This window comes from Stenella coeruleoalba, assembly GCF_951394435.1.
Source record: "Stenella coeruleoalba genome assembly, chromosome: 2".
In the NCBI taxonomy this organism is placed as follows: Eukaryota; Metazoa; Chordata; class Mammalia; order Artiodactyla; family Delphinidae; genus Stenella; species Stenella coeruleoalba.
This window is the reverse complement of record NC_137147.1, coordinates 151,340,710-151,601,418: the sequence shown is the minus strand read 5'-3', so window position 1 is coordinate 151,601,418 and position 260,709 is coordinate 151,340,710. Positions and strand designations below refer to the sequence as shown.

The 260,709-nt window shown below is 39.4% G+C and overlaps 6 protein-coding genes and 1 pseudogene across 10 annotated transcripts; 2 read left to right on the top strand and 5 right to left on the bottom strand.

The window, feature by feature from the left end:
- Positions 1 to 64,441: 64,441 nt before the first annotated feature.
- Positions 64,442 to 90,035, bottom strand: RSL24D1 (ribosomal L24 domain containing 1). The gene is made up of 6 exons (XM_079915174.1): positions 89,908 to 90,035; positions 72,610 to 72,723; positions 70,806 to 70,878; positions 68,033 to 68,096; positions 66,187 to 66,272; positions 64,442 to 65,231 (listed from the first exon to the last, which is right to left on the bottom strand). Exons 1-6 carry the CDS (start codon positions 89,986 to 89,988, stop codon positions 65,158 to 65,160), a joined length of 492 nt encoding a protein of 163 aa, XP_079771300.1. The 5' UTR covers positions 89,989 to 90,035; the 3' UTR covers positions 64,442 to 65,157.
- A 6,289-nt stretch (positions 90,036 to 96,324) lies between these two features.
- RAB27A (RAB27A, member RAS oncogene family) lies at positions 96,325 to 170,477 on the bottom strand. 2 transcript variants are annotated; one of them, XM_079912294.1, is made up of 6 exons: positions 170,299 to 170,477; positions 123,579 to 123,753; positions 115,271 to 115,356; positions 113,147 to 113,250; positions 107,903 to 108,026; positions 96,325 to 98,715 (listed from the first exon to the last, which is right to left on the bottom strand). In XM_079912294.1, the coding sequence occupies exons 2-6, from the start codon at positions 123,729 to 123,731 to the stop codon at positions 98,517 to 98,519; spliced, it is 666 nt and encodes a 221-aa protein (XP_079768420.1). In that variant the 5' UTR covers positions 123,732 to 123,753; positions 170,299 to 170,477; the 3' UTR covers positions 96,325 to 98,516. The 2 variants fall into 2 exon arrangements, with proteins under 2 accessions (XP_079768420.1, XP_079768421.1); XM_079912295.1 differs by lacking the exon at positions 170,299 to 170,477 and adding an exon at positions 154,972 to 155,046.
- A 10,960-nt stretch (positions 170,478 to 181,437) lies between these two features.
- Positions 181,438 to 184,843, bottom strand: PIGBOS1 (PIGB opposite strand 1). Its single transcript, XM_079913180.1, has 2 exons — positions 184,599 to 184,843; positions 181,438 to 182,499 (listed from the first exon to the last, which is right to left on the bottom strand). Exon 2 carries the CDS (start codon positions 182,442 to 182,444, stop codon positions 182,280 to 182,282), a length of 165 nt encoding a protein of 54 aa, XP_079769306.1. The 5' UTR covers positions 182,445 to 182,499; positions 184,599 to 184,843; the 3' UTR covers positions 181,438 to 182,279.
- On the bottom strand, positions 182,522 to 184,595 carry LOC307182386 (methyltransferase-like 26; annotated as a pseudogene). The gene is made up of 2 exons: positions 184,549 to 184,595; positions 182,522 to 183,675 (listed from the first exon to the last, which is right to left on the bottom strand). The product of its transcript is annotated as a methyltransferase-like 26 (transcript).
- An 84-nt stretch (positions 184,844 to 184,927) lies between the features above and the next one.
- Positions 184,928 to 209,042, top strand: PIGB (phosphatidylinositol glycan anchor biosynthesis class B). Its single transcript, XM_079914348.1, has 12 exons — positions 184,928 to 185,140; positions 186,765 to 186,892; positions 187,296 to 187,445; positions 191,086 to 191,190; positions 192,781 to 192,911; positions 195,465 to 195,605; positions 196,893 to 196,944; positions 202,034 to 202,245; positions 202,865 to 202,929; positions 205,317 to 205,530; positions 208,383 to 208,563; positions 208,888 to 209,042. The coding sequence occupies exons 1-12, from the start codon at positions 185,008 to 185,010 to the stop codon at positions 209,023 to 209,025; spliced, it is 1,650 nt and encodes a 549-aa protein (XP_079770474.1). The 5' UTR covers positions 184,928 to 185,007; the 3' UTR covers positions 209,026 to 209,042.
- A 29-nt stretch (positions 209,043 to 209,071) lies between these two features.
- Positions 209,072 to 247,674, bottom strand: CCPG1 (cell cycle progression 1). Of its 2 annotated transcripts, XM_079914346.1 has the most exons (10): positions 247,196 to 247,527; positions 231,349 to 231,417; positions 228,442 to 228,562; positions 226,671 to 226,747; positions 225,502 to 225,706; positions 223,192 to 223,287; positions 221,139 to 221,390; positions 216,620 to 216,741; positions 212,515 to 213,920; positions 209,072 to 210,032 (listed from the first exon to the last, which is right to left on the bottom strand). In XM_079914346.1, the coding sequence occupies exons 2-10, from the start codon at positions 231,406 to 231,408 to the stop codon at positions 209,843 to 209,845; spliced, it is 2,529 nt and encodes an 842-aa protein (XP_079770472.1). In that variant the 5' UTR covers positions 231,409 to 231,417; positions 247,196 to 247,527; the 3' UTR covers positions 209,072 to 209,842. The 2 variants fall into 2 exon arrangements, with proteins under 2 accessions (XP_079770472.1, XP_079770473.1); XM_079914347.1 differs by lacking the exons at positions 223,192 to 223,287; positions 247,196 to 247,527 and adding an exon at positions 247,539 to 247,674 and having other exon boundaries at positions 209,077 to 210,032.
- Positions 247,675 to 247,908: 234 nt separating this feature from the next.
- On the top strand, positions 247,909 to 254,592 carry PIERCE2 (piercer of microtubule wall 2; the record flags this gene model as incomplete). Of its 2 annotated transcripts, none has more annotated exons than XM_079914230.1 (2): positions 247,909 to 248,098; positions 253,901 to 254,592. In XM_079914230.1, the coding sequence occupies 2 exons, from the start codon at positions 248,081 to 248,083 to the stop codon at positions 254,246 to 254,248; spliced, it is 366 nt and encodes a 121-aa protein (XP_079770356.1). In that variant the 3' UTR covers positions 254,249 to 254,592. The 2 variants fall into 2 exon arrangements, with proteins under 2 accessions (XP_079770356.1, XP_079770357.1); XM_079914231.1 differs by lacking the exon at positions 247,909 to 248,098 and adding an exon at positions 248,239 to 248,271.
- Positions 254,593 to 260,709: the final 6,117 nt, after the last annotated feature.

The window sequence follows — 260,709 nt, the reverse complement described above, 5'->3', positions numbered from 1 at the left end:
TGCAAAAGTAAAGCTATTTTTCATCCTTTCCTGCTGCATTTGACTCAGAACTACCATGAGGCCAAACTATTCTGAGAATGTATACAAATCAAACACCACAGGCCAAGATGAAATAGATGAAGTAGCATTAACCAGTCTGAGAGAAATATTCAAATGAATTGAGGACAAGAGCAATCAGACCAGGAATTGTGATAAAACTACATGGTACTTTCCACCAATTTCTGTACCATTCAACAGAGACCACTCCTCCTGACCACACAAAACATATCTGGACTATTTCCAAAGGACTTCCACAATGAGTTTAGACCACTTCTAAATTTAAAGTGGTAGAAGAAATGAAATCTAGTAGCAAACCTGCAATTGTGACAAGGTTACCATCCATACACCACAACTGTAGACCATCCCAGCTCTATGAACAATAGTCTGAGCTGGTTTGCACCACTGGCAAAATAATTTGGCAGGAACAGACCCTGAAATAACTGAGCCAAAAACAGTAAACACACATTTTAAAGCAACTCTGTTTAATTGTACTAATATGATGCCATGTCTACTTCATTAAACATATTTGAAGAGAAAGGGGGCATTAGGTGTTTCACTGCCTTACGTGATCATTGCAAATCACCACAACTAGCAATCCTATGCCTAGAAGGATTACACAACTGCATCATCACACAGTAATCTTGCTGGTCGCCTCCTGGGCAATTAGCTCTATCAGTTTCTGCTGCACTAGTCAACTTGAATCTGCTTTTAAACCAGTCAAAGACATAATGAAAACCAGCCAGCACAACAGAACCCTACAATCCCCCACAGAATGATCTGGAAGACAGCTCTTTCCCCGCCAACAATAAAAGCTGATCCTAATTTTTTTCTTTTTTTTTTTTTTCTGGCTGCTCCACGCGGCATCTTGGTTCGCCCCACAAGGGATTGAACCCATGCCCCCTGCAGTGGAAATGTGGAGTCTTAACCACTGGACCACCAGGAAGTCCCAAAAGCTGATCCTAATTTAAACCTCCATTGCCAAGCACCATTTCTAGCCTTTCATGAGGCATTAAGTGGGACCCTCTACTTCTTTGGAAGACTATGTATGACCCCGACCGGTAACCATGGGTGTAAATCCTCTAGATTTCGCACGCCCTCGCTCCCTCAGTCTGTAACAGATGCTGAACCAGATCGTGGTATGCAACAGTAAATCAGATACAGGGTCTGTCCTCAAGGGGCACCCAGTCTGAGCATAAAACTAAGTAATTATAACTCCATGTTATGAGAGGTGCAAGTGAGACGTATACATGGAGAATCTGGAACTCAAAATGTTAAAACCTCTGGCTGAGGACAGGGAAAAAGACATCTTCATAGAGAAGAATTATTGAGCCAAGTTCAAATTTGTAAAGATCTGTTTATTCCTGTTCCTCTTTAGCCCCATTATCATTCGCTTTCAACAACCACCCAGCTTCTCACCTCAAAATCAATAGGCGCCCAGCCCTGAAGGCCAGCAGGTGCTCTCACTTCACTCCTATGTGGCGTCAAGGGATAGTTTTTAATTGTTTTTTCCCTCGAGGCTAAAACACCAGCACTCAAGCTCCTGACAACACTATCAAACTCAGCTTCCCAAACCTGCCCTGCCGAACAAATGGCAGTAGAAATTTTATTAATTGACGCCCATTTAACATTTCACCATGGTAACCAGCTCTGTCTATAAAACAGAGATGACAATGCCTACTGAACAGTCACATTTTGTGGGCTAGTCAGCCACTCCCTAGTATACCCACACACTTCTGCTTCCACTAATAAGTTAGCTGTATGTTTACTAAGAGTCAGTTGTGTTTGTTCCCAAACCTGTTTATGCCTCTTGTACTTGTAATCTGAATGGGGACTGTGGTAGGCAAAATAATACCCCAAAGATGTCCACATCTTAATCCTCAGAATTTGTGAGTATGCTACCTTATGTGGCAACGGGGACTTTGCAAATATGATTAAGGTTAAGGACTTTGAGAAGGGGAGGGGAGAATGAATTACCCAGGTGGAACCAATCTAATCACCTGAACCCTTATAAGGAGAACGCCTTGGCTGCCTGCGTCAGTCAGAGAGAGGCGTGATGGTGGGAAGCCCGTCGGAGAGCTGTTAGCTTTGAAGATGGCGGACGAGATTTGTGAACCCGGGAATGAGGACCGTCTACTAAAAGCTAAAAAAAGTAAGAAAACAGACTTTTCTCTAGAGCCTCTAGAAAGGAATGTAGCCCTGCTGATACCTTGACCTTAGTCTAGTGAGACTCACGTCAGACTTCTGACTTACAGAACTGTAGAATAATATGTTTGTATTGATTTAAGTGGCTAAATTTGTGGTGATTTGTTATAGCAATGATAGAACGATAATACAGAGATCAAAGACCTCATCTGGGCTTCCCTGGTGACGCAGTGGTTGAGAGTCCGCCTGCCGAGGCAGAGGACGCGGGTTTGTGCCCCGGTCTGGGAGGATCCCCCATGCCGCGGAGCGGCTGGGCCCGTGAGCCATGGCCGCTGAGTCTGCGCCTCCGGAGCCTGTGCTCCGCAGCGGCAGAGGCCACAACAGTGAGAGGCCCGCGTACCGCACCAAAAAAAAAAAAAGACCTCCTCCTCCCACTATCCTTAATCCTTAGCTTTGTTACAACTGCTGTGGTTTTCAGTGTGTAATGGGGACTCTCTGCACAGGTGGCTTTCTAAGCTGCTCCCAGGGCCATGGCAAGGTTGCCGGAATCCTGCTCGGCTAGAACTCACATACTCAGGAAAATGGGAAGGCCAGTCTCCAGACTGAAGCTTTTATAACAGCTTTACTAGATCAAAGCTTGTGTACATTTCTAAGGTGGCAAATTACTGGACTGAGTAGTTATGAAGAAAGGAAAGCTTAAAAATAAGAGTCAGGGCTTCCCTGGTGGCTTAGTGGTTGAGAGTCCGCCTGCCGATGCAGGGGACACGGGTTCGTGCCCCGGTCCGGGAAGATCCCACATTCCGCGGAGCGGCTGGGCCCGTGAGCCATGGCCGCTGAGCCTGCGCATCCGGAGCCTGTGCTCCGCAACAGGAGAGGCCACGGCGGTGAGAGGTCCGCGTACCACAAAAAAATAAAATAAAAAAAATAAGAGTCATACTTCAGTCTCACCGTACTGACAGCCTATGAATGTAGGAAGACGTTAGGGGAGGCACGTAAGGTAGTGAGAAGAGTACAATCTCTGGAAATAGGCAGGACTGAGTTCCTCGAACAAATCACTTTACTGGTGAAATGGGAATAAAAATATCATATTCACAGAGTTGTAGAGATACCAATGATTCATGTAAATCTCCTGGCACATGTTTACTACATTAGTCACCATTACAGTGATACTGGCAACAGGTGCTGTTTCTTGACTGTTTTGGGCCTCATATAGAAAAGTAACACCTGCCATGCTCAGGGCTTCAATTGTGCGTTTATGTGTGTTGCCTCCTTTGATGTTAACAACATCCTTAGAAGCAGGCAGAGTAAGCTTTATGGAGGTAGAAACTGAGGAAATGGGCAGTGATTTGCAGACTGCTATGAAGCAGCAAAAAATGCTGAGAAGGCAAACAGACTGGTACACAGTCCACTGTCTCCCCACCTGATGTCTCCTGATCCTATCTCTGGTTCCCATATGCAGTGTGGTTCTATTTGTGGAGCTTCCCAGCAAGCCCTTCAGTGCTGTGTCGTTTGAGGCAGTGTCGTGATGTTCCTTTTCCCACACTTCTCATGCTGACAGCCTCTCCCCTCCCTGTGCAGTGTCTAATAAGCTGCCTTTCCTTCAGCCATCCACAGCTCAGATCCTCCCACCTGTGTTGTGCAGCAAAAGCACTATGTCCACACTGGTGGGCAGGGTCCAGAGTTAGAGTTGTATGCTTGCTATAGGTTGGCAGTAGTGGTCAGAGCTGATAAGTTTTCAGGATTGTAGGGTCAGGTCCATAAGGAAGTGTGACCATCAGCCCAGTCACTCCACAGATCTGTAGAATGGTCTGAGGATATATCTTTTGTTGCCTCAGTTTCCCAAAGTGGATCACTTTTCAGGATGCCAGTGGAGATGTGGCCCAAAGGCACACAGCAAATGACTTGAGCAGTGTGTTGTATATATGTATAAACACCTACATATTCCTAGACATCTCCAGTTGCCAAGCTTTTAGGTGTTCCTTATGGCTAAACCTCGAATGTTCACCTTCTTAAAGTTTATGGAGCTCACAAGAAGTCTGATACTAGGTAAGGGCATAGATTATGGATCAGAACTTCCACCTGCTCAGTCCCTTGGTTTCCCTGCTTTCACAGCCCACCTTGGGAGAAGGGAAAAGAAGAAAGGGGGGAAGAATGGAGACTAACATCTAGTGAGCCCTGACTGTTCCTGGCACAATGCTGAGAGCATTTGTCACGTGGCCCAGGGAGATAGGCACTGTTACCACTACAGGTGAAGAGGCTGAGATTAAATTACCCAGTGTCACATGACAAGTAAGTGACAGAACTGGGATCTAAGCTCAGGTTTGATTGACTGCAAAGCCCATGCTCCTTCAACTCGGTCATGCTCCCAGAAGCATCTAAAGAGCAAACCTAAGGCTGATTATATCACAACCTACTAGTCATCAACTACAGCTATGTTCGCCTATAACAGTGGTTCTCGATAGGGAGCAATTTTGCCCTCTAGGGGACATTTGGCCATGTCTGGGGACGTTTTTCGATGCCACAAGTGGGGAGGAGTACTACTGGCACGTATGGGTACAGGCCAGGGTTGCTGCTAAACATCCTACAGTGCACAGGGTATCCCCCCAACAAAGAACTATTTAGCCCAAAATGTCAATAGTGCCATGTTGAAATTCTGACCTGTAAGAATCAGTCTCAACGTTGACAAATCACTGCTTACTTCATTTCTTGAACCTTTTTTTTTTTCCTGCTACCTGTTTCCCGGTTAAGATGCTTTCTGCCACTCTCAGTATATACCATGTATAATTCGGTTGATGCAGAGGAATACTTCAGATCCTTGTGACCAATGTCCCCACCAGGTCAACTCATAAGCAGAGTCCAGACCACTCTGCGAATCAAGCCAAGTAAGAGAAGTCTTTCAAGCTTCTCCATAAAGTCATGAACAGGTGAGAAAATCTGAAACCTAGTTCAGATCAAATGACTGAGGCAGTGAGGGTCCAGTCCCTTGCCTGTGTTGTTGGAGGATTAGCTAATGAGAACCAGCTCTTGGTCTTGAGGAAAAGGACAGAGTCATGAATATTTTATCTTAAACACTTCCCCAAGGCCCATGGCAGTGATCACTATAAATAAATGTCCCTTCTTGGATGTGAAACATTGATTGCCCTTATGGCAAATTTGGCCCCTAGCTGAAGTCATGGATTTTCAACTCTAAGGTAGCCTTAAAAATGGAAAACAAAATAAGTGCCCTCTGAAAAACAGGAATACTTGCCCTACCTACTTTCGCAGGAAAGAGTACCTAGTGAATATCTTTTGATGCAGAAAATAAATAACAGTAAAGGAAACATAAAAAATTAATTCTAATATAGCTGTCTTTGCCCATTCTCCTTATGTGTACTTATGTTCTGAGTAAATATATATATAATATATATATTATATTATATATTATATGTTATATATTTTATATATTATATATATTTTATATATTTTATATATATTATATATATTATATATATATATATTTTTTTTTTGTGGTACGTGGTCCTCTCACTGTTGTGGCCTCTCCCGTTGCGGAGCACAGGCTCCAGGCGTGCAGGCTCAGCGGCCATGGCTCACGGGCCCAGCCGCTCCACGGCATGTGGGATCTTCCCAGACCGGGGCATGAACCCACGTCCCCTGCATCGGCAGGCGGACTCTTCAACCACTGCGCCACCAGGGAAGCCCTATGTTCTGAGTAAATATATTTTTATTTGACTAAAAACCATCATTGCAATATTAGATCCAGAAAATTAATTGGGATTTGATTTGTTCATTTTCTACTTGCTGATATTTTGAGAAACTGTGGTCATTTAAAACTCTCCAAGTATAATTTTGTGGAAATAAATGTATCCACCAAAAGTTCAGCTGATTCAAGCCATAATTATCCCTGCACAAGGCTGCAACCAAATGGTCTCTTTTTACAAAACAAAGATTTTTCAAGAGGCAGTTTTCACCTTCAAGTCAGTTTAAACTGTCCCGTTCTTCGCCTAAGAAAGAAGCAGCAGCCACTCTGCTCCCACTGTTAGCCCCTAGCTGTTCCTCTAAACACCATAATATGCTGGAATCACCCACCAAGGAAGATCCAGCACATTTTCTGAACGTCTGAGTCATCCAAAAACTGGTCCATGTCAAAGCATAACATGTCATTTGCAGGTCGTGCTAAAACAGAACTAGAGAAAACAGAGCAAACAGTATTGAGAGTCCACTTCTAGGCATAGCTCTGCCTTTAACTGGATATGTGATCCTGAGCTAGTCTGTTGGGCCTTTGTGAGTCACAGTTTAGTTATCTGTCACAGGAATAATAGGTGTTCTACAAACCATACAGGATTGTCATGCACCTCAAGTGAAAGAAGTATGAAAATGCTATGAAAAGTTTAAAGCTCTGTACAAATACCAGATTATCATCTCTGAGTGAAATCTCATGGTAGTGGAGAGACACTTACTTCCAAAGATTTCCATAACCTAAATCATCCTTGCCCCATTTCTATGCGTATAATCTGAAGTTATTTCCTGCTACTTCATTGATGGGAAATATCCCAAATCATCCTTATAAATAGGTTTATTTCACTATTTTCTTTCACATAGTTTTCCCGTTCAAATCAATATCTAATTTTAACCCATGTATGAAAGGCCACTGCCTTTCCCTGATAGAACTAAAAGTAGAGATGGGGGGAAAAAAGAGGACAGAAGAAAAAGTAAGCCATGCCTTTTTTTTTTTTTTCGTTACGCGGGCCTCTCACTGTTGTGGCCTCTCCCGTTGCGAAGCACAGGCTCTGGACGCGCAGGCTCAGCGGCCATGGCTCATGGGCCCAGCCGCTCTGCGGCATGTGGGATCTTCCCAGACCAGGGCACGAACCCGTGTCCCCTGCATCGGCAGGCGGACTCTCAACCACTGCACCACCAGGGAAGCCCAGCCATTCCTTTTTTACTTCCATTAGAGACCTTGACCAGAATCGATCCTAACCTCCTTAGCTTCTCTTACTGGTAAGAATATTGTCTATCCAGCTTTCATCACTGCCTTAGACACAGATCGTCCCAACTGGTAGACTGAGCCCATGGTTAACAGTAGCCTTAGCAGCCTCAGAGCTCCACTTGTACTGTCTTCCACATCTGTCCAAATTGGCATGGTAAGATCAGCCAGAGAGATGTGCAGCCTTTCCACTGTATTTATGGCCCTAAGTCATGGCCTCCACTGCCTACCATTCCTCAGCTGGGATCAGGAGCTTCCAGCCCTTATTTTCTGCCCAATACATGCAAGCCCTATTATTTATTCTCTTCCCCAGCAATGGAGCAAATATAAGTTGCCAAATTCAAACATAATTCCTATCCTGCAATTCAGACCTAAGGAATGTCTAATATTTCCAGTAGAATCTTTCCATCCCCCACCCATTGAACAAAACATGATTTGAATTGTACTTTTTTTCTTTGGGTTTGGTGGAGGAGGGTTTCCAGCTTTATCGAGATATAACTGACATTATATTGTGCAAGTCTAAAATGTACAACATGTCAATTTGTTATGTTTATGTTTAGCCAAATGATTACCACCATAGCATCATGTAATCATTTATTTATTGTTAGAATATTTAAGGTTATTCTCTTAGCAACTTTCAAGTATACAATATAAAATGATTAACTAGGAGCAACTTTCAAGTATACAATATAAAATGATTAACTAGGATCATCATGCTGTATGTGAGATTCCCCAGAACATACTCATCTTATAACTGGAAGTTGGTACTCTCTGACCAACAGCTTCCCATTTTCCCCAGCCCCAGGTAACTATCATTCTGTTTCTCTGAGCTTGGACTTTTAAATTCCACACGTAAGTGATGTCATACAGTATTTATCTTTCTCTGTCTGACATTTAATTTAGCATAACGCCCTCAAGTTCCATCCATGTTGTCACATACGGCAGGATTTCCTTCTTTCTAATGGCTGAAGGACATTCTATTATGTTTGTATGTGTGTATGTATATATGACATCTTCATTTATTCATCCACTGATGGACAGGTTTTTCCATATCTTGGCTATTGTCAATAATGCTACAATGGACAGGGAAGTGTAGATATCTTTTTCACCTAATGATTTCATTTCCTTTTGATATACACCCAGAAGTGAAGCTGCTGGATCATATAGTAGTTCTATTTTTAATTTTTTGAGGAAACTCCATACCGTTTTCTACAGTGGCTGCACCAATTTACATTCCCACCAACTGTGCACAAAGGTTCCCTTTTCTCCACATCCTTGCCGACACTTACTTCTTGTCTATGGATAATAGCCATTCTGACAGATGTAAGGTAATAGCTCACTGTGGTTTTGATTTGCATTTCCCTGATGATTAGTGATGTTGAGCATCTTTTCATGTACCGGTTGGTCATCTGTATACCATCTTTGGAAAAATGTCTATTCAGTTTCTCTGCCCATTCTTTCATGGATTGGATTTTTGCTATTCAGTTGTATAAGTTCTTTACAAATTTTGGATGTTAACCCCTTATCCAATACATGATTTGCAAAAATTCTCTCCAGTTTTGTAGGTTGCCTTTTAATTTTGACAATTGTTTATTTTGCTGTGCAGAAGTGTTTAAGTTTGACATACTTTCACTTTTTCTTCTGCTGTTTGTGCTTTTAGTGTCATATCCAAACAGTCTTTACCAAGACTGGTATTGAGGAGCTCCTTCCCTGTTTTTTCTAGGAGTTTTATGGTTTCAGGTCTTAAGTTTAATGCTTTGATCCATTTCAAGTTAATTTTTTCTTTTTTCCATACTGTAACAAATCTCACAATTACCAAATAGCACACACGTGAAAGAGGTAGTTCTGCATCAAGACTAAGGTCAGAAATGGAATGCTGGAATCTTGTTGCTTTCCCTGGATCTTTACCTAACCTGAGGAGCTGTACCAGCAAGATAATCTTACAGTCTTTGCCAGGATAGGAGTTGAGAAAGGGAAAAGACAGAGCCCAATTTCTGTTAGAATCGTTTTAGGGATAAGGAAAGGAAATACAACTGGAACAGAATGTGTGTCTATCTTTACTCTTGTTGTCTTCTCCTTCTTTGACCACAGTATATCTTTTTTGCAGCTTCCTTGATGATAGAATATCACTCCCCCTACCTTCCCTTCCTTCCTTATCCATTGTGTTCCCAAGTAGTTTAACTATTGATACGGTAAGGGAAGGAGAAAAGGAGGGTGGGGGGAAAGGAATGCAGCTTTGGCATTAAGCTCTGGGAAACAAAATAAGCAACCCACAGATGACTCATGTAGGGAGGTGTTCAGAGGGTGGTGTTCATTTTTACCTTTTGATCCCCTTCACCCATTTCTCTCAAGTAAATTTTGTGTGATGTAAGATAAGGTCTGATTTCATTTTTCTGCATTTGGTTATCTAGTTTTCCAACACCATTTGTTGAAGACTATCCTCCCTGCACTGGGTGTTCCTTGCTCCCTTATCAAATATTTGTCGGGCTGGGTGGTTAATTCTAGGCGCTCTATTCTCTTCCATTGGTCTATGTGTCTATGCCAACCCCATACTTTAATTCCTGTAGCTTTGTAGTGTAGTTTGAAGTCAGGAAGTGTGATGCCTGTGGTTCTTTCTCAGGATTGCTTTGGCCATTTGGCATCTTTTGTGGCTCCATACAAATTTTAAAACGTTTACTATTTCTGTGAAAAATGTCATTGTAATTATGATAGGGATTGTGTTGAATCTACAGATGGTTTTGGGTAGCATGGACATGTTAACAGTATTAACTCTTACAATCCATGAACATGGGATGTCCCTTCATTTGTTTGTATCTTTTATTTCTTTCAGCAAAGTCTTGTAGTTTTCACTGTACAGATCTTTCACTTCCTTGAATAAATTTGTTCTTAGGTATTTTATTGGTTTTGATGCTAATGTGAATGGGATAGTTTTCTTTTTCATGACTTGTATGTCCATCTCCTTCCTCAGGTTTGGCAAGTTCTCACTATTATTTCTTTAAACTCGCTGCCCCCTTCTCCTTCTCTTTTCTTCTCTTCCAGACTCCAGTTATTCAAATGTTTGCCCTTCTGATGGAAATTGATAGTTCATGTAGGCCTTCTTCACTCTTTTTAAATCTTAGTAAAGTTAGAAGATGAGAGGGAACTATTTTTATATTCCTACACTCCGAGTTACTACTGCTTTCTGTCATCTGCTCTGCCCTGCTACAGATGCTCTGTATTGCACTGTTAATCTCATTCGATGAATTTTTCAGCTCCAGAATTCACTTGGTTGTTTTTTATATTTTCATTCTCTTTAGTAAAGAACTCCTTTCCATTAATTTTATTCATTATTTCATTGAACGGCCTTTCTGAATTTTCTTGTAACTTGTTGAATTTTTTCACAACAGCTATTTTGAATTCATTTAGACCACAATATTCCATGCCTTTGAGTATGGTTACAGAAGAATTACTATTTTCTTTTTGTGATACTGTATTTCTTTTTGTGATAATATGTTTCCTTGATTTTTCATATTGTTTGCAGTTACTCACTTCTTTTACCTTCGAAGTAGCAGACACATTAACTAAGCTTTTATACTTTCTTTGGTTCTTAATATTCACCAGGCTGGCCATTTGAAACTTGTCTTTTGTATTCCACAAGGTGGTGCTATAGCGCTTTTTTGTGTGTGTGTCTGCGGTACGCGGGCCTCTCACTGTTGTGACCTCTTCCGTTGCGGGGCACAGGCTCCGGACGCGCAGGCTCAGCGGCCGTGGCTCACGGGCCCAGCCGCTCCGCGGTACGTGGGATCTTCCCGGACTGGGGCACGAACCCGTGTCCCCTGCATCGGCAGGCGGACTCTCAACCACTGCACCACCAGGGAAGCCCTATAGCTCATTTTTGGCTTCTCCTCTGCCAACCATCCATGACCTGTTTCCTAAGCATTCTCCCTCCCTACTGGAGCTTGCTCTCACAGAGGCATTCAGGAGCACACACCAGGATCCAGCAGCAGAGTTAGGGGAGGTATGCGCTTGGCACTTGGGGCTTTGGGAGTGCCCTGCCCAAGCCTTTAAGACCAGTTCTTAGTCTTGTGGCTTCTGTGCATACAAGCCCTGTTGACTTTCAAAACTAGATGTTCGGGGGCCCAATCTCTCAGCTGCAGGTCTTAAAAGTTGGGGTGGCAATTTCAAACCCTTCACTCCTCAGAGAGAATCTCAGAGTTGTGAGTTCCCTCCTTATTGTGAGTCACTGTGACGGGTGGGATTCATGGCAAGATTGTGTCAGTCTCTCCTACCCATTTTGATGTGAGTTTTTTTTCTTACTCACCTGACGTGTAGGAGTTGTTCAGTTACTTTTTGGATTTCTTTCATAGGTAGGGAACTATTCTCTACATAGCTGTAGGTGTGGTGTGTCCATGGCAGCAGGTGAGTTCAGGATCCTCCTACACTGCCATTTTGATCCAGCCCCTTTTACTGTTTGTTTGTTTTTTCCTTTTGCTCCTTTGATTGGATATTTTCAATTGATCTATCTTCAAGCTCAATTATTCTTTCCTGCTTTGTCAAGTCTAATGTTGAAGCTTTCTATTGATTTTTCAGTTCAGTCATTCTTCAGCTCCAAAATTTCTATTTGTTTCTTTTTTTATGTTTTCTCTTTGTTGAACTTCTCATTTTGTTCTTGTACTGTTTTCCTGATACCCTTAAATTACTTGTGTTCTCCTGTAGCTCTCTGAGCATCTTTAGAACAATTATTTTGGATTTTTTATTAGGAAATTGCTGGATCTCCCTTTGGGGGCTGGGGGTCAGCTCTGGAGGTTTACTGTAATCTTTTGGTGGAGTCCTATTTCTGGTTCTTTGTGATCCCTGTAGCCTTGTATAGGTGTATGCACATTTGAAGAAGCAGTCACCTCTTGCAGACTTTATGGACTAACTTTGGTAAGGGAAGACTTTTACCTGCAGGTAGGGACATGCTGGAGCATGTAGTGACCCCAGGAGCAGTGTGCAGGGTACCACATGTTAGGGGAGGGGTATAGCAGCACTGGGTCCAGGGGACTGTGATAAATCTTCTACTCAGCCTCCTGGGGTCCAGAGCACCAGCAGCCACACAGTTTGGTGAGCATTGTGGGTGTCCACAGTGGCTACAATAGCTATCAGGGTCCTAAGCAGTGCCTCCAAGTCCAGGAGCTAAGGACCAGGACAGGCAGCAGAGGTAGCTGGAGCTGGTGGTATGCATACCCTCAGCTGCAGGGGCCAGCTGCAAGTGCCTGTGTCGTGCCAGGGGCTGGTCACAGACATACACATGTAGTGGTGGGGGCCAGAGCAGGCAGAAGAGGCTGCAGCCGACTATGGGCATGCTGGCAGGTGCAGGTGCCCTGGCTATCGTTACGCATGCTTTGGCTGCGGCATCTCACTGCTGGTGCACAGCAGTGGTGGCCAGCTATGGGGGTCAGGCCGAGGCTAGGCAGGTGCACAGCTGGAAGGGCTATAGCTGCAGGTGAGTACAGTGCAAGCGAGTGACAGAAGAAAAGGGCTTCTCCAGGCCCGCAAGTGTATTGTGACTTTTTTGGGGGAGTGTGGGAGGTAGGACTATCTCCCATGGCTGGACAGTGTCCCCTTGGGCCCATGCACTACGTTGAAGCCCAGTGATGCGTGTGACGCCAGCACACTACTGAAGGGGCTCTCCCTGAGTATACACACAGCAGGGGGATCAGCTGCAGGAATCTAGGCTGATGTCTTGCACTTGTATAGCTGCACCGGCCTGGGCTGGCTGCCAATACAGGTCCTGGGCTCCAGAGGGGCCTGGGGGGGGGAGGGGTTGGGAATAGACAAGGACTCAGGCAGCTGGCATCAGTGAATGTGTGAATACCTGTAGGGCAAAAGCTGGTGAAATCTGCAGGGGGTCCTAGGCAGCTCTGCTGGCCCTTGGTTTCTTTAGTGGGGAGAGCTGCCAGGTCTGTCTGCAGATCAGGTCACTGGGAGACATGATCACTTCTGCTGTGTGGTTGCTCCTAGTAGCCCCTCTTCTCTTCTTTGTTCCTAGCCGTCTCTGTATGGCTCAGCTTTGCCAGTTGGAGTGGGGTGAAACTGGTGGAGGACATTCACGCAGTGCCTGAAAGGCTGGGGAAACTGGTAGCTCACCCCTGCAACTCTTCGAAGGGATGGGAGCCCTCCCTACCTGGGAAGTTCACTTTTGGTGCTGAGCAGTTCCAGCTTGGGGATGGGATGAGGCACACAAATGATGAAGCTGTCTTCTTTCCCTTTTTGAGCTGTTATTCTCAGGGGTTTTGTTCAACTGCGTTGCTAAAGTTAAAGTGGATTCCAGAGCTCTCTCAGAGCTCTTTTTGTTCATGGATGGCTGTCTAACTGTTAATCTTTGTTGGGGAACAAAGGCTGGGGCCTCCTATGCCACCATTTTTATGACATCACTCCTGAATTGTACTTCTGAATACTGCCCATCAGCTTCATGGTTTCAATTCGGTCTTTTCCATTCTTTGCTCAGTGCCTGGACTGATGGACTACATCTCTAAGGACTAGATCAAGGAGCTTCCTTGTTCCAAATAGAATCTTTCTGATCTTTAAACAAAAAAGTCCAGAATGACTTTGGTTGAAGTCGGTAATTAGCCCTGAAATCACCAACTTCATCTGTCTGTCTTACTCTCAAAACCAAGGTGACAGGAGTGTTCTCTGGGCAGTTCGCCAGCCCTTCCAGTATCATTGCTCTGTCTTCAGTAAGCATGCAATTTGGGGTTTGAGATGAGAGCCTGGGTGACTCCATAATAACTTTCTGAGGCTGGAATTTCTGATAGCATTTTGGGAAAGTTACCCCTTTTTTCCACTGTTGGAAAAAGCTCCAGTCTACCAGGTTCTTGGGCAGATAAAAGCTGTCAAAAATGATTTCTGCAGCAGCATGTAGGCAAAGGTACACCCCTTTCTCTTGATCACTACTTCCCAAAAGAACAGCCTGTCTTTTTAAATAACTATTTTCCATGGCAACTTCCTCCACACTGAGAGTCACAGTAGTCCAAAGCTGGCCCGAGAAAACTCATAACCTTTGTTCCCAAGTTACGTCTTCAAGCAGCCCAGACCATCCCAAGCCATGCCAGCCTTTTAGTCCCGTCCATAGCGGGGAAGGGTCTTTGCTGAGGTTAATGAGAACAGCTCATTCAGGTCTTGCGTGGTCAGTGTGGGAATATAGATCAAAATATTGTACAAAGCAATAGAATAAGCCATGAAAAATTCTAATACTTGCTCACAAGGCCAATGCAGGAGTCTCAGTACTCTGAAAGGTTTCCCTGCCGTAATATTGGCCCACATTTCAGGAGGCTGGAGGGAAAATACTAAGAAGTAATTTTCTTGGTCAAAGAATAATTTGTCCTTTGGCAGAGCTGGAAGTCTGAGCAGCATTTCACAATAGAGCCCCTTGGGAATGATTGGAAACAGAATAGGCTACAGTCACTCCCTCACTGGTCATTCAAGTATTTACTGAACATTTACTACGCCAGGCTCTCTGGGGACTCGGTGGGGTTTCCAAAGATGAATCAGCCCTGCATCCTTCACCATAGGAATTTGGCCAAACTGGTTGAAAAGGAAAACAAAAGCATCAGCAGCATCACCATAATAGTTCCTATTTATCAAGCGCTAGGAACTGTGCTAGGTAGTCTCATTTCATCTTCGCCACAGCTCTGCCAGGGAGGTACAGATGATAGAAGTGCGATTCGGAGGTTCTGGTAAACTGGACCGCGTATGCACAGCTAGCGTGTGGCAGAGTCAAGATGAAAAGCAAGGCCACTCTGACCCCAAAGTCTCTAACTTGATGTACAACACAGGATACACTCAGAGAAAGTACACTGGAAGTGATCTCAGGTGGTCTCGGCCTGCAGCAGCTTGAAGCAGGATTTCGGTTTCCGGCCACATACTGAGGTCGGGCTGCGGCAGTGAGAGCGCTGAATCCTAGCCACTAGACCAGTGGTCAGTGACAAGGCCCTGGCCCTTTGGCTTTGCGGAAATGAATTCCCACAAAGACGGAAGTAGTGAAACAAGTTAAGTGTTTATTAGGAGGAAAAAGAGTATGTGTGGATAGACAGGTGGACTCAGAGTCACGCCCTCATGGTACGTTACATCACTTACATGGGGCATTATTTCCGGGTTTCCTTTGGCCAATCATCTGGCTTTGCCTGGTTCTGAGTCCATATTTGGTATATCTTGGGGTCCTCCCACGTGTGCGTGCATCTCTTAGCCAAGACAGATTCCAGCGAAGAGGCCTATGGGTAGGTTGACATCACCTACTATGGGGTGGCGCCCCCTACCTTTTGAACTTCAAGGAGCCTTTTCTGTGCATGCATAGTCCAGAAGGTGTCCTTGACTTTGAGAATGAGAAATACGGGGTCTCTATTTATCTGGGCAGGGCTCGGACTCTCCTGTTATCCTGCTGTTATGGAGTATGTGTCCACAGGGGACGAGCTCCAGCTACTCAGCCTGGGGCCCATCTATCTCCTGCCTCAGAAGAACAGAAATTACATCTCAGCCTCTTTCATTTGGGGATATCAGAGATCATGTTCACCTAAACTCGGTAGTGTTCCTTTTTGCACATTTAACCTAAAACTTTCCTTGGCCTGTGAATAAGCGCAGCAGCTTACTTCTGTTTCTCGTGCCCACTTAAAGTTTAGGAAAAGTTACTCAATGGATTATGGATCGTAACATCTTTGGATGGGACCTTTCCTCTCCTGACCTGTTTGTCCTGGGGTAGTAAGTCCCACACTCACCTAGGCTGCTATGTGTCCTGTGTGCTCGCTTCCCTGTGTTCCCTTCCTCTTTCCTAGGGGACACCTTTGCCATATGGTTCCCATAGGATTTATCCATATCACCCCCTTTCCCCAAGAACCTGATCTAATCCAGGTGGCCAGAATATTCCATTCCCTGGACTGAGTGATTGGTTCAGATATGGACATGGAATCCAACCAGATCAGTCAGTCTCCCCTGGGACTTTTCTGCTACCGCCAAAGAGTCTTTTGCCCCTGGGTGTTAAGTTGGAAAAGTATGCGTTCAGGACTCCATTTGCCATCTTGCCCAATACAAAGAGCTGAGAAGGCAGAGTGAGGGCTCGCTGACAATATCGTTGTGACCTAGACCTCACATACCTAGGCTAGCGACATAGGTGATCTTTTCAGTAAGTACCCTCTCTCCATAAGCTAGTATGAGTTGGGTTTCGTCCACTAGAAACCACAACTTCTGAATAATACATTAAGGCAGTTGGCTGCAGAGTTCTGTGATTACATGTACCTCAGCACTAAAAATTTGTGCTGACTCTCAAGATACACATATATGCATGTGTTTGTTACATACTTGCGTTGCTGTACTAACATACTGTGTAATTAAAGAATACACAAAATATATACGTCATAAAAGGATGATTAAAAGCTAAATATAAATAAAAGATTTAATGTTTTCTTTCTGAACCCCTTTGAATTACCTTACAAAGTCCCTGAATGGTCACATCCCACTTTAGAGACCACCTATGAACGGAGTTAGGAGGGTGAGACAGGAGGTTGGGCACTACTGAGAAAATCAGACCTCAGATCTTAGAAAATGGGGCAGTTTCTGTTGGTGATGCACTCTAGGGTGACACTTAGCTGGTAGGTGATGGAGATCATTGGCAGAGATGAAGGACACTGGACCTCAGGAGATTGGGGAAACAGGACAGAATGACAAGCACCTCAATAATGTCCTCTACTTTTCAGCATCATCACTGAAGCCCTCTGCATCCTCCCCATGGAATTCATAATTTTCTCATAACTCAACTTTGACTCCCATCACATTGTATCATCAGTAGGTGACAAACCTTCTATCCCTTTGACTTAACTGTAAACATTTTAACCACAGTTGGCTAAGTTCTGCATCCCTAATGCTTACTTAACACAAGACTTGGAAACTTCTGTGACGAACAAATGCATTCATTACCCCAGCTCAGAGCCAGGAAAGGAAATAAATTTAAGGCTCTAGCTTGGCAGGAGATAAGATAGTAAGAACTCCCATGTATCACTTCTCAGCTGAGAGAACGTCACGTTAAGCTTTGTATGGGTCACGTTAAACCTGTGCATGGTAAGAACTGTAGCCTGTATCTACTGCTTCAGAAGGGAGCAGACCACTTCTGATGCTTTCCCAATGACTCAAAATATAATAGCAAACATTCGGTATATGTGACAAGCTCTTAATATGCATCAACTGAAAAAATAAATACTATCATCCTCAATTTACATATGCGAAAACTGAGTCTTACAGAGGTCAAGTAACTTGCCTGAGTTCAGAGTGAGGGTTCAAACAGCATCGTGTGACTTCAAAGCCGTGCTATATCAGAACTTTCATTTTTTTAAAGCAGGACTCTCTCCTGTAGATGGCCCTGGCTTCAATCCCTCCCAATCGGAATCCAGGATCTAATCCCTGGATCTATACTGACTGTAGCCCTATTTAACCCCTTCACTGACATTCTGCCTTTCTGAGCCTCTCAGCTTATTAGCACAGCACGTTTGCCTGGTGTTACCCTACTTGGAATCCTGATTCTCGCAACTCTCTGCTGCCCCCATCTGGCGCCCAGAAGTACAGACTCCATCATTTCAGTCTAATCCCTTGTGAGCACTCTCCGATCGCCATATCTGTAACTAAATTTTCTAGAGGCCATATTAACAGAGAATAGATGAAATTAATTTTAATAAAATATTTTGTTTAACGTAATATATCTAAAATATTATTACAATACGAAAAATGTGTTAATGAGATTTTACCTTCTGTTTTTCATCAAAATCTGGTACATATTTTACACTTGGAGGACATCTGAATTTGCACTAGCCACATTTCAACTGCTCAGGTAACCACATGTGGCTAGTGACTTCAGTATTCTACGTCTTAGCCTTAGACATTAAATCTACTCTTCATGTCTGATTAAATTAGTAAAGTGGTTCCCATCTGGAGATAAAATGGTATTACCAAGTTTTAATACTTAACTAATGGGTTCTACAAAATCAAAGTGAACTATAATAGAAGAGAGTCAAATTGACTTGAGAGTCAATTTGATATGGTGGGGAGAGCGCAGGCTTTATAGTCAGACGTTCTCAAATTAAAATCTCAGCAAAACGGTAGATAAAAGGATCTTCACTAATTGATTGTTTACAATAGTGAAAAATTAAACATTTGTTTAAATTTCCCTCACTAGGGCAATGCATAACAAATTGTGGTATATTCCCATGATGGAATATAACACATTTAAATGAACAAATTAGATCTACATGTTCATGACAGTTATAACTTAAAAAAGATTAATGATAAAATGTATTATAGGATACCTGCAGTATGAGATCAATTTTTAAAGTTTATATACATGTAAAATTCTGTAATACATTGTTTGTGGATATACACTAATGACATGCAGTTATGAAGACGTGCCTGGAAAGATATACATCCACTTTCAAAGAGTGGTTCTCTGGCGATGGAAGGAGGGAAATTGGGTGACAGTGTGCAAAGTAAGACTTCAACAGTATTTGGAATGATTTATTGAGGAGGAGGAGAAAATATTTAAGACAAAGACTTAGGCAGTTAACAAATGACTACAGCTCAGGAAGTCCCTTGCCTGAAGAACACTTTGTTCAGCCTCTTAGTAGTTTTGAGGAAATAAAACCAGCAAGTGCAATTCTTAATCTAGAGACTTTCTAGACAAGCTTCCATCTCAAATCCGTTTTCTAAGGTAGCGCATCTTCCCACAAGGCAAACCCGTACTTCCACAACACTGGCTTAGAAAAGGTTAGAGAAGATGAGAGGAACAGCTATAAATACTGAACTTACCACCTAGGCAAGTCTGGAAAGAAATGCCTTTCTGAACTATCTAATGATTTCACTTAATGGAACCTGACAAGATGTGCCTTGACAGTTTGTTCAATCTGCAGGATTTCTACTCAGAGCTGTAGACAGCAGAAGAAAACTTAAAGTAATTAATGCAAAGTTAATTATCATGCAGGCATTGGGAATTTAATATAGTGCTTATAGAGGATTTATTCCTGGACATATTTTTTATCAACATCTCCTAATCCATCTGTGCTTCTACAGTAAGATTTCTAACGCTAAAATCCTATGACTGTTTCCATTTGCTCTACTATAATTATGCAAAACTGTGTGTTTTGTTCAGCCTGATCCTAGTTCAATTTAAACACTGATTAAATGGGAAATACATTAATGTGATGCAAGTGTGGATGGAATCATCATAAACTGGTGCTTACCTACAGAAACAAACCATTCACTAATGAGATAATTGTACACTTTATTTCAGGGAAAACATTTGAGATCAAATGGAGTACACACATTCGTGGACCCCAATAAACGGGTATGTTACAAGAATGACAGTAAATTAATTTGAAGAAGCTCTCCTAGCACAGGATATGCAGGCTCCAGTTAGAAAAGTGAGGAGTCCAATGAAAGAGAAAACATGTGATCTGCCTTGCCCACTCAACGATGTTTGTCCTACTAAGGTAATGTGACTTTTTTTCTACTTTGTTTTATTCACTTCTGTATCTCCAGTGCTCAGAACAGTGCTTTGATACATAGTAGGTGTTCATTATATATTTGTTAAATGGATGGATGAATGTTTTAGGAGCAGTAAACTCTCTAGCTGGGCACCAGCACTTCATGGTAGTTCTGTAATTTCTCTCAATACTCCTCCTCAAAATCAAACAGATTACTCAGAAAGACCTCTTAGGGCTTCCCTGGTGGTGCAGTGGTTGAGAGTCTGCCTGCCGATGCAGGGGACGCAGGTTCGTGCCCTGGTCCGGGAAGATCCCACATGCCGCAGGGCGGCTGGGCCCGTGAGCCATGGCCGCTGAGCCTGCGCATCCGGAGCCTGTGCTCCGCAATGGGAGAGGCCACAACAGTGAGAGGCCCGCGTACCGCAAAAAAAAAAAAAAAAAATAGACCTCTTAAGCTAAACTTGTTACCATAGTAGAGATGAGATTCATCTAGGGGAACAGCACCTACAACACATTTTTGCAAAGGGTCTGGCACTGAAACATTCTGTGGACACTATGATCATCTTCCATTCAACAAATATTTAACAGGTATCTATTATGTGCTTTGGTGTATATAAGAAAGGAAATAGAGACCCTGCCTTTCAAGAAGATTGTTTTTAGTAAGATTATTACTGTCTATAATACTACATGAGATAAATACCCCAAAAAAGTCATAACAATACATAGTTAGGGTAAACTGGATGGAGAAAATATTTCCAATAGCAGTGGTCATGAAAAGCTTTATGTAAGAGCAGATATTTGAGATGGGTCTTGAAGCAAAGTTGGGATTTGACAAGTGGAGACAGATACTGGGATACAGAGAAGCTCAAGGTAATGTGACTTTTAATCAAAGAATGGAGACAGTTAATTCTCTGATGAATAAAACATGCACATTTAAAGTAATAAAAATCCCAGGTGGTCACCTGAGAATTTCTGCAGAGACCACAGTAGACTTCTACAAACCAGCATAATGCCACTGGCCCTGGATTCCCTGCAGATAAAATCTGGGGACTCATTAAAGGTATTGTATGGTTCATCTTTTTAAGCCCATGGTGGCTTAAAAAGTGGTAGCTACAATATTTCAACCAAAAAAGACTTAAATAGACCCCAGCTTTCCGGGAGATAAGCCTGGATTGGACCTGCCAAAGTAGAGTTCTCAGCAGTTGAAGCATTCACTGTGCACTTCGGTGATGAGGGATGAAACAGTCCTCTAACTTCCTCGGAATAGAACTCATGGATTTCTAAGAACATGATATTCTAAGCATGAACAGATGACTTCCTTGGTGGATATAGCTCATTACTAAGCAGGCAAGTCCCTCAACCCATGTTATAGGAGTAAACCATGTCCATCAGAGAAATGGAGGCATCACAGATACCAGCAATCAGGTGTGTACAGGCCAGAAGAGCAGTAGAAAAAGACAGAAATGCCTGAACTTTTTAATAGAAAAACATTCCTGGGCTGAGATAATGAGTCCAAGATTTAGCACCACATTTATAATAGTTTCTTTTTGTTTCTAATTACAAAGTCAATACTTGCTCATTTAAAACAAAATGCAGATAAACACACAAAGAAAAATAACATGAAAAAACATCCATGACCCTACTTATCCAAAATGTGTGTTTCCTTTCAATGTTGTATGTAATTATTTAAGAGCAGGGTTTCTCAACTTCAGCACTACTGACATGTTGGACCAAATAATTCTTTGTTGTGGGGGACTGTCTTATCCCTGACCTCTAGTCACGAGATGCATCACCTCAGTGTAGCAGCCAAAAATGTCTCTAAACATTGACACGTGTCCCCTGAAAGGCAAAATAGTATCCAGCTGAAAACCACTGTTAAAGTGGAGTTACATCATACAATTTCAAAAGTCCCCCAATTTTTTTTATTGAAGTATAGTTGATTTACAATCTTTTATTGGTTTCAGGTGTACAACACAGTGATTCAATACTTTTATAGATTATACTCCATTCAAAGTTATTACAAAATAATGGCTGTATCTCCCTGTGCTATACAATAGATCCTTGTTGCTTATTTAATTTATACATAGTAGTTTGTAGTTCTTATACCCTTACCCCTATCTTGCACCTCCCCCTTTCCCTCTCCCCACTAGTGTGTTCTTTGTAATTGTGAGTCTGTTTCTGAAACCCTCAACTTTCAGTTAACAATATATTATAAGCATCTTTCTGTGTAATAAGAAACATTTCTGTGGCATCTTTTTTAATGGCTTCAGAATATTCTACTACATGGTGCGCTATAATTTAGTAAACTGTCCTTAATTTATTTAACCCGTCCTTAATTTATTTAACCAGTCCTTGTTTTCAGTGTTGTGCTAAAATATGATGAAGATCTTTGTACATACATATGCTGGCAGCAAATTATTTCTTAGATTATATTTCTTAAGATTTCTGGGTCAAGATGGGGGGTTTTTTTTGGTTTGGTTTTTTTTGTTTGTTTTTTAATGTCCTCTTATTTTAAAACTTTTGACATACCCTTGCATTATTTTCTGTTTGAGATTGGTGTCAGCCTTTACCTGGGACATTCTCTCCCACACTGCACCGTGAGTTCAGGGATTTATTTCTCTATTTTCTATACGCTACAATATCCACACATTGTCTAGAGCTGTGCCTGGCACATAGTTGCAGCTCAGTATCCATTAAATAGGTGAATGGATACGTGAAAGATGGCAGTTAAAATTTCAAACTCCTTGCAAACTGCTAATTTTGAAGCTTATCCAAAAAGAGTACGTTTAAGGTTGATTCTGAAGTAATAAATAGGTTATAAATGTACTTTGACTTCAGAGAAGAAGGAAGTGTATTAAGAGGCAGATTAAAAGTCCAAGACCTGAACACTTCAGTTTCAAGTTTGCAGTTGGAATGAAGAGAATTTGGTGGAGGTAGGGAAATGATGAATTATTTAGTGAGTCTCCCTAGCTCTGTTGTTTCTTTCGAAGATAATACCTATTCACTGCCTCATGACTTTACAGCTTCCTTACTGAGAAGAAAATAAAGACAGAAAGTGGTGTCTTTGAATATTATTGTAAATCAAGACTAAGAAATTTGGAAGATGCCATTTTGACTAAACGTTGATGTTTTGTGATGGAAACATTCCAAAATGAGTTTGAATAGTTCATCTGGGCTAACACTTTGTACCTGTTTATATCTAATTAGTGGACCCCGAACCCCAAAGTGATTGAGAAAATACAAATTTGATTATAACAAGGGTATGAGAAAAATGCTTCAAGTAATATTCCATCCTTTGGCTCCGTCCACCTACAGATGGTACAATACATCTCTCTTAAACAAAATGCCCAACTTGTTCCACTCATACATTCTCTTAACCTCTCTTTAAAGGTAAGTTTTATTTTTTGTGATAAGCTACTTCGTGGAAGAAACACAAGTGGAAGATAAAGAATATGATGAGAGCCTCATGTAGGATTCAAGGAGTCCTAGCCAGGCCATTCATAATTGTAAGAATTAAAGGGCTTCCCTGGTGGTGCAGTGGTTAAGAATCCACCTGCCAATGCAGGGGACATGGGTTCGAGCCTTGGTCCGGGAAGATCCCACATGCCGTGGAGCAACTAAGCTCACGCGCCACAACTACTGAGCCTGCTCTCTAGAGCCTGCGAGCCACAACTATCCAGTTAACTACCATAGTGGAGTCATGAGGTACTTGGAAAATTACATAACTGCTGTTGAAGTTATACACACATCATGCTAAAAATGCTTCCATTATTTTGGAAAGCCACTTGATAACATGATGAAACAAATTAGAGTGTTTGGTAAAATTCCTCTTGAAAAGGCACTATTTGAAAACAACTTTGCATTAATTGCCTAAACTAAGAAATTCTAGATGTTATTGATGTTAGTCCTCAACCTTGGGAACACATCAGGATCATCTGATAGCATTTTTCAGCTTTCCTTAGTTAAAATTGACAAATAAAATTGTAATAAATGTGAAGTATACAACCTGATGATTTAATCTACATAAACATACATTATGAAGGGATTCCTCAATCAAGTTAATTAACATATCCATTGCCTCACATATTTACCGTTTGTGTGTGTGACTGAGACACTTAAGTTTTACCCTTAGCAAATTTCAATGACACAATACAGTGTTAAGACACTATAGTCACCATGTTTTATATTAGATCCTCTTATAGCGGCAAGTTTGTCCCCTTCTACCAACCTCTCCCTATTTCCTGCATTCCCCTGCCCCCAGCAATCACTTTCATACTGTTTCTATGAGTTTCACCTCTTTTTTCAATTCTACATATAAGTGATACCATGCAGTATTTGTCTATTTGGCTTATTTCATTGAGCATAATGCCCCCAAGGTCCATGCACATTATCACTAAAGGAAAGATTTCCTTCTTTTTGTGGCTGAATAATATTCCTCTTTGTGTGTGTGTATGTGTGTGTATTGACATTTTTTTTACACATTAATGGTCAGCAGACTTAGATTGCTTCTATGTCCTGGCTATTGTAAATAATGTGCAACAAACATGGAAGTATACAGATACCTCTTTGCCATAATGGTTTTGTTCCCTTTTGATATATACCAAAAAGTGGGATTGCTGGGTCATGTAGTAGTTCTATTTTTAATTTTTTAATTACAACCAACAGTATACAAATGTTGGATTTTCTCCACAACCAAACCAGAATTTATGTATTATCTCTTTTATTTGTTTTTTATTGAAGTATAATTTATTTATACTTTATTTATAATATAACTAATGTTATATTAATTCAGGTGTACAACATAGTGATTAGATATTTTTATAGATTATATTCCGTTTAAAGTTGTCATAAAATATTGGTTATATTCCCTGTGCTATATGTTACTTCCTTATATCTTATTTTATATGTAGTATTTTGTACTTCTCAATCTCCTTCCCTTGTCTTGCTGCTCTCCCCACCCCTCTGTCCTCTGATAAACACTCGTTTGTTCTATGTATCTGTCTATGTTTTGTGACCTTCATTTTTTTGTTTTTTAGATTCCACATATAAGTAAAAACATACAATATTTATTTTTCTCTGTCTGACTTACTTCACTAGTGATAATAACATCCAGATCCATCCATATTGTTGCAAGTGGAAAATCTTCATTCCTTTTTATGACTAATATTCCAATGGAGTATTATATATTATATATGTATAATATATTGTATATATGTTATATGTATAATATATTGTATATATGTTATATATAGTATATATGTTATATATATATTGTATATATGTTATATATATATAATATCACGTCTTCTTTACCCAGTCATCTGTTGATGGACACTTAGGTTGTTTCTGTATCTTGGCTATTATAAACAGTGCTGCTATGAACGTGGGGGGGGGTGCATATATCCTTTTAAATTAGTGTGTTTTTATTCTTCAGATATATACCCAGAGTGGAATGGTTAGATCATATGGTAGTTCTATTCTTAATATTTTGAGGAACCTCCATACTGTTTTCCATAGTGGCTATACCAATTTATATTCCCACCAACAGTGAATGAATGTTCCCTTTTCTCCACATCCTTGCCAAAATTTGTTATTTGTGCTCTTGTTGATTTTAGCCTTTTCTGACAGGTATGAGGTGATATCTCATTGTGGTTTTGATTTGCATTTCCCTAATTAGTGATGTTGAGCATCTTTTCATGTGCCTCTTGGCCATCTGTACATCTTCTTTGGAAAGATATCTATTCAGGTCTTCACCCATTTTTTAAATCAGGTTGTTTTTTGATAGCAAATTGTATGAGATTCTAAATACATTTTGGATGTAAACCCCTTATCAGTTATATCATTTGAAAATATCTTCTCTCATTCAGTAGGTGGTTTTTTCATTTTGTTCATGGTTTTCTTTGCTGAGAAAAAGCTTTTAAGTTTAACTAGATCTAATTTGTTTATTTTTGCTTTTGTTTCCCTTGCCTGAAGAGACAGATCAAAAAAGTTCTAAGAATTATGTCAGAGTGTACTACCTATGTTTCCTTCCAGGATTTTTATGATTTCTGGTCTTATATTTAGGTCTTTACAATTTTGGGTTTATTTTTGTACATGGTGTGGGAAATTTTTCTAATTTTATTCATTTATGTGTGGCTGTCCAATTTTCCCAGCACCATTTATTGAAGAGAGACTGTATTTTCCCCATTGTATATTTTTTCCTTTTTGTTGTAGTTTAATTTACCATATATGTGTGGGTTTAGTTCTGATCTCTCTGTTCCACTGATCTATGTGTCTGTTTCTGAGCCAGTTCCATAATGTTTTGATTACTGTAGCTTTGTAGTGTAGCTTGAAATCAGGGCATATGATAACTCCAGCTTTGTTCTTTTTTCTTAAGATTGTTTTGGCTATTTAGGGTATTTTGTAGATAAATAGGAATTTTAGGCTTATTTGTTCTAGTTCTGTGAAAAATGTCATGAGTATTTTGATAGGGATTGCGTTAAATCTGTAGATTGCCTTGGGTCATATGGACACTTCAACAATATTAATTCTTCCAATCCCTGAACACGTGATATTTTTTCATTACTTTGTATCATCTTCAATTTCCTCCGTCAATGTTTTATAGTTTTCAAAGTAAAGGTCTTAATCTCTGTGGTTAAGTTTATTCCAAGTCATTTTATTATTTTTGATGCAATTTTAAACAGGATTGTTTTCTTGCTTTCTCTTTCTCATAGTTAATTATTAGTGTAGAGAAAAGAACAGATTACTGTGTATTAATCTTATGTCCTACAACTCCACTGAATTCATTTATTGTAATATTTTTTAGTGGAGTCTTTAGGGTTTTATGCATATAGTGTCATGTCATCTGCAAATTGTGACAGTTTTGTTTTTTCCCTTCCAATCTGAATGCCTTCAGTTTCTTTTTCTCATCTGATTGCTGTGGCCAATACTATGTGAATAGAAAAGGCAAGAGTGGACATCCTTGTTTCTGATGTTAAAGGAAAATTTTTCAGTTTTTCACCATTGAGTACAATGTTAACTGTGGGTTTGTCATAGATGGCCTTTATTATGTTGAGATATGTTCCCTCTACACTCCCTTTAATTGAGAGTTTTTATCATGAATGGGTGGTAAATTCTGTCAAGTGCTTTCTGCATCTATTGAGATGATCATGTGATTTTGATCCTTTGTTTTGTTAATGTGGTGTATCATATTGATTTATTTGTGGATATTGAATCATCCTTGCAACCCTCAAATAAATCCCAATTAATCATGGTGTATGAGCCTTTTTATGTATTGTTGAATTTGGTTTGCTAATATTTTGTTAAGGATTTTTGCATCTATGTATTCATCAGATACTGGCTTGTAATTTTCTTTGTACTGTCTTGGTCTGGTTTGGGTGTCAGGCTAATGGTGGCCTCATAGAATTAATTTGAGAGTGTTCCCCTCTCTTCAATTTTTTGGAATATTTTGAAAAGGTTAAGTAGTACCTCTTCTTTATATGTTTGATAGAATTCACCTGTGAAGCCACCCAGTCCTGAATGCTTTTGGGGAATTTTTTTATTACAAATTCAATTTCATTACTGGTAGTTGGCCTGTTAATGTTATCCACTTCTTCCTGTCAGTTTTGAAAGATTGTATGTTTCTGGGAATTTATCCATTTCTTCTAGTTTGTCCAATTTTTTGGCATATAACAGTTCATAGTGCTTTCTTTGAAATTTTTTGTGTCTCTGTGGTATGAGTTGTAATTTCTCCTCTTTTATATTTTGTTTATTTGGATCTTCTTTTGTTATGAACCTGGCTAAAGGTTTATCAATTTTGTTTACCTTTTTAAAAAAAATAGCTCTTGCTGTTTTTGATCTTTTCTATTGTTGTTTTTATTCTTGTTCTCGTTGTTTTTCTGGTCTCTATTTGATTTAATTCCTCTCTGACCTTTAATATGTCCCTCCTGGTGACTTTGGACTTCATTCTTGTTTCTCTAATTCCTTAGGTGGTAGGTTAGGTTGATTGATTGAGATTTTTCTTGTTTCTTGTGGCAGGCCTGCATCACTATAAACTTCCTTCTTAGAACTGCTTCTGTTGCATCCCATAGAGTTTGGAAAGTTGTGTTTTTATTTTCATGTGTTTCAAGGTATTTTCTGATTTCCTCCTTAATTTCTTCAATGATTTATTGTTTTTTTAGTAGCATGATGTTCAGTCTCCAAGTGTTTGTGTTTTTCCTATTTTTCTTCCTGCAATTGATTACTAGTTTCATACCACTGTGGTCAGAAAACTTGCTTGCTATAATTTCTATCCTTTTAAATTTTGAGACTTGCTTTGTGGCCTAGCATGTGATCTATCCTGGAGAACTTTCCATGTGCACTTGAAAAGAATGTGTATTCTGCTGTTTTTAGATGGACTGTCCAGTAGGTATCTACTAAGTCCATCTGGTCAAATGTTTCATATAAGGCCAGTGTTTCATTTTTGATTTTCTCTCTGGATGATCTGTCCATTGATGTAACTGGGGTGTTAAAACTCCCTGCTTGTTTTTTTTATTATTATTATATTTTTTGGCTGTGTTGGGTCTTCATTTCTGTGCGAGGGCTTTCTCCAGTTGTGGTAAACGGGGGCCACTCTTCTTCACGGTGCACAGGCCTCTCACTGTCATGGCCTCTCTTGTTGCGGAGCACAGGCTCCAGATGAGCAGGCTCAGTAGCTGTGGCTCATGGGCCTAGTTGCTCCATGGCATGTTGGATCTTCCCAGACCAGGGCTTGAACCCATGTCCCCTGCATTGGCAGACAGATTGTCAACCACTGTGCCACCAGGGAAGCCCCCTGCTATTTTTGTATTGTCAGTTTCTCCCTTTATGTCTGTTAATATTTGCTTTATGTATTTAGGTGTGCTTATATTATGTGCATATGTATAGGAACGTTATAGCCACTTCATGTATTGATCTTTTATCATTACATAATTTACCTCTTTGTCTTATGTTATAGACTTGTTTTAAAGTCTACTTTGACTGACATGAATATTGATACCCCAGCTTTCTTGTCATTTCAGTATGCCCAGAATACCTTTTTCCATCACCTCACTTTAAGTTTGTGTGTCTTTATCTCTGAAGTGAGTCTATTGTAGGCAGCATAAGGATGGATCTTTTTTCTTTTTTTCTCAATTACCCAAGCTATATCTTTTTTTAAGTGAAGTATAGTTTATTTACAATATTGTGTTAGTTTCAGGTGTACAGCAAAGTAATTCAGTTCCATATATACATATATATACACACACACACATCCTTTTTCAGATTCTTTTTCATTATTGGTTATTACAAAATATTGAATATAGTTCCCAGTGCTATACAGTACTTCCTTGTTATCTATTTTATATATAGTAGTGTATATCTGTTAATCCCATACTCCTAATTTATCCCTCCCCCCTTTTCCCCTTTCCCGTTTGGTAACCATAAGTGTTTTCCATGTCTGTGAGTCTGTTTGTGTTTTGTAAATAAGTTCATTTGTACTATTTATTTTAGATTCCACATATAAGTGATACCATATGATACTTGTCTTTGTCTGACTCAATATGATAATCTCTATGTACATCCATGTTGCTACAAATGGCATTATTTCATTCATTTTTGTGGCTGAGTAATATTCCATTGTATATATGTACCATGTCTTCTCTATCCACTCATTTGTCAATGGACATTTAAGTTGCTTCCGTGTCCTGGCTATTGTAAATAGTGCTGCTGTGAACAGTGGGGTGCATGTATCCTCTTGAGTTAGAGTTTTCATCTTTTCCAAATACATGCCCAGAAATGGGATTGCTGGATCATATGGTAAAACTATTTTTAGTTTTCTGAAGTACCTCCATTTTTCTTCATAGTGGCTGCATTAATTTACATTCCCAACAACAGTATAGGAGGGGTCCCTTTTCTCCACACCCTCTCCAGCATTTGTTATTTGTAGACTTTCTGATGATGGCCACTCTGACTGGTATGAGGTGATACCTCATTATATTTTTGATTTGCCTTTTCTCTAATAATTAGTGATGCTGAGCATCTCTTCATGTTCCTGTTGGCCATGCTTCTTTAGAGAAATGTCTATTAAGGTCATCCAACCATTTTTTGATTTGGTGGTTTGTTTTTTTGATATTGAGTTGTAGGAGCTGTTTATATATTTTGGAAATTAAGCCTTTGTCAGTTGCATTGTTTGCAAATATTTTGTCCCATTCCATAGGTTGTCTTTTTGTTTTGTTTATGGTTTCCCTTGCTGTGAAAAATATTTTAAGTCCCATTTGTTTATTTTTGCTTTTATTTCTATTGCTTTGGGAGACTGACCTAAGAAAATATTGCTACAATTTATGTCAGAGAATGTTTCACCTGTGTTCCCTTCTAGGCGTTTTATGGTGCCATATCTTTAAGTCTTTAAGCCATTTTGAGTTTATTTTTGTGTATGGTGTGAGGGAGTGTTCTAACTTAATTGATTTACATGCAGCTATCCAGCTTTCCCAACACCACTTGATAAAGATACTGTCTTTTCTCGAGAACAAAAGTATGGACACCAAGGAGGGAAAGCAGGAGGGTGGGTGGTGGTGGGATGAATTGGGAGATTGGAATTGACATATATACACTAATATATATAAAATAGATAACTAATAAGAATCTGCTGTATACAATTTTTTTTTTTTTTTTTTTGGCAGTACACGGGCCTCTCACTGCTGTGGCCTCTCCCATTGCGGAGCACAGGCTCCGGACACGCAGGCTCAGCAGCCATGGCTCACAGGCCCAGCCGCTCCGTGGCATGTGGGATCTTCCCAGACCAGGGCATGAACCCATGTCCCCTGCATTGGCAGGCGGACTCTCAACCACTGCACCACCAGGGAAGCCCTAAAATTTTTTTTAATTTAAAAAATACTGTCTTTTCTTCATTGCATATTCTTGCCTCCTTTGTTGAAGATTAATTGATGGTAAGTGTGTGGGTTTATTTCTGGGCTCTCTATTCTGTTCCATTGATCTATATGTCTGTTTTTGTGCTAGTACTACACTGGTTTGATTACTATAGCTTTTTAGTATTGTCTGAAGTCTGACAGGGGTATGCCTTCTGCTTTGTTGTTTTTCCTCAGGATTGCTTGGGCAATTCTGGGTCATTTGTGGTTCCATATAAATTTTAGAATTATTTGTTCTAGTTCTGTGAAAAATGTCATAGGTAATTTGATAGGGATTGCATTGAATTTGCATAACACTTTGGGTAGTTTGGTCATTTTAACAATGCTTCTAATCGAAGAGAATGGGATATCTTTCCATTTCTTTGAATCATCTTTAATTTCCTTTATCAATGTTTTATAGTTCTCAGCATAAAAGTCTTTGACCTCCTTGGTTAGGTTTATTCCTAGGTATTTTTTTTTTTGATGTGATTTTAAACAGGATTGATTTTTTTTTTTTTTTTTTTTTTTTTTTTTTTTTTTTTTTGCGGTACACGGGCCTCTCACTGTTGTGGCCTCTCCCGCTGCGGAGCGCAGGCTCAGCGGCCATGGCTCACGGGCCCAGCAGCTCCGCGGCATGTGGGATCTTCCCGGACCGGGGCATGAACCCGTGTCCCCTGCATCGGCAGGCGGATTCTTAACCACTGCACTACCAGGGAAGCCCAACAGGATTGATATTTACTTTCTCTTTCTGATACCTTAGTGTAAAGAAATGCAACCGACTTCTGTATGTTAATCTTGTATCCTGCTACCTTGCTGGGTTCATTTATCAGTTCTAGTAGTTTTTTTGTGGATTCTTTGGGGTTTTCTATATATAGTATCCTATTATCTGCATATAATGACAATTTTACCTCTTCTCTTCCAGTTTGGGTACATTTTACTTCTTTTTCTTGTCTGATTGCTGTATCTAGGACTTCCAATACTATGTTGAATAGAAGTGGTGAGAGCGGGCATCCTTGTCTGGTTCCACAATTGAGCTGGAAGGCTTTCAGCTTTCCACCATTGAATATTATGTTGGCTGTGGGTTTGTCATAAATGGCTTTTTATTATGTTGCGATATGTTCTCTGTATACCCACTTTGGTGAAGATTTTTTATCGTGAATGGTGAATTTTATCAAATGCTTTTTCTGCATCTATTGAGATGATCATGTGGCTTTTGTCTTTACCTTTGTTGATGTGGTGTATCACACTGATTGATTTGTGTATGTTAAACCATCCTTCTGACCCTGAAATAAATCCAACTTGATTGTGGTGTATGATCCTTTTTATGTGTTATTGAATTTGTTTGCTAATATTTTCTTAAGGATTTGTGCATCTATATTCATCATAGATATTGGCCTGTAATTTTCTTTTTTGATTCTGCCTTTGGTTTTGTTATCAGGGTGATTGTGGCTTCATAGAGTGACTTTGGGAGTGTTCCCTCCTCTTCAATCTTTTGGAAGAGTTTGAGAAGGATAAGTATAAGTTCTCTCTATGTTTGGTAGAATTCCCCAGTGAAGCCATCTGGTCCTGAACTTTGTTTGCAGGGACTTTTTTTTTTTATTACAGAGTCTAGACCACCTCTAGTGAACAGTCTGTTCAAATTTTATGTTTCTTCTTGATTCAGTTTTGGCAGGCTGTATGTTTCTAGAAACTTGTCCATATCTAGGTTATCCATTTTGTTGGCATATAAGTGTTCATAGTATTTTCTTATGATTTTTTGTATTTCTGCATTATCAGTTATTTCTCCCCTTTCATTCCTTATTTCATTTATTTGGGTCCTCTCTCTTTTCCTTTTGGTGAGCCCGGCCAGAGGTTTCTAGATTTTGTAAATCCTTTCAAAAACAACTTTGGGGGCTTCCCTGGTGGTGCAGTGGTTGAGAGTCTGCCTGTCGATTCAAGGGACACGGGTTGTGCCCCAGTCAGAGAGGATTCTACATGCCGCAGAGCGGCTGGGCCCATGAGTCATGGCTGCTGAGCCTGCGCATCCGGAGCCTGTACTCTGCAACGGGAGAGGCCACAACAGTGAGAGGCCCGTGTACCGCAAAAAAAAAAAAAAAAAAAACCTTTGGTTTTATTAATTTTTTCTATTATTTTTTATCTCAATTTTATTTATGTCCTATCTGATCTTTATTTCCTTCCTTCTGCTGACTTTAGGTTTTGTTTCTTCTTCTAATTCTTTAAGTTGGTAGGCTAGGTTATTTATTTGGGCTTTTTCTTTTTTGAGGAAGACCTGTATTGCTATGAACTTTGCTCTTAGGACTGCTTTTGCTGCATACCATAGATTTTGTATGGTTGTGTTTTCATTGTCCTTTGTCTCAAGGTAGTTTTTTAATTTCCTCTTTGATTTCATCATTGACCCATTAGCTTTTTGGGGAGTATGTTGTTTAGTCTCATGTAATCATTTTTTTTCTCATTTCTCTTTCTGTGGTTGATTTCTAGTTTCCTGCTGTTTGGGTCAGAAAAGATACTTGAAATAATTTCTATCTTCTCAAATTTGTTGAGACTTATTTTCTGTCCTAGTAGGCAGTCTATCCTAGAGAATGTTCCTTGAAATGAATGCACTTGAGAGGAATGTGTATTCTGTTTGGGCTTTTTTTTTGGAGGGGGGCCATGTAATGTCCTGTAGATAACAGTTCTATTTTGTCATTTGGAATCTCTGTTGCCTTACTGATTTTTCTGTCTAGATCTGTCAGTTGATGTCAATGGGAGTTAAAGTCTCCTACTATTATTGTATTCTCATCAATTTCTCCAATTATGTCTGTTAGTATTTTATGTATTTAGATGCTCCAGTATTGTTTGCATATATGTTAATGAGTGTAATATTCTCTTCTTGTATTGATCGTTTTATCATTATATAGTGTCCTTTGTCTTTCTTTATGGCCTTTGTTTTAAAGTCTATTGTGTCTGATATGACTATTGCTACCCACACTTTCTGGTCATTTCCATTTGTGTGAAATATTTTTTTCCATCCCCTCACTTTCAATCTGTGTGCATACTTTGCCCTAAAGTAGGTCTCTTGTTGGCAGCCTATTGTAGGTTCTTGTTTTCTTATCCAGTGTGCCACTCTGCGTCTTTTGATTGGAGCAGTTACTTCATTGACATTTAAAGTAATTATTGATAGGTATGTATTTATTGCAATTTTAAACCTTGTTTTCCAGTTGATTTTGTATTTCATTTTTGTTCCTTTCTTCTTCTTTTTGTTTTCCCTTTTGTTGTTTGATGGTTTTCTCTTGTATTATGCTTTTTAGGTTTTCTGAATCTATTGTATGTTTTTGATTTGTAATCACTCTGATTTTCAAGTATGTTAACCCATAACTATATTTGCTTGCTGTTGACTTGTAGCCATGTAAGGTCAAACACAGTCTTAAAAAATCTACACTTTCTTACTCCCCCAACATTTTGTGATTTTGATGTCCTATTTTACATTCTCATGTTTATCCTTTGCTGTTCATTGTAGTTATAATCGCTTTCACAGAGTTTTTTTAATCAATATATGGGCTTATTTATCTACTTTATATATATATAAAATCACAATAGGAAAGGCCATATTTATATATGGCCTTTCCTATTGTGATTTTCCCTTTACTGTAGGTTCTTCTTTTTTATTTAGAGAAGACTTTTCAGTATTTCTTTTAGTTTTTGCTTGTCTGAGAAATTCTTTATCTCTCCCTCTATTCTAAATGATAATATTGCTGGATTGAGTATCCTAGGTTGCAGGTTTTTCTGTTTCAGGACTTTGGTTTTTGTATTTTTTTTGTAATTGAAGTATAGTTGATTTACAATGTTGTGTTAATTTCTGCTGTACAGCAAAGTGACTCAGTTATACATACATATATACATTCTTTTTTTATATTCTTTTCCATTATGGTTTATTCCAGGACATTGAATACAGTTGCCTGTGCTATAAAATAAGACTTTGTTGCCCATGCATTCTATATGTAATCGTTCGTATCTACTAACCCTAAACTCCCAATGTATCCCTCCTCTACTCCCCCTTCCCCTTGGGAACTACAAGTCTGTTCTCTATGTCTGTGAGCCTGTTTGTTTTGTAGGTAGGTTCATTTGTGCCATATTTTAGATTCCACATATAAGTGATATCCTATGACATTTATCTTTTTCTTTCTGACTTACTTCACTTAGTATGATAATCTCTAGTTGCATCCATGTTGCTGCAAATGGCATTATTTTGGTGTTTTTTTATGGCTGAGTAGTATTCTACTGTATATTTGTACCACATCCTCTATATTCACTCATCTTTTGATGGGCATTTAGGTTGTTACCATGTCTCGGCTATTGTGAATAGTGCTGCTATGAACATAGGGGTGCATGTATCTTTTCAGATTAGAGTTTTGTCTAGATATATGCCCAGGAGTGGAATTGCTGGATCATATGGTAATTCTATTTTCAGTTTTCTGAGTAACCTCCATACAGTTTTCCATAGTGGCTGCAACAATTTACACTCCCACCAACAGTGTAGGAGGGTTCCCTTTTCTCTACACCCTCTCCAGGATTTGTTATTTGTAGACTTCGTTTTTTAAGTGAAAGCAGGTATACTGAGAGAGATATACATTCCATAGGTAGAATATGGTTGTCTCAGAAGGTGAAAGTGGCCCCGGGCTAAAGGGGTGGTTAGTTCTTATGTGCTGGTTAATTTCATGCACTAAAGAGTAGGAGGATTATTCCAACTATTTTGGAGAAGAGTCAGGGACTTGCAGGAGTTGGGCCACCACCCACCTTTTTGGTCAGCCTGGGAACTGTAATGGTATCTGTAGTTGTCATTTAGTGTGTTAAAGTTTATAATGAGCATATAATGAGGCTCAAGGTCTACCAGAAGTTGAATCTTCTGCCATCTTGGGCATAGTTGGTTCTGACCGGTTTATGTCATATCTTCAACGGCTGTGTCATTCTTTTCTGTTTCTTTTTTTTTTTAATTGAAGTATAGTTGATTTACAATGCTGTGCCAATCTCTGCTGTACTGCGAAGTGACTCAGTTATACACATATAATCATTCTTTTTTTAATATTCTTTTCCATTATGGTTCATCACAGGATATTGAATATAAGTTCTCTATGCTATACAGTGGGACCCTGTTGCTTGTCCATCCTATATTTAATAGTTTACATCTGCTAATCCCAAACTCCCAATCCATCCCTCCCCCTTGGTAACCACTATGCTGTTCTCTGTCTGTGAGTCTGTTTCTGTTTTGTAGATAGGTTCATTTGTGCCATACTTTAGATTCCACATATAAGTGATATCATATGGTATTTGTGTTTCTCTTTCTGACTTCACTTAATGTGATAATCTCTAGTTGCATCCATGTTGCTACAAATGGCATTATTTTGGGTTTTTTTTTGTGGCTGAGTAGTATTCCGTTGTGTGTGTGTTTGTGTATACACCACATCTTCTTCATCCATTCATCTGTTGATGGACATTTAGGTTTCCATATTTTGGCTATTGTGAATAGTGCTGCTCTGAGCATAGAGGTGCATGTATCTTTTTGATTTATACCTTTGTCCAGGTATATGCCCAGGAATGGGATTGCTGGATCATATGGTAATTCTATTTTTAGTTTTCTGAGGTACTTTCACACTAATTCCCATAGTGGCTGCACCTGCTTGCTTTCCCACCAACAGTGTAGGAGGGTTCACTTTTCTCCACACCCTCTCCAGCATTTGTTATTTGTAGACTTTTTAATGATGGTCATTCTGACTAGTGTGAGGTGGTACCTCATTGAAGTTTTGATTTGCCTTTCTCTAATAATTAGCAATGTTGAACATCTCTTCGTGTGCCTGTTGGCCATGGCTTCCTTAGAGAAATGTCTATTTAGGTCTTCTGCCCATTTTTCAATTGGGTTGTTTGTTTCCGTTGTGGTTGAATTGTATGAGCTGTTTGTGTATTTTGGAAACTAAGCCCTTGTTGGTCTCATTGTTCGTAAATATTTTCTCCCATTCCATAGGTTGTCTTTTCATTTTGTTTATGGTTCCTTTGCTGTGCAGAAAGCTTTTTAAGTTTGATTATGTCCCATCTGTTTATTTTTGCTTTTATTTCTATTGCCTCGGGAGGCTGACCTAAGAAAACATTGGTATGATTTATGTCAGAGAATGTTTTGCCTATGTTCTCTTCTAGGAGTTTTATGGTGTCATGTCTTATATTTAAGTCTTTAAGCCGTTTTGAGTTTATTTTTGTGTGTAGTGTGAGGGTGTGTTCTAAATTCATTGATTTACATGCAGCTAACTTTCCAGCATCACTTACTGAAGAGACTTTTCCCCATTTTATATTCTTACCTCCTTTGTTGAAGATTAACAGACCATAGATGTGTGGGTTTAGTTTTGGGCTCTCTATTCTGTTCCATTGATCCATATGTCTGTTTTTGTGCCAATACCATGCTGTTTTGATTACTATAGCTTTGTAGCATTGTCTGAAGTCTGGGAGAGTTATGCCTTCTGCTTTGTTCTTTTTCCTAGGATTGCTTTGGCAATTCTGGGTCTTTTATGGGTCCATATAAATTTTAGAATTATTTGTCCTACTTCTGTGAAAAATGTCATGGGTAATTTGATAGGGATCACATTAAATTTGTGTATTGCTTTAGGTAGTATGGCTAAATAGCATACTAATAGCAATATTAATTCTTCCAGTCCAAGAGCATGGGATATCTTTCCATTTCTTTGAATCATCTTTAATTTCCTTTTTAATGTTTTATACTTCTCAGCATATAAGTCTTTCACCTCCTTGGTCAGGTTTATTCCTAAGTTTTGTTTTGGGTTTTTTGGTGCAAGTTAAATATTTTTTTACATTCCCTTTCTAATATTTCATTGTTAGTGTAAAGAAATGCAACTGATTTCTGTATGTTAATCTTGTATCCTGCTACCTTGCTGAGTTCATTTATCAGTTCTAGTAGTTTTTGTGTGGATTCTTTGGGGTTTTCTATATATAGTATCCTATTATCTGCATATAATGACAGTTTTACCTCTTCCCTTCCAGTTTGGATACATTTTATTTCTTTTTCTTGTCTGACTGCTGTGCCTAGGACTTCCAATACTATGTTGAATAGAAGTTGTGAGAGTGGGCATCCTTGTCTTGTTCCAGAATTTAGCAGGAAGGCTTTCAGCTTTTCACCATTGAGTGTTATATTGGCTGTGGGTTTGTCATAAATAGCTCTTATTATGTTAAGATATGTTCCCTCTATATCCACTTTGGTGAAGGTTTTTATCATGAATGGATGTTAAATTTTGTCAAATGCTTTTTCTGCATCTATTGAGATGATCATGTGGTTTTTGTCTTTTTTGTTGATGTGGTGTATCACATTTATTGATTGGTGTATGTTGAACCATCCTTGTGAACTTGGGATGAATGCCACTCGGTCATGGTGTATGATCTTTTTTAGGTGTTGGATTTTGTTTGCTAATATTTTGTTAAGAATTTTTGCATCTGTATTCATCAAAGATATTGGCCTGTAATTTTCTTTTTAGGTGGTCTTTTAGGACTTTGGATATATTTTGCCTCTCCCTTCTGGCCTACAAAGTTTCTGTAGAGAAATCAGCTTATGGGGGTTCCCTTGTAACTGACTGTTTTTTCTTCTCTTGATGGCTTTAGAATCTTCTCTTTATCTTTAACTTTTGCCATTTTCATTGATATGTCTTGTTATAGGTCTTTTGGGATTCATCTTGTTTGGAACCCTCTGTGCTTCCTGTACCTGGGTATGTTTCCTTGTTTAGGTTTGGGGAGTTTTCAGCCATAATTTCTTCAAATACATTTTTGATCCCCTTTTCTCTTCTCCTTCTGGGATCCCTATTACATGGAGATTAGCATGCTTTATGTTATCCTATACATCTCATATGTTGCGTTCATTATTTTTTTTCTGATTGTCTTTCTCTCTGATGTTCTGATTGGATGACTTACAGATCACTTGTTCATTCTTCTGCCTTGTTTAGTCTGCTACTCATTGCCTTTAGCTTGGTTTTTATCTCAGCAATTGAGTTGTGTAATTTTGATTGGCTCCTCTTTACAGTTTCTAGTTCCTTGTTACAGTCATCTGCATTTCTATCAATAATCTTTCTTAATTTCTTTAGTATTTTTATGACCTCACTTTTGAACTTGGGGTCTGGTAGACTGGAGAGGTCTGTTTCATTGTTCAGGGAGTTTCTCGTGTTAGTTGGGAGTAGCACCTCTGCTTTTTCACTTTACTTATTTCTCTGACTCTATGAATTAAGGAGAAACAGTTATCTACTGTGGTCTTGAAGATCTGTTTTATGTGGGAGCCTCCCTGTGTAGGCTGCACAAGACAATATTTTTGGTATGAGGGCTGTTTTTCTTATAGATGCCCGCCACATATTTCCTCAGGGTGTTTTGGCCCTTATTCCCTTAATATGGGGTGTGTTTCATGGGGTCTGCTCCCCAGTTGTTGGAGTAGAAGCCCCCAGATCCAATTCCAAGCTATAATGTGAGTTAGGCAGGAGTGGAGTGCTCCCACTGGGAAAGGAGTCATTGTATTCCTCTCCAGGAGCTATCAACCAGGACATGCAACTCTGATGCCACCTGACACCTGGCATGCATGCCAACAAATTATACTGTTGCTGGTGCTGCCTTGGGACCCACCTCCACTGTGAGAGCGCTGGTAATCAGCTTGGACATCCCTCAGGCACTGCACTCACAACGCCACTGGCAAAAAAATCTGCCAAAGCTATGCTCCCACACCTCCTGTGGGAGCCCCAGTAATTGGATTAGATTTCAGCCCCACCTCCACTTGTGTGTGTGCACCCACAAAGCCCACTGCTGCTGGCAGTGGACACGTCTCCACTGCAGAAGCACCATTGATTGGCTTGGATGACCCTCCAGTGGTGCATGCATGCTCCCAAACCCTGCTGGTGATTGCACACTCCCAATGTCTGCAGTAGCTAGAGCCATGCCCTGCTGTGAGTGCACTGCCAATGAGACTGCTGGGGCAGCCCCACACCTCTGTCTTCACACGCTGACAATGAGGCTCCTATGGTGGACCTATACTCCATCCCACCAGCTGTGGACCACACTTCAGGCTCTTTGGCCTGTCTCTGTGCATTCAAACCTAATCCTCTCCCCAGGGCTGTCCAGGGTAGCCCAAGTTTCAGCACCCAGCCACTGAGTACAACAGCAGGCACACATCTTGGGCTGGGAAGTGCAGTGAGGTGGCCAGGACGGTCTATGTTGGTCTCTCTCTACCTTATTTTCCCACACGGCAGCTCCTACACTCTCTTCTAGAGCCTCTGAAACTCCCTATCTGTCCTGGCGTACCTCCCAGCTGGTGAAGGAAGTCCCCATGGTGAGGGAACCTTTCCTCTTTCATTTTGTCCTACCCAGTTACATGGGGATCTTTATTGAAGCTTTGGTTGTATGAGATCTTCTGCCAGCTTTCAGTAGGTATTCTGTGAGAATTGTTCCACATGTAGATGTATTTTTGATGTATTTGTGGGAAAGGTGAGCTCTGGGTCCTTCTACTCTGCCATCTTGATCTGATGGGTCCACCCTATGTCTGTTGATTGGAGTTTTCAGTCCATTGACATTTAAGAGATTGTTGATAGGTAGGTACTTATTGCCATTTTGTTATTTGCTTTTTGGTTGTTTTTCTAGTTCTTCTCTGTTCTTCTTCTTTTAGTCTCTTCCCTTGTGGCTTGATGATTTTCTTTAGTGATATGTTTGTTTCCTTTCTTTATAGTTTTTTGTATAGCCATTGTAGATTTTTTTAAACAACTTTATTGGAGTATAACTGCTTTACAATGGTGTGTTAGTTTCTGCTTTACAACAAAATGAAGCAGTTTTTTATATATACATATGTTCCCATATCTCTTCCCTCTTGTGTCTCCCTCCCTCCCACCCTCCCTATCCCACCCCCGCAGGCGGTCACAAAGCACTGAGCTGATCTCCCTGTGCTATGCATATGCTTCCCACTAGCTACCTACTTTACGTTTGGTAGTGTATATATGTCCATGGCTCTCTTTCGCTTTGTCACAGCTTACCCTTCCCCCTCCCCATATACTCAAGTCCATTCTCTAGTAGGTCTCTGTCTTTATTCCTGTCTTACCCCTAGGTTCTTCATGACATTTTTTTTCTTAAATTCCATATATATGTGTTAGCATATGGTATTTGTCTCTCTCTTTCTGACTTCACTCTGTATGACAGACTCTAGGTCTATCCACCTCATTACAAATAGCTCAATTTCGTTTCTTTTTATGGCTGAGTAATATTCCATTGTATATAAGTGCCACATCTTCTTTATCCATTCATCCAATGATGGACACTTAGGTTGTTTCCATCTCCTGGCTATTGTAAATAGAGCTGCAATGAACATTTTGGTACATGACTCTTTTTGAATTATGGTTTTCTCAGGGTATATGCCCAGTAGTGGGATTGCTGGGTCATATGGTAGTTCTATTTGTAGTTTTTTAAGGAACCTCCATACTGCTCTCCATAGTGGCTGTACCAATTCACATCCCCACCAGCAGTGCAAGAGGGTTCCCTTTTCTCCACACCCTCTCCAGCATTTATTGTTTCTAGATTTTTTGATGATGGCTATTCTGACTGGTGTGAGATGGTATCTCATTGTAGTTTTGATTTGCATTTCTCTAATGATTAGTGATGTTGAGCATTCTTTCATGTGTTTGTTGGCAGTCTGTATATCTTCTTTGGAGAAATGTCTATTTAGGTCTTCTGCCCATTTTTGAATTGAGTTGTTTGTTTTTTTGTTATTAAGCTGCATGAGCTGCTTATAAATTTTGGAGATTAATCCTTTGTCAGTTGCTTCATTTGCAAATATTTTCTCTTATTCTGAGGGTTGTCTTTTGGTTTTGTTTATGGTTTCCTTTGCTGTGTAAAAGCTTTGAAGTTTCATTAGGTCCCATTTGTTTATTTTTGTTTTTATTTCCATTACTCTAGGAGGTGGGTCAAAAAGGATTTTGCTGTGATTTATGTCATAGAGTGTTCTGCCTATGTTTTCCTCTAAGAGTTTGATAGTTTCTGGCCTTACATTTAGGCCTTTAATCCATTTTGAGCTTATTTTTGTGTATGGTGTTAGGGAGTGATCTAATCTCATACTTTTCCATGTACCTGTCCAGTTTTCCCAGCACCACTTATTGAAGAGGCTGTCCTTTCTCCACTGTGTATTCCTGCCTCCTTTATCAAAGATAAGGTGACCATATGTGCATGGGTTTATCTCTGGGCTTTCTATCCTGTTCCATTGATCTATCTTCCTGTTTTTGTGCCAGTACCATACTGTGTTGATTACTGTAGCTTTGTAGTATAATCTGAAGTCAGGGAGCCTGATTCCTCCAGCTCCATTTTTCGTTCTCAAGATTGCTTTGGCTATTCGGGGTCTTTTGTGTTTCGATACAAATTGTGAAATTTTTTGTTCTAGTTCTGTGAAAAATGCCAGTGGTAGTTTGATAGGGATTGCATTGACTCTGTAGATTGCTTTGGGTAGTAGAGTCATTTTCACAATGTTGATTCTTCCAATCCAAGAACATGGTATATCTCTCCATCTATTTGCATTATCTATAATTTCTTTCATCAGTGTCTTATAACTTTCTGCATACAGGTCTTTTGTCTCCTTAGGTAGGTTTATTCCTAGATATTTTATTCTTTTTGTTGCAGTGGTAAACGGGAGTGTTCTCTTGACTTCACTTTCAGATTTTTCATCATTAGCGTATAGGAATGCCAGAGATTTCTGTGCATTAATTTTGTATCCTGCTACTTTACCAAATCATTGTAGATTTTTGATTTGTGGTTACCATGGAGTTCATATACATTGACCAGTACTATATCAACTGGCTTTAAACTAATAGCCATTTAAAAGGTTAAACACATTCTAAAAGCTCTACATTTTTTGCTCCCCACCCCACGTTTTATATTTTTTATATCGTATTTTACATCTTCATGTGTATCTGTTAACTTTATTTTAGCTATAGTTGATTTTACAATTTTTGTCTTTTAACCATCATACTATCTTATTTAAATGGTTGATCCACTGCCACTAGTATATATTTGCCTTAAACAGTCTGATTTTTCCCTTCCTATAATTTCTTATTGTAGCCTTTTCTTTTTCACTTAAAGAAGACCCTTTAACACTTCTTGTAAAGTCTGTTTAGTGGTGATGAATTCTTTTAGTTTTTGTTTGTCTTATAAGCTCTTTGCTTCTCCTTCAATTCTGAATGATAGGCTTGCTGGCTACAGTATCCAAGGTTATAGGTTTTTTTCCTTTCAGCACTTTAAATATACCATGCCTATCCCTTCTGGCTTGCAAAGTTCTCTTAAAAATTCAGCTGATAGCCTCATGGGGGTTCCTTTGAATGTTACTCTGTTTTTCTCTTACTGGATTTAGAATTCTCTCTTTAACTTTTGACATTTAATTATGATATATCTTGATGTGAATCTCTTTGGATTCATCTTGTTTGGAACTCTGTGCTTCCTGTTCTTGGATTGTTTCCTTCTCCATGTTTAGGAAGCTTTCAGCCATAATTTCATCAAATAATATTCTACACCTTTTCCTCTCCTTCTCCTTCTGGGACCCCTATAACATGCAGGTTAGTATGTTTTATGTTGTCCCAGAGGTCCCTTAAACTGTTCTCATTTTTTAAAATTTGTTTCTTTTTACTGTGCTGATTGGGTGATTTCCATTATTTAATCTTCCAGATTGCTTATGTGCTCTTCTGTATCACCTAATCTCCTTTTAATTCCCTCTAGTGTGTTTTTCATTTCAGTTACTGTATTCTTCAGCTCCGAGTGGTTCTTTTTTATATTTTCTAGTTGTTTGTTAAAATTATCATGTGTTCATCTGTTCTTTCCCCAGGTCAGTTAGAGTTCAAAGCAATAGTAATGAGAATGCTATCAGGTAAATTATTTATCTGTTTTCTTAGGTTTTTTTTAAAGGTTATTTCTTTGTTCTTTCATTTGAAACATACTCCTCTGTCTTTTCATTTTGTTTAACTTTATCTCTATGAAATTATGTGAAAGGGTTACTTCTCCTGGTCTTGAAGGCATGTCCTTCTGTGAGAGCTTGTGTATGCCATCTGCCTTTGCCCAGTGGCTTGGTGAGAGAGCTAGATCTGAAATGAGCATGAGCTGCATCTTTCACCCCAGGATGTGCTGGCAGCCACTACTTTTGTGGGAGGTGGGGGCTGGAGTTGGATTGGCTAACACCAGAGCCAGGTGCAAGCTGAGGTTTCTCCTATGCTCGATGGCCATCACCATCCTATCAGGGTCAGGGTCGGGGGCCAAGTGGCTGGAGCAGGACCCCTGAGGAAGTTGGGTTTCTTTCAGGAATGATGACAATCTCTGCCTTGATTTGGGATGTGACTGGGGCCTGAGGGCATGGGGTTGTACTTCTGTGCTGGTTTCACTTTTCCCCCATGTTCACACCTTTGTTAGAGGGTGGGTCAGGAACGGAGGGGTTGGTGCCACACTACTGAGCTTGTTTCACTCCTGTTGGCAACGTTGGTCTCCACCCTGGAGCTAGTTTTACTCCTCAACATGGGCAGAATGTGCAAGCTGGAAATGGCTGTATCCACTGCTGCCAGAGACAGAGCTGTGTCCAAGCTGGCTCCATTCCCTCTAGGTGTGCTCACTCTTTTGGCAACAGCAGCCTCCACCCTAGTGGAGAGCAGCACCATCGCAAGAGGGGCTGGAGCGAGTGCCTGGCGTGGGCTGGGTGGGGGTGTGCTGGGGCAGTCTTGGCAAGCCTACCAGAGCCCCAGGCAGTTTTCAGTCTGATCGCTTCATGCTATGACTAGGAGTAAGGAAATTAAGGCATGTGCTTTTCAAGATCAGAGTCTCAGTTTCATACACTCTTCCAGTAAGCCACACTGATTTTCAAAACAGCAAAGGGGCTCATCTTCCCAGTGTCGTATCCCAGGGCTGGGGTGCCTAATACGTGGCTCAAACCCCTCACTCCCCAGGGAGGATCCCTGAGCCTGTGATAGCCCTCTGTTCTTCTTTGTCCCCCACTAGGGGTACCAGTCCCACCTATTTTGCATTTCCTCCCTTCCTACCCGAGTACATGTGGATCTTTCTTTACAGCCTTGCTTGTAGAACTGTTCTGCTAGCTCCTTGGTCAATTTCAGTGAGAGTTGCTCTATATGCAGTTGTAGTTCTGATGTGCACGTGAGAGGAGGTGAGACCAGCATTCTCCTACTCTGCCATCTTGGTCTCCATCTCTTGTCCTTTTTTTTTTTTTTTGCCATACACGGGCCTCTCACTGTTGTTGGCCTCACCCGTTGTGGAGCACAGGCTCCGGACGCGCAGGCTCAGCGGCCATGGCTCATGGGCCCAGTCGCTCCACAGCATGTGGGATCCTCCCAGACTGGGGCACGAACCCACGTCCCCTGCATCAGCAGGCAGACTCTCAACCACTGCACCACCAGGGAAGCCCCGTATCTCTTGTCTTTTTGATAGTAGCCGTTTTAACAGGTGTGAAGTGATATCTCATTGTGATTTTGATTTGCATTTCTGGGATGAGTAGTAATGAGCACCTTTTCATGTACCCGTTGTGCATTTGTATGTTATCTTTAAAGAAATGTCTAGTCAGATCCTCTGCACATTTTTAATATGATTATTTAGGTTTTTTCTACTGAGTTGTATGAGTTCTTTATATACTTTGGATGTTAACCCCTTATTGCACATATGATGTGAAAATATTTTCTGCCATTTGGTAGGTTGCCTTTTCATTTTATTGATGGTTTTCTTTGCTGTGCAGAAGCTTTTTAGTTTGATGTAAACCTACTTGTTGATTTTTGCTTTTGCTGCTTTATGATTCTTTGTGTTTGTCGTATCAGTTGTCTTGTCTCCTCTTGCAATTATAATTTTAAATCCCATCTTTTCTTAGTCAGTCTATTTAAAGGTTTGTCTATTTTGTTTATCTTTTTAAAAACCAGGTCTTAGTTTCATTGATCTTTTCTATTGTCTTTTTAATCTCTAATTTATTTATTTCCACTCTGAGCTTTATTTCTTCCTTCTAACTTTTGGCTTAGTTTATCCTTTTTCTAATTCCTTTACGTGTAAGATTGGGTTGTTTGAGATCTTGCTTTCTCTTAATGCAGGGATTTAATACTATAGTCATCCCTCAGTATCAGTGGGATATTGGCTCCAAGACTGAGGATAACAAAATGAGCAGATGCCCAAGTCCCATGGTCAGCCCTCTGTATCTGCATATTCTGCATCCAAGGATTCAACCAACCGTGGGTTGTAAACATAGTACTCAATCCACAGTTAGTTGAGTCCACAAATGTGGACCCCATGGATACAGAGAGCCAACAATTTTGGAAAAAAATTGTATGTATTAAGTGGACCCATGCCATTCAAACGTGTGTTGTTCAAGGGTAAACTGTATAAACTTTACTCTTTGAACTGCTTTTGCTGCATCTCATAAGTTTTGGTATGTTGTCTTTCCATTTTCACTTGTCTCAAAATATTTTTTATATTTCCCTTTGTTTTCTTTGACCCATTTGTTCTGGAGCATGTTGTTTAATTTCTTTATATTTGTGGGGTTTTTTTTTCCTAGATTCTTGTAATTGATTCCTAATTTCATACCATTGTGAATGGAAAGGAAGCTTGATATGATTTCTTTTTTTAATTTAATTTTTATTTTATATTGGACTGTAGTTGGTTTACATTGTGTGTTACTTTCGGGTGTACAGCTAAGTGATTCAGTTATACATATACATATATACTTTTTTCAGATTCTTTCCCATATAGGTTATTCCAGAATATTGATTAGAGTTCCCTGTGCTATAAAGTAGGTCCTTATTGATTGCCTATTTTATCTATGGTAGTGTGTGTATGTTAATCCCAATCTCCTAATTTATCTGTCCCCCCACCCCATGTTTCCCCTTTGGTAACCATAAGTTTGTTTTCCATGTCTGTGAGTCTGTTTCTGTTTTGTAAATAAGTTCATTTGTATCATTTTTTTTAGATTCCATATATAAGTGATATCATATGATATTTGTCTTTCTCTGACTTACTTCCCTTAGTATAATAATCTCTAAGTCCAACCATGTTTGCTGCAAATGGCATTATTTCACTCTTTATGGCTGAGTAATATTCCATTGTATATATGTACCTCATCTTCTTTATCCATTCCTCTGTCAGTGGACATTTAGGTTGCTTCCATGTCTTGGCTATTGTAAATAGTGCTGCAGTGAACATTAGGGTGCATGTATCCTTTCAAATTATGGTTTTCTCTGGATATATGCCCAGGATTGCTTTAGTTTTTTAAGGAACCTCTATACTGTTCTCCATAGTGATTGTACCAATTTACATTCCCACCAACAGTGTAGGAGGTTTCCCTTTTCTCCACACCCTCTCCAGCATTTATTGTTGTTTTTTTGTATGTATTGGAATATAGTTGATTAACAATGTTGTGTTAGTTTCAGGTGTATAGCAAAGTGATTCAGTTACATATATACATGTATCTATTCTTTTTCAAAGTCTTTTCCCATTTGGGTTGTACATTATATTGAGCAGAGTTCCCTGTGCTATATAGTAGGTCCTTTTTTGTTATCCATTTTAAATATAAGTGTATACATGTCAATCCCAAATTCCCTAACTATCGCTTCCCCCCACCCTTCCCCCCAGTAACTGTTGTAAATAAGTTCGTTTGTATCATTTTTTTGATTCCACATATAGTGATATCATATTTCACTTTCTCTGTCTGACTTACTTCACTCAGTATGACAATCTTGAGGACCATCCATGTTTCCAGCATTTATTGTTTTTGAACTTTTTGATGATATCCATTCTGACCAATGTGAGGTGATACCTCATTGTAGTTTTTGAATTTCTCTAATAATTAGCAGTGCTGAGCAGCTTTTCATGTGCTTTTTAGCCATCTGTATGTCTTGTTTGGAGGAATGTCTATTTAGATCTTCTGCCCATTTTTTTATTTTTAATTTTTTTATATAAATAGGGCTGCATGAGCTGTTTGTATATTTTGGAGATTAATCCATTGTTGGCGGCTTAGTTTGCAAATATTTTCCCCCATTCTGTGGATTGTGTTTTCACTTTGTTTGTGGTTTCCTTTGCTATGCAAAAGCCTTTAAGTTTAATTAGTTCCCATTTGTTTGTTTTTGTTTTGATTTTCATTACTCTAGGTGGTGGATCAAAGAAGATCTTGCTTCGATTTATGTCAGAGTGCTCTGCCTATGTTTTCCTCTAAGAGGTCTTTAATCCATTTTGAGTTTTTTTGTATATGGTGTTAGGGAATGTTCTCATTTCATTCTTTTACATGTAGCTGTCCAGTTTTCACAGCACCACTTATTGAAGAGACTGTCTTTTCTCCATTGTATATTCTTGCCTCCTTTGTCATAGATTAATTGACCAAAGGTGTGTGGGTTCATCTCTAAGCTTTCTATCCTGTTCCATTGATCTATATTTCTGTTTTGTGCCAGTACTATACTGTTTTGTTTACTGTAGCTTTGTAGCATAGACTGAAATCAGGATGTTTGATTCCTCCAGCTCAGTCTGCCATTGGTAATTTGATAGGGATTGCATTGGATCTGTAGATTGCCTTGGGTAGTACAATCATTTTGACAATATTCATTCTTCCAATCTGATATCATGGTATATCTTTCCATTTGTTTGTGTTGTCTTTGATTTCTTTCATCAATGTCTTATAGTTTCCTCTTGCCTTGTTAGGTAGGTTACGTAAAATAACTCCCAGGTATTTTATTCTTTTTGATGCAATGGTGAATGGGATTGTTTCCTTAATTTCTCTTTCTGAACTTCCACTGTGATTGTATAGGAATGCAAGAGATTTCTGTGTATTAATTTTCTAGTCTGAAACCTTACTGAATTCATTGATGAGCTCTAGTAGTTTTTTAATAGCATGTTTAGGATTTTCTATGGATAGTATCATGTCATCTGCAAACAGTGACAATTTTACTTCTTTTCCAATTTGGATTCTTTTTATTTCGTTTTCTTCTTTGATTGCCATGGCTAAGACTTCCAAAATTATGTTGAATAAAAGTGGCGAGAATGGACAGCCTTGTCTCATTCCTGATCTTAGAGGAAATGCTTTCAGTTTTTCACCATTAAGAATGATGTTTGCTGTGGTGTTTGTCATATATGGCCTTTATTATCTTGAGGTAGGTTCTGTCTATGCCCACTTTCTAGAGAGCTTTTATCATAAATATGTGTTGAATTTTGTCAAAAGCTTTTTCTGCGTCTATTGAGATGATCATATGGCTTTTATTCTTCAATTTGTTGTGTACAACACTGACTGATTTACAGATATTGAAGAATCTTTGCATCTCTGGGATAAATCCCACTTGATCTTGGTTTATGATCCTTTTAATGTGTTGTTGGTTTCGGTTTGCTAGTATTTTGTTGAGGATTTTTGCATCTATGTTCATCACTGATATTAGCCTGTAATTTTCTTATTTATTTACTTATTTATTTTTGGCTGCATTGGGTCTTCTTTGTTGCACGCGGGCTTTCTCTAGTTGCAGCAAGCAGGGGCTACTCTTCGTCACGGTGAGTGGGCTTCTCATTGCAGTGGCTTCTCTTGTTGCAGAGCACAGGCTCTAGGTGCATGGGCTTCAGTAGTTGTGGTGAACGGGCTTAGTTGCTCTGCGGCACGTGGGATCTTCCTGGACCAGGGCTCGAAACCATGTCCCCTGCATTGGCAGGCAGATTCTTAACCACTGCGCCACCAGGGAAGTCCTAGCCTGTAATTTTCTTTTTCTGTAGTATTTTTGTCTCCTTTTGGTATCAGGGTGATGGTGGCCTCAGTAGAATGAATTTGGGAGTGTTCCTCCCTCTGCAATTTTTGGAATAGTTTGAGAAGGATAGGTGTTAACTCTTCTCTAAATGTTTGATAGAATTCACCTGTGAAGCTATCTGGTCCTGGACTTTTGTTTGTTGGGAGTTTTAAAATCAGTTTCAATTTCAGTACTTGTGATTGGCCTGTTCATATTTTGTATTTCCTCCTGGTTCAGTCTTGGAAGATTGTACATTTCTAAAAATTTGCCCATTTCTTCTAGGTATTCCATTTTGTTGGCATATAGTTGCTTGTAGTAGTCTCTCATGATCCTGTGTATTTTCTGTTGTGTTGTAACTTCTCCTTTTTTATTCCTAATTTTATTGATTTGGGCCCTCTCCCTTTTATTCTTGATGAGCCTGGCTAAAGGTTTATCAATTTTGTTTATGTTCTCAAAGAACCAGCTTTTAGTTTCATTGATCTTTTCTATTATTTTCTTCATCTCTATTTCATGTATTTCTGCTTTCATCTTTGTTTTCTTTCTACTAACTTCGGGTTTTGTTCGTTCTTCTTTCTCAAATTGCTTTAGGTGTAAGTTTAGGTTGTTTATTTGAGAGTTTTCTTGTTTCCTGATGTAAGATTGTATTGATATAAACTTCCCTCTTAGAACTGCTTTTGTTGCACCCCATAGATTTTGGATTGTCATGTTTTCATTGTCATTTGTCTCCAGGTATTTTTTTATTTCTTCTTTGATTTCCTTGTGATCCATTGCTTGTTTAGTAGCATATTTTTTAGTATCCACATGTTTGTGTTTTTTAGGGGTTTTTTTTTCTTGTAGTTGATTTCTAATCTCATAACACTGTGGTTGGAAAAGACCCTTGATATGATTTCGGTTTTCTTAAATTTACTGAGGTTTGCTTTGTGGCCCACCATATGATCAATCCTGGAGAATGTTCCATGTGCACTTGAGAAGAATGTGTATTCTACTGCTTTTGGATGGAATGTTCTGTAAATATCAATTAAGTCCATCTGATCTAATGTGTCATTTAAGGACTGTGTTTCCTTATTGAATTTCTTCCTGGATGATCTGTCCATTGATGTAAGTGGGGTGTAAAATTCCCCCACTATTATTGTGATACTGTTGATGTCCCCTTTTAGGGCTGTTAGCATTTGCCTTATATATTGAGGTGCTCCTATGTTGGGTGTATATATGTTTATAATTATTATGTCTTGTTGGATTTACCCTTTGATCATTATGTAGTGTCCTTCCTTGTCTCTTGTAACAGTATTTATTTCTAAGTCTATTTTGTCTGAGTATTGCTTTTCCAGTTTTCTTTGGATTTCCATTTGCATGGAATACCTTTTTCCATCCCCTCACTTTCAGTCTGTATGTGTCCCTAGATCTGAAGTGGGTCTTTTGTAGACAGCATATATATGGGTCTTATTTTTGTATTCATTCAGCCAGTTTATGTCTTTTGGTTGGAGCATTTAATCTATTTACATTTAAGGTAATTATCAACATGTAAGTTCTATTTCTATTTTTTTAATTGTTTGGGGTTTGTTTTTGTGGGTATTTTTTCTTCCTTTCAGCTTCTCTTGTGATTTGATGACCATCTTTGGTGTTGGGTTTGGATTGCTTTTTCTTGTGTGTGTGTGTATCTATTACATATTTTTGGTTTGCAGTTCCCATGAGGTTTTGATATAGCAGTCTATATATAAACAAGATTGTTTTAAATTGCTGGTCTCTTAATTTCAAATGCATTTCCAGTATCCTGCATTTGTACTCTCTTCTTCTCATGATTCCTGGTTTTGATATCATATTTGTGTGTGGATAATTTCCTAACTTTATGTTTGCCTTTACCAGTGACCTTTCCCATTTGTAATTTTCTTTTTTCTACTTGTGGCTTTTTCTGTTCTGCCTAGAGAAGTTCCTTTAGCATTTGTTTTAAAGCTGGTTTTGTGGTGCTGAATTCTATTAGCTTTTGCTTGTCTGTAAATCTTTTGATTCCTCAGTCAAATCTGACCGAGAGCCTTGCTGGGTAGAGTGTTCTTGGTTGTAGGTTCTTCCCTTTCATCACTTTAAATATATCATGTGAGTGCATTGTGCATGCTCCAGGAGAGAGGTGGTGTCAGAGCCTGCAGATTTTTGCTAAGTTTCCCTGAGAAGTTTGTGGAAAGTCAGAGCTCAAGGGAAGCTGGGGGATGGAGAGTGCAGGGAAGCAAGCATTTGAGAGAAGGAAAAGCAAAAAGTCCAAAGCACACTGCCACTGCCCTGCCTCCATCCATCAAGCCATGACCAAAGCAAAGCCCAAGCCCACCAAGACCCTCATGCCTGAGGAAAAAGCATGGGGATGACAGCAGCTGCTCCTTCTGCCTGTGCCCACCCTGATACCCCTCACCACAGGGAGAAGGGAGAGAGCAGGAGGGAACGATGAAAATCCTAAGACACTCACTGGATGTTTGCGTGGTGGAGTGAAAGCTGACATCCACGCTCTAAAGTGCCTGCATGCAGTGGGCCACTGGTGGCTCTTCACTGCTCTCTTGGGTGTGGACTCAGTGCGTTGGAGTTCAACATGGCTGCTGAAGGCCTGCTATGGGACTTTGGCGCCTTTTCCTTAATTTCTCCTCATCAGGGGACTCTTTGATTCCCCTTTTCTATCTTTACTTTGGTGGCCTGGAGTTAAGCTCCAAGTGTGGAGACCCTAGGAAAGGGGTGCTCCCTCCCCACGTCCAACCAAAAGGGTGTCCTTGGCAGACAAGTGTCACCCAGCAGGTGTGCCATGCTCAGTTCTGTCCAGTTTGTATGCCCTTAAGTAAGAGCCTCCTGAAGAGGGGGCTGTTTGGAAGGGAAAAGGCAGCCCAGGTACAAAGTTGCCAAGTCTTTTGGACTTGAGAGGGCAGAGGATGGTGCTGCTGGGTGGGTGGTATGGGAAGGCCAGGGTGTTTCCACGTGGCCATGGAGGCGTGCCTGTGTCCAAGGAGGGCTGGGCCCCCTGACCACCATCAAGAGGAAGCTCAGGCTTGCATTGCTGCACTAGGGATGGGATCCATGGCACCTTTAATCTCTCTGCAGCACCTTTAATTTCCCCTCCAGTGCCCGCTTGGGGCCTGGCCCAGCTGTCACCTTGTGACGCAGCTGCCATTTTGTGGCGTGGCCACTGTTTCGCCCAGCCATGGGGGCCGTGTAGTGGGGGAAGGGCGCACTGCCAAAGAGGGGTGGGGCTGGCAACTGGGCACGTGCTGCCCCCAGGAGCAAAGGCGGGCAAGTCCCCTTTGTTCTTCTTCTGGGCTCAGGGCTGGGCTTGGGCTCTGCCACAACCCTTTCCAGACACAGGCCAGGTGCATATGGTGTGTGAACCTCTAAAAAGCACAGAAAGGCATGCATGGAGTCCCAAACCCTTCCTGCCCTCTAAGTCCTTGAAAAGTGAGATTTCTCATGCCCACCCTTGCAGTATGATAGGGATTGACTTTATGAGGCTGTGCTCAGAGCTTGAGCATGGGAAGCTGTAATTTCACTCTGAGAGTGAAGGCACTTTCTGCAGTCCTGTGCTGCTGGGAGTAGTAAGCCCACTGGAATGCCATGTCTTGAACCACAGTGGTATTCTGCAAATAAAAGTTAAGCTGCGGACCTGGGAGACCCAGCAATGGTGCTAAACACCAGTGTAACTGAGAGGTCAATCTCCTTAAAAAAGAAAAAAAGAAAAGGTAATGTCTTTGGAGTGCCTTCAGCCATAGAAAAAGGGAGATGTTGCTTTTCATTGGCTGGCTTTGAAGCACGCACTGTGCAACTATTTTCAGATCATGTTTATTCCATTATTTATATGTGAGCTATAAACTGGAACAATAGATTTGAATATCTTATTTCTGTCTGTTGAGAACATCTTCCATTTAATGTCTTTTTAAAATCCCTTATGAGTATGTAAATAACAAACTGACTCAATAAAATGTTATGTGCCAAAAATAAGTATCAATATGTATCTATATCTATCTATCTATATCATGCCACTCCCCTCTGGCCTGCAGAGTCTCTGCTGAAAAATCAGCTGATAACCTTATGGGGATTCCCTTGTATGTTATTTGTTGCTTTTCCCTTGTTGCTTTTAATATTTTCTCTTTGTGTTTAGTTTTTGTGAGTTTGATTAATATGTGTCTCGGCATGTTCCTCCTTGGATTTATGCTGTATAGGACTCTCTGCACTTCCTGGACTTGAGCGAGTGTTTCCTTTCCCATGTTAGGGATGTTTTTGGCTATAATCTTCAAATATTTTCTCAGGCCCTTTCTCCCTCTCTTCTCCTTCTGGGACCCCTAGAATGCATTGGTGCATTCAGTGTTGTCCCAGAGGTCTCTGAGACTGTCCTCATTTCTTTCCATTCTTTTTTCTTTATTCTGTTCTGCAGCAGTGATTTCCACCACTCTCTTCCAGCTCATTTATTTGTTCTTCTGCCTCATTTATTCTGCTCTTGATTCCTTCTAGTGTATTTTTCATATCAGTTATTGTATTGTTCCTCTGTTTGTTCCTCTAGCTCTTTGTTAAACATTTCTTACCTTCTCAGTCTGTGACTCCATTCTTTTTCTGAGATCTTAGATATCTTTACTCTCATTAGTCTGAATTCTTTTTCAAGTAGATTGTCACCACTTAATTGTTCTTCTGGGTTTTTACCTTGTTCCTTCATCTGGAACATGTTTCTCTGCCATCTCATTTTATCTAACTTTCTGTGTTTGTGATCTCCTTTCCACAGGCTGCAGGATCGTAGTTTCTCTTGCTTCTGCTGTCTGCCCCCTGGTGGGTAAGGTTGGTCCAGGGGCTTGTGTAAGCTTACTGGTGGGAGGGACTGGTGTGCTTGCCCACTGGTGGGTGGATCTGGGTCTTGTCCCTCTGATGGACAGGGCTATGTCAAGTGATGTGTTTAGAGGTGGCTGTTAGCGAAGTACATCTTTAGGCAGCCTGTATGATGATGGGTGGGGCTGTGTGCCCCCACTCCTTGCTGTTTGGGCTCAGGCGTCCCAGCAGTGGAGTCTGCAGACTACTGACTTGGGCCAGGTCTCAGTGCCAAAATGGTGACCTCCAGGAGAGCTCATGATGATATTCCCTGGGGCCAAGCCACCAGTGTCCTTCCCCCCACAGTGAGCCACAGCCAACCCCCGTCTCCCCAGGAGACCCTGCAAGACACACAGTAATGTCTGGCAGAGGCTCCTATGTAGTCACTGTTTTGTGCTGTGTCCCAGTGCACATGAAATCTTGTGTGTGCCCTCTGAGAGTGGAGTCTCTGTTTCCCCCAGTCCTGTGGACCTCCTGCATTCAAGCCCCACTGGACTACAAAGCCAAATGCTCTCAGGGTTCCTCCTCCCAGTGCCAGATCCTCAGGCTGGGGAGCCTTACATGGGGCTCAGAACACTCACTGCTGTGGGAGAACATCTACAATATAATTATTTTCCAGTTTGTGGGTTGCCCACTCGGCAGGTATAGGATTTGATTATATTGCAAAAGCGCCCCCTACTGTCTCATCGTGACTTCTTCTTTGTCTTTGGATGTAAAATATCTTTTTTGGTAGGTTCCAGTCTTTTTTGTTGATGGTTGTTCAGCAATGAGCTGTGATTTTGGTGTTTTCATAAGGAAAGGTGAGCTGAAGTCCTTCTACTCTCCCATCTTGTCCAGAATCAAGGGGCTGCTTTTAGTGTGGATGCTTGCTGCCTCTTTCCTCAGTGTGTGCTGGCCATTATCCCCTTGATAGGTGGTGTGCAGGTGCGGCGGCCTGTGCGCTCTCCCAGTACGGCAGGGGCAGCGACTGGCACCCACTCACAGGTCTCCCAGCCATGGCAGTGGCCCACACGCTCCCAGGACAGCAGGAGCAGTGCTTGGCGCCTGCTCCTGTGCCTCTTAGTGGCGGCGACAGGCCATGCACTCCTGGGATAGCAGAGGCAGCAATTAGTGCCTGCTGCTGCCCATGTGCGCTCCTACAGGTCTTTTGCCTCCTTAGGTAGGTTTATACCTAGGTATTTCATTCTTTTTGATGTGATGGGAAATGGGATTGTTTCCTTAATTTCTCTTTCTGATCTTTCGTTGTCAGTGTTTGTTTATATGATTTCAATCTTAAATTTATTGAGGCTTGCTTTGTGGCCTAACATAATCTATCCTGGAGAATATTTCACGTGCACTTGAAAAGAATGTGTATTCTGCTGCTGTTTGATGGAATGCTCTATAAATGTCTATTAGATTTATCTGACTAATGTGTGGTTTAAAGTGCAGTATTTCTTTATGGATTTTCTGTCTGGATGATGTATCCTTTAATGAAAGTGGGATATTGAACTCCCCTACTATTATTGTGCTGCTTATATATTACTCTTCATGTATGTTAACACTGAATTTATATATTTAGGTGCTCCTTTGTTAGCTGCATAAATATTTACTGATGTTTTGTTCTACTGATAAATTGAACCCTCTATCATTATATGATGACCTTCTTTGTTTCCTGTTAGTCTTTGACTTAAAGTCTGTTTTGTCTAATGTAAATTTAGCTACCTTGCCTTCTTTTGATTTCCATTTGTTTGGAATATCTTTTCTAATCCTTTCACTTTCAGTCTATGTGTATCCTTAAAGCTGAAGTGAGGTTTTGTTTGCTTTTTGTTGTTTTTGTGTGTGTTTTGTTTTGTTTGTTTGGGCTGTGCTGCACAGCTTGTGAGGTGTTAGTTCCCCGACCAGAGAGTGAATCCATGCCCTCAGCAGTGAGAGCATGGCATCCTAACCACTGGACCACCAGGGAATTCCCTGAAGTGAGTTTCTTGTAGGCAGCATATAGGTGGGTCTTGGACTTTTTCATCTTTTGTTTTGGTTTTGTTTGTTTTATCCATTCAGCTACTTTGTCATGTAACGATTGTTAGAAATGGACTTGATATTGCTATTTTGTTGTTTTTCTGGTTGTTTTGTAACTGCTTTTTCTTTTGATCCTCTCTTGGTTTCTTCCTTTGCGATTTAATGACCTTCTGTAGTGGTATTCTTAAAGTCATTTCTCTTTATCTTCTGTGCATCTACTATAGGTTTTTGCTTTGTGGTTACCATGATGCTTACATAAAATATAAGTATTTTAAGCTGATAACATAACTTTGAAGCTCTACATTTTTACACTCCCCCACCCACATTTTTGTCACAATTTGTCTTATGTTGTGTAACCATTAACAAATTATTGAGGTTATTATTAATACTTTGGTCTTTTAATCCTTATAGTAGAAGTATAAGTGACTTACCCATCAATGTTATAACTTTACAGTATTCTGAGTTGAACTATATAGTTACTTTTACCAGTGAGTTTTATGCCTTCTTATGTTTCTCGTTACTAATTAGGATCACTTAATTCCAGCTTGAAGAACACTTCAATATGTCTTGTAAGGCCAGTCCAGTGGTGATAAACTCCTTTAGCTTTTGTTTGTCTGGAAAACTCTCTCTCCAAATCTGAAGGATATTTTTGCCAGAATATTCTCCATTGGCAACATTTTCTTCCTCTCCTTCTTTCTTTCCTTCTTTCTTCCTTCTTTCCTTCCTTCCTTTTCTTTCTTCCTTTTTTTCTTTCTTCTACTTTGAAAATATTCTGCCACCCACTTCTGTCCTGCAAAGTCCCTGCTAAAAAATCCACTGATGGTCTTATGGGGGTACATACACAACTTATTGCACGAAACAAGTTGCTTTTCTCTTGCTGCTTTTAAGATTCTTTCCTTTTTTTATCCTTTGGCAGTTTAATTATAATATGCCTTAAATGGCTCTCTCCGAATCCTCTTTATTTGGAACACTCTGGCATTCATAGATCTGTAAGTCTGTTCCCTTCCCCAGATCAGGGAAGTTATCAGCCAATATTTTTAAAAATAAGCTTTCTCGGGCTTCCCTGGTGGCACAGTGGTTGAGAGTCCGCCTGCTGATGCAGGGGACACAGGTTCGTGCCCCGGTCCGGGAAGATCCCACATGCCACGGAGCGGCTGGGCCCGTGAGCCATGGCTGCTGAGCCTGCGCGTCCGGAGCCTGTGCTCCACAACGGGAGAGGCCACAACAGTGAGAGGCCCACGTAACGCAAAAAAAAAAAAAATAAATAAGCTTTCTCTCTCTCTCTCTCCCCTCCTTTTAGGACCCCTTTAATGCATATAATTGTGCTATGATGGTTGGTATCCCATAAGACCCTTATGATATTTTCACCTTCTTCATACTTTTTGGGTTTTGCTTCCCTGGATGAATTCCATTGCCCTGTCTTTAAGTTCACTGATCCTTTCTTCCACTTGCTCTAATCTGTTCTTGAATCCCTCTATTGAATTTCTTAGTTCAATTTATATTTTTCAGCTCTGTGATTTGTTTTGTGCTTTTCTGCATTTTCTCTCCCATTTTTGAAATTATCATTTTGTTGTGCATTGCTGTCTGACCTCAGTTAGCATCTTTATGACTGTTATTTTGAATTCCATCAGGTACTTTACTTTTCTCCATTTCATTAAGATCTTTTTCTAGAGATTATCTTCTTTTGTTCAGAACATACTCCTCTATTTCTTCATTTTTCTTGATTCTTTATGTTGATTTCTGATAAAACAGCCACCTTTCCCAGTCTTGACAGAATGGTCTTGTGTAGGAGATAAACCTCATCTATCAGTCTGGCCCCAGCTCCTGGTTCTCTCAAACCTCTGTGATCTTCCAAGCTGCCTTCTTTGTTCTGAATGGCTCCCAGTACTTGAGGGTGTACCAAGATCTGTCAATGTCCTAAAGTGGAGGATCTCAGCTGGAACCTAGACACACACTGATTAGAAGGCAGACCCTTAGGCGGCAGCTGGGAAAGTTTTTAGTTAAGCCCCTTCTAGGGAGAAACTGGGAGATAAGAATTTTTGCCTGCTCCCTCTGCTCTAGGCCTGCATATATAGATGCAGGGTCAAGGGGTGCTTCTGTGCCCATTAAGAACTGCTTCTTTGTTTGTTACTATCCTGTAGGACTCATGAATGCAAGCCCTGTTAGCTATCAGAGCCAGGCAATCTAAGGGCCCATCCCACAGGCAGCAGCGCAAAAACTGGGCACAGATATGCATATAAGGCTCCTTGCATGGTGACAGTGGCAAGTTTGAGGGGCTACAGGGAGAGGCTATAGCAGAGGAGGTGTCCGACAGGTTCCTGTCTCCAGGAAACACAGCTAGTGCCTAGATGTGTCCTAAAGTAGAAGCCTGACCCTAAGGCAGCAGCTTTCAAAGTATGCACATACACTCCTTTCAGAGAAAGATTGGGAAACTGGTGATTTTTGCCTGCTTCTGCCACACAGAGCCCAGGGGATATAGCCACAGCAAGTGCTCACACACCCACTAACAACTGCTCCTTTGTTTGCTATAGTCTTGTGGGTGCAAGCCTGATTGGCTTTCAGAGCTAGGTGTTTTGGAGGACCCACTCCTCAGGTGAGCATCTTTAAAGTTGGGACACCAGATGGGAGGTTCAAACCCTTTAATCCTCAGGGAGAAGCTGGAAGTTGGGAGTTTCTACCTAAATGTATGGTGGTGTGCTGGGGGTGGGGTTTATGGTGAGTGTGTCTCAGCCTTCCCTATCCATTTCAGTGTGGGTTTTGTTCATTCACCAGTGTATACGAGTCATTCAGCTGTTTCTAAATTTCTTTCAGAGTTGATTACTCTGCGTGTCCATGGGAGAAGAGTTTAGGTACCTCTTTTGTCACCATCTTTCTTGACCCTAACGCCTGATAACTTTTTAAAAATACCAATGCCTGGGCCTCAATCCCAGATTCTCATTTAATCGTTCTGGGGCAGGGACCTGGCACTGATAATTGTAAATTGCCCCAGATGATTCTCTTGTGCCATCAGGCTTGAGGCCCCCACTCTGAGTGCTATTGTAGCTAATCCTCAACTGTTTTGATCAAATCTTCCTGGATCCCTAATCTCCAGTGGGGACTTAGCATCAAGAAAAAGGAATACAGTTGCTTAGTAGGGCCCACATTATTTCTGAGGTTCCACTTAACTAACAGTGGGAATAAAATATTATCATGCGTGCTTATGCATTGCAAGAACATGATTTTAGATTCTTTTCCACATCAGTTATTACAAAGACGAATCAAATAGTACACTGGGCATCTTCAAATCCCACCTCTCACCTTAGATGAAACCTGAAGCTTGTCAGCATCAGGACTTTCAGCCCCTGGGACAAAGACGTAACTCTATTGTCAGTAATCCTGACAGTCCTAGAGAATTTAAGAATTGGCCCAAGAGCAACAGCTATTAGAATTAAAGTCCTATAAAATGAACTATAACTAGAGGAATGCACTTTGCAATGATTCAAATTTCTCAAGTATAACATGAATTAACTTGCTAAGTGAGGCAAGCCATTCCTCACACACAGCAGACACAAAATAAACATTTAAAATTAATACTGAAGTTGCTTAATTGAATCAGGTGTTGAATTTCAAAATCTTTGGATAACAAGATTAGCATGCATTGTAGTGCTAAATGAACACTTGCTCCAATAATTATACTGTAATTACTTGTACTGCTGTACTAATTTTTGAAGTGAATTTCAAAAAAACTTAATTTCCCTAAACTTGCTGTCTGAATTATACTCAACCTGGGATAGGTGATCACCTGTCAGTCCTGGAAGAACTGGTAAGAAAAAGTGTTCATTCTAGAGTCATAGGTTAAACTACTCCATGAAATCTATCCTTTTCTCCTGGATACTTTTTTACTGCTAGATTTTTTTCCTTGAATGAATAAACACATGTATATTGAGCACCAACATGCTAGATACTGTTTAGGATTTCAGCTAGTGATTGTCAGAGCTTGAATTTAAGCTCTGCTACTTGTTAGTGACAAGCATATGGATGAAGCTATTTTCATATTCTAATGTTCCTCATCTGCAAAATGTAGGACTAACTTAAAGGGTTGTGAATATTATGAGATAATATATGCAGTGTACCTGGCTGTAATATTTCCTGTATCACTGAGTTCTCACAACTCTGGGATAAGGTGGTACTACCTCTTGGCAAACGTGTGATCAAAGGAACTGAGAGGTTAGGACCTAGATATTTTTCCCTACAGAACTTTTATTTCCATTGTATATTATCTTCTAGAAATGGGGAAACTGTCTCTACAAAGTCAAAAAGCTACTAGCTCTGGTGTTTCGGCAGCATGAAGAATCAGAGTACTGAAGAGAAACTCAGTGGACAACAATGTAGTTTAACACAGTATAAGCAGGTAGTATCATTTGCTTTGGAATGGGGAGTCCTTTTAATCAGCTGGACTGCCTTTACTTGCTCACTGCCTACATCATTCTATATCAGAAGAGTTAATATGTAACAATATCATCAAATGGACACTGGAAAACAGTGTGAGGTAACTCACTGACTAGAATGGCATACTGTTCATTGGTGTTCCTCTTAAGAGTCCAAGGCTTGGTGCCGAACCAAACATATATACACTTTATTGGAATATATTAAACAAATGAAGTATTTAAAATCTGGCATTCTCAAAACAAAGAGTTCCTCAAAATGCTAACGGGCCAGTCTCCTGTATTTTTTTGGTTGGTTAACATCCCTTTAGAGAAGCAGTACTCTTTTAACAGATTCTTCCCAATTGTCCTTCTTTCTATTTTAGACTCTGTGGCTCCTGAAGTAAAGTTCTACTTCCACCAGCAAAGCACGTTCCAGACAAAACATTAAGAAACCTGCCAAAACCATGGCTCATGCTCAGTTCTTCCTGGGATTTCTTGACTTGTGAATGCTCCAGCCAGACCCAGAAGTGGAGGTTGGTGTACCACGACTAGACGGTTAGACCTAAGCAGCAAAATCAGTTTTTTGCAACCCAAGGTAAGCACTGTTCTTCAGCAAGTCTTCCCAACAGTGCAGATACAATTAATGTTAAAGTCACAGACAGGCTGCTTCCTTTCCTAATGTAGTATCTCTCTGCTGCTAATTGGTTCTTTATATCTTCCAAGTTACTGGCTATCTTAAAGATAAGCAGGAGTAAACCTAGCAAATGGCTACATTTAGTCGCATTTATTGAGCACCTTCCATGCACCAGGTACATAATATGTGTCTGGGATATGAAACAGTCCCTGCAATCTTAATAGATTATGATAGAAATGGGTTACCTGGACTTGCTGGAGAGGATGGGGATGTCTATCAATCAGAATTTTTGGTTACAAACACTGGCAAAAGGAATTTATTGTCGGGATCAAAGCAAAGACACAGAATCGATGGGAGCCTAGAGAATCAGTTCAGGTAACTGTAGTGAGTGTTTCTACTATGTTGGTAGAAACATCACCTCCAACCTCTGCATGATAGCTTGAATTAAGATACAAAACCTGGGGGGGGGGAGGGGGCTTCCCTGGTGGCACAGTGGTTGAGAATCTGCCTGCTAATGCAGGGGACATGGGTTCAAGCCCTGGTCTGGGAAGATACCACATGCCGCGGAGCAACTAGGCCCGTGAGCCACAACTACTGAGCCTGCGCGTCTGGAGCCTGTGCTCTGCAACAAGAGAAGCTGCGATAGTGAGAGGCCCGTGCACCGCGATGAAGAGTGCCCCCGCTTGCCACAACTAGAGAAAGCCCTCACACAGAAACTAAGACCCAACACAGCCAAAAATAAATTAATTGAGGCAGATTAAAAAAAAAAAAAAAACCTAGGGAGAGTTCAAGCAGGGGAGCTTAAGTTAGAGACTCACCCCATGGCACCAGAAACTAAAGATTGTTACATCCAGAATGTCAGAAAAGATAAGAAAAAGGTCACTTCTCCTTTAAAAAGAAATTCAACAGACAAAAACGATTCCAATCAACACGAGGCTGATGGATACACTCAGTGTAAACACATGCAGGGTAAACCATGTGGGTTAACTTTTCCATTCTGCTATGTATCAGTAAAGAATAGACACCTTAGAAAATTCTTCCTATAGCCTTTGAAACTGATTTTTTATATATTTTTCCCCTTCGTTTTTCAACACTCTCAATTCAGCAGGCTGCTAAGTTAAGTTTTACAAGGTGTAGTGTTCATTCAATATTGGAATTTATACTGAGTGATTAAAGTCTGATGTCTTTTTCCAGATCTCCATTTAAAATGTAAGCTAAAGGACAGAGGGAAAAAATAACTTTCCTTATATCATGTAAATTAGCCATTAAAACTATGGGCGATGATTCATTTTTTAAACTAATGCTGATGAACCAGAAATGTATTTCCCCCTTCCAATCTTCACAGCAGAGAATCTTTGTGGAATGAGATGCTTTTAATAACTGAACTTGCCAGCTGACATAAAGGCTAAAATTAACATTTTAAACCATACATATCACTTTGTAGACTAAGTACACTGCACTCAATTTAGCACAGCTAGCCCCAACCCTAAGACCTTCCATCTTTCTTCCAAGTCAAAGTCCTTTGCTGTTACTGAGTTTGTTAATAGCTAACACTTTTTTTTTTTTTTTTCTGGTATGCGGGCCTCTCACTGTCATGTCCTCTCCTGTTGCGGAGCACAGACTCCAGATGCACAGGCTCAGCGGCCATGGCTCATGGGCCAGCCGCTCCACGGCATGTGGGATCTTCCCAGTCCAGGGGACGAACCCGCGTCCCCTGCATCGGCAGGCGGACTCTCAACCACTGCGCCACCAGGGAAGCCCCGATAGCTAACATTTTAACAGTACCTTACTATAGTGGTGGAGTTGAAATGACTATTTTACATGTATTAACTAATTAGATCCTCATAAAACTCCTGAGGTTAGTCATATTATTGTCTCCATTTTTTTTTTTTCAGATGAAGAAACCAAAGTATAGTCAGGTGAGTGTTGCAGCTAACACCTGTGAAGATGGGATCTGAGAGCCTCTAGATCAATCCCTTCCATATGAACGCAGGGCAATGCTGGAAACAGACTGGTAAGAACACAAATCCCTGCCTCTTCCATCTTCTGTTCTGTGTGATTTAAGGGGCAAGATTTTTATACCTGAGATTTGGCCATTTATAAAATTAGAAAAATGCTGTCTTCTTCATGAGATAATAGGCTAGTCCTTCTCAAACTTTCTTCTACAGGGTAAACATCTTCCTAGGGTTTCCATTTTTAAGAAATGAGATTTTTTTTTCATGTGAGAATTTTTTTTCTGCAATCTTACAAGGTTTTTTAAGAGGTACATGTTAAAAAAAATTCTATGACTTCCAGCCCTATGCTGTTCTTAAACAATGAGAGAATATATTCTGTGTAGTGAGTGTTTGGACAAATTTACGCTTTTGTGTTTATGCTAACTGCCCAGCAGAGGTCTCAACCAGACAAGCTAAAACAATAGCCTAAAACCATTGAACCTCGCCACTCTCAGGCAAACTTTAAAGGGACAACTCATCCTCAGTGGTCCAACCAAGCTTAAAAAGCTGTGGGTGGATAAAATCATGGCATTTGCACCCAAATACTTATCTGGCGTCTCACAATAATATGAAATCCTGACAGCTAAGAGAACTGCCTGAATGTTAAACCTGAGACACAGTGTCAGCTCTGTTTCAGCTCAATTTCCCCAATTAATGATCTCAAAGCAATAGCTAAGCTGCTCCCTAACTAGCACAGTAGGAAATTTGTTTCTTAAAATTCAGTAAAACTTACTTACTAAGAAACTAAGTTTTACTATGTAATTTTAAACAAGTTTATATTAAAACAAACATGAATATAGAATGCAATGAAAACTTCAAGTAATTTTACAAATGTCTTTACATACATATTTCCCCTAAATGTTGCATCAATAATGTTGTTTACAAATGAGCTTTATTTTATCAATAAGAACAAAGCTGGATTCAGGTCTTCTAACACGTGGTCCAGTGATCAGTCCACTTTTTTACTAATACTAAAATAAAAATTTAGCCATAACTATATAATTATATAACCTTAAAACTTGGAATTTATTCTAAATTTTGTCCTAAAAAAAAAAATCTGAGTTACCTAATACTCTAAACATACTTACTCATAAGTAATGTAAAAATAAGTAATGTAAAAATAAGAAAACATGAAGTATAAAGTATACATTTCTCTCTAAATGTATCTCCTACTTCTTAGTATGTGTGAGCAAACTTCATACCTTTTGTTTAGTACTTTTAAATAATAAATACGTAGGCACTTACTTCAGAAACAATTTTATGTGAAAATAATCTATAATGTGTTACCCATACGTCCAATTTTCCACAAACAATTAAGGAGTTTTTAAAAAGAAAACCACACAAAAAATTTTAATAGGTACTGGACGCCTAGAAAAATCTTATTCTACTAGGAATCTCAACTTAGAAGTGAGTATTCTCCAAAGTAGAAATTATATAGTGCCATTTCAGGAACAGACTATTCAACTCACCCCCAACATCCACAAATGCCTATCAATCACAGTAGTTAAAACCAGATCAAAACGGTCCAACATAATTAGGCTTCAATATATTAGACCATTATGTTCTTCTAAGAAGCTAATAAACCAAAACCAGAAGTACTAAAATCAAAAGAAATTACTAGAGGCTAATTATCATACAGATTGTTAGTTCCTTGCTGTATCCCTTCTAGAAAAGGAATATTTTACTGCAATGAAAATTTTATTTTATATATAACTCGTCATGAATTTGTCATTGTTACATAAATGCTGCCTAGTGCCGTTAACCAAATGGCATGACCATTTTATGTCCACAATTCACTTCTGTATTTACAATTTTCATGACTTATAAAAGTGTATCTCTCAGTGAAGGCTTACCGTTGAGATGCAATCAAGCATCCACATCTGCTGTTCTGTAGAGACCAATGTAGGAAGGAAGTAGTATAATCCCCTTTCATATGAGTGACCTTATATGGGAAAAAACCCAATAATTTAGAAGTTCTGTGTCTCCAAAGGAGATTGCCAGATGCACTTATAGAAATGGTTACAGACAGTGAGAGTTCTAAGAAACATCTTCCATGTCCACATCCTGTTGTAATTTCTGCACCATTCTGTCTTCCAGCTGCTTTTCTTTGCCTTAAAAAAAAAAAAAAGGGAAAGAAAGAAATTAAACTCTTGACAAAGAGCTGAGATGTGAACCCTGGCCACCTTGAACCAGGGTCTCTGCTCTTAACACTGTACTACCTACCTCAAAGAGGGTTACCTAAAAACTTAGGTAACAATGGTTCATTCCTATTGTTTTTTGGGTGTCTGTCAGTCCATATCATCTATATGTGAAACAATACTCCAGGATTTTGTCTTTGGTACAAAAACAACCTAGCTAGGACTTTTGCATAAATCTACCCAACATGTGGTTATAGGATTTGACTTTACTAAGGTTTAGGCATAGCTATATCTCACCAAAATTTCTCTCCTTTTAACAGATTGTACTTGGCACCAGCGGAGTAAAAAGAGTGGTTTCCTAGCATCTCGCAAAAGAAATTATGCACACAAGCAACTGCTCAAGTGAGTGCCTAACTGTTAAGTTACATAAGCACAAGGAGGGTTTTTAATACAAAACTGTAGTTCTCAAACTGAAGTATGAGACTCACCTGGAGAGCTAGTAAAGAACAGAGGTCCAAACTCAAGGGGCTTAGACCTCTATGTTTACATACTAAGTCCCCCAAGTAACTCCCACACCAAATGAAGTTTGAGAGCTACTAATATAAAACATTATCCTTTAATCAAAACAGGTATGAGGCAAAATCATCTATTAAATTATTACTCAAATCGTTTTGATTAACTTGGATTTTGTGGAAGCTAGGATTTTATGAAGGGAGAAAAGAAACACCATACGCAATAAATTGACTGGAACTGGGAAACACACTGACTAAATTATTTTTATAAACAGTCATATCATAAATGAGGGAGAACATTTACATGAAAAGATTCAACCTTAAAAAGTTGGTTGGTACCCAATTACATGGACAACAATCCAGATTTTTCATTTCTCTACTTAAGGCACAGAACTCCTGCACAGTGCAGTACTTACCTGCAAGAGGGGCCCGGATAAGATGGATGTTTTGCTTCACTTCTTTAATGTCCTGAACTTTCTGTAGTTCCTTATTTTTCTTCAACCTAGGACAAAGGCCAAAATTTCAGTTACTAAAATCTCTTTAAAAGACATTAATTCCTAATTTGTAAAAATTGTATTAAGTTAGCCACACAAATGAGCAATGGGAACACAATTCATTTCTTGTTCCTAATTAGCTTAAACATGATTCCTGCACTCCCAATTTGTTCATTCACTGTATTCTTAGCACCTAGTCAGGAATAAAACAGGGGTTGAAAAGATATTTGCTCAGTGAATGAAGGGATGTGATTGAAACAAAGAATTAACAAGTCTCAGAGATTACACAGAGTAAGAATCTCTAATTATTAAAGTGTCTGTGTTCTCTATTTGAGGAGAAAGATTTGTAGTCTCTGTGTTACCTAATTTTTTAAATCATTCAGTAATTACAAGAGCACAAAACACAAGACATTCAACAAAAAAAGCTAACAGACTAGTTCTCAAGACTAGTTCTCAAGCATTTGGGTCTTTTGTAATGCTTTAAAAAAAAATTTTTTTTTAAGCCAGAAAGCTGTTGACACATGCTTTTCTATGACTTTTATGGTGACTAGATCAAAAGCGATGCCCCTTCTAAAGAAATGGCCAGTTCCAAGCTGGGGCAGGGAAAATCTTATTAGCCATAAAGCAAAAAGCAAGAAAGGACTCACAGAATGGTGAGGAACTGTCAAACTGACACACACAGCCTGCCTGAAGGAATTCTCACTGGCCAACTTGGGGCACTTAGAACATCAAAATAATGACAAAGAATTATAACTCATTGAATACAGTAAGAATTAATGAATACACACAGATATGATGTGAATAAAAGAATAAATTTTGGAACTGGGGAAAAAGGAAAATGCTCTTTCTTAGATAAGAAGAAGGTCAACGAATAAACGGAGAAGAAATGATGAAATCAGAAAAACCACCGTTTGGCAACAATCACAGTAGTAACAGATTCAGGCAGAACTCTAATGGATGCGAAAACCAGTACGTATCAGTTTGAGGAGTAACAGGCTCTTTGCCAAGTCTCAATGTGTCTCCCTCAAGGTATGTACTGATTAAAAAGGGGGAAAAACCAGTAACTTTCCAGTGGAGAAAACTGGCAGACACTACTTTAACCAAGCAATGAAAGTTAACATCACCAGTAAGGGACAACAGGTGCCTCTGCTGGGGTGCTTAAGGGGGACACACTTCTATGATGTTCTGGCCAAAGGGACCTGAATCTAATCACGAAGAAAACAAACAAAACCGGGGAACATTCTATGAAATGACTGACCTGTACTCTTCAAACAGGCCAATGTCATCTAAGACAAAGGTGAGAAACTGTTTGGATTAAAGGAGCTTGAGGAAATATGACCACTAAATATAATGTATGATCCAGGATTTTCTGCTATGAAGGACATTATTGGAACAACAGGTAAATCTAGTAAGGTCTATAGTATTTTAGCAGTGTTGATTTCTGATTTAACTATACTGTGGTTATTAAGAGCATGTTCTTATGCTGTACACCTGAAACTAATGTTGTGTGTCAATTATACCTCAATTTTAAAATCCCAGAGAAAAAGAACATACTATTTTTAGGATATATATATATAGAGAGAGAGAGAGAGAGAGAGAGGGAGGCATACTTAGGAGGAAAAGGTATCATGTCTTCAACTTACTACGCACAGAGTTAAAGTAAATTTGGCAAAATGCTAACAGAATATACAAGACTTCTTTATACTATCTTGCCAGTTTTTGAAAGTTTGAAGTTACATGAAAATAAAGATATTTTAAATATTCATACCTGTTCATTATAAATGTAGCCTGGCGTTTCTGTTTGATCTCTTCAACTCTCTTCATTGCATCAACTACAGAAAAAATTCATAAATGTTAACAAATTTATGTACATTCATTCAAGCAGGATGATTATAACCAACAGGAGCTTTAACAATCACTACTTTACTGTGGCTTAGAAGTGGATTAAACTCAACAAAAAACTCACCTCAAAAACAATTCCTACTAAAATAGCTGACAAAGGTATGCACCCTTGGCTGATATCACTGTTGACTCTTTCCCACGTATCATTTCTCTTTTATTTTGCAAAAGCCTTTACTACTAAATTTTTCTTGTACTTGAAACCAGTCCAACGCTTTTCAAATTTTATTCTACAGAGAACTTGGATTAATGGCAATTAATCCCATTCTTAGCTTGTCATCTCCATAAATAGACTCTACCTTGTCATAAAAGCCACTTTTTCTTCAAGTGCCTAGGATATGATCTGCACATGATGAATACTGGTAGAATGAACCAATCTGCCACGTTCTTAACCACTAAAATCCAACTGTTTCAGAAAATGTGTAGAGGAGCCTTGGCTATAAGGGAGTTGAGTCCAACTACTCTAGAATCTATATCAGCACTGTCCAATGTAAGATAAATCACATGTAATTTAAAATTTTCTAGTAGCCACTTTTTTTAAAAAAGTAAAAAGGAACAGTTTGAAATTAAATTTAAGATAGATTTTGTTTAACCCAACATAGCCAAAATACTGTCATTTCAACATGTAATTAATATAAAAAATTATTACTGAGATATTTTATGCTTGTTTTCATACTAAGTATTCAAAATCCAGCATGTGTTTTATATTTACAGAACATCTCAATTCAGGCTAGTCACATTTCAATTGCTCAGTAGCCCCTGGGGCTAGTGGCTACCGTACTAAATAGCACAATTCCCAGTCCAGATTCTTAAAGTGTAGTCTGTGGATCTGAGTGGGGCAAATGAATGAGACTCTGTGATAATACCTAAACCAATTACTGTCTAACAGAAACAATAAAATAGAGTACTCAGTAAAATGCACTGAGAGATCAGGGACTGTGTATGCCCTGTTCATCTTTGTATGCTAGAGTCAGTGGTTATTGGTAAAGGAGACAACATCTTAGAGAACACACAGTATTTCTCAGGAACAACATAAACATCATGATACCAGCACAGAGGATCTTAGTAACTGAAGATCCACAGAGGACTAAAATATGTACCTCAGTTTCCATATCAAGCTGAATACCCATCAAATAAAAGTAGTTATAGGTAAAAATGGTCTGGAGCTGCTATCTTCAAGTAGTAACAAAAAAGAAAACAAAGGCCAAAGTGAAATAAAACTCAGTGGGGTCCAGAAACGCTTCAGGATCTTCCAATAATGTCCCTGCCAAGAGTACCTTTAGGAATCAATTTAATAATCCTATGAAAATTAGCTATGTATGGTGTAGATATTAACCAGACTTATTTTGGTGATCATTTCACCATATATACAAATATCAAATCATTGTGCTGTGCACCTGAAACTAATATGTCAATTATAATCTCAATTTAAAAAATCCTATTAATCTCTTCAATTTAAAAAATCCTATTAATCTCTTCAGAAATCCTTGCGTTTGAATCAGTGTTATTTCCTTACTAAATAAACCCAATAAAACCAACTGCTAATCAGAAATTAACTCCTCTGCTAATTACAAAACAGAAGGGAAAGACCTTATTTTTTAAAAAGATAAACCAAACAAGCACACCAAGGGGCAGAATACTGAGGCAAGTCCCCATTGGGACTCTGATTTTTCCACACAGTTCAGGAAGATAAACAAGGCTTTAGAGGGTGTCAAATGCTACTACAAAGGCCCATAACTTTCCAACTCTTCCTCTGAAGTCTTGTGACTAACTGGTGAAAAGGTATTGAAAAGTATGCCCTGCCAATAATCCATTAGAGACCAATAAAGTTGGTAGAATTCTAAGTCTTAGAGACTTCTAGTTAACAAACTACATCACCCACACCCAAGACTAGAAATGGCTAAAGGCTGCATAAGCAGGCATGGGGGAAGGAGAAAAGGCAGGGCCAAGGGCCTCAAACACACATAGAGACATAGTGGAATCTACAAGCTAGCTTAAGGAACTACGTTTTACTACATGAGAATTTTTTAAATTAAACCCTCTGCTTACTTAAATAAGTAAACAAAACAGAGAGGTAGGTAGGTAGGTAGATAAGAATTAAACATTACTTTTAGTTTCAGTAGCCTATAGCTTCATTTTTACCCAAGTCGAGCACTTAGAAGTTCTCTTAGAAAACTTGTAATTATCACCTTACATGCTGTACTTTTTAACTTTACAGAATCACTAAGTTTTATTAGGTATACAGAAAACAATACTTATATCCCTAAACCAAATTATCTAAACTTGTAAAGTGTGTTAGGTTTTTTGTATATTTTAACTATGCCACACTCACCCCCCAAAAGTATTCTACATCTCTATTTTTTTCCCCAGATATTTGAATGTTTTTATATTTCTGTGTAGGCACTTCAAATAATATCATTATGTCACTTTTATAATGGATACATCAGCCAATTCTGAAAAGGATTTGGGATAGCTTATTAAAAAAACCCACAAATACAACAGAGCCATTAAAATAAGGATAAAAGTATAAAAGCTAACTGATGAAAAGAAATCTAATATTTAAACAACCAACTGATATTAAAGTTATGGTAATATCCCAAACCAGTGTCTCCTGAAAATCCCCGGTAGTCCTTGTGACTTACTGGTTTTATTCCACAGCTCTCGCTGGTATCTGACAGGTTCATTTCTACGTTTTTCAAATTCAAATGAATTATCCTGTAAGAAGAGGAGAAATACGGTTTTAAGAGAGGTAGAAAGGAAGCATTTCAAGAGAGGTAGAAAGGAAGCATTTCTTAAAACTTTTTCTCCTTTTCACAAAAGTTCTAAGTGTTTCAAGCTATGGGCACATATTAAGATTTCCCCCAGGGTGATCCCAGAAGATACAAGTTTTCAACCTTTTTCTCCTTTAAATACCACGATGTACAAGACAGCCCTATTGAAAACGTCTGTCTATGTATGAGTGATTCTCAAAGGGAGGGGAGGGGAGAGGATCACCACCATCCCTCATAGGGGCCTATAACAATCATGGGGATTATAAACGAACTAAAAAAGCTTCCCTTATTTCCTATTCCTAGATGAGACTCACAGCCAGAAAACTTTATATTAGTTTGAACCATATGAAATTTCCTTTTCCCATAGATCAAAAAGTCAAACACTGAGAACTGCATATGGTTCAACAAAAATACCTAACATGTTTATATATTTCAATACCTATAAACCTTTGTGTTACAGCACAGAGTTGAAACCACATCTTCAAATAATGTGGTATGACTCTGCATGATGTAAGCTTCAGCCTGAAATTCTTTAGTCCCCTCCAAATGTAGTTGATATTTTGACAATTAACAATCCTATTTATCTCAAAACATGCAAAATAATTTTGGAAAAACTACAGATATTTCTTAGTTTTCAAAGCTATCAGACTCTGGCATATGGAACAGCATTAACTCTGCACGTGGCTATTTCATTTATATACACATGCCTCTGTTCAGATCACAGTAACCTCAGCCATGATAAGGTAAGTGGTCACCAGCAAATGACTATGACCCGGCATCCTTTCTTCACTCATACAGTTGCCACCTGTATTTGAGATGCAACATATCTATTCATCCACAGTGAAAATTACTTTTGTGACAATTATGATTTGGCCTTATGTGTTGTCAAAAAATATTCTTTATGTTCACTGAAGAACCTCAGGTGTCGAGAAAGACAGCAAAGGGCCTCACAGCAACTACTTAGATACTGTCTTTAAGGAGTGGAGAGGTGGGAAAGAGTCATGGGTTTGGGGGAAGAGGAAGTCCGGCGGAAGGGGACAGTTGAAAGCTCTCCCTCCCTCAAAGGTAGCCTGTGCAGCAGCTTCCCCTCCTCCCTTTTTAAGGATCGAGTGCAGATAAGCTTCACCAGGTCCTTACACCAACTCAATTAACAGCAATATGATGGTGGGGGCTTGCCCCATGGAACTCCCTCACCCCTGATTCCTCACTATTCCTCCTTACACTGCCATTATGAACTAAGCTCTCTGCTCTCAGACACACAGTCCTGCTAAAGAAATCAAGAAACTGATAAATGAGTCTACTACAAACCTCATCTGAGTCCTCACTGCTAGTCAAAAACCCTTTAATCTCTTAACCTCCTTTCAAAATCCTTAAGTAGCAATTTCCAACTTCAATCCATTTAAATAATTCTCCCCTTGTTGCAAGAGCTAAAAATACTTTTTCGAGAATAAGAAAAATCACTTTTACAAACTAGATTAGGAATTTTTTTCCTTTTCAGAATTCTACAGATTTATGGTTCTGAGGATCATGTGAGAATGAGATTACCAGATGCAAATAAGTCACTCATTAACCATTCTATAGGAAGCCTTGTTAGAGTTAATGAAATCACATCTCCCACCCAGAAGTTAAAATTTTGAAAACTGTAAAAACTATACTGATAGCTAACCGTACTCACCACTGTGAGCTCTTTACCAGCTGCTTTCCGGAATGCTTTGGTCCACCTGACCTTGCGAGGATTGCGCTTCTTTTTAAAGTTTTTATGACACTTGGATTTACAGAATCTGAACACCTACAAGAAAAGTGTTAAATAGTGAAAAGTCAATATTAAAAAATTTTATACCATAGGATGTTATCCTACCAAACAAAATATACTATAAAGTCTGAGAAGCAACAATCGTTCTCACAACTGCTTCTACTTACTCAAAACACCATTTAGAAATGTGTGAGACATATCACATAAAATGGAAATTGAACTATTTTTTGACTAAAACAGCATCACAACTAAAGATTGAGGGCCCCAAAAATATGGTTAAAAACGACCATTGGGGCTTCCCTGGTGGCGCAGTGGTTGAGAGTCCGCCTGCCGATGCAGGGGACACGGGTTCATGCCCCGGTCCGGGAAGATCCCACATGCCGCGGAGCTGCTGGGCCCGTGAGCCACGGCCGCTGAGCCTGCGCGTCCGGAGCCTGTGCTCCGCAGCGGGAGAGGCCACAACAGTGAGAGGACCGCAAAACAAAAACAAAAACAAACAACAAAAAAAATGAGAAGGCAACCTACTGAATGGGATAAAATATTTGCAAATTATATATCTGATAAAGGGTTAATATCCAAAATACGTAAAGAACTCATACTATTCAATAGCAAACAAACAAACAATACAATTAAAAAATGGGCAGAAGACCTAAATAGACACTTTCCTAAAAAAGACAGATGGCCAACAGGTACATAAAAAGATGCTCAACATCACTAATCAGAGAAATGAAAATCAAAACCACAGTTAGAATGGCTATTTTCAAAAAGACAAGAAGTAACAAGTGTTGGAGAGGATGTGGAGAAAAGGGAACACTTGTAATTGTTGGTGGGATTGTAAAGTGCTGCAGTCACTATGGAAAACATTATGGAAATGCTTCAGAAAAAGAACAGGACTACTATATGATCCAGCTATTCCACTTCTGGGTATTTACCCAAAGAACACAGGAATACTAATTTGAAAAGATATATGCATGTCTATGTTCATTGCAGCATTACTTACAATAGCCAAGATATGGAAACAACCTAAGTGTGCATCTAGAGATAAATGGACAAAGAAAATGTGGTGTATATATACAATAAAATACTATTCATGCCACTGTAAATATGACATATATATATAATGGAACATTATTCAACCATAAAAAAGAAGGAAATCTTGGGAATTCCCTGGTGGTCCAGTGGTTAGGACTGGGTGCTTCCATGGCAGGGGGCCCGGGTTCGATCCCTGGTTGGGGAACTAAGATCCCACAAGCCACGTGGCACAGCCAAAGAAAAAAGGAAGGAAATCTTGCTGTTTACAACAACATGGATGTATCTTGAGGGCATTATGCTAGGTAAAATAAGCAGACAGAGGAAGACAAATACCGTATATATGATATCACTTATATGTGGGATCTAAAAAAACAAAGCTCATAGATACAGAGAATAAATGAGGGAAGGGGGAGAGGTGGGCAAAATGGGTGAAGGGAGTCAGAAGATACAAACTTCCAGTTATAAAAAAAATAAGTCATGGGGATGTAATATACAGCATGATGACTACAGTTAATAGACTGTATTGCATATTTGAAAGTTGCTAAGAGAGTAGATTTTAACAGTTCTCATCACAGTAAAATAAATTCTGTAACAAGGTAATGGTGACAAATGTTAACTAGACTTACTGTGGTGACCATTGCACAATATATATAAATATCAAATCATTATGTTGTACACATGGAACTAATGTTGTACGTCAATTATAACTTAATAAAAATAAGATGGTAAATTTTATGTTATGTAAATCTCACCTCAATAAAAACAAATTTAGAGTTTGTTGCCAGTGCCCTACAAGAAATGCTAAAGGGAGTCCTTCAGGCCGAAATGAAAGGACAATAGGCAGTAACTTGAATCCACAAGAAGAAATAAAGAACACCAGTAAAGGTAACTAAATAGGTGAGTATAAAGGTCAGTATTAATGAATTTCTAGTTAGTGACTCCTCTTTTTTCATAAGATTTAATTTAAAAGACAATTGTATAAAACAATAATTATAAATCTACATCACTGGAAATTAAGATTAATTGTAGTCACCAGAGTAACCATTAAGAAAGTTACTAAAACTAAAAATATACAAAGAAACAAGAAGGGAATCGCAACAGTACACTACAGAAAAAGCAGTCATAAAGTAAGACAATAATAAGAATTGAGGAACAAAAAAGACATGACATAGAAAACAAATATCAAAAATGGCAGAAGTCCTTCCTTACTGGTAATTACTTTAAACGTAAATAAATCAACTTCTCCAATGAAAAGGCAGAAATTGGCAGGATGAATTTTAAAAATGATCCATCCTGGGACTTCCCTGGTGGTGCAGTGGTTAAGAATCCGCCTGCCAATGCAGGGGACACAGGTTCAAGCCCTGGTCCGGGAAGATCCCACATGCCACGGAGCAACTAAGCCTGTGCACCACAATTACCGAGCCTGCGCTCTAGAGCCCACAAGCCACAGCTACTGAAGCCCATGAGCCTACAGTCCGTGCTCTGCAACAAGAGAAGCCACCGCAATGAGAAGCCCACTTACTGCAACAAAGAATAGCACCTGCTCCCTGCAACCAGAGAAAGCCCCCATGCACCAACAAAGACCCAACGCAGCCAAAAATAAATAAATATTTTTTTAAAAAAAGATCCATCTATATGCTGTCTACAGGACAGCATAACAGTAGTTATACTGTTTATATAGTATAACTATATTAGTAGTTATACTAATATCAGGCAAAATAAGTCTTAAGAAAAATTGTTACAAAAGACAAAAAAGGACACCATAAAATGATAAAAGGGTCAATCCAACATGAATATATAACTTAAAACATATATGGCTGGACTTCAGGAAGATGGCGGAAGAGTAAGACGCGGAGATCACCTTCCTCCCCACAGATACACCAGAAATACATCTACACGTGGAAAAACTCCTACAGAACACCTACTGAAGGCTGGCAGAAGACCTCAGACCTCCCAAAAGGCAAGAAACTCCCCACGTACCTGGGTAGGGCAAAAGAAAAAAAAAAAGAAAAAACAGACAAAAGAATAGGGACGGCACCTGCACCAGTGGGAGGGACCTGTGAAGGAGGAAAAGTTTCCACACACTAGGAAGCCCCTTCGCGGGCGGAGACTGCGGGAGGCGGAGGGGGGAGCTTGGGAGCCGCGGAGGAGTGCACAGCAACGGGTGCGGAGGGCAAAGCGGGGAGATTCCCCGCACAGAGGATCGGTGCCGACCGGCACTCACCAGCCCGAGAGGTTTGTCTGCTCACCCGCCAGGGCGGGCGGGGCTGCGAGCTGAGGCTCTGAGGCTCGGCAGCTTGAACACAGCCTGAAGGGGTTAGTGCACCACGGCTAGCCGGGAGGGAGTCCGGGGAAAAGTCTGCACCTGCCGAAGAGGCAAGAGACTTTTTCTTCCCTCTTTGTTTCCTGGTGCGTGAGGAGAGGGGTATAAGAACGCTGCTTAAAGGAACTCCAGGGACGGGCGCGAGCCGCGGCTACAAGCGCGGATCCCAGAGGCTGGCGCGAGCCGCGGCTAAAAGCGCGGACCCCAGAGACGGGCGCGAGCCGCGGCTAAAAGCGCGGACCCCAGAGACGGGCGGGAGACGCTAAGGCTGCTGCTGCCGCCACCAAGGGGCCTGTGTGCGAGCACAGGTCACTCTCCACACCCCTCCTCCGCGGAGCCTGTGCAGCCCGCCACTGCCGGGTTCCCGGGATCCAGGGACAACTTCCCTGGGAGAACGCACGGTGGGCCTCAGGCTGGTGCAAAGTCACGCCGGCCTTTGGCGCCGCAGGCCCGCCCCGCACTCCGTGCCCCTCCCTCCCCGCCGGCCTGAGTGCGCCAGAGCCCCCGAATCAGCGTCTCCTTTAACCCCGTCCTGTATGAGCAAAAAACAGACGCCCTCCAGCGACCTACACACAGAGGCAGGGCCAAATCCAAAGCTGAGCCCCTGTGAGCTGTGAGAACAAAGAAGAGAAAAGGAAATCTCTTCCAGCAGCCTCAGAAGCTGCGGATTAAAGCTCCACAATCAACTTGATGTACACTGCATCTGTGGAATACCTGAATAGACAACCAATCATCCCAAATTAAGGAAGTGGACTTTAGGAGCAAGATCTATGATTTTTTTCCTTTTTCCTCTTTTTGTGAATGTGTATGTGTATGCTTCTGTGTGAGATCTTGTCTGTATAGTCTTGCTTCCACCATTTGTCCTAGGGTTCTATCCGTCCATGGTTTTTTAAAAAATTTTTTTCTTAATTTTAATTTTAATAACGTTATTATACTTTACCTTCGTTCGTTCTTTCTTTCCTTCCTTCCTTCCCTCCTTTAGACAACGAATCATCCCAAATTGAGGAGGTGGTCTCTGAGAGCAAGATTTATGATTTTTCCCCCTTTACCTCTTTTAGTGAGGGTGTATGTGTATGCTTCTGTGTTAGATTTTGTCTGTATAGCTTTGCTTCCAACATTTGTCCTAAGGTTCTATCTGTCCCTTTTTTTTTTCTAAATAAGAATTTTTTAATTCAATAACTTTATTATACTTTATATTTACTGTATCTTCTTTCTGTCTTTTTTCCTTCTTTCCCTCCTTCCTTCCTCCCTCCCTCCTTTCTTTCCTTCTTGCCTTCTTTCCTTCTTTCTTTCTTTCTTCCTTCCTTCCTTCCCTCCTTTCCTTCTTTCTTTCCTCATACTTCTACTAATTCCCTCTACTTTTTCTCCCTTTTATTCTGAGCCGTGTGGCTGAAAGGCTATTGGTGCTCCAGCCAGGAGTCAGGGCTCTGCCTCTGACGTGGGAGAGCCAACTTCAGGACACTGGTCAACAAGAGACCTCCCAGCTCCACGTAATATCAAATGGTGAACATCTCCCAGAGATCTCCATCTCAACACCAAGACCCAGCTTCACTCAACGACCAGCAAGCTACAGTGCTGGACACACTATGCCAAACAACTAGCAAAACAGGAACAAAACCCCACCCATTAGCAGAGAGGCTGCCTAAAATCATAATAAGGCGACAGACACCCCAAAACACACCACCAGACGTGAACCTGCCCACTAGAGAGACAAGATCCAGCCTCATCCACCACAACACAGGCACTAGTCCCCTCCACCAGGAAGCCTACACAAACCACTGAACCAACCTTAGCCACTGGAGACAGACATCAAAAACAGCGGGAACTACGAACCTGCAGTCTGCAAAAAGGAGACCCCAAACACAGTAAGATAAGCAAAATGAGAAGACAGAAAAACACACAGCAGATAAAGGAGCAAGATAAAAATGCACCAGACCTAACAAATGAAGAGGAAATAGCCAGTCTACCTGAAAAAGAATTCAGAATAATGATAGTAAGGATGATCCGAAATCTTGGAAATAGAATGGACAAAATGCAAGAAACAGTTAACAAGGACCTAGAAGAAATAAAGATGAAACAAGCAACGATGAACAACACAATAAATGAAATTAAAAGTACTCTAGATGGGATCAATAGCAGAATAACTGAGGCAGAAGAACGGATAAGTGACCTGGAAGATAAAATAGTGGAAATAACTACTGCAGAGCAGAATAAAGACAAAAGAATGAAAAGAACTGAGGACAGTCTCAGAGACCTCTGGGACAACATTAAACGCACCAACATTCGAATTATAGGGGTTCCAGAAGAAGAAGAGAAAAAGAAAGGGACTGAGAAAATATTTGAAGAGATTATAGTTGAAAACTTCCCTAATATGGGAAAGGAAATAGTTAATCAAGTCCAGGAAGCACAGAGAGTCCCATACAGGATAAATCCAAGGAGAAATACGCCAAGACACATATTACTCAAACTCTCAAAAATTAAATACAAAGAAAGTATATTAAAAGCAGCAAGGGAAAAACAACAAATAACACATAAGGGAATCCCCATAAGGTTAACAGCTGATCTCTCAGCAGAAACCCTACAAGCCAGAAGGGAGTGGCAGGACATACTGAAAGTGATGAAGGAGAAAAACCTGCAGCCAAGACTACTCTACCCAGCAAGGATCTCATTCAGATTTGATGGAGAAATTAAAACCTTTACAGACAAGCAAAAGCTGAGAGAGTTCAGCACCACCAAACCAGCTTTACAACAAATGCTAAAGGATCTTCTCTAGGCAAGAAACACAAGAGAAGGAAAAGACTTATAATAACGAACCCAAAACAATTTAGAAAATGGGAATAGGAACATACATATCGATAATTACCTTAAATGTAAATGGACTAAATGCTCCCACCAAAAGACACAGATTGACTGAATGGATATAAAAACAAGACCCTTATATATGCTGTCTACAAGAGACCCACTTCAGACCTAGAGACACATACAGACTGAAAGTAAGGGGATGGAAAAAGATATTCCATGCAAATGTAAACCAAATGAAAGCTGGAGTAGTAATTCTCATATCAGACAAAATAGACTTTAAAATAAGGACTATTAAAAGAGACAAAGAAGGACACTACATAATGATCAAGGGATTGATCCAAGAAGAAGATATAACAATTTTAAGTATTTATGCACCCAACACAGGAGCACCTCAATACATAAGGCAAATACTAACAGCCATAAAAGGGGAAATCGACAGTAACACATTCATAGTAGGGGACTTAAACACCCCACTTTCACCCATGGACAGATCATCCAAAATGAAAATAAATAAGGAAACACAAGCTTTAAAGGATACATTAAACAAGATGGACTTAATTGATATTTATAGGACACTCCATCCAAAAACAACAGAATACACATTTTTCTCAAGTGCTCATGGAACATTCTCCATGATAGATCATATCTTGGGTCACAAATCAAGCCTTGGTAAATTTAAGAAAACTGAAATTGTATCAAGTATCTTTTCTGACCACAACGCCATGAGACTAGATATCAATTACAGGAAAAGATCTGTAAAAAATACAAACACATGGAGGCTAAACAATACACTACTTAATAATGAAGTGATCACTGAAGAAATCAAAGAGGAAATTAAAAAATACCTAGAAACAAATGACAATGGAGACACAACGACCCAAAACCTATGGGATGCAGCAAAAGCAGTTCTAAGGGGGAAGTTTATAGCAATACAAGCCCACCTTAAGAAGCAGGAAACATCTTGAATAAACAACCTAACCTTGCACCTCAAGCAATTAGAGAAAGAAGAACAAAAAAACCCCAAAGCTAGCAGAAGGAAAGAAATCATAAAAATCAGATCAGAAATAAATGAAAAAGAAATGAAGGAAACAACAGCAAAGATCAATAAAACTAAAAGCTGGTTCTTTGAGAAGATAAACAAAATTGATAAACCACTAGCCAGACTCATCAAGAAAAAAAAGGGAGAAGACTCAAATCAATAGAATTAGAAATGAAAAAGGAGAGGTAACAACTGACACTGCAGAAATAAAAAATATCATGAGAGATTACTACAAGCAACTCTATGCCAATAAAATGGACAATCTGGAAGAAATGGACAAATTCTTGGAAATGCACAACCTGCCAAGACTGAATCAGGAAGAAATAGAAAATATGAACAGACCAATCACAAGCACTGAAATTGAAACTGTGATTAAAAATCTTCCAACAAGCAAAAGCCCAGGACCGGATGGCTTCACAGGCGAATTCTTTCAAACATTTAGAGAAGAGCTAACACCTATCCTTCTCAAACTCTTCCAAAATATAGCAGAGGGAGGAACACTCCCAAATTCCTTCTACGAGGCCACCATCACCTTGATACCAAAACCAGACAAGGATGTCACAAAGAAAGAAAACTACAGGCCAATATCACTGATGAACATAGATGCAAAAATCCTCAACAAAATACTAGCAAACAGAATCCAACAACACATTAAAAGGATCATACACCATGATCAAGTGGGGTTTGTTCCAGGAATGCAAGGATTCTTCAATATACGCAAATCTGTCAATGTGATAAACCATGTTAACAAATTGAAGGAGAAAAACCATATGATCATCTCAATAGATGCAGAGAAAGCTTTTGACAAAATTCAACACCCATTTAAGATAAAAACCCTGCAGAAAGTAGGCATAGAGGGAACTTTCCTCAGCATCTTAAAGGCCATATATGACAAGCCCCCAGCAAACATCATCCTCAATGGTGAAAAACTGAAAGCATTTCCACTAAGATCAGGAACAAGGCAAGGCTGCCCACTCTCATCACTGTTATTCAACATAGTTTTGGAAGTTTTAGCCACAGCAATCAGAGAAGAAAAGGAAATAAAAGGAATCCAAATCGGAAAAGTAGTAGTAAGCTGTCACTGTTTGCAGATGACATGATCCTATACATAGAGAATCCTAAAGATGCTACCAGAAAACTACTAGAGCTAATCAATGAATTTGGTAAAGTAGCAGGATACAAAATTAATGCACAGAAATCTCTGGCATTCCTATATACTAATGATGAAAAATCTGAAAGTGAAATCAAGAAAACACTCCCATTTACCACTGCAACAAAAAGAATAAAATATCTAGGAATAAACCTACCTAAGGAGACAAAAGACCTGTATGCAGAAAATTATAAGACACTGATGAAAGAAATTAAAGATGATACAAGTAGATGGAGAGATATACCATGTTCTTGGATTGGAAGAATCAACATTGTGAAAATGACTCTACTACCCAAAGCAATCTACAGATTAAATGCAATCCCTATCAAACTACCACTGGCATTTTTCACAGAACTAGAACAAAAAATTTCGCAATTTGTATGGAAACACAAAAGACCCCGAATAGCCAAAGCAATCTTGAGAACGAAAAAAGGAGCTGGAGGAACCAGGCTCCCTGACTTCAGACTATACTACAAAGCTACAGTAATCAAGACAGTATGGTACTGACACAAAAACAGAAAGATAGATCAATGGAACAGGATAGAAAGCCCAGAGATAAACCCACGCACATATGGACACCTTATCTTTGATAAAGGTGGCAGGAATGTACAGTGGAGAAAGGACAGCCTCTTCAATAAGTGGTGCTGGGAAAACTGGACAGGTACATGGAAAAGTATGAGATTAGATCACTCCCTAACACCATACACAAAAATAAGCTCAAAATGGATTAAAGACCTAAATGTAAGGCCAGAAACTATCAAACGCTTAGAGGAAAACATAGGCAGAACACTCTATGACATAAATCACAGCAAGATCCTTTCTGACCCACCTCCTAGAGTAATAGAAATAAAAACAAAAATAAACAAATGGGACCTAATGAAACTTCAAAGCTTTTACACAGCAAAGGAAACCATAAACAAGACCAAAAGACAACCCTCAGAATGGGAGAAAATATTTGCAAATGAAGCAACCGACAAAGGATTAATCTCCAAAATTTACAAGCAGCTCATGCAGCTCAGTAACAAAAACCAAACAACCCAATCCAAAAATGGGCAGAAGACTTAAATAGACATTTCTCCAAAGAAGATATACAGACTGCCAACAAACACATGAAAGAATGCTCAACATCATTAATCATTAGAGAAATGCAAATCAAAACTGCAATGAGATATCATCTCACACCAGTCAGAATGGCCATCATCAAAAAATCTAGAAACGATAAATGCTGGAGAGGGTGTGGAGAAAAGGGAACCCTCTTGCACTGCTGGTGGGGATGTGAATTGGTACAGCCACTATGGAGAACAGTATGGAGGTTCCTTAAAAAACTACAAATAGAACTACCATATGACCCAGCAATCCCACTACTGGGCATATACCCTGAGAAAACCGAAATTCAAAAAGAGTCATGTACCAAAGTGTTCACTGCAGCTCTATTTACAATAGCCCGGAGATGGAAACAACCTAAGTGCCCATCATCGGATGAATGGATAAAGAAGATGTGGCACATATATACAATGGAATATTACTCAGCCATAAAAAGAAACGAAATTGAGCTATTTGTAATGAGGTGGATAGACCTAGAGTCTGTTATACAGAGTGAAGTAAGTCAGAAAGAAAAAGACAAATACCGTATGCTAACACATATATATGTAATTTAAGAAAAAAAAAATGTCATGAAGATCCTAGGGGTAAGGCAGGAATAAAGACGCAGACCTACTAAAGAACAGACTTGAGGTTATGGGGAGGGGGAAGGGTGAGCTGTGACAGGGCGAGAGAGAGTCATGGACATATACACACTAACAAACGTAGTAAGGTAGATAGCTAGTGGGAAGCATCCGCATGGCACAGTGATATTGGCTTGGTGCTTTGTGACAGCCTGGAGGGGTGGGATAGGGAGGGTGGGAGGGAGGGAGACGCAAGAGGGAAGACATATGGGAACATATGTATATGTATAACTGATTCACTTTGTTATAAAGCAGAAACTAACACACCATTGTAAAGCAATTATACCCCAATAAAGATGTTTAAAAAAAAAATATATATATATATATATATATATGCACCTGCATGTAAATCAATGAAGTTACAACACACCCTCACACCGTACACAAAAATAAACTCAAAATGGCTTAAAGACTTAAACATAAGACATGACACCATAAAACTCCTAGAAGAGAACACAGGCAAAAATTTCTGACATAAATCGTACCAATGTTTTATTAGGTCAGTCTACCAAGGCAATAGAAATAAAAGCAAAAATAAACAAATGGGACCTAATCAAACTTACAAGCTTTTGCACAGCAAAGGAAACCATAAGCAAAATGAAAAGACAACATACAGACTGGGAGAAAATATTTGCAATTGATGTGACCAACAAGGGCTTAATTTCCAAAATATACCAATAGCTCATACAACTCAATAACAAAAAAACAAACAACCCAATCAAAAAATGGGCAGAAGATCTAAACAGACATTTCTCCAAAGATGACATACAGATGGCCAACAGGAACATGAAAAGATGCTCAACATGGCTAATTATTAGAGAAATGCAAATCAAAACTACAGTGAGGTACCACGTCACACCAGTCAGAATGGCCATCATTTAAGAAGGCTACAGATGGGCTTCCCTGGTGGCGCAGTGGTTGAGAGTCCGCCTGCCGATGAAGGGGACACGGGTTCGTGCCCCAGTCCGGGCAGATCCCACATGCCGCGGAGCGGCTAGGCCCGTGAGCCATGGCCGCTGAGCCTGCGCGTCCGGAGCCTGTGCTCCGCAACGGGAGAGGCCACAACAGTGAGACGCCTGTGTACCGCAAAAAAAAAAAAAAAAAAGTCTACAGATAACAAATACTGGAGAGGGTGTGGAGAAAGGAAACCTTCCTACACTGTTGATGTGAAAGTAAATTGGTGCAGCCACTGGAGAACAGTATGGAGGTTCCTCAAAAAACTAAAAGCAGAGTGGCCATATGATCCAGCAATGCTACTCCTGGGCAAATATCCGGACAAAACTATAATTCAAAAAGATAGATGCACTCCTATGTTCATAGCAGCACTGTTCACAATAGCCAAGACATGGAAACAGCCTAAATGTCCATAGATAGAAGAATGGATAAAGAAGATGTGAGAGACATATATATATGATATATATATATCATATATATGTATACACACACACATATATACACAATGGAATATAAAAAAAGAATGAAATAATGCCATTTGCAGCTACATGGATGGACCTAGAGATAATCCTACTAAGTGAAGTAAGTCAGAAAGAAAAGGACAAATACCATAGGATATCACTTATGTGTGGAATCTAAAATATGACACAGATGAACTTATCTATGAAACAGAAAAAGACTCACATGCATAGAGAACAGACCTGTGGTTGAGAAGGGGGAGTGGGGGTGGGAGAGGGTTGGATTGAGAGTTTGGGACTAGCAGATGCAAACTATTATATACACTGAGTTGGCCACAAAGTTCATTCGGTTTTAAGTAAAAATAAAACACACATTTTTCATTTTCAGCAAGAACTTTATTAAATGTATTCATTAACCAAACGAACTTTTTGGCCAACCCAACAGAATGAATAAACAACAAGGTCCTATTGCATAGCACAGGGAAGTATATTCAATATCCTGTAATAAATCATAATGGAAAAGAATATAAAAAATATGTAATATATATGTATAATATATAACTGAATCACTGTGCTGTACACCAGAAACTACCACAACATTGTAAATCAACTACACTTCAGTAACAATTGGAAACTTCAAATGCCCCACTTTCAATAACGGTCAGAACAAAAAGAAGATCAATAAGGAAACAGAGGACTTGAACAATGCTATAGAACAACCAGACATAATAGACATCAGTAGAACTCTCCACTCAACAGTAGAATATACATTCTTCCCAACTGCACATGCAACATTCTCCAAGACAGACCACAATTTTAGAACACAAAACAAGTCTCAATAAATCTGAAAAGACTAAAATAATACAAAGTATGTTCTCTGACCACAACAGAATGAAACTGAAATCAATCACAGAAAAAAATCTGGAAAATTCACAAATATGTGGAAATTAAACAATGCACTCAAACAATCAAGGGTGCAAAGAAGAAATCACAAGGGAAATTAGAAAATATTTTGACATGAATGAAAATGATAACAAAGCCTACCAATACTTAAGGAATGCAGGGAAAGCAGTGCTAAAAAGGAAATTCGTAGGGCTTCCCTGGTGGCACAGTGGTTGAGAGTCCACCTGCCGATGCAGGGGACACGGGTTCGTGCCCCGGTCCGGGAAGATCCCACATGCCGCGGAGCAGCTGGGCCAGTGAGCCATGGCCGCTGAGCCTGCGCGTCCGGAGCCTGTGCTCCGCAACGGGAGAGGCCACAACAGTGAGAGGCCCGCGTACCGCAAAAAATAAACCAAAAAAACCCGACCATTTTTATAGAATAATAGTAAAACCTTACAAATGATCTTGAATGAAGGGAACAGTTTTAGGGAAAGTCATTTATTTAAATCCCTTTGCAATTCAGAATAATTCTCAAAATTCACTTTCTAAATACCTCAATGGGGGGAGGGGGTTAAAAGTTTCAAACAACCATTCTGAAACTTCCTTTGGTTCTTTCCACCGTTGCACAAAATAATTTCAAAAAAGCAACTAAAACTGACTATAGATTTGTTTTCTAAAGTATTTATTCAGAGATCTACTAGGAAGATTCTTCACTACTTTAATTCTTCACTTTCATCCCAAAAGATGTGATCCTTTAATAGTGTTTACAATTTAATGATCATTCAACATGCTCCTGAAATGGCTTATTGGGACTCATTTTATAAGTCTAAAATGCATCATTTTGTTACTTTGTCTTAGAACACATTGAAATTTGTGTGTATTACTAGAGAAAATCTGAAGAGAAAAAGTAATTGAGTTTGTAGATCTTGGCAAAGAAAATTAAGTTGAATTATCATACCTAGAAAATGTGACCCATTAAAAAAAAAAGGTCAAAATAAGATATCACCATTTCAAGCTAACATACACACACTCACACACACACACACATACGCATATATCACAAACCAAAATACTTTTCATTTTATATACACTTTGTTCTATGGAGACTTTCAAATAGGTCACTAAACACACTAGGACATAGTTTTCTTAGAAATGGTCAATACCAGATCAATCTGATCTAAGCCCTGACCTCATGGAGAGCCCTCTCCTGCGAGACTCGAGTAAAAGCATGTCTACATTCTTGAATTAATTTCAAACCAACTAGAAAATAGGAGAATATTGTAGTCTTCTGGAATAACTCACTATAAAATCATTACTGGTAAAATTTCTTTGAGTATTTTCAGCCAAAGTACTATTAGCTTTTTTAAGTAAAAGGCTTCAATGTTTAATACCTACTAGATAACTCCTAAACAAATCCCCACTTCTGAAATATACCTAATGAGAGACCTGAACTTGTCCCAGGTCTCCTCGGTTCCAAAGAGAGCCAATGGGAAGTTACAGGCAAGTCTACTTGAACTCCATATCTAACAGACGTCACCTGAAAAGCACAATGAATTATCTGAAGAGACTGGAGTCACTGAGATGGGATGGGGATTCAATCCCCAAATAAGGAGCAGCTACTATGTGCTGGATGTTGTACTAGATACAAGAATAATTAAAACATGACGCCCTACGTTGAGAAGCTTAGTCTAGCAACGTGGTAAAATCTCATTTTGCAAACAAGAGAGATAAAGAACCGACTAGGATATAAACAATGGGATATAACTATACACAATAATCAAGTATAAAGTAATATGCAAGTACACATTAAGGAAGTGGTTAAATCTATGGTGGGGTCGGTGGTAAACGATTATATGTGAGACAAAGCTTCATAAGACTCAAATTTCCCTTTTAACCTAGTCCTCTGGCATCATCCTCAGTCTTCAACATGCACACAAATGATCCATCTGAGCCTCAAAGTTCTTCCAACACCTTCAAGTTCTTATGCCACATCTTCAAGTTCTTATGCCACTAATTCAACAAACATTTATTAAGCACACCTTAAGAGTATGTATATTTTTCCTGTTTGCAAACTATGAAAATATGGAGCAGTAATACACTAATTCTACTCTTAAGAAACTACCTGAGAAGCATAAGAGGGGAGGTTTCTATGAAAGATGGTCCCAAAAGCTAAGAGCATAAATGCAGAAAGACTAGTTAGGAGGCTACAAAAGCGACAAGTGCCTAATCTGGACCCAGGGCAGGTGGGCATTAAGAAAGCTAAGACACCACTCTCCCTTGCAAAGGCAGAATGGATAGAACCTATAGCTATATATAAATGGTGAAAGATTCAAAGATGACTCTCAGTTTCTAGCAGAACTGTCTAGGTGGATGACAGTATTAATTCAGAGAGCAAAAAGATTTGAGGTAATAAGGAACACTCTCAGTAGGCTCACTGTTAGGTACAAACAGGATTTCCCTGTCAAGCGGAAAATTCACACCTGAAACTAAGGAGATAAAGATTTCGGAATCATCAACAAAGAAAAAATGAGGCACCTGTTCTTCATTAGTGCTTCAGGGCCTCTACTTCTTATTTCCCCAATCAACTCTGTTCTGGATACACTGGTCTTCCCTACAGCAGGCTAGCTCCCAGCTAATTCAACACTATCCTTGCTAGCAATATAGACTTCCTCATCAACTTGAACTTCCACTGTGTCTGCCAGATCAACACACAACTCTAGATAGCTCCCATCATCCTTTCTAATTCCCATATCCAGCTGACAAACACTGATGGACAAAAATCATAGTCATGATGACCAAATCATCCACAAAGCCATAATGCCCACTGTGAATTACACCCCAACCTGACAATCATTTCATTCATTGCTATTAATTCTTTGTCATGTTCCTGAGAGCAGGAATTAAAAACCTTTTGGGCTTCCCTGGTGGCGCAGTGATTGAGAGTCCGCCTGCCGATGCAGGGGACACGGGCTTGTGCCCCGGTCCGGGAAGATCCCACATGCCACGGAGCGGCTAGGCCCGTGAGCCATGGCCGCTAAGCCTGCGCGTCCGGAGCCTGTTCTCCGCAACGGGAAAGGCCACAACTGTGAGAGGCCTGCGTACCGGAAAAAAAAAATAATAATAATGCGTGGAAGACCTAAATAGACACTTCACCAAGGAAGACATACATACAGATGACCAAGATGCACATGAAAAGATGCTCAACATCACTAATTACTAGAGAAATGCAAATCAAAACTACAATGAGGTATTACCTCACACTGGTCAGCATGGCCATTAGCAAAATATCTAGAAACAATAAATGCTGGAAAGGGTGTGGTGAAAAGGGAACCCTCCTGCACTGTTGGTGGGAATGTAAATTGATATAACCACTAGGGAGAACACTATTGAGGTTCCTTAAAAAACTAAAAATAGAACTACCATATGACCCAGCAATCCCACTACTGGGCATATACCCTGAGAAAACCATAATTCAAAAAGAGACATGAGGGCTTCCCTGGTGGCGCAGTGGTTGAGAGTCCGCCTGCCGATGCAGGGGGCACGGGTTCGTGCCCCGGTCCGGGAAGATCCCACGTGCCACGGAGCGGCTGGGCCCGTGAGCCATGGCCGCTGAGCCTGCGCGTCCGGAGCCTGTGCTCCGCAACGGGAGAGGCCACAACAGTGAGAGGCCCGCGTACCGGAAAAAAAAAAAAAAAAAAAATCTTTTACATGCTCTTTCAAGTTTTCAAACATCGCTTTGTTCCCACACTTTTGGCAAGACTCCTTACTCCTAATTTAGTGAGGTCAATATTTTTCATGTAGAATACAGACATAAGGTGATGAAACAAGAACTGTAGTTCTTTAGCATGTCAAAATCACCTCAATGAACATAGATTTCTAGCTCCTCTTCCTCTCTCCCCAGAGATTCCAATTCAATAGATCTGGTGGAAACCAGGAATCAGTATTTTCTACAAGTGTCCAGTGATTCAGAAGCATATACAAGAGAGGTCTAATTCTGAGAAACAATGTGTTAAACAGAGGAATGAGATCCATTCTGGTATGAAAGGCAAATTCATATATCACTCATAAAGTCTTTCACAGAGGCCTTATACAGACGGTCCCCAACTTATGATCTTTCGACTTCATGATGATGAAAAAGTGATACACATTCAGTGAAAACCGTACTTCATTATAGCCCTACCCCAAGCCTCTATTACCATCTGCAATCCGTCACTTCCCTAAACAGAGAAGTAGCTGCTCCCCTCTGTGCCTTTGCTCAAACTGTTCGTTTTCCTTCCACCTAGATTGCCTTCTCCTCACGTTCTTAAGCAAAATGCAAGATCCAGGATAAACGTCACTTCCTTTCTGTGCCTTTCTACAGACGACCCTCTCCAAAACACCTCCAACAGCTTCATAATACATAACTCTATTATTAAGCCATATGCAACATTTCTACCAACCTCTACAGACTATGGCCAACCCCAAGTCTTATTCATCTGTACAGACGCGGACCTCAGCAATGATGCTTAACCCGGCATGCGTTCAACAAAGTTTACCGAACTGAAGAACGTGGCCCATGTGCAAAAGTGGGCAAAGAGACTCCCAGCTTCCCCGTCGGCGCTGGCTGGAATCGCTCCTCAACCTCATGGCAGCCAGCCTCGCCCAACGGCGGTCTAGTGACCAGCTCCGGTCGCGACGCCGGCAGGAGAACCTTCCCCAAGAGGGAGGTCGAGGTCGGAGCCGCTAGCAAAACCAGCCCCACGAGCCGAAATCCTAGACCAAACCCCACGCAGGGGCAGAGGAACCCCGCGCCGAGCGGGCGCGGCTTCAGCCCGGCGGGAGCGCAGCGGAGCGCGCGCTACTCCCGGCCGTCTCACCTTGCAATCGTTGCGAACGAACATCATGCCGTGGCCTGGGTAAATCGGACCCGAACAGAAATAACACTTCTCAATCCGCATGTTGAACGCTCGTGCGGACGCCGCTCGTGCGGACGCCCCGGCCAGACGCCGCGCTTAAGAGGAAGTGACGTAGCCCCGCCACGGGAAGTGATTCTGTTTCCGGTTCTCCACCCGGAAAAGGCGGTGTTCCTTCGCTCTTGGGGGCCCCTGGAAAGCTAGCCGGACGTGACAGCGCCACCCCGCGGGCACGCCGGCAAAAGCGCTGCCGTTTGGCGCAGGCCCAGAGTGCGGCTGCCCGCTGGTGAAGTGCGCGTTTCTACGCAGGCTTCTGAACTGGCTGTCCGAGTCTGTAGTTTTCCTCCCCACCGTGTCGTACGACGTCAGCATTTACTCACGTCTTGTATATCTTGTTTCTGGTTTGTGCTTTTCCCAAGACGGCTCTCCACACGTGGCTCGTCTCCAGGAACTCATTTCTCTGCGGCCCGAGCCCCGCCCATGATTCCAGTCCCAAGCCGACTTGCCTGATGTCCGCGGCGGGAACCTGCTGCCACGCGCTGCAACCGAAGCAGCTGAGCCTCAGGTTCGGAGGACTTAACCGGCAGTGTTTTAAAGACTTGTAGTGGTGGTCTCCACCTTTACTCCCCCACCTCCGCGCTTTTTAATTAATATACATATGTGGTTAAAAAAATTTTTTTTTCTTCACAGTAAACTTAAGTTCTCTCCCCAGACCTCCAGTCCTCCTCTCCAGTAGCAGTCACTTCCTTTTATTACCTACCAGAGGTTTTCTGTGCATAGACAAACATTTGTGTGTACGTGTCTCCACTCCCTCTTCTTGATAACACTGATGAGCATCCTGTTCACCCTTTTCTGCATCTTGCTGTTATCTGCCTCCCCTCAATGGGATGTGAGCTCCATGAAGGCAAGGATTTTTGTCGTTTTGTTTACAGCTATACGCCCAGTACCTAGAACAGTTCCTGGTACGTAATTAGGCATCCAATACACATTTTATTATCAGTGAATACTTCACATTGTCTTCCATAGTTACATAAGTGCAGTTGTAGGAGGGTATCATCTTAATTGGTCGCCTGTGTTTGGAAATTTGTTTCGTATCTTGTCTCCTATCTTTGGGAGATAATAAGCATCCTTACTAATTTTTTTTTTTTCAGAAGAGTTTATTGGTATAGAGTTGCTGGGCCTATAACACTTAAAATTTGGTAGATAATACTAAATGCCTTCCAAAAGGTTTTACCAATTAACACTCAACAAGAACAAATAAGATGCCTACTTCACGACGTCTTTGTCGAAGGTGATCTTTGCCAATCTGAGATTAAAAATTTTTTTATTATTATTTTAACTGGCATTTATTTGATTATGAGTGGAGTTAGGAATCTTTACAAATGTTTGACATCTATTTTTTTCTGTGAATTGCCTGTTTATGTCCTTCACACAGTTTTCTACTGTGTTGTTGATTTTTAAGAGCATTTTACATATTAAGAAATTTAGAGCTTTGCTCTAACTTTCAGAAATTGTTTCCCAATTTATCAATATTTTAAATTTTGCTTATAGCATTTCTCTGTGCAGAAATGTCTTATTTGTATGTATCCAAATTAATCTTTTCTTCTGTGGTTTTGGATTTGGTGTTTCGCTTGAAACTGCATTTCCCTCTTCAAAATTGTTTTTCAAATATTTTTCTCTATTATTTTTATAGTATCATTTTCCACATTTGAATTTTCAACTAATCTGGAATTTGCTTAAGTATAAATAATAACATAGGATTCCAGTGCATTTTTTCCCCCCAGTACCACAGGTTGAATAAGGGCATTGCTTCCTCCACTAATTCAAAATATCACTTCTCCATGGGTCTATCTACTTTGTTCAACTGATTTATCTATTTATGTGACAGTTCCAAAATGTTTAAATTATTGTAATTTTTTAAATAACTGGGTTTACCAGCAGTCCTCCTCTTCCTTCCTTGGCCTTCTTATTCCTTGTTTCTCTAGCTATTCCTTAAAGTTTTTTCTTTAACTTTAGAATCAGTTTGTCTAGTTATAATCTGTGAATACATGTGTTTTCTTTTTATCTGATACTTGCATTTATTTTTCTTTGCTAATCACTTGACATGCAATTCCAGAACAATGTTAATAACAAAGGCACACATCAGAAATTTCAGTAATAAACATTTTCCCAACACTTCATTGGCAACCAAGATACTGAAAATTATTTTACTTTTGTTTGATCTTCTCCCTCTCTCATCCCCCTCAATAATTATAGAAGAACCTCATCAGTCTTCCCAAGCTCTTTACACAGTTCCTTCCCAACTCTCTCTGTTTTATCCCTTTACTTCAACAAGAAATTTCCTGCCTTTCTCACCAACATGATAACCCAGCTTCACTTCTTACCTTCAGTGTCAGGGGCCCTATCCCTTATCTGTGTTCTTAATCCCACACCTTAAGGCTTCATTTGAGACTGTGTTCCCTTCAGCCTATGAGCATACTCAGTGCTTCGCTCTAGGTTGAATAGGTGAGTAGCCAGTCTTAGAAAATGCTTTTCTTTCCAATTATTATAATGGAATACAGAGGAAGGGGTTCACAACAACAACAAACATGTATTTCACGTCCAACAGACTGAACTGAAATCTTGGAAATACTATTTCTTTTTGTTTAGCTTGCTTGAGACTTAATGATTCCTGAATCTGAAGGTGTATGTCTGTCACCATTACTGAAAAATTCTCAGCTATTTTCTTTTCATATATTTCCTCTTCCTCTATGTCCTCCCATTTCTCCTTCTAGAATTCCTATTAGACATAAGTTGGAGCCTTAATCTTTCCTCTATCTCTCTTAACCTCCCTCATACCTTATCCCTGTCTGCTGAATTCTGTATAATTTCCTCCATTCTATCTTCTAGTTCACCAATTTTCTCTTCACCTGTCAAACTTGCCATTTAACTTCTGACCATTCCATTTTGAACATCAATAGCTACATTTTTCCATATATGGAAGTCTTTTTCTAAAATTCAAACCAGTCTTGTATCTTTAATAAAGTCTTCTTTTCCCAGATGTTTCCATTCCTTTTATGTTTGTAAGCATTTTAAACATCTTTACTTTATGGTCTCCATCTGATAACTATATTATCTGCTGGATTTTGGTTCACTGGCCCTTGCTCATGTTTGGGGCTGCAGGGGGTGAGGAAGGAATGGGTTTTCATTTTAAATAGTGAGCTCACTCTTAGCAGGGTGTTTTCTGTAAAAATCCTGTAAGTTCCGGGTGAAAATGTTTTCTCTGAAGAGATTTTACTTTGCTTCTCCCAAGAAATCCAGAGGTATTACCAACCACAAATCACTTTATGTTAGTTTATGTTCATTTTTTGGCTTAGACATTCCCAGAAAAGGGGGCTAATGTAAACTTGAACCTCAAACCTGTGTAAAAGCATACTTATGGTTATAAATGCTCAGGGAAGATTAAGACATAGACCAGGGCCTGGCTTTGTGTGTGTTTGGAGGTAGGGGCCCTCCACCCCAGTATCCAACCTCCAACAGATCCAAAGCTTTCTCCCATGATGGCATGTAGCCATTAAAACCAAGCACCTAGATTACTGATGCTGGAAAAAACCAAACCAAAAGCAAACCACACTCAGTATCAGTTTGTTTCCCTCTGTTGCTGCCATTGTTGTTGCTGATGTTGCTGCTGTTGTCTGTTTTGTGGAAAAAGAGGGATGGTCTCAGGGTATTTCCCTTACTTTCTTAAGAGATCAAGAGTTCATTAAAAAAAATGTTCATTATATTTTATCCAGCATTATCAAGTGTTTTATATTGGGAGAGTTTTCCAGTTCTATACTCACCCATATTGCCAAAAATAGAAGACCTGGAAATACCATATAGAGTTTTCCAGCTTATAAAAAGCCAAGCAAAACATTCTTTAGTGTGCAAAAATAAACAAATGGGACCTAATCAAACTTACAGGCTTTTGCACAGCAAAGGGAACCATAAACAAAATGAAAAGACAATCTACAGAATGGGAGAAAATATTTGTAAATGATGTGACCAACAAGGGATTAATTTCTAAAATATACAGACAGCTCCTACAACTCAATATCAAAAAACCCAAACAACCCAATTCAAAAATGGGCAGAAGATCAGAAGAGACATTTATCTAAAGAAGACATATAGATAGCCAACAGGCACATAAAAAGATGCTTAACATCACTAATTATTAGAGAAGTGAAAATCAGAACTACAAAGAGTTATCACCTCACACCAGTCAGAATGGCCATCATCAAAAAGTCTACAAATAACAAATGCTGGAGAGGGTGTGGAGAAAAAAAGAACCCTCCTACACTGTTGGTGGGAATGTAAATTAGTGCAGCCACTATGGAGAACAGTATGGAGGTTCCTTAAAAACTAAAAATAGAGCTACCATATGACCCAGCAATCCCACTCCTGGGCATATATCCAGAAAAGACAAAAACTCTAATTCGAAAAGATACTTGCACTCCACTGTTCATTGCAGCACTATTTACAGTAGCCAAGACATGGGAGCAACCTAAGTCTCCACTGACAGATAAATGGATAAGGAAGATGTGGTAATATATATACGATAGAATATTACTCAGCCATAAAAAAGAAAGAGATAATGCCATTTGCAGCAACATGGATGGACCTAGAGATTATCATACTAAGGGAAGTAAGCCAGGCAGACAAATACTATATGACTTAAATATGGAATCTAAACAATAACACAAGTGAACTTATTTGTAAAACAGAAACAGACTCACAGACATAGAAAACAAACTTATGGTTACCAAAGGGGAAAGGAGGGAAGAGGAATAAATTAGGAGTATGTGATTAACAGATACACACTACTATATATAAAATAAGCAACGAGGACCTACTATATAGCACGGGGAACTATATTCAATATCTTGTAATAACCTCTAATGGAAGAGAATCTGAAAAAGAATATACATATATATTATACATATATAATGTATGCATAATGTTAGCAAAGAATTACTTTGCTAACACATATTGTAAATCAACAACAGTTCAATTAAAAAAAAAAAACTCCTTATTGGGAATTCCCTGGCGGTACAGTGGTTAGGACTCTGTGTTTCCACTGTGGGGGGCACGCGCTCCGATCCCTGGTCAGGGAACTGAGATCCTGCATGCAATGTGGAGCGGCCAAAAAGTCCTCATGGAACATTTCTTCAATAGATTATTAGCTATCTTGACATCAACTTCAAAACACCAGAATATACTTCTCAGATTTCCTAATTTCTCATAATAAACCAATATGGATTTCTTATATGAGAGCATTTCTAAACATTTTTGAAGTGGTTACTTTCAAATTCTATTCCTGTCTTTGAATATTAATAGTGACTCCTGTTTTGAAAACTCTTTCACTTGACCCTGCTGCATCTTAAGTCCTTTATTCAGTCCACCAATAACCATTTGAGTACCTACTGTATACCAGGCCTTTTCCAGGTAGTGGCAACACAATTTTGAAGAAAACTTCCCAAGTCCCTGTCCTCATGGAGCTTATATCTTAGTGGATGGAGACAAACATACAAATATATTGAGTGGTAATAAGTGACATGTACAAAAACAGAGCAGGATAACAAGGCAGCAGGTGACAATCTGGTTGGGGCCATGAGGGGGAGTGACTGATATTTTATTTTATTTTTTTGTGGTACGCGGGCCTCTCGCTGTTGTGGCCTCTCCCGTTGCGGAGCACAGGCTCCGGACGCGCAGGCTCAGCGGCCATGGCTCACGGGCCCAGCCGCTCCGCGGCATGTGGGATCTTCCCGGACCGGGGCACGAACCCGTGTCCCCTGCATCGGCAGGCGGACTCTCAACCACTGCTCCACCAGGGAAGCCCGACTGCTATTTTATATAAGGTGATCAGTAAAGTCCTTTTGGACAACGTGACATTTGAACTGTCTTAACGGATGGGAGAGGGAGCCATGCAGATATATGGAAGACTAGCGTTCCAGGTAGAGGGAACAGCAAATATTCCTGAGGCAGGAACATACTTGGCCGCTCCAGGGAGGCCCGTATGCCTGTGGAGGAGTAAGTGGGGTGAACAGTGGTGGTAGGAAATAAGGTAAGAGTGTACATGTCCCCACATATTCCCTCCTCATCCAGTCAAGTACCACACCACGCCCAATGCCTCTTGCACCCATCTCTCAGTCCCAGCCTTAGTTCACGCCCTTACCATCCTTGCTTTGTTCACCTGAGGACAGCTAGTACAACATTTCCTGCACTGTAGATGCTCCGTAAATGTTCGAGGATAACATATTTGAATTATCTTCTCCAGAATATGTTGTCTTAGCTGGTCCCTCATCACGCACCTCATGGAATTTGTGTCTCTGAATGTGGTTTCCTTTAGCATTATGACTTCTGGTTGAAACTTTATTGTGATGGGAAATGAAGTTGTGTTCACATCCAAACTTGACAGATTAAACCACTTTTTTATTATAAGCTTAATTGGCACACAGTTCACTGAAGATAACACTTCACTTTTACAGAAGCCTGTCAATAGGAAAATACATGGACGCACACAAAAATTTATATTGGTACTTCAATATAAATTTAAACAAATGCTTTCCAAAGAGAATACAGGTTATTTACATCAATAATTAAAGATGGCTCTTGCATGTGCCAATATCATGTATATGTTTAATTGTGTATTGTGTTTAAGGCCGATGGAATCTGTAGCTAACTTCTCAGTTGGTTCCTAAATAGGTTGGAACATACTGATATTGTCTTCCTTTTAACTATACAAATGAATCATATAAAATGTTCCCTGATATGTAGCGATAAAATTATCATTTACTCCACTTAAGCCTTATGGCAACTTTAGAAGGCACTGCCTGTGAGGATGACCCTGCCCTTGAAATGTCTGGATCTTTTTCTCACCAGGATACACAATTCAAATGCATAGGACTCAGTGAATCCTTAGTATTTAAAAAGGTCCTCATTTCACGGATAGAAATATATAAGATCTTAGTAAACACAGCTAAGTTTCTTAAGGGGATGGTGGCAGGGCAATGGCAAAAAAAAAAACCAGGACAGATGCTCAACAAAAAGCCGTTTGAAAATCATCATAAAGGTAATTACTTTCCATCATAGCTGTATTTTTCTAATTACTGTTATGCCAAACATTTGCCACCACAAAATACATTCATTTTTATTCTTTATTTAAATTATAATGAGTGGTGGGGTGTTTCTTCCTAAATAGCCATTAAGCTCTTTGGAAATTTTAATCTACTTTACTTAAACTACTTTAATAAATAAGAATTTTCCCCTTTGATTTTTGTAAGCAACTGCCATGAAGCATATTTTGAAACCACCTTTAATTTGCTAAAAAGACACTTTGGCAATGTGGAAGAGTACATGACCTTGGAAAGACCCAACAAGTACAGTAAATGCCCATGATCTCAAGGAAAACTACAGGCTACAGAACACTCCATTTTTCTTATACTGAGCTAGAGTACAAATGTAACTGCTTAAACACAAACATCCATCTTCCACCAAATAGTAAACAGATATTTTATGTAATTAGAAGATAATTCCTTCAATTCCACCAATGTAAAAACAAAACAAGTTGCAAAGATCAACAATATAGAGACTGAGGGTGAAAACAAGATGAGTCGTTCACAAGCTAATTGAAACTGCAGCCTGAGGATGCCAGACCAACATTATACATATGAAGAAAAAGAAGCTAAATGTTTACTTATCACAAATAACTTCGGCATAAGCACCAGCTATGTTCAGATGGGGTCAGCACATAGGCCACGTATAAATGCACACATCACAGTGAACGAAAGCCATAAAAATCTAGCTCCCTGGCCCTTCAATCAACCCTTCAGAGCAACGGGAATCTAGCAGGGAGCCAGAAGTCCCCCTTCAGCTGCTTATACAACATTAAGCCCCCCCAGGCCTCACCCCCAAGCCCTTTCCCACCAGCAACAGTCACAATGAGCATACAATTTCTTGATCCAGTTTATCCAAGGTCTGTAGATATGGGCAATAATTTGCCCTATTTCATTTTAAACAGAATGCTTACATAAATTAATACTCAAAGACATTGAAGCATCATTTGTGTATATTCTTATTTAACATTCAAATGGTTTAGATGGCATTTTAGAAGGTCCCTTGGGTGCAAGTAAGGGTCTTCAAATTTGGATTAAACACTGATATTACGTCTAAGATCTTGAATGTGAGACTCCAGGCCTATCTATGGTAAGGCAGGTGACAGTATCTTCAGTCATTCTACATAATAAATGCACTGTTCTGTGGCTACAAAATCCTGACTACTTAAATGATCTACTGCCATGGGCTAAGGTTTTATAAGGCACTTTGGGCTATGTGAAATATTTCTCCTAACTCTCAGGCTGAATCTTAAAGAAATATTTACAAAGCTGCAGCAAAGTAATTTTAAAACTGGATGCTCTACTGATAGGTCTAACTGGGATGGTGAGAAGCAGTTTGTACACAATGCCCGTTAATTTCTCCCTGTGCCGTGTGTGTATCACCGTAGAGAAGGTCACAGACATGGGCCACCTGAACTACTGTGTAGCTCGCTGGACTCTTCAACAGCCACATGACCCCTTTTCCTTTTCTTCATTCAACTGATCTGCAGAGGTGTGACCGTTGGATCGCACCACACCTTCGGGAATCCAGGACTTGTCCACACACCGTTCCATTCGCTTCATTATCAGGTCCAGGAGCATCTCAATCGCTTGGTTTATGTTTGTCCCATTGGCAGCGCTAGTTTCAAAGTAGGGGATTCTGGAAGACAGTGACAACTCGGGTAACAACATGTGGAGGGAAAGGACAGTGACCTTTTTGCTCTTGATAATTCAACTTAAAAAATCGGAAGAATACAAATATACAAGACAACAAAAGCATTTTGCCACACAGGCCACATTAAAAAGTGAAAAATAAAATGATTGACACTGAATTCCTAACAGACGTAAAACTTCTGGAAGTGTTTACTCCCATTTAACAGATGATTAAACTGCAGCTCAGAAAGATAAAGCAACGTGCCCAATTTCATTATGCTAGAAAGTAGCGAAGCCAGGATTTGAATCCACAGCTGTTTGATTCTAGTGTAACCAACTTAAACTATAGGCTCCACTGGTTCCAAATATGCATACTTGCATGAGGATTTCCAAAACAGAAAACTCTGTTTCACTTGATACATACGGGGGGGTAAAAAAAAAGCTGATATAAGAGAGACTTCAGAGGTCCCTGGCTGTATTTGTCAAAGGCTTTGCCACTTGTCAGCTCCAGGCTGTATTCCTGGACCACACACTTGAAGACATTCTGAATTCCACAGCACTTCAGAGTTCCTCAGGTATTATCGATCTTAAGCATGTTTGTTTTGTTATCCCAGGACCCGAGGTTAGGTGTAATTTTTTAGTAACTCACAAAGCATCATTTCAAAACTGTAAGGCTACTTTTCACATATTCTTAAGACGTCAGTCTTGTCATGGTGGTCACCTTTCATACTTAGAGTCAGTCTTTGCAAGAGGATTAATCAATCACCTGCCAAGTTCTTCCTCCTTCTTAATAAAGTCATGAAAATAGTGATAAAATTGTATTTTCTTCAAACTGTTGATTTCATTCCCACCACTTAGTAAGGAATCTGACCAAAAATGCTCTTAGATGTAAAATCTACGAAAGAAAGTTGTTTTAGCACCTCTGGGAGCCCTGCAATTGAATTCAGTAAAATACTCCTTACATTTATAGAGACTTTAACATCCAACTCTATTACAATACTTTTCCTGAAGAATGTCTTTGTTTTCTTGTCTTCTCATAGCATGTTAACACTACATCAATGACTCTCATTACAACTTTGGTTATTCTTTCATTTCCTGGCTAGCAGCAGCTTCCACAGGAGAGCGTTTACAGATTTGTTTTAACCTTCTTACTACTTCTACAGATCTTTTCACAACTGTTCTGCTTCCTGTGTCACCAAGAAGCACATTAGGGGCACATGTGTAGGGATGGAAGGCTATTTGTCCATTATGATTTCCTCAAGATGTTGCCTTATTATCTGCTCGCTTCCTATGGGAGGTAACAGGCCTTGCAACTGGACTCTACAATCCTCTCCTGTTTGAGTATAGCTCTTAAAAACCGGTTGAGGAACCATCACTTCATTTGAGGATTTATCTACCTATCTGTGAGTTCTGAAGGACATGGTTGCTCCACTGATTCTACCATGACCATGTTCATAGCCCTTCATATGCTGACTCTAAAATATCTTAATCAGAGAAGGGTCCACTGGGCAAATTACATCATCTCAGTAGTTTTTAAACCTCTTGCCTGGATATCTCTTTGGTTACTGTCAGTCTTTTTTCCCTACCTCTTCATCTGGTGCCTTAGCCACAAAATGAAGGTAATACATCTTTCCCATCCCCCTGGTCACATGCAGTATTTCTTTACCAAGTTTGAAGAAGACATTCTTTGTGGGGACTGAATAAAGACTTATTTATCAAGTACCTATGTGATTGAGCTAAGTCCTGGGGACACTTTGTAATGCTGCCATTTTTACATGAGCTGCATTTTAGATTAAGAATTCTCAAAATTTAAATACTTAGGTTTTCTCCATCGTGCTCTTTCTCAATTATATCCATGAAGAATCATTTAATATCTGCAGAACATTTCTTATACTTAAGGAGAAGGCTTGATCATTCTATCACCATTCAGAAAGCTATTGTTTAATGGAAAAGCAACTGAAAAACTCATCTCTCCCTCAGAGAATAATGGGCTGAAATTGGAAATACAAAAATAAAAAAGTAGTTGAGCAGTAAACTTTCTTGTAAATACTAGTCATAATAGTGTACATCTTACTTTTAAAATTTCCTCAAAGTCAATTAAGAATATCCTTCCAGCTATAGAGTCCTCAGCCTCAATGAATTCCCCAACAGGATCTCCATTAAGCTATTTCTATTTTCCATAGTTTCTTCCATCTCAGCTCCTGGTAATTTATCTCACAATAATTTTTAAGGCATAAATGAGAAAGAACAGTTGAAAATACTTTTTAAAAAATAATAAAACCGGGCTTCCCTGGTGGCGCAGTGGTTGAGAGTCCGCCTGCCGATGCAGGGGACACGGGTTCGTGCCCCGGTCCGGGAATGTCCCACATGCCGCGGAGCGGCTGGGCCCGTGAGCCAAGGCCGCTGAGCCTGCGCATCCGGAGCCTGTGCTCCGCAACGGGAGGGGCCACAACAGTGAGAGGCCCGCGTACCGCAAAAAAAAACACAAAAAAACAAAACAAAAACAAAAATAATAAAACCTATGCATGGAAGTTACAGACAGTTTGGAGAATAGTTAAGAGCCATAACCTCTGGAGCCTGCCTGCCGGGATTCAAATCCTAGTACGACTCCTTACCGACTGTGTAGCCCTGGCAAGCTGTTAACATCTGTGCCTCAGTTGCCTTATCCATAAAACTAGATAATATCAGTATCTTCCTATTAAGGATTAAATGAGTTAACATTTCAAGCACTTAGAAATGCGTAATTTTTGACAAATGTGTCATTGACAAACATTCCTTATTTCCAACGCAGTAATGGGTTAGGTTACAAAAGTTTGTTTTTAATTTTGTTGTTTAAATCTTAGGACACATAGAAACAATGTCACTGAATTATGGAAAATCATAGCTCCAAGAGACCTCAGCAAGATTATAAACATTAAATTTCCAGACTAGCCCATAAGCATTGATTTAATCCACAATGTAGCTGATATACAATCCTGCCCTAAATTCTGGTAAACTGAACCATGCTTCCCTACGTCAGAGATGGTTCACTCAGATCTGTCCTAGCCAAAATGTTTCATGCTTCAAAGCATTTGTCTCCCTCCAGTCCCTGTCAAACCATAAGAGGTTCCTTACTGCCCCCAAGTGATCATCACTAAATGCTGAGAGAAAATGGATCTTACTTTACTGATCAATACTGAAGTATAAATGACTGGTGCCTCTAGCAGAACTATGAGCTATTCTCTATTTACTAACTTCAGCAAATATTTAATTGGTATAATTTCAGGGTATATGAGTGAAGGTGTACATTTTTAAGTCACTCATATTAAAATAGGTACAGTATTAATGAGATATAGTTTAGAGTTATAATTCAAATTCTAGTAACAAACTAAAAATATATTTACTGGCCATTTGTGAATCTTCAGGTGATGTGACCAGGAGTCAGGTTAACAGCCTTAAAATCTTTTGACTAATTATTCAGAGTCTTCTGAGCAATTGGGGCAACACGGTTTTTGTTTCTATAGGAATAAATGAGTGCTAGAGATCACTCCTCTCTACTCTCAGTTCTTTGAGCTGCCAGACAAAAAGCAAACTAGATGAGATGCACATCAAAGACCCTGAATTAAGACTTCTGTTCCAGCATAAAATGATGCCCCAGACACAGAAATGTGCCTTGTGCTCACATTTGAAAATTGGACTTGCTCAGCTTGTCCTAAGGGCATAGGAAGTCTAGTGGATGGAGTCAGTCATATTTTTATGTCCATATCTTCCTGATGCTCACTTTTAGAAGGCATTCGGGCTACTTTATCTGAACAGTTCTCCGCGTCTGTAAAGAAGTGTTAACAGTGCTTCATGGGGTCTTGATAAGGAGGCAATAAGATAATATACGTAAAGGGCTTAACACAAGCCTAGCATCCGCAAGTGCTCAATCAGTGTTCATCTAATGGGGTTCTCTTCTTCTCTAAAAATAATATTCTGCTTTTCCTAAAACTTTCTAGGCAAAAATTTAGTAATCTTAGCTTAAATTCAAGAGGATCAATTGTCCCCCTTTTAAGCATGGAGACAGGTGTGTTGTTCCTTCTCGCCACATGGTGGTGCTAGAGCAGCATGACTAGGGAGCAGTACCGCCAAACATTTGAAAAAATCATGTGCAGCTAATTGATATCAATCTGTAAACGAGCGCTTAATGACCTTTTGGAACACATGCAGAATACAAATTTTGATGTGCTTTTAATAACTTGATAAATCACAAATTTCTAAATTAAAAAATAATGCGCAAAACGAAAATTAGGGTGGGCATTATCATTTACAGCTTTTCACCGAGACACCTATATCCAGCTCATGTCATAGGTTAGGACCCACATTTTTAGATGTTTTCTTTTCCATGACTTATTTCTACAACACTAGAAGAGCTTAGATCCCAGGAATGAAAGCAAGTGTATTTGGTGATTCTGTCCAATGGTTCTAGATATTTGGCTCACGTGTGGGTCCAGAAATTATGAAGATATTTTTCACTAAGGTAAGAAGCAAGTCTCACTGCTCCTCATGGCCTGTTGGCTGGTAAATGAACAAGCATTTACAGGAAACAGTGAGGGTATAAACTGTTTCAGCCTGGGAGACTGTGCCCAAATGAAATTCAGGTCCTCTACTGAGTCTTTGGGGCTCTGGAAATCAGCCTTATCTGTTTAGTTGCAGCTTATGTGTGTGGTTTTAAAATGTGCCCAATGATACGGCATTAATTTATTTCTTGAATAAGGGTCGGATGTCCACAAATTTTCAAAGAATAAAAAACTATTAGAGATCAAGCTATTCATACATTTCATCTAGTTCAGACTAGATAAGACACTGACAGCAGTATGCTGAGCTAAGCCACTTGAAATCCCAGAAATGGTCTGTACTCGTATTACTAATGTTGTAAATCAATGTTTTTAACACATCTTTCATTCAAGAAACTCTTGAGCACCCTTCTCATCACTAGCCAGCAGTCTCCAGTGGGGGAACAAAGTTGTCTTATATTTGCTGCCCCTAAGAATAGATCTTAAAAGCTCTCATCACAAGAAAAAAAAACTGTAACTACATGGGACTTTCCTGGTGGTCCTGTGGTTAAGACTCTGCACTTCCACTGCAGGGGGCACGGGTTCCACCTCTGGTCTGGGAACTAAGGTCCCACACGCTACCAGGTGTGGCCAGAAAAAAAAAAAAAGGAAAATAAAATTGTAACTACATGTGGTGATGGATGTTAACTAAACTTACTGTGGTGATCATATCACAATATATACATAAATCAAATCATTAAGTTGTATACCTAAAACGAATACAATGTTATATATCAATTATATCTCATTTTTTAAAAATTTGCTGACTCTTTCTTTGCACAGCACATGTGAAATACATACTTTCAATTATCATACTTTCATCATATTCATAATGTTCTCTATTTCCCTCGACCCTGAATCAAAAACAAAAGGCTTATATTGACCACCAACTATCTTCTGTGAATAAAGAGGGTAGAAGGATGCTTAGATGCAACCATTTTCACTCACAATAAAGTCCTTTCCCACCCAGTTGTGGCTGGTGCTCCTTTGGTACCAATCCCAGTGTCCCTGCCCAGTCTGTATCAAAGCTGATATCATTAACTGTGCAAGAGAAAAACTCCTCCTGGATTTAGCATGGATTTTCCGATGTTAAGTCATTGAGCACATTTCCCTTCTCCAAGCATGGCACAAGTACACACCTGCTTCATATTCTGTGCATAATGATCTTGTCCAGCTCTGCTGTCAAGGAAAATATCTGCCAGCATGCACAGCTCATAGTAACTTGACATCTACATAGGTGGGTCTCAAAGTGTTATCCTCAATCACTAACAGCAGCAGCACCTAGGAATCAACTAGAAATGTAAAATGTGGGGCTTCATCCCAGACGTACTAAATGAGAAACTCAGTGGGACAGCGTTCAGGTGAAGCTGGAGCACACTAAAGTCTGAGATTCAACGGTATCATCTAAAAGACGAATGTTGTCAATGTTGCATTCTGCTTTCTCTTTTAATGTATTTGTCACTGACTTTGTAGCTATTTTTGAAAGTATTTCAGCAACAGTGTGAACTATAATAGTTTTGACTGGCAGAAGTACAAATTTGAATAACCCTCTGTTTTGCTCTCTTCTCCAATTTCATTGACAGTATTATTCAATATTACATACTAGAAAGCATTATTTTGTAGTTGTTCTAAAAAATTCGACTGCTTTACGGGGCACATCGCTTTGTTGTGTTAGGAAGTGACCTAAGAGCTTCACATCACAATTTAACCACGTTTTATAGCAAAAAAAAAAAAAAAAAAAAAAAAAGGTAACTAGGGATGAAGGGATTCTTAGTCTACTAAAACTAATTTTTTGAATATTCATCATCATGCATACAATTCACCCTTTCTATTTTGGGCTGCTGCATGAAGCCCTCATTCTCAGATTTACTTGTCCCAGCAGACACAGATTTATGTTCCATATTTGCACTGTAACATGTTTTTATTAGGTTTGCAAAGTTTTTCTGAGACATAGTCTTTCACTCTCCAAATGCATGTATATTTCAGAGAACCACCTGTGAACCAATGACCCATTTTTATGAACTGAGGAGAGAAGGCAATATGATAGTAACAAAAAATGCAAATTTATCAGACAACATACAAAAGATATGAAGATATGCCGTAAACTACTGTTTTCTGAGTGTTAGCACATAGATGGACTAACCAACATAGTCCTCTAGTGCATGTGCAACCAATGAAAATATTACGATTATTAAAAGTGAAAAAAAGATTTCTGTGAAAATAATCATTAAACTTATATGTTCAAATTTGTGAAGCGCATGTGAACCAAATTTCCCCTTTACACCTTCCTCTGCCAAACAGCCTACAGAACTCTATTTTATGCTTCCTAAATCCTGAGGGATGTCTGTTTCCACCCCTTTCCATTCTTCAATAATTTCAATTATCTTATCTGCTAATCTCTCCTCTCCTTATTTTAACTCAGCTCAGAAACTTTACATTGAGTCCCTCTTATGAAATACTCCCCAGATCTTCCAACCTGGGCACAGAGGGAAGACAATCCCTGTTATCCCCAGAGCCCCCATATAGTCAGAAAGCAATGCCAGGCTCTTTCATACCAGGCAGGAGATGGGATCCTAAGAACCTGCCCAGAGGAAACAAGCAAAGGGCTGAAGAAGGCCAGAGGGATAAGAAATCAATCCAGACTCCCCCACAAAGCTTGACAATGTGCTTCTTTGATCCAGCTAACTCCCCTAGCTGCCCTATTTTTTTTTTTTTTTTTGGTCTTTGCAAACACACTTCTCAAAAGCATGGTCCACAGTTTCCGTTGCTTCATCACTTACTTCCTCCTCACCCCCTTGCAACACAGCGCCCAGCTTCAACACTACAGAATCCTCCATGATATTTGATCCCTCCCTCTTTCCTTCCACTACTTTACACAAAGTGCCTCTCATGAGAGGAGGGGACATATCAGGTGATCAGAATCGCCTGCAGGGCTCTGTCAGCCTCCATTTCAGAATCACCTCCGTCAGAGGTTCTCAACCTCTGCTCACAAAAATCACATGGAGAGCTTTTAAAAGATACCAGTGCCCGGCCCCCACTCCCTACCTGTGGTGGCTTTGCAATCTGTCAGCTTGGCTAGATTGCACAACACTTCCCAGAATTCCCTTCCCAGTCAGGGTGGACCACAGAGAGATGCAGCGGGGGGGATGCAGAGGGCAGAAGTGAAGGAGCAGCCATTCTGCTCATACATCGACGCTTCTCCACTAGCTCATCTCGTTGGCACAGACCAGTGACCAGACCTGCCCCCTTTCCACCTTCCCCTAGATCCTCCTTCAGCTTCTCCAACTCCTGGGCCAGGTGTGTGTGTTTAGCTCTGTGGCAAAGGGTCTTGGCTTCTGTAGGACACCCACACCATCCAGGTCAGAAGCCATAAGAACTGATACAAGTTTCAGTCCATGATTACGAGTCCCAGCTGGTTCTGGCTCTCCGCCACTTCAAATCCATCTTTCCCTCTGACTGCCTGCCCTGTGGGCTCCAGAGTCAGACACAAAGCAACACTTTACAAAGGCTGCCCGACAGCTCTCCACTTCACCCCACTCGTCATCCCCAGACTGACCTGGGAAAGTACTCATAACAGCCCTCCACGTTTGAAGGCTTTCGACAACTTCCTGTGTCCCGGGAGATCAAGTCCACTCTTCTTACCTGGTGTTCAAAGCTCTCCAAACTCTGGCTCCTTCCCACCGGGCCTTCCACTCCCCCCCACCCCCGGTTTGAACCCCATTGTTGAGTGTTTTCCGAACTCAGTCAGCCCAAGGAAGAACAAAGCAGGGGTCACACAAAGAAAAGGGAAAGGGCCTCCTCGGGCCTGCCTAACAGAGGTCGCCAGCGTGGTAACGCCCCTACACACAGCCTACTGACACCCCACACCATATCTCTCTCTCCCTCTCTCTCTCTCTCTCTCTCCCCTTCCTTCTCTACCCTACTTGCTGCCTCCCACTTATATTAAGGGTAATTAATACATACACATTTGCATTCTCATTATATTAGAGGCAGAAAGAAAGTAAAGCACGAATTGTTTTGTAGACGTGCCCCAGACACCTTAATTAGCAGCGGCTGACCCCTTCTCTCATGTCCAGTTAATGCTGCTGCTACTACGAACCTATTCCCTGAGCTAAAGGAGGAAGACAGTATTTAGTTGATTCTCCAGCACAAAAACACAGCTTAAACCAAAGGGGATCTTCACAGTCCTCTCCCAGCACAGGTATTCCAAAGCCAATAAGGCCTTCTTGTCTGCGGGAGCTCTCTACAGCAGCATAGGAACTGGCTTTGAAATTTCCTCACTGAATATAGAGCATTTCCTTACCCTGGGTGTCTCTTACCTGCATCTTGGAAAGGAGGCCTTACATAGTTAGGGCATTTGACCTCAAAGCTGTCTTTCTTCAAACACCAAGAGACTGAGAAAAACGGTACTGAAGCACTGAATGAGGGCCCTCGCCCACTGCTGTTGCTATGGTTCCCATATCATATAATATTAATATGCAAAGTAGGTATTTGACACCTCCCCCCAAGGGCTACATCTGAGTGTTTCAATTTTTTGCTTTTGCCCTTTTTGTTATCCATTCATATGCAAATGTTTGCATTGGAAACTTGCCCTGTAGATTCCTCCACAAAAATACTCACCCATACTTCTCTGCAAGTCCTCTGGCTTCTTCCTCTTTTACTACTCTTTGGTCTTCCAGATCACTCTTATTTCCACATAATACTATATCTGGGTTTTCACAATATGCATGCATTTGTAGCTGGCCTATTAATATAAGAAAATTTATTATAGGTAAGTAATGTAAGTCTATGATCAGTGGAGAATACATGCAAAAGTGCTTTGAAACTGTAAATGGATACACAGATATAAGGAACTGATATAATTCTTTCAAAGCACCAAGACCCTAAGCTATAAAACTAAATGGATGGGGCAGAGATGTAAAACTAATCCTACCCTTATGCACATACCCCAGCTTATTTGTATCGGAGAGGAATGGGAGAATTTGTTCTCTCTCCAAAAGTTATGTACACACACACACACACACATGCATACACATACAACATAGCTGTCTTTCTTATGAAGGCCGTTTGAAAAAAAAAAACTTGGAGGATTTACTAGTGCTTATGGCTAATCTTAAAGCTCTGTTTGTCATATATTTTCTCTCCATAGCAATGACATTTTAAAACAAATTGTCTTTCTATAAACTAACCTATTTCCATCTGAAATGTTATTCACATTTTCCTATTATCCTAAGGCAGAATCAATTTACCTAAAACAAACAAAATATAGGATCAAATGAAGACAGAAAACCCAGAATAAGTAGTAAATGATTCTGTCACCAGAACCAAGAAGCAGGAGACTACAATTCTTACTCCATAGCTGCTATTTCTTTTCACCTGAAAACGTGTAAATAGGCAATAATTTTTAATAGCAGTTAAATCAAGGGAAATTCAACTAAGCTAAAGAGCTTAATATCCCAAAGAAGGAAAATAAAGCCTTATTTCTTCCTCATCACACTCCACAATGAAATGAAAGCAACCCAAACTTGCACAATAAGACATCCTCAAAAATGTGTGGCTTAATTTATTTTTTATCATGGTTAACCAGAAAAGTGTTGACATTTTAGTTCCTCATTATAAAGTCATGTTCGCTATATCTTATCAGGAGAAAGTCAAATCGGCAAGTATTTACTGAGCAATAAGGGAGGCCTGATACTTGGTGTAGAATTCAAGGCACTGACCTTTGCCCTCAAGGGACAGTTAGGGGAAACAAGACCCATACAGGCAAGACCAAACTGTGTACCATTTCCAACAACAGCCGAGACCTTTCTTTCCTCCAGGCTGTTACACATGCTGTCCCCACACCCTTGAATACCCAAATACAACCTTCCTTCAGGGAATCCCAACCCTTCCTTTAAGACTTGCCTCTCAGTTACCTCTACTGTGAAACCTTTCTCGTCTCCAGAGAGACTGTGCTCTGTTAACACCATGTCTATTCAGTGTCATGGTTATGAGCATGAACTCAGGACTCAGGGTGTCTAAGGTTGAATCCTGGCTCTGCCATTTACTAGCTGTGTGGCCTTGAGGAAGTTATGTGGCCACTCTGTGCCTCAGTTTCCCCATCTGTAAATGGTGATAATGACGGTACTTACTTCATAGGGTTTAGGTGAGGATTAAATGAGTTAATTCAGCAACTCTTCAGGTAAGGTCCATGGACCAGCAGCCTAACCATCACCTGGGAACTTGTTAGAAATGCAAATTCTCAGGTACCACCCCAGATCTACTGAATCAGGAAGGCTGGGTTTCAGGCCTGGAATCTGTGTTTTAACAAGCCCTCTGGGGGGATCTAGATGCATGCTTGCACTTGACAATCATTGTTAATATAATAAAGAATTTAGAGCTGCTGTGTATTACCAGTAGTAATGTTTAATAGTATTTACTTTGAGGAGTCTGGGAAGTACGATAACTGATAATTTTTCTTTTTTCCCAACTTTTCTACAAAATCTGTGAATTACTTACCGTGGGTTCGATCCCTGGTCCAGTAAGATCCCACATGCTGTGGAGCAACTAAGCCTGTGTGCCACAACTACTGAGCCTGCACTCTACAGCCCATGAGCCACAACTACTGAGCCCACGTGCCACAACTACTGAGCCCAGGCACTGTAACTACTGAAGCCCATGTACTGAGGCCCACGTGCTGCAACTACTGAAGCCTGTGTGCCTAAAGCCTGTGCTCCACAACAAGAGAAGCCACCGCAATGAGAAGCCCACGCACTGCAACGAAGAGTAGCCCCCACTCACTGCAACTAGAGAAAGCCCGTGCGCAGTAATGAGGACCCAACACAGCCACAAAAGAAAAAAAGGTAAATTACGGACGTCCCTGGTGGTCCAGTGGCTAAAGACTCTGTGCTCCCAATGCAATGGGCCCGGGTTCGATCCCTGGTCAGGGAAAATAGATCCCACATGCCGCAACTAAGAGTTCGCGTGCTGCAACTAAGGATCCTACATGCCTCAACTAAGACCCGGCACAGCCAAATAAAAAATATTTTTTAAGTAAATTGATTAATCCTTTTAAAAAAATCTCACCAAGGAAAAAAGCACATACATAAATAACTACAACTAGAGGTGGTATGTGATACGGACCCTGTAAGTAGTACAAAAGGTAATAGGAGTTAAGAGGAGAGAAAGAATTTAATCCAACAAAGTTATCACAGAAAATTTCATGGAGGCCATATTTTGCTATATTTTAAAGAAAAAGTAAAACTCAACTTTTTAAGGAAATGGGAGTGGGTGTGAGGAGGGCTTTTCAGACAGAGGGAATAACGGATAAAAATATAAAGGCAAAAATACGTTAAAAATATACCTGCTGGGCTCTTGTCCCATTTATGTGAGGCTACAGAAGAAAAGTTTAGAAATATAGGCTGCTTTAGAGTTTCCCTACAAAACACGCTGCCTGTGGGCATGACTGGCTCCTCCTACAAGCTCCAGAAAGACAGGTGAGTGATAAAAACTATCTGATTGCTCTCAGATTTCAAATTCAGGCCCAGAGGACACAGCTCTCTATTCAGTCTCCTAAACTCAGCAGGGATCACCTTGGGACTCTTACCCCTTGCCCAAGATGGCATGGACAGATCTTGGGTCAAGGGAGAAGGGACTGCAATGCAGCTCTAGAGAAGCAAAGGGAGGGGGCAGACTTGCTTCCTCCCCCTGGGCCTTCAGTGCCCAGGACTCAGCTACCTGCTCAATGCAACACTTGCCTCTGTTCTTCTATCACCATTAGTGTGTATATATATATATATATATATTTTTTTTAATTTGACCAAAAAAAAGAAGAAATGAATGATCCCTCTAATAGTCAAAATACTAACAGGAAGAGGAAAAATAAAATGTATAGATAATTAACAAATTTTTATTCTTAATTAAGATTTGCTATTACCACCTCTGACACTGAACCTTATACCATTTTTTTAAAAACGGGGCTGGAGGGAGGAGAATACTTTCCATTGAAGATGCGAAATCTCCAATATGCATGTTTTCTTTACCTAACTGGGCAAAAAGAATTCTTTTACACTATAAGGAAAATATAAAATAATACATACATACACATAATTTCACATGATTTTGTTCTTCATCTAACTAGCCATAAAGCCCAAATGGACAAGATTTATCTTGTCCAGGGTTTCAGTTTCTGCCAGTGAAAAATAGGTGGGTTGATGCTCTTTCGATGCTAAGATTCTATGAGCCCATCTCTAACAACAATCCTTTTAAAGTGCTTGAGTTAAGAAAGCCCCAGAATTTGTTCCGATGATGCAGAGGCGAGAATGATGAGCAAGGAATGAGGATAAGAGATTAGAAATAGCCACCACCCTTCAATTGTAAGGGTGTGTGACTCAGGCAGGCATTTAACGAACTGAAGCCCAGTAAACATGACTAAATTGGGGAACCTATATTTAAAGTATTAAATAGCTCTTCAACTCTTAGTGATCAACTTAGTTGAGAAAGAACATAAAGGGCCACTGAATCAAGGGGGGAAAAAGGCCACTGAATCAAAAGCCATAAGCTCCATGTCATTGGACAAGTCTGTTACTCTGTGAGGCTCAGCATCTTCATCCTAAAATTAGGACACACCACCTCCCTGCATCTGCTCACAGGCGGCACGTGGGGATCAGACACAAACTATGTGAAAATGCTTTGAAAACCACAAGGCACTAATAAATTACTTATTTAAAAACTCTTTTTTTTATTTTTAAAAATTATTTATTTTTGGCTGTGCTTGGTCTTCGTTGCTGCGCGCGGGCTTTCTCTAGTTGCGGCGAGCGGGGGCTACTCTTCGTTGTGGTGCACAGGCTTCTCATTGCGGTGGCTTCTTTTGTTGTGGAACATGGGCTCTAGGCTCACGGGCTTCAGTAGTGTGGCATGTGGGCTCAGTAGTTGCGGTGCAAGGGCTTAGGTGCTCCGCGGCATGTGGGATCTTCCTGGACCAGGGCGTGAACCTGTGTCACCTGCATTGGCAGGCGGATTCTTAACCACTGCACCACCAGGGAGGTCCCTCATTTTTTAAAATAAGGTTTTCTACTATAAAAACCACAGCCCATTACCCTTTCATAATACAAAAACTCCAAATTCTTAAGTAGTGGGTGTTTTGAAATAAGTGTTTTCACTTTAAAGATTTGATGTTAAGAATTTAACATCACAGCCCTCTCAATAGATTCTCTAAGGTAACACTAATACAGAGGAAAATGTACATTTGCAAGGCAAGAAAATGATACATTTGGTCAAGTAGCAGTATTTTAAATGGCTACTATAACCAATCATGTAAGAGATTAGGCTGTCTCCAAAGAGCCAAAATGCAGGTTCATATATATTTTGCTGGGGACCACTCTGGCCAATGCAGTTCTAGAGGTTTCTATGACGGGATCCTCCTGGTAAATGCTCTGGCCCTAAAAGTAGAAAGGGCCTCAAAATACAGAAGAGGCATGGAGCCAGGGGTAGGGTCCATCAAGCTTTCAAAAGGGTCAATGTGATACACGTTTTAAACCCTGGGATGGTAAAATACGTGATAGCACTTCTCTAGGCTTCTATTTCCTCATCTATAAAATGCAGATGAGAGTCCCCTTTGTGGAAAAGACTGATGAAGAGATTACATAGAAAGCACTCCTTGTATCTAGAGTGCAGGATGCACTCAACAAATGAAAGTGAGCATGACTAGGGAAAGCAGAGTATTTCAGTTATCTTCACCCCTAAACTAAGAGCCTTGTTCCTTTAAACAGCATCTTAAACAGCACTAGGAGCTCTTACAGAACAACTTACAAAAGAAGTAGAATATAAAAGGGATTTTACTGCAGGGAGTGGGAAGCAAGAGGCAGGGAGACTATTAACACTTACTTATCCAGTTTCTGACACTGAGGAAACTTTGCTCATTTGTCAGATCAAAAAGCAGAAGAAACCCCATAGCATCTCTGAAGAATGCGGTTGTCAAGCTGCGGAACCTGGGAACATAAAGCAGATTGGTCACCTAAACCATGGCCCCACTCTTGAGAGAGAAAGCCACCAGCAGTGCCCTCAGCCTCTTACAACAGTTCATCAAAAACAAGTTAGATGTTTAATAACATGCCGCTGTTTCTAGTAACTTCACATTATATATGCACATTATACATGCATAAATCTTATTTGTGCAAGATTTACTGTATTACATTAATAGATAATTTCAACAGTGTAAAATTATGTACATAATCAATGATATTGGATAGCATACAAAATATAGTAAGTAGTTATCTAGAGCAAGAAAGAATATGTGAAAACAAATCTAGACTTTCGAAAATGCCAACAATTATCCAAAGTTAAACGTGCAATTTTCTTTTAAAATAAAGACCATCTGTGTAAACTTTTAAAAAATTTTAAATAAGTTAGATGATGCTGTTCCAAACATGTATATTACAGTTATTTATCTGACTGATAAAAGTTTATGTGTTAATAGGCCGTGTGATTTAAAAACCCAGCCTGCTGGACAGGGATGACAAGAACTAGCTCATGATTCCTTGGTCTCAACCAAGAATTTACTGTACAATTAAGAGTTAAATAGGCCCAAAGCAATGGTGCTTGCTGTGTTTGTCTTCTTTGTCCTGTGAAAGCTTGACTTGATTGAACATCACAATGTGTTCCATGACCTTTTAATGTTCAGTCTCTAAAGAAATCTCTTATCTCTGAGAACCATTTCTTTGGCTTTAAGGTGGGGATAGTATCGCCTCAGTCTCCCCTTTCTTGGTACTCTCTCCACCAAGGATTTATCCTGCTCTCTCTCCTCTCTCTCCCCCTCTAGTAGCAGGTTTTCTCTTATTTTGCTTTTATGCAAAGCCTGCAACTGACAGGCGAAGGCTCCAGGGAAGAAAATACTGGTACGAATCTGTCATCTAATCCGCTCTTTTAAGTTTTCTCAATTATTTCTAATCCATGTTCTTACAAAAAGAGTACTTATCTTTCAGAGATACGTACCAAAATAGTTACGAATGAAATAATTTGCTATTTGGGATTTGCTTCAAAATAACTGGGCGGTGGGGGTGGTGGGAAAAGGTGAGGAATATACGTGAAGTACGATGGGCCACAACTTGATGGCTGTTGAAACCAGGGAATTAGTACCTGAGTTCACTGTACTCTCCTCTCTACTTCTGCATATACTCGGAGTTTCCCATGATAAAAAGTTAAACAAACAAAATCCTTCAAGGAAATTGTGAGAGCTAACATGGCTATAGCTAACTAAAAGCAACTTCAAACAGACTTGTGGTTGCCAAGGGGGGAGAGGGGTGGGGGAGGGATGAATTGGGAGTTTGGGATTAGCAGATGCAAACTATTATAAACAACAAGGTTCTGTTATATAGCACAGAGATATATTCTATATATATATATAGATATAGATATATATCACAGGATATATTCAATATCCTGTGATAAACCATAATGGAAAAGAACATAAAAGAGAATGTATATATTTGTATAACTGAATCACTTTACCATACAGCAGAAATTAACACAACACTGTAAATCAACTATACTGCAATTTTTAAGAAGTAACTTCATATGAAGATTTCATGTGACATTTTTGTCATGCAACCTCTGACCCTATAAATTAATTCCAATGAGATTTTCTACTAGGTTTCAACAATCAGGTAAGAATAACGCATACAACTCTACAGCTTTCTTTGTGGTTGAGTAAACAGCAAAAGCAAATGGAGGAAAGTATACAGATCTAAAAAAAGGGTGGGAGAAAAAGAAAAAAGTCCATAAGTAAAAGGGTCCATTTTGAAAAGGATCCATTTTTCCTTTGACCTTGTACGAAATAAAGCCACCATTATCAGCTCAGACTGATACATTTCCTGCTAATTTGGCAGCATGTCTTATCCAGGTGCAAATCAACTAATCAGCTGGCCTTTTCCTGCTCAGGTCACTGCGTGAAGAGCGCAGCTGTTTTTCCCCTTTCCTCCAGTAAGGAGCACGTAAGTGAAGATCTCATACCTCTCCTGCCCTGCTGTGTCCCATAACTGCAGGTGGATTCTCTGGCCTCTGCCAATGGCTCCATCTGGTCCATTGGCTCTGTACACCTAAAATGGAAAAATGAAAGAGAAAAAGAGAACTTCTGAGAGAACTTCTTCTCACTTTCCTATTCAGTACAACTCCCCTAATCATCTAAACTTCTAAAGGAAATCCCATCTGGAATACAATCTTATTTGTATTTTATTCCAAATAATCGTCTTTGGGTAACACAATAATTTGTATTAAATGATGTATGTACATTATATATCTTTATAAATATATTACAAAATATACAAGTAATACATAATTTGTATTAAAAAATAATAATCAGCTCACCTTTCCTCAAAGTCCCCTCAGGTCGCTAGTTTCAGGAAATATTACCTTCTCCCCATCCTATGTTTAAAAAGTACTCTTAAAACAATTTTATAGGAAGGGCCTCTGAAAATCTCTTCCTCCATCAAAGCAATAAAAACACTGGCAAAAACAGTCAAAATCAACTTTTTCCAAACCCTTAAAATTAACAAAAGCTTGCAACATTCCAAGGAGCACCTATTCAAGAAAAACAGCTGAATATCAGTAAAAATTGTAAATTTTGTGCCTTTTTAACTTGTCCTATTCCCATTCCCCCTCCCCAGCTCCACTGTAGCCTTGAAAACCAACAGATGCACAACTACAGTAGCTGTGAAAACCATCAGTGCAGCAACCACTGTAGGAAGGAGAGGCAGAACAGGTTTGGAGTTCCCCAAAAGTCTCATCCCCAGAGTAGTGTCTGAAATCTGCCTGTAAAGCTCCATTCCCAAGTCTTGCCTTTATTTTATCTGACTTAACTTGCTCTATGAGAAAACCCTATCCTTAGACCATTTATTGAAAGCAATCAGCAGCAATTATTTAACATCACAGCTACCAAAGGCAGCAAGACCAGTTGGACCTAATCTAACCCAAAATCTTAAAGATAAGATATGAGATGTCCACAGAGAGATTTGAAAAGTTTCACAATATTCCTTGGAACCTACTAGGCCAGGCTCACGTGCATGGTTGTACATGTGTCCAGGAAAGACCTAAAAATGCCCTAATCTCTCGCCTTTGGCTGACCTTGAGACTCTTCTCAAGCAGAAGTGAAGGCTAAGGCAGAGTTGTAAACTGCCTGCAGGAGCATTAAGCAAACATCCCAGCACACACACACAGAGTCCCTCAGAGAAAGCTGAGAGATATACTGGCTCAAGAATTTAAGAAACTTTCTGTCCACTCATTAGCTGACCACTAAGTTAACTAAGCAGAGACTTCAGTAGCTGCACGTAACAAGAAATACAGACTTCACAGAATTAGCCCAAGAACATCACTAAACAAACAGTGACGACAAAAATAAACGGGAAAAACAAGAAACCCTTGGGAATGGGGAGGAATCTGATTTCCAGAGTTGCTACATTCTATCAATTTAAATGTTCAGCTCTCAACAAAATTTATAAGACACACAAAGAAATAGGAACACACACACAGATAAAGCAACCAAAAGAAACCATTCCTAAGGAAGCCCAGATGTTGAACTTACAAGACTTTAAATCAGCTATTATAAATATGTTCAAAGAACTGAAGGAAATCATGCCTAAGGAATCAAAGGAAAGTATGAGAATAATGCCTCACTGAATAGAGAATGTCAATAAAGAGATAGATATTATAAAAAGTAGTAAACAGACATTCTGGAGTTAAAAATTATAACTGAAGTGCAATATTCACTAGAGGGGCTCAAGAGGAGATTTGAACTGGCAGAAGAAATAATCACTGAATCTAAAGATAGCTCAATTGACATCACCTAGTCTACTCACAAAAGAAAAAAAAAAGGAATGAATAAAAGTGAAGAGAGGGAATTCCCTGGTGGCACAGTGGTTGGGAATCCACCTGCCAGTGCAGGGTATGTGGGTTCAAGCCCTGATCCAGGAGGATCTCACATGCTGTGGAGCAGCTGGGCCTGCATGCCACAACTGCTGAGCCTGTACTCTGAAGCCCACGAGCCACACTGCTGAGCCCATGCGCCACAGCTACTGAAGCCCATGCATCTAGAGCCCGTGCTCGGCAGCAAGAGAAGCCACCGCAATGAGAAGCCTGCGCACGGCAACGGAGAGTAGCCCCTGCTTGCCGCAACTAAAGAAAGCCTACGCACAGCAACAAAGACCCAACACGGCCAAAAACAAATTAACTAATTTTTTTTAAAAAAAGTGAAGAGAGTCTTGGAGACCTATGGAACACCATGAAACATACCAATATATGCATACTAGCAATCCCGTAAAAAAATAAAAATAAAAAAAAGGAGAGATAGAAAGAGGCAGAAAAATTATTTGAGGAAATAATAGCCAAAAACTTTCCAAATCTGATGAAAAACATTCATCTCCACATTCAAGAAACTCAGTAAACTCCAAGAAGGATAAGCTTGCTGATACTGACTAGACATATCACCACCAAACTGTCAAAATCAAAAGACAGAGAGAATTTTAAAAGCAGCAAGAGAAAAGTGATTCAGCACATGCAAGGGATCCCAATAAGACTAAGAGCTGATTTATCATCAAAAAAAATGAAGGCCAAAAGGCAGTAGGATGACAAAAAGTGTTGAAAGAAAAAAGACTGTCAACCAAGAATCCTATATCCAGCAAAGCTATTCTTTAAAATTAAAAGAGAAATTAAGACAACCTCAGATAAACAAAAACAGAAAATTCATTGCTAGCAGAACTGCCCTGCAAGAAATAATAAAGACAGAGCTTCAGGCTGAGATGAAAGGACCCTAGCCAGTAATTCGAATCCATACAAAGAAATAAAGAGCACCAGTAAAGATAACTACGTGGGTCAATATAAAAGACAGTATAAATGGTTTTTTGCAACTCTTTCCTTCCATCTGATTAAAATACAACTGCATAAATTAATAATCATAAACCTGTGCTGATGGGCACACAGTGTATAAAGATGCAATTTGTATGACAATAACAGTGCAAAGTAAGGGGTAGGAAATGGAGCCACATAAGAGCAGAGTATGGCATTGAAATTAAATTGGTATTAATCCAAACTAGATTGTTAAAAATTAAGATGACAACTGTAATCCCTAGGGGAACTATTACGAAAATAATTCAAAAAATATATAGTAAAAAATGAGAAGGGAATTTAAATAGTATACTAGAAAATATCTATGTAACACAGTTGCAAAGAAATAACAAAACAACAGAAAAAAGATAAGATACACAGAAAACAAGTAGCAAAATGGCAGATATAAATCCTACTTTATCAGTAATTATATTGAATATAAATGTATTAAAGACTCCAAGTGAAAGGCAGGGGTTGGTAGAATGGATTTAAAAACATGATCCAACTATATGCTATCTACAAAAGACACACTTTAAATTCAAAAAGGTGTAGGGAAAAGGATGAAAAAAATATATACCATGCAAACAATAACAAAGAGAGAGCTGGAGTGGCTATACTAATATGAGACAAAATAGACTTGAAGACAAAAAGAGTTATTAGAGACAAAGAAGGATATTTTATAATGATAAAAGGGCTGATTTATTAAGGATACATAGGGATAAAAAGAGAAATGAACAATTTGACAATAATATTTAGAGACTTCAATACTACTTTCAATAATGGATCAAACAGGGGCTTCCCTGGTGGCACAGTGGTTGAGAGTCTGCCTGCCGATGCAGGGGACCCAGGTTTGTGCCCCGGCCCAGGAAGATCCCACATGCTGTGGAGCGGCTGGGCCCATGAGCCATGGCCGCTGAGCCTGCACGTCCGGAGCCTGTGCTCCGCAATGGGAGAGGCCACAGCAGTGAGAGGCCCGCGTACCGCAAAAAAAAAAAAAAAAAAAGGATAAAACAAGCAGGCAGATGAACAACGAAACAGAAGACCTGCAGAACACTGTAAGCCAATTAGACACAATAGACATCTACAGAAGATTTCACCCAACAACTGCAAAATACACATTCTTCTCAGGTTCACATGAAACATTCTCAAGGACAGACCATATGTTAGGTCATCAAACAAGCCTCAATAAATTTAAAAAACTGAAGTCATACAAAGTATGTTCTCTAACCACAATGTGGTAAAATTAGAAATCATTAACAGAAAGAAATTTGGAAAATTCATGAATATGTGGAAATTAAACAATACAGTCTTAAATAACCAATGGGTCAAAGAAGGAACACAAGGGAAACTAGAAAATACTTTTAGATGAATGAAAAGCACAACATACAAAAAATATCAAGTGAACTTAAAGCAGTGCTCAGAGGGAAATTTTTAGCAGTAAACACCTATATTAAAAAACAAGAAAGATCTCAAATCAATAACTTAAACTTCAACCTCAAAAAACTAGAAAAATAAGAGTAAACTAATTCCAAAACAAGCAGAAGGAAAGAAATAATAAAGATTAGAGTAGAAATAAATGAACTTTTCTTAGAAAAAAAATCAAGAAAATTGATAAACCTTTAGTTAGACTAATCAAGGATAAAAATAGAAGACTCAAATTCTTAAAATCAGAAATGAAAGAAAGGACAACACTACCAACCTTACATATGTAAAAAGATTATAAAGGAATAGTATGAACAATTGTATGCCAAAATATTAGATAGCTTAGAAGAAATGGAGAAATTCCTAGACCCAAACAATTGAAACTAACTCAAGAAAAAATAGAAAATCTAAAGAAATATATAACCAATAAGAAGACTGAATTCATAATAAAAATAACTTCCCACAAAGAAAAGGCCAGGCCCAAATGCCTTCACTGATGAATCTGATCAAATGTTTACAGAAAAATTAACACCAATTCTTCTCAAACTCTTCTAAAATATAGAAAAGAAGGAAATACTTCCCACCTCATTTTATGAGGCCTATATTATCCTGACACCAAAATCAAAGATAGGAGGGGAAGAAAAACTACAGACCAATATCCTCTCTAAATACAGACACCAAAATACTAGCAAAAAGAATCCAGAAAAATATATAAAGGATTATATACCATGACTGAGTAGAAGTTATCACGAGAACAACAAGATTGGTTTAACATACAAAAATCAACCAATATTGATTTGTAATGGAATAGAATGGTTATAGAATAAAGGACTAAAACCACATGACCATTTCAAAAGATGCAGAAAAAGCATTTGAAAAAGTCCAACACCTTTCATGATAAAAATGCTCAACAAATTAGGAATAGAAGGGAACATCCTTGACCTGAAGAACAGCATCTATGAAAAATGCACAGCTTATATTACACTTAATGGTGACTGAATGCTTTCTCCCTAAAAGACAAGACAAAGATGTTCTCTCTGAACACTTCTATTCGACTTTTTACTGGAGGTTCTCATCAGGGCGATTAGGCAAGAAAAAGAAACAAAACATACCCAAGTTGGAAAGGAAGAAGTATAACAGAAGATGGGAATTCCGAACATCTATTTCCTATCTTGTATATAGGAAATCCTAAGGAATAAATACACACACAGATACATACACCCCCTACACACACATGTACAGGTTATATTAAAACTAATAAACAAGTTCAGTAAGGTTCCAGTATACAAGCTCAACTTACAAAATAAATTGTATTTTTATACACTGGCAAGGAACAATTCAAAAAAAAATTAAGAAAACAATTTAATTTATAATAGCATAAAAAGATTAAGATACTTAAGAATAAATTTAATTAAAAAGTATAAAACATATTCTGAAAGCTATAAAATATTGTTGAAAGAAATTAAAGAAGATCTAAATAGGAAAACATTCCACGTTCACAAATCGGAAGACTTAATAGTGTTAAGATACCAATACTCACCAAATTATTCTAGAGTCAATGCAAACCCTATCAGAATCTCAGCCGGCTTCTTTGTAGAAATTAACAAGCTGTCCCTAAGATTCATATGAAATTGCAAGGAACCCAAAACAATCGTGAAAAAAGACAAAGTGGGAGGACTCGTGCTTCCCAATTTGAAAACTTACAACAAAGCTACAGTAATCAAGATAGTGGCATAAGGATAGACATATAGATAAATGAAATAGAATTGAGAGTCCAAAAATAAACCCTTACATTTATGGTTAACTGATTTTCAACAAGAGTGTGAAGAACATTCAACAGGGGAAAGAATAGTCTTTTCAACAAATGGTGCTGAAACAATTATATATACACATGCAGAAGAATGAAGTTGTACCCCTATTCACCCTATACCCCAAAATTAACTCAAAATGGATCACAGATCTAAATGTAAAAGCTAAAACTATTTGCATATCATATATCTGATAAGAACATTTATCCAGAATACACACACAAAAAAACCTCTTAAAACTTAACAACAAAAAAACAACCAATTTCAAAATAGGCAAAGGATCTGAACAGACATTTCTCCAAAGATGATAAACAAATGGCCGATAAGCATATGAAAAGGTGATTGTTCCACAACATTCATCATTAGGGAAATTAAAGTCAAACTTGCAGTGAGGTACCACTTCACACCCACTAGAATGGCTACAATCAAATAGACAACAAGAAGAGCTGGTGAAGATATAGAGAAATTGGAACCCTCATACATGGTTGGTGAAGATGGAAAATGGGGCAGCATCTTCTGAAAAATGTGAAAGTCCCCACAAAGTTAAACAGAGAGTTATCATATAGCCAGTCAAATCCGCTCCAAGCCTATATAAGTATATTGAAAACATAAGTTCACCCAAAAAATGTATATGAATATTAATAGAAGTATGGTTCATAACAGCTAAAAAGTGAAACAACTGAAATGTCCACCAATGGATGAATGGATAAACAAAATGTGGTATACCAATACAATGGAATACTATTTGATCATAAAAAGGAATGAAGTTCTGATACACGATACAACATTATGCAGAAAACATTACACTAAGTAAAAGAAGCCAGACGCAAAAGGCCACATATTGTATGATTCCATTTACATGATAAATCCAAACGAGCAAATCCAGAGAGTAGATTAGTGGCTGGGGGAGGGAAAATGGAAAAATGCTAAAGGATATGAGGTTTCTGTTGGGGTGATGAAATGTTCTAAAATTTGGTAGTGGTGACAGTTGCACAACTGTGAATATACTAAAATACCACTGAATTGTACATGTTAAATGGGTGAATTTTATATAAATTATATCTCAATAAAGTCATTTTTTAAAAACAAAGTTATAAAATGGGGATTAGTTACTAAATATAATCACAAGCATATAGGGGAGGGGCAAGATGGGGTAGGGAATTGAGAGGTACAAACTACTATATATAAAATAAATAAGCTATAAGACTATATTGTACAACACAGGGAATATAGCCAATATTTTATAATAACTATAAATGGAATATAACCTTTAAAAATTGTGAATCACTATATTGTACACCTGAAACTTATACAATATTGTACAGCAACTATACTTCAATTTTAAAATAATTAAAAAAAAAAAAGAAAGAAAAAGAAACAGACTCTCTGGTAGTGGAAGGCTTAGGGTGGATCAGAGGGAATGAATATTTCTGTCCTAGAAGCCAGAGACCATTCATTTTTCCCAGGTAGAATACTCTCCACTGCAGGGTTTTTGTCATTAATCTCCTGACTACTTGTTGACCTGCTTCATGGGAACAGCTGCTTTTTCAGTAAGAAATGTAGTTCCTGGACATACTAACCTCCTGCCTTACTCCCTACCCCACAATAACTTATCTTGCTGTCCTCTGAAATATAAATTAAATAAAAATATTTTAAAATATCCTCTTCCCTTATTCTGCAGAACCTTGCTGTTCCCTTGGTTACCTCCCAGATTCATATGCCCTACCGCCATTCCCATCCCTACTCCAACCTCACACTCCTCGTGGGATCAATGAGTTCTGCCACTTAGTGTTCCACATGCGATAGCTGAGGCCTTAATTAAGAGAAAATCCATTAAAAATGATATCAAAAATGGAAGAAATAGCCCACAAAACAGGGGTATGAGGAGCAGGGAAGATTGCAAGCTTCATAACAAAGGTACGAAGCAAATTCCACAAATAACTTTGTGGAAATCAGAAGGAACATACCAGCCAAAAGAGTATCAAGGAAATTTTTTTAAATCTTCACTTTTATTTTATCTGCTTGGTTTTATATGAAGCGTCCTCAGTTACAGCCTTTAATCACATTGCCCAGACTGAACATAATACACTCTCATATGTACCCTTTAATTTTAGATTCCAACCTTTGTCCTCCTAATTCCTACAAAGTAAACAAAACAGACAGGCAAATGTTGACTCAGATTACGTTTTTATATAGAAGGATACAGAACTTACCACTCTCTTTTCCCTGAAATCAATGCCGACTGTCGTGATAAATTTGGAGTTAAATTTACCATCTGTGTACTGGTAAAGTACACTGGTCTTCCCTACTCCAGAGTCTCCCAGAGCTAAAAACTTGATGAGGTAATCATAGTCTCCATCAGACATAATGAAGAACTCAGTGGTTCACCTGAAAAATACAAACAAATGTATATTTACCAAAAACCGATTAGAAAATATTAGAATCTTCCATGAATTAAATGACTTCCTTTAATATCCAGTTCATCAAGTACTTCTACGTAACACCTATGTGCCTAAGGGTTCTGTGAAGAGAGGATTAGACATGATTCACTATCCCAAGGACTTAATCATTGGCTAGATGAGCTGCTACTGAATTTGTAAACAACTAACAGTTTAGGTTAAATTTATCGTGCATATTATAGTACTGTTAAGACAAAAATTCCAAGTGAGAATGAAAATCAAGAAGATAATGGTCACTAAGGCTTATACGCAAGCCGTGTAGAACAAGAGTTGACAAAACAAAGAAAGAAAGGAGGAAGTTGAATATTACAGGAATAACAAAAATTCTTAGAGTGCAAGTGGTTCCAACTGCCCCTCCTTTTTCAAAGTCTCCTAGTGCTGCATCCTTGGCTTTTCTTTTTTTACTTGGACGTTGAGGCAATTTCATTTATCCTATTCATTTTCACATGTGATTATCATTCCTTCAAAGATAATGTTAAGTTCACGAGTAAAACTTGGTTTGCAGCTTCCTTACAAATTATTGTTACTACATATTAAATGAGATCTTTCTAGAATATCACTGCTCACTTGAGAACTGAGTTCCACCATGAAGGGCTCATTTATCTACATTTGCCTTGGTATTCTACAGGAATACCTACAGGAAATTCTACAGGAATTCTACAGGAAATGCTTCCAATTCAGCTCTTCAATATTGGCCAGAAGTCTACCTTTGAGAAGAAATATTCTTGGTTTTACAGCAAGATCTAACCATGGTTACTTTCTATCCTTTGCAATCAGCACTTTTCAAGATTGTTTTTATCCTCTAAATAGATTCAAACTATTCAAAATATCAGTCTGACTAGAAATATAGTCTGTCTCCAGGGAAGGCTTACTTCTTTTTATCCTCCCATTTCTAATACCGATAAACCCCCCTGAAAATCAGAAAAACAATCAGCTATTCCGTTACCACTGACAACTCTACCTGCCCATTCAACATACATATTCACCCATCCACATACACATCATATGCCCTACATTAGATGCTGCTGATTTTCCTCTCATTGTCCCCTTTTCACCCAGCCATCTCCTGCCCAGAAACTTTACCACAATTCTCAACGCTTCCTATAGGATTATTTCTATAGATCCATAAAATTCATAAAAGCTCAGGCAAGGACATTTATTGATTTTCAAGGTTGCCTCCCCCACCCTATCCTCAATTTGGTGACCCACCTTATGCTCAAAAATCCTGAATTCTGATCCCCAAGAGCTGCTTCAGTGACTTCCACAGAGTCCCTTGGTGCAGAGCTGTGGCCTCACATTCAGATATGGCTGGTCAGTCGACAAGGGCAAAGCCTCTACAAACATTTGGCATTCTATTTGCACACTATAAGGTGTGACACTGTACAGATGATGGTTTTCCTATGTTATAGCTTCTGTACGCACAGGTACAGGTTGCCAGCATTAATGGTGTGTAACAGAATGCCTCTCCAGAAGATGACCACTTGGATACAAATAAAGATTCTAGTACGTTTTATCACAGCATCTCACTCGGCTCCAAGTTATTCATAAATAAGAGCTAAGAATTGAAAAGTAGGTCCAGATAACATTGAATCATTTGGGGGGGGGGCTCCCGTCCAAATAAATGAGGAAGCAGAAAGCAACTCCAAATTCTGCAAGGAGAATGATGCAAGAAGTCGCTGTGGCTACCTTATTTCCTCTTTACTTTTTTTTTTTTTTTTTTGTGGTACGCGTACCTCTCACTGTTGTGGCCTCTCCTGTTGCGGAGCACAGGCTCCAGACGCGCAGGCTCAGCGGCCATGGCTCACGGGCCCAGCCGCTCTGCGGCATGTGGGATCTTCCCAGACCGGGGCACGAACTCGTGTCCCCTGAATCGGCAGGCGGACTCTCAACCACTGCGCCACCAGGGAAGCCCTCCTCTTTACTTTTATTTTGAAAAAAGTTGGTCATTTTTATAACGAGTTTCTGTATCATTTCAGGTACAGGAGAAAATGTTGTCACCAATGGCATACTCTTCTAGAATTCTCTAAACCTACTTCAATGGAATTCAAAGACTGATGAACCTATCTCTGCTGCACCAAAAATTAATATGTTTAGTTATCATGGGAGAAGAATTACACAGGTAAGTCTACAAATGATCTTCATGGGTTTTGTCTTCTATTTGTGATGACAGCAATATATAACAGTTTGTTCCCAAACCAAACCATCATAAAGGAAGTGTTAACAACATACCACAACTGAAGGTATAGACACCACCATTGAAATTAATCATATTTTATACTCTTCAGACTGCACCTTTAGACAATTATCTGCCTTGCTGATCTGAAAATAAATGCTCAGACCTTCCATTTTCTGGGTTCAGTTTGCTAAAGAATGAAACAGAACCCAGAGAGTTTAACTCATTTGCACAGTCTAGAACATGTGTCTCCTAACTTCAAGTCCAATGTCCATTCTACCTCAAGCTTTGTGGCCATTACTCAAGTTTTTACAAATGGATGTTGGATTTAAAAGTGACCAGGTGGGATATCATACAAGGTAGCCTAACAGGAAACATGTGACTTCTGAAGTCAAGCAGAGCTGGATTGGATTCCATATCTCCCACATACTGGCTACTCAGATGTTTTTCAGTCTTGGATTTTCAGGTTTCCATTCCATGAAAAAGAAAATGTACACTACTTCCCACCATTGTTCTAAGGATTGAATGAGATACTCTTTGTGGAGTGCCCAGCACAATGCTTGGCATAAGCTGGCTACTCAGTAAATGTTGGCTCACTCTCTTCTCCCCATTCTGGACACATCAGACAGGCTCTGAAGACCTAGAACAATTTCTGAAATTGCCTCTGGGCAGCTCAAAACATGTATTTCTGGCACAAAAGATTGCTGACTGGCTCAGAGTAGTTTACGGAGTCAGCAAACGTCACCTTCTTTTTTGGCTGCTTCAAACCATTTTCAATTAATTTTAAGTAGATATGTCAATTTCAAAAGAGTTATGACCAGCTTAAGAACAGGTTTAAATTGTATAAAGCACTCTGATCCATACTAAAAAATTCATACTTGTTTAAAAGGATCTCAAAGGTTCATTCTGGTTCAGAGTGAAAGAGTTAAGTTCAGAGACATTCTACCTACAAAACCATTTCTGATTGATCTAAAGCCACTTAGTTAAAACCATATGTATTACTCAGCCATAAGAAGAAATGAAATTGAGCTATGTGTAATGAGGTTGATAGACCTAGAGTCTGTCATACAGAGTGAAGTAAGTCAGAAAGAGAAAGACAAATACCGTATGCTAACACATATATATGGAATTTAAGAAAAAAAAATGTCATGAAGAGCCTAGGGGTAAGACAGGAATAAAGACACAGACCTACTGGAGAACGGACTTGAGGATATGGGGAGGGGGAAGGGTGAGCTGTGACAAAGCGAGAGAGAGGCATGGACATATATACACTACCAAACATAAGGTAGATAGCTAGTGGGAAGCAGCCGCATAGCACAGGATATCAGCTCGGTGCTTTGTGACCGCCTGAAGGGGAGGGAGGGAGACGCAAGAGGGAAGAGATATGGGAACATATGTATATGTATAACTGATTCACTTTGTTATAAAGCAGAAACTAACACACCATTGTAAAGCAATTATACCCCAATAAAGATGTTAAAAAAAAAACCCCACATGTATCTAACCACAATCATTTAGGTCTGGTTTTAGGAGCTCAAACTGCTTCACACTGGTTTTAGCTAGCTCAAATAATCTCTGACCTGGACAAGTAGGTTCTGACCGGCTCACCTAAGGTTTGACTGGTTCCGAGCATATTTTACTGAATCAAGCTAGTGCTGACCAATTAAATCTATCTCCAACTGGGTCACACTTGCTCTAATTTTATCAAACTGCTTGTAGTTGAAGGTAAAAACTAGCTCAAAACAGTCCAAGTTGACTGATAAGATGTTCAAACAGTTCAAGACTAAAAATGTAAAATGATATTCAGAAGCACCAAAAGCAACGGTTTGGGGCTTTTAAACTTATACCAAATCAACAATCTTAAAATTTTCCTTATAATTACCCCAGCTGTAGACAATCTGTACTCAAATATTTATCTCCATCACAGTATAGTCTCTTTCTACACTTGAACAGTTTGTACGTGTTAGAGTACAGAAAACAGGTTGGGAGAAGGGATACTGGCAGAGGAGAATACGATAAACAACAGGGAAAGGTATGATGAGTGACACAGGCTTCCTTGGTTGAGAACTCACCTCCTGCCTTATCTCAAGGACCTGGCAGCAAAACACTGATCTGTAATCCAACAATAAAACAGAGATTTCAGCTGGGGGGAACCTTTAGCAAATTGGGATGCTATTTACAGTTTGCCCTAAGTTGGTCACAATGACCAGGCTGTTCTGGGTTAACAGAGACCAGAATTCTAAAGAGTAAGGAAGCTGCTAGGAAATAAAAGTATTCAGGGAACAGGCAGGTCTTCAAATTGTTGACAGAGATTTTTCAGGGTATTGGTGGTGACAGGTTCCTTATCTGAGCTTACAGTCAGTTAGTCAAAGCCTAGAGTTAACGGAATCATTCCATCTTTCAGGAGAAAATAATTCTAGTCCATAGCAGACTACAATCCCAAACCCATGCTGCAGTCCTATATGTGGTTGTCTCGCCACTGCTTACCACCACGAGGTAAAGACAACTAAATGTTAAGTTTCAGCTTCTGGTAGGTCTTCACGTAGAACCATCTTCATATTATTAAAAATTATTTTTGGGACTTCCCTGGCAGTCCAGTGGTTGAGACTTCGTCTTCCAATGCAGGGCGTGAGGGTTTGATCCCTGGTCAGGGAACTTAGATCCCACATGCCTCCGGGCCAAAAAACCAAAACATAAAACAGAAGCAATATTGTAAAAAATTCAATAAAGACTTTAAAAATGATCCACATTAAAAAAAAGAAAATCAGGGCTTCCCTGGTGGCACAGTGGTTAAGAATCGCCTGCCAATGCAGGGGACGCGGGTTCGAGCCCTGGTCCTGGAAGATCCCACATGCTGCGGAGCAACTAAGCCTGTGTGCCACAACTACTGAGCCTGCATTCTAGAGCTCACGTGCCACAACTATTGAAGCCCAGGTGCCTAGAGCCCATGCTCCACAACCAGAGAAGCCACTGCAGTAAGAAGCTCACGCACCACAACAAAGAGTAGCCCCCACTTGCCACAACCAGAGAAAGCCCACGCACAGCAATGAAGACCCAACGCAGCCAAAAATAAAAATAAATTTATTTTTAAAAAAAGAAAAAATTTTTTTAAAAAGAGTATAAACATTTAAAAAAATTTTTAATTAAAAAAAATTAAAATTATTTTTGCTTTTTATTTTTGTTACTCAAGTCCTGAGTGGTGTTTCTGGAACCTGTTCTTCAGAAAAAAAAAATACTCCACTCCCCAATTATGGAAATAACAAATTATTTTTATGTTGGCATTTTAGAGCAGACAGGGAAACAGTAAAAATACACAGTGCAGAATTTGGGGCACCCAAACAACATTTTGTGCACACAATTTCCAGCAAGCACTCCAGCCTATTGATGCTTGGGAAGCTAGTTCATCAAGGCCTCCCAATTGCACTGCTCTTGCTAAAAATAAGTAAGATGCCCACATGTCAGGCACTTTACCTGCATTAGTGTAACAGCCCTCATCACAGCCCTAAAGGCAGGTGATACATACATCACACACACTTCCTCCCTCCGAGGAATCTCGGTGCCAGTCTATCATGAATGCCACAATGAAAGGATGAGGAAGTGGGTCTTGGGCAGTCTCTCCACATATTAACATGCGCTCAATTCCAATGAATTGTTGAGAGGCATAAAAAAAGTGGAAGTTAAGAGCAAGGACTCTAGAGTTGAATCACCTGGATATGAATCCAGTCATGTCACTTTAGAAAATTTAATGTCTTTTGCCTCAGGATCCCCATCTTAACAATGGGAATGATAACCTATTTTATTAATACTATCAAGTATCTGCTTTCTTAACTTCTTTAAAAGTGGGGTGCATCTTATATTTCACAGTCTTACCACCCATGACATCTTACAATTGTTATTAAATAAGGTGGTACTGGAAATACAGTTGTGTGAAACCTTTCATTAGCAACTTCTAAGCAAAATCAAGAATGCAGCATCAACACATTTTAGATTCGATGGAGCACAACAGTAAACCTATCTCAGAGGGCTGTTGTGAGGATTGAGTATACATATAAAGTTTAGTTTAGAACAGTGCCTGGCACACAGTAAGTCCTGTATAAGTATTAACTGCTATTAGCATCATCAAGCAGTCTAGCTCTGAAGGGTCAATACGAAGGCAATATTCTTTCTTAGAAATGAAGAAAGAACTGAATCCCTAATCGAAAAATAAGATTAAAAAAAAAAAAGACTCTATGGAGATGTAATGGCCTATATGGGAAAACAATCTTAAAAAAAAAAAAAGAGTGGATATATGTATGTATATAACTGATTCACTTTGCTATACACCTGAAACTAATACAACATTGTAAATCAACTATACTCCAAAAAAATGTAAAAAATAAAATAAAATAAATTTTATCAAAAAAAGGAAAAAAAAGAATCTATGGAGAGCACTTGAACCTAAGGTCACTTCTTTAAACACTGTACCTCCTGGAGGAAGGAGCAACTAAATACCTCAAGGAAATGTCTTCTAAAGTCAAGAATGCCCTCAATTTGAGACAGGCAAACGATTTTCTTATTCATCTCATATCTATCTCTCCTCCTTACACAAATATTTTTTCAAAGTGATCTACACCCTCACTCTCATCAGATTAACAATAGAAAGCAAGGAACACCTACTTCCTCAACATGTACCATGTGGTGATAATTGCCTGGTGAGAGAAAGTCAATGATCTTCTTCCTTATTTAAAAAATAAAATATATTTTAATTGCTTTTCAGGAAATAAGGTAGAAGAAATTGATTTTAGTTAAGTGCAAAGGGAAAAGCTCTCACTCTCACTCCCTCTCTCTCTCTCTCTCTCTCTCTCTCTCTCACACACACACACACACACACACACACACACACACTATAGCCCAAATTCTCCACGAAACTTCCTATTAAATTCAGTCAAAGATTCCAACCTTACGATCCCCAATCACTAGGCAGAATCATTCAAAATCTACTCCAGATAAGCCAGTTTTTAAAAGCCCAATTTTCCCTCTATCAACCACATTTAATACAGAGAGTAAAAAAGCAGGGAGGGATAATATTACCTGAACAACTACTATGTGACATGAATGGTAGTAGACATGGTTCTATTTTATCATCCTTAAGTGCAACTTAATGTCTGGGTAAGGCATAAAGAGAACGTTGTTTTCTTAATGTGGTGGCACGTAGGCTTGGGTTCAAATTCTGGACTCTTCTTGGTGTGACTTGGTCCAAGTTCTTCAAACTAAGTCTCCTCTCTTTCAACTACAAAGTGGAGATAACATTACTAACCTCACTGGGTTACTTTAAGGATGAAGTGACATAATCCACAGAAAGTTTTAGCACATTGCTTGGTTTGTGTTAAGTGTTCAACAACAGAAACTTCTTTTTAGCAATACTATTACTAACATATAGCCTCATCAAGTTCTTATTAGGCAAGGCATGTAATTTTATAACCTATTCTTAATGTAACCAGTACCTGAACCTTTAGAAAAAATAGAGAAAGAAAGTCAATTTAGGTGCAATCATTTAAGAGGTCTCTATCACAAAAGCTATCTTGGCATTCCAATCTAACAATGAGTTGGGTTTTTTTTTTGTGGTACGCAGGCCTCTCACTGTTGCCTGTCCCGTCGCGGAGCACAGGCTCCGGACGTGCAGGCTCAGCGGCCATCTATTACAGGCCCAGCCGCTCCGCGGCATGTGGGATCTTCCCAGAGCGGGGCACAAACCCGCATCCCCTGCATCGGCAGGTGGACTCTCAACCACTGTGCCACAGGGAAGCCCAACAGTGAGTTTTAACTGGGTGATTTTTGGCAATTTCAGAGCTAGAGTGTTCATTATAAAAGCATTTTATAATGGGGAATTCCCTGGTGGTCCAGTGATTAAGTCTCCTCATGCTTCCATTGCAGGGGGCCTGGGTTCGATCCCTGGTCGGGGAACTAAGATCTCACAAGCCATGAGGAAAAACAAAACAAAAAAAAAGCAGCATTTTATAATGTACCAAGATATGAGTAGGGGCAACTTGTGTTTACCAGATGAGCTCTGGCTACAACTATCTTAGATCACTGTAATTGCTATACCCTGAAGTGACATACATTTACTTTCACTGCAAAAGCAAGATGTGTACTGCCCAAGAGTGGGGCTCCCCATTTCCACAAGAGGAGATAGCCTCTGCCCTCTGTGCACGTGACCTTCCTCTTCTCAATTTCTGATCTAGTGTGAGTAGATAGGTTTCTGCCCTCCTAAATAGGTTGACAGTAGAATAGATGAAATTATAAACAAAGAGCTTATCTTGTTTGTGCAAAGATCTTAGGTAGAGAGAAGTAAGTAGAAATGTAATGGCATTGAAGAATAGACAGAAATTGGAATCTGTTTCATAGTAATATAATAGATCCACCCTTAACACTGAGAAGAGAGGTACATAGCTAAAAACTGACAATCTAAATTTACATACAATTTGGCTTAATATTTATAAATGTGCCTCTTACACAGGAATATTCCATTTTCCCCAATTACACAAAGTGAAAAGACTAAATTATAGCATTCGATGATATTCCAACATAGTAAGTTATTCAGAGAAAAAATAAAATCATCTACAAACACTACTGAATTAAATATACATTCCCAAATACTACCAGGACATCCAAATATATCATTTGTAAAAGCATCCTTCAGCCATTTGCAATTCCTTATGAGTATTAAAAAAGAAAAAATAAGCAGTCTCAATCCAGGAGTTGACCTACTATTTCTGAAATGTTACCATCACCTCAGTAGGTGACTAACATAAGCCAGTAGTCAAATAATACAAGCAACTACACATTAAGAAAGAAGTGGGCACTGGAATGATTCTTGAAAGTAGAAAATGTTCTTCTGGAAGACCACTGTCAGCGACTCAAATGAGATACTGGCTTCTTTGTTTTTGTAAGATGTGGAGATCATCGATTCATTTACTCAAAAGGCATTATTTGCTGCCCACGCCTCTTTTACGATCAGAATATAACTGTTTACAGAAATTTATGGAAAGTAAATACTGGGTGTTATTTACTTACAGTTTGTGACAAGTACATCTTATTTTATAGACACAGGGTAATAGGAATAAAGGCGTACTACAGAAACTGTCCTTTGTAAAATATAGACAATACAGTGGCAATAGGAGTGGCTGTTTGGTTTGCCGACTAATATCTCAAATAAGGTGAAAGTAGCCCCATAATGGCCCCAACCACATGTCCCTGCAATGGAATGTCCCACCCATGGCTAAACGTGCTTCCTAATGACACCGTAAAGCAGGAAATTCTTGGAGAATTCTTGGAATTCTCCAAGAAGTCCACAGAAGTGCAAAACGTGTAAAGTCTACTCCCACTCAGTGGTTGCTTTCTGTGAGCACATAGAAAACAGTAAGACATAGGTGTTGGAGTCAGGGTCTCCTCAATTCAAACAGGGGACCACCACCTACTGGTGTAAAGTGAGTAGCAAAATGCATGATGGAGATCAATATATCGTAGCTGTTCTTATGACTACGAGAGATTAAGGTTTGAACACTGACCTTATGGCATTAAGACTGGTGCTTTTTCCACTATTCCTTAAGAGGGACACTGAACCTAATAAATCTCCTAAAGAATGGAGTAAAAATATTTTCCGAAAATGGAACAGGAGGAGTGACCTAAGCTACCTGGAAGGTAGCTGCAAGACCAACTGATTCATAGAGGGAATTCTGCTATTAAGTTCTGAAGAGGTAGAAGTGAAGAGCCTTTGGTTATGTCAGAGTGATGCCAAACTCCTGGGCCCAAGACTCAAAGGTGGAAATATTGGGAGTGACTGTGCTGCTACCGCAGCCAGGACTGGAAGGATTACAAACCAAGTAGCACTCAAAGGACTTGAAATTGAAAAGTGCATTTCCATGAATTGGGAGATTGGGATTGACATGTATACACTGATGTGTATAAAATGGATGACTAATAAGAGCCTGCTGTGTAAAAAAATAAAGTAAAATTCAAAAAGAAAAAAAAAAGTACATTTCCAAGGTTGCAAAACACAGAACACCTTTCCATTTATGACCTAGAAATGGAGTCAGGGATTCTGGCCAAGCCTGGTCCTCCCGGAATATGCGAGGGTTGTAAAGGCCTCTGACCAACACAACCTAGCTGCCCTCTTGCATCTCACCTGCCTCAAAGTTTTTCATGTGCTAAAACACAGGAAAGATGTTGATTTGTCAGAGGAAATGCACCAAATCAAGAAAAGAATCACTTCACTTTGTGATGGAGCAATGATGGTTCTTTCATTCCAAGAAAAATTTTAGGATGGAAAAACAATTGTGAATTAGAAGAATCAAGACCTGTTGAGGATGACTGTCCAAATAATAAAAACAATTAGATTAATATCCCTGAGTTGGCAGTAGCTGGGGAGGAGAGGGATTCCTTTACCATTGCCTTTTTTAAAAACTAAAATGAGTGCTCTATATTTATTCACCCCGTAGAGACACTGTGTCCAGAATATACCACCTCCCTGCCTTTCCAGACCCAATCATTTGCATACCAGGATATTATTTTCACTGTTGTTTTTTTAGGGTGACTTCTACAGTGTACTGTAACCATTTCCCTGACTTCTTAAACAAAGGGCATAGACCATACCTCACCTTTTCTGTGATGAGATACCGTAACTGTATACTTGCAGAAACTGTGAATGGTGAGGGCTCGTATCCCACACACCCTACTCTGAAGGCTTAAGATGAAACATCAGTTTGGCACACAGATACTTACAAAGGCCACTAAGATGCACCGGACAGGGCTTCACCTCTCCCTCGTCCTGCCTACACCACAGTCTCACCCATGCGGACCACACCAGGGCACAGCCGCTCTCCACCCCCAGGGATATGCTTCTCAGGTGCAGTCTGGCTTACAAAAGCACACAGGAGTCCATCTCTTCACAGCTGGCTTTCTTTCTTTCTTTTTAATATAAATTTATTTATTTGTTTGTTTTTATTTTTGGCTGTGTTGGGTCTTTGTTGCTGCACATGGGCTTTCTCTAGTTGCGGCGGGCGGGGGGGCTACTCTTCGTTGCGGTGCACGGGCTTCTCATTGTGGTGGCTTCTCTTGATGCAAAGCACGGGCTCTAGGCATGCGGGCTTCAGTAGTTGTGGCACGCGGGCTTCAGTAGCTGTGGCACGAAGGCTCTAGAGCGCAGGCTCAGTAGTTGTGGCGCGTGGGCTTAGTTGCTCCACGGCACGTGGGATCTTCCCGGACCAGGGCTCGAACCCTTGTCCCTTGCATTGGCAGGCAGATTCTTAACCACTGCACCACCAGGGAAGTCCCATGCACAGCTGCTTTTCTTTTCCATAGTCTCCTATCCACCCTACAACACCCCCATGTTGGGTTCTAACAGTCCCACTTCTATCCATTACCCTGAGCCTCTCTACTCTTTCTTGTCCCTCATCTCCACGTACTCTTCCCAAACTCCAGTTTGTGTGTGCAAAAACTGACCTCACACCAACAACACCAGTCCATGAATACTGGTGCTTTCCTTGTAACAGTGAGCTGTGATATCAATTTCAAGGTACTGGACTCTCCTCCATAAGCTCATTTGCTACTCTGTCTTCAGGGACTTCTGCTTTTCCAATAAGGAAAGTCTTCCCCCAGCTAAGTCTGGGAACAGAGCCATTTCAGAAACCCAAGTGCTTCTCCACTGTGCCAGTTTGGGGTTTACCATATACTGATGAAAAGGCAGCATACTGACACAAGTTAATCATGAGTTTAAAAAACTAGTGTCTGAGGACATCCCTGGTGGTGTAGTGGTTAGGAATCCACCTGCCAATGCAGGGGACACGGGTTCGAGCCCTGGTCTGTGAAGATCCCACATGCTGCAAAGCAACTAAGCCTGTGCACCACAACTACTGAGCCTGTGCTCTAGAGCCCGCAAGCCACAACTACTGAGCCTGCACGCCACAACTACTGAAGCCCGCGTGCCTAGAGCCTGTGCTCTTCAACAAGAGAAGCCACCGCAATGAGAAGCACGCGCACCGCAATGAAGAGTAGCCCCCGCTCGCTGCAACTAGAGAAAACCCGCACACAGCAATGAAGACCCAACACAGACAAAAATAGATAAAAAAGAAATAAATTTATTTTAAAAAAACTAGTGTCTGTAAATATTCCACCATGTATTAACTTAGTTCTTTTAAAAACAGTAAAATAGGCTCAGAAATATCAAACTATTTCCTGATGTTTTAGCACCACAAAACAACAGTACTAGGATTCTTAGCCTCTCTCGTTTGGTGTCAATGAGCTCTAAACAGCCAGCTATAGGTCTTCCTGGTCCTCGATCAGGTCCACTCTCTCCATTTAATATACTTACAATACATGTTTAACTGCTCCCTAAATATCATATTCTTTAATAGCTGAATCAAAAGGAAAGAAGAGAAACTCACCTGTGGTGCAGGTCCAATCTGATATACTTCTTATTGATTCTTGCCCCGTTCCACCTATGCAGTAGGCAGTCTTAGCAGGGACTGTTTGCATTTCTATCAACAGCTTTTTATAGACTAGGGCGTGCCTTGGGTTTACTTATGCAAAAGAGGACTGGGGTACTTGCAGCCATCCAGCCTATTTCTAAATCAGCCTGTCAGATCACAGTTGGCTTTTTTGCGATTGTTGTTGTTTTTTCTAATTTTCTTACCTTTGAATCAGTAAATGCTGCCTAATGTCACATTTGGGGGGATTTGTTAAGTTTTACGAATGTCCCCTGGTTGCGTAAAAAGGATCTGTATTCCCTGTTTGTTGTATGCAGAATTACGTATGTACTAGTTCAAGCTAGTTAGTTGTATTTTTCAACCTGATATATCCTTGTTTATGTTTTCCTACTTCACCTGTTAGGTTCCGAGAAAAAACTGGATCGTATTTATTTGTAGAAAATAAGCACAAGACAATGTCTTAAACGAGATGAATATAGCAAATCATAAAAGAGTAAGGCACTGCAGTTCTTATTAGAGAGGCCTCAAGTCTGTGGAGCTCTGGGACCCATTGAGGTTCTTTAGGAGTCTATAAACTTTTATTCAAATGTCCTTTTTCTCTTTATTGTTATTTTTTTTAACTGGAATAAAAAGTTACAGCCAAACGAGTTATATACCACATTTAGAGACCTCCAAATTGTTCACTTACTGCCTGGCTAAGTTATTTGCTTCTGCCTTTAGTGCATACATATCATTTGGAATTCTTATAAATCTGTCATTAATTGAGAAGGCTATAGTTTGCACTAGGCTTTTGTCATTCTCTTTCCTTTTTAAAAAAAGTTTGGAGTGGATTCACATGTCCACTCTTGTGAGAATATTTAAGGAAGCATATGTGAGCCACACTCAGTAAATGACAGAAAGGCTCAGGCACATCTGTTCAGCACATGCTGGCTTTTACTCAGTTAGGACAATTGAGCAATAAGGAATGAACACACTATGCTGCATCCTAACATTCTATTATAGAGCACTGCAGACATGATTTTATGTTTGGGGAGCTTCTTCTCTGACTTAGAGCTACGCTAAGCTTGGGTTACTTCTTGTTCATAGCAGATCAGTGTTTTCACAGCCAGCTGAATACTCTTGCATAGCGTCTCAGAAAAGCTACATAGTATCACTGCAGCAAATCTTTCGCTCCCTCAGAAAACTGCTCTGGTCCAGCTGGTTGCAAACTTTCTTTAGCAAGGTTCTTCAAATGAAATCTTACCTGGCACTTTAACATATAAAACAGGTGAAAGTAGAACCACTCTGGTAAAAGAAGTGAAGGTAAGACCCCACCTCCAAGGCCTGTGGACCCAACAAAGTCCTAACAAGTGCTCCATTGTACACATGTGGAAAATCAACGTGGAAAGCTCGACCTCAATGGCTCTGAATCATCTCGTTTACCTTCAGCTTTGTACCCAACACTTCCTGCCTGCCTAAACACCTCAAACTGACACCTCATTACAAGGTATGCTACACTTTTTTATTCAGCATCTCCTAAAAATGCCATCTCTCAAATCTCATCCCCTTACCACAACCTTAGGACTCTTCTTATCTGGGACTGAAAATCTGGAATGTATTGGGTGACCCTGGTAAGAATTCCAAGAAGGGCTACCTGGAGCTTCACAGAATAAGTCTGTAGGAAAGGACAATGATCACTGGGTCAATCAAAGGGAAAGAAGAGCTGTGGATCTAAGGCTGAATAGTCCAGGGAAAATCTAGATCAAACTGGCTAGAAGTGAAGCAAGGGGCAGCATCCCCCTTGGGACAGAAAACCAGTGTTCTTGGAAAAGGGAACTATTGGGAGGATGTTTATAATCAGCTACACTGGTGATCTTTTCCCAAAGGGCATTATAAAGCATAGCCATGTCAGTCTCAATGGACTCGACAACCTATGCTTGGGTGGAACCCTCAAAAGTCAAGATATGCTTTGAAGACCACAATGAAATGTTGATATAGCAAACTTAAAATAACTGAGAATATGTTATTTTGTGCTACGTCAGAAGCCACTTTGTACTAAAGTACAGCACAGGATAACACAAAGCAGCATAAATTTTAAAAAATACTGATGGGAGAAAAACTTAAAATTTTCTCCACTATCTTGACTTTTTTCTATAAATTCAAAAGAAATTGCTAGTATTGTATTTTCTCCATAGAACCCCTTGTTCCAGCTAATGGCTATGTCATGAGGAATGTTTCATATGAAAGGACTGCTACTGGGACTTCCCTGGTGGCGCAGTGGTTAAGAATCCACCTGCCAATGCAAGTCCTGGTCCAGGAAGGTCCTACATGCCACAGAGCAACTAAGCTCTTGCGCCACAACCACTAATTAGGCCTGTGCTCTAGAGCCCGCAACCCACAACTCCTGAGCCTGCGTGCTGCAACTACTAAAGCCCGTGTGCCTAGAGCCCGTGCTCCACGACAGTAGAAGTCCCCGCAATGAGAAACCCGCGCACCACAACAAAGAGTAGCCCCTGCTCACCGCAACTAGAGAAAGCCCACACGCAGCAATGAAGACCCAAAGCAGCCAATAAATTAATTAATTAATTTAATTAAAAAAAAAAAAAAGAAAGGACTGCTACTTAGAACCATTAGAAAGTTCCAGGGAAGGAGGAAAGGGCATGGGGAAGACGGGAACAGAGCAATCCCTAGTGTTCCCTACCACAGCAGGCAGCCTCATATGAAGATGGCATAGAACCAACTTCAGGCCAGAAGGGGGAGATTCAAATGGAGGTCCCAGACAGGTGGACAAAGTCACATCAAAGTCAAACACCAAAAAAGTAAGGAGCAGATCAAAAAGGGGAGAGATGGCTTGTGGATTTGAGGAATTCAGGAGGACAGCTAGCCATACAGACTGGGAAGACCAGTTGCTCATCAGAGCCAGTAGGAACAACACCTAGAAAAGACCCAGGTAGTTGTTACTTTATCAAAAGCCAGAGAGATTCTTCCTTTCTAAGTCAGGGCAATTTATTCCATCTACTTGCTCTCCCCTGCTTAACCTATCCAATTTCAAAGGCTCCCTAATCAACCCAAACAGGTTCCTTCACTAAGTTTCCCCCAGCTGCCCTGGGCAAATGGAAAAGTCAAGCATCCAGGTTAGAACTTGGTTCAAAGCCATACCTGTCTTTGTCATCAGCCAAGCCTGGGATAAGGACACCTATGGGAACCAAGCTCCTATTTTCTTTTTTTTTCGGGGGGGGGGGGATGGGTAAGAAGTGGATTTATATAACACAAAATAAAGATTCTGTGTTAGCAAGGAAACTATGAATCAGCAAGAGAACAAGCTTCTATTAGGAAACTGGACATTTACCACATACATTCTAGTGCAAGAGGTTTTACATTTTGTTAAGATGCAAAATGTTTATTTACTCAGGAGATGCAGTGTGATTTTCCAAACCAAAATCTGGGGCATGAGGTCTGTCAGTGGATTTTCATGACCATTTTGGGAAAAAGGCAGAATCGGGAATATAGTTTAGTTACCAAAGTACTGGAATTTCTAAAGCACCTCACTAATTTATAGGGCAAATACACAGAGAAGAAAGTGAAATGAAGCAGTATCGGAAAAGCCATGGAGTTGGCCATCACAACACACCTCTGTGCACAGAGGACACGTGCAATCATTTGAGTTCCCTTCACTTCTGACCATCAGGGCTCAGGACTGAGACCCTACTGATCACCGTAGTAGAGAAAGGGGAAGGGAAGTTGTTTCAACGGCAACATCCTCACCTACTTATGTTCCTCTTCTCACAGTCTCAGTAATTAACAGTATGATCACGAACTAAGCCAAAAGTTTCTCTACCCATTCCACTCTCAGCCTGGAAACCAGTCCTCCTAGGCCACATCATGCTCTGGATATTCCTTTAACCAATGTTTTCTCAATATGTATGAGTGCTTTATCTTGGTTAACTTGGACGGGTATTACACTACTTCTGAGTACTCCTCTCCCATTCCTCAGCTCCCCAGTAAACTTGCGTATTGCCGGGACTGTTCTTGTGTGTCGCTTCCCCTCCACACCTCACCGCTGGACTTAAAACAGGCCAGCTGTCACTCAATTGCTAATTGTGTCTACCATCTGGCTTTCTCTGACAGCCTTTTCCTTCCTCTGTTTCCCTCTGTTCCCTGCTGATTTCATTCAGGAATGACTCATAAGGTGTCTTGGAGCTCCACTGATAGCGGCTCTTTTTTTTTTAAAAATAAGTTTATTTATTTATTTATTTATGGCTGTGTTGGGTCTGCATTGCTGCGCGCAGGCTTTCTCTAGTTTTGGCAAGCAGGGGCTACTCTCCATTGCAGTGTGTGGGTTCCTCATTGCAGTGTCCTCTCTTTGTTGCGGAGCACGGGCAATAGGCTCACGGGCTTCAGTAGTTGTGGCTCGCGGGCTCCAGAGCGCAGGCTCAGTAGCTGTGGCGCACAGGCTTAGTTGCTCTGCAGCATATGGGATCTTCCCGGACCAGGGTTCGAACCTGTGTCCCCTGCATTGGCAGGCAGATTCTTGACCACTGAGCCACCAGGGAAGTCCCTAGCTGCTCTTTTTTGGTAAATTAAATTATATTTGCATTCAACTCAACAGTATTTGATAAGCAGTTTCTATCTGCCCAGTACTGTGTTGGCAACTACAAATGGCACAAGAGAAATATGAGAACCCTCAAGAACTTGGTAATTGGGATGAGCAAATAAAATGAACTCACTTCCAACAAAGGACAAATAAGACAAGATAATCAGGAAGCAAAATGTCACCCAGCCCAGGATATCAAAAGTGAAATGGGGGACTTCCCTGGTGGCTCAGTGGTTGAGAGTCCGCCTGCCGATGCAGGGGACACGGTTCGTGCCCCGGTCCGGGAAGATCCCACATGCCGCGGAGCGGCTGGGCCCGTGAGCCATGGCCGCTGAGCCTGCGCGTCCGGAGCCTGTGCTCCGCAACAGGAGAGGCCACGACAGTGAGAGGCCCGCGCACCACAAAAAAAAAAAAAAAAAAAAAAAGTGAAATGGGCTTGATGTCAGAACACCTGGATTCTGCAACATACTTCCTAGCTGTGTGATCTCGGGCAAGTCACGTAACCTCTCCCAGCCTGTTTCCTCAATATGGGAGTGTTTATCTAGCAAGATCACTGGGAGGATTAAAGACCCCAAGAGGTCAGAAACAGGGCACAATCTGACCAAGGCTTCAAGCAGAAACCAGGGCCTTAGCTGAACACCTTCAAAGCCGGAAGGGATTTAGCTCAGTGGTGGTGAGTAGGAAAGATGGAATGTTTGGTGCAAGAACATGTTTTGACTGCAATTTAACAAGTATTGAGAAGCCCTGTTAACTACTTCAAAGGCTACGAATGTAAATACGATATAGTTCTTTCCCTCAAAATTTACAGTCAGAGAAACATAAGACAAATCCACAAATAACTATAAAACTGGCTATAAATTCAAAGGAATGCTTATGAGGCAATGTGGCAAGCTGAAGAAGGCTGGACAACGAACCCGTCGGTGTGCTGGGTACTCGTTTCAGCTCTGCTACCATCTGTGTGTGATCCAGCATGGGTCACCACCCCTTCTCCAGGCCTTGTTTCCTCAAATATGAAATAAGAGGGCTGAACTCAATGGTCTCTTCCCTACACAAACATTCTACATTTGAAGAGTTTAGCCACGAGACGTTTAAATGGGGTCATGGTGGCAGCTGTCCCTCGTGTCACCTCTCACTCCTTAAAGACGAGAGCCTAGACATGAGCATGAGATAGAAAAGATCCAAGAGACATCTGCATTGATTTTGTGGATTCTTGATGGTAAATAAAATGGTTATAGTATAAAAAAAAATAATAATAATAAAATGCAGTGCCTCACTGGGTAGAGGAGGAAGCAGCAAAGAGAAAGTACTACCAAGAATGAAACTGGGTGACCAAGACAGCAAAATGGGCTGCTGACAGAAACAGGATATTTGAAGTTTGGGAAGGGAGAGAGCTGAAGTGGGCAGAAGTTTCTTGTGGGTGGCCACCAGATTTTTGGAGGGAAAAGATGATGAGATTGGATTGGGACAGACTGAGAGTTAGGGGTCAACAAAGCCACATGACAGAGAAGTGCTTGAAAACCATCCCCTTTCACTATGGTCCCACATTTATCTCTGTCCTTGGGACAGAGGCAGAGGGGCCAACAGTGAAAGGTCCAAAAAGAACGCCATGACTGTACAAACCACAGAAGAGGGAACACACAAGACCAAGGATCACAGCAGGGTGTTCTCACTCAAACTAAATTACGTGGGACATGATGGGAAGTTCCTGCTGTTGTGATGAAACTTCATTTGCAGACATCATGCCTCTAGTATCTGACAGTAAGTAAAAGGGAAATGTCAAGGAGGACAGCTGGATATCTCCTTGCCTCTAGACTGTTCTCTCCTTTGGGGAGCCTTTATTAGGGCACCAATTCAGATTCAAAACATCACCCTATATCCTACCCATCTGACTACATGTTAATAAAAATACATAATGGCCAGGGGTATATCATTTTCCTTCAGCCTCATTCTCTGCCTCTCTCACTCGGCTTGAAATAATTACCACTTTTACCGCTGATTTTAAGAAATGACAAGCCCAAACCCTTTTCTAATTACTTAATGGCTGTGGGTTTTCAGAAGAGAATTAGCTAACTAGACCATGTCCCCCATGTTTTTGTTCTCATTTAAAATAAAACAACACTTCTATAAATATGCATGTGCACCGTCTCCTGATGCATGCCAGCAAGAGCTTCTCCAGGAAATTGTTTGGCAACCTTTTTCATGCTATTTGTTTGACAAACTGGGTCAAATGCTTATAATCGAAGGCCACAGATCTGGGCATTCCAGCAATGCCAGGCCCTGCCCAACAACCCTGAGAGAAGAAGCGTTACTGTCTCAACACATCTGAACCAATTCAGAACATACCAGGGGAGAAGGGTAGATACCAAAGAGTGACATTCCTGGGGCATAGGTATGTGCGCGTTCAATAATATTCAGTACAAGACAATGCCAAATTGTTGTCCGGCATAATTGCTGTACTCTCCCAACTTCACATCTTCACCAACATTTTATTGTCAGACTTCTCAAAATGGTAACACACTGTAGTCTAAATTAGCATTTCTTTTATTGCTAATGTGGTTGAGCCATTCAATTTCTTTTTTTTTTTTTTTAATTTGTTGGCCATTTGATTTCTTCTTGTGGAAGAGCATAGTCATGTCCTTTCCCTTTTTCTTCTATTGGGTTGTCCTTTTCTTATGGACTTTTTCTTAAAGACATTCTTATGTCTTTTTCTTATGTCTTTTTCTTCTATTGGGTTGTCTTTTTCTTTTCTTCTATTGGGTTGTCTTCTCCTGTCTTATGAAGGAGTTCATATATTCTGGCGACTTGTCCTTTGTCAGTTACAGAGGTTGCAAATATCTTCTTCCTGTTTGTGGTTTGTCTTTTCACTTTTTTTTTCTTAATTGAAGTATAGTTGGATTTGCAATCTTGTGTTAATTTCTGCTGTACAGCAAAGTGACTCAGTTTATGTAGAGAGAGAGAGAGAGAGAGAGCGAAAGAGTCTTTTTTATATTCTTTTCCATTATGGTTTATCTCAGGATATTGAATATAGTTCCCTGTGCTACACAGTAGGACCTAGTTGTTTGTCTTTTCACTTTTTTAATGGCTCAACCTTCCAGTAGTCATATCTATCAAACTTTTATAGATAGTTCTTTTCATATCATGAAAGAAATCCTTCTTTACCTAAAGTAATAAAGATATTCTTCTACATCATTTTCTAAAAGATTTTGCCTTTCACATTAAGTCTTCAATCCAGTGGGAATTTTTAAGGTGTATGTAGGAATCCAATTTCATTAGTTTCCCCAGAAGGACACCTAATTATCATAGTACCATTTATTGAGAAAAATTATGCTTTCCCTAGTGAGTCACCATATCTGATTAGATCTGTTTCATGGCTCTCTCTTCTGTTCCTTTGGTCATTTTCATTATCCCTGGGCCAATGTCATATGGTCTTAACTACTACTATGGCTTTATAATACAGCTTTATAATTGTTTATATCTGGAAGGACCAGGCCCCTCTACCTCACTGTGGACATCCTTGACCTTTCACACTTCCATCTAAGTTCCTCAAAAACCATAAGGAAATTTTGATTTGGAGTACATTAAATCTATAGATCAAATTGAGAAGACTGACATATTCATGATATTCAATCTATCCATGTAATGTATAATCTCTACCTTTATTTATGTCTTCTTTAACGCCTTTAAAAATGTTGTCAAAGTAAATTCTCTTCATAAAGACCTTGTACATTTTTAGATTTACTGGTACTTTATATTTTTGTGACTATTATAAGTGACATCTTTTAAATATATATAATATATATGTAGTATATATATATACACACACACACATATATATATACATTCTATATATTTCTTTTCTAATTTTTGTATCTTTTATTTATATTCCTTGTCTTACTGTACCAGTTAGGACCTCCAAAAGTACTGAATAAAAATCTTGTCTTGATTCTAACGTTTCACTGTGATGAATAACATTTGCTATAGGTTTTTGGTACACACTCTTATCAGGTTAAGGAAGTGCACCATCTATTACTAGTTTTCTAAGAATAAGTATTATGAGTGCATATCAATTTTATCAAATTTCGTTCCTAAGTCTATTGGGAAAATTATGTGGGTTTTTTTTCTCCTTCCATCTGTTAATTTACAAGTTTTTATAATTATTCTGCCTTTTTTTTTTTACATCTTTATTGGAGTATAATTGCTTTACAATGGTGTGCTAGTTTCTGCTTTATAACAAAAAAATATGGAACACTTCACGAATTTGCGTGTCATCCTTGCACCGGGGCCATGCTAATCTTCTCTGTATCGTTCCAATTTTACTATATGTGCTGCCAAAGCGAGCACTATTTTGCCTTTGATCTTTATTTTTCCTTTCTTCTAGTTTTTTCTCTAACTTTCCTGACTTCTCCTCTTCACCTATACTCTCTACCCAAGACTTCTCTTTCAAAGTCACTGTTTCTTCCATGTCCATCCCTGAGGAGAGGAGGCTATAGTTCTCAGAATCATTAATAAACATTTGAATGAATAAAAAAATGAAATACCTAATAAGTATCACATAATTGAGAGGATTTACTCAAAACCAATCTTCAAATGTAACACATCACGTGTACATAGGTTGCTCTAGCTTGGAGCCAAAAGAAAAACGTTACTCAAGATGCAGTCAGTTAGAGACAGAAGTAATTATCACAGAAAGTTTTCAACTGAAATAGTCTTTTACTCCCTAGAGAAATATCAGAAAATCATTAGTTGTCTTTTGAATTTCTTTTCAGTACTATGTTGGACTTTAAGTACTGGGGTTCAAGCGCTCCCCCCATTATAAAACCTAGCAATGAGGGTGACAGATTTCAAAAATGATAAGCATCTTAAGAGAGATAAAAAGTGACGCTTATATATATTTTGCAATTCAACACTACCAGCCAAAGGGGCCAGCCCATGCCTCAAAACCTTGGTTCCAAACCTAAACCAGACCAGCCACAATGATCATCTAATTTGTACAATCTGAGGATAGAGGGGAAAATATAGTTATTTCCTTTTGCTTAAAACAGGATGAACAAATCTGATTTGTGGAATGCTGCCTCAAGGGAGGTTATACCTCTAGAAAAGACTGGACAGGTTCTGTTTTAATGAGGGGTTATTATCTGTTTGTTTTGTTCATTCATTTAATAGCTGAGTGCCCACCACAGGCAAACACTGTGCAAGGTGATAGAAATGCAAATAAGACAGATACAGCACCTGCCCCCCCGCCAAATTTACCATCTAACGGAGAACACTGACCACGGAAGCAAGACTCCAAGTGTGGTTAGTACCTATGGCTGGCATAATGGAAGGAGCACATGAGATTAACACCTAACCTAGATACAGGTGAGGTAGGTTCTGAGAGGAAGTGTACAAAGGGTTTGGTGTCTGGAGATGGAGAAGTTCTCTAAGTAATTTGCCCTAAATAGTACATTAAAGCTGGGATTCCCTGGGGGGAAAGCATTCTACAGCCCAACAGTGTAGAACAGGAGAGAACAGAAAAGCTGAAAGATCCAAAGACCCTCATGCATACTCTCCCCTCATCCCACCCCACCGCCCATACACACACACAACTGTGTGACTCACCCTGAAGGCTACGGTTTAAAAAAAAAAAGTCAATGTATTCCCCAGATACTTGGAGAAAAGACTGTGACAGTGAGTAGGAAACAGGTTCCTCATCTTTCTTGCCTTACTATACCTCTCTTGTTATGCACTAGATCCTACCCAATCTGCCTGCCATCTCCCTCTACTAGTCAAAAAATGTGCTTTTCATATAGATGGCTAAAAAGCACATAAAAAGATGCTCAACATCACTAATTATCAGAGAAATGCAAATCAAAACTACAATGAGGTTATCACCTCACACCAGTCAGAATGGCCATCATCAAAAAGTCTACAAACAATAAATGCTGGAGAGGGTGTGGAGAAAAAGGAACCCTCCTACACTGTTGGTGGGAATGTCAACTGGTACAACCACTACAGAGAACAGCATGGAGGTTCCTTAAAAAACTAAAAGTGGGGGCTTCCCTGGTGGCGCAGTGGTTGAGAGTCCACCTGCCAATGCAGAGGACATGGGTTCGTGCCCCGGTCTGGGAAGATCCCACATGCCGCAGAGTGGCTAGGCCCGTGAGCCATGGCTGCTGAGCCTGCATGTCCGGAGGCTGTGCTCCGCAACGGGAGAGGCCACAACAGTGAGAGGCCCGCGTACTGCAAAAAAAAAAAAAAAAAAAAAAAAAAAAACCTAAAAATAGAACTACCATATGATACAATAATCCCACTCCTGGGCATACATCCAGAGAAAACCATAATTCGAAAAGATATATGCATCCCAATGTTCATAGAAGCACTATTTACAATAGCCAGGACATGGAAGCAACCTAAATATCCATCAACAGAGGAATGGATAAAGAAGATGTGGTACACATATACAATGGAATATTACTCAGCCATTAAAAAAGAACAAAATAATGCCATTTGCAGCAACATGGATGGACCTAGAGATTATCATACTAAGAGGAGTAATTCAAAGACAAATATATGATAACACTCATATGTGGAATCTAATTTTTAAAAATGATACAAATGAACTTATTTACAAAACAGAAACAGACTTACAGATATCGAAAACAAACTTATGGTTAACAAAGCGGAAAGGTGGGGGATAAATCAGGAGCTTGGGATTAACATACACACACTACTATATATGAGATAGACAACCAACAAGGACTTACTGTATAGCACAGAGAACTCTACTCAGTATTCTATGAAAACCTATATGAGAAAATAATCTGAAAAAGAATGAATATGTGTATAACTGAATCACTTTGCTGTACACCTGAAACTAATACAACATTGTAAATCAACTATAATCCAATAAAAATTTTTTTTAAATGTGATCTTATCACTTTTTAAAAGGTGACATCTCGGGGCTTCCCTGGTGGCGCAGTGCTTGGGAGTCTGCCTGCCGATGCTGGGGACACGGGTTCGTGCCCCAGTCCGGGAAGACCCCACATGCCGCGGAGCGACTAGGCCCGTGAGCCATGGTCGCTAAGCCTGCGCGTCCAGAGCCTGTGTTCCGCAACGGGAGAGGCCACAACAGTGAGAGGCCCACGTACCGCAAAAAATTAAAAAATTAAAAAAAAAAAAAAAGGTGACATCTTGGACTTTCCTGGTGGTGCAGTGGATAAGAATCCACCTGCCAATGCAGGGGACATGGGTTCAAGCACTGGTTCGGGAAGATCCCACATGCCGCAAAGCAACTAAGCCCATGCGCCGCAACTACTGAGCCCATGTGCCACAACTACTGAAGCCCGCGCGCCTAGAGCCCGAGCTCCGCAACAAGAGAAGCCACCGCAATGAGAAGCCCATGCACCGCAACGAAGAGTAACCCCTGTTCACCGCAACTAGAGAAAACCCACGCAGCAACAAAGACCCAGCACAGCCAAAATAAATTTTAAAAATAAAAAAATTTTAAAAAAGGTAACATCTTCATTTTAAAATTAAAGAAGTTGAAGGTACATTTCTAAACTCTGGCTAATTATTTAGGATGCACTTTTGAAAAAACTGCCAAGTTTTTTTTTGTTTTTCAATTGGCCTATACAATTATACTAAACTCTGTATTTAACTCCATGAAATACACCTATTTTACCAGGGATGTTAGATGAAAAAGGGCAGTTAAATAGAAATCAGCAAGTAGCTCTCAAACAAACTTCTAGAGTCTTTCATCCTAAGAAAAGTAAATTAAACATCACAAGACTATATAGAATTGTAATTTGCACCTGACTCCAAGGAGCCCCAGGGCCATTGCCAGCAGTAAGTTTTCTAACACCATAAAAACAAAAACAAAACAAAACAAAAAACAGTCTATCTTCATTCTGTGATTTCTATAAACACTTAATCACTCTTACTTTTTAAACACTTTTCAGAACTATAAAAACTAGACTAGATGGCAATCTATATTTTTTAACACACTTTTAAGTGGCTTTAAAGGAAAAATTGGGGGGACTTCCCTGGTGGCAGAGCGGTTAAGAATCCGCCTGCCATAGCAGGGGACACAGGTCGATCCCTGGTCCGGGAAGATCCCACATGCTGTGGAGCAACTAAGTCTGTGCACCACAACTTCTGAGCTTGCGCTCTAGAGCCCGCAAGCCATAACTACTGAGCCCACGTGCCACACCTACTGAAGCCCTTGCGCCTGGACCCCATGCTCCGCAACAAGAGAAGCCACCGCAACAAGAAGCCCGTGCACCGCAACAAAGAGTAGCCCCTGCTTGCCGCAACTAGAGAAAGCCAGCGGGCAGCAACGAAGACCCGACGCAGCGGAAAATAAATAAGTAAATTTATATAAATAAATAAATAAAGGAAAACTTGGCTCAAGAAATTTATATAAATAAATAAATAAAGGAAAACTTGGCTCAAGAAATTTATATAAATAAATAAATAAAGGAAAACTTGGCTCAAGAAATTTACATAAATAAATAAATAAAGGAAAACTTGGCTCAAGAAATTTATATAAATAAATAAATAAAGGAAAACTTGGCTCAAACAAATGCAGGGACTTCCCTGATGGTCCAGTGGTTAAGACTCCGTGCTTCCACTACAGGAAGCGCGGGTTTGATCCCTGGTCAGGGAACTAAGATCCCGCATGCCATGAGGCACCGCCAAAAAAACAAAAAAGGCAAATGCAAAATCAGAAAAATTATAAAGGATAGGATGATGTGGAGAATGGCTGTGACAGATACGGAAGTATTTCCCAAGAAATACACATACACCAAATGTCCTTAAATATAACCAGAACTAAATGCAAAATGATATATAAATATCAATCCAAAAGGTGCTAATAATTTTAAATAAAATTTGACAAGTGGACTGTCCTACACCAATGATCCAAAGATATACCAGCAAAGCCTAAAGACACTGAGGAGGGAGAGCCTGGTATGAATGATAGAAATTCAGGTCGTGGCTGATGAGCAGATCAGTTCAAACATCATGCCTGTAATAAGTTAGCACTGAGAACAGGCCCTGCGCTCATCACTATGTTAAGCACCCAGAACAAGGCTCTAGAAAAGCAACGGTCTAATAGAAGCGCTGCACATGGAAATGAACAATGAAAATGCAGTGGAACAAGAACGTTACAGAAATATGCACACAACGCTGGGCAGCCAGGAGGCCTGGGGCAGAGAGGGCCAGAGGGGCGGGGAGCCCACTATGCCGCCTTACAGAGGGGCACCTGAGCCAAGGACTTACATCAGCACACAGAGACGCAAGTGACAAATGTGAATGAACAAAAATTACACAGTTCACATATGATGTGGTAAAGGACTTCACCTCATATGTCAAATAAGCATTATCCTTTAAAGATCATGGAAACCATCAACCAAAATGATCACAGATGCCAATCCGAAAGGTGTAACCGAGTTTTGATGGAATTAGGTAAGGGCTGTCTGACATTCGAAGTACAAAACACAGGCCAAGTTTAGAGCCAAGAGAAGGGAGCAGGTGCTGGGGTGACTGAATGGGAGGGTGGGAATCGGGAAAGAGCATTTGCACTTGCAAAGGTCTAAGAGGGAAAAGGCTACGATGCACTTAGGGGACCTCAGGAGATGCATGCCGCTATAGGGCTGCACGGGGAGGCGACAGGAGGTGTCCCAACAGGCTGAAAAGATGGGAGAGAGTTGGGACCTGGGCCTGAAAGGACTCTTATATGGCACTAGGAAGTCTTGTGTTGTCCTCTGGGCAATGGAAAGCCACTACAGGCTTTTACGAAGAGGAGGAACACAAGGTCTGTGTCTTAGAAAGATCTTTCTGGCAGCCACATGGAGACTGGGAATACACAGAGGACCAGGAAGCTATGAGGAGAGACAGTGAGTGACATGTGTTGGTGACAGTGGGATGAAGAAGAAGGGATTAATTCGAGATAGATTTAGGAGGCAGAAAATCAGTATAATTTCTTAACTGACTGGTATAGGAGTTAAAGATAACCAAAACTGAATGAAAGGTATTATCATTAACTAAGAGAGGAAAAGCTGGTTTGAGATGATTATAAGTAACACTCACTGACTGCTAAGCCCTTTAAAATATTAACTCATTAGAGCTTCACAACCCTATGAATTCTCTAATTTACAGATGAGAAAAAACTCATGCATAGAAAGGCTAAGTAAGTTCTCCAAGGTCACACAGCCAATAAAAGGCAAAGCCAAGATTTGAACGCAGACACACTCTCAACTACTACGTTATACTGTATGGGACAAGACCAATTAAATGTCCCTCATGTCTCAGGGACATCCAGGGAGTTGTGTTTAATTGGCATGTGGAAAACAGAAACAGGGCTCAAAAGAAAAACAAGGGTTAACACGACGGATTTTAAAGCCATCAACACAGTTGATTTACTGAGAAAATGGGAGAGATAAGATGGCCGTTTAGAGTGAAGAGCCAAAATGTTAAGGATCAGCCAGAGAGATCCAAGGACACTAGGAAGGAAATTTTTCAAATGACAGTCCATAGGCTGGGTCAGTCACCACCGCACGGAGGTGCCAGCTTAAAGCCGTCTGGACTTTCTCCTTCTTGTGAAAGCAGAGGATCCATTCAATATTTGCTGAGTGATAAATCCAGCACTTACAATAAAGGACCCCTTTACAGATGACATCAGGGAGAAGAGAAGCCCAACAAAATCGATGCTCTCAGCTCTTGGATGATTTGCATCTGTGTCTGAGCAAAGTGGCTCCTGCCTCCAGAGAAGCAGCAGCAATGCGAGCTCACCTCTCACGCAGCGCCCTCATCTCATCACCTCCCTACCCTCCAACCCCCACCGAACCCAGCCTCTGCTCTGCCAAGAGGGCAGGGCCCCGGCCACACCACAGCAACACCGGGAGCGCCGGAGAAAGCAGGAAGGTGTCCTCTTGCAAAGACAGCCCCAGAGAATGATGGCTTCTGCAAAAATCAGCTTTTGTTTTTAATGGGCCTGTTCCATGACTCATCAGCTACCACATATGCTGCACCCTGGCTCAAGCTATAAATCAACCAGGTTCCTAGGGAGGAAGAAGGGAATGACAGCAAAAGAGAGAAGAGAAACAGAGGGAAGTGGGGAGCATGTCCTCCGTGAGCACTCAGGTACTGAGGGACTGGAAAGGGCAGATGCTGAAACAGCGGCAGAGGCAGCCCTGGGCTCCCAGCCCTGCCAAACAGGCGCAGGTCCTGGTTCCCATGGCGCTATCCTGCTGGCCGGTAAGGTTGCATCAGCATTCTCTTTCTACCACAGTTCCTGTCTTGTGGGCGGCAGCAGCAGCAAGAAAGAAGAAAAAATGTTGTTTGTACTCTAATGGCTGCTGGGTCACTGAACACTGTGCCTGGAAAGAAAAAAGGGAAAGCGGAAAGAGACAGAGAAACTAACCAAGGTGGGAGCAAACTCCTTTGGGATGTATTAACTACAAAATGGACATTCTATGGATGAAATTCTATGGATGAAATGCCCTCATGAATAAACACTCCTCCCCCAAACTTTTTTTTTTTTTTGGTACTTAGAAGAATCTCAACAGAGAATGTCGGCTTTTTATCAAGTCTCTTTCTCGTGGGATTTTTTTTTTTTTTTTTTTTTGCCACACCACGTAGCATGCAGGATCTAAGTTCCCCAACCAGGGATGGTCCCCTGCAGTGGAAGTGCAGAGCCCTAATCACTGGACCACCAGGGAAGTCCCCCTCTCACCTGATTTCTGATGAGACTTTGGGTTCACTCCTAGGTGAAAGCATGAACTGTGACCAAGAAAACAAAATGATGTACTGGGGTGGAAGTCAGGACACTGCCTTGGCTCTGACACTCGTCAGCCAAATGACTTGAGCACTTTGAAGCCCGAGTTTCTTCATTTGTGAAATGAGGAGGTCAGACTAGATGAATGTTAGGGGTCCTTCTACTCTCCTCACCTATCCTGAGGGTGTTCCGGAGCAAGGGAGCCCTTCCAGGCGCCCTTGTGCCAAGATGCTGATTGTGTCTCCAGGGACACCCAACAGTGAAAGTGGCCCCGACTCAATGGAAGAGATAAGTGAACGCACACTCACGAAGTTAGATCCATACATATGATTAAACCAATGTTAGTGGGCAGAGACAGAGTCTTATTTATCTTCACACACTCAACACCCAACACAGTCTAGGCACTTGGCTTAATAAATACCTATTGCATGCACGTGGAGGCAAAGTGTGATGTAATGAAATCTTTCAGATTTATCTGTTATGAGTTGAACTGTGTTCTCCCAAAATTCATATGTTAAAGTCCTAACTCGTAGTACTTCATAACATGACCTGATTTGGAAGAGGGTCCTTAGAGAGGGTATCAAATGGAAAAGAGGTCATTAGGGTGGGCCCTAATCCAGTGTGACTGGTGTCCCTATAAGATTTCTGAACAGGGACACACAGAAAAGAAAGATGACAAGAAGAGACAGAGGGAGAAGACAGCCATACACAAGCCAAGGAGAGAGGCCTGGAACAGACCCTTCCTTCAGAGCCCCCAGAAGGAGCCAGCCCTGCCAACACCTTGATCTCAGACTTCTAGGCTCCAGGACTGAGACAAGAAATTTCTGTTATTTAAGCTACACGGTCTGTGACACTTTGTTATGGCAGTCCCAGCAAACTGGTACATATCTAAAAGTAGGGAGAATTGTCTAATAAGATACCCCATCATACTCATCACCCAGATCTTTCATTCCTGCATACTATCACTAAGCACCTCTAAAATAGATGGACCTTTCCTCACAATGCTGTTTCCAAACATCACAAAATGAATAATTTGAAGGCAAATTTAACTGACAGAAGAAATACACCTTATACTAAAACACATGCTTATATAATCCTCCACTAGAGCTACTAACAATATTGAAAACAAAATCCCAATAAGCCTTGAATTGTTGTGGATAAAATGCTCAGAGGATGAGCGAGACTCTTAGAGCAATTCAATTCCATAATTGGCTCTCTTATTCAGCATATTATCTGAGAATAAAAGCCTCTGTTACTTTGTTAAAGTACAGAAAAGAAAGGAAGAATGCAGTCGGTATTCATACTCACTCTCTGGTAACTGAAAATGCACTTTTCAAACTAAACCCAAGAAATTTAGCAGATGTCTTGAAGTCTTTGTTTAAAAAAAAAAATTAACATGTGCAGTGGCATTTTATGTTAAATTGCACGTGTTTTAAATACTTGAAAATTGGCATGGCAGAACTCTACCTCCCTCCGCACCACCAAAAAAAGCAAAAGCATACCTTGATAAAGTCTAAATCGCTGGTTAATTTTCCTAAAACTGTAGAGACTGGCGTTCCCAATACTTCAACAATTAGAGATCTTGGAATCACATGTCCTCTTCTAAAAAGTTACTTTTTGTCTAATACAAAGATGTGAAAGTCAGAATCGCCTACTTGTAAAAGTTTTTCAAAAGAGTCTTTTGAAAAGCAATTTGCTCCATCAACTTTCAAAATCAGGCATCTCTGTAAAAACCCACAATCCAGCTAATTAGTCTCAGCTGTTCGTCATATGGCCTGCAAACCAGTCAAGTGACTTTGCCCCTTTCAAGTTTTTACTAAAACCCAATCTCCTGGTCTCTCAGACAGAAGGTGGCTGTATTAACCGCCTTCCAACGTTAGAAGACTCACACTTCAACTTTTTCTTTTTCCCCCCATCAAAAAATTAGATGTTTCTTGAAAAGACATCTTTAAAGGGATTGCGTTCTCAAGGCCCTGAAGGTTTATATTAATACTGTTTCTTTACAAATACAAGGCCTGATCCAAACAAACACCACGGGAGATCAGTGTTAAGTGGCAGAAGTGAGGGGACTTCCCACACCTCTCACTCCGGCCTCCAGACTCACGAGGGAAACTCTCTACCGCGCGGTCTACCCAGATATCTTGCCGGCATCTTAAATTCAACATGTCCTGCCCTCCACTTACCTCCCGTGCTCTCCTCTCCAGACCCTGCTTCAGACCCTCCTCTCCTCCTGTGTCTTGAGTAACACAGTCCGAACACACACCCAGCCAGACATCTGACTGGCCCTCAGTGGCTCCTCCCACTTCCATTAGCCACCAAGTTCTAGGGCTCCTCCCTCCTCTTGCCTTTATTCCAAGCGTTTATCATTTCTCATTGGATGGCTACAATCAACGACACGTTCGGTTTTCTGGCCCCCAACTGGGCCCCCCCACGGACCCATCCTCCACGCCTCAGCCAAAGTGATCTTTCCAAAAGGTAAGTGGGTGTCCATCACCGTCCTCTGTAAAGCCAGCCAACAGCTCCCCACCACCTCCGCAGTGGCATCCCCACTCCTTAGGCCTCTGCCTTCTTTGTCATCCCTGCCTCCTGACTCCAGCCACCACAACTAGCTGTTAATTCTCTAAACCAGTGATTTTCAAAGTGGGAGGGCAGTCATCAGCAGCATCTGGGAAACTGTTAGAAATGCACATTCGTGGGTCCACCCCAGGCCTATGGGATCAGAAATTCTAAGGATGGGGGCAGCCAACAAGCCCTCCAGGTGATTCTGATACACTCCCCAGAGGGCACCTGCTCTAAACCCACCCAGAGACTTAGTCCTTCGGCTCCTTCTTCTGCCAGTAATGCTGCATTAGATGCCCCTTCTCTGTGCTCACTCTTCCTAGAACAGGTTAACCCTGGATGGTAATTATCCAATTTATTTCTTGCTGGTTGGTGAATATCTTTTTTTTTTTTTCTTGGCCGTGCTGTGCGGCCTGTGGGGTCTTAGTTCCCCAACCAGGGATCAAACCTGTGCTCCCCTGCAGTGGAAGCACGGAGTCTTAACCACTGGGCCGCCAGGGAAGTCCCTGAATATCTTGAAGACAGGAATTGTGTCTTATCTGACTCACCCGTCCCACAAATCACTAGCTGAAGACAAGCCTGTCACTGGGATAGATGCTGGGCGTAAAACGAATCACTCTATCCTTTGCCTCTAGGGGAAGCCACCCGCTCACTTTGACCACTCAAAGTGTGACTGAAGACTCCACCGATACAATCTACACAATCCCATCACCAACCTGAAATGTGAGCAACTGAAAAAGACTGAACATAACCAGTCTGACATCATCTGGTAAATGACACGGAATTTTCGGTTTATGTGGTTTATAAAGGAAAACTTATATACTCCTCTTTTCTCACAGCAACCTCTAGAATGTGGAGAATAATTTATTAAGGGAATGTACCAAAATGTTTAAATCCCAGATTAAAATTCATTACAGTTAGCTTATTCTAAATTACAGTAGAAGCTGAGTAAAGTTTCATATTAGCACTTCTCAGCCTTCAGGGTTCTTAGGAATCTTAGGATTTTGTTAAAATGCTAATTCTGATTCAATAGGTCTGGGTAGGGCCCAGGATTCTGCATTTCTAAGGAGCACTCAGGTGATACCCAGGTAACAATGATGCTCTTCGTCCTAGAACGACACTTTCAGTAGCAAGTAAAACTTCAACGACCCCATTTTTCATAGAACTATAAGTCTTAGAGCAACACAACCTTTTTTTAGACCACTTTGCATTGAAAGCTTTCTCAAATGTCTTTCAGGCTTCAGGATACAGATGGAACACTAAATACATTTAGTTCTATTCCCTCCCCAAATCTCACTAGTATAACAAGGAAGAGAATTTTATTGCTTATAGACATAAACTTACAAAAACAAAGAGAACGTAAGTGGAAACAACAGGAAGAAAATGTTGGAAGCTAGAAAGTATCGAATAGATGAACAAGAGGTAATCGATTAGCAGACCCAGGAAAGCAAACTCTTTACCTGCCGTTAGAGAAAGCCAACAAGCAACTCATCACAGAATCTCCAGAAAGGCTTAGGCAGTTGGGGCCCCAAACACCTCTGAGGGAGGGGAGAGGGTAAAGTGGGGCTGAAAATGGTGGAAGTCTGTTTACACCCCCAAGCCCCACCCTTGCCAGCCTTGTGACTCCTCCAGCTCTGGCAGTAGTCGAAGGTTTATTCTCTGGAGAGAGTAAAACTCCGAGTACCAGACTCTCAGAGGGTCTCTGAGTCATACCAACTTCAGTGGAGGCAGGGGGAGGCACTGAGAAGTTGCTAAGTATGAAGACACCTCCACCCTCACCTACACACTGGACTTCCAGAAGGCAGGCATACTCCACAGGCAGGTGGGTTCAAATGGTCTTCTCGGGAGAATCTGCCCAACCCAGGAGGGACGCTGAAAGATACAAAGGAGCTCATGACATGTCAATCTAGCTAAAACTCTGTTGTACCTGTTGGGAGAAGGAGGAGATGGAAATGGTACACGTGTGTGGTAGGGGTATAGGTGGAAAAACAAGCTAAAATTCTCTTCTTCCATAGTAAAGCATCAACAGATAATGCCTCAAACTGAAAAACCGGCCATAGAAATATAAGTACGTCATTTAGAGACAGGGGATATAACAACCAGCAAGAGTCAATTCATTGCAAGAACTGAAAGCAGTTGACTCTGGGGAGCAGGAAATGAACTGGGGGCGGGGGCTCGGATGGCTTCTCCTAACAGGCCTTGTAGAACTATGCCCTGATAAAATCTTTAAAATTAATTAATACAAAATGAAATGTAATGCCCAAGCTTAAATTATTTTTTCTTGGATGAGTCAGGCCATCACAATAAACACCTCTGACGTGTGCTACATCCTCAGGATCTAGGGCCTACACGGAAACAGGATGCTGAGGATCTGGGCCCTGGAGACAGGCTGCCTGGCTCTGAATCTCAGCTTTACCACTCACTGGCTGTGTGACCTTCAGCAAGTTACTTAACCTCTCTGTGCCTCAGTTTCCTCATCTGTGGAACCAGGATAATAACAGGATTATTTTGTAAAAATTGAATTATGTAATACCTATAAAGTGCTTAAAACAGTGTTCGGCACATAGTAAATGTTCAAAAGTAGCTATTCTTATTAAGGTATGTTTGCCCCTATAATAAAAGCTTCCTGACACTGTATTGATTTTGTCTTTTATTAGTTTACATTTCATTCTCCCTGTCCTCACCTTCTCTGTCAGTTAGCCAGCTGTCCCTCACCACAATAGTCAGTGTGCCTTTCTAGGGTCACCCCTTCCCCCGCCAATGTGCAGCTTCTAATTGACAAGGCACATGGAAACCAAATAACCAAGATTAGAATTATGTATAAAATGGAGAAAAATGGGCACCACAAAATGTTCTGATGGTCTCTCTGTGGGGCAAATCTGCACGTTTCCATATACGAATCATCTATCTGACAATTCAGAACCCTTTGGGCTTACTTTCTAACTATCAACTGTAGGTCAGTGAGCTGGGTGACACTCAGGGAAACCAACCATCCCAGTTTACCTGGGACTGCGTTTTAGCACCGAAAGTCCTGCATACCTGGAAACCCCAGTCCCAGCACTGGTTAAATTACTTAATCCTTCTGAGCCTGTTTCATCAGCTGTAAAATGAAGGATAATATTTACTTTGAAAGTCTATTGAGGATTAAGTGAGAGAATGTTCATATAATTCCTGACACATAGTAAGCTCTCAATAAATGATAGCTCTAGCTACTGGACTCAGTTACCTATTGTTATTACCAACTCTGATATCAGTGGCAAAATAAATTATCCTTAGAAACTTAACCTGTACCTTGGTTATTTTCTTACTGGAAAAATAATTAACCTTATATACAGTGGATCCCAGGAAACTGAAATGTTTGCTTTCATGAATTTCCTTCCACCCTTTTCCTACACAATTTGTTTCAGGGACTAAGACTTGTTAAAGAAATGTAATATTTCAACAATGTTGACTTCTCCATGCATCTTTTCTACTACAGAAGCCCTGGGGTACTTATGTTAGTACTTATGTTAGTAGTTGCTTCTAAACTTCTGGACAGAAATCAGCATTCCAACTCGCAAAGAAGGACATCAGACATGATGAAATTCTTTTTTAAATTGCATCTCACTTTTTTCCTTCATAATGGCACCAAATCATTGTCTCCTAATGGATTAACAATTCATTCACTAAATATGTCCATTCTATGCCTGAAAAATAAGGGATCTTATCGACAAACAGATGAAATGCCATTCTGACCTCAAAAGCCAAAGGAAATTGCTCACATCAGGGCAGTCCACCAACACAAGGGCGAAGTTGCTATGAGAAAAGTTGCACGATTTGGGGTAGATAACTGAAAGGATCACAAGTTACTCAAAGCCAAGACATGGCCTGGGCACTCTAAGAGGCAGCAGAGAGCATGAACAGCCAGGCATGTAAGAGACTTCTCTGTCCAGGCTCCCAAGCTCCCACCTCCCATGCTCATACTTCTTCTGCCAGTGCCCCCACCCAGTGCCCAAGGCCTGTGAGCAAACCACTGGCGAACCACAGAACCTCCAAGGAGCCTTGAGAGACATCTGGTCCAACTACTGAAACAAGAGTGATTGGATCCAGGAGAGAACTTCTCCAAGTGTGGTCTGATGCCCACTGGCAGCAGAATCACCTGGAGCACCTGAAGAAAATCCACCCAGGCCCCTGAATGAGGATCTCTGAGAGGATGGCTAGGGAATGTGCATTTATAACAAGATTCCCAGAGGACTCCTGATTGTGCATAAAGAGGTTTGAGTGGAGACCACAGACAGCAAAACACACAACCATCTCTGGGCAAATAACCCAGAGGAAAGACCGCGTTTAACCTCCACCAACCTCAAGACTCCAAATCTGTAAAACAGGGATAATAATACCTACCTAGCAGGATGGTTGTGAGAATTAAATGAGACAACAGGTAATAGCTTCCAGCACAGAGCCTCACATGCAGCAGGTGTTCAACAAGTATTAACCCATCCCCCCCTTTCTTGTGTAGCAGTCTAATGAAGATTTACAACAAAAGTCCTTATTTTGAACAAACTTCACCAAGGAAAGCAGATGGCTAGCCTAAGTCCTGCATGTTAATGAGTCACCAACTGAAAGGCCGAGGCCAGCTTCTTTAACCAACGGTTGGGTTGTAAAAAGTACCTGTGATGGTGGTTCTCAAGCTTCAGTGGGCATCAGAATTATCTGGATGGCTTGAAAACACAGACTGCTGGGCCATCTCCAGAGTTCCAGAATCAGTAGTTCTGGGCCAGGGCTGAGAATCTGCATTTCTAACAAGTTCCCAGACGGTGCCGGTGTTGCTGGTCCCAGAACCACACTTTGATCATCGCTCCACTAAAATCAGATTGTTCTGACAGTTTGTAATCAAAAAGGAAAACGATGCTACATGCATTTCCTGTTTGACACCAGACTGGTTAGTTACATGTCCATAAAGAAAAAAGTAATAAACCCACAACTTCCAAGGCTGTGCCACCTCTGTCCCTGAGACTCTTTCTCACTACATTTTTCGAAAGGCGCAGAGAAAGCTGGGAGATTTGAGTGCCATCTCCCAGCTCCCCAGGTGGGTGCCCCTCAGTGAGACAGGGGATCTCTTTGAACCTCTCAGTGTATTCACCTGGGAACAGAAGTGGGCTCAGTCACTGGTTCCCAAACCTGGCTGTGCACCATCCATCACTACAGCAGCATTTTAGATAAAACATGGATTCCCCAGCCTTAATGCCAAGAATAGCAAATTAAAATCTCCAAAGGAGAGACTGAAAAACGTGTGGTTTTGCATGTGTATGTTTTTTAGGTTTTGGTTTTTTTTTTTAATATTTATTTGGCTGCACCGGGTCTTAGTTGTGGCACACGGGAATCTCTGTTGCCGCGTGCAGGATCTTTAGTTGCGGCATGTGGGATCTAGTTCCCTGACCAGGGATCAAACCCAGGTCCCCTGCATTGGGAGCGCAGAGTCTTAGCCACTGGACCGCCAAGAAAGTCCCTGCGTGAGTACGTTTTAAATAAAAGTTCCCTGTGTGATTTTCATGGGCAGCCAGTTTTGAGGAACCATTCCCATGGTGATCTTACAGGCCCCATCCAGCACTAAAGCTCTTGGACCTGTTTGATTTCTAAGTCCCTGTGTCTGAGTCTGTGCTTACCAAGTACCCTTGTCCTTTTATACTTGCTTCCCACAGAGTTTTTACCAGAGGAAGTGAGTACATTCATCTTCAAAGAAGGGAATCTAGTCTGCTTAACAGTTGCACTTTTCTCATGTATCAAACTGGCATTCCAGTTTTAGTTCAAAAAATAAAGTCCAGGACTTCCCTGGTGGAGCAGTCGTTGAGTCCTCCTGCCAATGCGGGGACACGGGTTCGAGCCCTGGTCCAGGAAGATCCCACATGCTGCGGAGCAACTAAGCCCGTGCACCACAACTACTGAGCCTGCGCTCTAGAGCCCATGTGCCACAACTACTGAAGCCTGCGCACCTAGAGCCCATACTCTGTAGCAAGAGAAGCCACCACAATGAGAAGCCCACGCACTGCAAGGAAGAGTAGTCCCCACTCGCCACAACTAGAGAAAGCCCGCACACAGCAACGAAGACCCAACGCAGTCAACAATTAATTAATTAATTAATTTTTAAAAAAGAAACAAGTTTAAAAAATAAATAAATAAAGCTCAATGTAGGAAAAAATAGGAATTACATAGGACAATCTGTCAGGCAATCTTCTCTAACACCAACTCCCTAGTTACTCTATCATTCATTTATTACCTTAGCATCTACCATGTGCCAGGCATTACTCTAGGTGCTAAGCATAGAGAGTTCACAAAACAGAAAAAGTCCCTGCTCTCATAGACAGAACAATTCAGTAGGAAGACACAGACAGTAATAAGGGAAGATAGAGATAAAATAATTTCAAAGAGTACTAAGTCCTGTGAAGACAATAGTGTAATAATAGGGTAGAGACTGACTAGAGACTACCTTCAACAGAGTGATCAGGGATTACTCTGCTGCAACGGACCAGCCAGGTGAGGATCTAGAGAAAAGACTTATAGGCAAGTATAAAGGCTCTGAGGAAGGAAAGAACTTGGCATTTTTAAGGAACAGAAAAGAAGTAGATAAGGCTGAAAGATGGAGGCACAGGGGTGAACTGAGGTCAAGGAGGTCAACAGGGCTCAGATCACGGAGACTCTTCCAGACCAGTTAGAACATTTGGATTTTACACCAACTGCAATGGGAAGTGACTGAGGAATTTTTTTTTTTTTTTTGCAGTACGCGGGCCTCTCACTGTTGTGGCCTCTCCCGTTGCAGAGCACGGGCTCTGGACGCACAGGCTCAGCGGCCATGGCTCACAGGCTCCGCGGCACGTGGGATCTTCCCGGACCGGGGCACGAACCCGTGTCCCCTGCATCGGCAGGCGGACTCTCAACCACTGCGCCACCAGGGAAGCCCCGACTGAGGAATTTTAAACAGAAGAAGGATATGATCTGATTTACATTTTTTAAAGATCACTGGCTTTGTGTGAGGAATGGGTTATGGGTGGCACAGAACGGGACCAGAAAAGCAGCAGGGACTTCCCTGGTGGTCCAGTGGGTAAGACTCCACGCTTCCACAGCAGGGGGTGCAGGTTTGACCCCGGGCCGGGGAACTAAGATCCTACATGCTGCGTGGTGTGGCCAAAAAAAAAAAAAGAAGAAGAAGAAGAAGAAAAGCAATAGTACAGGCAAAAAAATGATGGTGGCCTTTAACTGGCAGCTGGCACACAGCCATAGCAGACAGATATTTCTGGACTGCTTTAACATAGGGGAAAATCATTAATATACTTGCTTCAATTCCTGTGATATTTCAGAAGAGTTCAAGGAAGAGACACTGCTGGTTACAATTAAGAAACATTTGCACAGGGGCATAGAAAGAACCAGCAGACCTGTCTTCTAGAACCGTCTCTTTGTCATGTGACCTTGGGGACCATTCTGAACCTCTGAGGTGGAGGGGAGGCTGGGCCCCCTTGTTTCTAAGGTGCCTACCAGCCCTTAAATTACACGATGCCATAAGTGTAACAAGTGAGGTTGTTGCCACCTTATCTGGGTGGCAAAATGGGCTGCTGACTCAGGGTTGGGGTTTTTGCTGTTGACTTTTAATCTCTCAGAGAGGCTCTAGCTAAGCAGGAAATGGGGTGTTAATGAAGAAACTGGCCAGTCCTACTATTTCCTTGGGAAACTCTGAGGTCTGTGGCACCTCTGGCACAAGGGTACGGTGGCCAGCTGGGAATCTGTGGAGCAGACACTCCCAGGAAGCTGAGAGCTCGTCAGGCCGAGGGGCTGAGGGCCCCATCTCTGAGGAATTCAGGAACCAAGCCTTCAGTCACAGCACTCCCTGCGGCCCTTCTGGCAGCCTTCCACCTGCGCTGAGTCACACGGCAGCCAGGCCCTGCCACCCGGCTCTCCCTTCCTACTGGCAGGCTCTCCCCACACCATCCACTCCCCTCAAATGGTCCACCTGGCACCTTGGTGAGGACCTCACTCCATGATCCCTGAGGGCAGGGTTCTCAGTCCCAACTGCCCACCAGCATCCCTGGTGGGGATTAAAAACTATGTACACATATAGATGCCTGGGTCCTACTTCACATTTAATGACTTAGAATTGGGGTGAGGGAGAGGTTAGAAAGGCAAGAGTGGTGGAGTTAGGCTTAGTTAACTTTACATGATGGAGAGAATGTGGAACTCAGGAAACCGCATACCAGAGAGGTTCAACGATGTGTCTAACGCAGGGTTTCTCAGCCTTGGCCCTACTGACATGGTGGGCAGGACTGACCCTTTGCCATGAGGGGCTGTCCTGTGCATTGTGGGATGTTTAGAGGCGCCCCTGGTCTCTAAATGCCAGCAATAGCTCCCCAGGTGTGACAACCAGACGTGTCTCTAGACATTGCCCAGTGCCCTCTGCGGGAGGAGCGAGTCGGAACCAGCCCAATTGAGAACGCTGGTGTAATATCACTTAGTTAATTATTGGCAGTGTTAGAAGCTAAAAACCAATCCACTAATTCCTGCCTGTGTTGGTTCCTCCACATTCCAGCAGGAGCTGTGGAACACAGGGATGAGTCACTCCCTGAAGAAGTACCACAACCCACTTCACGGCCCTCTGTGCCTAAGCAGAGTGGGGGCAATGGAGAACTGACCTTGTCTCTGATGAAGGAAGCCCAGCCTGGAACAGCCAGCAGCTTGTTTGGCCACATTTGGTCTCCAGTATCTGACTAGAAGGACGATACCTTATCTTTTCAAGGGCTGCTAGACCTTTTTACTCATGCCTGGGGTTGCTCCCTTGTAGTGGTGAGATTCATTATGAAAATGATTCACACACTGCAGGAAACAAAGAAATCCCGACCACAACCATGGATTATATTTTAAAATTCTCAGGTGTATGTCTCATTCCTTCCTTCCCGTATTAGGGCTAGTACAGCAAGAATTTAAACAATACCTTACCATAAGTTTTATTAGCTGACTGAGACCCTGTCTTTGTTGCCAATGATACACATATACAGGAGACAAGTAACCAGCCATACTCAGATAAGACTTGACCAGCTGCCCATGAGGTGGGATCAGAGCAAGATAGATGAGCAGCAGTTAGTTAAGAACGAACAGATTTTTCAGTCTCTTGGCAACCGATTTTATTGTTATGCTTTGACCTGGCAGCTGGTAAGGCTTTATATGAATTAATCAACAAAGCTATGAAAAAACAGGATTAGTGGCTCTGAAACATGGTATTCTCGTGAGAGTCAGAGGAAGCATATTCGTTTTCAAGACTGCTTTCTCAAATAAGTACCAATAACTTTTAAACAGTAAGAAAATAACCCAGTGTTTTAAAAGGACACATCTCTAAACAGGAAGTCACATATACCTATCTACTGTATTGGTCCTTACCATGTAGCTTCCATATTTATTCTACCAAAATACAAAAGGATACGGAGTATCAAAGGAATAGGCCACACAAAGCAAGTGACTTACAGTGAGACAGTACTTGGTGGCTGTGGAATTGTTCTCAGCAAGTCCTCCTAAATCAAAGCATCTTACAATGAACACTCAAAGGTAACAAAAATATTAACCAGACCTTAAAAGGAATAAAAACACATGGAAAGACAGGCTTTCTGGCTTTCTGGCATCACCACAGAAATACAACCTATGGTGGCTCTAAACAGTCCTATGGTTCTCAGAGAAAAGACAAGGGTATCCATGAGGATGGCTTTGCCTGCCACATAACGGATCTAGGGACTGGAAGGACAGCAGGAGAATGGAGCGATCATGGGAGGGTGGCAAAAGAAGTGATTAAAGGTCAGCACGAAAACATAAGCAACTTACGCATGATCTCTTAAGGGAAGACATTATGTAGCAGACCAACCACTGGACCCAGAGTTCCGGTTCTGGCTCTGCTACTAACTGTGTGACCTTAGAAAATGACTTAACATCTCTGGATAAAAATTTCCTTAACTACCAAACACTAGAGTAAGATAATCTTCTACTCCTTGAGTTTACAAGCCCCCTCCTTCCTTAAGATGGACACATGTGCAATCACCAAAGTGAGCCACAGCTCAGGCATTCTTTGGACATTATCATGATCAATGCATTCCCTGTGCATAAACCTAGGTTTACCAAACCAGGGTTACCAGATTAGATTCAAGACACCAGTTGATTTTGCCTTTCATAAAAACAACTAGGGCTTCCCTGGTGGTGCAGTGGTTGAGAATCGGCCTGCCAATGCAGGGGACACGGGTTCGAGCCCTGGTCTGGGAAGATCCCACATGCCATGGAGCAACTGAGCCCGTGAGCCACAACTACTGAGCCTGCGCGTCTGGAGCCTGTGCTCCGCAACAAGAGGCCGTGATAGTGAGAGGCCCACGCACCGCGATGAAGAGTGGCCCCCGCTCGCCGCAACTAGAGAAAGCCCATGCACAGAAACGAAGACCCAACTCAGCCAAAAATAAATAAATAAATAAATAAATAAATAAACAACTAATTTTTTTAGCATAAGTACATCCCAAATATTGCATGGGACATACTTATAGTAAAATATTAGTTGTTGGTCATCCAAAATGCAAATTTCTTTTTTTTTTTCCAATTTGCTAAATCTGGCACCCTACCTCTGACCCCACGTTAAAAGTTCAATTTCAAAACTCAAAAGTCTGATTTCATATTTGTGGGTGGTGCCAAGTGTGGCTGAGGCACCAAATGGGAAGCCTTCTCATGGGTAACATACACAGAGGCAAAAAACAAAACAAAAACAGGCAAGGAAGAATAACTTTCAACATTTCTTTTGAGTAAGTGAGGCATCAAGTTTTCTTTAACAGTGAGTGAAATATGAGTGTTAGTGGACCTCAATCATACAAGAAAAACAATGTGGTGTACTGCACAACCAGACAGGAGGCCAAAACCAGCTGGATGCTCACAGCTCCACACCTCTCACCCTCTGGACATAAAGTTAATTACAAGCCCTTTATCTCTTCCTCCAACTCAGTGCTCACGTCTGCTCCCAAGATAATCAGCTTAAGGGAAACCAGACCATAAACTGGAACTTCCTGACCAAGAGGCAGAGGAATAAATATGATCCAAGCAAAACCTGCACACAGTATAAAAAGCGAAGGCAGTGAAAGGGAAAAATTCCTCTCTTCAGAAGGCAATCTTGTTCTAACAATGGCAAGACAATCTTGCTGCCTAGGGCATCACGTTTTTTTTTTTTTTATTGTGAGCCAGCTTTATTGAGGCATAATTGACATATAAAATTGTAAGATGTTTAAAGTGTATATCATGGTGATTTGATATACATATACATTGTGAGAGGGATTCTCCCACCCATCCAGTTAATTACGGACTCACTTTAAATATGTGAGCCCTGTTTGGTTTTTCAGGTGGTATCAAGCCTATCATTATTTATTAGAGAGAAAATATATATATATATATATATTCCATGTACGTAAAAATAATCCTTTTTCATAGTTTGTAGTGAAGATATAGACAGGGCACATTCCAAGATAAGTTTAAATAACGATGGAAGGCTAGTTCAGTTTTCAAAATAACACAGAAGATTGATTACTGTGCTGTCTGGGCCAGTTAATTCAATTCTCACTGAGAGAGGTCCGCAGGAAACCCCTCTCAACTGTTGCCAATATTGCTCTATCAGGAGCAGCAGGATGAGGTGGACTGAGACCAGATACTTATATCTATACACTAAGAAAAATTAAATATATGGACTAGAGGTTTCTAATGAGGAAAACAAATCCAAGTTTATTCATTAACTTATGGGTACATTCAGCAAGAGTTTATTGAACACTTCTTTTTTTGTCTAAGGCCACGTACACATAATCAGCTGACAGTCTAAAGTCACCACGTCATTAAAGGCCAAAATGAGTCTCAGAACTGGCAATTTCAGTTAGAAGTCAGAAAAAGATTAAATTCACTGTACTGCAAAATATTCATTAGGAAATGAAATTCCATTTTCTCAAATTTCCAAGGGATTTCACTCTCTCCCTAGATCAGCACAAGAGACCGAATCACTGGACACAGATGCTGAATGCCCCCACCCAGAGAAGAGGGCTCCCCACTGCCACGGTGGGAAGGACCCAAAGTCCTCACCTTTCTGCTTGTTTGACCTTTCCCTTTCCAAGGAGGGTAAGGCCATTATCTTGAGGAAAATAGGAGAATAGAAGAGGAGAGGTTTAGGAGTTGTGGTATAGCTATGGACATTGCTTCTCGGATAAAGTGGGAAGAAGAGTGAGAAAGAAATAGCAGAGTGATCCCCATTTCTCAGCCTCTCATTCCCTTTACATTCACTCAACATGATTTTTTAGGGCTTAATATGTGCCAGAAACCATTCTAGGCGCTATGCCCACCATAGTGAACAAGACAAATTCCTGACCTTCATGGAGCCTGTATTCCACCAATGGGAGATAGATGTTGTGTACAACATGTGTGTGTGTGTGTGTGTGTGTGATGACAGTAAGTGCTATAAATACTCTAAAGAAAAATAAGGCAAGGGAAAGGGGAAGAAAATGATGGGGCAGAGCGGGGGTGGGGGGTGAAGGATGCTATTTTAGATGGGATGGTACAAGAAGGCATCTCTAAAGAAATGACTTTTGACTTGAAAGAAATGAGTAAGTAAGCTGTGCAGACATCTGAAGGAAGAACATTCCAGGCAGAGGAAACAGCAAATACAAAGGTCCTGAGGCGTGGCTGAAGCAGAGTGTGAAAAGAGGGGAGTGATAGAAGATGAAGCCCCTCACACCATGTAAGGGGACTGCAGGCCACAGTAAGGACTTTGGTTTCCTTCTGAGATAAAAAGCCACCGGAGAGCTTTGAGCACCGGAGTGAGAGACATAATTGACTCTGGCTGCTGCGTTGAGAACAGACTGTAGAGTGGTGAGGGTGGAAGCAGAGTGGCCCTGTAGGAGGCTTTTGAGTAATCCAGGCGACAGAAGTGAAAGGGACTTGGTGGAAGCAGGGGAAACTGTGGAAATTTCCTATCCTAGGTATAGACTCAAAATAGAACCAATGAGATCTGCTGAGGGACTAGATGTGGAGTGTGAGAGAAAGAAAAGAATCAGGGGTGACCCTGGGGTGTTTAGCCTGAGCACCTGGAAGAGTGAAGTTGCCATTAACGGAGACAGGTGAGACTAAGCGAAAGCGGGTTTGGAAGAGGAAAATCAAGAGTCTGTTTCCTAGAGACTGTTGCCCACTTCAAGACCCTTAGATCTCTTTTAAAACCAAGGCAACAGAAATTGAGAAGCTGATCTTAAATTTCATATGGAAATTCAGGGAACCCAGAATAGCCAGAACAGTCTCAAAAAAGAAAAGCAAAGTGGGAGGACTCACACTTCCCGATCTCAAAACTCACCATGTACACAGCTAATAAAGAGGCGAGTATGATACTAGCATAAGGATAGACATACAGATCAGTGGAGTAGAACCGAGAGTCTAGAAATAAACCCTCACATTTACAGTCAATTTATTTTCAACACAGGCACCAACAGCATTGAGAGGGGAAAAAATAATCTTTTCAACAAATGGTACTGGGAGAACTGGATGTCCATATGCAAAAAAATTAAGTTAGACCCCCTACCACACACCATATACAAAAATTAACTTAAAGTGAGTCAAAGATGGAAATGTAAGAGCTAGAACTATACAGCTCTTAGAAGAAAACATAGGCATAAATCTTCATGGCTTTGGATTTAGCAATGCTTTTTTAGATTTGACACCAAAAGCAGAGCAACAGAAGAAAAAATAAATTAATTGTACTTCATCAAAGTTAAAAATCAAGGCAGGCCATGGAAATTAAGGAAGTGAGGGAGTAAGGAAGAAAGAATAAAGGAAAGGAAGAAAGTAGGAATGAAAAACTAACATAAAATATAGAAAAGAATGATGGTCAGTCAAGTCTTTCCAGCACTACATTAACCTTTCTTCATTTGTAACCATCTGCAGAAATTCTGTTTTCCAGACTGTGTTTCCCCCCTAAAGCAAGTTTCTAAGAAGTTTAAGATAAATAAATAAATGGAACAAGAACAGTGAAGCACCAACAAGTTATATCACCAATAATTATAGAAAATTTATACAGCATAACACTCCTCCCCTTCTCAACATCTGAATGATGAGCTGAGCCAAAAGTGATAATCCATCCAGTAGGAAAAATAGCTGTTAGCCCATAGAGGTAAGAAAGAGGACCCCCTGGCAGGAAGTCATGTGGCCCGCAGGAGCCGAAATGCTGGGAAGGTGAAGTCAAGGGCTCACAAGCTTTCCTTCACTTCAGGCCTGACTTTGCTTAATCGGTGATCTACTGGGACAGAGACAAAAGCTTTGGCAATAGTTAGCAAACGAGTCATCACACCAGCCCTACCACCAGTCAAGACCCGAGAGCCTGGCTGCCTGGTACGGTTTTCTGTCTGATTGTCAGGGAAAGAGAGAACCCTCTCCCACCCGTGCAGTTTGCCCGTCCAGACCCTCACCAGCAAAGGTGTCAAGATGTTAAATCATTCAACCGACAACAAAGGGAGGGAGGAAAGAACGGCGGGGGGCTGGGGGGCGGAGAGGAGGGCGTGCAGGAGGTCTGGAACCTTCCTCCTCTCCTGCCAGAGAAGTTTCCTTCCTCCCACCCCGAGATGGGGAGCCTCGCACCTGGATGCCGCCCGGAGGTGACCTCAGCCCCGTCCCAACCTGGGACTCCACCTAATCAGCACCTCGCCCAAGCTGACCCTCACCCCCGTCACTGTCATCGTGGGGTCTGTGCTGAGGGCCCGGGAGAAGCAAAGCAGCTTTTCTGGTGGGCTCAGCCGCCCACAGGCGGGGAGAGAAGGAGCTGCAGCTCCACCCCCCGCCCCAGGGCCAGACCCTGCGCTCGCCCTCTCCGTCGCTCAGCCCCGCGGGGTGACTGGAGCCTCCAGGAGCCCCGGGCCTAAGCGCACCTCCCCCGCCCGCGCCAGCCGCCTCACCTGTTTCGCCCGCGGTCCCCACGCCGCTCCTTCTGCGCGCGCCGCGTCCACCCGCTGACGGCCTTTTTTGGGTCCTCGGCGGGTATTTTCCGTCGGGCCCCACATCACTTCCCGTAAAGGAGAGCGAGGTGGGGGCGGGACCTCCTCTCCACCCTCCACCTCCCGCTTCCTCCTGTCACCTCGGCGAGCACCCCCGCCCAACTCCGCGAGAGCGCTTTGCGGGCGCCCTCCCCGCGCGCCGCCCCCAGCCCCGCCGCACCTGCCACGCAAAGGCCCCATTCGCCTCTTTTTAATCCAAGTTGGGTCTCCACTGCCGCTTCCCGGAAGGCGCGAAACCTTAGGGGGTTGTTTTCGTTCTGAGACACAGTGGTGACACTTACAAACTGCCACGGGATCGGGCACTGCAAGGTAGTTTGGTGTCTCTCGCCAAATCTGTTCCCCTAAAAGCCATTTTCTAATGGTGTTTTCCAGGGCATCAGGTCGGTGTGTCCACCTTGTAGCCAGAGGTGCTGAGCGGCTGCAAAGTCAGCCCTGCCCGCGGTTCCTGAGGCCCGGGGGCGCTCCAGCTCACAGTGCCCCCTTGGTCCGGCTCCCCAGGGACCGGATCCGCGCTGGGCATCCGGCTCTGCCACTGTCCATCCCGCCCCGCCAGCTCCTCACTCAGGGAGCCTGGACATGGCCCTCCTGGAGTGAGAAAAAGCTCTGGGATTCTTGAAAATGACCGGGGGAAGCGGGGGCGGGGGGAGAGTAGTAGAATTCTGGCAGGAAAAAAATATATTTCTGGAAGGAAATGACAAACGGGGTCTCTACTCGTACAGTCTAGTTCAGATTATAAAATCGCTCTCAGTTAAATTTCCAAGTATTAGAGCAATTCGTTAACAAAAAAAAAAAAAAGTACAGTACTTGAAAGAATAGCCCCTGTACGGAGAAATCTGCGAGCCTTTGCTGCCCCCCAGCGGCTCCCTTCTCTCAGTGCCGACGGTTTTGTGTGGGCCGCTTGGACCTGTGGCTGTGAGGCAGGTTGGGGCCACCAGGTTTCCACTGAGAGGCAGCCGAATTCTCCTCCAGTGCCCTGGGGGTCTGAACAGTGGCTTTGGGGCCTGCCCCGTGGGCTTTCCGGCAAAGCACTTCTGAACCAAATAATTCTACTTCTAAGCAAAAGAAAATGACTGGAAGCCCTAGTCTACTGTCTCTTACTATCTGTTCTATCTCACTGATTCTTCTTGCACCACAAATTCCAGCTGTCTCAGGGCGACCTGCCCAACTCCATCATTCTTTCAGTCTATAACTACTCACAGTTTGCACTACAGTACAATCAGCTTCTCAGATTCACATATAGGATGAACCATATGAAATTGCCAAATATTGAATATACATTCAATTTAATAGTTCTAAATACAACACAGTGATCTCAAAGTTAGGGATAACAGATTTCACCATAGGGTGATGCTTTCAAGGGATGTTTTCCAGGGAAGAGAAAGGCCATCAAACTGTTGTTGATGGAGGTTAGGACAGGAAAAGTAGCCCGATATTCATGTGTAGAGGAAGTCTTAGGAGTCACTGATCAGCTAAGATCTGGGGGGCCAACAATGCAGCAACCGCTAATGGCTCATATAAGGAGAGCTCCCCCTTCAGCCCTCCCCACTCCTGCAGCCAGGCAGGGCTGTCACCAGGAGTTTACCAGGCAGGAGATCAGAAAATAGTGATACTGTGGCCCATTCGTCGTCACCCATTCATTCATTTCATTCAGTGAGTCAAGCACTGTGTTAGGTACTGGAGAGGCAATAGTGAACGAGGTAAATTGGTCCCTGCCCTCAGGGATCCTGCCCTCAGAGAAACCAAGTTAACTCCAGTGCAGTGAGATACGATCCTTGATAAGGGAAGTTAAAGAGTGTAACTGGAACACAGATAAGTGACACCAAGTCAAGACTTCCCAGAGATAGTGATGTATAGATTCAGAAGGATGAATAAGAGGGGAAAGTGACAGAGGAGAGAATTTTAGGAAAGAGAGCAGAGGAATGGTCTGGAGGCAAAAAGAGAGAATGAGATATTGGAGCAACTGAAAGAAGTTCGGAAAAGCTGAAAAACTGAGTGGAAGGAAGCAATCAAAGAAACTGCAGAAATGAGCCGAGGCTGGAATATGAAGAACCCTGGAATGCTTATATTAGCTAACATTTATTGACCATTTACTCTGAATCAGCCAATATGCTAAGAACTTTACATATATCACCTCATTTACGTCTCACAATTGCCCTATAAAATAAGCACTATTCTTGTCCCCATATTACAGATGAGGAAACTGAGCCTTAAAGGGATTAAGCAACCTAAGTTCATATACCTAATAAGTGGCAAAGCCAGGACCAGAACTTAGAACCCATTTTCTTTCTTTTTTTTTTTTTTTTTTTTTGTGGTATGTGGGCCTCTCACTGTTGTGGCCTCTCCCGTTGTGGAGCACAGGCTCCGGACGTGCAGGCTCAGTGGCCATGGCTCATGGGCCCAGCTGCTCCGCGGCATGTGGGATCTTCCCAAACCAGGGCACAAATCCGTGTCCCCTGCATCGGCAGGTGGACTCTCAACCACTGTGCCACCAGGGAAGCCCTGAACCCATTTTCTTAATGGCTATAAGGCGAAGAATGGGCTGGGAAGGCCAATTAGCATGCTGAAGTCCAAGTGAGGGATATCTGGTTTAAGGCAGTGGCTCTGAGGATGAAGATGAATGGACAGATTTGAGATACTTAAGAGAGTGAATCAAGAAGACTTTGTTAGGGACTTCCCTGGTGGCGCAGTGGTTAAGAATCCACCTGCCAACGCAGCGGACACGGGTTCAATCTCTGGTCCAGAAAGATCCCACATGCCGCGGAGCAACTAAGTCCACGCGCCACAACTACTGAAGCCCGTGCACCTAGACCCTGTGCTCTGCTGCAAGAGAAGCCACCGCAGTGAGAAGCCCATGCACTGCAATGAATAGTAGCCCCCCGCTCGCCGCAACTAGAGAAAGCCCATGTGCAGCAACGAAGACCCAGCACAGCCGAAAATAAAAATTAATTAATTTAAAAAAAAAGAGGAAGACTTTGTTGTAGGGGGTGAAGAAGAGGGAGGAATCCATGGAGACGCCCAGATTTCTGGTTTGGGCAACTAGGAACCCTTGAGCAAAAGGAAGAAAGCAACAGGGAAGGAGAGTGAAATAGGCAATAATAAACAAGTTTAGGACATTTCAACTCTGACATACCAGCACCAGCAGAACATCCAAGTGAAACTGTTTAGTATGTAGTTGAATAAGTTGGTCTGAAGCACAGAAGACGTGAACTGGAGCTATTACCAAGGGGACTCAAAGACATGAGAGGCAATGAGCTAGTGTAGAAAATGTGCTGAGAGGGCAAAGAGGGGGCTTGGTGCAGAACCCAGAGGATCACTCAGTATTTAAGGCATTGGCAGAGGAAATCCAAGAAGGAATTTGAGAAAAGTGTGTCCAGAGGAAAACAAAGAGAGAAAGTTATTACAGAAACTAAGTATATTAAACCCATCTTGTGCACCAGTTCAAAATCCTCCCCACACCACTTCTTACTCCAGCCACAGAACTGGTCACAGTATACCTCTTGCTTCCAGCTCTGGAGCTTCTCTGACACTGCAGGCTGCTGCTTGAAACATGCAGAGTCCCAGCTCCAGTTACATTAATAGGATTGAAATGGGAGGTATCAGTACAAACTCATGATTTTTAATATGGAGAAATAGAGTTATGTATAGATATGTATTAAGTATATATTTTCCAGCTCCATCTGCTAAGAGGTCCTAGAAGCAAGTATATCATAGTAGCTATGAACACACTTAGCACTCAGATCTTGATTTCTAAATACCCTTTTCCAATAAAAGGAACCAAAGACAAGGTCTTTTATATATAAAATCCTAAAGAATCTACTAAAAAACTATTAGCGCTAATAAATGAAAGATGCAGGGTGCAAGATCAATACACAAAAATCAGTTGTATTTCTACACACTGGGAATGAACAATCAAAAAAGGAACTTTTTAAAAAAAATCCCATTTATAATAGCAACAAAAAGAATAAAATACTTAGGAGATGCAGGATTTATACACTAAAAACTACAGAACACTACTGCAAGAAATTAAAGAGGACTTAAATAAATGAAAATATATACCATGTTGTTGGATTGGAAGACATAATATTGTAAAGATGGCAATGCTCCCCAAAGCAATCTGTAGATTCAATGCAATCCCTATCGAATTCAACACTATTTTTGCAGAAAAGGAAAAGCTGATGCTAAAATTCACATGAAATTGCAAAGGACACCAAATAGCCCCCAAAAAAATCCTGAAAAAGAATAAAGATAGGGCTTCCTTTGTGGTGCAGTGGTTGAGAGTCCGCCTGCTGATGCACGGGATGTGGGTTCGTGCCCTGGTCCGGGGGGATCCCACATGCCACGGAGCGGCTGGGCCCATGAGCCATGGCCGCTGGGCCTGTGCGTCTGGAGCCTGTGCTCCGTGGCGGGAGAGGCCACAACAGTGAGAGGCCCGCGTACCACAAAAAAAAAAAAGCATGAAGTTAATTCACACTTCCTGATTTCAAAACTTAATACAAAACTGCAGTAATCAAAACAGTGTGGTATTAGCATAAAGACAGAGATATAGACGAGTGGAATGGACTTGAGGGTCCAGAAATAAGCCCATAAATCTACAGCCAATTGATTTTCAAACAGAGTACCAAGACCATTTGATGGGGAAGGAACAGTCTCTTCAACAAATGGTGCTGGGAGAATAGATATTCACATGTAAAAGAGTGAAGTTGGACCCTTTCCTCACACCATATATAAAAATTAACTCAAAATAGATCAAAGACCTAAACCATAAGAACTAAAACTATAAAACTCATAGAAGAAAACATAGGCAGAAATCTTCATGACCTTGAATCTGGCAATGGTTTCTTACATGTGATAGCATAAGCAGAAGCAACAAAAGAAAACTGTATTAGACAATCAAAATTTAAAATTTGTTCACATCGAAGGATACTCTCAAGAGAGTGAAAACACAATCCACAGAATGGGAGAAAATATTTGCAAACCATATATCTGATAAGAATATAGTATCAGAATATATAAAGAGCTCTTACAACTCAACCACAAAAAGACAATCCAATTAAAAAGCAGGCAAAGGACTAAAATAGACATCTCTCCAAAGAGGATATAAACGTGGCCAACAACCACATGAAAATATGTTCAATGGCATTAGTCATTAGGGAAACACAAATCAAAACCATAATGAGATACCACTTCATAACTTTAAAAAAAAAAGAAGAGACAAATAACAAGTGGTAGTAAGATATAGAGAAACTGGAACCTTTATACATTGCTGGAGGGAATGTAAAATGATGTAGTCACTTTGGGAAAGAGTTTGGCAGTTCTTCAAAAAGTTAAACAGAGAATCGTCATATGTCCCAACAAGTTTATTCCTAGAAATATGCCAAAATTATTGAAAACAGGTATTCAAACAAATATTTGTACACAAATGTTCATAGCAGCACTACTCCAAAAGGTTCCAAAAGGTAGAAACAATCTAAACATCCATCAATGGATGAATGGATAAAGAAATTGTGGTATATCCATACAATGGAATATTACTTGGCCACAAAAAGGAGTGAGGCACTAATACATGTTACAACATGAATGAAACTTGAACGTATACTAAGTAAAAGAAGCTAGTCACAGAAGGTCACATACTGTATGATTCTATTTAAATGAAACATCCAGAAAAGGTAAATCCATAGAGACAGAAAGCAGACTGGTTGCCAGGGCTGCAGGGAAGAGGAATAGAGAATGACTGTTTACTGTACATCATCCTTTTGGGGTGATGAAAATGTCCTGGAACTCGACAGAAGTGATAGTTTCACAACATTGTGAATGTACTAAATGCCACAGAATTGTATGCTTTAAAATGTGTTATGTGAATTTTGTTTCAATTTTTAAAAAAGAACCAAACTCCTAGAGTCAAAGCTTCATCTAAGAAAAGGATGAGCCAGAAAGTAAAGAAGTGCTCAGAGAATGACAAGGACATATCAAAAGGACACAGACCCATCTGGGGGAGGATTATTCCTCAGCTAAGAGCTTGCTTATTTTAACTAGGACTGTCAATATATTTTTGTTTATAAGCTACATTAACAAAACTTACCTTTCAAAAATGTCCACTGTGAATGTCAAAGTATATTCTTGAGTATTTTATACCTAGTTGTAAACTTTTTTAAGAAGTCTTATTTTACACTTGTTAAACTACAAAATTATTTTCAGAAAATGCTTAAACATTACATTTTATATCTGAAATAAACATTTATTAAAAAAGAATACAGGAGCCAGCTTGAAAGGACTCCAACCAGCCAAATCTGGGACAATTTGAACATGTAGTGATTGTCAGGGTTGTCTTCAGGGGCATGGAACTAGAACTTGACACAGGGCTCTGCACTCAGAATTTTAATGCTCTACAGTCACTGTCTTAAAATTCTTAATAATTTTACCTTTGAATTTGTGTTTTATAAGTGAAATCTGATGGCACAATGGAGGATGCTGGAGGCTTGAAGCCTCTGCAGACACATGGCTCTGACTCCTGCCACTGCCCACTCCTCACCCCCTGGTCCCCTGGGCCCTACCCAGCCTTGCATTCACTACCTTACTCCAGGGCAGTGACTAAGTCACCTTGGCTGCGGGAGGCTCACATTCCGCCATCACCTTCCACCTGGCCAGGAGCGTGGATGTGAGAGCAGAAGGGATCAGGGTTGAGCCCATGCCCCATGGCACCATGGGGCGGGCAAGAAGGCAGGTATCACTACCGTAGTCTGGTAGCACCACAGTACATTCTATGTGCCACTCAGCAGGGGGCTCCTGCCACCACCACCCAGGAATCAAGAGCACCCCAGCATGGAGGCTACAATCCCTGGGGGGTGCACATTCACCATGGGTTGGAGTGGTGGGTCCATGAGAAGAGGAGATTGACTTTCTCATCCTCACCCAGGGCTGTGCATCTTCATTCTGCACTAAGCCCCACAAATCATGTGGCTAGCACTGGTGACAGTAATAGACTGTACCTCACTGAACAAAATAGGAATCTGTGAATCATACTGAAAGATCATTTCTGCAGTATTCCTACCAAAAAGGTATAACCTGAATCTGTCTAATCATGAGGAAGCATTAAACAAACCCAAATTAAGGGAAATTTTACAAAACAGACCAGTATTCTTTAAAAATTTCAAGATCATGAAGGGCAGTGACTAAGGAATGAGAATAAATGAAACCAAAGAATCATGACAACTAAACTCATATGTAATCGTGAATTAGTTCCCAGACCAGAAAAAAAATTTTGTCTTGCTCTAAAGGACATTAATGGGACTTCGTAGAATTTGGATAAAATCTGAGATGAGATAATAATATCCTATCAACCTTAACTTCCTGATTTTGATTATTATACTATATTTATAAATGAGAATATCCTTGTTTTTAGGAATGGCACACTGAAATACTTAGGGGTAAAAGGGAATCACATGGGCAACTTATTGTTCTCAAAGGGTTTAGAAAAACAATGTGTGTGTGTGCATCGACATACACACACATATATAGAGATTAAAGCAACTGCGGTTAAATGTTAACATGTGTAGAATCTGGATAACAGGTATATGAAAATTCTTTGTACTATTTTTGCACTTTTTATTTAAGTCTGAAATTATTTCAAAATAATATCTAAAGAGCTTTTAGAATTCTCTTCAGCAAATCCCATAGGATCAAGTTTAGTGGCCCCCTTGAAAATCTACCATTGTTTAGGCTTTCCCCCTTTAATTCTCTTATTCTCCCTATCTTGCCCTCCTGATCTTGGAGTTAGAATGGATTTGTGATGAGACTGCAGAACCACCACCTGATTATGTTACCTGGGAAGGCCCTGATGATACTCCTTTCACTGAGGCACTGGTGAGGAGGCCACTGACATCTCTGAAAAGCACAATGGTGGAAGTCCTTTATGAGCTGAGACTGACAGAAGATGCTGCTGCAACAGGACTCCTGAGTATCAGTTAGAAACAAAAGAATGCCCAAATGGCAAAGAACAGATGGCAGGCCATAAGTACTATAATGGGAAGCCAGGCTGGGGTGCAACCAGGGTGTCTTGACCCACAGAGATCTGTGATGGTGGCTTACAGGTCATGGTGTTCTGAAGGAAAAGATAGATGGGGTGTTTTCGTTTTCAGGAGAGAAGGGGTGTTTCTTGACTCAAATATTTTTTAGAGAAAATCAAGAACTAGTGAGCAGAAGGCTGTCAGTCTCCACAATGGCAATCATGGTCTTTCACCAGTTTCCTGATTTAAGTCATTTCACAGACTTAGAGCCAATGACTGAAGAAGCTGTATTCACCTGAGGAAGGTGAATACCACAAGAATTATACCAATGCCACAAGAATTATATCGTAAACTTTCCTCTGCTCCTACCAAGAGACCAAGGCCTTCAACCAGGATAAATGTGCATTGGGGAAAGAGGAATTCAGACTTTGATGACTGCAAGATCTGAGTTGAAACTGGTACAAGGAGGCTCTAAATGCTACCACAGTCCCTCAGTTTAGAGTGGGGGCTTGTGAGGGTGATAAGATATGTGCAGGTTTGGCCCAAATTTGTTTTACAGGACCCACTCTGTCATTCCATAGGATACATTCCATAGGATACATACATATACTCAGTAGCTGGCAGAAACCCCACACTGACCTTAAAGGAAGAGCCCCTGCCTTAGTCTGCTCAGACTACTATTAAAAAAAAACACCATTAAATGAGTGGTTTAAAAAAACAGGTATTTTTTTTCTTACAGTTCTGAAGGCTATGGTGTCCAAGATCAAGGTGCTGGCAGATTCAGTGTATGATGAGGCCTTCTTCCTGATTTGCAGACAGCCACCTTCTTGCTGTATCCTCACATGGGCAAGAGAGAGAAACAGCATCTCTCTTGTATCTTTTCTTATAAGGGAACTAATCCCATTGATAAGGGCTCCACCCTCATGACCTAATTACCACCCAAAGGCCCTACCTCCAAATACCCTCACATTGGGGATCAGGGCTTCAACATATGACTGGGGAAAAGCATTCAGTCCATACCACATCGTTATTGTAGAAAGGACCAACTGAAAGCCCCTAAATCTGCTTTCCCTGGCTCCAATAGTAAATGAAGCAATTCAGGCAAAAAATTGCAGACGTTAACGCCACCTTCAAAGATATGAAGTATATGTGGGGGGGGGTTCTCTCTATAACACCATTCAATTCACCTCTCTGCGCCCTGCAAAAACTAAACAGAAAAAGTTCTCGGGACAGATGGTGATGGTGGTCACACAACAATGTCAATATATTTCATGCCACTGAAATGTACACTTAAAAATGGTAAAAACAGTAAACTTTGTTATGTATATTCTACACCACACACACATGCTAGATGGATTATGGCAGAAACAATGGACTACCTCAACTGCAGCTGCTATTCTGGATGCAGTGGGTTTTTTTCTTCTCTGACAGTTTTGTTGAGATATAATCCCACACAATAAAGCTTTAAAGTGTACAATTCAGTGGTTTCTGTTTGTTTTTGTTTTTTGTGGTATGCGGGCCTCTCACTGTTGTGGCCTCTTCCGTTGTGGAGCACAGGCTCCGGACGCGCAGGCTCAGCGGCCATGGCTCACGGGCCCAGCCGCACCGCGGCATGTGGGATCTTCCCGGACCGGGGCACGAACCCGTGTCCCCTGCATCGGCAGGCGGACTCTCAACCACTGCGCCACCAGGGAAGCCCAGTAGTTTTTAATATATTCACAAAGCTGTCATTGATCACCACTATCTAGTTCCAAAATATTTTCATCAACCTAAAAAGTAACCCTATATCTATTAGCAGTCACTCCCTATCTCTTTTCCCCCTTAGTCCCTGGGAACTACTAATACACTTTGTTTCTACACATTTGCCTATTCTGGACACGTCATATAGAATCAAACAATATATGGCCTCTTGTGCTCAGCTTCTTTCATGTTTCAAAGTTTATTCATGTTGCAGCACATATCAGTATTTCATTCCTTGTTATAGCTGAGTAATATTCCGTTGTGTGGATATACCACAACATGTTTATCCATTCACTGGTTGAGACATTTGGGTTATTTTCACTTTTTGGCTATTATAATAATGATTCTATCAGCATTCATTTACAAATTTTTGTGTAGACATATATTTTCACTACTCTGGGACATATGTCTAAAAGCAGAATTGCTGCCTCATATATGGTATCACTATGTTTATCTTTTTGAGGAACTTCCAAACTGTTTCACAGCAGCTGCACTGTTTTATATCCTCACCAGCAATATACGAGGGTTTCAACTTCTCCACATCCTTGTCAACACTCATTATTTGCCCTTTTTGACTGTAGTCATCCTAGTGTATGTGAAGCGGCATCTCACTGTGGCTTTGATTTGAATGGCCGCAGTACCTTTACTGGAAAAAACAAAAAACAAAAAACAACTCATTCCCTGGCACTTGTTATGTGACTACCGAACTGACAAACCAATCCTTCTCAAAAGGAGGATCAAAAGCAGTTCAATTTAGCATGATGTTAAATAGGATTATCATTCCTTGGATAACAGGATTATATATTCTTGCCTATGGTCACAGGCAGGAATACACTTGACTGTGTATCCTGTGGGAAGAGTCTTTTTCCCTGGCCTCACCTTTGGGCAGGACCTTGTGACATGTTCTAAACCAGCAGACTCTGAAGAGACATTTGCCACAGCTGAGCAGACATTTACAATTATGTTTCCTTTCAGTCTCTCTCTCTCTTAATCCTAAACTCTGTCATATCCTAGACAGGGGCTACTCCTTGAGCCTGGGGCCCACAATGAGAAGACACACAGAACAGAACCCCAGTCTACCGACAGACAAGCCAAGCCTGTCACACAGTAGATACTTGGTATGTGTTATAAATTTACATATATTTTTCAGTGTGCATAGAAGAAAAACAGTCTCAAAAGCTCAAACTATTAAAGGTGCTAATTAAATCAATGTATACTGAAAAACCGTAATTTTCACTTTGTTCATTCTGTATTGTTTGGGTTTTTTTTAATGAGGTGAACATGTACTACTCTGTAATTTCTTATTCACATTTTTTTTTTTAATTACCTATGCTGGTCTCAACATAGTTTAGATTAAGTTACAATGAATTTACTTTTCAAAAAAATCAATAATAAGAAATGAGTTGATTTAAAGCATTTTATACATATGTGATTACATTTAAACTTTCATTGTTAAATATCAGTTCTTAGCGATTTCCAAAAAACCCTTTAACTGTGTGAATAGCTTCATAATAAATTAACTCCTCCCTGACCACCATTATAATGCAAATTTGCTTGGTGGGTTAAGTAAACAGAGCTGTGGCTTGTTTGCCACCCTATGTGACACCACCTACCTTCTCAAAAACCTCCATTTGATCTGAGCCACCCCAATTCTCAATTTACTCCGCCATTCTGCCTGGGATGAGAAAGGGCTGGGATTAAAAGACTTCTAAAGTATATTAAAGCAGGCTAATTGTAGGCTAACTGAGGGGCATCCTGCCTGAAGTTAACTTGGTTAATTTAATCTACAAACACAACTGTAAACAACATTCCCAGCTAGTTTATACAGTCTAGACTGCCAATGTATAGGTCACATTCCCAGAAAAAAGAAGCTTCAACTAGGAAATAAAATATTCCTTAAGACATTCATTTTTGCTTAAAAGGAAAGTACTAATCTGTCCTGGTGAAAAGACATAAAATGGCAAACAAGAATACAGGAAACATTAAAATTGACAGTGCTAGTTTTAAAACTAATTTAAAATCATTATCTATGATTTATTTACAATTAAAATATACTTGATAACTTTTTACTAGATTATTTATAGTCAATGTATAATTTCAATGGAACTTTAAGCAATTACAGTTCGACTCCATGTAGTATTAACTTTTCTTCTCTTCTGAGTCTTGTACCAATTTCAACTTTTCTTTTAATTCCTTCTGATCTCTGGAATACTGTTCAAATACTGGTTGATAAATATATATTCCTCCAGCAATTCCAAGGATGGTAGCAAAAAGCAGTTGTGGAAAAGTCAATCTTCCAAACATTTTTTCAACAAACACCGCACAGTGCAAGGGTGGTTTCCAGGATATCTCTTCAGATCTGTATACAAAGAAAATGGGAAGCAAAGCAGTAACTTAGCACAATATCCTTTATAAAGACTTCATGTCACAACTTTGCTCCTGCATGAACAGTATTTTTGTCATAATATGTAAATATGCTTATTGATGTAACTAAAATAGGAATCCAGATACATAGGGAATATGAGAAATGACGGTTAGGGGATGGGGTAAAATAAAGCTAAATCCTACTATAGAACGTTTTCAGTGGTTTGGGGGTTTTTTGTTTTTGTTTCTTTGGACAGCAGGAAACACTTTATTCCCAGGATCTCAGCAGCCCTGTGGCCACTGGCTAAGAATCCCCAGTGTGGGGAGGGCTAGTTCCCATAGTCTGGCCCAGGGTGGCAGGCACTGGTGGTCTGGGTTTGTCCCAGGGATACAGGCATGGCGGAGAAGGGGGTTACTCTTTCCGGAAAATTAGGCACTTGTTGGCTGGTATGTCCACCATCCTCTCCAGCAGCAGCCCACTGGCCTGGCCCAGGTCCTCCAGAAGGGCTGTATCCCGCAGCCCCCACTCTGGGTTCCCGCATCGGAGGGTCAGGTCAAAGTCCACGTTACTCTGGGGAGAAATCTTCCCGTTGATGGCACAGGGCCCATAGGTGATGAGAAGCGCCTTGCATTTGAGCAGGTGTCCTGCTGCTCTGAAGAGCCCCTCGGTGCAGCTCAGGGGGCTGATGTGGCTCATGTCGATGCAGAGTAGCAGATCCAGAGATTGCGGCAGGATCCCCCCCCACTACTCCCAATCTCACCTCACGTCCAGGTACAGCAGGGCCTTCACGTTGGATAGTCCCTGGGCCTGAGTGGTGGCCAGGATGCTGTCCAGGCAGCTCTGATCCACGTGGTTCGGCTGCCATTCGGCATGGGGGAAGGCCCGCCCGAAGTGGGCCGTGTGCTGGCCAGAGCCCGAGGCCAGCTCGAGCACGCGGCCACCGCACACAGCCGCAGCATGCGCAGGATGGGTTCCTTGTTCCTTTCCGCGGCTGCCGCCACCAGCGTCTTTCTAGTCCTGAGCGGCGTGGTCCATTGGCAGTGGTAGTCCAGCGCTGCTGGGCCCGTCGGGAGTGGTGGTGCAGTACCGCGGGGCCCGTCGGGAGTCTTCAGTGGTTTTAATGGATGATTTTTTAAATGGCAATAGTGTGAGAGAGGAGAGAAGCATACTCTTTATGCCTTTAAAGGCATACCAAACCTACTGAAAGAAACAGCCCCCCAAAAAAGTTGAAAGTGATCGCCAATCCCGTCTGGAAGTAGGAGAAAGAGATTTCTTACTTTTCATTATTAGCCTTTCTTTACTATTTTATGTTTTTTGGCAATATGTATGATTAAAAACAATTTTTAAAAACAAGCTAAAAGATTTTCTAGTTCCTTTTGATGCTGTAGTAGGTACATATTGACATCACCTCTAAGTCATTTGCCATCTATTTTTGACAAAAATATAATGAGGATTTGGCTGGTTTTACTTTTAACAATTGAGGAGTTAAGGCTCTAGAACTTCTCAGAAAATTATACTCCTGGCTATAGTCTATAGTCTGTGAGAAGTCCTACAGTTGCAGGAGACCCTAAGCAGATGTTTATGAACGAGGAAAGCAGAGCGAAGAATTTACACGTTTTCTTTATTACAATATTTCACAGCCTCCTAAACAGCTGCCAAGGTCACAAAAATCAATAGGAGCTTAATAATTAGTAGCTTGCTCTTAATATATTGCTAAAATTGTCATTTAAACTAATCGGGGTGGGGGAGAGACTGTTTTCTCTTGGACTCTACAGCTAACTGGATAAATGACAACTTCGCCAAGCTTGGTTTCGTTCAATGACCGCTAGGTGTAAGAAAAGGAAACATTTGCAAGTCAGCTCCTTGGAAAACAGACAATTAAACCACACAAACACGGCAAGGTTCCCCTTCTGCCACTAGCTCGCTAAGTAACCCTGACCAAGTCCTTTAACGTTTGGGGGCCTCATTTCCCACAGGCTAAATTACCCCTACCCTGCCTACGTCGTTCAACAAATACTTATTGTGAGATCACCCAAAGAGTACAATGTTACACCAACACTTCCGTTTGTAATGAAGACTACTATTATCATTACCACTCAGAGATCTCTGACAGTTCTGCTCAGGCTCCGCGCCGCCTCCCGCCTGCCCCCGCAGAGGCTCCTTTCTGCAGTTTCCGGACCGCCAGCCGCAGAGACCACGAAGCCAAAGGAGGGCAACAATCCCTCGAGAAAGAAACGTAGGCTGGAAAGCAGGGACTAGCCCGTGGCGAAGCGCAGAAGCGTTGCCTGAACATGCAGCACTGCGCCACAAGGACGCGCAGCAGAAACCAGCCGCTGGCGTGGGCGTAACCAAGTTAGCCTTTCCCGGCTACCTCCGCGCCTGCCAGAGACGGCAGCTCGCAAAGGCCAAACTTAGTGGGCGGAAGAGCGCGTTGCTTCAGCTACCCAGGGCTGGGGACGGTGACGGCTGGCTGTCCCCAGCAGACCTAGAAGCAGATGCAGGATGGAGCGAGAGGGCGGCGGCGGCAGCCTCTTTTTCCGTGGTCTCCAGAACCGCCCCCACGAGAAGATGAAGCTGAGAACGAGAAAGTCCACCTTGTACCTCAGCCAGCAGAAGAGCACTGGGCACGGCGGAGGTGAGTGAGTGGGTGTGGAAGACGAGCGGAGTGGCGGTGGCGGGAAATCGCCGACACTGAGCGAGGGCTCCATCTGCTGGGGTGGGGGGGGCGGGGGCAAGAAATCACTTTGCTTTCGAGAAGGGATCCTCGATCCCTGTCGTTTGCGCGGCAGTGTATTCTGCATTATTTTGTGCCGTCCTCCCCGAAGCCGTGTGAAGTGAGTAGGCATGATGTGGCCATCCCCTTTTCAGAGAGGGGGTCGTCACCCTGGCCCAGTGTTCCCGAGGTTTCGTAGCTACGGAGGGGCTGATTCCTGGAGTGGGACCAGGTCTGACCCCCCGCCGCACTTTTTCTTCACTGCCCCCTCGGCCTTTTCTTTGGTCCTGATGTAATGTTGACAGGAGAAAAATCATCCCAGCAAGTGGGATTTTGATCTGTCGGAGGGGTATTTACTATGAAGATGGGCTCCTCATTCATTATTTATTGTGCGCCTCTTATGTGCCAAGGGCGGTTGTTCAAGGGCCACTTCTGAGTACAGTTTCTTCTGCCTGAGTCTACGGACTAGAGAGAAGGAAAGGAAAGAACAAGGTTTTCGGACAGCAGATACAGTGCAGTCGGGAGGTTTGTTTCTGAAAGATGAAAGTTCAGAAGGGGCATGTATGTGGTGTTGAACGTACCAGTTGTCTGAGAAACATTTAAAATGTGTTCCTGGAGAAGAAGGAAGGAGAGTGGCAGGAACCCGGAATGTTAGCAAAGACTCACAGTGGATCAGAGGCAGGTTGCAAACTCAAGTCCTCAGGAGGCCGGACAGGCAAGGCTAAATATTATATACATAAGAAGTCAAAGCACCCTATATTTCAGTACCAGCCAGTTGTTCCCAGTTGAGCTCTGTGTTGCCAGATCTTAGAGTTTTGATACGCTGCAATACAGATGTTAATATAAAACCTGATTTTTAAATGTTGGCAACTAAATTCACATTAAAAAAAATATTGTCTACAGGCAGGCCATTTGTGATTAAGAGCAGGGCTTTGGAGTCAACATACAGACCCGGTTTTGAATCCTGTTTATTTACAACCGTTTGACTTGGGAGAAGGCAGTTTAACTTCTGAGCCTCAGTTTCCTCATATATAAAATAGGGCTAATGATATTTTCCCCATAGCATTGAGGACTAAATGAGATAGCGCATGTAAAGGAACGAACTCAGTGCCTAGCATATAGAAAGTATCAGTAAGGACTATTTTAAAATGCATAGAGGACCATTTTATATGCTAGTATATGCACATTATACAAAGTGTCCCTTCCTATGTTAGTAATTTGTTAGCTGGTTTCTTTCATTAGATATACATATAGGATAACCTAATTAGCCTAAGGCCTTAGTTAACCCAATCTTTTTCAAAATGTATCTTAATATTCTCTTTATATTAATAAGTTGCCAGAAAGATTGGTGAAGCTCTGGCCTTTGTCTTCCACCCAGGTCTGCTTTGAGAGTAGTGTGGAGGGGCCAGAGTTCACCACTGCTTTAACAGAACCTGAGCAAGGGGCCAACCAGAGCAGCAGATTTTAGTTCCCCAACTGGAATTTGCCTGACTTTTGTGCTACAATTACCTGTTTGTTCATTTTTTGTTGTTGTTGTTTTTTTCAGATCTTCTTGGTGAAAACATTTATCTGGTCTTGTTTACCATAGCATTACGAATATGTAACTGCTTTTTAGTCCAAACAAGTTTTGTTCCAGATGAATATTGGCAGTCTCTTGAAGTTGCACATCACATGGTTTTCAAATATCCTTTGTAGTTTCTTTTCTGGACTAGAAATGTGTATTCATCTTAGGAACTGTGTCAGCTCCATGACATATTTTCAATAAATTTTCCATATTTTCTCCAAATAATTTTAACTTATAAAAGTGTGCCCTTATTTTACGCTAATATTTCTTCTATATCTTTCTTTGATGTTAGTGTACCTGACTCAGCCTTTAGCATATATTCCCAAAGGGTTCAGTAATGTGGAGGATATAGATGAAGTAAAAAATGCATTCCTGCTTTGAAGAAGTTAACAGTTTAGTTGGCCAACTGCATTTTTACTTCAGATATCCAGTGTAAAATACTATTTTTTTAAGCTTCTTTGCCAAAAAATAAAAGTGTTTTATATATAGAACTGAAAAGAGGTTTTGTTTCAGTGCTATTTAACATTAATCCTTAATATTACTAATTATGGTTATTTGACTTGGGAATGGAGAGAAAGATTGAGGGGTTACACTTACCCCTTAATCTTTGCAAGCATATACAAGATTCTGCACCTTTTGGGGAAAGATAGTGTTCAGTTGCTGGTAAGTTTAAATAAAAGTAATCAAAATAGTCATTAACAGATTTATTCCATCCCTTTAAGGTTAATGTATATTAACTAAATGATAATATTGGTATCATGAAGTTTGTTTTTAAAAGACTACTGTTGCTAAACTCAGACCGCATCTGGGAAGCCCAGGGTTCAAAGACATACTGTGATGTGTAACTGTTCAATATGTGCTAAAACATAAGACTGAGCACGAAAGTGTTCTGCTGTGAGCAATCCTGTTAAGATATACAGACTCTCAGAATGACTACATTATATATTATTCGTACTTTAGAAGTAAATTTCCGTCATAAAACAGTCACTTAAGAGCAGTGTTGTATCTTGCTTTTTTTAACTTGTGAGCAGAAGATCATGTTATATGAGCCTATGAAGACTAAATACATGTAAACCCACTCAGGATTTAGTGTTGAAATTACAAATTAGGAAAATTAATTTGACAAAAATATAGTGATATATACAATCATTGTGCTATGTAGTAATTAGCCATCAATAGTGAGCAGGGTTGTAATCCCTAGATCATGAACTTTGGGGGTCAGTCACCAGGAGAGGATACAAAAGAATTAATGGTGCAAAAGTTTTTCTAACCTCATTCTCAATATCTTTAAGCTATCATCAAGCTGGACTCAGAAGTTTGGGCCTTCCCCATTTTCTGTTAGGGAAGTGGCCCAGAATTCCAAAGGCAGTCTAAATCTTGAAGGGTTTTTTGAAGCCTGGAAAGACACTGAGGTTCTGGAGTTTTGGGTTTTGTTTTGTTTTAGTTTTCTTAGGCTGTATTGTACCCTCCCCTTTGCAACGATATTTGATTACCCATTATTGAGAAACAGGACCATATCGGTAAAATTGATGCTTCATTTGGGAATATCACAGGGAAGGAAAATTGAGAGCAGTTAACACATGTAGAAGTTAGGAACTATGAATTCTCTTTCCTTCTCTCAGGGCTACCCACTAGCTTCTAGATCAAGAAGGATATTCATAAACACTTGAAACAGGGCAAATATATATAACATCCCAGAAAGTAGGTTATATTATGAATGAAGGAGTCTTCAAGATTGAAAAACTTCCTATTCCTCCACGATCAATCCACTGCCCTCAACCTGTAGCTGACCCACCTGGCCATTTTGTGATTTAAAGGAAACCTCCTCTCGTCCCCATCCCACCCCACTCCAATACCCCTCCACCCCTGAAAAAACCTCTATCCTACCTGGAACTTCAGCAGATAGAGAACCATTATGATGCTATCAGTCATTCATACTCTCATATTGATTATTTTAAAATATAGATTATACAATTTTGAAACTAGAAGGGTCAGAGAAGGGATGAAGAAAATAGACCAAAGTCACAGCATGTTAAAAGCTAAAACTAGATCCTAGGTCTACTTATTTACAGCCTAGTGTTCTTTCCAGATAGCTTCTCTCTAAATTGCGTAAGGTGTGTGAAAAGAACTAGGGATGGCTTAAAGCTCTGCTGTCCAATATGGTAACCACTAGCCACCTGTGGCTACTGAAGACTTGAAATGCAGCTAGTCCAAATTGAGAAGTGCTATTAGTGTAAAATACATACCAGACATCAAAGAACTAATACAAAATAAGAATGTGAACTATTTCTGTAACTTTTATATAGATTAAATGTTGAAATGATAGTTTAGATATAATGAGTTAAACAAAAGCACTAAGATTAATTTTACCTGTTAGAGATTTTTTTTTTTTTTTTTACTTTTTGACTACTATAAAATTTAAAATTTGATATGTGGCTCACATTGCATTTCTACTGGACAGCGCTGGCTTAGAATATGTGAGAAGAAAGAGGGATAAGAAGGGAGACCTGTGGGAGTACCACAGTGGGGGCTTTGAACAGTCAGGAGATGGCACAAGGGCATGTGGCTCCTAGAGCTTAAGGGAGGAGGATCTTAAAGAGCAGGAGTGTAGAAAGGTAAGCCGCCAACACAGGCCTCACCTTCAGGGTTTACCCCTGGCATGTTCCTGCTCCTCTTTACCCCACTGCCCTAGTTGTTATTTTCCAGAAGCCATGTGTAACTGTTTAATTCTGGTCAGGTCCTTATAACCTGGAAAATGATATCTTAAAAGTCTGGAGAGACTGCTAATAACTGGGAATTTACAACTCCACTTATTTTTGTGTTGAGCTAAAATCTACCTTCTCTTAAATTCAAGATTTCTACATGACAACCCTTCAAAAAAGTTTTATTTATCCAGGATAAATAATCTCCAGTTCTAAACCTCATAATCAGATAATGTCCTCTAAACATCTTGTAATTTATTAATGTCCATCTTAATATGTGGGTCTCGAAACTGAACACAATATTGAAAGCTAGGGTAACTAGCTCAGAATATAGTGAGACCGTTAACTTCATAAATACTATACTTCTCTCAGTGCACAAGAATCCTTTTAGTCTTTTAGTGGCTACCTCAACACTCAGCTCCTATTAAGTCTGTAGCAAGATTAACTTTTTACATGAAGTACTTTCATACCTGGGAGGTGAGGAGGAAGCTTACAGATTCTTATGCAGGGCAAATAGGTGAGTACAGAGGTGCCTCTTACTGTATTTTACAGTGCACAGTTTATGTGGAATTATGAAGTACAATGTACCTTTAACTCTAAGATTTAAACATTTATTTACAGATTATTGATAAAGGATGTAAAGCTAAAGTGTTAGAAGCCACTGACAACTGAAAGTAAAGCGGCTCTAATTATAATGTAAAATTAGTGAAGTTTGATCCAACAAAAATACAGATTTACATATAAATTTTTAGAAACACATCTTTTGAGCAAACTAAAATTAAGCTGTGATCTACCAGCAAGTGTTACTTTGTTAATAACTGTGACACATTTTAAAACTCAAAGATGCTAATGTATAACATTAGAATCATTAACTGTAATTAAGTTATAATACATTTACTCTTTCTTTTTACTCTTAAATTTATTCTTTAGTGTCATCTGACTGTATACCATGTTACATGTTTCTGTAATTATAGATTACTTAAAGCTTTAAAAAAAAAAGTAACATTATTTTATTATCTATGTCGTAGGATAGGGGAGCAATGTAACTTAGTAGCTAAGAGCTTTGGAGTCAGGCTGACTTGGGTTTGAATCCTGACCTCCACACTAACTAGCTCTGCAGCCTTGGGGAAATTAACCTCTCTATGCCTCAGTTTTCTCATTTATAAAACAGTACCTGTTAGAAGCACTGAATCAGCTGATATACATAAAGTACTTAGTACCATACTTAGCATACAGTAGGGTAAATGTTTCATAAAAAATTACCTACTGTTATGCTACTGAAAAGAACTATATGTGCTTCTAAAATAGAACCTTCACACAATGAAATGGTCTGCTGGCTATTTAAAATTAGTAGTGTTGTAATATATATATATTACAGAGAGAATGAGAATGAGAAAACTACCTTTTGGTATTTCCATGAAAATTAATGTAATTTTTAACGTATAAATTATTTTTGCAGAAGAATGGAATAATATATCTTTTTTTTAAACTAAGAATGGCTTTCGATTGATAGTTGGGTCAGCTTGTTGATTTCTTATGATTTTAAAGTATGAACCAACAGATGTTTTTAATATCTTTTTTTTTTTTTTTAACTAATGAAGATTTGGATTCCTAGACTTGCCCAAGCACTTCTGTCTGCTATAGCAGACTTGAGGCTTTACTCATTAATGAAGCAACTAGAAAATCAGCAAGTGGCAAGATGGGTGGTAAGTCCTTAACACTTTAGAAACTGTATGTCAGTTACTTCATTCCTACAAGCATGAAGCACATGAACAGGTCAGTCAATATGATTGATTCCCAAAACAGTTTCTGAAGGTAATTTGTACAACTTTATAGGGGTACTTCCATAATTAAGAACAGTAAAATGCAAGTGGACATGCTATCTCTCTCCTTCTGAATGAGCCCTAGGTGGCAGAAGCCACTGATACCCTCCAACACTATGAGAGGCTAAACCCTAGGACCCAGCCTTGGGAAGCACCATGACTCAGAACTGAGTCCTTGCCTCACTTTCCATAATATTCAGTAGGAATAGTTCTAAACCACTGCCTACCTCACAGATCACCTCAGCTGTTTACAACCCTTGTTCACTCTTCCTCCAGCTACCTGAGACATATCTTTTCACTGATGCACTCTTTCTCTTCTGGCTAGAATGGTAGAAATAGCTGGACTTTGCAAGAGAATGTGGTATAGAAGACTGTCTTTTGTCATTTGGCTCATTTCACAGTGGGGAGATAGATTCTCAAACTCCCATTCAAATCTTGAATGGATTTTCCCATTTAAACCGTAAGTAAGCTTATATGAGCCAACTTAGAAATCTTACTGCCTTTTTTATATTTCTGTTAGCAAATATGTTCCAAATTCCAAGTAACCAATGTACCAACACATTTCTGAAATATTGTTAATTAATATTAACAATTTATTATTAATAGGACATATTTCTGCAGGTAGTGTGTTGATTTGCATTAAAAAGACAGATTGCTTTAGCGATTGAGTCCTTGATAATTGATTCAAGGATTAAGTCAATCTCTTTAATTTGTGCTTAATACACACTGTCGAAGGCTGAACCTAAAATGGCAAAGGCATAATGCCTTTGAAATCCTTCCTCCAAAGTAGCAGCACTAGGATCTTCTAGCTCAGGAAGAGCCTTTAACTGCACAAAAATTGGGAACATATTTTAAAGTCTGTATTTGAAGAGATAGGAAGCTGGTACGATGTTTAATACCCTTGCAAGAACTAATAAGTTTCTTTTAAGGCATTTGTTTTGTAGACTGAATGATGCTTCTGTTTGCGTGTTCTACCAAAAAGTGGTTTATTAATTTAGTCCATTTCCAAATTAAAATTTAATGATGTTTCCTGATAGTCATGATTTTTTCTCTCTTACGTTGTCTTAAATTTTCCACCAAGAAACAGGACAACATTCCAAGCAAGGTCAATAAAAATCAGTCAAAATACTTGTCAGTAATATAAGACAATTGGAGGAATGCTGATTGTGAGACTCTAGTTATGAATTTCATTCTTCTCTGAACTCTACCATCAAAGAATCTGTGTTTTATGTCTTTTATTAGTGTGAAGTGAGATTTAAATCAAATGCAATGCCACAAAAATGTACCTGAAAGTATGAACTTAACTTTAACAAATACAGACCTGGTATCATAGATGTGCTTGATATAACTTCTTAAAAACAATGTTTGGACATGCCCACTTTTAACATTATTTAGACTTGCTTGCTATTTTCCTTAGAATACTAAGCTTTTCCATTTCCCACTCCATATACGTTTGCTTATAATTGTTCTTAGTTTTTTTGCCAGTTATGCTCTTGGTTCACGTGGTATTGCTGTACCAGAACTCTTACAAACACCATGGAAACTGTTCTCACTATAACTGCTCTTTTCTACTATCCTTTGGAAGGTTCAAAGTTTATGAACAGGTGAGTAACAGTACTGTTATAATTATGTACAAAACTCTAAAGCATGCTTTTGAAAAATCTTAAATCATCAATATATTGCAATGTCCAGTGGACCCCCTAATGCTCATGAAGGCTATTAGAACCACAAATTCACAGTTGATGTATTTATTATAGCAGGAAAGAGATATACTCAAACCAGATAATTAAGGAGAGTTTAATAAAAGGACTGTTTACAAAGGTGTAAACAATGTTTGGAAAAGCTAATAAGGGGATACCATAGTACCCAAGGGCTAGTCACAACAGGAAGTTTCAATTACCCTTTGGCCCCAAGGAGCAAGGAGAGGAAAGTTACTGAAATCCATAGAGCTGTAACTTTGAGAGGACCCCAACAGGAGAGGGGCACAGCCAGCCTTTAACCATAGCAAGGAAAGAGCAGGGTGAATAAAACACCCTGACTCTTCTGCCCTGCTGTTAACCAATACTAATGAGAAGCCAAAAAGCAAGATAGCCCATTGATATAGTCCATAAAGGTCAGCCTCCCTGCATATTGAGCAGGTGAAGAGTAGAGAGCATATCTGGATGGGCAAATAGAAAACATATGGACCTGGTTTGGGTTTATATAAATTGGTATAAAATACCAAGCAAAGGGAACATGAGAAAAGGCACAGAGCTATAAAAGGGCTTCATTGTATTCTGGGCAGGTTGTCCAGAGGAGCTAATGTGTGGTAGGATGTGTGGGAGAAGAGAAGAATGAGGGATAAGGCTAGAATGGAACTTTGCCTTTCTCCAGAATTTGGACTTTACAGGTAGCAGCTTACCACTGGTGGCTTTCGAGAAGCATGACATAATCTGATTTAGTAGCAGTATTTAGGATATACTGAAAGGGAATAAGCCAGAAAATTTGGGAATCTAGTTAAGAAAATTTGGGAATCTAGTATCCATTCTCCCTTATATGTAAGGTTTTTGGGAGGATCAAGTCAAATAAGATCATTTCTGCATTAGACTCTCGACTGCAAGAATAGGCATTCACTTAGGTTACCTATAGATGAGGATATCTAAACATTGATTTCTATCAAATGAGAATATTACAACAGCTCTCAAGAATTAAATGAGACTCTATGGACAGTATATAGCGTATAGCACATGACCTATTACAAAGTAAGTGTTCAGTAAGTACTGATGATTGACAATGATATTAAGTAATATTTCTGGGAAATTAAAAAAAAAGACTATGAAAAGATTCCAAACAAGTGACACAACTGTGAAAAGATTCTAGAATAGTGAGAGGACTTGATGTAAAATGATGGCAATGAGAATGGGGAGGAAACACAGTGGATGTGTGGGATGAAAAGTTTCTATTTAAGGTGACTCCAAATTTTAAGACTGAGAAACTGAGTGATACCATTAACTTAAACATTAGACACTAAATAGGTTTGAGGGAAAGGTGTGGAGCTTATTTCATACAGTTTGATTTTGAATGCCAGTAAGAAATTTACATAGAAATATTCAGAAAGGAGTAAGAAATCCAAGTCTGAAAATTTGGAGTGAGGTTAGGTAGGCCTAGATATATCTGGGCATCCCCTAGGTAGTTTCACTATGGCAGAATTTGCAATTAGGCTGTCTGCAAGTCAGACCAAACCACAAATGTTTTATTTCACCTACACAGTGTTTGTTTTTTAACTACTTGGCAAAGTTTTTAAATTGGGAGATCTTACCTAAAATCTGGATTTCTAGTTCCTCTTGAAAAAAAATGTAAGGCCTGTTAACATTTTGGGCCAGGATTCCTTCATGATGATATCAGAGCCCCCATGCAGCCAATATCACACAATTTTTATTACTTATCTGGTCTCTGTAAGCATTTGAACTTGAAATCCCTGCTCTTACATCTTCACCAACATTGGAAATTTCTTTATAGTTACTTATTAGTTAATAGGTATGTAATGGTACCATAAAGTTGTTTTATTTTACCACTGTCTGTAGTCCTCATGATTAAATTATCAGGTGCTCGCCTTCAACCCTTTATTGAGAGAAGTCCTAATAGTAAAAACCCACATTTCTATCCATGATCATATAGGGTTTTATAAGTAAGATTTTTTTTAAAAAAATCAGGTGTATATACACATCTTTCAGTTGGACAAAATTACCAGCTTACATTCAAAACAAAACCACATGTGCCCAGATTTTCCTTATAAAATGGGGACTGTCTTTTAACTCTTTTATCTCTTTAGGAGAGACTTGATCATTTTTCCACCAGGAAAGCGACTGGCAGAGTTGTACGGTTAAAAGATGGTATACCTTTCAGTAAACAAGATAAACATTAGGACACAGAATAACTTCTTACTTGAAAATTCTAGAATATTAAAGCTGGAAAAGACCTTACATATTACCTCTCTTTATGGATGAGAAAAATTAAGAGCCAGAAGTTTAAGTAACTTCCCCAAGTTCACATAGCTATTTATACCAAAAGGAAAATGCTCTCATTGTTTTAAAAAAAAATGTTATACCACAGCGTAAATAGATAACTTCTGAACTCATTTCCTAGTTGTCTTGACAATACCTTTTCCTTGCTTATAGTGTCAAGTACTCATCCCTGGTGGCTCTTGCCTTTATAATTCGTCCCACAGCTGTTATTCTGTGGATACCTTTGCTGTTCAGACATTTCTGGCAAGAACAGAGAAAGCTTGATCTTATTCTACATCAGTTTTTACCTGTAGGGTAAGTATGGCTACAATCCATATATTAATTTTAAAAACCTATAAATTATAAACAAGATTTTACATCTTTTAGTCAGTTACATCTTCTAACGTCAATGAGAATTGTCAGACCAAGGAAACATAGTATTTACAATTTTACATGTTATATTTTTATTTGTGATTCTGAAGTATTTTAATTTGCTTAAGTGAGGATCTTGGCAATCTTTCTAAATTAGAACTTTCCTATGCTTTATTTCTTAAATATTTTTCAAATTTTTTTTTTTTTAGAGATACTTGACTCCTTCACATTTGTATGGGGCTTTATAATATATGTGTTCACATATTACCTGATTTTCACAATTCTTGGATCTAGGCAATGTAGGTGTTTTTACTTTGTGATACAGAAAATGGAGGGCTTGGTGAAATTAAAAATGAATTATAGCCAGTGTCACTGGGTTGATTGCTCTGATGGAAATGGGATTGAAACCCAGGTCCTCTTAACTACATTTTGAGCTCCTAGGATCAGAATTATCCCAGGTATCTAGTAGAATATCCAAAATAATTATTTATTGAAGGGATGAATGCATTTTGACTCTTAAAACAGTGATCTTTTTAATATACTAGTATTCACTCTGTACAGGTTATTTTTGGTAGCTATTAAAAAAGGACAAAATCATCCGGTGGCTAAGTTGCCAGTGTTGTCATTTCTCAGATTTATTAGCATTGTTTTGGAAGTAATGCATTCATTCAGCAAATATTTATTTAATCCTAGTATGTGCTAGGTGTCGTTCCAGATGCTGGAGATACAGCAATTTAACAAAACAAAGTCCATTCCTTCATGAAGTATACATTCTAGTGGCGGGGAGACAGCTAGAAACATATGATTAACATGTTTCTCAAATGACAATAAGTGCTATAGGGAAAAATCATGAGAGCCTGCAGATGAAATTACAGCCCCAGTCAATATCCTGACAAGTTATGAGACCGTGAGTCAGAGACACCCAGTTAAGCTGCGCCTGGATTCTGGACCCACAGAAACTGAGATAATAAATGTTCATAGTTTTTGGTTACCACATTTTGGGGTAATTTGTCATGCAGCAATAGATAATACAGAGTTTGTTACTTTTAAAAAGTTTGCTTAAATATAGCTTCTGTCAATGAAAGATCTTTCACAACGATATTCAGTTGGTAAAACTTTTAAAGCATTTTTAAACTGGCTTTTGATGCAGGGCACTTTGCAAAGCCATATGCCACTGTTGGATTTTCAGCAAGTTCAGAATGTTAATCACCCTTTTATTTTGTTTTTCAGATTTGTCACTTTGAGTTTCTCTCTGATAATTGATCGTATTTTTTTTGGTCAAGTAAGTAAAATTATGTTTTTTTTTATTTAAAAAAAACTATTTTAATGTAATCATTTATAACACTAAAAACTCAACCTTACTTTTTAATCCATGAATATCTGGGAGCATAATCAAATCATTTTTTTAATGATATGGGATATATTAGAAAAAAAGTACTAGCATATGCCTTTGGTTAACTTTGCTGTGCTTTCTATATAACAGAATTGTATATTCCTAATTGAAGTTCAAGAATCCATTTTCAGGCATTTTTGTCAGGTCTGAACATTTCTGTCAGGTTTGTAACAATAAAGGTTAATTTTTAAATGATTTTAATTGACCTCAATTATTCAGAATTCAAATTAACCAGAATATTCTTTAAGCATCTGATTTGGCATTTTAATCTTATGACTATTGGTAATGCCTTTGGTTGTTTTTAAGTTCCCTGTTTTTAAGTCACTCATGGGTTCTGGAATCAGATGCCACTGTCTGAGGCCTAGTGCCCTCATTATTAGCTGTAAGACCTTGGACAAGTTGTGTATCTTTCTTGCCAGTTTCCTTATCTGGAAATAATTGTGATACCTGTCTCTTACGGTTGGAAGATTAAATGAAATAATACATGTAAAACGCTTACAACACTGCATGGCACAAGTGAGCACTTAATGTTAGCTGCTGTGTCATTACCTACTTTATGCTATAATTCAAACTGCAATGTTTTCAAAGCTTTATCTTAATAGGTAATATCTGATGCCATAAGGTAGAACAGTAACAATTTTAATATGGGTACCAAACACATATACTCATAAAAATTATTTTTAAGGATTCTCTTTACGTCCAGTTGTATGTAAAACTTAACACTGTCATAACATTTATTCATACTTGCTTGAATCTCAAGAACCCAGTGTTTCACAAATTAACAAAAAACACATTAGTACTTAGAACATAAAAAAATTAATAAAGAATGATTTCATTGTTATTACAAATGACAATGAAAACACAACTATACAAAATCTATGGGATGCAGCAGAAACAGTTCTTAGATGGAAGTTCACCAAGATACAGCGCTTCCTCAAAAAACAAGAAAAATCTCAAATAAACAACTTAACCTTACCACTTAAAAGAATTAGAAAAAGAAGAACAAACAAAACCTAAAGTCAGCAGAAGGAAGGAAATAATAAAGATTAGAGAGAAAATAAATAAAATAGAGATTTAAAAAAATAGAAAAAAATCAATAAAACCAAGAGCTGGTTCTTTGAAAGGGTAAACAAGATTGACAAACCTCTGGCCAGGCTCACCAAGAAGAAAAGAGAGAGAACCCAAATAAACAGAATAAGAAATAAAAGGGGAGACATAACAACCGATACCACAGAAATACAAAAAACTATAAGGGAATACTATGAACAATTATATGCCAGCAAAATTTGACAACCTAGAAGAAATGGACAAATTTCTAGAAACATTCAGCCCACCAAAAATGAATCAAGAAGAAACAGACCTATTGTATAAAACAGGGAACTCTACTCAGTGCTGGCTCTGTGGTGACCTAAATGGGAAGGAAATCCAAAAAAGAGGATATATATATATATATATGTATAGCTGATTCACTTTGCTGTACAGTAGAAACTAACACAACCTTGTAAAGCAACTATACTCCAATAAAAATTTTTTAAAAAGAAGAAGAAATAATTTGGACAGACCAATCACTAGAGGTGAAACAATCTGTAATTTTAAAACTTCCTACAAACAAAAGTCCAGGACCAGATGGCTTCACAGGCAAATTCTACCAAACATACAAAGAAGAGCTTATACTGATCCTTCTCAAACTCTTCCAAAAAACTGAAGAAGAGGGAACACTCCCAAAGATAGTCTATGACGACATCATCACCCTGATACCAAAACCAGACAAAGACACCAGCAAAAAAGAAAATTACAGGGCAATATTTTTGATGAATATAGATGCAAAAATTCTCAACAAAATATTAGCAAACCAAATCCAACAACACCTAAAAAAGATCATACACCATGACGGAGTGGCATTCATCCCAAGTTCACAAGGATGGTTCAACATATGCAAATCAATGTGATACACCACATAAACAAAAAGACAGAAACCACATGATCATCCTAATAGATGCAGAAAAAGCATTTGACAAAATTCAACATCCTCTGATGATAAAAAACTCTTACCGAAGTGGGTATAGAAGAAACATATCTCAACATAATAAAAGCTATTTGACAAACCCACAGCCAATATAATACTCAATGGTGAAAAGCTGAAAGCCTTCCCACTAAAATGTGGAACAAGACAAGGATGCCCACTCTCACCTCTTCTATTCAACACAGTATTGGAAGTCCTACCCAGAGCAATCAGACAAGAAAAAGAAATAAAAGGTATCCAAATTGGAAGGGAAGAGGTAAAATTGTCATTATATGCAGATGACATGATACTATATATGGAAAAACCTAAAAACTACTAGAACTGATAAACGAATTCAGCAGGTAGCAGGATACAAGATCAACATACAGAAATCAGTTGCATTTCTTTACACTAACAATGAAATATCAGAAAGGGAATGTCAAAAAACAATATCTGGGACTTCCCTGGTGGCGCAGTGGTTAAGAATCTGCCTGCCAATGCAGGGGAGATGGGTTCAAGCCCTGCTCTGGGAAGATCCCACACGCCGAGAAGCAACTAAGCCCATGCACCACAACTACTGAGCCTGCGCTCTAGAGCCCACGAGCCACAACTACTGACCCCGTGTGCCTAGAGCCCGTGCTCCGCGACAAGAGAAGCCACCACAATGAGAAGCCTGCGTACCACAATGAAGAGTAGCCACTGCTTGCCACAAATACAGAAAGCCCGCATGCAGCAACGAAGACCCAAAACAGCCAAAATAAATTAAAAAAAAAAATCTTTCAAAATTGCACCCCCCAAAATAAAACACTTAGGAATAAACCTGACCAAGGAGGTGAAAGAATTATACACTGAGAATTATAAAACATTAATGAAGGAAACCGAAGACGATTCAAAGAAATGGAAAGATACCCTATGCTCTTGGATTGGAAGAATTAATATTGTTAAAATGGCCATACTACCTAAAGCAGTCTACAGATTTAATGTGATCCCTATCAAATTACCCATGACATTTTTCACAGAACTAGAAGAAATAACCGTAAAATTTATATGGAACCATAAAAGACCCAATATTGCCAAAGCAATCCTTAAGAACAAAGCAGGAGGCATAACCCTCCCAGACTTCAGACAATACTACAAAGCTACAGTAATCAAAACAGTGTGGTATTGGCACAAATACAGATATATGGATCAATGGACCAGAACAGAGAGCCCAAAAATAAACCCACACACCTACAGTCAATTAATCTTTGACAAACGAGGCAAGAATATGCAATGGGAAAAAGGCTCTTCAGCAAGTGGTGCTGGGAAAGTTGGACAGCTGCATGTAAATCAATGAATTTAGAACATACCCTCACATTATGCACAAAAATAAACTCAAAATGGCTTAAAGACTTAAATATAAGACATGACACCATAAAACTCCTAGAAGAGAACATAGGCAAAGCATTCTCTGACATAAATCATACCAATGTTTTCTTAGGTCAGCCTCCCAAGGCAACAGAAATAAAAGCAAAAATAAACAAATGGGACCTAATCAAACTTAAAAGCTTCTGCACAGCAAAGGAACCATAAACAAAATGAAAAGACAACCTACAGAATGGGAAAAAATATTTACAAACAATGAGACTGACAAGGGCTTAATTTCCAAAATATACAAACAGCTCATACAACTCAACAACAACAAAACACACAACCCAATTGAAATATGGGCAGAAGACCTAAATAGACATTTCTCTAAAGAAGCCATGGCCAACAGGCACATGAAAGGATGCTCAACATTGCTTATTATTAGAGAAATGCAAATCAAAACTTCAATAAGGTATCACCTCACACCAGTCAGAATGGCCATCATCAGAAAGTCCACAAACAATACATGCTGGAGAGGGTGTGGAGAAAAGGGAACCCTCCTACACTGTTGGTGGGAATGTAAGTTGGTACAGCCACTGTGGAAAACAGTATGGAGTTTCCTCAGAAAACTGAAAATAGAATTACCATATGATCCAGCGGTCCCACTCCTGGGCATATATCCAGACAAAACTCTAATCCAAAAAGATACAGGCACCCTTATGTTCACAGCAGTACTATTCACAAGACATGGAAACAACCTAAATGTCCATTGCAGATAAATGGATAAAGATGTGGTATGTGTACACACACACACACACACACACACACAATGGAATACTACTCAGCCATAAAAAGGAACGAAATAATGCCATTTGCAGCAACATGGATGGAACTAGAGATTATCATACCAAGTGAAGTAAGTCAGGAAGAGAAAGACAAATACCATATGGTATTACTTATATGTGGAATCTAAAGTATGGCACAAATGAGCTTATCTACAAAACAGAAACAGACTCACATAGAGGACAGACTTATGGTTGCCAATAGGGAGGGAAGGATTGGCAGTTTGGGATTAGCAGATGCAAACTATTATATAGATAATAGGTAAACAACAAGGTTCTATTGTATAGCACAGGGAACGATATTCAGTATCCTATGATAAATCATAATGGAAAAGAATATATAAAGAAGACTGAGTTCAGGCTTCCCTGGTGGCGCAGTGGTTAAGAATCCACCTGCCAATGCAGGGGACACGGGTTCAAGCTGTGGTCCAGGAAGATCCCACATGCCGCGGAGCAACTAAGCCTGGGCTCCACAACTACTGAGGCAGCATGCCACAACTACTGAAGCCCGTGTGCCTAGAGCCCATGCTCCGCAACAAGAGAAGGCACTGCAGTGTGAAGCCGCCCATGCAGAGCAACGTAGAGTAGCAACGAAGACCCAACACAGCCAAAAATAATAAATTTATTTTTTTAAATTAGTTCATATTCAAAATTATTAATGTAAACTACGGTCTGGTGTTTAGACTTCACTCTGATTTAATTTCATGATTCAGCCAAATTCCCTAATGCCAAAGATTCATACTTGGCACTAACACATTTCTATTTCTTTTTCCTTTGATGATGCCAGTGGACTCTGGTTCAATATAATTTTTTGAAATTTAACGTGCTGCAGAATGTGGGATCATTTTATGGTTCTCATCCATGGCACTGGTACTTCAGTCAAGGATTTCCAGCTGTCCTGGGTACTCACTTACCCTTCTTTATTCATGGCTGCCTTCTAGCCCCAAAGAGGTACAGGATATTTTTGGTGACTGTGCTGTGGACACTGCTAGTTTATAGGTAAGATTTTATTTATTCAAATAGTTCACTACTTAAATGTTACCAAGAAGTTAATTAAATTATTTAAAAGGTAAACTGTTTATCTTTTGTAGGTGCATTAATTCTTATGATTTGTTAGTGGGGATTATTTAGCAGATGGAAAATGTAATAATTATGCTGGTACTCAGACAGACTGAATACTTCTGATACAGTTTGCTTAATATGGATGGATACATTCAATTTTTAAAGAGGTTGAACAAATTGTATTTGCTTTTAAAAAACAGAAACTGCCAAAATTTTAAGTATTGAAGGACCAGAGAAATATTTTGAAAATGTATGCGCCTTTATTTGAAATTTGAGTAAAATAACTTACTTGGATTGGTAATAGAAATCCTTTTTTTAGAATGCAGTTGTACTTTAGAATATCGCATTGACATCAAATGTTAGGATTACTTTTAACACATCATCATCACCTTATAACTAAAGAAGAATAAGACTGATTCCTAAAGCATGAAATTCAGTCTCAGTAATTACAAAAACAGATCAGGTTAATTATATTCTTTTTAAATACATTAACTTCTCAAACCATCATTTAATATAAAAAAATAATATTTTCTTTGAATATCTTTTTTTACTATAGCATGTTGAGCCACAAAGAATTCAGATTTATCTATCCAGTTTTACCATTTTGTATGGTGTTCTGTGGTAAGTATTTTCATATAATAGAGAAAAAAATCAATTATAAAGAAACAGTTAAAAGACAATCAATGCTTATTAAACTCTAAAATATTATTTATTTTCTACTAGGCTAAATAAGAATTGCTCCTTAATTACAAATTGAGTATATTACTGCAGCATTCCCTTTTTGCAGCCTAAATATCCTTTTTCCTGTGTCCTGTGAGACAAAAACATAAGGATCCAGTATCCATAACACCTTTTGGTGGTGGTGTTTCTGGCTGTCAGAAATCTTTCACTAAAAAGTAATACAACATGTCTATTTTAGAATAGCTAATTTAAATTTATGGTTAAACTACAAAGTTCTACATTCCACAAATGAAAAATGTACACTGAAACTAGTTTTTAATGCTTTACACACATCTATCCCTTCAAGACTCACTCTAATGCATATGCAATTTTTAAAGTGATTCACACCTCTGACTTAGTTTTTAATCTTTTCTCCATTTTTCCACTAGGTTTTTTTCAGTAAGTTTCTTACTTATGGCTGCTAAAAAGTCTTATATTACTCGGCTCTGGAAAATATGAATTTTTTCATTGGTTGGTTTGGAAAATTTACGAATTAAAACTTTATTAACTTCAAGTTTAATTCAGAATGAGTGTTGGCTTCCTTCAAATAATAATCACTAAAAAAATCACTGGACTAAGGAGGGAAGAAATGAGTAATCAACTGGGCCTGGAGGCTCAGAAAAACTGGGAAGTTAATGGTACCAAACTTTTTACTTAAAAAAAAAAAAAAACCTCCGAACAACCCATCGAGTTAAGCAGCCTTCTTTGACCAAGTATAAGTGATCTCCTGCAGATCTCAGATGTAGTCTCTTCAATTTAGACACAAACATACACATCTATGTAGTATTTGAAACATCTGAAGTTCTGAAACCAAAGTTATTGTCCTATTTATAGTCTTACTTCATATACAAATGCAGGCACAAATAAAAATATAAGCATCTAAGAGCTATTTGGCAAGTTTTAAGAACAGTGGGACCATTTAGCAGAGCAAATATGTTCACAAATCACTATTCAGATTTAAACTTTTTTTTTTTTTTTTTACAATAACTTGAGTTAGAGTTATAATTGTTTGCTTTTCACCCAGGTAAGCATTGCCAGACTACTGGAGGACAAATATTTCTGTGCACATGTTTGGTTTGGTTAATTTACGAACTTGGTTTCATTCCATTTTTATAATCTGGTTTTTCCAGCATTCCACTTCTCTGCTCTGTCTTTACAGAGTGTTTTAAAGACTGAGTTGTCTGAATTCTCATTCCCATTCCAAAAGAGTAAGTCTTTAAGTGGCAGGATCTTGGGTTGGGTTTCTGCTTAATCTGTTTTTACTACAGTGGCCAGTGCAGACTTGCTGGTCTCTGATTAGGCCACTTTGTTTTTCCATATGCTTATCTTTTCAGCAAAACTGCACAGGTACTGTTTCAAAAGTCAGATAAGGATTTTTAAAGAACGGTGGTTCCCCTGCCCTCCCTCCCATTACCATACTCAGAGGCAATCACTTACACTCTTTTAGGTGGTTGTTTTGTTATTTGTCTCCCTCTCTAAATAAAAATGCTAATAATGCTCTTAAAGGTTACTGTTTTTGGCATTATCTGACTTCTCACTATGGAAAATGAAAATATAGATTTCCTTAGCAAAGTGGTTTTTTTGTTTTGTTTTGCCACATACAAGAATTACTTTTACAAATTAAAAAAGAAAAATTGTTTAGCATCTCCAAATTGTCCAACACTATAATGAAAGAAAAAAATAATAATAAAACATAAATCGTTCTCTTCCAGAAAGAGATCCATGCCACCACTCATAAACTGACCACTGAAAATCTCCCAGGAGCTTAGTGGTGTATTTTTCTAAGAGGATATTCTGTTATACTTCCTCCAGAATTACTGAGACCTGTATGTACACATCCATTGCTAGTGCTTGGAGATTAAAGTGATAGGTAAATGGAATAAATACCAGTCCTGTTTGTTTAGCAACTATGTACCAGGACAGGCACTGGACATAACATTTTTTTTTAATACTTGAAAAAGGTACTGTTAGGGAAGATAGAGAAACTAATTCCAGAGCTAGAATTCAAATCTGTTTCTGTTAGACTCTCTAGCCATAATCTTTCTGCTATACCTCAATTCCTTTTTCTAGAAAAAGGTCAAGACATGGATGATAATGGATAGTGACAGTGAATGGTCAGAGAAATTACAAAGATGACGTATTGCTGATTTCTTGTTTGTCCATGACAGCATTACAGCTTATACTACACTTCCATGAAAGATTACCAATATAATTTGCAGTTAATATTTGCTTAGCTATAAAACAAAACATTACCAGTGTTACAATTCAGTGTGTCTATCTTTATATAGGATACTCCCTAAACAACCTGAAATTGTGGAAGAAACCAGCTCTAAGTTTCCTGTTTCTATCAAATATGTTCTTTGCCCTCTATACTGGTTTAGTTCATCAACGAGGTACTCTTGATGTCATGACTAATATTCAAGAACTCTGTTACAACAATACAAATATATCTTCAGCTTCAGTACTTATGATGATGCCTTGTCACTCTACTCCTTATTATAGGTAATAAAATTTGTTCACTATATGCTATTATTACGAAAACTACTTTAAAATTCCTTTTGGATTCCTGGATTTAAATTAATTGATCAAATGATTATAAGAAATTTGAAACTGCTATTTATGTCAATGAAAATCATATACAACTTCTAAATAAACTTTAATATTCTTTTTTCAAAACAACTTACATTTAAATAATCTGATCAAAAGCCTATATGATATTTTATACTATTTAAAGGTAGTTTAAAATACCATATAGGCTTATTTGATGGTACTCTTAGTAAAGAAATTCACTTATCATTGATCTGTACAAACCTATCGTACATCTTATTTACATAATTTTGAAATAATCTCAAAACACTGGATTCAAGTCCAGATTTACTGTTGTACTGTTGCCCTGGTCTTAAACCAGTATTTTTAGTCTCTTTGGATATCAGCTGTCTTGCCTGTAAAAATTAGGGAATTCAATTAGATGATATCCTAATGCTTGGATTAAGTGTGTCTGGGAAATAACACTGAAACTGCCTTTAATTATGCAGGACGTTTAAAAAGACATCACTGGGCTTCCCTGGTGGCGCAGTGGTTGAGAGTCCGCCTGCCGATGCAGGGGACATGGGTTCGTGCCCCGGTCTGGGAAGATCCCACATGCCGCGGAGCGGCTGGGCCCGTGAGCCATGGCCGCTGAGCCTGCGCGTCCGGAGCCTGTGCTCCGCAACGGGAGAGGCCACAGCAGTGAGAGGCCCGCGTACCGCAAAAAAAAAAAAAAAAAAAAAAGACATCATTGACCCTATGCTTGTATTTCAGGAAGCTGTATTACTTCACCAATTGCCCAATAAGGGTAAAAGGACAAAGCAAACAGCTTTCCTTTAGAAAATTCTTTACCTATCTGGCTTTAAACAATGTGAAGTTATTTTTCCATGTGCACAGTCAACTTAATATCAAACTTGATGTCATTTTAAGGTAATTTAACACTTTTGGAATACTGTACTTAACTGAATCATTAATGCCAATCATTAATATGCAATTTGGAAATGTCTACCAAAAGCCACAGGTTAGATGGATTTAAGACCCCAAGTATCCCTTTAACTTGAGGATCCTATACTATATAAAAAAGACTAGAGCTGCGAGAGGGAGATTCACTCTCCATCCATGCTCTCAGTAGAGTTAACACTGAAGAGAACAGGAATTCTAGAGGCACCAAGATGCTCTCCCATACATGGTTGTAGTGGTTGATATCTTAGGCTTTGTATAGTTCACCTAGTTTTTCTCTTACATTTTTTCAACTTGCAAAATGGAGCACACAAAAAAAAGAAAAAAAGTCTGATACCTACTTTGGAATATAAGGCTGGCAGCTTTTTCTCAGTTTCTGCTTTCCCCTTGAAGCAAAACCTTCATCTTCAAAATTATAAAAGTCATGAAGTATCTGAAATAACTTTATTTATTTAGGCATTGTTGGGTCTTTGTTGCTGCATGTGGGCTTTCTCTAGTTGTGACGAGCTGGCTTCTCATTGCAGTGGCTTTTCTTGTTGCGGAGTACAGGCTCTAGGCATGTGGGCTTCAGCAGTGGCAGCACACAGGCGCAGTAGTTGTGGCATGCAGGCTCAGTAGTTGTGGCGCAGGGGCTCTAGAGCGCAGGCTCAGTAATTGTGGAGCGCGGGCTTAGTTGCTCCATGGCATGGGGGATCTTCCTGGACCAGGGCTCGAACCCGTGTCCCCTGCATTGGCAGGTGGATTCTTAACCACTGAGCCACCAGGGAAGTCCCAGTCATGAAGTATTAAGGTCTTGTGTAAATTTATTTTGTATGCATTTCATAGATAAAAATAAACTTTTATCACTTATTAATTTTTCTTTTTATAAATTTATTTATTTTTGGCTGTGTTGGGTCTTCGTTGCCACGTGCAGGCTTTCTCTAGTTGTGGAGAGTAGGGGCTACTCTTCGTTGCGGTGCGCAGGCTTCTCATTGTGGTGGCTTCTCGTCGCGGAGCACAGGCTCTAGGCACGCGGGTTTCAGTAGTCGTGGCACGCAGGCTCAGTAGTTGTGGCTCATGGGCTCTAGAGCACAGGCTCGGTAGTTGTGGCACACAGGCTTAGTTGCTCCGTGGCGTGTGGGATCTTCATGGACCAGGGATCGAACCCGTGTCCCACTGGCAGGTGGATTCCTAACCACTGCGCCACCAGGGAAGTCCCTATATTAATTTTCCTGAGGCAAAGTTGTAAACATGGCTTTTTGCATGGCCCAAGTAACTGGCTTAAGTTGTTATGATTCATCAGTCCATCTTTTTTACATACACTCTAGTCTTTCTATGCCACAGTAAAACCATTACTTATTTGAATTTTTATCAGTGAACCCATGTTGCTCTCTATTACTAAATCTTACTTATATAAATATTTAAGAAAAAAAAAGGAAAAACTTGTCATGTAAGGATTCAAAGCAGAAAGAGGAAAAGAATCCTTTCTGGTTCATGATCAGTTTTCTACTTTGCCAGATATTACAGATATTACTTATTAACAAGCAACATACCCGGTCCCAAAGGCCCCATGCATCCCTGGAACAGCATACTAATGTTATAGACTACTGAGTCCCACAGGCTGCTGACCTACTTCCTGCCCTGAAATGGAGTTTTGCTCTTTAGTTTGGACTTGAAGTTACTGCACAGGTGCACAGTGTGAGAATCATATTCTCCATTTTTGAGAAAACTGCATTAAAGGTGTGCCTCCTTACCTTAACTGGAACCTAGTTTAGATTCAGATTTCACATTTTGTTATGTGAGCGTATCTTAAGAGTAATTTGAAAACTTTCACGAAAAAAATTTTTTTTTTACTTCTTGTAACTATAATGGTAACTTTCTTTTTATAGCCATGTCCATCACCCACTTCCAATGAGATTTCTCCAGTGTCCCCCAGACCTGACTGGAAAAAGTGATTATCTTGTTGAAGCAGATATATTTTATCTAAATCCCTTAAAGTGGTTGTATAGAGAGTTTCAAAATGATTCAACGCTGCCTACTCACTTGATCATCTTCAGCATCTTGGAGGAGGTAAGGGAACATGAAAAAAGGTATAACTCAGTATTTTTATTTCACCTCAGGTTTAGCAAACACTCAGGTAAATAGACAACATCACTTTTTTTATGGTCCCTTTCAACCCATATTTTATAACTCGTCTTTTCCCTAGTCCAAATCAGCCCTAGTTCTATAACTACCAAGGAATATATGTTACTTACCATGAGTTATTTTATTAAGAAATTGCATTGTTCTATTAAGAAAAGGGTTTCAGAAGAACAAATAGGTCATTCTTAAATTCTTGAAACAGTACTCAGCAAAATGCAGCCTTTATTTACTTAAACATTTATTTACTTCTAGGAAATAAATCCTTTCCTAATTTCAAACAAGTATGAGAGAACTGCTGTTTTCTTCCACACTCACTTTCCGGAGCGTCGAACTGGAAGTCACATATACGTCTATGAACGGAAGTTAAAAGGGAAACTCAACCAAACATGAACATGAAATTCTGACTTTGTTTAGATCTTTCTCAGAGAAATAGACATTGCTGAGTAGAAATATCCAGATGCTGCTTAAATATGCTAGTAAATACTGGGTAAAATTCATGGAACTAGCAAAAAACCACTATGAACTGCTTTACCAAATATCACTACTGAGGAAATATATGAAAAATATCACAAAATATAAAATCATATATTAATAATGCAAATGCCAGATTTTAAATAAAGACCTTTAGTTTTCCTCATGGTGTAGTTTTATTGTTTCTTCCACAATATTCATATGTGCAAGAAATTTCACAAGAGAACAAGTCAGCAAGCTCGTAAGGCAGCAAATTCTTCACAAGTCAATGGGCTCTTGAACCCACAAAAAGACAAGAAGTGTAAGATTATAAAATGTTAGAGATGAAATTCCATCACAATGTACTTTTTTCAAGCTCTACTGGAAATTTAACACAAATATCAGTGTTAATTACACTTTGTCATGTATGATTTGAGCTTGCTTTGAGCTCATACACTGAAAGGAAGTCTCATTTCATGCACAAAATCTGTTGCATGCCTGGCTTCCTTAATATAAATCTACAGTTGAACATTTCCAGTGCCAAAAAAAATTCAGCAAAGCTAAACTACCAGAAAATGCAAGTTAGTAAGCTTTTGCTTGATGCTTCTGAGTAATAATATAAAATCATCAAACTGATACTTAGAAACGATAAAAAGACACTGTTAATTTGATAATTTCATCTTAGTTTCAACACCAAACAGTATAGAAAGCATCCAAGTTTCTGTTACAGTTTTCTAATTTAACTTAATCATGATGGTCAATATTTAGGATCAAAAGGTAATTGCCCCAATTCTATTTCAAGGTTTGCCATGTGTCTTCCATTAGTGCGAGCATATTTATGCCATTTACCTTCCCTTTTATAAGGCTGTGGCTGAGGGTGCTTCTGCTCTTGTTTTCGATGCCTGGAGCTTTCAATATTTACCATACGTTGCTTTTTATCTGGTCGACTGAAAGCAGTAAACACATTTTTCATCCATGTTAGAGTTAAATTTATTTAAACAAGAAACAATTTTAAAGTTTTTCTCCATTAATCTATTATCTGAACACTGAAAAAGGATGTTAAATTAATCTGAAGTATAATCCTACTATAACCATACGAAAAAGATTCAGTGAGTTTATACTTTTATCCTATAGAAAGAAAAAATAGACAAACTGTGCTGGCAAAGAGGGAAAACACTCAATAGATAAGTAGAAATGTGACAATAAAATAATGAGATGTGTTTCCATTATTTTTCCTCCTTTCCTATAAAAATTAATCCCCCCCCAGTGGCTTCATTCATGAAGACATATACATCTCTTACAGAGTCTCTCTCTCTAAGCTAAGGCTTATAAACAATGTCTACATGAACAGTTCTCCATCTCTATAATCAGGCTTCTGTCACTACTTCACTGAAACACTCCACAATGCCATCCACGGCCATCCAATTCCCAGCCAAGAAATCCAGTCTTTTCCGTTTTTTTGTTTTGTTTTGTTTAAGCATTTAACACTGCAATATTCCTTTTACTTGAGAAGATCTTTGGATTTTCATGATGCCACTCTCTGGCCATTCATTCTCAGCCTTCTTTCTCTACAACCCCTTGGATGTTGGTGTTCCCCAGGAGTCTGATAAATATGTCCAGCCTAGACTGTCTACACACGCACGGAGTCTGGGCTAGAGACAGTCATATAACCAACAGCCAACTAATTCTCTACTTGTATGTCAACAGGTACCCTCCAAACACAATTCTCATTTCCAATTCCCCTTATGCAAAACCTTATGGTATTCCTTAGTGTAGCTGATGTCACTATCTAACTAGTGACCCAACCCAGAAATCTGGAAATCATTGTTACTTTCTACTTCCCTTTCACAAGAAATACCACCAATTTTACTTACTATATATTGTTCAAATCTGCCTCCTCCTTTCTACTCCAGCTGCTGCCCTAGTTCAGATACCCATCAGCTCATGTCTATACTGTTTCAAAAGACCGCTTTCTAGCAGTTAGCTTCACCCTTTCCAACAAACCCTTCAGGCTACTGCCCGTGACCCAAAATGCAATAAAGCAAGTCCTTCAGCATAAAGTGAAGGTTCTTCATGCTCTGAATCTTTTCTTCTGTTCACACCCCAGCATTACCTTGCCTCCTTAAAGTAGCATGTCTTCATATCTACAAATCTGTGCAAATGAAGTTCCCTTTGAGTGGAATGTCCCACCCTATCTGCTTGGCAAGTTCTCACTTCTCCTTCAAAAGTTTGTTAAAAAGTTCAGTTCAAAGGCCATCTCACTTATGAAGCCTTCCCAAACATCTCCAGACTGAGGCCACCATATACATATGCCTCCATACCTCCACTGCATTCCTTGTACTGACCTAATTCTCCAAAAGCTTGTGAGCTCTTTGACAGCAAGAATTTTTCATTTGTTTCCTCAGGGCAGCCTCACAGTACTTTGCACTAGATATGTATTTAATGACTAAAGACACCAAAATCAGTCTCATTATTTTATAGACACATTACATTTACTCAAAAAGATATATCTATAAAACTATCTCAAAGTTAGTTCCCTTTCTAAAAGGTAAAAAAATAAAGCTAAGAAGATTAGGTTAGTTTCATGTTACAGAATAGAAAGCTGATATGCAATGGATACAATATTACTTTTAGAGATTATATATAAAGCACACACATTAGAACTTTTGGCTTGCTAAGTTTGCCACTTTGATCATACCTCTACCTTTACCAACAATAATTCTGTAATAAATGTATTAGATATCATAATTTAGTTGGTAAATGGAATAGATAAATGAAAGTAAGTGGGACACTGAATCGTTATTCTGATTTCAAAGTGAAATCTGTATTTTTCCTCCTAGCTTCCCAAAGTGAGTAAATAAAAAATTAAAGGAAAATAATTTCACTTAAAATGATTATCTTTTCATAAAGTATAATGAAAAGAAACAAAATAGGCTAAAATAGGATTATATATCCTTAACTGATTTTTAAGATAGAAATTAAACAATTCGCTCAAGTCAAATTGATTATATGAAATTTTCAGTTTGTAATAGATTTTAACTTAAAATTTTATCTTTCAATTTAATTTATCCTAAATTCGTAGGCAATAAAGTACTTTTACAAATAGTACTTTTGTTTACAAGAAGTACTTTTACAAATACAGCTGACCCTTGAACAACGTGGGTTTGAACTGCGTGGGTCTACTTACACATGGATATCTTTCAATAGTAAATACTTCAGTACTACATGGTCTGTGGTTGGTTGAATCCACAGATGCAGAGGAATTGCAGATACAGAGGGTCCGACTACAGGTCATATGCAGATTAACCCCCACATTGTTTACAGGTCAACTGTAGTAACAGTCTAAGAAATTTATCAAATGATACAAATGCTATCCAATATAAATGTTAAAAACTATTATAATAATAACATGGTGCTATGTAAACCGACCTGGGTCCATATGGAGGGGAAAAGGTGTGACCAAAGAAGTGTCTATATATATATCCATCCAACTTCTCAAATACTCCATCATTATCTACTTGATATTCCTTCATGTCTTTAAGATAATCTTTAACATCATTAACAAAGTCAGTGAAGAGCTTCTGATCATGTATAAAGATACCATTTAGGAAAAAATTATTGATGAAGTGATCAAGTTCTTTCCAATGATGAAAACTATCCAGTTTTTCTAATAAATACCTTTCAATTAACTGTCTAAATTCATCTATCCTTACAGGATTCAACATTTTAACATTAAAAAGATTAATGGATTCCTGTTGAGCACATTCAAATACACCAGAACAAGCCTTTCTGAAAGAATTATAATTTTCACCACAGTCATGCTCAGCACTGCATTTCTGTGAATTTGTATTTTTTCCAAATTCTTCAAAATGAGGCTTTTCTTTCCTTCTCTCTCTTTGCGTAGTAGGGCCTCTACTATTCTGGTTTTGTGTACGTGCCTTATACTGTGGATATAAATATTCACTAAAAACTGTTGTTGGTTTTTTGGCTGCTGCTTCTTTTGTAGCACCAAATCTTTTGCCTTTTTCATCAAAGATATTCTTGGTGGTATCTTTGAAATGTCTGAAAGTGGATTTAACTGAATCTGAGAATTTTTTCAGATTTTCTTTTACAGCTTCTTTAGCCTGTTTAATTTTTTCTTTATGATGCCTCACAAACTCCTTGGTAGAATTCTTCATAGCATCAAATGTTTCCTTAACAGAACCCAAAAATGTTTCCTTTGACTTATTTTTAGCTCTGTGGTTTCCTCTGTTCCCTTTCTTTTTTCCATCAGTTTCTTGTTTTCCATTTTGATCTTTTGCTTCAACATACAGTCTTTCCCACAAGTCAGAACGCTGCTGTTCAAAGTTTAGCTTGCGCTCCAGCTCAGTGAGTCTTTCCCGTAACACTTCTATTTCCTTTTTTTCAGTCACTACACTGGGAGAGTCTGGGTTGCTATATGACTGACTAGAGCTTAGCTGCTGGAGTTCCACCCTTAAAGCCATGGTTATTAGTTGTTCTCTTTCCAGTTCCCTCCTTAGCATCTTTGCTTCTGCCAACAGAGTCTCCTTTTGACTAAGGAAGCTTTGTGTTTTCAGCTTTTCTTCTTCCAAATGCTGCTTAAGTTTCTGATTTTCTGTAACTAATTCAGCACTTGTCCCTTTATCTTCCAATATCCTAATCTGTTCTCTTAGTTTCCTTAACTCTTCCTGTAATGAAGATAAGGCTTTTTCTTCCTTCTCCAGAGATATTCTTAGATACTGATTTTCTGTATCAAGGTTCCTTTTCTGAGTTTCAAAGGACGTTTTCTCTGCTTCAGTATGGGTCCAACACCGTGCAAGGTTTTCCTTCAATGACTAAATTTTTTTGAAAGATAAGAAAGAAAAATATCAAGAGCTTTAAAGGCTGAATTTAAATCTTTAAGATACAACAAATACCCCATAAATGTTTAGTGTCTATTTCTGCAGAGACTATCCTTTATGTAGTTTTTTCAATATATGAAAACTGGAAAATACAAGGTTCATATGCAGGAAAATGCACAGCAAAGAGCTTCATCAAAAGAAAAACATAGCACACTGGAGGAAGACAGCCTTCTATCTTTTGACTACAGGACTCCAATCTCTCCTGAGAAAGCTCCTAGAGAGAATGTAGGAAGGACTAAAGGTTCTCTGATCCTTGGGTGAGGGCTATTATCTCTTATAAAAAGTAAAATTACAGCTAGAGATGACTTCAGGCTTCAGAAAGTTCTGTTTATACTCACTGCACTCTTTGAAGGAAAAAAATTTCAATAATCTTAGTCCTATTTGAAAGATCTTGGTCGTACGCAAATTAACATCTCTAAGTTCACATAAGTTATACAAGTTCTCCCATACTTTAGAGAACACACTGAATCTTGGTGACATTTACAACTAATTTCTCCAATTTCAATTAATTTTCTGAAGAGACTGTAACCAGATTAGCAATGCAACTCTGAAGTCAACATTCTTGCTGAGAAATTATGTCCAGTCAGGTTTAGAGAATTCTGCTGCAGTGCTAGGTAGCCTTGAATGATCTTTCTTTCAATACATGTATTAGTAACAAACTTTCATCACAACAGCAAGAAATTAAACAATATGCTTAAACAGGTTAATGGTTATAGCACTATCCAGTCAGTTAATTGTTAGAGCACTATCTAGTCAGTTAAAATATCTTCATAAATCAGCAAAACGATATAACTTTGCTTAATTTACTACAAATATTATGACTATTCCCTTTGAATCAGACCAGAAAAATATCTGAATTACAGAGACCAAAAAAAAAAAAAAATCCTTTGAATGAGGATATTTTTCCACTTGAAAAATAAATATCTGAAATGGATATTTCACTGTCTGGCTCATTAATCTTCAAAGAACAAATTAAAATTTAAAATTTCCTTACAGTCATTTCATCTGCTCTCCCTGAGTGAGAGAAAACAAGTTTCATCTACCAAACAGAAATGGACTTTGGAGAATATTATGCTTACTGAAGTAAGTCAGAGAAAAACAAATACTGTATGATATCACTTATTGTGGAATCTAAAAAATAATAAACAAATGCATGTAGCAAGACAGAAACAGATATAGAAAACAAACTAGTGGTTACCAGTGAAGAGAGGGAAGGGGGAGGGGCACATTAGGGATACGGGATTAAGAGATACAAACTACCACTATGTATAAAGTAGATAAGCAACAAGGATATATCCTATAGCACAGGGAATTACAGCCATTGTCTTGTAATAACTTTTAATGGAGTATAATCTATGAATTACTATGAATTAGCATGAATTACTATGCTGTACACCTGATACTAATACTGTAAATCAACTACACTTCAATTTTTTTTTAAGTGAACTATGGAGTAGAACAGACTAATGTAACATTATCTTTAAATGCACAAGCACGGGGAGCACCACAGAATGACTGGAGGGTACAATATTCTGTATCTAGTAAACTCTAAAATCTTGAATCAAGTGACTAAGCAGATGCTGGACAGGTCTTCCATGATGATCTTCAAAATCCAAACTACATTTAACAGCTGGAGACAAAAGGTATGCAAGAACTGACTCAGCAAACATCTATGCAGGGCGAGTCTCCTTACAGCCAACATCATTCTATAGAACCATAAACCATGATGGTAAGAAGGAAATAGCTGCTCTTTTTTATAACATCCTCTGCTCAAGGCAGGGAAAACTAAACTATTTACAATTAACTTCAGTAGTCCCTCCCTGAAAGATATATTTCAGATGTTAAGTGGGATTCTGCCTTCCAAAGAAATACAATCATAACCCTATAAAGAATATATAAATAAACTGTGAAGGAAATTTAGGGAAATGGAAGGAAAAAGGAATAGTTTACCTTTCTACCCTGAGTTTATCTGTAATCCCTACACCCTTCTTAGGCAAGAACTAGAGAGGAGACCAGGTATTTTGCTAATCCTCATAAACCCAGAATAGACAGCACAGTTCTGTTGGAGCCAGGTGAATTTCAGGTATGAAAGTGTAACACGCTTTCTCTTTCTTCGTAACTGACATGAAACCAGAGAAAAAGGACTGGCTGATTATTTCCCTTGATCAAGGGTGGCTCCTTAGAGAAGCTACAAACTCTCCTCTCTCTCTCTCTCACTGAATGAAAATGTTTTGCTTGGCTCTATGAAAATAACGTTAATAATAATAATGTTTCATAGATAATATCAATTAAAATAATGTTAACTATAATATAGTGATTAGGAATAACATCTTTGGAGTCAGATAAACAGAATTAAATTCAGCTCTGCTGGCTGCTAGACTTGGGAAAGTTACTTAATTTTTTTGAGCCTCTTTCCCAACTATAAAATGAAATTAATACTTGCTTAATTCACTGGGATGTGGTGAGAAATAAGAGAAATACTGTATGTGGGGTACAACAGTGCCCAGGACACAGTAAGTACTCAATCAATAATTACCAATATTATTACTGATTTACTAATCTGCACTGTAGTTGTATCTGAATAGCATAATTATTGGCTAACAGAATTTTAAAATTTTATTTCTAGCACATACCTTATAATCTACAAAGGACCCTTGTTCCTGTTGACACTGGGAAAGATAATCCTTCATATCATTCAATTCATCTTTATGTATCTTTCTGACTAACTGTTGACGCTTCTGAATCTGAATTGTGCCTAAAAATAAAAATTTTTATTAGGGATATATAACATAAATGTCATGATTACCAATATTTTTAAACATACAATAAAACATTTACTTTGCATATATTTAACTGCTTAATCCAGACAGGATCATTTTCTTCAAAATACCAGCATTTCACAGTTCTATAAAAATTCTGATTATATAAACAAAGAAGGAATAAGTAAAATCTTACAGTGTCATTCATCAAATGGTGGTACATGGATGTTAATTTATAAATCAGGCCAAGTAGGTTAATATATTTTTTACTTTATTTAGCATACACCAGGGATATTTAAGCAGTTCACTATCCTTTTGATTAAAACAAGCCAGACCATATTACCTTGCCAAACAAAAAAATTTATGTAAAGTTTCTGTCTTACTGTTGTTTTTAAGGGCTGAGGTACATAAAGTGTTGCATTCCCCACTTCAACAGAGAAAGGAACAAACCATGTAGTCTATTCACAGGTTATAAGTAACTAAGGAAAAATGAAGATGTCTAGCTTTTCTCACTGTATTTTGCCTAAATGATATAGCACAAGCCCAAAAAGAATAGCAAGAAAAATAATTGGCTAACTATAATTACCCACCATTCTCAAAGCCAGATCTTTTAAGAACTCTGCATTAGTTAGGTCTGTACTGGAGTATCACCATCCCTATCCCAGTAATAAAGAAATCGTAAATCAACCAGGATGCTATATTTTCATCCTAAAAATCAAAATGTTAATTTGCCAAGACATGCTGTTCACGTGCTGCTACATGCTTCATGCACGAGAAAAACAACAACACTAAATCAAAAAGAAGGCAAAATGCATTTGGCAACCATAATATTACATCTACTGAGTGGCATACCATTATGTAAAAGACATCACAGAATTTTGTAATGAAAGAATATAATATGGGACTGAGTGAACTGATGAGGATGATTATAATTTTTGTGACTTTGTTTGAATTAAAAAAAGAATATAATAATTAATAGTTAATTGATTTCTGAAAAATTAACTCATTTCTTCAGTACATCTTCAAAACCACTAAAGAGAAAACTTCTGCCAAGTTACAGACAACTGTTACCAGTTAACAGCTATGATATCCTGTTAGAATTCACTTATCAAGAAAAAAAATCACAAATTTGCATGGCAAATTTGTTTCAATATTACTCAAAAGAATCTCAGATTTTTTGAAATATTGAAATAAATTTATCTATAGTTCCCAAGGCAACTGAAAACTTCTTTTTTTCAAACTGCTAACAGAATGAATTCCTTTGGCCACTGGGAAATAACTTAAAACTAATGTGTTGAGATCTGAGTTTGCAGTACCATTACATAGCATATGTTTGATGACTATCAATGTGTCCTCTGTCAATCAATCTCACAAACAATTAGGTATTTTTTTCCCCCTCTACATCTTCAGCTGCCTAACTATGAAGTGTTACAACCCAGGGTTTAAGGCCTTCTGGTTATATCCACAAATCTGCCTACCTTAATCACATTAACCCACTGTCAGTTTTTGCTACCACTGCTGTAAGACTTCTCTTCTACAGGTAAAGAGTCTCAATCTCACCAGAGCTTGCAGCCAATATACCCAGCTGCCTGCTAGGCACAATTTTGGGGGTGTCTTCATTTAAAAAACAAAAAACAAAAAACTGAACTTCAGCACCTGCCCTAATTTATTCTAAAATAAAGTTGGGTAAAAACAAACCGAACTGTGCTCACCGTCTATTAACTTTCTCAACTAGCAAAACTCTTCCCCTCTAACTCCCCCAACGCCAAAAGTAAAGCAGCTAACACACTTCTTGGAATTTAAAAAGTAAACCACCAATATCTCAAGCATCCAGGCTCAAAGTTCTGTTTTCCATTGTTACTTCAGTGTCCGTTATTTCACCAGCCTTCTCTCCATCCCCACCATCATGAGAACTGTCAAGGTCCTGATCACTGAATACCTGAATTACAAAACCTTCTAGTTAACTGTTCTAATTTTTCCCACACTATTTATCTTCCTGCACTTTTCCTCTAAAATTACTGCTCTCAGTTCACTCTATAAATCAAACTCTCCTACTCGGATTCCAAGATGTTTTACAATATAATAGCATCCCACATATTCCAACCTATTTTCCATTATCTCTAAATATCTATTCTGCTATAATCCTACCAGTCTTTTCAGTGCTCCCAAACGTAGCAAGTTTACTTTCAGATTATCAGGTTCTCCACTGCTAGAATGTTCTACTTTCCTTCCACATAGTGTAAGTCCAGACCCAACTTAAATCCTACCATCTCTAGGGTGACTCAGTGTCATAGTTTGAGCTATGATTCTTGTCTGTGCTTCATAACTTAGCACCTAGTTATACTGTTATACTGAAATGTCTGCTGAAAAGCAGGACAGCCTATACTTAAAGCAACTCCATGAGGAAACCAATCAATTGAACTCCGCTGTTGATTTGGAACATGGATAGTCTACAGGTAAAAGAAAGAATAAAACAGGTGCTTCATCAAGAATTTTTTAAAAAATTTTTGTAAGCACTTTCAGGACCTGAAGCAGTGCCAAATACCTATAGTACATTCTTTTACTATCCTCAGTCCTTCTAGTTCTCTCTTCCTTCCAAGATAGATCTGACACTCCAAATTTATATCACCAAGGTTGGTGAATGTTCTGAGTGATTAACTTAGTAGTTCTTGTTAAATGATTATAAAGCAAATGACTGATTATGGAGTGCAACGACTGACTTCACAGTGCCTGAGAAATTCAAGCTGGCTCTAAAATCAACTCAAAAGAGCTCTTAAAGTATTGAGATCGGTGCCACAATTAAGAAAAAAAAATGTGATGTCCTTTAAAAGTGACCTTGAAAAGCTATCATTCAGGTTAAGTTTTTTTATGTTCCCTGAGTCAATCATATTATTATATGGACCTATTATTATGAAGGTTGTTCCTATTCTGAAAAGCTAATTTGAAATACTACAGGAAAATATTTATTAAATACAATTAATAAAGTAAATTTTACAAGTAAACAAAATTCTTAAATAACAGGGCAATAATTTCTCAACTTTGAAAACACTCCTAAATTGATCTTTCTACAAAATACTTAAAGGTCATGCAATTTGTAGAGTTTTAATGCAATGTGGATTAACATTAAATCACTGTCCAATTTTTTTTTTTAGTAAGAAAAGAAGATTAAAGTAAGACCTTCTCCTTTGTTACCTCCATGTTTACCTGCAAGGGGAAAAAACCAAGCTCAAAAAAACATATTCATATATTTGCTCCAGCTAGATAATAAAGTATGTATTTCAAGTCAAATCTCATTACAACGAACTTCAAGGGAGGATACAAATTACAAGATCCCAGTATTAAATTCAAGCAGACATCCACCAGGAGTCTAAATACTTATTTTTATTAATATAAAGTTAAATACAAGAAGAAACACATTTTACTGACTCTGACTTTAAACAGGATTGTCTTCACTAAGTTTCTTCTAACATTACACTATATTGAATAATATCTTTTCCACAAATCAACAAAGGGAACATATAATTCTTCAATCTTAAGGAACACATTGTTGGAAGGAACTAGCAAAACCAGATTTACTCAGAAAGCTAAACTGTGGATTATGTAGGCAAAAATCCTAAAAGTAGTTAATACAAGGCAAACTGAAATTTGTGAAGTTGACAAGATCTAAGACATTTGTTTAAAGTGTCTTTTTCAAAATTCTAATAAAGCAAAAAGAATGAATATTCAGTTCTCAGCCTTATCTTTGTACAAATATATACCTTAAATAAGATTGAATGGTTAGGCTCCCAAAAGAAAAGTAACACCACATGGAATTCCTTCCTCTTTTCACCCAGGATACTTTTAAAGGCTTTGCATTAAGAAAATTATTAATCAATGTAAATAAACACTAACAAGGATAATAGTGAGCAAAGTATAAAACAAATGAATTCTTAAGTCATGTGAATCATGGAAGTAACAACAACGGTCACAAAATATACTGCTTTCATGAAACCTAAAAGTAGAAATAATGAGCACCTATTATTGTGACATTTCATATGTAACTATTTAAGTGGAATTTAAATAATCCTCCTAATAAAGTCACAGTTAAAACTAGTTTAACTGTGATTCTAAATTAAAACGATTTGCCCTGTAATGAGCATTTCAGATTTTTAATCTTCCAATATTTTCTTTAAATAAATATATATATGAGCAATCCTTAATTTCTTAAATACTACCTCATTTCAGTGCAAACAGCTTTGTGAAGCAACACTATCCCCAGTTTCCACATGAGCAAACCAAGGCTCAAACACGTACAAGCTTTCCAAGGACATATATTTTAAGACACTGAAAAAGGATCCCAGAATTCCTTACTCTTTACCACCAGTTTATATATAACAAATTTTCAAATACTTACCGTAGAAATGTCCAAATCCCATGCTGATTGCAATCACCAAAGCAAGGATAACGCATTTATTGAGACCACTATTGAACTGACGTTTACACGGCTCCTTAGAAGGTTCAGTTTCTTGTTCAGCAAGTAACCTTTCTTCAGATTCTGAACTAGAAACAGTCTTCTTCCTAGCACGGCGTCGTCTAAAGGCCGGACTGGGCTGATGACTGGTTTCATCACTACTGGATTCGTCATCGCTAGGCTGAGATGAAAATACTATTTTAAAAAGAAAAATGTAGATAAATATTAAATATTTTAGAAAAGCCTTCCCAGTAAATATGATTTAGAATGCCATCCCTACATGCCTTTTTACATACAACAGCCAAGAACAAAAACAACAGAATAGAAACAAAAACTCAAGTTTTCAAGTTTATCAACATAAAGCCAAAGATTTCAACTGTGATACATAAGAAACTGTTAACTATACTCTGTGCCTTTGAGGTCCTGGTTTTGGTTGTTTTCTTTTTTTTAACTTCCCTTATAGTTTACACCATTAGAACAATCATTCTCATAGCCTATTAAATTTCACTGCTATTAGAGCCACAAACAAATACTATTTCTAGAAGGGGAAAAAAAAACCTCTATCTCTTCATTTAATTTCAAATAGAGGTAATTTAAGCTCAGCTGTTTAAGGAACAGAGGGAAGTATATAAGCAGTTCCTGAGACTTAAAAAAGATAACAACTACCAAAAGTTTCCTTGAGTGTACTAGTCCCTAGTTTTGTTTCCATCCTATGAGCCCAAAATCAAGATTCAAAGCACTATAGTTTAACACAGGTTTCCAGAAGTCAGATGAGCCCTTCCCTTCGACTGCCACTCTTACTAGAAGGTTATTAATTTTACCCTCTAGTAAATATGTCAGCATGAGGAAGTGACACAACAGCTATCTCCGATATTAAGGACTAGTCTTGTGCTGCTCCTTTATGAAAAGAATAATAAAGAACAACAAATTGGAAAAAAAATTCCACAAGAAATCTCAAGGACTAGAAGCATATTCATTGGAAAAAAACATCTTCAGCTTTTTCAAGTGTATAATTTCTTAACATTGTTCCATATATCAATAAACTATATGCTGACACAGAAGATTAGATGACTCAGTAATAATTTCCATAGGCCAGAGAGAAGAAAAAAAAAAAGCACTAAAAGTAAGGATAAAATGTGAACATGAATTTGATACAAAGAGCTCCAAAACAACAAACATTCATGCTTCGAAAAAGCAGAACAGTTCTTCAGAAGACAGGGTATCCATGCCACAGCAAAGCTGGTGACTTAGGTTAGACAGTACTTCTAAAAGATGTATCATAGAGAATTTATAACTTTCACACTTACAACAAAAAACACAAAGACAGAAGGCACTACTGAATGAATGAATATTCCTAATATTTAGTGATAATAGATGCCACTGAGAGATCTTTTGGTCATAACCCTTATGCCCATCATGTTTATCTGGTTATTCTTGATCACTAGTTTTTCCAAGATGTCGTCGCCTCAGCTGTGAGGTTACATTTCTTGGAAAAAGAGAAAGAAAGGAAGACTTAAACAAAGCATTACATAATACAAAGGCATTCATGATCATGGTTGGAGTACTTAAGTCAGACTTTCTGACATTATTAAGATGGGTAAATATAAAAACAAACCATTTGTCAAAATTTCTTAAATTTTCAATTCTACATTAACTTACTGCCTTCACTATACAGTCTAAGTAAACAAACCAGCCTAACCCACATGAACAAATTCGCATCCTTATCTAATGCTTCCATCTTTTTTAACCCATAAGTATGATAGCTGAAATATTTTGATTTTTAAACTTCTTTTAAAGCATAATTTGGCACACAGTCCAAGATGCAAGCAATGCAAAGGCATGCAATAAGCTTAGCCAGCTTTATTACAAGATCAATTTTGAACACCTGTTCAGAGTATCACAGATTACAACAGATATCTTCAAAGCACTAAGTAAATTGTAAATGTGACTAGGCACACTCAGCTCTAGAAAAGCTGATCAGATTTAGTCACACCACCTTGGAAAGCGAGTTGGCTAGGAACATGGTGTTTCAGCTGATCATCCCATCCCCTTATGCATTCAGGAATCTTCCACAGCTTCTCCCACCACCTTTCTTTTGTGAATAAACAGGAAAAAAGATGTATAAAGCTTTATTATAAAGAATAAAAAGGAAAAAGAGAATTGAAAAACACTTGTTTTAATTATCACTTAACATTATCACTTGTGCTCCATCGAAATCTAATAATCATGCCTTTTTAAAAAACATACATACAAAAAAAATATATATATATACACACAATACAAACTTTTCTACAGCTACCAATTCTGGTTCCTTAGGGGAGCAGAGGGTCATATGGAGGGAGTGGGAAATGTTCTTAAATCAACAAAAAGATTATTGCCATAGAATCTAATTTATAAAAAGAAAAAAATGAAGTTGAAATCCTATAAAGATGGAGAAGAAAGGGAAAGGAAAAAAAAAAAGCAATAGGTAGCAGGAAATTAACCAACGAAGAAAAATACAGGCTAAGGGAAGAGAACAAAAACTCTTGATAATTGATGTATACATAGTATTTTCAACATAGTCCAAAATCATTTTTGATTATTTTTTAACATTTTCTTTATTGAAATAATTAATTCCCTTGGGAGGGACAGCAATGGATAAAAACACACCTAAAAAAATACTCTGCTTAACTGAATCTGTAAAATTCCCAAGAAGTCCAAGTTCAGAAAGGAAATTAAAAACTAGATTAATGTGATCTGAAGTACTGAAGTTCCTGGAAAAAAAATCAACAGTGTGTGGCATCGTTTCTTAAATGTCTGCTTTGACTCTTCTGCAATGCTCCTGGCTTCAATCTGACTATACATTCTGGCCCACAAATATTTTTAAATTAAACCAGCTTCTGGTTTAACCTCTACTTGAATTTTACTAGCTTAAATTAGAATAAGAAAAATTCCACTGTCTGATTCTGGCAAATTAAACAAAGAATGGTAAAATCTAAGAAAATGATCTGAAATAAATACTACACGTTCCTGTCTTTTTTTGTGTTTTTTTGCAGTTACGCGGGCCTCTCACTGTTGTGGCCTCTCCCGTTGCGGAGCACGGGCTCTGGACGCGCAGGCTCAGCAGCCTGGCTCACGGGCCCAGCCGCTCCGTGGCATGTGGGATCCTCCTGGACCGGGTCACGAACCCGCACCCCTGCATCGGCAGGCGGACACTCAACCACTGCACCACCAGGGAAGCCCTACACGTTCCTGTTTTTGCATCAAATTTGGAAACTCTTATTATCACTAGCAATGTCCCAGGTATCTCTCACATAATTCACCCTAAGTTATAATTGGGGGTTAAAAACCGTGCGTTGGGCTTCCCTGGTGGCACAGTGGTTGAGAGTCCGCCTGCTCATGCAGGGGACACGGGTTCGTGCCCCGGTCCGGAAGGATCCCACATGCCGCGGAGCGGCTGGGCCCGTGAGCCACGCCGCTGAGCCTGCGCTCCGCAACGGGAGAGGCTGCGTCAGTGAGAAGCCCACGTACCGCAAAAAAAAAAACAACAAAAAAACACCGTGGGTTAATTATAGATCTCTTTCTTAGATTTGCTGTAACTTTGTGTCTAAATATTTATATTACCCTGAAAGATGTTATATATGTCCCTAAAACTGTGCCAAAGAATTGTAGAGGGAATTAGCTCAGTAACTCACATTTTACCTCCAAATGATTCTGTCTGAACAACAGGCATTCACTGCATTAAGAATGTGATTTACAATAGGTACATTTTCATAACTCAATCTAAAGTGAAAGATCCAAAGTTCAGGGGCTTTAGGATGCTGCTGTTTTGCCAGTTCCTTAAACCCTGTTTGGCACATGGTAGCACACAATAAATGTTTGTTGACTGACTAATAATTAAATGGATCTGGAAGGCTTCAATAAAGTTTCTTTCACTATTTCTATAATATAAAATTTGTACCACTGTAACTAAAAATCTTACTAACATTGTCTGACTTTTTTAAGTATAATGGCTCAATCTCCCACTCCTAAAGACCTAAAAACTGTCAAATGCATTTTGGAGTGTTTGAGACATTAACAAATCTCCTTGAAGCTATTTTTTCTCTTCTTTCAATGATAAAAGATGGTATTTATTGGACTACCGTGCTCTAGGCCCTAGATCTAGGAAAACACTAGATATAACAGTAGATTTTACAAAAAATTTTCATGAGTTTTACCCAAACATATTCAAAACTTGAAATTCAGGGTCAGAAATCAAGCCATTATATAAAATGTGGTCACAAGAGTCCTAAGTCTCCTATCAGCGTATCCGTTATGTAGTTCTTACCAGTTTCTGGCTGACAAAACGTATACTGGCTGCTAGAGGAAGAGCCCATGTTGAAGTCTTCCGGACTCTGTGCTTCTTTAACAATTATTGCTTCTTCTTGACTCCCAGTTTCTTCTAACTTAGGTGGCTCAAGTGTAACAATATCAGAATCATCACTGACAGTTCCAAAATAGAGATTGTCATCAGGTAACTTTTCTTCCTCTCCCTGAAGAATCATAATTTTAGAGACAAATTCAACAATTATTTATGGGCCTTGTATTTTCTAGGCAGTTCAAAGTATATAATGGACTTAAGTAGTATGGTGATTGGGTTTAAAATAAGTCCTGCCCAACAGGAAAGGATTACACAATAGTAGGTTCATCCTAGGGAATTCCCTGGCGGTCCAGTGGTTAGGACTCTGCACTTCCACTGCCAGGGGCCCGGGTTCAATGCCTGGTCAGGGAACTAGGATCTCACAAGCCGTGTGGCAAGCCCAAAAACAAAAACAAATAGTAGGCTTATCTTTCAGTCTGAAAATACCATCAAACCTGTTGGCAACTCTCTCTTTCAGAATTAAATCAAACTGCTGTCTACCATTCATTCGTGGGCTGCAGAAGCTGAGAAACAAACCCACCTTTCCAACCCAATGTCCACAAAAAGGAGAGGATTTGTTTCTCACCAGTTCTACGGGTTTATTTGGGCATAACTCTGTGGTCAGGGAGCCCATAAAAGACTGATTAAATTTTCCTGATAAACTTCAAAAGCTACGTAATGTAAAGATCATCCAGCTATCTAGTTTTATCTGGAAGTCAAGTAAAATGCCAAAGGACAAAGTTTGTTCTCAAATTTTAAAACTAACCTTCATTTTAGATATGAACCCTTAATTTCTCAATATAATTCAAGAAAGCAACATATTTCTAAAGAAAATATTAGAGGTGAAATGAATAGATCTTTAACACATTACCAAGAAATCGCTTTTCTAAATTAAAAGATAGCTCACTTAATTAGGAGTTATATGGAAGCTAACTTTAATCTTAAAACTGACCAACCTGCAGAATCCCAAATTTTTCAACAAAAGATATTTATAATTCAAATAGGAACAGAACACACAAATAGAAATGGAAGCTTTAATTAGTATTCTCTAATAAATACTGTTTATCATATATCCACATAGTAAAACACAAGGTTACCTCGAGTGCTGACTTCATTTCCTCCAAAGCTGGATAAGTAGCTCCTCCCATTAACACTGTGCCATTCTGGCTGCTCTCTGACATAAAGCAAAGATCAATTTAATTACACTTCATCGACCTTTTTTTTTGTCTGCATATATTATATAATATAGGCAGATAAAATCTATTCCTAATTTTTAAAGTGGATTTAAGGAAATGCCACATGTAATTATAACAGTCACTCTATTGTTACTAAAAAGATCTCTGTATTTCAAATATAACTATTTGAAATTGTCAGGGGATAATTTTAGGTACTGAACTGAACTCATTTAAAAATCTACTAAAAACCATAATCCCTAAATAAACAATCTCTACATTACAATTCCAAAGTACTTAAGCCAAGGTGTTTGTAAAAACCTGTTAATATGGAAAACTGATTCTCAGATAATTGACGGCACGTTTCCTGAATTCTTAGTTTATTCATAATTCTTAAACGTACCACTATTCTAATGACTGTCAACGCCTAGTAACACAAGAATCAAAACTATGGCTTCAAATTACAAATCTTTACAATAAAAAATGGACTATAAAAAACAAGGCCTCAAAAGAACACAGAAAAACAAGATAATGTCACCATAGCAGCTGCATATATATTTTATATGAAACTCTCAAAAAACAATACACAAATTAGATTTTATGTCATATTTTTAATGAAAAAGGCTATAAAATGTTAATAGAAGCTAAAAATATTAAAACAGTATACAATAAGCATCAGGTTTTATGCATAGCAAAGTATATGCATTGTTGGTATAATGTTACCTCCAGATAAAAAGAATTATAGATGGCTTTGAATTTTTTTGCTCATCATTTGTTTTTCTATTTTAACCCCTCCAAAATAACAAAGGGAAAAAAACCCAAACATCACTTGTGTGTGTTATATAGCTCCTAACAGAATATTAATTTGGAGATAAGACTCCTCAACGAAGGTGGACTAGGGTCCAAGGACGCCTGAGGAAGTATGGAAATTTTTTTTTAAATATCTAAATATATGCATTTCTTGGGAGAGACCATCCACAGCTTTCAGATTCTCAAAGAGATCTCTGACCCATGAAAGATGAGAATCACTGTTCAAATGAGAATAGCAATCAACACTTAAGCTGAAAACAAGATTAACAGGTATAATCTTTTATATTTCTGGCCTTGACACATGCACTTTATTCTCCTGACGGAGAAATGTTCTGTTACGTTTTAATGCAATTTTTAAAAGAAAATTTAAGACGTAATTTTTAAATATGAAGATGTATTAATTATTTGGGTTTCTTAATCCTCTATATAATTAATATGGGCATCAAATCCCACAGAAGAATATATAACATTAATGCAATACAGTAGTTAAATGCCATTTACCACCTATAACCAAAGGTACTCTGAAGTGTGGTAACTGGAGAAGAATTTAGTAAATCCTTTGTGTGAATAAATAATTTTGTATATCACTAGTCTTAATCAAGGTTAATAATATTTAGTCACTGTTTACACTAGCAGTATCAAAGAGTCATATGGAGGCCCAAGTATGTACTATAGCTACAAACAAACCAACCCCCTGGGCAATTTGGTGCCACTGGGTTCTTTAGGCCTGCCCACCTAATCCACACGAAAATTCTAGTCTTTCAGTGTGACTTGATGATTTAGACTAGCCAGAAAGGCTGCCCACCTAGAAAGAAGGCAAGATTCATAATGTTGCTCACATATCCTATTAAAAAAAAAAAGAAAAATCAGACTTTTTTAAACTTACCTCCCTGCTCTAACTGCAATACTTGTAGCTCCTCTTGTGATAAAGATGAACATTCTGGGGTGAGCTCACAGCTGTCACTGGCTACACCATGTTCAGAATTCATCATCTCTGTATCAGACCCCTAGATAAAAAGTGTTAATCAGTTATTCGTCTATCAGCTGCCCAAAGCTGGATGTGACTACATGTAGATGCTTCCATTTTTAAAAGTCACAGATGCTGCTATACTCCAAAGGGAACAGTATCTATTCCTTTTTCTTTTTTAATTTAAATTTTTGGTCGCGTTGGGTCTCGTTGCTGCGTGTGGGCTTTCTCTAGTTGTGGCGAGCGGGGGCTACTCTTCGTTGCGGCGCATGGGCTTCTCATTGCGGCAGCTTCTCTTGTTGCAGAGCATGGGTTCTAGGGGCACAGGCTTCAGTAGTTGTGGCACACAGGCTCAGTAGTTGTGGTGCATGGGCTTAGTTGCTCCACAGCATGTGGGATCTTCCTGGACCAGAAATCGAACCCATGTCCCCTGCATTGGCAGGCGGATTCTTAACCACTGCACCACCAGGGAAGTCCAGTATCTATTCCTTTTGTTCAGTTTAGTCCATAAAACCTACAGCAGGGGAGCCATAGGTTTAGATTTTAAAAGAAGTCAGTCCTGGGACTTCCCTTGTGGTACAGTGGTTAAGAATCCACCTGCCAATGCAGGGGACATGAGTTCGAGCCCTGGTCCGGAAAGATCCAACATGCCGTGGAGCAGCTAAGCCCATATGCCACAACTACTGAGCCCACATGCCACAACTACTGAAGCCTGCGTGCCTAGAACCCATGCTCTGCAACAAGAGAAGCCACCACAATGAGAAGCCGCACACCACAATGAAGAGTAGCCCCCACTCACAGCAACGAAAGACCCAACACAGCCAAAAATAAATAAATTTTTTAAAATCTTAAAAACAATAAAATAAAAGAAGTCAGTCTAAAAGTCCAACATTCTAACTATGCTATAAGCCCAAGCAATAAATCTGAATCCCAGAGGATAAGTTTCTAAATTTAGCTATTTCTATTAATTTGCTTCTACTCAACACTTATAGAACTACTCTAGGCAAGACATTTTGCTAGTGTCACAGGGTATGAAAAACTAAAATCTAAAATTCAGATTTATAGCCTATTCAGAGAAACAGCCACAAGCAAATAACTACTTATTATTGCAACATATGACTAAAAAGGTTTAAGGGCAAGGATTAAAATTAACCTATTAGATTAATGGAGTAAACTTTCCTTATAAAATTTCAGACTCTTTTATTCTTCCAAGGTTTTCCTTCTTACTTTGATGTCAGACTGTCTTTTCTTTAATAAAAGTGGATCTTAACAGGGTTTTTTTCTCATGTTAATTAGCAAAATAAGTTATCCACTAATGATTCTGTCTCTCTCCAGGCCCCTCCCTCAATTTTCCTATAATTTAGTAATCCATGAAATCAAAGGTCTGAGTTCTCCTGATATACATAACTCACAACAGCAAAAACTAAGAGACGTCATTAAAGCAGTGGGCTTGAGTTGAGTCCTAAAGAGAATTCTGAGTATAAGATTTTGGGATTGCCTAAAGTGGCAGGAGAATGGTAGTAACAGACACAAGGTTCGGGTTGAATTGTGAGTCACTGGGGAGACCAGATCTGGCCTAAATCAGAATGGTAGCAATGGTAAAGGAAAAGGAAATACATGTAAGAGACATTAGCAAGAAAGATTAGAACCTGATAACAAGATATGGAAGGAAGAAGGATAAAGGTACAGACATGATCAACTCTGTGACAAGGTATTTCTAATACAGAATGCCCAAATGACACACTTGGCTAAATGCCAGAAAAGTCTGCTATCTTGCTTCACACTACAGACTCCCACACCTGCCTTACTTCTACACTGTTAATTATCCTTGAAGGAGAAATTGTTACTATGAGAGTTGATCTAAGCTTTGGAGAAAACAGGTTAAAAATAGAAAAGTCACTTATTAAAAAAAAGAAGAAAGAAGAAAAAGAAACCACATTCATTTCAACTGGTACAGCTGCTAATAAATTTTAAAACTTTCTTGCAGAAACTTTGGTTAATGTTGTTTTCTAGAAGTCATGACTAACCAATTGTCTAAACATTAAATTATCAAAGGAATCATAAAAAATAGCGTTTAAAATTTTTATTGATGAAGGAAAATAAGTGAGGCTTGAGTCTAAAAATAAACAGGAAAATTATAGATAAATCCATTAACACTTTAAATAGGTATAGTTTTTATCTTACTGCTTCTATACATCACTATTTTATGATTTTTCTGTAATTAACATATATTACCAGTGTGAGAAAATAAATTACTGTTTATTATGTACTAGTTATGTAACATCACATTTCTATAATCAAATTCATTTTTTAAGAGTTCTAGCCATAGTCCTTTTTCCATCAAGTTCTGAAATGATAATATAACGTAACGTAACATAACATAACATGGGTGGAACACATGTTCTCCATGCTCCTTGGTCTGTTTAAACGCAGGCTCTGATGTTTTCTAGTTACATAATCTTGGCCAAATTACTGAATCTCCGTAAGCTTTGGTTCTCTCAACTATGAAATGAGAATGAAAACAATCTGTACCACAGAGGGTTGTTTAAAATTATGAGAACATAAGTAAAGCACAGGACCTGACCAATAATAAGCTCTCAGTAAATACCTGCCTAATGTCTCAAAGCTGAGGAAAGCAATGTCCAATAACATGCTGGCTCGTGAAGAGTTTTCAGCAGTGAAGTGAAATGTAGGTGGGAAAAGCTATAGACAATGGAACCTTATGCTTAAATGTAAAAAACTAACGGCCTTCAAAGAACCCAGTTTACATCACTGTTAACACTGTAATATTACAAACTGCCTTATAAAAAGTATTCAGTAGCATACCTCATGATTGATGACAGTCCAACCACAAGATGAATCACTGTCACTGGAATTTTCAGACATTTTTCAGGTCTACAAATACAAAAACATATTGATATGTGGAACACATTTTTAAAAATTCTATAGGAAGTACTATATGTGACCCAAGTACAAAAAGTGGCGCTTACTGCCTTCCAGGTGAAACTGAGACAACCCACCCATAGATTTACCAGACAGGATATGCTTGCATATCTATATGAACAAATACAACCAAACTTTATGACAAGGAGATCCTCCTGAGCCAAAACAGTGTAGACGGTCGTACTGTGGAATGAAGAGGCAAGCTGGATCTGAAAGAAAATGTAGGATTTGGCCAGGCAGAAACAAAGGTAAATGAAAACAATCTGACTCTGAGGAAGTCAACTGCTGAGGGAACGACAAATGGGGAACAGTCAGCCAGAGCAAAAGCCTATGTTTTCAATGAACAGTACGGTGTGAAAATCATGGCTGAAGAAACCAGGTGGGGGAAAGAGAAGAGTTCCAAGGCCCGGCAAAATGAAATCTACTGTTGTCAACATGAAGCAATTAATATTTTCAAGCAGGGAAGGAATGTGATCAAATGGTTTTTAGGAAAATAACCATGTTGGTAACACTTCAGTTACATTAAAACAGGGGAAGAAAAAGACCAGAAGTTGGTTAGAAACTTGTGGCCATTGGCAATAACCTAGATAGACTCAAGTCCTAAACCAGCACACATTGGTCACTCTATCCGGTTTGTTCTACCCTTTCTATCTGAAACTCCTATTTAAACTTCAAAATTAAGCTCATTGGGCTTCCCTGGTGGCACAGTGGTTGAGAGTCTGCCTGCCGATGCAGGGAACATGGGTTCGTGCCCCGGTCCGGGAAAATCCCACATACCGCGGAGCGGCTGCGCCCGTAAGCCATGGCCGCTGAGCCTGTGCTCCGCAACGGGAGAGGCCACAACAGTGAGAGGCCCGCATGCCAGAAAAAAAAAAAAAATTAAGCTCATTAAAGTAAATGGTATCTTGCTGACTTTGTTCTATACATATGTCTTATAAATGCTTCTATTATTGCACATATACTGAGAACCCATTATATCCAAGTTGATGGTTAGTGTTCTAACAGAACTCTACTGCAGACAATTTAATATGGAACCAGTGCACAAATGAAAACAGGGCAAAAAATATAGATGTGGACCATCTATTAGTGATTCTGGAAACTCTCGTAAATTAGTATTTTAAAAAGAGAAGATACAGAGAGGTGGCTGGTCACTGATAGTAAAAAAATAAGCATGTTTTCAGACAAATTATTCAAAATCTAAAATAAGACCTAAAGACGACTGTGTGACTTTTAATGTCACTCGAGACAGAACATTTTACAATAACTTCACCTGAGGTCATCTGATTGTTTGATTTCCCATTTACAACTAATTAGGGCCCAGGCAGTTTCTAAATTTAAAGGTAAATTTGTAAAAACAAAACAAAACAAAACAAAAACTATTACAATGAAATGCACTTTTTTCTGTCCAGTAGAGAATACTATCCCAAAGGCTAGGCTTAAATACCCTCCCTATAGTATATTAACAAATTTTATAGCAATTTTATTTCACCATTCCTTATTAAACTGACTACATAAAGCCCAATTTCTCATTGAACCAGTTTTCATGAGTTAAAAACTCTGATGTTACTATTTGTATTTGAATTATTTTATAACAATTCCAAAGTTGTGGGTTAACATATTAGACTGCACAAAGACTGAGCAGTTAACTTTGCAGGAAGAAAGGAAAATGGTCAAAGCAGGCTTTATAAATGAGGTTGTAATGTTTTTGACATGCTGGACAGCATGTTTTTTAACTGAATTAGTTGCCAAAATTTTAAAATTGAGAGCTATCACAAAAAAATTAAGTTCTGGTTCTTTATTGTCAAAAGAGAAAATATGACGACACTGGAAGGATTTCCCAAGAGATAATGTGAAAAGCACTACAAAAATAAAGGCAGAAAAAGTTAAAGAATATGACACTTCTAAGAAATTCAATTAATTTAGCATGAGTGAAGTATTAAAAGAAGACATCTGAAAATCAGAATCTTTCAAAGGGCACATATTAAAATGGGGAAACAACTAAAGGGCCCTAGACCTGTGGGATACAAAGAATCAATGCAATATTCCATGAAAAAGATGAGCACCTAAATTTAACCAGTATTGATGAGGGGGAGAGGATAAATAGGATGGGGAGGGGTTAGGAGAGATTTAGGAAGACAGACACGAAAGATTTTTAAAGGACTGAATAACCAAGAAGAATAACAAAGAAAAGAGAAAGTGTAGTATATTTTGGTTTAAGTGACTTGGTATTTGGAAAAACCATTCTATATGGAACAAGTAGGTAGGGCTTTACGATTAAGAAAATTGGCCTAGGACTTCCCTGGTGGCACAGTGGTTAAGAATCCGCCTGCCAGTGCAGGGTACACGGGTTCCAGCCCCGGTCCAGGAAGATCCCACATGCTGCGGAGCAACTAAGCCTGTGCGCCACGACTACTGAGCCTGCACTCTAGAGCCCGCGAGCCACAACTACTGAGCCCCGTGAGCCTAGAGCCCGTGCTCTGCAACAAGAGAAGCCACCACAGTGAGAAGCCCACACACCGCAATGAAGAGTAGCCCCCCACTCGCTGCAACCAGAGAAGGCCTGCGCACAGCAACAAGACCCAACGCAGTCGAAAATAAATAAATAACATTTTTTTAAAAAAAAGGAAAATTGGCCTAAAAAAAAGCAATCATTCTTCACCATGTGAAAGCTCCTCTTCCCTTTGCAAACCCCCAGTTCCTAACCTCCTCTAGCAGCCCACATTCTCACTGCTGCTCCATCTCACCCCCAGACTTACATAACCTTCCAAAACTCCTGGGATACAAGACCTGATCAGGGATATTTAATGTGTATATATCTCCTGCTCTTATCTAGGAAATTTCCATTTAAACAGTTCTAAATAGATAGTCCCCAGCTTTTGTTTTCCAATCAAGAACTCTAATTGCTCTGGGGATAAGCAAAAACAAGATTTCAAAAGAAAGTTACATACATTACTAAACTGGGACTTTATCATATTTGAATTTCTCAAATCAAGGAGCCCATTTTAATCTGATCCCAGTTTCTTTGTTTACTTGCCCTGGAGGAAGAACAGGCTTCACATCTAGCCCAAATGAGGAAAAAAAGATTCCCCTACTGGCCATAACACCACAGTAAGAGTTTGGTAAGCAAAATTCACAGCCCTACTAAAGAACCCTCTTAATTCAGGTGTTTTCAAAAAGTTGGGTGAGGGCTTCCCTGCTGGCGCAGTGGTTGAGGGTCCGCCTGCCGATGCAGGGGGACACGGGTTCGTGCCCCGGTCCGGCAAGATCCCACATGCCACGGAGCGGCTGGGCCCGTGAGCCATGGCCACTGAGCCTGCGCGTCCGGAGCCTGTGCTCCGCAACGGGAGAGGCCACAACAGTGAGAGGCCCGCGTACCGCAAAAAAAAAGTTGGGTGCACTGAAATTAAATCAAAATTTTAAAAAGTAAATTTCTGAGCCCCATCCTAGACACATTGACTCTGAAAGCTGCCTCTGTATTTGAACTTCCCCACTACAGCCAGTTATCTTCTTAAAATGGTAATATTTTGTCATTCCTTAAAAATGTTAAGATTTTCATACTGTCTTCAGGATAATGCCCACAGGCCTTAAATATCAAGTGTTTTGTCTCTAGCATCTCATCCTCTCTCCCTCCATCCCCTCCCTCTCCCCTCCACCTTTTCAATTCTGCTAAAAAGCTTAGCTTTCTCTTAATTCAGGGGCTTTGCATATTCTGATCTCAGTTCCTCACCTCCTTACTTCTACCCAAACTCCTGTGCCCACTCTTCTATCTCAGCTAATGCATCACTTCGTGAACCATTCCCTGACCCCATCCCCAAAGACTAGTATATTCCCTAATCTACTACTTAAAATACAATACTACGCTGTAATTGCTTGTTTACTTGACCGGTAACACATATTAAGCACTCAATAAAGAAAAAAGGTAAACATTTCTGGGTGATGATGCAGTTACTGACGCACTTCTAAACTGTTCCTCAAGGAACTCAAAATTCTGGAGGAATCCATGAAGTTCCTTTCCCCATTATTTTGACCAAAGGTAAATGCAAAAACCTGTTCCATTTTGAGGGCTTTACTAATAATAACTTAGAAATAAACCGTTTATGGGAAAGTTACAAAGGCATAAAAAATCATACAAAGTTATAAAGCTAAGGGTACTTTATGAAGATGATAAACTTGAAGCCCTTTTCTAGACTCAGGCTTCGTTTTATTCCTCAGGGTAGCTTCTTTACCCCAATCTCAGGTCATATATTTCCCCATTGCTTTTTGGATGATCACTAGTAGGTTTCTCAGGCCTTTCAAATAAAGCATCTACAAAACTAAGATTATCTTCCTGCTCCTCTTCCTGTTTCTATCATCTCAGAGAACAGCATTAGCCAAAAATAATCTGGCTGCAAGAAAAAGCCACCAAACATCAGGTCAAAAATCCTAGATTTAGGATAACTACATTTGGGATAACTAGAATTGCCTTGACCCAAAAATCCAATCAGGTCTAAATCCTTTTTCACTTCCTATCCCAACTTCATCATTTCCCACTTGTATTACAGTGACGGCTCTCTAAGAGATCTCTGCCTGCAGTTTCAAATTCCCCTCCAGTCACTCCTTCCCAATGCTGTCCCTACTCTGTTTATCCTAACACATAAATCTGATCACTTAATCAATCACTTAAAATTGGTCTCCAGTGCCTTCAAGATAAACTCCAAAATCCTATAATAATAGCCTCTAGAACAGAGACAAATCATTTAAATTGATTCTCACTTCATAAGAAATCCTATGGAACATTTCTTCACAACATGTAAGATTTTATTCATAGAACTCTATGGAAGAGAATTTGACACTAAGAATTATAAACATATGGTTTTCCACATAGAATATAGCACGTTAGTCATATTAGGATGTAAATTTATTACATGGATGTTCGTATCTCATTTATGAAGTTACTTAAGGTAGAAGGATTATACTACACTAGTATAATCAAACTCTACAGCAGATGGGCCTACAGTTAGTACCATTTTTAATTTACTCCTTTATCCATCTGTTCATTCAATATTTATTGAGTTCTTAGCACATGCAGGATACTGAAAATATACCAATGTACAAAACAAATAAGAGTCTTGCCTTCCTGGAGCTTAAATTCTATCAGTAATTGACTAGGTTGAACTTCATCTGAGCCCTATGCTCCAGGAAAGCAAGGAAGGTTGAGAAATTTCCCCATCCTGTTTTGTGTTCTGACTGATAGCTAACTGCAAAGGACCAACCTGCCCTCAAAAAATCCCAGGTAAGACTCACTTCCACCCATTCTGAGTCCCTTGTTTACTTGCCTCTATAAATCTCCTCGGTTCATTGAGATATTCCTATTGCAATAGTCTGAATTAAATTCATCTCAATTTTCTGGGACTTCCCTGGCAGTCCAGTGGTTAAGACTCCATGCTTCCATGCAGGGGGCATGGGTTCAATCCCTGGTTGGGAAACTAAGATCCCACATGCCACATGGTGTGGCCAAAGGAAAAAAAAATCATCTCAATTTTCCTAAGCACTTCCTCTTTCACACTGGAGTCATCCAATAAACAACATTACCTGGTAGAATACACAGTGTATTTGATGGTATATTTCCTACTACAGAGAAAGCATGGGAAAAGAGAATAGAAAATGCTGGGTTGGAGAGTCTTAATTTCAAAGAGGATGATCAGCGAAAGCTTCCTTAAGAAGGTATATTTGAGCAAAGACTTGAATGAGTGAGTGAATCATTGTGCAGTTAACTGGGTAAAGAGTGTTTCAGACCAAAGGAACAGTAGGTACAAAGTTGGAACCAAGCCCATATCTATGAGAAACAGCAAGGAGGCCTGTGTGGTTGGAGAGAAGTGGGCTACCAGGAAAGTGGAAAGAGATGAGGACAGAGAGATAATGGAGTGGGAGACAAATGCTGTAGGGCCTTACAGATCCTAAGACTTTTTACTGAGTGAAACTAAAAGTCACAGAAGTATTTTGAGGAAAGGAATAATTGAGGATCACACTGGCTGCCCTATTGAGACAGCACTGTGAGGGGGCAAAGGCAGAAGCAGGAAGACCATTTGCAAAGCTACCACAGTAATCCACGTGAGATGATGGTGCTTTGGACCAGGGTGGTAGCAAAGACAGTAAGAAGTGGGCAAATTATACCTATATTTTGAAGGTATAACCAACTGGGCTTCCTGATGTACTGAATACAAGGTATGAGGGATGACCCCCGTCCTAAGTAAATACAAGAATGGAAAGGCCATTAAGACTGGAAGACTTCAAAAGCAGCAGGTTATGAAAGGAAAATTGGTAAACTCATCGGGGACACATTAAATTTGAGACAGCTATTATCACGTCCAAGTTGAAACGTCAAGTAGGCAGCTGGAGACTGAATTTAGGGGAGAGATACAGACCAAAGATGTAATTTAAAATTACACTTTAGGTGGCAGCTGTCAAAACTAATAACAGAGCAACAATATTAATTTTACCTCATAAAATACAACTGGAGTGAATATTAGCTGATATGATGGCGCCCCTCATCATTCCTGAGTAGCTACATTTTACTATGGAAAAGGTACGGTTTCCATTACTGTATCTTCTAGAATTAGACACGATGGAGAAGAATGGGGGCATTATTCTCCCACACGTCTACAATTCCGAGGTAAGCCAACCAATGGGCTGTGACCAAAGGTCCCAAAAGTGCTGCTGTACTGTAAATGTGATCAAAGATGAGTCAGTCAGTCTAGACAGCTTTCAAGAACCTACTTCTATCATGCTTTTCAGAGGTTCTGGAACTTTCATCTCCCCAAGAGGATATGAAATGCCTGCTTTAAACCAGACTGTTGGATAAAGGAAAGAGGACCCAAGATCCCAACTAATAAAAACTTTTTAAATGTCTCTTATATTCTATTTTTTGTCCAATAACAACCCCACAGAAATAAACAAGCAGAAGATGTAGTTAAGTTAGTTGGTGGCAAGTACTGTGGAGAAAAATAAAGCAAAAAGGGGGAAAACTGAATGCAGGGAGTAGGGGGTAGGGATCAGAATTTTAAATAAGGTTGTTAGGGAAGACCTCCCACCAACACAAGAAGGTACCGATTTCTCCACAACCTCACCAAAAATGTTAACAACCATCTTTAATTTCTGATCATGTCATGAGCAAAAAAAAGTAAATCTCCTATTTCAATTTGCATTTCCCAGATGACTCAGTGGGGTTGTGCATCTTTTCCTATGTTTATTGGCTATCCTTATTTCATTTCCCATGAACTAATGTTCACATGTTCACTTTCCTATTGGGCTATCTCTGTTGATTTTCAGAAGTTCTTCATAAATTGGGTCATGAATGAATTCACTGCTAAACCTACTGCAAATATTTTTTTCTAGCATGCTTCAATTTAAAAAAATATCTTCTATCATAGATGTCTTTAAATTTTATGCAGTCAAATGTTGAGGATGGAGAATAAGGTATTTTTTATAGCCTATATTTTACACCTTGCTTTAGAAAGTCTTCCCTACTCTCAAGATTGTAAATAGTTCTCCTATATTTTCTACTAATACTTTTTCAGTTTTGGCTTTTACATTTAGTTATTTAATGTGTGAATCTGGGTATTCTCCCTTTTAGTGTGAGGTAGAAATTATGTCAATTATTAAATATTCCATATTTTTTCTATGATTTAAAATGCCACTCTCTGTCACATAAAGTCCCATACATTTATGAATCAGTTTCTGTAGTCTCCATTCTGTTCCAATGATCTATATTCCAGCACCAAAACAAGGCTGTTTTAATTACAATGGTACTCACCACTTTTTACAGTGCTATTTTGCAACTCTTCGCTTGGTCCCTCCCTAAACACACACAACCACCCTGAACACTTACATACAGGCAACAATGAAACTGACTGCAGGTTACATGCAGTACTTATTCCAAATGCTAGAAATTTTTTTTTAAACTTCCTGTGCAAAAGTCTCCCCATGACCTTGAGAATAAGTATTCTGTACAATAAAGTCAAACTTCTTAAGGGGACATCCAAATGCTTCCACTACCTGGCTCTAGCCTAGCTTGCAATTGATTAGTTCTCTCCTCCAGGGCTATTTCATCTGATCAAAGTAATCTACTTGCTACAAGTAGAGGAGCACAGCCCTACCTCCATGTCTTCACTTACTCAAGTCACACTTCCTGGAATGCTTTCCTCCTTTCCTTTCTTCTGATTTCCATCTTTAAGGCTCAGTCTCCTCCATGAAGTTTTCCTTCATGTTTCTGACACACTGATCTCTCCTTCCCCTGAATGTATCGCATTTATTTCTTATTTCTCAGCATAAGTTCTGTACTTCTTAGCATAGCTTGCCTAAGAGCAGCCTCTATTACTTTTATCCATGAGTTACTTTACTAGTTAGTGTTAAGTTCAAAGCTTTTGATAAGAAGTTTCAATTTAATTTTCAATGTCTCTATAACTGCACAAAAATTTTAACTGCTCTCTACTAGTCAGAAGTCATACAATACATACATAATAATCTCTCATCTTTAATCGCTTAATATTCTATTTTATCTATAGAAAAGGACACACAAGCATTTTTACTCAGATCAGGAATTGAAGGATCAGAAATAGTAATGAGCTACAGGTCTAATTCCAGGTCTAGCCCCACCCCTTAAGCTTGCCTCTTTTAAATGTACCACAATTATGAATTTTTTTTATTCCTGCCTATTTTCAAAAGGGAGCTAGGGCCACTAAAATCACTAAGCACCACAATGAAGGGGTTGAAACAGAAAAGTTTAAGAAAGTCTAAGATTTTCTGTCTAAGTAAGGATCTAAAACTGTTACTGTCACTATGCTTTATGGTAATTTGGCACAAATTTACATTTTAAAAAGTACTGTGACAAACACTTCTGGAGTAAATGGTGAGAACTGTATCTCTTTGCGGAATTAAAGGGTCTTCAATCCTGTTCATTGTGGTGGGGGAAGAACCTTTCACTGTGTTGCTTTCTTTTTTCCAAATAGTCTCATCTTAAGTGAAGGCTCAGCTTATACTTTTTTTTTCATCTACAGTGTCAACCTTATTTCAGTCCCCAAACTCTGGCAATAAATAAGCCTAGCCTAGGAGTGCCTAGTACCCACTAGGCCTCTGTGCTGTGGGGGAAAAAAAAAAGACTGCCTTAGGGAAGTTGATTCCAAGGCTTATTGGCTAGAATGGTCAGGTAAACTCTTTATTTGAAAAAGAGTAAGTTTTTGTATGGCTTTTTAACTGTTATAGCAGATAAATCCTGCAACATATTTTCACGTAGCCCAGGCCAAACTAAATTGCTTCCAAACAGCATCAAGAGACAAATGATCTGACAGGTAATTCTGAATATGGAACTAAAGTGCTGGCTGCCATTCTGGATGCTCAAAACAGCAGAGCCTTTCTATGGTTGGTGTGAAAGGTAGAGAATGAAAGAAATGCGAAAGGTAAGAGCCATTTTCACATAAAACGCTTCTGAATTTAAAAAGACAGTAAATTTCATTGTTCTTCCCCTCCTACCTCCCAAAGGGGGAAAAAATCAGTTTTTTGACAAATTGCATCACTCAGGAATTATACTCTCCATTAAACGTCATAAATGTGGTGTTGCAAAAGACTTTCAGATTGATGTCATCTCTCATGTTTGCCTTGTGAAAGTTCGGCATTATTAAGATAAGGCTTCATAAAACCTTAAGACCACCTGGTAAAAATACAGCCCAGAGATTTAAACATATAAAATAAAACCACACACACAAAAAGACTCAAACAAAACAGAAAAGTTTTACAATCCTGGGGTAAAGATGACCTTTTTACTAAGCTTTACACAAAACCTAGAAATTGTAGAGGAAAAGCTTTTTATTATATAAAAATCATAAACTTGTTTGCCAAAAGTCGTAAAAATAAGAATGATATACTGAGAATACCTGTGACATATATAACAGTTTTCAAAACATTTAAAGTACACCAATAAATGAGTAAGAAAAAGGTTAAAAAACTGAATAGAAAATTTATCAAGGAATATGAGTAAGCAATTTATAGAAGATATTAAAATGGCTTATAAGGAAAAAAATGCTCAACCTTACTACGAAAGATACACAAAGAGTAGCAAGATTATTTTAATGCCTAAACGATCAACAAAGATTAAACAGGTTAATAGGTCAGATACAGAAAAATAGGTACTGTAAACAGTAAAAATGCATAGTTATTATCATTTGAGTAATTTTGTAATAACAAAATTTTACAGGCAGATACCCTGTGACCTATCATCTCTATTTCATTTCCTATCCACCTCATTTCTAGGAATTTATCTGGTAGAAATACTCACATGAATATGAAAATACATATACATGTGTGTAAGAATGGTTGAATTTTTATAGTACAAAATTAGAAAGTGAAAAGTCTATCAAGAGTGAGTTTATTAAAATTAAAATGTATAATATCTATTATTAATGCAGCCATTAAAAATTTAAAATAGATCAACATGTCCTGACATGCAAAGACATCAATAATATATTCTGTGAAAAAAGCAAGTCAGAAAATGATATGTATAATAAACCCTATTGATATTAATTTATATGCATTAGTCTAATTTTAAAGAGTATCTTTCAAATCTAAAAAAACTAAAATTACACGTATTATGTCTGCTAAATTTCAGTGAGCTATTTATTACCTTCATAATCCGCAGGAAAAAAATATACATTTTTTTAAATGAAAAGACAAACCCAATATTAAGTAAATGAATGACTGACAAAAATCCAATCATCTTCTGGATGACCAGTCTCTTCAGAATAAATTAAAGGACTAAAGGGAATCATATTAAAACGTTTATATCTGAGGTATCAGAAGTTTACTGGAGAAAACTGATGCTAGAGAAGAGAGAGCATAACCCAGGGATTTGAAGAGTCCACAGTGTAGTAATTATGGCATCAAGATGTGGGTCCAATGGCTGTCCTGCCCCTTGGTTATATGCATCTTCTAAGTGGATTCAAAGATAACCTGTCCATAGCAAACAGGCTTTCCTAGTTTTAATGGAGTGGAATTTCATTTAAACACCGATATCGCTAAAGATAGGTATCTGGAAAAAAATCTCCAATAGTAGTAATTTCACTTTATCCATGACCAGAAAGAGGCAGCAACACTGTTACATACAGTAAATTAACTTTTTGGTTTAGAAAACAAATTCTGCAAGAAGTGAGTCAATACACAATTTCTTCACAAGATTTCTTTTATGATGTAACATCCTTCATATTGGGAAACAAAAGCAACTACTGCCATATGTGAAGATAAAAGTATCCCTTTTTGCCTCCAACTAAAAGAAGCTACACCTTTGATTAAAAGTTTGAAACAAAGCAGTAAACCATATGAATTCAAAATGCTGGGGGGAAATTAAGATATCTGTTAGTATGGAAATACCTTTTCACCAGGTGTTCCCATTCTGAAAAGAATCCTGACTTTCCAGGATTGTTACATCTTAATTTTGGAAAAGCCTGAAAGAGCCAGTAGTAAATCTAGAAGCTTGACTAGGCGCCATACGACCCTCACTTGGGCACTGCCAGGCCCTGTTGGCTCCTCTTCCCCTTTCAGAGATAAGTAAAACTAATGGGATCTAGCTTGATGTTGTTTTTTCTACTCTCAAAAAAATTTTTTAATAATTTTACTTGTTAAAATATATGTATTCATCATATATCTATATTTTTTGTTTATCTTAAACATACTTTCCACAAAAGGATAATCTGTCCTAATTTTTTTTTTTTTTACAACTCTCTTCTACTTTTCATTTGGGAAAAAAGCCAGAGAGATGGAAAACAAAGGGATTTTATATATTTTTATTCTGTTTTCCATTTTTTTAAGTACATAATAGACAAGTACACACCTATTGTTACATTCTAGTAGTAATATTAGATAAAATGTTAGTAAAGATGTTATTTGAGTTATCAACTAATCAAATATAGAAGCAGTCATTACCAACCCATGATATATTATATGTTTCTTTGCCTTTCACTTTCGCTTATATTTGCTCTCATAAAGTCCGCAGAATTGATTTGTAAGCTTCTAAAAGACTTTTTTACTTGAATGTTCTGTATGTCAACCCAACTTGAAGTTAATCTCAAGGGGCAGATGTTGTATGTAATACAGATAGGGTTGACTTCCCCAGAAGGAGTGTCTAAGCTCTAAACTATCTCTTTCCCTGAAAGACAAATGCTTACACATGTAATGTATCTCTGGAAGGACCTGGAATTTGACATTCTGTGTAGACTCACTGTTCATGAAATCAACTTAAAGGACTGTTTTAGAACATTAAAAACAACATCCACTTCCTACTGTTAAGTTACACTGAAGAGCTTCTTTATACTTTAGATGTGCAATTAAAACAAATCAAAACCAAAATTAAAGGCTGAACCATAAAAGCACACTGCAATTTCCAAACCTTTAATGCAGTAGAGTACAAAGTCACAGTCAGGAAAGGGGCCAGGTTCCCTTCAACCTAGTAAAGGGCAAAAAGCACTATCAAAAAAATCAAATGAAGATCCCATATGACTTTTTTCCATCAAACTTCTCAGTCCAAAAGTATATATATCACATTAAGTCATCACACTTCAAATGTATAATATGCTTTATGTAAATGTTACTTATGCAGGCCAATAATACTTTGCATGGGTAGATCACTCTGCCACTTACAAAGTGATACGACTTTTTGTATCTGATTTGATCTTCACACATACCCCATGAAGTATGGCAATGGCTGTTACTTATTATGTACAAATGGAAACAATAGAAGCTCATAAGTTAAATTATTTGTCAACATCATTAAACGTCCTGACTCCCAATCCAATTCTTTTTTCACATTTCATCATGCTGGCAACATGAACCAGAAATAAGGTTTTAGGAAACTGCTTTATGGACAAATACTGAAGAAAAATTAGATTTCTGACTTACTGCTAATACTAATACTTCCTTGCTAATACTTCCTCCAGAAAACTCTATAAGCCCTTAAGCAGGTTTCCACACCTTAAACACTCCTTGGAAAAAAAATCCTCTCAATCTATCAGTTAGTTGCAATCCTCCCCATATTACAGAGTTAAATTTCACCTTAGAACTCAAACTGAGATTTTTATTTTCAAGTTTATCTAGTGCAATACATCGAACATGACCTTTTAAACCAACTCATTTTTTTTAACTATTTTAATTTAGTCAAAACTGCAGAACTACCAGACAAACATGGTAAGATATCACTTATATGTGGAACATAAACAATACAACAAACTAGTGAATATAACAAAAAAAGAAGCAGACTTACAGATATAGAGAACCAACTAGTGGTTGGGGGGGGCGATACAGGGTAGGGGAGTGGGAGGTACAAACTACTGGGTGTAAGATAGGCTCGAGAATGTATCGTACAACATGGAAAACAGAGCCAATATTTTGTAATAATTGTAAATGGAAAGTAACCTTTAAAAACTGTTTAACAAATTTTTACAAATAAATTTAAAAACAAAACAAAAACTGCACAACTCCCAGGAAGAAAATTCTTGAAAATGTAAGTTATCGCCTACAATATGGCAACTTCCTCATCTTAACCACTCAAACACAAAAGCAATTCAGCCTCTAGTAGTTCTGCATTGTTAGATGAGTCTGCATTTTCTGTTTTAAAATACCCTGGGCTTAACAGGCCTTGCACTGTGTCCATATTCTTTACATGTCAGAAACTACTACTTCTAAGCTCTCAGTTCAAACTCACCTAATTTTTTAAATATTTAACTTAGATAAAATACAATTACACAACCTACACAATACTGTGGAACCAGTTAGTAAATCAAACATGTTAAGTAATTATGAATGTTTCTTATGCCCTGTAAATGAACCCAAATTTTTAGTGAGATATTGAGCCAACAAAGGGCACAAAATACACAAAATAAAACAATAGAAAATATTGAAAAGAAACTGAAATCTGGGGAGAGAAGCAATGCTCCAAAGAAAAGAACCTAAGAAAACAAAGTATGACTTCTACAGCTTAAAAAACAAAAAAGCAAAAAAATAAAAACAAAGCTTCAGAATGGCTATTCTATTGAGTTAATGGACACTTGGAATTGAGGTAAACCCCATTTTCTCAAGACTGGTAACTGCAAAAATACATGGACTATTCCTATCGAAGAACAATGTGGCCCTTTCTTTATGACAGAAAACAAAATGTGGGCTAAATATGCTACTTACTCAACCATATCCAACATATCCATAATAGAAAATGAAACAAAAACATAATCCAAAATATCAGGCATATAAAACATAGTATTGATACTTGAAATGACTTGATGAAAACAAGCTTAAAGCCCCCATTTTATAATAATGTTTAACTTCTTTATTTCCACTGGCAAATGTTTACAAATAATAAATGAAAAATCCTGCTACATCCCAGATCTTTTCAGATTAATATGCCCATGCTTTGTCACCTTGAGTTACAGTAATAATCAAGATTGCACTCCCTTAATTGAAGAAAAGTAAGCAATCTTGTCTTGATTTTACTGTACAAAATGAAAAGAAAACAGATCAAAATAAGACGAGATGTACAAATGCTAAGAATTACTGTCATATTTTTTTGTTTCCTTTCCAGTCCAACCAATGCATTTCTTGTCACTTCTCAACAACTAACTTACATACATTTAAACTTGTTATTCACAGAGTCCGTGGATGCAGTAACAGGGGCTCTGCCTATGTTGTTTTTAGTTGTTATTTGCTTTTTAAAATTAATGTTTAAAGAGTCTGTATAACTGGAATTGCTGCACCTGTGTCCTTTTCTTTAAATTAAGGTTTTTTCCTATAGAAAATTTGGAAAATACCAAAAAGTATAAAGAAAAAAATAATTTGTAGTTTCACCATCTAATCACTTTATAACTATTACACTCCTTTGAGTCTTGTTTCTAATAAACATCGAATCACTTCTAGTCCTATGGTTTAGTTAAGAAAATTAGTATTACACTACTTTCTAACCTACTTTCATTTAAAAACTAGTATTTCCCACACCCTCAAATATTATTTGAGAGAGATTTTTAATAGCTTCTTTAATTAGAATCCCATCTTTAGCTTGGGTAAAGGATTAAAAATTATTTATTAAAATAATACCCTCACTTTCTCCCTTCCCTTCCCCTTTATGACCATAGCTCAGGGAATTATAGTAAACCATTCACACTAGCGTCCAAGGTGTGATAAATACCCCCCTGAGAAAGGTGGGGCCTAATAAGATTCAAACGTTAAGCCAAAGATACGATGCGCTAATAATGACATTTCAAGTACCGTCCAGTAGATGTGACCTTATTTGAGGAGGCAAACCTCCTAAAATTCGCAGTACTAAAATAATTACCTATTCTAGCTACAAGAAGGCTCCATTCCATTTTTTAATAAAGCCACACTGAGTGCAAATTTCACCCACTCAACAAAGTACCTAATTGGCTGAGTTCGTTAAAATTGGCGCTCCCAAAGGCAAAAAGTTGATTCGTTAACTAAAGATAAACAGTAACGCGTACAAGGCACGGTGTGACCTGCTGCTACGGAGGGCTTATCGATTAGGAAGGGGACCGGTGGAGGCGGAACAGGATAGACAGGGAGATTTGATCATTATCAGCCAGGCTCACAAGCAGAAATCTCAAACACATTATTTAATCTTTCTCTTCCTGTCACCACGGGGCTCAAACGTCACCAAAAAAGACCGGCCGGCTGAAAACCCGGCGGAGTGACGCACGTAACATCTTACCATATGGATTCTCATCAATCAGGACCGAGGAGAGCCTTAAGCCAGCCCAGCGGAGGAAGGCGGGTGCGTCCCCTGGGCTGTCGGCTCCCCCACACTCCCGGCACACCGCTCGCGTCTGCAACGCAGGGAACCGAGGCTGCAGAACCACCGGACCGGCTCCGCCACGGGGGATGCAGACTCGCCTTCCGAGGAGGCCACCCAGGCGGCCGCAAACACCGAGCGCCTAGGGTCAAGCCACCCTTCAGCGGAAACCCCGCGACCGCCTCCGCCAGGCGGCTAAGCCAGGACCCCGACAGTCGGCCCAGACTCCCCTCCTGGGGTCCAAACTCGCCCAGGGCCGTACCTGAAGGAGCAGCGCCACCTCCGCCCGACGGCGTTAGCTGTCGCGGCGGCGGCGGTCACAGCTCCGAGAGCAGTGACGCCTCTCATAAAAACAACAACCTGCTCGCAGGCGACCGCAGCCGAAAGGCGGAGGGCGGCGGGGCGCCGCGGCGCATGCCGGGACTCGTAGTCCCGCCCACGCCTTATACCGGGCGGCGGCGGAGGGAAGAACTACGACTCCCGAAGAGGAGCGCAGTCCGCCGCCGGCAGGCTGCCGGAAGCTGGGCCCCGCGGCCGTGATCCTCACAACATCCGGGCCCCGGCACTGCAGAGGCGCCGCGGCCGGTTACTGTGGAGACGGCCTGCTACAGCCTCTCCGAAGGATTCCACCCTGGAGGACGGCTCCCGGGATTAGGCCGATTAGTTTACACGTATCCATCCAGCCGACGGTTCGCCTTCTCTTTGCTGCTTTAATTGGGTGTAGTAAAAGTCGGCGCTTGCTGGCCTTGCCATCCGCTGCAGGAAAAGACTGCGTTTGCCGAAAAAAAAAAGAAGATATCGAGAATGACCGAGGGCGACTGGGTGGGTTTGGGCAGAGGGCTGGATGTTTTTGACTGTCGGTACTCTTTACTATAAACTTGGGCACCCCACACTCCCACCCACCCCCACCCTCCAAAAAAACCCCACCGTTGTAGGCAACCGCTGGGCTACACAGATGTAACATGCATTGCATTAAGCCAGAATTGCCTCTGAAGGTATAAAGATGATTGGGGATGGTATGCAACTCATGCCCCATTGCAAAATGCCGTGATGGTTTTGAACAAGAAAAACGTACCTTGTTAATTTGACATCTGTTTACATTGTGTCTTGTTCAAAAAAGGATATGAGGGGAAAAAAGTATATGGTGCATTTATACTCACTGTTGATGGAAACAGTAGAAAGTTAAGGTTTAATTCTCTGTCACCTAATTGTGGCCAGAAAAAGATAAATTAAGAAAAACATGAACAAGGAGGATGGTGGGCCTGAGGGGAAACAAAAGGGTGCCTCAAAATTAGACTTACAGGGGTTTTTTTTGCTTTTGTTGTTACTGTAGTTAACATCAACTGTGACACAAAACCAAAAAAAAAAATTTTTTTTTAATTTTATAATTACAGCTTCTATAATGGGCATTTTTATTATTTCAGTAGCTTGTTATTTATCTTTATAAAAATGTGTGTGTGTTTATAACAAAGACTTGGAAAAGTCAAAGTGGCCTGGTTTTCTCTAATTCTAGGAGAGCCTGAAAATTAAATTAGTAAGGAAGCTAATACCATCTATTTGTAGATTTTCAAGGCACTTGCACAGTCTAATTTTAGACTTAATCGATTTTAAAAGATTCATTTATAATTTTCATTAACCTTCTTCTCCTTCAGTAACAGTTGCTGACCCAATGTATAACCTAGCAGAGAATTTAAAGTAATCTTTTTATTATTCTTTATATTAGGCTGTTTTGTTTTTGATTGTATCTGTTTTGAACTCTACATTTTAAGAATACCAGATTTGAAGAGGTCGAAACCCAAATAAGAAAGTTGCAGTGAGGGCCTAGGATATAAAGTAAAAGCAAGGGGTATTTTGTTTCCAAGTCCGTAAACATTTGTGAATTGTCCTGGAGGTCTAAAAGATTTCGGTAGACACTAACTTTTACAGATTGTGTGGTACGGATTATGCCAACAAAATTTGTCTTCTATTTTCACTAGATTCTGTTTTCTGTATTCCATTTTGATTCAAAGTTGATCAGAATTTTAGAGCCAGTTGCAGAAGGTGATTTGAAAGTCACAACCTCTGGGACTGAGGTTGCCCTGGGCAACGTGACTGGTGTCCATAAAGTAAATTAGGGTTGGTACTTTTTCTCACAAGTCACAGGGCAGCACCTTCCACCTAAGAAGCCTTCCATGTGCTGAGAGAACCTAGACATTTTGAGAAAAGCTGACCTGTTGTGATACCGTAGGATTCTGGTGACTTACTATTCTCCAATGTCTGTGCTCTTGATATTTAAAACAATAAGCAGTGTCAAAAAAGAATAAACAGCAAGAACTGATGAGTTCTACTTCCAGCTTTGCCAGCTTCCTACAAGATAATGAATGTTAGTAAATGGTAGCACACTACTGTAAAGTTTTCTTAACCTGTAAATTTCAGAACTGAATTCTGGAAGATCATGCATATGCATTGAAGTATACCTGCAAAAAAGAAAATGTTAAAAATTGGTTCCATTTATATAGCAGCGTATCATTTACATCCGATTTTCTTTCATTTCCACAACCACAGGAACTATGGCAGGTTGTTTTTTTTTTCCCCCTTTTTTCCCAGTTTTACAGACAATATAAAAACAAAGGTGCAGTGATGATAAAGGATTGGAATCTAGGCCACAAAGTTCTTGCCTGTGCTACTCCTCCAACACTCTATTATACTTCTTCAAATCTGAACAAAAGAAAAGAAAGTGGAGTAAATACTTCACATTTGCAGGTTTGAACTCAAGATTTCAAAACAAATAGGTTCCTGACAGTGGGGAACTTAACTTTGCAGAGACATTAAGTAGAATAACCCAAGAATTCAGAGGGAGCTGAGTTAGTCTAAGAGGAACCGAACTAATCTGACCCAGATTTGTTCCTAACTTAAGCGTGACACAGCAACTTGGTCAATATTCTTTCCTCCATTTTTAGAGTTGGAGAAACTGAGATTATATGCTTGCTAGTTTTAAGGATTTAGAATTCTTAAAGGGTCTCAGCCTCATGAATCACAAGCATCTACTATAGAGTCTTCAAAGCAAAAGAATTTTAATGCATATAAACAAGCTTCTATTTAATGCAACCTTAAAAAGTCAGAGTTACAGAACCCTGCCAATCTCTATGAGGTTAGATATAATAATATAATTTCTGATCTGGAAGGACTTATATCTTAAGTATTCCAGAAGTTGCCAAATTTGGAGGGTTTTTTAACTACCAAAATTTTTTGCCTACATGGACACCACAATCATTTTTAAGAGCCTTATCACAAGTAAATATACACTTCCTTCATGTTTTTCAAATAACTGAAAATCACTTTCCTATTGCTACATTTGGAGAGCCCTTATAACCTCAGATTAGAAAAAGAAAAAAAACTAATCCATCTCCTTTGTTTTATATTTATAGACAAGGAATTTGAATCCTTGCAAAATAATTTTATCAAAGTCACGCAGCTATTAGCACTGGCAACATCAGAACCCAGAACTGGTGACACCTAATATTTGAAGGTGAAGACCTACATTTTTTTTAAATAACCAGTTTCCCAACATTATTGAGCTGGTTTCCTATGTGCTTGTCTTCTAGGTAATAAAATGTAAGTTCTAGGAACTTTAGATTGTTGATCACTATTTTTCCATCATCTAACAATGCCTGGTACACAGTGGGTACTCAGTATTTGTTGAATGAGTGATAAACAAGGTGCATATAGTGTGTTCCATTTGAATTCTTTCACCTTCATTATTGAAGCTTGATGTTTTTTATAGACTTGACTTTACTAAGGATAAGCATGTTATATGCATTGCTAGAAAGCAATATGCACTTTTGTACCCATTCTTTGTAATATCTTGCTCCCTCCCTCCCCAAATAGCTAAGTTATGTATATTTTAAATATTTATTAAATTTATTATATATGTTAATTACATATTAAATTGTAGTAAATGGCACCACCATCTACCCAAATGTTTGTCCAGAAATGTGGGAGTCTTTCTTGATCTGTCCCTCTTCCTCACTATCCACATCCAATCAATCACCAGGTCCAATGAATTCTACTTCCAAAATGTGTCTCAAATTTATTTACTAGTCTCTCTATACCACCATTCTTCTATAAATCATCATCGTCAGTCACATGGAACACTGAAGCTCCTCTCCACATCCATTCAAGTCTCTGACGGCAGCCAAAGTAATCTTACTAAAAAGCATATTACATCATGACATGGTTCTCCTTAAAACGCTTCAATAGCTTTCCATTGCTTTTACCATAAAGATCTAAACTTTTCACATAGCCAACCAGACCCTTCAGGATCTGGCTCCTGCCCCTCTATTCTCATCTGCAGCCATTTTCACTCTAACTTACTCCACTTTGGCCATGCTTTTTCTTTGTGCCCTCCTCTATCTTTTCCTTCGCTTGCCTTCCAGTCTTAAGATTCAGCGACACTTCACCAGAATGGCCTTCCTAGGCCCTCACACTAGGTTAGAACCCCCTATATGTCTTCATAAATATCCTGAATTTTTTTTCTTCATAGCACTTACCACAATTAGTCAGTTGTATAATTATTTGCTTAATGGCTATCCCCCACAAGGTTAAGATCCCTGAATGTTTATCTTGTTCCCTTTTCACTCTGAAATTAAGCTGTACGTCCTCTTCGAACTATGACCTATTGCAGTCTTACTCTATAAGTTACACGTTTTTATAAATTCTCATAGTTCTAGTACAGGATTTTAAAAAGCTACCTTGTACATACTTTTGACAAGTTTGCTCTGTACAGATATATATAATTGAATGGGTACTCTTCAATGTCCTCCAGAGAAAATGACTCCCAAAAGGAGAGTAGATGGGGCTAAGTTTTTGTTTTCTTCTCTATTGTTTTTCCAGCTTTATTGAGGTATAATTGACATATAATATTGTGTAAGTTTAAGGTACAACATGATGCTTTCATATACATATATACTGTGAAATGATTAACAGTAAGATTAGTTAATATGTCCATCACCTCACATAATCACAAATTTTTGTGTGTGGGTATGGTGAGAACATCTACTCTTTTAGCAACTTTCAATTATATAATACAGTATTGTTAACTGCAGTCACCATACTGTACGTTAGAGCCCTAGAACTTACTCTTCTTATAACTGGAAGTTTGTACCCTTTGACCAACATCTCTCTATTTCCCCCATCCCCAGCCCCTGGCAACCACCATTCTGCTCTGAGTTTGACTTTTTTTTTTTTTTTTTCAGATTCCACATATATGTGAGATCATACTGTATTTGTCTTTCTCTGACTTAACTTTACTTAGCATAATGCTCTCAAGGTCCATCCATGTTGCTGCAAATGGCAGGATCCCTTCATTTTTTATGGCTGATAATATTTCGTTGTGTGTGTGTGTGTGTATATACCAAAATTTCATCCATTCATCTGTTGATGAATACTTAGGTTGTTTCCATGTCTTAGCTATTGTGAATGCTGCAGTGAACATGGGAGTACAGATATCTCTTCAAGATGTGATTTCATTTCCTTCAGATATATACCCAGAAGTGGAATTCCTGGATCATATGATAGTTCTATTTTTAGTTTTTCTGGTTGTTTTTTAATTTATTTATTTTATTTATTTATTTTTGGCTGCGTTGGGTCTTCGTTGCTGTGCGCGGGCTTTCTCTAGTTGTGGTGCGCAGGCTTCTCTTTGCGGTGGCTTCTCTTGTGGTGGAGCACAGGCTGTAGGTACTCAGGCTTCAGTAGTTGTGGCACATGTGTTCAGTAGTTGTGGCTCGCAGGCTCTAGAGCTCAGGCTCAGTAGTTGTGGTGCACGGGCTTCGTTGCTCCGCGGCATGTGCAATCTTCCCAGACCAGGGCTCAAACCCACGTCCCCTGCAGTGGCAGACGGATTCTTAACCACTGCGCCACCAGGGACGTCCTGTATTTTTAGTTTTTTGAGGAACCTCCATACTGTTTTCCACAGTGGCTGCACCAATTTACATTCCCACCAACAGTGCACGAGGGTCCCCTTCTCTCCACATCCTCGCCAACTCTTATTCTCTCTTAACTTTATAATAGCCATTCTTCAGGTGTGGATTGATATCTCATCGTGGTTTAGATTTGCATTTCTCTGATGATTAAGGATGTTGAACATCTTTTCATGTACCTGTTGGCCATCTGTATGTCTTCTTCGGGAAAAATGTCTGTTCAGATCCTCTGCCCATTACTTAATTATATTGTTTGGTTTTTTGCTATTGAATTGTATGAGTTCTAAAGATATTTTGGAAATTAACCCCTTATCTGATGTATGGTTTGCAAATATTTTCTCCCATTCCAAGGCTGCCTCTTCCTTCTGCTGTTCTTGTGCTGCACAGAAGCTTTTTTGTTTGATGTAGTCACACTTATTGATTTTTGCTTTTATTGCTTGTACTTTTGTTGTCATATCCAAAAAATTACCAAGACCAACTCCAAGGAGCTTTTTCCCTGTGTTTTCTTCTAGGAGTTTTACGGTATCAGATCTTACATTTGTCTTTGATCTTTTTCGAGTCACTTTTTGTGAGTAGTGGGGTAAGAAAGGCTTAGGGCTAAGTTTAAATAATTCTGTTTTTTTCAGAACTTTATAATTGAGAATTATTTTATGCATTTATCTTTTAGGATAAGAAAATTACTTCAGCTTCAAATTCAGAAACAGAAATGAAACCTGAACAACTGCCTCCTTGTGTGAACCCTGGCAATCCTGTGTTTTCATGTATGTTGGACCCAAAGACACTCCATACAGCTACCTCACTATCAAAACCTAAGATGATTATGTATAAAACCAATTCAAGTAATTATGGTGAATTTTTAACCATGCCACAGTTTTTCCCCTGCTATTATACTCCAAAGGACCAAGTATTTTCAAGCAATATCAGAGCTACTGGATTTTATCAAAATAACACTCTAAACACTGCACCTGACAGAACAAGAACCCTTGATTTTCCTAATTTTCAACACACTCTATGAAAATATATTACTCTTAAATAAAGAGAAAATATACTCAGGAAAAATGAGTTTTAAATCTAAGGCTAAGATAGCTAATTTGAAATATAAAAAGATTTGAATTATTTTTTAAAAAATACCTTTAAGAAATAAAGCATTTCAACTGATAACTGAATGACAGTGACTTCTTAAATAAAAATGTGTTCAAAATAGAATAAAAGGTAGAAAGCATTTTATTATACCTAGCTTTATTTCGTTCATGTAGTCCAAAAGCTTCAAAAGGCTTTCAGGATCTCAACTGTCTACTGAGTATATTTATCAAGACAAAGGAACACAGGAACTGTAATTTTGAAAACTGAATTAAGGAAGATTCTGATGAGTAATTTCCTACTTTTCTGTTATTTCAACTAATAGCTTAGAACCTGGGGAACGTTAGTTCACACTGCTAAACCGGTGGAAGAGAGGACTTGTTATTCATTCATTTAGCAAATATTTATTGAACACCTACTTATGGCAGGTGCTATACAATGAAAATGGAACACAGAAATAGAAAAGTGTCTTTTATTGTTTCAATAAACAATATTTGGGGGGAATGAGAGTAGCAAATTAATAATACATGATAATTTATGTAATGTAAACTATGTAAAAGGTCTTTCAGACACAGAGAATTGCTTAAATTGAGACCAAGATCAGAAGAAACATTCTGGAGAAGGTAAAGCCAAATCAAAGGAAAGGTCCATCCAGGCAGAAGAAACCTTACTTATACAAGAATGAAAATGTGAGACAATGTTGCACGTTTTTACAAGTGCAATTACTTTTTTTTTTTTTTTTTTTTTTGGCCTCATCATGCAGCTTGAGGGATCTTAGTTCCCCGGCCAGGGATTGAACCCAGGCCGTGAAAGCGAGGCGTCCTAACCACCGGACCACCAGGGAATTCCCCAAATGTAATTACTTTGCTACATCTTTAACATAGAGCATGAGCAGTGGTAGATTATGGGCTATACAATTCTTTAAACTCTGTAATTCCACTATATAGAGAGATTTATTTCAGCTGCCATCTGTTGAAACCTCCTGTTCAGTTGGATCTGAGTACCTTTACTGGAAAAAAAAAAATCACTGTTCTTATTTTTCCCTGTTGGTTTCAGGTTCAGGATATTAACATCAATTAGAAAAAATAATCTTGTGAGTCACTAGGGGACCAGAAAAGTTGAATCTTCTATTTACAAAAATGGCTTGATGTGAGGAAACAGCTCAAACTGCAGCCTCATGAAATTCTTTCAAATATCCCAAAATATGATATTTGGCACAAGAAAGAAAAAAAAATTAGTTTTGTTCACTTCCTCTAAAACATCAAAAATCAAGGCACTGCACAAGATTTCCAGGTAAATGATGCAACAGAATTTGAGTTTACCAGATTTTTCTCTGCATAAAGTATACAAACCCTTTTCCCCCTTCACTGTAGGTGCTTGATTTGTAGAAAGTGAAGTCAACTTTTTATTATGTAGAATCTAGAGGTTAACCTAAAGTTCCTTACTATGACAGGTGGTTAGGCCTTTTGTTTTGTTGTTCTTGCTAAAATTCTTAGGAAGGATGAGTATCTTGGAATCAAGCATATTGTCTGGAATGCAATTATGTAGTCATTCAGTGCCTATCAAAGTCCAGGGACTATTCTAGGCACTAAGAGCTTGCCTTCATGGAGGCTAGATTCTAATAAATTCTAGTAGGGGAAAACAGACCAAAAGACATATGTATAAATATGTATACATATTTATATATAAATGTTATAGAACATAAATGTTTATATGTTTATGTTATACATGTGTGTATGAGACATATAAATATACATATGTGTAAATATGTAAATGTAAAATATGTGTACATATTTATATGTAAATACTTATGTCCATATATGTATAACATTTATGTATTTATGGTACATAAATTTTATTTATGTAAATATTTTATTTGCATGTTATTAGCATGTAAATATTTATATATGTCTATATGTATACCACCTGGCCCTGCAGCTGGTATCCCCTAGGCCCTAGAGCACATGGGGTAAGAAGAGGGCGTGGCCAATAAGGAATGAGGGAGAGAGATCAGAAATCACCAGAGCCCTGGGGCCTGCAGGACAGTCTGCTTTGACCATAAGCTCCATAAAGGTGAGGGCCAAGTCTGGCTGGTTGATCCTTAATTCCTCAATGCCTGGCATGGTGCCCTGTGGGCAAGCAGCTCCTGTCCAGCAGCCCGTCTCCCAGGATGCTGGCTTTCACCTGGATGCCACCACCACCACCTCTTCCCCTGTCTCTGCAGGGCAGGTGGGCGAGAGGCTTCCCTTTGTGGGCAGCTGCTGGGGGCACAACATCTCTTACTAATTCTGGGAAGCTACCCAAACCTCTGTAAATAGTCACTTCACTAAAAAGCCTTTTAAACACCACAGCTGAGTGTACTCTGTTTCCTGCCTGGACTCTGACAGGTCCTTAAAGGGAATAAAATAGGAAAAGGATCAACAGGAGCCTGGAAGGATAAGGGGGCTTCTCAGAAGCACTTATACAGCCCCAGGAGGAACAATTCTTGTTATTCCCTGTACTCACCCACTGAGGGGGAAAAGGACTTAGAAAGGACTGCGTGAGGCCCACTACATGATGGCCGGCCTGAGTCACACCAGCTATCCCGTGGTTAGTGGCTCTCTCCTCTCTATGCCCCTCAGTGTTTGGTTCTATCTAGATAGGAATCCTTGATACGGTGGGATTATAATTTACTACTCTATAGGCCTGTCCCCCACACTGGACTGAAAACTCCTCAAAGGCAAAGATTTGGGTTTTGGCCATTTCTGGGTCCTGCCCAGTTTCTCACAGGCTGCCAGGCACAGAGGAAGCCCTTGAATGGATTCATGTGAAGAAGGAATGAAGGTTTCTCCCACAAATGAACCTGTAGGCCCACCCTTCTAAAATCCCCACCTTCCGAGGTGATGAAACCACCTCAGAAGCCCGTGGCCAGGCCCTGAAGGCTAAAGAGCATTTGACACTGATGATGCCGGAAGGTGACTAAGCTGCTGAGTCAAGAAAACCAACTTCCTCTTCCAAGACGGTTGCCTGATCTACCCTCAAGTTGTTTTGCCCAGACACATCCTGGCCTCATGCTTGCCTGACACCTTTGCCTGCTTCTTCAAGGGCCACCAGTTTCGCTCAAACAGCTTTCTCGTTCTTGTACCCTTTTGTTCTGTTGCTGTCTCAGATGTTATCCAAATGATCCATTCTAACCCCTTCACACCTTGATCAGGAGACCCTCACCACACAAAGCCAACAGTGTGGACCACATCCTCCCATCCCCAAACCAGGATACAGTCATTTGCAACCAGGGGTGTCCCAGGAAACCTGGGATAAAATACTCATCATATCTATAGAACCGACACTAAACCTTGATCCATTTTTAACGTAAATGGTCTTAATAACCACAAACATATGGGGGAGAAGAACAGTGAACAAAGCTTAACTGTTTTGTTGACAAATTGACTGTAGTTTTCATAGGCATGGTGACCATATTCTGTAATTTTCTAATGCAGTGTTTTTTTTTAAATCTTAATTTTATTGGTGTATGGTTGATTTACAGTGTTGTGTTGGTTTCAGTTGTACAGCAAAGTGATTCAGTTATGCATATACATATATTCATTCTTTTTTAGATTCTTTTCTCTTATAGGTTATCACAGAATATTGAGTTCTCTGCGCTGTACAATATGTCCTTGTTGGTTATCTATCTTTATAGAGTAGTGTGTGTATGTTCATCCCAAGCTCCTGATTTATCCCTCCCCTCTAATGCAATGTTAATTTCAAATGTTCCGTTAGTGGAAACATTTTTAATGCTGAACATTATGATTCATGTTGTACTGTTTTCAATAAAAGCAGTTCTTTATGTGTATATATTAAAAAAAAGGCTGCAAGAAGTAAAAACTACATTTTATTAGTTTTGCTGTATACTGAACAGAGAAATGGGGTGATAGCTGGAAACAGATATGGGGGCAAAGGTTACTTTTTAAAGACAGGATCATAATATAGCATGTTTGTATTTTGATGGAACCACATTTGGAGAACCTCTCACCCACAGTAATCAGTTCCATAGAGAAAATGTAGCTAAAGATGACTACACAGTAATATTTCTTTAATATGGACTAAAAAAGCTAAAGTGTATAAAATCAAAGGCACAGATAGGATGAACACAGAATTATTCACCAATTTATAGTATATTTAGAACTAGGATACGTAAGAACAATTAAAAAAAAGCATTAGCGTATGGACTGTAAAGTATTAATTTAACTATTTTGTGAGATACACTAAATAAAGTAGTATATTTGGAATATGCTATGCTAAAGTATAAAAAGTGAACTTACTCTGTATTTTTCCAAAAAGAAAGACTCCATTTCAGATAACAGTTTGAACAATCAATTCTCCTGGAAGATACTTAAAGCAAATTAATTTGAAAACTCACATACTTTAGGCAAACTTTCCTTCCTTTCCACAATTATCAGAATATTTGAAGTTTTACCTCCATTTATTGACTGATCATTTCTTGAAATACAGCATGAACTCTCAGCTTCAAATGAAACTGAAGGCTTACCTTCCCAAAGGAATATTTTACCAATTTGTTTAGGTCTTTTTCCTCTTTTAGCTATAATCTAAAAGACTATCATAAATATAATTTACCCCATCAATAATCTAATTAATATATTTGACCAAATAATGTTGGTTGGTTTTTACTATCTATAATAGCTCAAAATTATTCTGAGTTTATTATGTTCTAGGTACTATACTAAGCAGTTCGTTTATTAAACAAAAACCATGTTCATTTAGGTCATAAAAAGGCTAAAATGAAGTATGTTCTAAGTACTGTCAAAAGTAGATCCTTGAAGAGAGTATCTTAAGAGAAAGATGGTCTTAGAGTCATATGCTTTTAAAACATTGTAGAAGGGCAAATCACAACATCAACTAAATAAATTACTCAATTAATGTTCTTTCAGAGGAAAAAAAAAAAAAAAGAAGGGCAAATCACACTTCACAGAGAAGATGCTGGTAACCTTGTCATGACCTGAAGAATTAACCTGGTTTTATTGTTAGTACACCAGAGTTAGTTAAAGTGAAGTATCTCTTAAGGCTTGTAAACAAAGGGAATTATCCTAAACTTTGTAGGAAAAAGGAAGCCTGTTATGTAGAATTGCATATATGATGCCATGAAACATTCCATTCATTAAACTAATCATCCGTGTTCTGAGTCCCTGTTTGCCAAGCAACTTTATTTTGATTTACCATATCAAATCTGCTTATAAAGAGAAATGAATTTTCATTTAACCTACCGTGACAATGAACATCCTCAGTCAATTTCTGATTATGAATTAATAATAAGTAGGCAATCTGTTTTATTTGTCTCCTGAGCTTGGTTAATGTGACTCTGATCCTTAAAGATGGGCCAGCTCTTGAGGGTGCTCTTGGGTCTTTGAGAGTGAGACTGAGCCAGATCAATTCAATAAGGTAATGAAACACACCCTTGTTATCAGGCTTCTTGGGAGATCATATACCAACCTTTTCCCCAGATGGTATGTGCAAAAGTCCTTTGCTTTTTTATTCTCCACATAGATGAGGTTTGTTGGAAAGAACCTGGCTTGCCAATGGCAAGTGGTCTCTCCTTGACCAAACTCTAAACATGCTCCTCTGAGCCACTTTTTCAACTAGGCCTCATCCTTGTGTAAGCAGATGGGGTAGGGGTTCCCTGGAGAAAGAACTAGATATAGCTTCTTGACATAAGAGAAGCCATTTTAGGCCTAAGCCATTTTGTGATCTAAGCCTGGCCACAATGCTTGCCTTTGAATAGGTCTCAGTAATAATGATCTTAAGGGAATAAAAGAACAAAGAACTCTTATCAGGCAAGAGAAGGAAGAATAGCAAAGATAACAAATCAGATAATAAAGACTCAGTTCATTTCAATGGTAAAGATTAGCCTGAAGCACTTTTTTGAGCGGTTCTGCAGAATTTAAACCCCCTCCAGGGCTCAAACACCAGATCTACTGGAAGCTAAGGGATGTTGACCTTTTCTGACCCTCATAGCTTCAATCAAGCTTGGAACTCTGTCGACCTTTGCCCCAATTCTATGCAGAATTCTCTGCTCAAGCTCCTTCATAAATATGCATACACCAGCCAAGCCCCTTCATGAATATACCTGTACCCTTAGCTTAAAACTTCCCTAATTTTGCTGTTCAAGGATACACTCCTTTGGGAAAGATCGCCCGTGTTCTCCCTACTTAATGCAAATAATAAATGGGTCCTTCTTTCGCTCTTTCCCTTGGTTGCGTCTTTTGGCTCGACATCACCAAGAGGTGAACCCAGTTTTTGGGTAACACTTGGGCCTTGTCCTTAAGAGCCTAGTTGTAACAAAACTCTTGTTAAACCCTCTCCTTCAACTCCTCGCAAGCCTGACTCTTAAGAAGTGCCCTCCTG

Excerpts from the sequence above, each read along its gene's own strand:
- PIGB (XM_079914348.1), top strand. The coding sequence starts at position 185,008 with ATGGAGCGAGAGGGCGGCGGCGGCAGCCTCTTTTTCCGTGGTCTCCAG. Across the intron at positions 186,893-187,295 it reads TTGAAGTTGCACATCACATG|TGCTATTTAACATTAATCCT; the intron begins GTTTTCAAATAT and ends GTTTTGTTTCAG. Across the intron at positions 205,531-208,382 it reads CACTCTACTCCTTATTATAG|CCATGTCCATCACCCACTTC; the intron begins GTAATAAAATTT and ends TTCTTTTTATAG.
- RSL24D1 (XM_079915174.1), bottom strand. The coding sequence starts at position 89,988 with ATGCGGATTGAGAAGTGTTATTTCTGTTCGGGTCCGATTTACCCAGGC. Across the intron at positions 72,724-89,907 it reads TCGTTCGCAACGATTGCAAG|GTGTTCAGATTCTGTAAATC; the intron begins GTGAGACGGCCG and ends CTTTTCTTGTAG. Across the intron at positions 66,273-68,032 it reads GCTACATTTATAATGAACAG|GTTGAAGAAAAATAAGGAAC; the intron begins GTATGAATATTT and ends CCTTTGTCCTAG.
- CCPG1 (XM_079914346.1), bottom strand. The coding sequence starts at position 231,408 with ATGTCTGAAAATTCCAGTGACAGTGATTCATCTTGTGGTTGGACTGTC. Across the intron at positions 225,707-226,670 it reads AAATGAAGTCAGCACTCGAG|GGAGAGGAAGAAAAGTTACC; the intron begins GTAACCTTGTGT and ends ATGATTCTTCAG. Across the intron at positions 213,921-216,619 it reads GGTCCTTTGTAGATTATAAG|TCATTGAAGGAAAACCTTGC; the intron begins GTATGTGCTAGA and ends AAAAAAATTTAG.
- PIGBOS1 (XM_079913180.1), bottom strand. The coding sequence starts at position 182,444 with ATGTTTGGAAGATTGACTTTTCCACAACTGCTTTTTGCTACCATCCTT.
- RAB27A (XM_079912294.1), bottom strand. The coding sequence starts at position 123,731 with ATGTCTGATGGAGACTATGATTACCTCATCAAGTTTTTAGCTCTGGGA. Across the intron at positions 113,251-115,270 it reads GACACAGCAGGGCAGGAGAG|GTTCCGCAGCTTGACAACCG; the intron begins GTATGAGATCTT and ends TTATGTTCCCAG. Across the intron at positions 108,027-113,146 it reads CAGTGTCAGAAACTGGATAA|GCCAGCTACAAATGCATGCA; the intron begins GTAAGTGTTAAT and ends TTATATTAATAG.